Below are 220,152 nucleotides of genomic sequence, written 5' to 3'. Positions count from 1 at the left end.
CCAGGAGACAGTCTCTCAGAAAGCACTGAGAACTGTTCTGAAGAGGTGGGGGTGGGGGAGGTCAGGATACGTGATTCTGGTGATGAGTACCTGAAACCAAGCATTCATCTCAGGAGAAGGGTGCTGCCAGCCATGACGAACAGGCATCCTAGTTAATGGGTCTAGTGCTTCTCCAAGTTGGGAAGATCTGTATAAAAACTTCTCCTGAAAATATCTAACTATCATAGGCCAGTTCTGTCAGTTTTCCAGAGCACAGAGTACCTCATCCTGATCTTTACCCTGAATTCCTTTCAAAATGTGTTATAGGTCTGTGACTGTAGGGGCTTGATTCTAGGAGAATTGGATGGTAAGCAACATTCTCTATTGTACAGACCCTTCCCTTTTGGTCTTAATTTCAACCAAGATTTGGGAAGCATTTTGTCTTCCTATGCTTGGAATGCCCACCCCGAGGTCAGCCAAGGATTTCGTTGCTAGGCCATTTATTGTGCTATTACTGGACTAGGCCACCTTAACAGTAATCCAAAGCCTCTGGACCACCTGTCTTAACTAGTCTGTTATGGTCCTGAAAATGGTTCCTTCTGGTTGCTTCTTACCATTTCTAGAATTAAACCATTACAGTCACTGCTCTTATAGAACTATAAATCTGGTCAGTTGTTTCAAGTTGCCTAATCATCTTAATTTTTATCTGAGGCTCAGTCATACATTTGGAAATGCAAGAAATAATAATGTTATAATATAGCCAGTAACATTAATAGATCCTAAGTAAACATTTGGGATTCCCAGGTGGCTCACTGGTAAAAGAATCCGCCTGCTGTGGCAGGAGACATGGGTTTGATCCCTGGGTTGGGAAGATCCCCTGGAGAAGTTATGTAGCTGCTGCCAGGAGGAGACCATGGGGAAGATCTGGGTCACACTAAATGCAGATGCACCGTGCACACTCTGGGGAGGGAAGAGGAGGCCCAAACCTGCGGAGAAATAGTTTTATGTTTAATTTTTTCTTGTCTTTCCTTAAAATGTGAGTTTTTATTTCATCAGTGCGTTGTCCTCCTGCTCTTAGCGAACATCTTTATGACTCTTCAGCAGGGTATAAACCTTGGCCTCGGTCAACTCTCCCCTACCCCCTGCTGTTGCTGGTATGCCTGTGTGCAAAACCAGTTTTAGATTGTCAAATGAGCCTCATCTGGGGAATTTTCAGGGCAACACTTCCTTGTATCTTCCTTTCCTTGAGACCCTTTTGATGTCTTGGAGAGGGAACCCCTTCGAGTTGTCAACACTGGGAATGTGGCTCTGCTGTCTAACAAAAACACAACTGGGGACTTCCCTGGTGGTCCAGTGGTTAAGACTCTGCCTTGCAATGCTGGGCATGTGGGTTCAATCCCTGGAGCGGGGGGACTAAGATCCCACATGCCATGCGGCCTGCCAAACAAGACAAAACTCAACTGGCTCTGCCCCAACTTCTAGGGTAACTAGGGCTCCTCAGGGAAGATGGGGTGTTTCAATGGACCAGTTGGGGAGCCCCCAGTCTGGTTCTTTACTTAATGGGAGCTGAAAGGAAGGAGGTTTCGCTCAGGTCTTCCCTCTTTCCTGCAGTAAGCGCACTGACTAGGAGCCAGCTTTGCTGGTGGCCTGCATGTCTCACATCCCACGTTGGTGGCAGGGGGTGCCGACCTGTGAAGCTTTGTTATTCTTTCCTCCTGGGTTCCCTGAGGTGATGTGCAGCGCTGCCACAGACAAGGCGGCTTGCTTCTTCATCTTTTTCTTCTTCTGTTACATCTTGGTTATTGAAAACCTTCTAAAGGTCACCTCAACCATTCGGGAGGTGGGGGTGTTAGGCCTTGCTGTCATCTTCTGAAGTTTGTGGTGAGTTATTTGGAGCACTCAGGGCAAAGGGAAATAAATATAAGGGGTCTTCCTACAAGGAGAGTGAGGTCTTCTTCCTTGAGTTAGCAGCTGAGCAGGCCTAAGTCTGCATTTTTCCTGGAGTCCCTGCTCTGGTTAAAGGCCAGAAGCATTGCACACAGGGAATCTCACGCCAATTCTCTTCTCTCACAGAACAAGCCTAGTTGGAGCATGGTGCTATGACTTAACGAGCCATTCCCTGGCCATTTCTCCTGGTCACTTAGTTGGTGTTGTGGCCAGACAGCATTACAAAAGAAGAAAGGTGTTTTTTCATCACTGAGGTGGAGCCACAGTTTCCAGTGACTCAGAATGCACCCTGATGGACTGGCCAAGGGGACTGATGTCTGGTTGCCCATATCCTTGGGTCTCACTTGAGGATCTGCCTCTGACTACACAGAGGTCTAGACTAAGGTTTGGTGGAGACACAGATTCTGCTGTTTTTAGACCACTGAAAATTTCCTTCTCTGGAGAGTTGTTCTTCTGTAAGAAGTTCAGTAAGTTCTTCTGATTGGTCAAAGTGTATACTCAGGTCTACCAACCCTCTACAAATAATTCGTTACCAGGACCCTCTAACAGAAGTCAAAACCAGGGCTCCTTTGAGCTGTCAGAGCCAGGACCCTCTAACAGAAGTCAAAACCAGGGATCCTTTGGGCTGCCAGAGCCAGGACTCTCTAACAGAAGTCAAAACCAGGAAGAGACACACAGATTATTTCCCTGAAGCCTTTAGTGATCAGGTGTCCTGATCAGCTTCCAGGACTCAGGAAGACAGGGGTGAAGTTGGTATTTCCCATTTTGTCAAAAATACGAGTACTCTTTACACATGCACACAAATACAACACAGTTGCTCAGACAAAAGATCAGACCAGTACAGCCTAACTATTCCATTCCCCCTCCCAGATGGAGACCTGACGACCAGACGGTGATGCTCCCGAGAGAGAATGGCCCAGACAGGCTTGTATCCTGGAAGGGCAGGAACCTGGGGGGATAACCCCCAGTCCCCGCAAGCTGGAGCAACTAACCCCAAAATGGACCGAGGGCTGACGGTAAGTCAGAATACTCCTCAGAGTTCCCACAAGTGACATGACCCCTGGCAGCTCCAGGGGTCACGAGGGAGGGGCTGCCCCAGCCGAGGTCCACCTGCCGCAGGTACAGGCTCCTGGCTGGCTTGTCAAAAACCGTTGCCAAACCCTAGGTTGTGTGCCCAACACACAGCGAGACCAAACAAACCGAAACATCAGATTTTGGAGCAGAAAAGGGTTTGTTCCAGGATCAAGCAAGATCGGGCAGCTGGTGCTCAGAAGACCCGGACTCCCCAGTGGCTTTCAGGCCAGGGCTTTTAAAGATAGTGCTAGCGGAGAGGGTTGTAGGATGTGCGAGCAGCTTGCAGACCTTCTCCTTCTGACTGGTTGGTGGTGAAATAACAGGGTGATGTTTCCAGAATCTTACCTTCTGGTTCTAGCTGGTCTGGAGTCTACGTGCTTGTAGTCAGCATGTAGTTACTGTCCTTGACCAGATGGGAGGCCTTAGTTTCTTAGAACAGCTCAGAAAGGCTGCATCAAATTGTGTATTTCCCTTAAGGAGGAACGGAGTCCTGCAAGTTACTGATCTCAGCAGTAACTGCTTGAGTTTGCTCCATGGAAGTGAGTGAAGGCCTTTGAGACTAAAGGTTTTTCTTTTTCTAAAGGCTGATTGGAGGCTGGACCCTCAGGCAGAGGCTTTTAAGGCACACAAGTAGCCCTCTTTCTGGGGAAGACTGGGAGAGGCGCAGGAAGCCCTAGGATGTAGTTAAGAAGTGCTTCTTTGCTACTGTCCCATTGAAGCTGTGAACACAAGCCCTGCTGGCCACTAGAGCCAGGCCATAAGGGATGTGGCCTCTGGGTGGCAACGCTAGAAACGTCAAAAGTGCCTTTCTCTGAGACTCTAGAGACCTGGGCAGGACAGAGGGCCAGCATGAATGTGATACCCACCGGCCTCCCCAGCGCCTGCAGTGACCTCAGGATGTGTGCTTAAGCAGCAGCCCCTCTCCTGCCCCACCGCTGTGAAGATAAGCTCACAGGCCTCTTTCCTGGAAAGACGGGAGCTTGTCTGCTGCTTCTATACTGTTCCCTGGGTGGTGGCTGGTTCAGAACTGTTTCTCCATTTGTTACAGTCCTGTGGGACCTGGGAAAGTAAGCCTGGTTGGCTACCAGAGCCAGGGGATTGAAGGGGCATCCCTCTGGGAGGCAGCCACAAAATCTGGGGCCCCAGACCTGTGCCTTCCTAGGAAATTCTGGGAGAGGAGAGGCTGAGCACGAAGATGGTGCCTGCTGGTCTCGGCTGTCTTTGGGGAGTATTTCAGTGGCCTCTAGAAGTGTGTTAAATGCCTGCTCCTCAGGCTTTCGAGATACGCCACATGCCTCTTACCCAGAGAAGACTGGGCACCTTTCAGTCTGAGGCATCCGTGCTGGGCCCTGAGGTGCTAGCCTGGTGGGTCTGGGAGAGCCCCCGGAGACTTGTTTCTCAAATGCTATAGGCTCATGCGTCTTATGGACTAGGCCCACTGGCTTTCAAAGCTAGATGTTTTGGGGGCGGGGGTGGTGCATCTCTCAGGTACAGGTCTTAAAATCTGGGATGCCGATGTGGGGTTAAAATCCTCCCCTCCTCAGGGAGCATCTGGGACCTGTTGGTCCCCAGCCCTGACCGTGGGCTGCTGGGCTGGGAGTGGGGTTTGTGGTGAGAGCATGTCTCAGCCTCTCCTACCTGTTCTGATGTGATTTTGCTCACCAGCTTCTCAAGAGTTGCTTCGCAAGCTCTTGGGGTTCTTTCAGAGGGAACTGTTCAGTGTGGAGCTGGGGAGTCAGGGTGTCTGTGCATGGGGGTGGGCTCAGGATCGCCCTATGGCACCCTCTGGAATGGGAACCCCCTGCAGCTCTTCTGTCTTTGACTCAAGACATTAACAGGTCATCCAGACTGGCGAGGAGCAGATCTGAGGGGCTAGGAAGTCTGTGGCCATACCACCCTGAACGTGCCGATCCTGTCTGAGGGGCTGGGAAGAGCTTCCCCACTGCCCCTCCCTCCCCCTCACCTATATGTGGGCTTGCACTGTGCACTGCGGAGCGGAAGAGTCCATCTCAGGCTTGCAGGTAAAGCGAGGACGTCCGGCTGGGCTGGATCACACTGACACACGCTGCTCCTGAGTTCTTTTAGGAACAGAGACTGAGAAGCAGGTGCGCTCTTGGCTTGAGAATCCTTCAGACACCGCAGATGCAAAGCAGAAAAAAAGAGTAATTCTGTGTTCCTGGAGTGCAGTTGGGCAGATGGAACTCACCCACTGTTTTGTAGGGCCCTCCAGAGAAGCCGAGGCGTTTCCTTCACTGGACACCTGCTCGCTGATGGTCCTCAGTCCTTGGCAGACGGACGGCATGGAACACATCAGAGTTCATTTTCACCTGTCAGGGTTCTCGTCATCCATTCGTTGTCAATGACAATTTGACTTTTCTGGATCCCCTTGATCTAGATTGAATCCTTCAGTTACATTCTCTCAGAGGACCGTTTGCCCCTCTCTCACAGCACTGACCACGTTTGTAACAACTCACGTCGTGTTGCTGACAGCATTTGCTCCAGGAGTGCAGGGAACCACTGCACCTCAGCACTTAGTGTGGCCCCTGGTACACAGTGGGGCCAATACAGATATGCTGTTGGTGAGGGAGAACAAGGGGAGGGGCAGATGCTCTTTTAAAAAAAAAAAAAATGAGTGGTTTACCTTAGGATTTCTGTCTAAACTCCATTTAAAGGTTAAAACATAAAATTTCTCACAAAGACCACAATTCAGAAATGAAAGTTATCCTTTCCAGTGACATAAATTTATAGGGGGGCTAAAGAGAAACTATATGAGTTACCAAAAAAAGCCACTAATTTGAGATGTGGTCATAATATTTAAATTGTATTAAGAACAGGTCCTTAAATCTATTTTTATGAAATTTATTCCCAATTTGAAGTGGCAGTGTATACAAAGGTAACAGAGCTTGTGATAATTTACAGAAATATTTGCTACAGCATGCACATTATGACGTGTTTCAAACATATACATATTAAATTCATGCTGAATAAATAATCCCCCCCAATTTATTTTTTTATTTTTACATAAAAATATATTGCACTCTTAACAAGACCAGTTATTTTGCATATTTTCTCTTCAGATAAATGATGAAATTCAGCTTAAAAAAAAAAGACTGAGTAGCAATCTGTTCTAATAAGGAACTAATTTAAAGTTCTCAGTAGAAAAATGAATGCTAGACAATAGCTGCATTTTTTTTTAAACAAAGCAAATCACTTCAACGTGAATAGGAGTAATTTCATCTCTGCACCTAATTGGACCTCAGAATTAATAGCTGGTCTGTGCAAACCATGATCTGAATGTAGCCGTGGAGTGTTCTTACCTATGAATGCAACGGAAGGTTACCAGCACACGTGGCCACTTGCTTCCTCTCGTGTTTATCTTGACAGCAGAGACTTTGGAATTGTATATTATACAGTTTTTAAGCAGAATGTTTTAGAAAGTCTGGAAGTTACAAAAGTACTTCTGTAAACACTATATGAATTAAATTTCCATAACAAACACGCAAGTTATTCTTATCCAGGAATATATTTTTTTATCTCATGGTAACATTACTGAGCTTATTTTACAGTGTTTTCAAAGCCAATAAAGCAGCATCCCAAGTACTATCCTGATAGAAACAGACTATTGCAGGGTTCAGGAATTCTGTCTTTATCATGTGTAAGTTTGCTGTGGAGTACACAGATTTTTCTACTGTTCCTAGAATAGGTTAACAGAAACAGTGGGAACTGCTTTCTAAAAGAATAATTCTGCCTCCTATTTAAAACAAAGGAAGCTATCTCCTGTTCTTTGTAATTCTGTTTTGGGGAAGAAAACTCTCCAGCATTTTAGATTAAAAGCCTTATCTGGATTGCATTGCTAATACCTGTGCAAACTTCTTTTGTAGTGGAGGCTTTCTGTTGCAAACTGTTAAGCATTCAGTGCTCTGTAATGCTAGATATTAAAAAGAATTATCATTTTGTTTATTAAATCTTAGTGCCTCAACTAAGGATATTCATTATCTAGTGTTGCGGATTTTAAGTACAATTTTTCTGAAGAAACAGAATGTGTCTGAAAATCAAAGATACCTGTGTTGTTGTTTGTGGCCGTCAAACAAATTCTGGTTCTACTTTGAGCTAAGAAGGCAACAGGCAAAAACTGCCTAACACTGAGATTCAAATATTCAGATATTCCAAAAAATGTTTGGTGCAGAGGCACCTACTGAACTCCTTACTGCTCAAAGAAAGCAATAATCGAGTCCTGAATTCTCTCTCCTTATCCTTCCTTTTTGGGGGAAGGGGCAGGTGTGTGTGTTATCTTGGCAGAAAACTTTTAAAATATAATCTTTTAGAGCAAATTTTATGTAAACAATTAGCTAACCAATTTAAATTCTACTGGGATTTTTTGGGGGAATAGAAAATAATAGAAAACAGAAATAGATGATAAGTTTTTCTTTAGACTCCTCTATGGAAAAAAAAACTTCAAGGATATGATTTTAATTTACTGTGCCAGACTTCAACCTTGATACAACTCTCCAGATCATCACTAAATTAGAACAAAACTTTCCTTTCAGGACCTTGTGAGGCAGCAGAATTTTGTGGAGATGGATAGACTGTACCATTACTTGGATTTGTTTGGTCATCCCTGTCTTCAGGTTTGACCTCCTGAAACTGGCGAAGTCAGTAAATGTAGCCTGGAGTTAAAGTGCTGTGGAGAGTGCAGAGTTCCCCTCACTCATCCGGCTGCGTAGCTGCTGAGGAAGGAGTAGAACATTGGATGTTTCAAGCGCTGCTGGTCCTTCCGACACCAGGCGATCACAGTCCCATCGCTGTTCGCTGTGTACAAATGGTGGCCATCACAGGAAAATGTAAGGCTGTTAAAAAAAAAAAAGAGTCCCGTTTCTACGTTGTGTCTCTGAAAATTGTATCGGCATATTGGTGATCATGTGGAAATTGGTGTAAGAAGTTAAGAGCCTTTACTGGAGCAGAGAGACAGACAAAACGACCACCTACAAGTGGTTTTGACTGTAATAATATGGTGTAATGGTTCTGCAGCCAAGTTTGTGATGCTCATTCTAACCAGGTGATACAGACTAAAACCCAGATCAAAAGATTGGCACACTCTGATCCTTCTTTGCATGTTTTCCTTTCCTATTTAGGGTTATTACTTAACAAATACATGGGTATAGGAAACTTCAAAAAATATAACAGTACTACATTTTCTCTATATAGAAATAAATGAGGATTATTTTATGGAGGTATTTTATTTCCCTGAAAGAGGAAAAGATAAAAAATGTGTTATTAACATATAATTTCATTTCATTACACTTTACATTTAGTGGACTAAAAATAAATTTATTTTAATGCAGTAAAATTTGAATCACTTACTCCAATTGAGTTTTTAAAGTCATATTTGTTAATGGAGCAGAGGGTAAGAGGTTGTTTATCAGTCTTGTCTAGCACACTCCTGTAGCTATCAGTCACCATAATGGTATTTTCAATAATGAAAGGAAAAAATATATAATTTCTACAGTTCAAGAGGCCTTCCCAGGCATGATCCCAGCATGCCCTTCTGTGAGGCTCTGAACTCCTGATCCAGATTTTAAGCTCCATGAACACAAATGCTTTGCCTCCTTCTGCCATGGGGTCCCGGACATCCTGGTGTTCGATAAATGGCCAGTTGTTTATAAGGATCCTCCTTACGTTCCTCTTTACTTCTGTGTGCTTTACCATCTCCCCAACAGAAACAGTCACAGAGTACAGTATGAAGCGGGGAGGGGTGGGGGAGGTTTACCTTACAATAGGCTTATTTGATTTAGGAAACGTAATTTCCCGCACAGGCTTTAAGTCCCAAGTACTCCATAACCTGGAGGAAGAAAAAAGTCATCATCTAATTACACAAACTCAAGTTTCCTTTACTAAAAATTTAACCGACGTGTCTATTTGTTAAAAATCATCTGGTAAGGAAACACAATAAACGATTAATGTGGTTAATTCTGGGCAGTTTGCTCAGGTGGGTATGGGATTAAGAATACTTTGTGTATTTTCATATTGTTAATCTCAACAATTAAAAAATGAAGATCATGGCATTCAGTCCTATCACTTCATGGCAAATAGATGAGGAAACAATGGAACAGTGACAGACTTTATTTTCTTGGGCTCCAAAATCACTGCAAATGGTGACTGCAGCCATGAAATTGAAAGATCCTTGCTCCTTGGAAGAAAAGCTATGACAAACCTAGACAGCGTATTAAAAACCAAAGACGTTACTTTGCCAACAAAGGTCCATCTCGTCAAAGCTATGGTTTTTCCAGTAGTCACGTATGGATATCAGAGTTGGACCATAAAAAAAGCTGAGTGCTGAAGAACTGATGCTTTTGAACTGTGATATTAGAGAAGACTCTTGAGAGTCCCTTGGACTCCATGGAGATCAAACCAGTCAGTCGTAAAAGAAATCAGTCCTGAATAGTCACTGGAAGGACTGATGCTGAAGCTGAAGCTCCAATACTTGGGCCACCTGATGTGAAGAACTGACACTTTGGAAAAGACCCTGATGCTGGCAAAGACTGAAGGTGGGAGGAGAAGGGAATGACAGCACATGAGATAGTTGGATGGCATCACCTACACGATGGATATGAGTCTGAGTAAGCTCCAGGAGTTGGTGATGGACAGGGAAGCCTGGCGTGCTGCAGTCCATGGGGTTGCAAAGAGTCGGACACGACTGAGCAACTGAACTGAACTGCACCTTTTATAGTTAAACAATATAAAATTTCAAGAATGTACAAATTATTATTTAGAAATAAAACAGAAACACCAGAAGAACCTATATCCTAAGGTGATTTTAAATCTCTAAATATTAAATATTATTATGTTTAGATAGTAAAAAATATTTTTTGAAACTTCTATGTCCTTATGAGCAAAAGGACACAAAGAAATCAAACTCCTCTTACCTTACAATTCCATTTTCTAATCCCCCAGCAATCACATTGATAGATATTCCCTCAGGCTGGTTAGAGAAAGCCACGGAACAAATGATCTCTCTGCAGTGTACGTGTCCAACGAGGTCCCCATTCACTGTCCAGAGTCTGAGGTCACTGCCTCCACCAGCTAAAACACCACAAAACCCCACAGGTCACCAGGGTGTGGGTGTTGCAGAGCCCCCCACATTGGGCCCCAGAGGGGAATCCCTGAGGGCCTCGCTTGTCTGTCTGATGAAGTTCATAGGCAACTCGTGACTGAAGAGTGTATAAGTGAAACTACTACATAAGGCACACGGAGTTGGCCTATTTATCTAGAGATGATGACTAGTGAAAAAAATTAAAATAAAAAATTAACCTACAAGGTAGAGCAACAATGTAAATTAACCATGAATTTCTTTGTAGTCATAATATCTTAGCATACAAACTGCCAAATCTAATTCTGAAAGTACCTATAAAGCTAAACAACCTCCAAAAAGAGAAGAAAATATCCTGTGAAACTACAGTATCTTTAAGACGTGAGTTATGGGACTTCTGAAGAAGAAATAAGTTACAGTCAAAGTTGAATTAAAAACTAATTCTTAAAAAGAAAGCTAATTCTTCAGAATGTCCAAGAGTGAATCTTATAAATCAATGTCTTATTAAATGAATTTTTTCTTTTCAAAGACCAGGAGTAATCAACTTTTTGTAGTTTTCCAGGCGATGGAGGAGGCAGTAATTGCTAGCCATCCTCAATAAACTGGGGCTGGCGGTCTGGGGCCTTACGGTGATGTGTTCAACCTTTCTGGAGAAATGTTCTCATACTGATAAAGAGAAAGGTTAAGAGGCATGATAAAGTTGGGATGACATAGTATGTGTTATCACACTTTATTTTATCTCTCCATTAGAACTAACATAAAAGTAGAGAATTTATTTCTCTCCTTTATTAAGGCAGTGAAAAGATTTCATATTTTATAGCAAAGAAATAAGTATTAGAAATACTTCTTCACCTATAGAAATGCTAAAGACCATCAAATACCACAAACCAAAATGCCTAGTGTGTTGCAGTATTATTCACAACAGCCAAAAGGTGGGAACAACCCAGATGTTCATCAAGAGGTGAATGGATAAACAAAAGGTGGTATCTCTAAACAATGGAATTCATTTTTATTCAGCCATAAAAAGTGATGAAGTTCTGACAACAACATGGATAAATCTTGAAAATGTTATGTTCAGTCAAGTAACTGAGGGAGTAGGAGAACCACCTGCTACTCTGAATTTTAGAATATTATATTAACTTTATAGTACCACTGGCAATAGGAGAAGGCTATGAACTCTAGTTGAAATGCATGTATTTTTGATATAGTGGCAGAATGATTTTTAAAAGTACAGAAACCGTCTACTATAATATTTACATAGTTTAATAAATTTTATATCTTATCACTATAAAAACCACATCCCATAATAAGCCATGGGAAATCAGGATAAGGAAAGAATGAGTTTGCCAGTGTGTCTTTAGCCTCAATACAGAAAATTTTGAGATTATATATGTGTATACACACACATATACATATTATATATTATATACATACACATACATATATATTTATCTTAAATTTTGATTTTAAAGTTACTTGGATGGTTCTCACTAAAGAGTCAAGATTTTTTGATGGGTTAAATCTGGTTAACTTTCTTCCCTTCCTGGAGTATAAGAATAGGAGAATGAAATGTAGTTCAGGTCACTAAACATAAATTTGTCCTCTTCTAAAAAGTCATTACTTTTATCATGCTCTCGACCAAATGCTCTTTATGCCTCCTCCTGTATATGTACTGCGAGGCCTCAAACAAGTTGAGAAGGCCTTTCTGTTCAAAGTGGGAAGAAAGTTCTACCCATTACTCTACTACACTGTGCGTACTGCCTGCGGACACGTGAATACCCTGCTAGTGAGTTGGTAAAATAAGCAAAAGTAATTTGGTTTCTTGTTCCCATATGAATAGCTGATATAATATCACAGATATAAATCACTACTGGCAGCTGGAAAGTAATTAACTTTACAAAATTCAGCTCCCTCAGGATCAGTTCCAACTTCCAAATGTTGCCAAAACAAGAAAGTAGAGAACTCTAGATAAGTCATCACTATATTTCACCCCCCTAGACTCCCTCTTGATGTGTGTGACTCACTAAAAGCCTCTAATGTACAAATCAAGGAAGAACAGTTAGCAAAGTCATCAATCATCTGTGCACACTTTTATTACCAAAGTCAACTATTTAAGATCTTTCTCTTTAGTTATGCTGACTGGGGAATAAGAATGTGTACATGACATTCATTATAACTGGAGGCTAAAGCCTGGCAAATATTAATACTTCACATCTGAAATCTTGAAGCATGACTGGAGACATTACTTTTCTTGAATATAAGAATGATGAGTGTGGTATGGTAAAAAAAAAAAAAGAACTCTGAACTTTGACCCATGACCCTGGCATAGAGCTCCTAAACTCTTGTTAATTTACTGTCTTTTGTATGTTAGGGAGATGACTCCTGGGGAGGTCCTAGACAGCTTCAGGTAGGGGCTGGCCAGCAGAGAAACTGCCCTTACAGCACCTCCCACCTCTGCCGAGGGGAGAGGCGCTAGAGGCGGAGGTCAGTTCCTAATGGCCAATGACTGAATATACCAGGCCTACATAATGGAACTTCAAAAACACCCCTAAACAACAGCGGGGGAGACTGATGAGCACAGTCATGGGCCAGGAGGATGGTGCCTTCTGATTCCACAGGAACAGACCTCTGGACCTTTTCTTGTGGCTGTTCACTTTGTAATGAACTACAGTAGTAAGTACAGTGTTTTATTGAGTTTTGTGAGTTGTCAGAGAGAATCATCGAAACTGGTGGGGGCCTTGAGACTCCCAAGTTTGCCAACTTCAACTAGTTAGTGCCAGAATTGAATTGCACCGTTGGACACCCATTTGGTGTCACAGAACCGGAGAACAGTTTAGTGTCTGGAAAGACCACACATTTGGTGTCAGGAAAAAACAATATAAAAAAACGCAAGCAAAGGATAAAACACCACCCACTGCAGATGTGTCAAAGATACCTGTACTCAGTGGACAAAAAGAAACAGTTTTTTGAAGACTCCTTTCAATTAATGGAAATGCAAACAGAAAACTTATGAGCTTCCCAACTGTTCTTACCTACTGGATGTATCAAGTTTTGTAATACATATACATGAAAATAAAACTAAAAGCCAGACCTTTGATTAGATGATCTTTCTCACGCAAATTTGGGGCACATTGTACCTCCATTGTTATTCTGTAATACTGTCTTGCAGGAACTAGAAGACACACACAATACAAAGCTGATCCTCTGCTGATGCCCTGGAGGAGGGTATGGCAACCCACTCCAGTGTTCTCACCTGGAGAATCCCCATAGAGAAGCCTGGCTGCCTACAGTCCATGGGGTTGCAAAGAGTCGGACACGACTGAGCAACTAAGCACAGCACATGGCTAAATTGATGGACTCAGTCTTCGACTTTATTGTATTTTAATACACATATGACAGAGGATTAGATGGTTGGATGGCACCACCGACTTGATGCACATAACTTTGAGTAAGTTCCGGGAGTTGGTGATGGACAGGGAAGCCTTGCATGCTGCTGTCCATGGGGTCGAAAGAGTCAGACACGACTGAGCAACTGAACTGAACTGAATACACATACATGCTATTCCCTAAGTATTCAGGTCTGGCAGGGACCAGAGGAACGTAATGTGATGGTTTAACCTATGATGTAACCAGCTGGCTGAGCACACATTAGTACAACCACTCTGCTTTGGGTTTGGGGCCAACTCACCTGAGTCACACACCGTAGCAATGTCACCGGTAGTCTCACTGGCAGAGACGGCTGTGACTGGGCTTTTGTGTCCTGCTAGACTTTGTACATAGCATAATCTGAAAGACCAAAGACATGAATTTGCATATGAACATTAAATATAATTACATTCTTTTATTTATATAATTCTTTTGGTCAGTTTAGGTACCTACTATTTATAAGGGATTCCTGACTCTATTCCTAACTGATCACTTAATTCAGTAAGATTACAAAGGTAAAGTCTGTATTTCATGCTTAAAGTTATTATAATGTAAAGATTATTTTAGTGCATCTGTTTCTCACAGTAAGAACTGAAACATTAAAAACAGCTATTTTACAGCTGGAAATCTTCTGTACCTGTTTAAATCCCATATGATGCAGGTTCCGTCTCTGCTCACACTTATCATTATACTATACGGTTTGCAGACAAATAAACTGCTTATCTCTTCTGTGTGCCCATACAGATGTATCTGAGACTCCATTTCTATCTCTGAAGGCTAAAATTTAAAAAATAAGTATAAGATAAAAGCCATGACAAAAGGTATTCTAGTACTGTTATCTCAAAAACAAAAAAACCCAAGTGACTCAAACATTCGTCTCAAACAATTTTTTTTCAACCTAGTTCAACTTTTTCTAAAGAGTAGAACTAGTTAAACATTAAAAAAAGTTTTAATTGACTGTAATCTCATCAACTGATAAGCTTTTCCAGTCTGGCCAAATATACATGTACTTTAATAGTTATGATTATATCCATATAAATAGTTCTCTATTTCATATTTTATACATTCTCCCATAAGCATTTCTCATTTTTGATAGTGTATTCAAAATGATTTTTAAGTGTTATGATAGTCTATACAGTTAGTATACCATAATTTACTTGAACATCCTTTATTGACAGATATTTAAAATTGTTTCCAATGTTTTCAAAATGTTAAATGCCATAAATAAATAAATTTTATTATTTATTTCATAATTCTAAAATGTATGTACATAAGTTTTGTCCCTCCTCTGTATCACTCCTTTAGAATAAATCTCCAGAATCCTCATAGTGGATCTAATTTTACAGCACTGATAGTGTACTCGCAAAGGCTTTGCACTGACTCCTGATGCTACCGATGGCGATGTATTACTCATCAATAGTTGTGGGTTCATTTTCAAAATCAAAGCTTGCAAACTCGTGTTCCAAGGTCCACGTGGTTCACAGATGCCAGATGTCCACAGGGTATAACTTTTGTTTTATACTAGGTTTATATTGTCATAAAGTATTTCAACATTTCAAAGAAAATAGAGAAGTAGAAAGTATAAGTACAATGAAAATCTGAATACTGACCACTCAGTTAAACTAATCCTAACATTTTATAATATCAGCTTAATACAGAAAACATTAAATATTACCTAGTGTGTGTACTGTTTTACATCTTATTTCCTCTCCCTTCTCAGAAGTTATTATTATCCTGAATTTTGCATTTGTTTCCTGTGTATTTAGAATTTATGTTCTACTATATGCTACTATAACAATAAACAACATACTGGGTTTCATGTCAATAAACTTTATAAATATGGTATTTATTGTTCTTTAGGCATCCGATCTATTTTGCCTTTTTTGATCACCATTGTTTTTAAAACATACCTGTGTTGACTTTATTAGCTGCAGTTCATCTATTTTAAGTGCTCCATAGTCCAGTGTCTTATTCACATAAAAATACATATTTTTTACCTAAAGACTCAAATGACCAGGCAATACCAGTCTTCCTTGGAACCACTGGCCTAAGTTGTGTGGCAGTGGCTTCTGTCTAGCTAGGGCATGTGGCCTTCAACTGAACACAATCACAGCAACAAGATGGCTCTGAACAAGGCCATGAGTCCTGGGTCTGGGCCCCTTCTGGTTCGCCTCTGGGACCTCCCCACAGGGCCAGGAGTCTGTGGGGCCACAGGGATGTGCCAGCACCCTTGCAGACCATGCTTCAGGGTGCCTGGGACTGAAGAATTGACTGTTCAGAAAGGCTTGAGCCCTTTCCTTCTCTGCTTGCATTTGTGTCTCAGCAGTCATTCTAAATCTTTGAAAATTTCCCAAGTTTTAAATGGCAATCAAGGTTGCTTTTAATTGCATTTCTCTTATTATAACTATTAATAAGCTTAACTTTTTTTTTTTAAGCTTAACTTTTTTCACAAATTCATTTTTTATCTGTAAATTTGTGTGCTTGGTTTTGTATATTTGTTACTACATTAGGAAATTATTTGTAGGGATTCCTCTATTAGTGGAATAGAATGCAAGCACCTTCCTCATTTCTCCTGGATGACCTGGATCACCATGCCAGTCTAGGGACGCCTTATCCAAAGTTTAGTCTCAAGGATCCTGGACAGCCCAGGGAATTCCAATCTAGGCTGTATATTCAGGCAAGAGTTGGTCCCATCTGACTCATCCTCACTCTCAGGGACCAGCCTTTTGGACAAGAACCTCCTTGGGACCCTCTCCCCCGCCACCTCCCGATTTTGCTGTGTCCCTTGTTACTTTTTTCTACCATCACTTCATGGGAAATAGATGGGGAAACAGTGGAAACAGTGTCAGACCTTATTTTGTTGGGCTCCAAAATCACTGCAGATGGTGACTACAGCCATGAAATTAAAAGACGCTTACTCCTTGGAAGGAAAGTTATGACCAACCTAGATAGCATATTGAAAAGCAGAAACATTACTTTGCCAACAAAGGTTCGTCTAGTCAAGGCTATGGTTTTTCCAGTGGTCATGTATGGATGTGAGAATTGGACTGTGAAGAAGGCTGAGCGCTGAAGAATTGATGCCTTTGAACTGTGGTGTTGGAGAAGACTCTTGAGAGTCCCTTGGACTGCAAGGAGATCCAACCAGTCCATTCTGAAGGATATGAGCCCTGGGATTTCTTTGGAAGGAATGATGCTAAAGCTGAAACTCCAGTACTTTGGCCACCTCATGCGAAATGTTGACTCATTGGAAAAGACTCTGATGCTGGGAGGGATTGCGGGCAGGAGGAGAAGGGGACGACAGAGGATGAGATGGCTGGATGGCATCACTGACTTGATGGACGTGAGTCAGTGAACTCCGGGAGTTGGTGATGGACAGGAGGCCTGGCATGCTGCGGTTCATGGGGTCGCAAAGAGTCGGACACGACTGAGCGACTGAACTGAACTGATAAGGGGCTGTCTCAAGGTCAGTGTCAATATTCTAGGACTGACAGATAATCCAGGAATATCTAACTCAAGTCTAGAGCTCCCTCCTTGCTTGTTAAAATATATATACATATGTATGTGTGTTTTTTTTACTTCATGACTATGAATAATATTTATAGGGTAAACAGAAAATAGGTACCCTATAGTGGTTGTTGAAATTTTAGATTTTGCACTTTAAAATGATTCTAAGAGTCAGTGTTACTAGATGATTCCCTGAGGGATCAGAAAATAATTTCCATGGGTAGAACAGAAATCTTCTGCTTGTGTACTTCTTCATAAAATGTTCTTGAATGGTTTGATACTACCTTGGATAAATTGTATATTTATTCTCCCTGCCATCAATTTAGAGAATAGAAATACAGGTGTTCACTTATATAAAGATGACGTGGGCACATTAATTAGTGAAAAACGACTCAAGATCAGTTATTTTAGGATCAGTTATCACCTTTGAAGACCTTCTTCTCTAATATAAAAAGGGCTTATAGATAACAGTTCCCTATAACCAATCAACTTTCCTAGCTTCACTAGCTTAGGAAAGTATTTCATAAGATTCCCTTGAAAATATTTTCAAGCAACAATTATTTTAGTTATAGCATACATGGCACTTGGGAGCCTGTCTTTTGCTGTGTCAAGGGCAACACAAACAAGAACACAAATACTTTTAGAACCATGGCATTCAGTGGGTTTGGGCAGCAGAAACTAGTGAACATGAGGTGCTTCCTGCCAACCTCACAGGCACAGGGTCACATCTGCAACTTCAGGGACCCCAACATGATGAGATGGTGCCCAAGAAAAAGCGACAACACCCACAAAATCCCAGGTAACCTTCCCTTAGATCAACCAATGATAAAATCACACAGCTAAGATACACTTTTGGACATGGTTTAAATAGTAACTGTTTATCTCATGACTTGACTACCTATTAGGAGAAAAAGAAAACCCTTATATATAAGCTGAAAAATCAACTTTCAGCAAAGGGTAGAACTGAGGAAAGGTATGCAACATAAGACTTCACAAGCCTACAATAACTTCAAACTAACAGAAGCACACGTCTTGCTGTATTCAAATGATAACAGCTACACCTTTCATCTGCTGCTTCAGAGCTATGCTGTGTACAATTACTCCTATATTGACAACTTAATCCTTTTTTAAAAAAAAAAACCAATACTGCATACTGTGTTAGTGTACAATTAAAAATTTAAATTGTAGGGAGAATGGAAATAAGGAAAACTTAGAACAAGACTGTTCAAAGTTTTGGGAAAAGAGGAAATAAAAGATGAAAGATAGTTTTTGGATGACAAGGAACAAATGATCTGAGCACACAAGCAGAGGACTACTCTGCAGCAGAGATCAGAATGTATGTGTAGGAAAAAGGAAAAAGGTGTGCTCAGAAGCGGAAAGGCAACGTCAGCAGTAAATATCAGAGACGTTAGAAAACTGACATCTGATTTAGGCCTTGGGGAGTAAAAAGAAAATGAGACATTCCAAAAGTGAAGGCCCACCCCTCTGCTCAGGCCTGTGTATAAGACCCTCACCTCTCTCTACTCTCCTGCCACTCCTCCCACAGTTCTACCCTGAACTACAGACAAAGTATCTGCCACTCCCAAACTACCACGCCTTTAATTCCAAGCGGTTAGTGTACTCTGATGAAATACTCTTTCCTCTTTTCTCCACTTAGTAAAATGATCCTTTAAGATCCAGCTCAAGTGTAGTTTTTCAGGCTCCCTGACACCTGGTTGGCCCACTTCTGGCTCTCTCACCCTGTGTGTCAGTCTTAGAGCACACACCCCGCTGTTCTGCAATAATCTGTAGGAGCCCACCTCCTGCTACAGAGTCCTCAGGACAGCTGCCTGCATCACCACAGCACCTTTTAACTGGTACCCTTCCTTCCAGTCTCATGCCCCTGTAAGCGTTTTTCCTTGCAGGCTCTACAGTGATAGTCTTAAAATGCTGATTGGATCATATCACTTTTGCTTCAAGCATTTTAATGACTCCTTAGACTAAGAGACAGAAACAATATTATGGTCACATTTATACCCTAAGGAAGGTGGAAAAGAACCTTAACAAGGGTTTAAAACTGAATAAACTTGCTCAGAAAAGTAAGGAACCTAGTGTCACCCTATGCTAGGAAAACAGGTTTCACCCAGTAGAACATGTTTTATAAAATAATGGAGAAAACTGTAATTAAAAAAGGCACACAGAATGTTCTAGAACAGAATGGTTATCACTGAGTTATCACTCTAAATTTGCCACTACTCTTCAATGGCACCACAGACAGCTGATTCAATAAAGAAATGAGAGTAAATTAAGAGAAGTATGGCATAATGTCTTCCTTTGTAGACTGTTTCAATAATTTAACTCACAAATCTTAAAAGATTCAGTGAACGGCTGAAAAATTTCTTCCAGTAAGTGGGAGAATAGAGACTGGCTACTTGGATTTTTCTGTCATTTAATTCACTCAGAGTGTATTAGGCATTCTGCAGTTCTAAATTTTACAGAATCTTGTGGGATACTCTTTAAGCATTCAGGTCGATACTGAGAACAGCGGGAAGCATCAAAATGTCACGAAAAAGCAGAGCATAACTCAAAATACTTTCTGTCTCTGACCGTATACAGTTATTTAAAAAATTCTTCTATGATCCTAATAAAGCTAAAATAGAGTTAGATATTGACCTTTTACATGATTAGATCTGTGAAGAAGAGATTAAAGTACAAAAAATGTAAGTTGCTCTTACACTAAATAAGTTATACTTTATAAAGGGTTTCTTCCCCTCACTGACGTGAAAATCCCACAAATGTGCCCAGGACCTACCGTGCCGCTTGTGAACCTGTTTGAGTAAGCTGTGATGACACCACACTTGCTCCCAGTGAACAGCTGGCAGCTGTCAGGGACCCAAGCACAACTAGTCACCTAAGAGAAGGACAAGTCAAAGATGAACATGCTTAGAAAGCATGAGAAATGCTTCTACTTTTCTGACATTTATTTTAAAAATATATGCTCACAAAATTAAGATAAATATTTTACTTGAAATGATTAGAATGGTGCAAGACACAGTAATAGAGTATTATGTAACTTTGAGATGTCTAAAAGCTATAAAATGTGATATAAACTGTCATGTTTTGGTTCTCTTATTGCGTTGTCGAAGGAATGCTGTCATCTTTTGAGAAAGTATAAAAGACGACCAGGGACACCGTTTCTTTCAGTTGTCATTGAACACAGTTGGGAATTCAGAATTTTTCATTTTCCAGTGATAACAGAAAAGAGAAGAAAATTTACAGGAATATGTTTCACAGTTAAGAGATCAATCAGAAGATGAGGCAAAGAGAGAGCAGGACCCTAATATGTAATGATGATAATGAAATTGATCAGATAAGTGAAATAGCAGAGTGTGGGTCTTTGTATGATAATATCCTGGACAAGTTTTCTCAAACTAAAGAACTAATAAGTGAATGACATATTCCAAGAACAAAATAAAATATGGTATTCTTATCTAGGGAGTCATTTGATTGCAAGTACTTTATCACACCACGTTTGCTCAAAATCTGGATCATCCTGTTTTGCTGAAAGGACTTGAGGAGAGTGTTTTTTCACCTTTAATGATGTTTCTGTGCCCAACTTTACATGACGGAAATAATTTTGCAGTGTTGAAATTCTTACTAAAACTTCTAATAAGGTTGTTTTTCACTGCCCTTTATTCTTACTTTTGTTAGTTTACTAGTAAGCCAGATGACAAAAGGCAGTGACCTTTTTTTCAGGCATACTGAAGATTAAGCAAACAAGTCATTGCTCTCCTTTTTTTCACTGCCAAAAATTCCCTACAAGTAGCTGACTCCATTTCTTTGTTCTTTTTCTTTTAAACACTTTTATTTATTTCTGGCTGTGATGAGTCTTTGTTGCTGCACGAGATCTTCTCTAGCTGCGGACAGAGGGGGCTACTCTCAAGCTGCGGTGCACACTTCTCATTGTGGTGGCTTCTCTTGTTGCAGAGCACGGGTTCTAGAGGGGCAGCAGTTTCAGCTCCTGGGCTCTAGAGCACAGGTTTAGCAGTTGTGGTGCACGGGCTTAGTTGCTCCAAGGCATGGGGGATCTTTCCAGATCAGAGGTTGAACCCATGTCTCCTGGGAAGCCTTCCGTTGACTCCATTTCTAAGGTGCTCAGGGAATGGTGACAAATGTTAGGATGTGTGAGTAGACACCAGGTGTATGTAGGTAATGGAAGTCAGAAAGCAGTAAAAGAACTTCCCATGGAAAGACAGTCAAAGAGAGAAGGTTTAGCATACAATTTAGTCCTGGAAAGAGTTGTGTGTGTGTGTAGGTGTGTATGGTGTTTTATAGTTTACAATATACTTTCACAAACACTGGAGACATTTTTACAACAGTCTTATGAGAGAGTAGTGGGAGTATGACTACTCCAGTTTTAAGCAGGAGGAAAGAAACTCAAGTTGGGAAAGGTTAAGTTACTTGCAAAAGTCTACATAGTAAGTAACAGAGCTAGACACTAACACAGATCACAGGGATGGCAGGGCTTTAGTAAGGCCCAAGGCTCTTTCTACCATGCGGTGATGCCTGAATTCCCGGTCCATTTAAAAAAAAGCCAGGTACAGTAGATGATGCTCTGGTTATTGAAAATGACATAGTAACAAAAGGCAAATTAACACTGAGAAAAAAATCAATTGTGATTTTGTTCCAACACTGCTGTGAGCTAATGCTGAGTAGATTATGATACAGTCTCAACAAGAGATGGGAAGAGCAGGGGTCCCCCACTCCTGGGCCACAGACCAGTAGCAGTCCGTGGCCTGTTAGGAAGCGGGCCACACAGAAGCAGGTGAGTGGCTGGCAAGTGAGCGAAGCTTCATCTGTATTTACATCCACTCCCCATCACTCATATTACTGCCTGAGCTCCGCCTCCTGTCAGATCAGTGGCACTTGATTCTCATAGGAACACGAATGCTACTGTGAACTACATATGCAAGGGATCTAGGTTGTGGGCTCCTTAGGAGAATCATCCTGAAACCATCCCCCTATTCCCTGCTCTATGGGACAAGAGTCTTCTGTAAAGCCAACCCCTGGTGCCAAAAAGGCTGGGGACTGCTGGGGTAGAGAACAAACTTTGGGGACACAGTCAGTACAGCAGCAGTTAGGAAGGCTGTCAGCACTGTAAACAAGGCATATGTCTAGCGTCATCAGCTTCTCGACTAACTACAGGATATTAAAGCCTAGCTGTCATCAGTCTGACTCCCTTTTAAAGCATTATGTTCAATTATTATTATAAAGTACTTCATAAAAATGTTTACCTGATATTGCTGTGAACTTTGTATAAAGTTTATTGGAGGCTCGCTTTGTTTACTCTTCAACCTCAAAATGTTATCAGCATATCCCCAGCTCAGGATGGCTGACCACTGAATGTCAGTACTGTTCATGCTTCTCACACCTCAAGAAAGAGAAATAAAAGTATTAGTTGCCACTGATCAGTTATCATTGGACAGCCCACTGAAATGGCAGGTTAAAGACCATTCTGGCCTGTAAGGCCTGAAGTTCACATAGCAGAACATGGTCATTCCAGTGCAAAATCATCTTTATAGCCATAAATGGACCAATTTATGTTAGTTTCATTTCTTTAAGGCTAATAGAATTCTAAGGTTGGAACTATATTCTTTTTCTCCTGTGTTACTTTGGTAGGGATTTATTTGACTTAGAACTAAAATTTCTGTTAAGAAATTTTTATAAAAGACAATGATAATTAAGCTTCCTCTATTTATGTTCTGTGATGCTTTTTCTTCTAATAATAAATATGAACTAGATAATGTTTAAATAACTTTCTAGATACCCCATACTAAAAAATCAATATGGAGAACTACTAATGCTAGAAAGGGACCACTGTTGGAGCAGAAGCAATCCTGAGAAGAATAATTTAATCCTGCAACTGCAAGGATTTTGTATGGGGGAACTTCATATAATGAGGTTCTGTTCTTTTCTTGTTCTACTCTCAACATAATATTATGTCCTTTTGGGATAAAGATCTGGACATCCTGACATCCTTTTCCAGTGTTTCTCATAATCTATGCCTTGTTGGCACACTGACTAGGGCTAATGCAGCATAAAAACTGTAGGTAGCTGGTGCTGCCTGTACAACTAAGAAGCTTTGAGTTCCTTAAGGAGAGTGTGAGTACCTCGCTTAATATATAGCTGTATCTATAATATATAGAATGTGAGTACTCAGCATAATATATAGCATAAAACGTAGCACAATATAATATAAAGCAACAAAACAAATAAATATTTGTTGAATGAATCAAGAGCACATTGAAAATGTAGTTCACAGATTTCTTTTTGTTTTGTTGAGTATAATTCCAAATGTGGGCATCAGTTTTGCAATACAGAAATTAGGATAGCCTTGTTACATATATGCTCCTCTCTAGATAAGCCTCAGGACTTCCCAGATTTTACCACGAGGCCTGGCATGTGGTAAGAACTCAGTAACTGTCCCTGGTTTCTCATTCCAGCAACACAAGATGCACCATCTTTTTTTAAAAAGAAAAATCAACTTCTTCTTTACATATTAGAATAGTAGATCTTAAATAAGAGTTTGCAAGAAAATGACTTTTGGGGCATGTGCAGATTTAGACTCAAGCCCCAGAGATTCTAATTTGGTGTGTCTCCAATGGGACCAACTGAGTATACTTGGAAAAAAAGCACCTCAGACAATTTTGAGGCATTGTCAGTTCTCAAGTAATTGGCCTGTACTGAGCTAAAGACCATTAAACCATGGCAGTTTAGTTGCTATACTGTATTACACATGTGTAACTTGCTTGCTTGCTAAGTCACTTCAGTCGTGTCCGACTCTGTGTGACCCCATAGACAGCAGCTCACCAGGCTCCCCCGTCCCTGGGATTCTCCAGGCAAGAACACTGGAGTGGGTTGCCATTTCCTTCTCCAATGCATGAAAGTGAAAAGTGAAAGTGAAGTCCCTCAGTCGTGTCCGACCCTCAGCGACCCCATGGACTGCAGCCTTCCAGGCTCCTCCATCCATGGGATTTTCCAGGCAAGAGTACTGGAGTGGGGTGCCATTGCCTTCTCCGCATGTGTAACTAGAGGGCTGTTATTTAATATAACAGTGCTCGACACACATGACCTTCCATCTGCTAGCTGCACTCTTAGTCACTCAAGGCCTCTAGGAAATGCCCCTGTGGATGGTTCTACACTGGGTACAGCAGTGAATGCTCAGAGTCCCTGGCTCCAGAGTGCTTACAGTCTGATGGACGTTTATTTATTAAGCACTTAAGCATTTATTAAGCACACCAGAGTCAGGTGTTAACCATTCCTTATATTATTTCAATCAATCATTATAGTGAATTACCCTGTGAAGTAAGTCCTTTTATTACTCCCATTTCATAGATTAAAAGCCAGGACTCAAGAAGCATAAGTAATTTTCTCAAAATTACACAAAAATACACAGGTATTAGGCAGCAGAACTGGGGTGCAAATTCAGGCACCGTGCCACGCAAGCTCATGGCCATAACTTGTATGATACCACTTCCCTGGACACACCTAGATTCTGCCAAATTCCACTTACATTCTATGAGGAAATAAAGTGTAATTTGAAAGAACACAACTATTAAGGGCTTGTGACTGTAGTGGCACAAATAAGGTAGGTTAGCTATTATATTGGACATATTTAAGTCCCACCATGCTAAGTAATAATACCAGCCCCTTTCTCTCTGATCAACAGAGATAAACTTCAATCCATTTTAATTCATTTCTTAAAGGCAAATTATTCACACATTTCGATCCTCTAAGTGTTATTAGTAGTAAACTACTTGTGACGCATCTCATAGCTGACTGCAACATACTAGTGAGAATAAACTACCGATACTGCAACGATGATTAAACAGATTTACCTTACCCTCTTAGTTCACTAAACTTTGATAAAATGGTATGTGGCTTCTTTTATTACTGGTAACTATAAAGGCAATCATTCATCTCATGACAGAAGGGACAGTGAGTTTAAAAGAACTGTGGTCCAGCCAGCACGCTAAATTCCTTGAAGTGGCTGATGCTGGGGCATGGGTCCTGGGGCCCCTGCACTGTGGTGCTCCAGTGGTGGGAGGGGCTGTGAGGACCAGAGGAGCACAGCGCACAGAACTGACACCAAGAGGAGTCAGGCCCCCACTCTGGTTTCCAGGCAAATCTGCATACCCCTGACAGGCACAGATGGGTGCCCTCAGTCATTCATTTAGTGCTTAAAGCCCAGGCCTAGGAAGTAGGGAGAGTTCTTTCACATTAAATAAAATGATTAATTTGGAAGGGCTGAGGAATTGCTTGAATGGAAAATGTCACTAGTTTTCCAGTGTGTAGGTGACATTTAGAAATATCAAGAGGGCCTCTACTGACAGCACTTTCCCATGTGTTGCTTTTAGTGAGTCAGTGCAGAGAGGTGAGAAAAAGATTGCTTTCCAGACATATGTATTTTTAAAACCTATTTTCAAGGCTATCATGATTTTCTCATTTTGTTTTACTTTCATGACTGTCTCTTCTGAGGTACTAGAACTGTTGGTCAAATAAGTCATCTATTCTGGGATTCAAGAACCTCAAAGTGTATATTTCTATAAAATTGATAATGTTTTCATCTCGTGAGACATTTATTCTTGTCTCCTTTAATTCTTCCTCTCATTTCAAATGACACTGCCTTTAGTTCTCATTTTTTTCATGTAGTACGTTTTAATTCCTACTTTGCATTAAATGAACACAAATTTGAATCTGGATTTTCACCAAGGACTCAGAAAACTCAGAAATGAAACAAAATAGCAGCACAGATGAGAGGAAACATTCAAATCTCTTGAAACATAGACCTAGGATGATTTTCATGTTTTATTTTACCTTGTTCTTTGCTATATGTCATCAGAAGACAGAAATTTCGGGACAAACCACAGATTGCTCTAGTGGGCAGAGCCTGGAGAGAACCAAATCTTTCTCCGTGGGGCTGGCTGAAGCAGACCACAGGAACTGGAGCACTTGGGGAACCGACATACTCCCCCCATTTCAAGCCTTTTATCCATGACAAAGGACTCTAAAACCAAGAAAAGTAAAAAGTACATTTAAAAAATGGTGGTAAATATAGAATCACTCATAGAAATATGTGTTCTGGTGACTAGATACAGTGATAAACAAGACAGATGAGGAACACATACTTCCATAGGTGGTGCAAGTGCTATGGACAAAGTCTAAGAAAGGGGAGAGGACTGAGAAAGAGAGTTGCTAGTTAGATGAGGGGTTGGGAAAGAGTCTCTGAGGCAAGCAGACACCTGAGTGAAATGTGTGCTCTATCCGGGGACAGGGCATGCCAGGTGGAGGGAACAGCCAGTGTGAAAGTCCTGAGGTGGGAAGGAGGCAGTTTAGTATCTGTTCCTATTACAAACAGACATCCTGCTCAGGTCCTGCACACGCACCGACTTTAATTAGCTAATGAGCAATAAGTATAGTGGCAAATGAAATGGTATTTATTACTTTTCAGGGATGGACTGTTAAATTATTTTGACATGTTAAAATAATAGATTCTAGTTAAAAATAATGACCCTGGTAATGAAAATGACTAAAATGATTTGTAAGGCTTCAAAATCATGACTTACACTGACAAGTAAACATAAAACAAAAAATACAGCTTTCAACTATGGAAAACAACATGAGTGATCTGGGTTCAGCAAAACAATATTGTCTATCATGTTGATCTTTCTGCTTGCATTTAACATGCAAATTTGATATATATGAGCTATGAGCATAAAGAGTTTACATTTAGTGTTCTACATTCAGTGTATTTAAGTAACTTTATTATAAGAAACAGTTGTCAAAACAAGGTCTGTAAAAACCATTTCCTCTTAAAGTGGATCACAGATGACTGCAATCTGAGATCTCTGCTTTATCTTACAACCTCTTTCCCTTGTCTTTTCATTTTCTATGATTCCCTTCTGCAAACCTCTTTAACACTTTACAAGTCACAGGCTCCCACTTAAGTTGCTTTAATAATGAAGAATTTAGCTGAGGATTAGAATCCATTTTACTCTTAAGGCTTGCTTGCTTTATTTTTCTATTTCAGAATATAAATTAATACTTAATTCCTACTTTAAGAGGCAATACTTCTTATCATGACAATCTGGAGGGGCCAAGAAATCATGTAATATTTCCCCCTTAATTGTGAACTCAAACATTTACACTTCTGGTCACTACTTCTGGTGGAAGCTGACAACCCGGACCATGCTAGGCATGTTTGCACTGGTTCCTACCCTCCCATTTGCGATGCCTGTTATGTCACTGCCTGGTGAGGCTTTCCCCAGTAATAACCCTCAGGGAGGCCACAATCTGACCTGAGCTCCCAGAGCACTCTCTTCATATCACTAATGCAGCATCTTCTACACACAGGACTAGCAGTGCGGGCATCTGTATTCACTGCCTGGTGCACACCTTCAGGCTGGGACCATGGTACTCAATTCCCTGCCTCTAAAGTTTGGAGAAGGCCTGACCTCTCAGGAGTTGAGCCGTGTTTTCCTGAATTCTATTGAAATCCAAATGACATACCGGATAGGTAATTTCCTTGACCTGTTCTCTGGTTTCCCTGAAAGCAAACTGCACCAACAACCCCACGGCGGCAGGAAGCTCCCCTTCGATGTTGAGCTTGGAGCCAGGTCTGCTCGCATGGGCTGACTGGAACAGCTGACGAGGGGTCTGGCCGTAGGTTTTTATCATGGTTTCTAGTGCTCGTCTTTGAACTGGATCTTCAACTGCAGAGACATCCATTCCAAAATACGTCTGAAGAGAAAAAGAGAATGAGAGGAATGTAAAAAGCAAGACTTGGTGATAATACCAAAGGGGAAAACAACTTGTTTTATTCTCCAGGCAATGGACAATGGAAAGGATTTCCTTTCTCAAATTTCAAATGGAAAGGATTTTAAAATGTTTTTGAACAGAGTGATAATCATTAATAGTCTCAAAGAGATCAGAATAGGAATCATCAATGCTTCTGAATGGATGAAACAAAAATAATTTATCTTGACTGGTGTTAATTAGGTAATTTTATAAAATTAATTTCTAATTTAAGAGAATATCATGTAAGACTTCATTTATCTGCACAGCAAAAGGAAACCATCAATAAACTGAAGAGAGCCTACTGAATGAGAGAAATTGTTTACAAATCACGTACTGATAAAGGGTTAATATCCAAAACATATAAAGTGCAGGATGTGGAGAAAAGGAAGCCCTTGTGCACTGCTGGTGGGAATGTAAATTGATGCAGCCAGTATGGAAAACAGTATGGAGGTGCCTCAAAAAATTAAAAATTGAACTATCATATGATCAATATTTCCACTTCTGGGCATTTGAAAGTGAAAGTGAAAGTTGCTCTGTCATGTCTAACTCTTTGTGACACCACGGACTATATAGTCCATGGAATTCTCCAGGCCAGAATATTGGAGTGGGTAGCCTTTCCCTTCTCCAGGGGATCTTCCCAACCCAGGGATCAAACCCCGGTCTCCCGCACTGCAGGCAGATTCTTTACCAGCTGAGCCACAAAGGAAGCCCTCTGGGCATTTAAACAACATTAATTTGAAAAGATATATGTACCCCTATGTTCATTACAGCTTTATTTATAATAGCCAAGATATGGAAGCAACTTAAGCATGTATACATGGAATGGATAAAGAAGATGTGGTAAATATATACAACTAAATAGTATTCAGTCATAAAAAAGAATGAAATCTTGTTACAACATGGATGGAACTTAAAGGCATTATGCTAAGTGATATAAGTCAGACAGACAAAGGAAAATACCAAACAAATCAGTATGATTTCATTTATATGTGGAATCTAAACAAAAGACCAAGCTCATAGGACTGGTAGTTACCAAAGGTGGGGGTTGGGCAAATGAGTTAAAGGGGCCCACAAGGTACAAATTTCCAGTTATACAACAAATAAGTCATGGAGATGTAATGTGCAACATGATAACTACAATTAACAACACTGTATTGCATATTTGAAAAGTTACTAAGAGAGTAAATCTTAAAAGTCTTCATCACAAGAAAAAAAATTTTTGTAACTAAGTAGGGGGTGGATGTTAATTAGACTTATTGTGGTGATCATTTCACAAATAACTGAATCAGTATGTTGTATACTGGAAACTAATATAATGTATGTCAATTATACCTCAAATTGAAAAAAAAAGAAAAACAAAATGAGGTTTTTCTTTGGTCTTGTCTTTTAGTAAAAACTGATTTAAAAAATAAACAAATTTTTCAATTAAGTTGATCCAAAATAGCTTCTGCAGGCGATTAGTAAGTGGATCTATTTTTTCTGTGGCTGTCTGTCAGATATGGGTCAGAAAGCTGAGTCAACATCACTTCAGGTGGTCCACAAAATCAAAAGAGATAACAGAATTCAGGGATATGACAACATGGAGTCTGAAGAAAACTAGAGGATCCTGCCCCACTCCAACTTTCTCGATTCATAAGAATGAGAACTCGAAGTTCAAAGCACCTGTGTCTGCCTGAAATTGTGTGATATTCAAATGCCCTTTTGTTCTTTGTGTGAATATGCTCAAGGAAAGAGTCGGATTCCTCTCAAGACACAATGGCTGGTGTCACAGGATGATTTTGTGTTGCTAACTCATATAATATCCCCCGTATCTTGAAGATGTCTACAAATATCAATTATTGAGATATGTTTTCTTACACACAGAGACATTAGTAAGGAACCTAGATTTTTGTATGTCTATGTCTTTTCTCTTGTCTGGGTTGAAGAATCAAGAGTCTAAACACCAGTAACACTGAAACCCAAGCAAAGTCTTTGTGGTTTCCATCTTGTAAGTTCGAGAGTAACACAACCATGCTTTACTCATCCTTGGAGAGGATTCATTTAATTCCGATTCCCTCTCTGTGTGTTTGCTTTTGAGGTTTCCACATATACTGCTGAACCTGACAAGAACCTGGCAGTGAGAAGACTGTAATGTGATGTATATTCTTTCAGCGCCCCCAGCCAACTCGGTGAGGTTGTCAGTGGAGGAGGAAGGACAGCTTCACCTCCCAGGCAAGGGGCAGAAGACTGGCTGAGAAACAGTCAATATGTTCCATCTTTCACCAAATCACCGCAGAAAGGCCAGCACACAGTATTCCATGTGACTGGTGTCCTCCATGCTGTCACCTTTCTTAGGACATGAAGCTAAAGAGAAAGATGGGTTAGGGCAGTAATCAGCCTAGAAAAGGAGTAAAAATTCAGGATTTGCCATGCCACCGTCCTTTATCTTTCCCACCTAATGTTGGTACATGTATCTTTTAAAAAAGACTTCATGTGTAATACTACATTGTTGAAAAAGTCACTTGTCCAAAGCGATATAGGCAAAAATGAACTGAGATACAATGCTGCCAGGTAGCTTAAGACAGTATTATTTAGGTTCTAATGAACTGAAAGAGAATCTGAAAGAGTAGCAGTGAGAACTGCAACCTCTTAAATGTAAAGGGTGTTATTACACCTTTGTTCTTAGTGTTGGAGTCAGACGGAAAGTGAGGTGCATTTTTTAAAGCTGGGTACAGACCTGTCATGTTTGTGTATCCTGCTTGTATGATTTAACTTTCAGCATTTAATCAGGAAGCAAATTCCATTTTCATATCTACAAATAACATTTCTATAAATGCCAAAATAAAGTTTCAAAGGTTCTTTAGAAGTTAAATAATCTTCAACATCTACTCCCCTTGCCCACCACACTCCCACCACCACAAGGGCTCCAATACCTGTTATAAATGCTTATCTAAGCAGACTCATTCTTTATGGTTGTTTAATTTAATAGACTCAAAAATTCAAAAGGAGATTGGAATAACCCTATAGCCAGAGCTCTTAAAATTTACTTTAAAATAGTACTTCTTCACCTTCTATGGTATCAGTTTCTAGTGAACCCCATACACTAGTGAATGATGAATTAAGATCAAAAGGCATTTTTACATTCCTTTTTACAAAGTTAACACTTATACTTAATTGGATGGCAGACATTACCCTGTATACATTTTCTTATTTATGAGGTTGGTATTATTGTTCACATTTTCCAAATCTGCACAAAAGTATAGAGAGGTTAAGGTGACACTGCAGGTCACACAGCAAGCAGCAGAGTCACAGAATGAGGATGTGAACTCAATCCTGGATTCAGAGACTGTGAACTTAAATGCTACACTTCGTTTTGTCCCACGAATTGAGTTTTGTTAAATTTCTAAAACAGGGCATCCCTGGTGGGCCAGTGGTTAGGACTCCATGCCTCCAATGCAGGGGGCAAGGATGTGGCAAAAAAAATAAAATGTATTTAAAATTTCTAGAACAATGGTACCAACTCTATCCTTTGTAAAGCTCTAAAGTCCCAAAGAATTAATGAAAAAATCTAGTAAGATGAGAATTAAATGGTATATTTTAGCATGCATATACTTTTAATGTGAATTTTAAATGAGAATAATTGAAAATTTGTGCCAGTATTATAGGCACAGAGTATACTAAGGTTAATGTCCAAATTCTTAATTGCTTTTAACTTGTATTGGAGTAAAATTGCTTTACAAGGTTGTGTTAGTTTCTGCTGTACAACAAAATGAACTTAATTGCTTATATTTTTATTTAGCTGTGCTGGGTCTTAGTTGCAGCATATGGGATCTAGTTCCCTGTCCAGGGATCAAACCCAGGCCCACTGCATTGGGAGCGCAGAGTCTTAGCCCCTGGACGACCAGGGAAGCTCTTAACTGCTTTTAAAGTTACATTTTAGATCAAATATGAAGCTTAAAAATTATACCTCAGTCTTTAAAACCTTTAAAACTTACATATATACTTCTACAGAGGTATAGTTTACACACAATAAAACACTACAGATTTTTAAAGTACCATCTGATGGAACCATCATGAAAATCAAGGTACAGAGCATTTCTATCACCCAGAAAGTTCCCTGATGTCCTTTAGGCAGTCAATACCCTACTCCCTGGAGGCAACTATTGTTCTGATTTCTACCACTAGGAAGGAGATTAATCTTCCTTGTTCTAGAATTTCAGGTAAATGGAGTGGATTCATACAGGGTGGATCAGGTTTCTTTCAGTCAGCATAAAACATTTCCTCTTTATTGTTGAGTAGTATTCCATTTATTCAATACCTGGAATTGTTAGTCTTTTATTTAGAGTCATTCTCAATGATATAAAGTGGTAACTCACTGTGGCTCTAATGTGCATTTCCCTGATGACTAAAGACATGACTTAGCATATATAAAGATATATATGCTAAGTCATGTCTGCCTCTTTTGCGACCCCATGGACTGTAGCCCGCCAGGCTCCTCTGTCCATGGGATTTCCCAGGCAAGAATACTGGAAGGGGTTGCCATTTCCTTCTCCAGGGGATCTTCCTGACCCAGGGTTCAAACCTGCATCTTTTGCATTGGCAGGTGGATTCTTTATTGCTGAGCCACAGGAAAGCCCTGATGACTAAAGATGACAGCTTTTTTTCATTTGCTTACTGGACATTCATATATCTTCCCTCCCTGTGTGAATCTTATTCACCTTTGCATCCCCAGAGCCTGGGAAAATAAAACTTCCTGAAAAGGATAGTTGTTTTTTTTTTTAATGTAGACTAATAACATTGAAAAATATACATTAAAGTGTAACAATTCGACTTCTGGGAATTTAACTCAAAGAAGTAAAGCGGTACATAAAGAAATAATCGGAGGAATATTATTTTTAGTAGAAGAACACTAACGAAATATCCAAGAATACGGGACTAGTTAAATAAATTACCGGATATCCATACTTTGGAATAATAAGTAGCATTAATATTATTATATAAATGGGGGTCTCCCTGGTGCCTCAGTGCTAAAGAATCTGCCTGCCAATGCAGGAGACAAGGGTTTGATCCCTGACCAGGGAAGATCCCACATGCCGCAGAGCAACTAAGCCTGTGCACCACAACTACCGAAGCCTGCATACTCTGGAGCCCGAGCTCTGCAACCAGAGAAGCCACGGCAGCGAGAAGCCTGCACACAGAAACTGGAGAGTAGCCCCCGCTCTCCATGATTAGAGAAAAGCCTGCACAGTAGCGAAGACCCAGCACTGCCATAAATAAATAAATGAAATTATTTTTTAAAAGATAATATTACAGAAATAAAATCATTATATAAATGAAGTGATATGTGTAGGAAAAAGAAAGTGGTTTGATATTTATCTTTAGATGGTGATATCAAAGTTGATCTTAAAATTTCTTCCTTTTGTAGTCTGTATCTTAGATATTATTCTAACAAGGCACAAATATTGTTTGTACAATAAGGAAAGGGGATGCAATTTAAAAACAGAACATGTATATAGGATGATGTGCAGAAAAGAGTTACACAGCAGGCCTGAACTGCTCTCCTTGGGAAGGTGTGTCTGGAAGGCCTGTCCTTGGCCTTGTCTGGGAACACGCATTTCAGAAGAGTTTCTACCTTTTTCACCTGATAAAAGTGGTTCACTGCACCCAAGCTGGACAATGTGGCATATCTTGAACACCTGGTTTCCTTCCGAGGCCCAGAACTTCTGGACATGAGAGGGTGCCCACATTACCAGTCCTCAATAAAAACCCCGCACGGCAGCCCTAATTCTGTCAGTTTGTTGCTGGAGGAACTGAGTGAGTTCTCTGTGACTCACTGGGATAAGTCTCTTGGAAGCTGGTGCCTGGTGCCCTCCAGCTCTGCCCCATGTATCTTTTCCCTTTGCTGCTTTTGCTTTGTACCCTTCACTGTAAGTACAACTGTATGCTGAGTTCTTAAGTCCTCATCCAACCTGGGAGTGGTCTTAGGGAATCTCTGACAGACAGTATCTAAGTTATTCTTAAAGAGGTGAAACATAAACCTGAAAAAATCTTGGACAAGTTCCGTGTCTTTGTCAATTATTCTCTTGAACTTGAGTATTATAAAGAAACTGTCTAACTTTTAAATACTCAGGTTCTACCTTATATAAATGCAGAATTTTAAAAGAGTCACTTACAGCAGGATGAAAAACATTGATGGCTTGGACAGAGGCCTTCCCTTTTTGTTTATACCCGAATACCAAGTCAATCCACTGACAGATGTTCTGGGACACGTAGTCAGACTCTAGAGCCTGTCGATGGATGAGGATAAAAAGACGGGGATCGTTACGTGCCCAAGGAGGGAGGTTGACGTGATTAACCCGCTCACCGTTCTGACGCACACCAAAATCGAAACCTAAAAGAGAAGATTAATATCAGTGTTTATCTCCTCCAAATCATGCTTCCTTTGGCCCACTGAGCAGACTTGAAGAGTTCACAGAAATAGCTATTGTGTGTTATAACCAGGAAAAGGAGCATCCAGAAGTTAGTAACACTGCTGCTCACCTGCTGACTTAACGACTCATAGAGCTGCATGGATCAACACTATCTATCCTAACTGAATCTGAAATCTTTCAAATTTACTTGTCCACCTCTTCATATTATATTGAAAAGAAGCAGAAAATCACTGCCTGCTAACTCTAATATTTCACTTATCAAATCTTCAAATGCACCAAGTATGAAAACATCTCAATTGTAATCTTGATTAAAATAAAGTGAAGGCTTTTATATAAGCATTTCAGAATTATTGGTGTTAATACATAATAAATTTAAGGCTACTTGTGTGGTAAATATTAGCATTCTGCAATTTAAAAAACTCAACAAAGTATATACATTCCAAGAGTGAACTTAGTCTATTTATTTTATGGTAAATCTATAGGTCTGTTTTGATTTCATCTCCACTAAGCATTCCCATAGACACAAAATTATACTTAACATATTAAGAGGGGTGTTCTGTGATGTAAATAAGGTGTTATCTAATTGTCTCATTAGACTGCTAGTGTAAACAAAAATCTCAGAAGTGTTTCTTTAAAAAAATTATCCTGGAGGAGTAGGAGGGAGCCTAGAGAGGGAAGGGATATATGTATGTATACATAAAACTGATTCATGTTGTACAGCAGACACTAACACAACACTGTAAAGCAATTATATTCCAGTTTAGAAAACTAAATAAAAAATTAAAAAAAATTATCCTAAACGAAATGTTACCTTTGAACAGAAATTTTTTGCGCTATTTTTTATGGAAAGAAAATCTGATCATCATAGCAGAACACAAATTTAAAAGAGCCTCTTAAAAGCTGATTATGCTCCATATGAAAGTAAGTTGCTGTCTGACTGCTTTTTGATCTTTTTGTGAAAACAACTGGAAGGATCTTCACTAATTTTGGAAGTACCTGGAAATGATATGATATGATAGGAAATATAAACCAAGGGCTTATATAAAATTAACAAGGGGTGAGGGTGAGGGTCACCTCAAAAAGCCCAGCAGTCATCTGACAGCTGCAGGGTGACAGTGTCAAAATGGACTGGCTGAGCACCTCCAGACTCTGTGTGGCAGCTTCAAGGGAGGCAGCAGAGACTCACTGATTGAACTGATTGAACAGTAGTGATGAGGCATATAAGGGTTGAGCAGGAGAGGGTGAGCAGCAGGGGGCTCGATGAACTCAAATCATTTCTAACTTTCTGGGGCTCTGGACACATCAGAGGGGTAGACACTTCACTCAGAGCGGGTACCTGGAGGTACAATGAAAGGCCTACAGGAACGCTCATAGGAAATGGCAGGATGTATGCTATGGCAAGTTATCTTCTCCAAAAATGGCTATTACAACACTCGTTGCTGTGCATGCTTTTCTAGAATCTCACTACTCCCCTATTAAGTGGCAAAGTCTATGCTCCTTCCTTTTGAATGTGGGCAGGCCCTTGTGACTACCTCCCAAGCAGAATGCACTCGAAGGCCACTCTGTGGCCTCCAAGGCTAGGCTGGAAAAGGCCATGCAGCCTCTGCTCATCTCTCTTGGGCCACTCGTGTTAGGAGCCCGGAGTTGCCAACTAGGATGTCGGAGGCTGCATGCTGCAAGAAGTCCACAATAGTCCATGTGGAGAAACCACGAGGAAAACTACAGACACTAAAGAAGGAGCAGCCCGCCAGCCTCATGCTGCTCTGTTTCCCTGGATGTTCCTGCTGCAGCCAATCTGAATGTAACCGCACAAGAGACCCTGAGCCAAAACCACAAAAGCCACCTGGCTGAGCTGTTCCTGAATTTCTGACCTGCAGAAACTATCATGGGTGATACATTTAATGTTTTGAGTCACTAAGTACGGGCGTTATTTGTTATACAGCTATAGATAATGGGACAGAGAAGGCAATGGCACCCTACTCCAGTACTCTTGCCTGGAAAATCCCATGGATGGAGGAGCCTGGTGGGCTGCAGTCCATGGGGTCGCCAAGAGTCGGACATGACTGAGCAACTTCACTTTCACTTCTCACTTTCATGCACTGGAGAAGGAAATGGCAACCCACTCCAGTGTTCTTGCCTGGAGAATCCCAGGGACGGGGAGCCTGGTGGGCTGCCGTCGATGGGGTTGCAAAGAGTCGGACACGACTGAAGCGACTTAGCAGCAGCAGCAGCATATATAATGGGAACATACATATAAGAAACCATGGACAGGGAGACAAGCAGCAGACTAACTGAGGCAGGAACCACAAGGCAGGTACCCCAAATTGAAGGTGTTGATATTTCACTGAGGCATTCCTTACTTGGGCAACACTATGAAACATGCTCCAAGTAATTAGCAGCACAGATTTATTAGTGATTATCTAAATAACTTCAGAGAAGCTAGTTAATACAGTAAAAAATTCTGAAGTAATTGGCCAACACGTTAACTTCTCTAAAGATATAATTCTCAATTTCACATATTCCTAAAAGTCACATAAAAATATGAAATTAGGTAGTGAAAGAAAAGACACCTTGTAAAGGATTAACTGATCTTACATTAAAGAGCAGGTATGATTAGCTGAGACTGTTGGTCACTGGCATCACAGAAAATCTTATTTTATTTTCTAGTGTCACTTTTCATTATTCAATAACTCTAGTCAGAGTGTTTTACTTCTAACTTGGTCATTACTCATAAAATCATTGACATTTGGTTAATTTAGATTGTTCTTTAATAAATTCATGACTTTTAAAAGTAATCAGCATATTACAACTTTTATAATCAGAGAAAATAATAAAGCAATTTCTGTAACAAAATTAAAATACACATGTTTACAAATGCTTTCATAGTTAATATTTAAAATCCTCAAGCTCATTTGGAAATAAAATTATATACCTAGTAAGTAAAGGCATTTCTCTTATTTGGGGTCTCAAATTTTAGAACTTACAAAAGCTATTTTTATTTTTGGAAAATTATAAAGTAAGTACAAACTCTAAGAAATTTAAATTATAAATGATTTATTGCTGTACCTTCACGGTTAACTAAGAATTCTGGAAGATAGAAAAACTCTGGGATAAGTTCTTTCACATCAGTCATGGACTCAAAAGATGAGAGGCGCCAAGTTGTATTCGTAGAATGAAAAGTTCTATCTGGAATGTCAAAACTTTGATCTAAAAAGAAATACAAATAACACACTTAAGACACAAAGACTTGATTCCATTTGAAACTTGTTATAATTTACTTTCAATACTTCAAAAATATTAAAATGATTTTATTTGTTCATAATGTAAAAGAGGTTATTTGTGTTTGTGAAAATAAATATTACTCTACATAATTTGAGACTGTATTATTTTTAAACTGTATTATGCTTTCACGTATAACTAGATACATTTATATAACTTGTTTAATTAATATTAAATATCTATATGCCCAAGAAGAATGAAAGTTCCATAAAAGCAGACACCTGGGATATCAACTATACCAAGCACATTCTAGGAACTAGATAATTATTTATTTATTGAATGAATAAATATGGAAGGAAAATTAAAATTCAAGTAGGTAAAAATAGTTTTTACCCCATCAAGAAGCAGAATTATCCCTTTACCTCTAATCAGTAAAACTATTTTTCTTCTCTCTTTTCTTTTCTCTTTCTGGGGTGACAAGGGCACTGCTTTTTAAATGTTCTAACTCTTAGCTAAATAAGTAAAATTCCCTATGAATGAAAATAAACTAATAGTTATTCTTTTAAGCTTTCCTTGTGTAGACTATTAACAATCAAGGACTGACTTTCAATTCTGTCTTTTCTGTCAACAGTTAACAGACTTTCTAGCCTAGAATATGAAATGGTATCTAAACTCCAGCTCTTGAAAACATCAGCAGTGTGGATTCTTCTTAGGCACCATGTGTACCATCTAAAACTCCCCTAACCTGTCGGAATTTGAACATATTTTTTCACCTGGAGACAGAGACTAATTTCAGCATCAAGCAAGGCACAATTTTTTTTTAAATATGCTAAATCTTCCCCAAGCCTGACCTGCTTTGCCAAGCAATGTTTTCTATCACTTTTACTACTTTCTCCTCTATTCAGCTGAATCAGTTAGAATTGGCTGGGCACTAAATAAAATCTGGGATGAAATGAGGTTTGTAAATTTTTTTGTTTTGTTTTGTTTTCTCAGAAAGTAGGGAGGGCCACTTAAAAAAGTACTAACTCACTCAGGATAAAAAGTTATTAATCTAAATGGAATCTAGGAAAATTAAAGGCAATTCTGTGAGGCTATGGTGGAATCAATACGCAGAACTGTGGAACAGGAGAAACACACTGAGGCTTCTGTTTGAATTTTTAAATTCTCTGTAGTTTCTTGATTTTTTAAAAAAGTAATACTACAAATTCCTATAATCTAGAACACGTGTGAACTCAAGTGGCAGTTGTTAACTTAGCGCTTTTGCTTCCCAGGGGACATTTTTGGTTCTCATGGCTGGTGAGGGATGCCATGGGCATCTAGTAGGTCAAGGCCAGGGATGCCGCTAAATGTCCCAGAGTGCACAGGTCAGTCTCCATTACAGAGAACTATGTAGCTCCGAATGACTACAGTGCCAAAGTGAGAAACCCTGGATTAAAGGAGAAGTCTAGAAATAAATTAAAATGCCATTACAAATCATTTTAAATTAATCAGAAGAATAGAATGGGGACTGAGCTAGTCCCTGTTGTCTTTTTTAAAAATCATTCTTAAATACACAGTGAAGAAAACCTAGCATAATAGTTGATTGAGAGTTTTATATTAATAGATTCTTGGACGACATGAAAAGAAATGAAAGGCAATAACAGTTCTGTTATATACTGCCATTGTCCCAAACCACATCTGAAATAGTTTTTCATTTTTATTATTATTATTCTTTTGGCCGTACCACCTGACTTGCAGATCTTAGCCCCCTGACCAGGGATTGAATCTGTGCCCTCAGCAGTGAAAGTGTGGAGTCCTAACCACTAGGACTGCCAGGGAATTCCTGAAATATCCTTTTTTATTCTGACTGCTACTTTTTAATAACAGCATTCACAAATCAGAACACATCCAGAAATATGAGCAGAACAGTGACAGGTTTGGAAACCAGAGCAAACATCGCTTAAATAAGTACAAAACTGTCTTACTTATTTCTGCATTCCTTGCAGCAAGCCTTGTATATAGGAGGCTCTTAACTACGGATAATTAGCCTAGGGATAAGCAAGAGTGAGAGGAGGAGGAGGCAGGGTAGTAATATTCAAATATTTGAACAGCTGTCATATGCAACATTTGTTTTGTGTACTGACAAATAGAAGAGGGACAAATACAAGAAAGCCCCTTTCACAGACCAAGTGGTCTACAGAATACAAAATTTATTCCCCCAAGAGGTTGCATGCATATGAGTGTAAATACATAAAGAAGTTCAAGAAGAGTCGAGTAATTGAATGGATAATGATTCCACAAAGGATTCTGTTCCAGGAGGAACAACTACAGGGCTAGTACCACTGACTCACGAGAAACTGACAGGACTTCTCACTAGAAATCAGTGTTCTCATTAGAAACCTACTTGCACACAAAGCAATAAATTCACCGGTTTCAAAGCCATCTTCAGGTGTGTGGGCGGCCACTGAAGATGACTCCCTAGGTGGTTACTATGGTGGAGGTGGCAGTGCAGGTCTCCTAATAGCCACCTACTGATGACAACTTAAAATTCCCCTTTGGGGGCCAAAGATAACAGGTTATCTGAAATCATTCAGTTGAACATTTTAAAAAAGTGAATTCATAACTTTAAAAGGGAGGGTAAAGTTTTTCCTATGTGAATGATATCTTAACTTTTAAAAAGTGAATTGCATTTTTATAAATGTAGAAAAGTTCAATTTGAGGCTGAAATCTGAGACATTATCGAGATGATTTGGCTTACTGCAGGTTTCTCTTTAAAAAAAAATTAAATTTATTGGACTGCACCTGGGATCTTCGATCTTCATTGTGGTATTCAGAATCTTTTAGTTGAGGCATGTGGGATCTAGTTAGTTCCCTGACCAGGAATCGAACCCAGGCTTCCTGCATTAAGAGTGCAGAGTCTTAGCCACTAGACCACCAGGGAAGTCCCAGCAGGTATCTTAAAGAGACTTTTGTTCAGAAAGTAAGCAGAATTCTTTTTCCTATGGTTTGATTAGTTTTAATACATTCTCAGGATGTCAGCAAACTGGTTTTCCCCTGATGACCAATCTGACCTTTGAGGCAGTTAGAAAACCATCCTTACCTTGATAAGCTAAAAACATCTTTGTGAAAGGAGGCATTCTGACCAGGAAGTGAAGCACAGTGCCGCTGTTGGAGTAGTGGGAGCCGTAGTGGTAGGGCTGCACCGGGGGCATAGGGTCGTCTTCCCGGGCTCCTTTGCGGTACTCCTCCTCCAGGTACTGAAGGACACGGGGACCAAATTGGTGATAGTGAGCTCCACGTAGAGCTGGAGAAGCCTCACTCATCTTCTTTGCCATCCTTCTCTAGTGCCCCTTAGGTGCCATCCTCCATAGCTTGCCCTCAGCCTTCTGGAGTGTCTGGGGGCCTCCTCCTTGGTGTCCCAGTGAGGGCTGCCCACTCGAGAAGCATTTGGCTGTCTGCACGTTTACCCTCTTAGTCCCTCGTAGAAAACCCAGCTGTTCTCAGTGGGTTGGTTCTCAGCCCTCTGGTCCCCACTAATGGCTCATAATGTTTAAACTGATCAACAAATAAGAACTGCCACTTTCACCAGAGATGTCTGCATTTTAAGAGGGCTTCAAAACGTAATGCTGTGTTCTTTAGAGAAATGCTTCTCTCACAGAGGAAATGCAAGAGAAATGTAAAAACTGTATCGCATTATTGAAATTCTTTAATATAACATTTTATAGCTGTTTTGCAGTAGACTTACACAGAAATAAAAAAGAATTTGGTGATCCTTCAACTACTCTTATCTTCCCATCATAAAGTAAGAAGCTCAACCAAAGTTTTAATATCTGTCACTATTTTCATCTCCCATAGTTTCTGTCTCTAATAAAGTCAGGTGACAGTGAATTTTCTGGAGTCATTTCTTTTTGATTTCCATAAGCACTGCCCCATTTTTAGCTACAGAAGAATCAAGCATTGACAGCTTTAAGATTCCTGGAGGGATCTTTCTGAAATTTTGACATAAGATAACATGGTGAATATGAGAAAACTGCTTCAGCTGCTCCTATCTTCATACTGAGTGAAGAATACAACATATGCCTAATGAGTTTTTTTGAATTTCCAACAGGATTCCATTAACATTAATTTCACGGAAATAGATAATTAACTTCTATTTTAAACTTTAAAATCCAGTATTTTTTGTTAACAAACTTGTGTACAATTTGCTGAGATGAATAACAAGGGGTTATGGTAAATTACAAATATATTGATATTATTATATATAACACTAGGGAATATAAACAGCAGGTCCCTGGACATTTTTGTGATTTTTATAAGGAATATAATTATTTCATACATTTGAACGTAACAATGGATTATGAGCTTCCAATTTATACAACAATAAATGTATTTATTTTGGGGGGCAAAGTGTTTTCAGAGAATTAAGACAGAAAACAATATTTAAAATCACATAATGATTTCCAGTTGCCTGTCAGTTGCATACAGAAGTGGGAAACAGAAAAATCAATACTATACATTGAAAATTAGGTAAAATACAAGTCCAATAACCAAAAATCCAGTTTTAACTTATCAAAATACACAAGGAAAAATGGAAAATACCTTGTATGTGTCCACATAACGGTCTTCTTTTTCTTTATACTGCACAGCTATGGGCTTGGAAAGATTTCTATAAAGGAAGGGATGATGGAAAACATTGGAAGTGGGTTAATACTGTCAGAATTAAGTTGCCTCAGATGTGTACAAGTAAATAAGTGATCAACAAGATACTTGGCCCTTGTTTTAGTGCTTACACATGTTGCTTTGCCACTAACAGTCACCATTCACAATTATAATTTCATAAACTGTGAAGACAGGATGTTTCTAAACAGATGCGTATTGGAATTATGAATTTTTGACTTAAAAGTAACCAAGAAGAGCTTCTCCCTCCTCTCCCTGGTTCCTCTACTTCCTCAAATCGTAACTGATGCTGCCCATGGCAGATGATTCCCTGGAAGTTTCTGTCCCCATTTCCTGACCCTACACCCAGTTAGGCAATGAAGAGTGAAGGGCAGTTTGGCCAGGAGTATGATCATAAGAAGATGTTACGTAACTATTAGGTTAGTGAAAATTGAAAAAAACAACACATGCTCACAATGACTATGTTGAGATTTGGAGTGCAAGTATGAAATAAACATTTTATCTAATTCATGCATAGTGAGTGACGCTATGTGTATGGTGGAGAGAATGTGGGTAAGCATGTGTATGTCTGTGCTGGTGTTTACACTGTATCAGGGAGGCAGGAAAACTGGGTGAATCCCCACTTTTAAAAGCTACAGAGTCAAGCAGCATGTCTGTGTGGCCCATCAAAGAGCAAGAGAACAAGATCCAACAAAGATGGACATGCTCCTCTGGCTGAGGTGCCCTCTGGTCTGGCACTGGGATGGAGCCACCTGGAGTTTCAACATCTGGTGCCACAACTAGATCAACATGAAGATTTGCTCACATTTCAGTATGCCAAACCAGGTCTGCTTAGCCAGGGTGGATATATCTATTTTGGAGGAAAATTATTTCATAGGGATATTAAAATTAGCAATTAGAAAACACATTAATTTCATTTTTGAAACTTTCATAATCCTAAAAACTTTGTTAAAAAGTAAAAACAGTTTTATATCAATAGAATAGATAAAAAGTCACAACTCAATATATAAGAAATCATGATCCTGGCATGCAAGTTTTTCTAAAGAGTATAAATAGTTCTTTGTGAACACAAGTAATGTTGTTATGGATGGAAAATCAGAAGTTATTGATGAGGCAAATAGAATAAACCAAAAATCAACCACAATATATCACTACAACATATCTGGAAAGGTATGTTTTCCTCCTTATTTGTGTATGTATATCACTTTAAAATAAAAAGAACCCCCCATAACATATATTTCTACAGTATCATTTTTAACGACTACAATATAGAACAATTTACTCAAACCCAGTGTTGTACATTTAGGTTGATTCTAAATTTCAGTTACTTGCACTGTTACCAGCAATGAACTGGCTCCTGCACTCATGAAGCTCGCTTCCAGGCGTAACCCTTCTGGTCAAGTACATATCCTAAAGTATTTCCTAAGAAAATACTCTAAGAAGATATTTCCTAAGAAAAAAGTCCTAGAAGTTAAATTGCTGAAACAGAGTATGCAATTTCTGAAGAGTTCTTTGGTTATATACAGTCAAACTGTCTTTCCGAAAGACTGCATCTCTTTATATCAGTAGTGTATAAATTTAAATGTACATTAGCAGTGTATAAAAATGTCTAAAAGAGAAATAATGTGCCATCTGCTCTTTTTAAATTGACAAATATATTAAACTGAATATGATTTCTTGAAGTTATAATTAAAATATTCTAATATACTAAGTAGTATATTTGCAGTCAACTTTTTTTTAAACTAAGAGAATTTTAAACTAAGAGAAGTGTAATTGACATATAACACTATATTGGTTTCAGGTATCCAACATAATGATTCAATATCTCTATATTCAAAATTACAAAATGATCATCACAATAAGTCTAGTAAACATGTGCCACCATAAATACTTAAAATTTTTTGTGCTGTTAGAGAACTTTTAAGATTTACTCTCTTGGCATATTATTAACTATAGTCACCGCGCTCTACATCACATCCCCATAACTTGTTTATTTCATAACAAGAAGTTTGTACCATCTGACTCCCTTCACCCATCTTGCCACAACTCCTCCCAACCCCCACCCCCTAATGCTTCTGGAAACCTACAATCTGTCCTCTGTATCAGTGAGATTAGCTTTTTGTTTTGTGTGTTTTGTTTTCACTTTTAGAGTTCATATATAAGTGAGATCACACTTCAGTTCAGTTGCTCAGACATATCCAACTCTTTGTGACCCCATGGACCATAGCATGCCAGGCCTCCCTGTCCATCACCAACTCCTGGAGTTTATCCAAACTCATGTCCATTGAGTCGGTGATGCCATCCAACCATTCATCCTCTGTTGTCCCCTTCTCCTCCTGCCTTCAATCTTTCCCAGCATCAGGGTCTTTTCAAATGAGTCAGTTCTTTGCATCAGGTGGCTAAAGTATTGGAATTTCAGCTTCAACATCAGTCCTTCCAATGAACACTTCAGGGATGGACTGGTTGGATCTCCTTACAGTCCAAGGGACTCTCAAGAGTCTTCTCCAATACCACAGTTCAAAAGCATCAGTTCTTCAGCACTCAGCTTTCTTTAGAGTCCAACTCTACCATCCACACAGGACTACTGGAAAAACCATAGCCTTGACTAGACAGACCTTTGTTGGCAAAGTAATGTCTCTGCTTTTTAATATGCTGTCTAGGTTTGTCATAACTTTTCTTCCAAGGAGTAAGCGTCTTTTAATTTCATGGCTACAGTCACCATCTGCAGTGATTTTGGAGCCACCCAAAATAAAATCTCTCACTGTTTCCCCATCTATTTGCCAACGAAATGATGGGACCAGATGCCATGATCTTAGTTTTCTGAATGTTGAGCTTTAAGCCAACTTTTTCACTCTCCTCTTTCACTTTCACCAAGAAGCTCTTTAATTCTTTGCTTTCTGCCATAAGGATGGTGTCATCTGCATATCTGAGGTTATTGATATTTCTCCCAGCAATCTTGATTCCAGCATATGCTTCCTCCAGCCCAGTGTTTCTCATGATGTACTCTGCATAGAAGTTAAATAAGCAGAGTGACAATATACAGCCTTGATGTACTCCTTTCCCTATTTGGAACCAGTCTGAAGTTCCATGTCCAGTTCTAACTGTTGCTTCCTGACCTGCATACGGATTTCTCAAGAGGCAGGTCAGGTGGTCTGATATTCCCATCTCTTTCAGAATTTTCCACAGTTTATTGTGATCCACACAGTCAAAGGCTTTGGCATAGTCAATCAAGCAGAAATAGATGCTTTTCTAGAACTCTTATGCTTTTTGATAATCCAACGGATGTTGGCAATTTGATCTCTGGTTCCTCTGCCTTTTCTAAAACTAGCTTGAACATCTGGAAGTTCACGATTCATGTACTATTGAAGCCTGGCTTGGAGAATTTTGAGCATTACTTTACTAGCGTGTGAGATGAGTGCAGTTGTGCAGTAGTTTGAGCATTCTTTGGCATTGCCTTTCTTTGGGATTGGAATGAAAACTGACCTTTTCCAGTCCTGTGGCCACTGCTGAGTTTTCCAAATTTGCTGGCATATTGAGTGCAGTACTTTCACAGCATCATCTTTTAGGATTTGAAATAGCTCAATTGGAATTCCATCACCTCCACTAGCTTTGTTCGTAGTGATGCTTTCTAAGGCCCACTTGACTTCACATTCCAGGATGTCTGGCTCTAGCTGAGTAATTATACCATCGTGATTATCTGGGTCATGAAGATCTTTTTTGTATAGTTCTTCTGTGTATTCTTGCCACCTCTTCTTAATATCTTCTGCTTCTGGTAGGTCCATACCATTTCTGTCCTTTTTGAGTCCATCTTTGCATGCAATGTTCCCTTGGTATCTCTAATTTTCTTGAAGAGATCTCTCCATTCTGTTGTTTTCCTCTATTTCCTTGCAATGATCACTGAGGAAGGCTTTCATATCTCTCCTTGCTATTCTCTGGAACTCTGCATTCAAATGGGTATATCTTTCCTTTTCTCCTTACTTATCTGTATGGTATTTGTCTTTGTCTGACTTTTTCACTTAGCATAATGCCCTCAGGGGCCATTCATGTTGTCACAAGATTTCATTCTTGTTTTTGTTTTTGTTTTTTATTAACACTAAATAGTATTCTTGTGTGTGTGTGTCTGTGTTGCATTTTCTTTATCTGCTCATTCACAGATGAACACTTAGGTTGTCTCTGTATCTTGGCCACTATAAATAATGCTGCAGTGAACATGAGCTGCAGTGTTTTAATTTTCTCTGGATTAAATATCCAGAAGTAGAATGGCTGGAGCATAGGACAGTTTTATTTTTAATATTTGAGGAACCTCCATTATGTTTTCCACAGTGGTTGCACCAGTTTACATTCCCAGGAACAGTTGAGTGCAAAGGGTCTCTTCTCCACGTCCTTGCCAGGAGTTGCTATTTCTTGACTTTTTGATAATAGTCAGATAATGTTATTTAAAACTAAAGAAACAGAATAGACCCTCATCAACTATGGCTATTTGGTTACTCTAAAATGCAACCATTTCAGGAAAGGCAGGATAAAAGCTTAATTCTTTTCCTTAGCGGTCAAATCTCAAAAGTAGAGAACTGTTGCCCCATCCAACAGCAACCAATGAGTTTAGTTTTGCTTTGTTTTGGGGGCCTTTAAAGAGTATTATTATTAACTTAAGTATTTTCTTTTTACTTAAATGTGTTTCAATCAGTTATGGTCTTTATACTTTTTGATGCTCTGATTGTCCTATCTTTGGCAGTGAGAGCCACTTCAAGTTGGCTCCTAAGTCCTTTATTTTTCTATAATTATAGTAAAAACAACACACATCACTGAACTTAGCATCTAGCCACCCTCCAGTACCTAGCTCAGTAGTGTTAACTAATTCACACTGTTGTGCAATAGATCTTTAAAGCTTTCTCACTTTGTAAAACTGAAACTCTACACCTACTGAGCAACAACTCCGCAAGTCCCCATCCGCCCTCCTTCCCCACCCCCCAACAAACACCATTTAACTCTCCGAGTCTGACTACCCTAAACAACCGACGTAAGTGGAATCACATGGTGTTTGTTTTCTTGTGGCTGACTTATTCCATTTAGTACAATATCCCCAAAGTTCTTCCATGTGACAGGACTTCCCTTCTTCATAATGTTAAATAATGTTCCATATTACATATGTACCAAATTTTCCACAACTGTTTATCCACAGATAGGCACCTGGGCTGCCTCCACCTCTTGGCTATGTGAATAGAGCTGCAGTGAACATGGGTGTGCAAATATGGCTCCCACTCTTTTGACAAGACTATATTAATTTTCTTGCTCTCTGACACAACAAAATGTCCCAGGCTCATCTTATGTGCTTTCTTCTAATAAACATACAAGAAATGAGAAAATAGGAAATCACCATTCGGTAACCCCCAGTGAAATCACAGACTCAAGAAATAATCATCAATGAAACAAACAAGTTCAATGGGAGGCTGAACCCACAGATCAGCCTGAGCATCCTTAACAGTGGGATATCACATGCCTCCTGATAGTTCACACCACCACCTCTAGAGAGTTCTTGCTTAAAAAAAAGTTGAACCTGAGGCTAAGCAAGCCTTTAGAAGTAATTTCCAGTCCCTAGGAACAGTGGCTAGAGGAAAAAAGCTAAATGCTAATGTGGAACGGGGGACATTCTACAAGATAAATGACCTTTTTTCCTTAAATAAGCCAATGTTAGGAATAAGAAGAAAAATACATACATAAAAATAAGGGCTGTTCTAAGATTTATGTCTTTAGAGACAAAGCAACCAAAGGTGATACTGAACCTGATTCAAACAAATCAACTATAAAAAGACATCTTTTATATAATCAGGGGACATTTAAAAATAGGCTGGCTATTAGATGATACCATGAAATTAATTGTTTTTATTTTCTTTGATATGATAAAGGCACTGAAGTTATGTAACAAAATGTTTTACTTTTTTCTTAAGAGATGTATACTATAGAACATACGAGTGACATAAATGTGTGTGATTTGTCTTAAGGAAAAAAAGATGATGCAAGTTTGGCAAAAATTTTCATAATTATTGAGTTGGGGTGATAACCATATGGGGGTTTATTACACATTCATTCTGTTTTTTGCACGTTTGAAAATTTTCATGAGAAGAACTTTAATGACATAAATTCAGCACACTGACAAAGCCAATAGGTGATGATGTCTTCAGTTACCTGTAGACTGATGGGTCGCTGAGGTCAAGGGTCTCACTAACATAGTCTGCCAGTATGAACGGGAACACTGGATACTGCATGAGATCATTGAAAGATCGGCCAGCGTGTTTGTTTAGGTGAGTCAAATACTCAAAATTAGTAATTTGCCCAGTATACCACAAATGTGTCAGAGCGGTGATATTGCCATATTCCAGAAGATTAGGGAGGTTATTTGTTAGTATACTGTGGTATACATCATTGCGAACCTAGAACAGAAGGAGAAAAAAACAGCCCAGATTTTCAGTCTTGACACTTTCCTCCAAAGAATCCATGATATCATAGGCATGTTACTAATCTCAAGTCCTTCAAGAAAACACTTTTTGCCCAATAACACTGACTGGTGGGGAATTAAGGTTCAACTAAGTCTTCCTCTAAAGGTTGTGCTATATATATTTATTTATTGAAGTACAGTTGATTTACAATATTATATTAGCTTCAGGTGTACAACATAGTGATTCAATATTTTTATAAATTACACTCCATTTAAATGTTATGAAATACTGACTACAGTCCTTGTGCTGTACAGTATATCCTTATGGCTCATTTCCTACATAGCAGTTTGCACTCTGTACCCCCTCTGCCTGCTCTCCCCCACTCACACCACTAGTTTAGTCCCCTCCTATTTGAATCTGTCTCTGCTCTGTTGCACTCATTTACTTTTGGCTCTTAACCACTATGTTTTGCAGCTGGAGAAATCAGTAAGAGACTAAGAAGTCTGTTCAGAAAAATCACTTACATACAGACCCTAAGGGAAAAAAATCAATAAAAGAAAATGAAGAGTCTTCATCTACATACATGAAACACGCTGTAGTAGAAAGAGCAGGGTTTTCTGAATTAGACAGACCAGGTTTTTTTTCTTGCTTAAACCCTTTGTGCTGTAGTTCCCATTCTGTAATATGGGGACAGTAAGATTTATTTCCTGAGAATGAAATAAAATATCCTACATAAAAACAGGATACCTCATTTTCACTACTGATGGAAAACTAATATATGAACTCTTTTTTAAAAGAGATTCAGAAAAATGCTGTCACAGAAAAAGGGTGTTCTGATTTCTTCTAAAGCAATTAAATGATAATTGGTAATAAATGGAAAAAAATAGAGGAACCAGGCCTTTCTAAAAACAAATCTGAATTACCCCTCTTAAATGTGTATATGCTTCAGGCATAGGAAGATGAGCCAAAGATGTGGATAATTAGGGATGAGAATAAAAGTGAATAAGAAGAATGAGTTTAGTTATGGAACAGGCATAAGATCACAGGGTTTTTAAGAACCTAAACCTGGAGGACTGTTCACAACAATGTGAATATACTTAACACTACTACACTGTATGCATGAAAATGGTTAAGACGGCAACTTCTATGCTATTTTTTTAAAATCAGAATCAAAAATAAAAATGAATCAGTTCAAGGCAAAAATAAAAATCTACCTACAGCCTAAATCTGAAGGTTGCCAGATGCTGAAGCTAAGGTTGGTGGGAGAGAATTTATGACAGTTTGCATACTAAACTCTGCAAGGAAAAGGAAACATGTATTCATTCAACAAACATCGACTGAGCACCTATATACCAGTATGCTCAAGATGCTAGAGCTGTAGCACTTAACAAAACAGTCTTTACATTCTGTTGGGCAGACACTGTTGGAGTCTACGAAGTGCTCTAGAGAAAAGAGAGGAAAGTCAAGGAAACAAAGGGATTCCTGGTACTAGGAGTGAGAAAGGGGTTACTGTTATAAATACATAATCAGGGAAGTCTCTCTGATAAGAGGGCATTTGATCAGGGACCTGAAAAAAGTAAGGGTGTGGGTCATGTAGATTTCTAAGAGGAAAAGCATTCTAGGCAGCATTTTAGGGAGCTCTAAGTGCAGAGGTTTTCAGGCATCAGTGTGACTGCTATAGTCAAGGAAAAGGAAGTCTCCACAGATGGACTAGAGAGAGTGAAGGATAGAACAGTAGAAGATAAGGTCAGAAAGAATAAGGAAGTGCTAAGGTTATTCCTAGAGGAGCTATCCCACGTTGAAGGTCAGGAAGGGCGGCGGTGAGGAATTACCCCTCGTCCAAGGTAAGGAGCAGTGGCTGCGCTGTGCTGGAGCAGCCGTGAAGAGATACCCCACACCCAAGATAAGAGAAACCCAAGTAAGATGGTAGGTGTTGCAAGAGGGCATCAGAGGGCAAACACACTGAAACCATACTCACAGAAAACTAGTCAATCTAATCATACTAGGACCACAGCCTTGTCTAACTCAATGAAACTAAGCCATGCCCATGGGGCAACCCGAGATGGGCGGGTCATGGTGGAGAGATATGATAGAATGTGGTCCACTGGAGAAGGGAATGGCAAACCACTTCACTATTCTTGCCTTGAGAACCCCATGAACAGTATGAAAAGGCAAAATGATAGGATACTGAAAGAGAAACTCCCCAGGTCAGTAGGTGCCCAATATACTACTGGAGATCAGTGGAGAAATAACTCCAGAAAGAATGAAGGGATGGAGCCAAAGCAAAAACAATACCCAGCTGTGGATGTGACTGGTGATAGAAGCAAGGTCCGATGCTGTAAAGAACAATATTGCATAGGAACCTGGAATGTCAGGTCCATGAATGAAGGCAAATTGGAAGTGGTCAAACAAGAGACGGCAAGAGTGAATGTCGACATTCTAGGAATCAGCGAACTCAAATGGACTGGAATGGGTGAATTTAACTCAGATGACCATTATATCTATTACAGCGGGCAGGAATCCCTCAGAAGAAATGGAGTAGCCATCATGGTCAACAAAAGAGTCCAAAATGCAGTACCTGGATGCAATCTCAAAAACAACAGAATGATCTCTGTTCGTTTCCAAGGCAAACCATTCAATATCACAGTAATCCAAATCTATGCCCCAACCAGTAATGCTGAAGAAGCTGAAGTTCAACGGTTCTATGAAGACCTACAAGACCTTTTAGAACTAACACCCAAAAAAGATGTCCTTTTCATTATAGGGGACTGGAATGCAAAAGTAGGAAGTCAAGAAACACCTGGAGTAACAGGCAAATTTGGCCTTGGAATACGGAATGAAGCAGGGCAAAGACTAATAGAGTTTTGCCAAGAAAATGCACTGGTCGTAACAAACACCCTCTTCCAACAACACAAGAGAAGACTCTACACGTGGACATCACCAGATGGTCAACACTGAAATCAGATTGATTATATTCTTTGCAGCCAAAGATGGAGAAGCTCTATACAGTCAGCAAAAACAAGATGGGGAGCTGACTGTGGCTCAGACCTTGAACTCCTTATTGCCAAATTCAGACTTAAATTGAAGAAAGTAGGGAAAACCACTAGACCATTCAGTATGACCATTAGGTATGACCTAAATCAAGTCCCTTATGATTATACAGTGGAAGTGAGAAATAGATTTAAGGGACTAGATCTGATAGAGTGCCTGATGAACTATGGAATGAGGTTCATGACATTGTACAGGAGACAGGGATCAAGACCATCCCCATGGAAAAGAAATGCAAAAAAGCAAAATGGCTGTCTGGGGAGGCCTTACAAATAGCTGTGAAAAGAAGAGAAGCAAAAAGCAAAGGAGAAAAGGAAAGATATAAGCATCTGAATGCAGAGTTCCAAAGAATAGCAAGAAGAGATAAGAAAGCCTTCTTCAGCGATAATGCAAAGAAATAGAGGAAAACGACAGAATGGGAAAGACTAGAGATCTCTTCAAGAAAATTAGAGATACCAAAGGAATATTTCATGCAAAGATGGGCTTGATAAAGGACAGAAATGGTATGGACCTAACAGAAGCAGAAGATATTAAGAAGAGATGGCAAGAATACACAGAACTGTACAAAAAAGATCTTCACGACCCAGATAATCACGATGGTGTGATCACTCATCTAGAGCCAGACATCCTGGAATGTGACGTCAAGTGGGCCTTAGAAAGCATCACTACGGACAAAGCTAGTGGAGGTGATAGAATTCCAGTTGAACTATTCCAAATCCTGAAAGATGATGCTGTGAAAGTGCTGCACTCAATATGCCAGCAAATTTGGAAAACTCAGCAGTGGCCACAGGACTGGGAAAGGTCAGTTTTCATTCCAATCCCAAAGAAAGGCAATGCCAAAAAATGCTCAAACTATCGCACAATTGCACTCATCTCACACGCTAGTAAAGTAATGCTCAAAATTCTCCAAGCCAGGCTTCAGCAATATGTGAACCGTGAACTTCCTGATGTTCAAGCTGGGTTTAGAAAAGGCAAAGGAACCAGAGACCAAATTGCCAACATCCGCTGGATCATGGAAAAAGCAAGTTTCAGAAAAACATCGATTTCTGCTTTATTGATTATGCCAAAGCCTTTGACTGTGTGGATCACAATCAACTGTGGAACATTCTGAAAGAGATGGGAATACCAGACCACCTGATCTGCCTCTTGAGAAATTTGTATGCAGGTCAGGAAGCAACAGTTAGAACTGGACATGGAACAACAGACTGGTTCCAAATAGGGAAAGGAGTACATCAGCTGTATATTGTCACCCTGCTTATTTAACTTCTATGCAGAGTACATCATGAGAAACGCTGGACTGGAAGAAACACAAGCTGGAATCAAGATTGCCGGGAGAAATATCAATAACCTCAGATATGCAGATGACACCACCCTTATGACAGAAAGTGAAGAAGAACTAAAAAGCCTCTTGATGAAAGTGAAAGTGGAGAATGAAAAAGTTGGCTTAAAGCTCAACATTCAGAAAACAAAGATCATGGCATCTGGTCCCATCACTTCATGGGAAATAGATGGGGAAACAGTGGAAACAGTGTCAGACTTTCTTTTTTTGGGCTCCAAAATCACTGCAGATGGTGACTGCAGCCATGAAATTAAAAGCTGCTTACTCCTTGGAAGGAGAGTTATGACCAACCTAGATAGCATATTGAAAAGCAGAGACATTACTTTGCCAACAAAGGTTCGTCTAGTCAAAGCTATGGTTTTTCCTGTGGTCAGGTATGGATGTGAGAGTTGGACTGTGAAGAAGGCTGAGTGCTGAAGAATTGATGCTTTTGAACTGTGGTGTTGGAGAAGACTCTTGAGAGTCCCTTGGACTGCAAGGAGATCCAACCAGTCCATTCTGAAGGAGATCAGCCCTGGGATTTCTTTGAAAGGAATGATGCTGAAGCTGAAACTCCAGTACTTTGGCCACCTCATGCGAAGAGTTGACTCATTGGAAAAGACTCTGATGCTGGGAGGAATTGGGGGCAGGAGAAGAAGGGGACGACAGAGGATGAGATGGCTGGATGGCATCACTGACTCGATGTACGTGAGTCTGAGTGAACTCCAGGAGTTGGTGATGGACAGGGAGACCTCGTGTGCTGCGATTCATGGGCTAGCAAAGAGTCGGACATGACTAGCGACTGATCTGATCTGATCTGAAGGTTATTCAACACTGTAAGGTCCTGGCTTTAATGCAATGACAAAGAAAGTGGTCAGAGGGCTCTGAGGAGAGGAATCGCACGATCTGACCCATTTTAACTGCTGTGTTGAGAGCAGTCTGAAAGAAGAGGGAGTGTGGAAGCAGTGAGGCCAGTGAGGAGGCTAGTGCAATGATTTATGCAAGAGCTGACAGTGGCTTAGACCAGGATGGCAGCAGTGGAAACACTCAGATTCTGGGTATAGTTTGAGGGGCGAACCAACTGAATAAGAGCACATAATTAAGAGGAGTCAGAATAAGTGGGATGACAGAATAAGAGGAGTCAAGGATAACCCCAAGGTTTTTGAACTGGCCAAGCAGAAAGGTTGGAGTTGCCATTTATGGAGCTGGGGAAAACTGGAGATTTTAGGGGGAAAATTAGAAGTCAGTTTTGTCCATGTTAAATTTGAGATGCCAATTAGACTTTAATGCAGAAGTCCAGTGAGGAAGGTTTTCCCCACACTTTCTTTACAGAAAGAATAATCAGCTGTGTCAAATGCTGCTGCTAAGTCAAGTAAGATGAAGACTAAGAAACACAACTGTAGGGTTTAGCAACATCCAGGTCACTGGTGATGCTGACCAGAGGTTACAGGTAGGGTGGTGAGGAAAAAATCTGACTGGAGCATCTCAAAAGAGAATCTGAGGAGAGGAACTGGAAGCAGCAAGCATACACTATTTCTTCCAAGAGGTTTTCTATCAAGACAAGCAGACACACAGTAGCTGAAGCAATGTGGCAGTCAAGAAAGGGTTTGTCAAAAATGAAATCTACTATCAAGGTTAAACTACTTCAGGTTGGTTATACATTCATTTATTTACTTATTACAGATACAGTCACTCTGGGGAATAAAAATTTAATACAGTTTTGGAGGACAAAAATAGTCCTAACATAACCAAAGATTTACTTTAATCAGTACTAAGAAATAGGGTAATTTTCATTTGACTTCAGAAATAGTTAAAGTTTAAATAAGTTAAAACTTCATTTAGTCAGTATGAGTGTAATTAAACTGATTCCATGATCTTTTTGAAAAAGTATATCTATTAATATAGGCAAATTTACCTTGGTGTTATCAAATGCTAACAGGAGTGTTCTGCCATTTGTTAAAAATATTTCTACAGCATTATCCCTCAACTGCCACCAACGCTTGTGAACTTCTTTAATTTCTTCATATGTCCAGGAAAACGATGCTGGTTCCAATTCTCCTTGAAGGTTCTAAAGTCAAAGGAAATGACATGAAAGCATTTGCTCTACATGAAATAGAATCTCTTTAATTTTACATTTTAAAACACTATCAAAATACAATATAAAGCCTTCCTTCTGTGGCAAAGTAGCAGATAAGATTCTCTAAAAATCTTCCTGCTACTAAACACTTCAAAATGCTGGATAAAATCTAAAAACAACTGAGTTAATAAACTTCATTTAAACTTTGTTAATAGGCTGTATTTTCCAGATAAGTTTTATGTTTATAAACTGAGCAGATAGTATGGAGTTCCCACATATAGCTTTTCTGCACTCAGTTTCGCTACGGTGAACATCTCGTGCTCATGTAGTACATGTGTTACAACTGATGAGCCACTATGGAATAGATTATTCTTAACTAAAGCCCATAGTTTAATCTCGGTGTTGTGTAGGTCACATGGGTTTTGACAAATGTTTAATGACATGTGTCCACATTACAGTACCATACAGAACAGTCTCACTGCTGTGAGATTCCCTTCTGCTCCACCCAGCTGCCGCTGATCTTTTTGTTGCCTCTACTGTTTTCCTTTTTCTGGAAAGTCATACGGTTGGAATCATAAAGTATGTAGACTTTTCAGACTGATTTCTTTTAGTAAGCAAATATTCTTTTAAATGTATAGCTCAGCTTGCAAGAAAGTAAGGGAAAATGAAATCTCTAGGAGTCAAAAATAAAGAGAAATTTGAAAAACAGCAGTAAGGAGGAAGTGACACTTTGGTCTGCTCTATGTGTGTCTTACTGTGTCCCAACTAATTTTTAGAAATAGAGGCAGGAAATATATTACAAGGAAAGCAAAATGTTTTAATGCAAAGGTAATATTCTCATTCTTAAAACCAAATTCCTCCCTGTTTAGCTTCAACATGTAACATACTTTCAATTTAACAAACATTAATTAAGCATCTACAGGCAAGGTGCTTGCTAAGTGCTCTGCATGAAATAAATCTATACATGATAAAAAGGGGGCACAGGATATTTGCACATGTTTTGGAAAGGCAAGACAGCAAATGTCACACAGGAAATAAGCACAAATGCTACAAAAGTACACAGAAAGGAAGGATCCTTCAATTATTAAAAAGCAAGGGTCTTTTTAGAGCTTCCATTTAGGTGGAAAGGGTCATCTTTTGGACCCATCCAGAAAAAAAGCTGATTCATGTATCAACTATTAAACTCTTTTGTTCTAAAAAGATACATCTTTAAAAATTACATAACTATACTTTTGTTAGCTGGGATAAATACTGTAGTAATTGCTATGTAAATCACAAAATAATGCCTATTCAATTTTGGGGGATTACATGAAATACTTTAATGATTTTTTTAACATGATTTACTTTACAATAATATTTTATGTTTTCACTCCCTAATTTCTTTGAATCAAATATGTATTAACCAGTAAATCATACATAGTCTTATTTAAATGCATCCTTATGAATTCCTGGCTTTAGAACTTCTGAAACAAAGAGCCTTATTTCTCCTGTTACAGGACTCTCAAAGCAGTATTTTAATGGCATGTAAATGAATTCAAACAAATAAAATGTTTACTGTACCAAAATGTGAATTGAGTCCTTTTTGTTATTTTCAGATTAATGTACGTATTTCCAGAAGAATAAAAATTATGACTACTAAGCTAAGTGAACATTAGGATTACTTAAGTTACTAAATCAGACAATATTTTTCTTTCTTTTTGAAGGCAAATGTATGTGACAATAAACAGGGAGTAGCAAGAAGTTTGATGCTACAGAGGATAGTGGTGAGAAAGAACGGACATAAACTGAAATAATACGAATGCTTCAGAATCTGACCCATAATACTTGCTGCTATGAAACTCAGAACATGAGTCAGAGCGGATGGCATGGTCTTCTTATGGTCTTCTTTTTAAAATTATCTTAAAAACTGGAATTCAGACAAATTTATACTGAGTGTGACAAGAAATGAACTCTTAACAGTTCTACCTGCTTTCTGGCTGTATTAAACTTATACATGTGGGAATTTGTCTAGATTCATATAAACGCAAATTTAAACCACTACTCACAGAACACTCAACTGTATCAGAAGCGTTATCTTCCACAAAATACATTCCACATTTACCTGCAGAAAATAATTGGTTGTGAGTTTATAAATGTCTGTGCACTATTATCTTATATAGTTAAAAGCACCTCTGGAGTCAACTGGACCGAATTTGAATCACAGAACCCAGAAGGAGTTCTTAATACTCAGTAAGTATGGCTCAGAGGTTAAAGTGTCTGCCTGCAATGTGAGAGACCTGGGTTTGATCCCTGGGTCAGGAAGATCCCCTGGAGAAGGAAATGGCAACCCACTCCAGTATTCTTGCCTGGAGAATCCCATGGACGGAGGAGCCTGGTGGGCTACAGTCCACGGGGTCACAGAATTGGACATGACTGAGCAACTTCACTTTCACTTTCATTTTTGAATAGCATCCATGAGATCCTGGGCAAGCTGCCTAACCCCACTGTGCTTTAGTTTCCTTATAAAAAGAATGGGGTAGGGAGAAGACTCTATTTCATAGGGTTACTGTGGGAATTATATAGAATATATGTAAAATGTTTATTAACAGTGGTGCTTAGTGCTAAAAAGTGCTGGCTGTTTATTATTACCAGTATTTTTCTTAGGTTACTGGCATATTACTTTATTTTGTACACATTAACTGAATTCAAGTTATAAACTAAATTTTCTAGCAAAAGAGGAATCCTTAATTATTTTGCTGACTTAAACACTCAATAGGGCAGAAAAGTAACGTGTTAGTCGCTTAGTCATGTTCGACTCTTTGCAACCCCATGGGCTGTAGCATGCCAAGTTTCTCTGTCCATGGAATTCTCCAGGCAAGAATACTGGAGTGGGTAGCCATTCCCTCCTCCAGAGGATCTTCCTAATTCAGGGACCGAACCCGCGTCTTCTGTGCTACAGGCAGATTTTTTACTGTCTGACCTCTGATGGCTCCATCAGGGCTCAGACAGTCCCCCCAATTTTCCTGCTTGAGAGGCTGTTAGTAATGCACATCCCTACATCATGTATCCAAACGGTGGGAACTTCCTGGAGCTCTGCACTGGATGCTGGTCACCCTGAGCCCTGGCATGGACAGCTCAGAGAAGGGCACCATCTCCATCCTAGTGACTGTGGGGCTCAGCCCTGGCAAGCCTGAAACTCTGCAAGTTAGGGCTTTGAGGCTATAGAGCTGTAGCCTACTGCAGTGACTCTCTAATTTGAGGGTGTGTCAGAATCACTGCAGGGTGTATAAAAATGTAATGTCTGGACCCCATCCACAGAGTTTCAGATTCAGTGGCTCTGGGCAGGGGCCTGAGAATTCGTTTTTCTTAGATGTTCCCATGTGATCTGGATGCCCCTGATTTGAGAACAACTGGCCCACAGTATACAAATCAGTTCTTTAAGGAAATAGAGACTACGTGGTTTAATACTATTCCTTCATGTCTTGAGGAAAAAATTTCTCACTAAATGTAACTATCCACGGATAGTCTTGGCCTTTCTCTCAGAAGTACAATGAGGAATATAAATTAAGAATAATCTCGAGGTGGATATATTTCATGTGTATAGGGATATCCATTAAAACAGTAGGCATATAAACATACTAATGATTCTTTACTTTAGAATTAAAAACTGATACATAATAAAAAAAACAAATTTAAAAATGTATACTCATGAAGAAAGTTAACTTTATAAAAATTAAAATGCTGTTTATATGCTTTTCAGAAAATAAGACTGTTCATTTCTTCACATTCATGAGTCATATGCATTATAGACAATGTTAAGGCAAAATAACCTATACAATATTAGAGACAGTTTATCTCATTTAATGGCAGTCTGTCAAAACAATGTTTTAAATTATCTAAGAATAAAATAGGCGCAGTGAATATGTATAAAAATCTTCAAAATGTAACTTACCTAATAACAATTCACCAGCTGTCTCTCTAGATGGTGCAACGCTGATACACCTTCGATTGACTCTGTCAAAACATATTTAAAATTACTATGATTAAATGTTTTGAACAATTTCAGAGAATAAAAGCTTTATTTTATCTAGTAGAAGATTTCAGCAGAGCAGACAAGAATTTCAAAAGCATATAATGTCTTGTTAGAGTCCACATGAAAATATTTTCTCATTTCTGACATTATAATGGCAGAGAAAATAACGGCAACTTTTAGAAAAGGTGAATGATCCCTACACCCTACACAGAATACAAGACTCAGTTATTTAAAAGAAACTTCAATATTTTATATTTTGCAGTACATAAGCAAACATTGGTTCATGCCTCTGAACAAACACAGGAAAGAAATGGAGCGTTCTAGGAGCAAAGGGGGATTCAGAGTCAGAAAAGTTCTTCTATTCTTTAGTCCAGTCACTTAATCTTGACTCTCAAGTTTTTTATCTATAAAATGGGCCTGATAACAACCTCCACTACAACCACAGTGACAGTCCTATCAATAGTTACCATACTGACCCACAATCCTCAACAATGCTATGACATGTTAGGTGTGACTTATCTTCCTCACATAACAGACTAAGACTGAAGTCCAGTGAAAACTCTCTATCAAAACTCTGTTCTCTTTGGATTTCAGGCATTCAACTTTGTCCTCTCTTGAGCCATGTTCAGGTCTTTTCTTAAACCATTGCATTATCTAAAATAAGCATCATATAAGCACTGCAATAGACTATTAAAGTATTTAACACATTCAACAAGAGAAGATGTCTTATGGATTCAAATTTACCTTATAGACTCACTTGCAGCTTTGTCTTTTACAGTAGAAGAGAAAGAAGAATGAGTTTTGTCTTCAAATAGGTAAGAGAGTGGTGGCTTGACCACATCTGTTGAGGAAAAGAGATTACATCATCTTTGTGTAATGACCACAGTTATCTGCTATTTATATGTTGAGTCAAGAAGGCACTATTACCTTCTGATTTCTGTCGATCCCTAAGCAGATACTTATTTGGAATAGTTAAGTAACATCTCTGTAAACGTCTCCTCTCTCGATTTGGCCCTTCTGTTGGATCCAACTGCCATGAAGTTGGATAGTAGATGGGGTCATACCAGACTGCTCTACAAGTAGAAAGAAAGGTTCAAGTGGCAATTTGAAGTACTTATAACTTAAAAAAACTATGTAAATATTTAACACATAAGTCAAAACTGATCCACTCAATTGAAAAATCCAACTATTTATATAACTAGACAGGGATATGCATACACATGGCTTTCCAGGTGGCTCAGTGGTAAAGAATCTGCCTGCCAATGCAGGAGACTCAGACAACGCAAGTTCGATCCCTGGGTCAGGAAGATCCCCTGGAGGAGGAAATGGCAACCCACTCCAGTATTCTTGCCTGGAGAATCCCATGGACAGAGGAGCCTGGAAGGCTGCAGTCCATGGGGTTGCAAAGAGTTGGACACAACTGAGCAACCGAGCACAAACACACTGCATACACACAGTACAGAAGAGTAACAAAAAAAAAAGTATCCCTCTGCTCTGGAGTCCAGTCTCCTTGCCTCAAGGCAAGCTCTGCTACTAGTTTCTTATACCTATTACATTTTTAAAAAGATACAGCATGACTACTATATATGCTTTGTGATATATTAGACTTAGTATGGTCAACTAAAGAAAAAAAATCAATTTCCAAATAAATTTTTTTCATTTCCCATTTTGTCTATTATCTAATGTAACAATCAAAATTATTCATTTTTGTAGCAATTACATTTCTAAAAATGTTTTAAAATAATTAACATTTGAAATGAAAGGAAATAGTTTTTAGAAATAGATAAAAGAAGTAAATTACCCTTAATTCTACTACCCCAAACATACCAAAATACTGTTAGTGATTTTCATTTTTTAAAATTACAGTTATAACTCATATACACACATATTTTCTTATATACACATTCCTATATCCTGCCTTCTTTATTATTATTTTAAATGGCTAATATTATATTGAGTGAAAAGATCATACTGTATTTATTACTACTGTTATATACTTAGTTGTTTCTAATTCATTCACTAACATAAAAAATGCAGAGATGAAAATTTTTGTTTTTATTGATTTTGCATATTTTGAATATTTTTCTTAGGATAGAATCACTAAAATAGAATAACTGGAACTAGAAATAAATTGTTTATACGGTTCCTGATATATTATGTCAAAGTATACAATGCCACCAAACCTCTGATCAAGAGCTAAGATACATTCTTCCTACTGTGGAGATGAGTTCCTAAAAAAACTTTTTATTTTAACATAAAAGGTAAAATATAGTATCTAAAAATTTTTAAAAACTAAATTAGCCTCTAGCAATATTCAATTTTTCCCATCTGCTTATTAATTCTACTTGTCTTATGTGAAGAATATATTCATGTCTTTTGCTCAAACTTTTGGGATTTAAATTTTTATTTTCAAACTTCTATGATTTTAAAATAATAAAAATACTAACTTTGAAATACATGCTGAAAATAAATTTTGATGTTTTGTTGTGGCTATGCTTGTTAAATACACTGGAAAAAAATGAAAGTTCAAAGCCATTAATTTCTTCTTTATAGTTTCTTCAATTGTGTTTGATTTTAGGAAGTTATCTATCAGAGTTGATAAATACTCTATTTTATCCTGCTTTGTAAACTTTTTAAGTTTAATTCATTCATTCACCTGGAATTTGCTTTAGTATATAGCTCCTCAAAGTCATAATACTAATCAGTTATGTTAACCAAATTCAGAGAATACTATTTTAATTTCCCTCTTTTCACTATTTGTGATGCATCTTTTTAACTGTGTTACTGAAGTCTTAACTAGAAAAAGATGTATTTCCCAACTGTCTTGTTTCAGTGATTTCCCTATTCTTTTGCAAAGATATTTTAAAAAGAAAGCCAGTAAACAGATATTACTCTCTGGAAGAGCTAATGTCTCTCTCATTATTTTTTTCTCCCTCCTAAGAATTAAAAAATTCTCTTGGGTATATTCTTTAAGAGGAAATAAATTACAAATTATTAAACAGAAATATTTAAGCTAATGAGATAGTATTATGAATTTTATTCTAGAGTGAAAATAACATCAATATAAAACATTCGTGCAAGACCACTGAAAGCCCTCCCACATTGCCCACCTGTCATGCGTCAGTTGTTGAATAAGCTCCTGCCAGTGTCTGCTGGCACTCAGATCCACTTTGTACATTCCTCTGATATGCTGGATCACCTTTTTTCTCTCAATCCCTTGGGAAAGAGACACTGCCTGGGTGATATCTGCAGCTATTTTAGATATATCCTTTGATTTTGAATCCAAACGCTGAAAGAGACTAAACAGACAAGAAGCCTGTAAGTTAAGCGTATGTATAGGAACATTAAATGTATATCAAAACATGGTACATTAAAGCTAAAAGCATATGCAAAATATAATGGGGCTCCTAAAAGACATAACTTTTAGCACACGTGAAATCCTACCTTTGCTGATTATTATTAACTGTTTTCTGCCAGTTGGCTTTATTCACACCTTCTTCAGTTTCATATTTCCTTTGTTCCTAAAAGATTTAGATAATAATATACTATATAAAACTTATTATTTATCATTTAACACTGGCACAGAACCCAGCAAACTAAATTTAAAACCAAGTTAACAAAGGAAAAAAAAAATTGTCTCCTGGAGACCAGAATATTAAAATAATCACCTACTTAAATAATGTTCTAATTCCCCTTTGGTTCCACACACTTTGGGTCACAGAAATCAGGGTGGAATAGTTAACTAGGGCTGCCAAACCCAATGGGTTTGCATAGCTGCTTGCTTCCTTAGTTTGCTTTTTCACTAAAGAACTGAGAACTTGAGGCTGAGGATTCAACTTGCTTGTCATTATTAAAACCTTTTTCTTCCCTGAAAGCTAGTGGTAATGAATATGGATGACCAAAGAGAATAAAATGCTCCTTAAAATAAGATTATTTGTTTTCTCATATTAAAAAAGCAATATAAAGTATAAGAAAATTATCATTTGAAATTCACCATCAGTGGTACTCTATAATAAAAAAATCTCTCAATCATTCTTTAGTTACAGTCAATGGGATCTCCTAAGAAAACTGTTTCTTATGGTTTCACTGACTCACCTCTTTGATCACTCTAATAAGGTCTGATTTTGTTGATGCACTGGGAGGGATGCACTTATGACCACATAATTTTAAAGCATTCATAAGCAGTTCTGCTGTGTCTAGTTCTTCTTCAGTCAATTCATCTTTGTGATTATGTATCAACTCTGACAAATACAAAACTAATTTGGCTCCATGCTTTAAAAAAAAAGTAACAATTTTTTTAATTAAAAAATTTTTAAGTCATAAAGAATGTTTATTTCTTACATTTAAATTCTTTAACAGTAAATTAAATTTTATTGCTGCATTTATTTGGCTGAATCTGGTTTAAATAAATCAGCTAAAAAGACATTTTGGGGACAACTGAAGAAATTCTCACATGATTATGCACCGAGTATATGATGACATTAGAGTATATGCTAATTTTGTTAGGTATAATAATGTTGTTATGGTGACATAAAAAAGTCTTTTGAAAAAATGTCATGATTTATATAATTTACTTTAAAATACCTCAGGAAAAAAATTATGATAAATATGATAAAAATACTAACAATAGTTAGACCTATGAGATGGTCATATGGTATTCATTAAGTATTCACTAGTCTCTATTTTTCTTAGTATGTTTGAAAATTTTTATTGTTAAAGGTAAAAAAATGGAAAAAAGAGGAAAAAAAAGAAGAAAGGAATAGAAGTAATAAAGGAAAGAAGGAAAAAAGCAAGCACACAAGCTTTTGGGGAAAGAATTTTAGAGAGGGTTTGCTAAAGGAATACAGAAAATAAGCTTGGGATGAAGGAAAATAATTCTTAGTCCTTCTCATATGCTAAGTCACTTCAGTCGTGTCCAACTCTGTGCGACCCCATAGACGGCAGCCCACCAGGCTCCCCCGTCCCTGGGATTCTCCAGGCAAGAACACTGGAGTGGGTTGCCATTTCCTTCTCCAATGCATGAAAGCGAAAAGTGAAAGTGAAGTCGCTCAGTCGTGTCCGACTCTTAGCGACTCCATGGACTGAAGCCTACCAGGCTCCTCCGTCCATGGGATTTTCCAGGCAAGAGCACTGGAGTGGGGTGCCATTGCTGAACTGGAAGGGAAACTTTCCTTTAAACTTTAAGGTAAGAGTCTCTTTAATTTCTGCTTAGGAGAATAAACACCGGAGAAAATACCAGAACAAAAAAGTATCTTTGGATCCATTTTTAAGCATTCACTATTCCCTGGGGAGAACAAAAGGTGAAAAACTCTAAAACCAGTTAGGATGTCAGTATTCAGTATGTGAATATTTGGGAGAAGGGTTTGGTTTAGGTTAGTCTTTTATGAACAGGCCCTATAGACAAAATGAAAATGTTACTTAAGAAATGAAAACGGTCCTTCCTAGTGCAAAACTAAACCAAACTTTGATTCACGATTTCTTAAGTGGCTCTTTTTTTTTTTTTGAGCACACATGCATACTTTTATTATCTATGCTGGGATTCCAAAAGACATGGCTACCATTTTTGCTTTAGACAATCATTTGACTTTGGAAACGTGAAATTTCATTTTTAGATAAGCTTTGTTTATACCACTTTTATGGGCCTCCCTGGCAGCTCAGACGGTAAAGATCTGCCTACAGTGTGGGAGACTGGGGTTCAATCCCTGGGTTGGGAAGATCCCCTGGAGAACAGAATGGCAACCCACTCTAGTATTCTTGGCCGGGGAATTCAATGGACAGAGCAGCCTGGCGATCTACAGTCCATGGGGTCACAAAGATTTGGACATGACTGAGTGACTGATATGCACACACATGCCAGTTTTAGTGCTTTTTATTTACTGTGCAGATCAAAGCTTTCTTCCGTTAAGTGGCTCTTTCATGCCAGAGATATTACACCTGATTGTTAAGTGTACACTATATATTATTTAGACATTAACTTTGCCAACAAGTTAAACATGCGTAATTTTATTTTTTAACAATTTGCACTCATACAAATATCACTGTATTTGGCTTTATGATATTTTAAACTGTGAATAGTCAACAAATGGATTTGGAAACTATTACATTTTAGGTGATATTTAAATTCACATGCTGAATCACATCATGTCGTTTCCCAAAAGCATAAGATGAACATATGCAATGATGAAAATAGCAAAGCACATTTTAATGTAACATTTTAAATTAGTCAGGAGACAGCTGTTACCTGACCAAAAGAGAAAAATGAACAGATGCTCTGCAAGTAAAAGGCCTGAAGAGTTGGCAAATAAAGAGGAATGGTAAACGACTAGAATATTTTCATATGTCCATCTTAAAGGTAATAATCTTGATAGAACTCTAAAAATATTTCAGTTTAGTATTCGGTGACATTTTAAAATCATCTTGAAAAACTACCAGAAATGTTTTATTTTTTCATTCTGAATGTCCAAAGAAACATGATTTTCCTAGACACTGAAGCTGTTTCTAATAGCTCATTTTAACATCTTCTGATCAATCATTTATTGACTGTAGTTTCTGGGACTAGAAAAGTTGTTTTTGGAGACATGCACACATAGAAATCTTATTTCCTGCTCTCAGGAAACTGATTTAAGGAATTGAATTTAAACACAAATTCTTAGAAAATAACAAAATGTGTAAAAATAAAATTTTCAATGAAGTTTCAAGAAGAAAGAGTTCTGAGTTCCTACTAAAAGAAGGAAGGAAGGTTTTGAAGGTGGTACCATATGATGTGGGTGCATGGCTAAATGGACACACAGGCATATAGACAGACAAAGTGGAGGAAAGAGAGCGTTGCATGCTGTGGGGACAACATGAAAAAAGCAGCTTATCAGAAGGACCACAAGGGATGTGAAGATGTTATGAGAGAAAAGATGAGGAGCCACAGACTGGCTGGAGAATTAACCAGATTCAATAGAAGAGAAGCTTGGAGCTTTAAAAATCAGGCAGACTACAGATGGAACAGAGCTTGTAGGCAGTTATAAAAAAAGGCACAAGAAGAGCTCTCTATACTGCTGTGGAACCATTGCAGGATATATTGTTAGCTGAAGAAAGTAGAGTGAGAAGGATCTGTATGGTTCATTACCTTTTTTCATATAAAGAAGTGAGAGAGAGAATACATACACACGCCCACGTGTGTGTGTGTGTCACAAATTTGCTTATACCCCCAATACAAATAAAAACCAAATAAGGATGGTAAGCTACAGGAAAAGGGAAAGAATGAGGGAAGGCTATAGAGATAAAAACTAGAAACTCTTCAACTGTGCTGTATTTCACAATTTTGATTTTGAAACCAGGCTGACATTTTACAGATGGCTCAGATGGTAAAGAATCTGCCTGCAATGTGAGAGATATGGGTTTGATCCCCGGTTTGGGATGATGCCCTGGAGAAGGGAACGGCAACCTACTCTAGTATTCTTGCCTGGAAAACCCCATGGACAGAAGAGCCTGGCAGGCTACGGTCCATGGGGTTGCAGAGTTGGACATGACTGAGCATGTCCAAGAAATTTCCCTATGCTCTTTTCCATTCAATTCCCCTTCTCACTGTCCCCTTCCTCACAGAGACAATTACTGTCCTAAATTCCATGACTATATCTTAATTTTGCCTGTTCTTGGGCTTCATATGAATGGAATCATAAAATGCCTACTCTTTGGTGTTTGGCTGTCCCTTTCAATGACACCACAATTCTGAGCTTCATCCATATTAATGGGTGCATCAGTAGTCAGTTCACTTTTATTGCTATGTAACAGTCTATTGTATAAATATACCACAGTTTAGTTATACATTCTCCCACTGACAGATACTTGGGTTATTTCCAGTTTTTGGCTATTAGAAAAAAGGCTGTCACGGATATTCTCCTACTAGTCTTCTTATGGACATATGCTTTAATTTCTCTTAGGTAAATATCTAAAAATGGAATTTTAGCATCACAGGCTAAGAGTATATTTAATTTCATAAGAAACCGCTAAACAGAACAGTTATACCACTTAAATTCTCCATCTACTGCTTGCTAAGTGATAGAATTTATAGATTCCAAAATAGCTTGAGTATTTTGATTTTACCATTCCAGATGATCAACAAGTATTTTAACTTACTGTAAACATTTTTGAAATATGTTATATGTACTGCTATTTGAGCCATTCAGTATAGATGTTTCATGGATAATATAATGCTTTAAAAAGTCTTCAAACAGTTCTTAAAGAAAACACTTCAAGATTTAGTAACTAACTATGAAGGATCTTATAAGAACTCAGGTATAGAACTTCTTAAACACTGGAAAAAGGAAGGGGGATTAAACAGATTAAACAAATTGACTCTGGTAAATGGCATCTGAAGAAAGATCTCAGAAAATATTTGTTTGGTTAGAAAACTATATTCATGGTATTTGGCATGAAAATACAGTTTAAATTCAGCTCTTGATTTGTACAGTTTTATAATAGTTATTACTTATGAAGTATTGGGGTACTTACTTGCAGGGATGGGCTAAGACATTCTCGCAGTATTTCCTGATGATTTGGTTCACGAACTATTTCAAAAATTTGCTTTCTCTCTTGTGAAGGGTGGGCTGGAGACAACATATGCACGAGCAGTCTCCCAAGCTGCATTCGGAAGGTTTCCTTACAAGACCATAAGATTTTAGCCCACTGCTGTTTGGAACTACTGGTTTTACCTGAAGCCTTAAATCAAAACAGGAATGAATTAGGATCAAATTTCTTAAACAATAATATAATAACCCCAACACAGCCCTAAAAAATCATGGAACATGTTTTATTCTAGAATTTTCAAACAGTTGAAATTAGGAAGATATACACATCCACACAAACAGGGTTTTAAAAGAGATGGATGTGCGTAAGTGTTTATAGTGGCGCCGTTCAAAATAGCCCAAAGGTAGGAACAATCCAAATACCCACTGATGGATGAATGGGTGAATAAGTGCGATATATACTATCAGAACAGTGGTTAACAGGGATGGGGGGAGAGGTTAATGCGGAGTTACTGTTTAATGAACACAGAGTTTCAGTTTCTGATAACGGAAAAATCCCTAGGGATGGACAGTGGTAATGGTTGCGCAACAATGTGAATGGACTTAGTATCACTGATTTGTACATTTAAAAATTGTGAAAATAGCAAAATTTATGTTATGTATGGTGAGTGAGTGATGTTGCTTGGTCGTGTCCAATTCTTTGTGACCCCATGGACTGTAGGAGCCTACCATGCTCCTCGGTCCATGGGATTTTCCAGGCAAGAGTAGTGGAGTGGGTTGTCATTTCCTTCTCCAGAGGCTCTTTCCAATCCAGGGATCAAACCCGGGTCTCTCTCATTGTAGGCAGACGCTTACTGTCTGAGCCACCAGGGAAGTCTTATTTTACCACAATTTAAAAAGGGAGAGATAAAGAAGCTAAAGTCCTAAGACACTTGAAAAAAACTACCCAGGGTTTGGAAATTTTAAATGGCAAAAAAAGAAAAAAAAGAACCATCAAAGAACAACAGTAAATAAGCCTACCTGGATTTTAAAATATAAAAGAGAAGCATTCAGTAATAGAGGCTTGAATTAGTACTAAAATATTGAATATTGCTGTTGTTGTTTAGTTGCTAAGTTGTGTTCGACTCTTTTACGACCCCATGGACCAGGTGGCGCTAGTGGTAAAGAACCTGCCTGCCAATGCAGGAGATGTAGGGGACCCAGGTTTGATCCCTGACTTGGCAAAATCCCTTGGAGAAGGGCATGGAAACCCATTCCAGTAGTCCTGCCTGGAGAATCCCATGGACAGAGAAGCCTCGTGAGCTACAGTCCATAAGATTGCAGAGTCAGACATAACTGAAGCAACTTAGCATGCATATATAGACTGTAGCCCATCAGGTTTCTCTGTCCATGGGATTTTCCAGGCAAGAATATTAGAGTGGGTTGCCATTTTCTTCTCCAAAGAATCTTCGTGACCCAGGGATCGAACCCTCGCCTCCTGTACTGGAAAGCAAATTCTTTACCACTGAGACACCAGGGAAGACTAAAATATTGAGTAAAACTGTCAAAAATTAAGAATTGTATATAAATTGACCATCAATATCCCTTAACAAATAACCAAATAAGCTGTACTTTCGAAGGTGGTCCCACAAGGGTTAACCTAATCCTGATCAAATATCCTTTATCTGGTTTAAAAATTGGAATTAGTACATTTTAGAGTTTATTTTGAGTTTTGGAAATGGCTCTCCAGTTACTCCTAGTCCTAAGGGCTCTTTGTGAATGACTCAGTTCTAAGTGGAACCTGCAGACAAGAAAATCTAGTTATACTGGCAGAATCATGATTTATGAGTTCTGCTAGAATTAGATTAGCCTTTGCTATCTATGAGTGTACTGACCAATTTTTTCCCTATGTTCAACTATATATATGACCCACAAAAACCTAAGTGAGTTGATGATAAATGGAGCCTGATGCTTCTCAGTATTCTCTACATAATTTTGAAGATATTAGACCTGTTTAAGCCAACATCTGCACTTCATAATTATCCATAATAACTCTCGAGTAAGCAGCTATAAATAAAGTCCTTTAAAAACAGGTTATTAGTTAAAGCTCTCATAGTAATCATCAAATTCCTATTCTTTTCTGATACAGAAAAGATACAGAAACTTCTACTCCTGAGAGAGAAAGGGATGACAGAGGATGAGATGGATGGCATCACCAACTCAATGGACATGAGTCTGAGCAAGCTCCGGGAGTTGGTGATAGATAGGGAAGCCTGGCGTGATGCAGTCTATGGGGTCGCAGAGTTGTACAGGACTGAGCAACTGAACTGAACTGAATACAGACACATAAAACCTCTACTCCTTCTTTGTGAATGAACATTTCCCATGTAACTAATTTACTCACACTAGATACTTTGAATCCTTCTACCAGATACATGAACATTTCTTTCTGAAATGGATTGAAAACAGAAGGCTGTTCATGATGAATATTTTCTTCAGAAATTTCAGTCTGGGAAGCTGAGGTCCTGCTTTGAGTTGTACTTTCTGGAGTACTCAAAATGTCAATAATATCTGGATTAAATTCTTTGAATTAAAAGAAGAATAAAAAATTAGTCAAATCACTAATACTGAGCCATTACAAATGATAGTGACAAAAATAATCTATGTAATTACTAATTCAGTTATCACAATATAAACGCGTAATAGCTGCATTTGATGTAAAAAACACAATATACTAAAGAAAGTGAATTCACCTAAAACAATGCAGAAATTTAAGCATACGAGTCATGCAATCCTAAATTAAAGCTTTATTTTACTAATGAAGATGAATTAAACTACAAAATTATTAAAGTCATGAAGGTTCTTGTACAAATTGAAGACCATGTGATATTTACATTAGATAGACGTGCAGACCTGTTTAACCGGACATGCTCTCCCATTAAATGCTGTGCATGTGATAACAGTTCAATTTCACAGTTTACTCTAGAGGCTGGTTGTCCCAAATATAAATTAGAAAAGTTAAAAAAAAATGGGTGTCACTTGAAATTTTTTAGGATTTTGGCTTATTTGTATTGTTTTTGAGTATATTTCTTTGCATAGCTTTTTTAGTGTTTGTTATAGGCATTAACGTTCATACATAAACATCTAAATCATTAGCTCCTGTAGAAGTGCACCCTGAAACCACAAAGTTATAGCCCAACATTATATATCAGAATGGCTAAAACTGAAAACAGTGAAACTTCTAATGCTGGTGAAGACATGCAGAAAACTGGATCACTCATACATTGCTGGTAGGAATATAAAATTATACTGCCACTCTAGAAAAGTCTGGCAGTTCCTTAGCAAGAACAAAATACACAACTATCATACCACCTAGAAACTGCACTCTTGGATATTCATCCCAGAAAAGCAAAGACCTGAGTTCACACAAAAACTTTCACATACATGTTTATAGCAGCTAGCTCGATTTGTAATAGCCCCAAACTGGAAAGTACCAGATCGTCTTTCAACAGGTAAATGATTAAACTGTACATCCATGCTATGGAATATTACTTACCAAAAACAAAAGGGAACAGATTATTGATACATGTAACATCCAGGATGACTCTCCAGAGAATTACGCTGAGTGAAAAAAGTCAATCTTACACATACTGTATGGTTATATGCTGTATGATTCCATTTATTTAACATTCTTCAAATGATGAAAATACAGAAATGGAGAACAGATTGATAGTTGCCAGTGATTAAGGAAGGGGTGGGTGTGGGAGAAAAGTGGATGTGGCTCTAAAAGGCAACATATAGATCTTATAGTGATGGAAGTGTTCTTTTTCTTGAGTGTCGTGATGTTAATATCTGGGTGTGATACTGAACTATAGTTCTACGAGATCTATGGGGGGAAACTGGGTTAAGGGCACACAGGATCTCTCTGAAGTATTTCCTAACAATTGCGTGTGAATCTATGACTGTTTCAAAGGAAAGTTTAAAAAATATATTGGAGGTGCTATACTATTTTAAATTTCAATGGTCAGTATAGGCCAGCATTTAACATATTAAAAAGTAGAATTTTATTCAAGGATACTGGGTCCCAATAAATTATTTTACTAGTATGGATACTAAAAATTTTTTAATGCTGTTAAAAAAGCTGAAATTTAGCCAGTTCTCTTTACTGTCTGAGCCACCAGGGAAACCCCTCTCTTAAATTATTCTCATTTCAATATCTGAGCAAGAACACATTTATTCTCTAGTCCTACCTTGATAAACAATCCTGTTAACTGCAAAAACGGTGAGCCTCTGCAACCTCTGTGCAAGCTCTGTTTCAGTTGCCTGGACAGGGTTCTCTTGGCTCATTCTCCGTTGCATCATCACATGAAGTTCATCACTTGCTACTGAACGCATTTTCATCAGAAGAGAGTCAGTTTGAGCAAGGAGAAATTTTCGAGGACCTTTAAGTATATAAATTAAAATCAAGTGCTGGAGTTAACAAGGATCAAAGAAACCATTTCTGCTATAACTTTTTGATTATCAGACAATGAAGAGAACTTTATTTAATTCAAAGGTAATTTATACAAGGAAAGACAGTGATTAAGAGAAAGTGATGTTTTTCCCTCTTTGAAGAAGTGCAACAGTACCTCTGATTTCAAAGTCCTAAATAACAATGCTACAGCTTGTGACATAGCTTAGTAGGATGGATATCCTTTGGAAAAATTTTAGTCCTCTGAAAAACTCAATTAGAAGGGTGTATATATTCAAACATTTTCAAATACTGTTTCACTTCTTTGTATTCCAAAATAATCAATAGATTTTTAAAAAGCATATCATGTTTTAGCAAGAACATTACTATTTTTGGGTAATTAACATTGCTGAAATGGCACCCCACTCCAGTACTCTTGCCTGGAAAATCCCATGGATGGAGGAGCCTGGTAGGCTGCAGTCCATGCGGTCTCAAAGAGTCGGACATGACTGAGCCACTTCACTTTCACTTTTCACTTTCTTGCACTGGAGAAGGAAATGGCAACCCACTCCAGTGTTCTTGCCTGGAGAATCCCATGGACGGCAGAGCCTGGTGGGCTGCCCTTTATGGGGTCGCACAGAGTCAGACACGACTGAAGTAACTTAGCAGCAGCAGCAGCAACATTGCTAAATTTTATAAATTATTTTTGAGATGTGTATATAGTGACATAGTAGGAATCAGTCAAATACAGTGAAGAACTCAGAAAGGAGAGTGTAATTTCAGTAATTTATTATTAAAATAATTTGAAACATGCATCACATGTGATTCAATCCTACGAAAAGCATTTCCTGAGAAAGGTTTCCTCAGGCTGAAGAGGCAGGAGCGGCTTCCTGCACCATTACTGCACCTGCTCCAAGAGGCACCCCACAGGGAGTGGATCCAGGAGAAAAGGAGGTAACTGAGTCTTGATTTACTGGATTGAAGGAGAAGGGCATCGGAAGATGACCATAGGAACCAAAATGACGTCTTGGTAGGTGAGGAGTAATGGAATCCTTCATTGGAACTGAACCTTTTTTTAAATTATGAAAGCATATATCAAAGTCCACAAATAGCCTCTATAAACATTACTTACAATAGGACTTAATGACTCATCCTGCAAGATACTGAAACATTTTAATAGCATTTTAGATTGTCCAGTATTTTAGGTAATCAGTATTTTTATCAGTTAATACAGCTTGGTGTGTAGAGTCACCTTTGAGACAAAAATGGAGCAAATACAAAGAAAAATTCATATCTGGGATATATTCAAGGATAATATTATCAGATTACGTTCTTAGTTTAAGCAAGTCATCCTAATCTCTGATACCACAGACCTGGAAGGAGTGGGTGTGAAAGGACACAAAAAGATGGGTGTGGGGCCCCATCCAGCAGTGGCTAATTCTAGGCCGTGGTGGATCTGTGACACAAGGAAGCTGGACTGGATGACTGTCAAGGTCTTTTATCAAGTTAAAAATTTTTAGGATACTATAAGCCTCATATATGTGGCTGGAATGTGAAGTCAAGTGGGCCTTAGGAAGCATCACTATGAACAAAGCTAGTGGAGGTGATGGAATTCCAGTTGAGCTATTTCAAATCCTGAAAGATGATGCTGTGAAACTGTTGCACTCAATATGCCAGCAAACTTGGAGAACTCAGCAGTGGCCACAGGACTGGAAAAGGTCAGTTTTCATTCCAGTCCCTAAGAAAGGTAATGCCAAAGAATGCTCAACTACTACACAATTGCACTTATCTCACATGCTAGTAAAGTAATGCTTAAAATTCTCCAAGCCAGGCTTCAGCAATATGTGAACTGTGCCCTTCCAGATGTTCAAGCTGATATTAGAAAAGGCAGAGGAACCAGAGATCAAATTGCCAACATCTGCTGGATCATCGAAAAAGCAAGAGAGTTCCAGAAAAACATCAATTTCTGCTTGATTGACTATGCCAAAGCCTTTGACTGTGTGGATCACAATAAACTGTGGAAAATTCTGAAAGAGATAGGAATACCAGACCACCTGACCTGCTTCTTGAGAAACCATTATGCAGGTCAGGAAGCAACAGTTAGAACTGGACATGGAACAACAGACTGGTTCCAAATAGGAAAAGGAGTATGTCAAGGCTGTATATTGTCATCCTGCTTATTTAACTTCTATGCAGAGTACATCATGAGAAACGCTGGGCTGGAGGAAGCACATGCTGGAATCAAGATTGCCGGGAGAAATATCAATAACCTCAGATATGCAGATGACACCACCCTTATGGCAGAAAGTGAAGAAGAACTAAAGAGCCTCTTGATGAAAATGAAAGAGGAGAGTAAAAAAGTTGGCTTAAACCTCAACATTCAGAAAACTAAGATCATGGCATCTGGTCCCATCAATTCATGGCAAACAGATGGGGAAACAGTGGAAACAGTGTCAGACTTTATTTTTGGGGGCTCCAAAATCACTGCGGATGCAATCATGCAGCCATGAAATTAAAAGACGCTTGCTCCTTGAAGGAAAGTTATGACCAACCTAGACAGCACATTAAAAAGCAGAGACATTACTTTGCCAACAAAGGTCCATCTAGTCAAGGCTATGGTTTTTCCCAGTGGTCATGTATGGATGTGAGAGTTGGACTATAAAGAAAGCTGAGCATTGAAGAATTGATGCTTTTGAACTGTGGGGCTGGAGAAGACTCTTGAGAGTCCCTTGGACTGCAACGAGATCCAACCAGTCCATCCTAAAGGAGATCAGTCCTGGGTGTTTACTGGAGGGACGATGTTGAAGCTGAAACTCCAATACTTTGGCCACCTGATGCGAAAAGCTGACTCATTTGAAAAGACCCTGATGCTGGGAAAGATTGAGGGCAGGAGGAGAAGGGGACGACAGAGGATGAGATGGTTGGATGGCATCACCGACACAATGGACATGGATTTGTGTGGACTCCGGGAGTTGGTGAGGGACAGGGAGGCCTGGCGTGCTGTAGTTCATGGGGTCGCAAAGAGTCAGACACGACTGACTGACTGAACTGAACTGAACATTAGGATAAAATCAAAACTCCTTAACATGGCCCATATGACCTGGTCCATGCCATCCTGTAGCACCTCACCTGGTGGCACCATCTCATCAAGGACTATACTCCAGCTACATGGTTTTCTTTCAGTTCTCTGAACAAGCTTAGCTTTTTGCTACCTTGGCACCTGTACATCAGCTGTTCATTCTGCCTGTAATACTCACTGACTTCTCTAATTCCTTTCTCATCCCTTGTATTGAAACCTTACTTCCTCAGAGACTTCCCTAACCCTACATGTAAGTCAGGTTGCCCTGCTCTATATGGTCTCTATTTCTATCCTCTGTATTTCTCTACCATTTTATGGTAGAAAGGTAGAATCTGTGTCTTTCTTAATCCTTGCATCTTTAACATTTAACTCAGTGCTGGGCACATGGTAGGAGCTCAAGGGATAACTGAATGAGAACAGCACTGAGGAGAAAGCTAGAGAATAATCTCCTCTTGGAGGAAAATCTTCTCAAACACTATAGTTTAACTTCTGAAACAAAGCAATGTTTTAAAATGTGAGTGATGTAAGAATATAGGAGAGTCAAACTACCTTCTATTTATAATTAAGTAAAATATTATTTAAATACTCACCAGCAATGCTCTTTCGCTTTTGAAACATTGTATGATGGGGAGCAGAAGGCGACTGAAGTGAATCTGTAAGGTTTTCAGAGTCATGATTTGCAGTGGTCCTTATAAATTCCATAGCAGCCTGGAGAACTTTAAACTGTAGAGCAACAGCCATATCTAAAAACAGAAGATACTAGAATGTTTTCAAGCTATGTGATTGTAATCGAGTTGACTTTTATATTAATACTAATACAATATCAAAACCGTCAATAATGTTTTATTAGACATAAATTTTAAAATTTTGATCATGGGTTCTTGATGGTAGTAAACATTTTTGAACTGTCTTTAAAAGCAACTTTAAAGCAAATTTCCAAAGGATCACTATAAAAAATTCAATGGAAAAATACTAGCTCACAAATGTATTTCATTTCATGTAATTGTCTTAAAAGAATAGGCTTTTTAATACAGAAGGCAAAAGTTTAACCAGAAATTCTCACATTTTTCTGCTCCATATTCACTTTCATATTTGCCACCAAAGAAAATTAAAGGGTATTATTAGTCAACATAAGCCTTTTAGTTCGACTTGGCAAGAAAAATCAGCAGCTTCTTTTAATATGTTGCCAGCTACTAATTACATCAGGGCATCACTTGTAATTTTTGCCATTTAAAAAGGCTTCTTTTTAAAGCCAGTAAACAAAGTTAAGGGTGAACAATTAGTAAAACAGTTTTCTCTCCTCTAACCCACTCTCTCTATAGAAGCCAGAGAAAGAGATGAGGTTCTAATAACAGTTTTGGCTATTATACAACTGCTCCTCCCAATCCATAAAAATTAAATCTTACTTTGGGTCCTCTTGTTTTTGCTATTTTGAAGATATCCAAGCAGTACAATAAGATCTTCAATAACTCTAAAATACTGTGAGCCTGAGGAACTGCAAGCATGAATTGTAACTGCTATGAAAAGTTGCTGTATATCACAAGCAAGTAATCTGTATTCATTCAAAGGAATGCTAAAGAAAAAGAATAAATAATTTAAGGCAAAAAGAACTGGTTTAAATTCCTGTTCTGTTAGCATGCATTCATTCATTCATGCATTCATTTGATATTTATCCATGCTTACTCTATAGCAGGTCATATGAACTACAGGCTAGGGACAGATAAAAAGACAGACTTTGACTCCTGTCAAAATTCAGCTTGCAGAGGACCAGACAAGTGAACAGATAACTATAACCAGTAAACAGTGGTAAGTGTAACAACAGAGACTAACACAAGATACTGTGGGCATGCACCACTAGGTTCCCAGCCACCAGAGGTTCTATGGGTATGAAGAGGTATATTCCGAGGCTTCTCAAACATGGTGACTCTGAATAAATTAATTGACCTTTCTGAATCCCACTTACACAAAGTATGGTTATTTTAAGAGTTAAAAGAGACAAAGGTCTGAACATATATTAATCACTTGCATGTGTGCCCAGTTACTTCGGTCATGTCTGACTCTTTGCTACCCTATGAACTATAGCCCTCCAGGCTCCTCTGTCCATGGAATTCTCCAAGCAAGGATACTGGAGGGGGTTGCCATGCCCTCCTCCAGGGGATCTTCCTGACTCAGGATTGAACCTGTGTCTCCTACGTCTCCTGCACTGCAGGCAAATTCTTTACCAATGAGCCACTGGGAAGCCCACATTAATCACTTATAAGTACCTAATAAATATGAATTAGTTACTTCTGTCCCTCAATTTTTAACCTTGATCATCCACCTCAGTGTGTGATATTAAGCTTCTCCACTCCACGTTTTCAAAATCAAGCAAGAGTTAGAAATGGTAACTTTTGAGGCCAATCAATAGAGTAGCGTGTACAGACATTCTGTAAGCACAATTTATTTAAAACAACAGCAGTAACAAACAGCTCTTAGAAGGAGCCTGCTGGTACTCTTTCCAAGTTCTACCAATTTCATGTACTATACTGTAATCAAGACCAGACGTTTTGAGGAAATACAATACTTTGTATTTCTTATCTGCGCAAGACACAGACCCTAAATAAGACAGGTGCCCAGTGAAAACTGAACTAAGCTGACTACGAATTCTCTCTTGTACCGAGAGAGTCTCCCTGGCCTAGTGAGTCTCCCGGGCCTAGAGAATCACTGAGGATATGCTCTGCCTTCTCTGCAAAAGTATATTAATATTTAATGCTTTAACATGCAGTAAGATGGTGCTTCTGAAGATTTGTAACATGAATATTATGCTAATAAAAATGTTACACTGTATATCCTAAATGAGGACACCAAAGGCACAAAACCCAAATAAAAATATAACCTCCTGATATATTTTTCAAAATTGTTAATCAATCTGGTGGGCAACCATTTGCCAATGTACTTCTGACTGAGGGGACATATGTATACTTCTGGCTGATTCAGTTGATATATGACAGAAACCAACACAACATTGTAAAGCAATTATTTTCCAATTAAAAATAAATAAATAAATAAAAAAGAAATTCAGTATGGTAGTTAACAGTGGGAGAAAACAGTGGGTAGGAAAATTGGGAGAGTATGTTGACTGTAAAGCAGAGACTTTTGAAGTGAGAAGATTCAGCCTCAAGTTCTCTATTTACTAGCTATATGATCTGCAACAAGTTATTATATCTCTCAAATTCTCAAATTTCCTATTCCAGAGGGGGATAATACTTTCTATAAGACCATAGTGGAAGCTTAGTTAATATATCTGAGGACAGGTAAATTTGTTCAGGGGCTTCCCAGGTGGCTCACGTGGTAGGAATCTGACTGCCAATGCAGGAGTTGCAGGTTCGATCCCTGGGTCAGGAAGATTCCTCAGAGAAGGAAATGGCAACCCACTTCAGTATTCTTGCCTGGGAAATCCCATGGACAGAGGGGTCACAGAGTCGGACATGACTGAAGCGACTGAGCACACACACAAATTTGTTCCTTGTTTTCAGGTTCTAAATACCTAAATGTAGGTCATATAAATATCTTTAAAAAAAAAAAAAAAATTGAAAATGATGGAAAATATACCCTCTCAAATCTAATCAGATTTGAAGGAAAGAAATTCTTTGAAAATATTATGGAATATCAAATGCTTTAAAGTAACCTGCTACTAAAGTTTTTTCTTTTCCAAAGTTGTTAATCAGAGGTAGTTTTAAACAATGATTTAAACTTACATCTTTTCTAATCCATTCAGGGTTGCTACTGTATTACATAACACGTAGAGTAGACCATTATCCAACAACATATCTGCTACCTTAGAACAAGAATTTAATATTTGGAGAAGAAGTAAGAGAGCATTATGCAAGAGCACATTGTCATATAAGGAGGTCTCTATTAGTCCCAGTATAGGAATGACAGACCACTTCTGAAAAAGTCCCATGTTTTTCACATCTTCCAGATCAAATCTATAATAAATAATACACAAGAGCATGTTAGAAGCAACTAACCATGAAATAAGGAAAAAATGATTGCAAAATTGGCCATTTTGTTGATCTGATTTTGAGTTCCTGTATATTATTTGCCTCTGTGATGGAGGTTATGGTTTTTCCAGCGGTCATGTATGGATGTGAGAGTTGGACGATAAAGAAAACTGAGCACCAAAGAATTGATGCTTTTGAACTGTGGGGCTGGAGAAGACTCTTGAGAGTCCCTTGGACTGCAAGGAGATCCAACCAGTCCATCCTAAAGAAGATCAGTCCTGGGTGTTCATTGGTAGGATGTTGAAGCTGAAACTCCAATACTTTGGCCACCTGATGCGAAGAGCTGACTCATTTGAAAAGACCCTGATGCTGGGAGGGATTGGAGGCAGGAGGAGAAGGGGACGACAGAGGATGAGACGGTTGGATGGCATCACCGACACAATGGACATGGGTTTGGGTGAACTCCAGGAGTTGGTGAGGGACAGGGAGGCCTGGCATGCTGCAGTTCATGGGGTCGCAAAGAGTCGGACATGACTGAGTGACTGAACTGAACTGAACTGATGGAGGGAAGTTATTGATGTGTTTTACACCTCATTTTCCTTATCTGTCAAATGTGTGTGATGATACCTGGTCTACTTTCTTCTCAAGGCTGTTGTGAGAATCAAATGAGATGATGCAGAATTGCTCTGAAAAAGCCAAAAGCTTATGCAAATGAAAAGCAATATTGTCAATGCTACAATTAATAGGTCAATTCCTTGATGTCTGAACTGGCCTACTTGCAAACAAGTAGCAGACACTTAATAAAAAGACACACTTCTCTCTACTTTATCAAATATAGAAATAACAGCTTAACATTTCTGCCAAACTTTTGGCTTGGGAGAAAAATGTTCTTTAAGTTTTGCACTTATTCATTAATCCATGAGCATAACACCAGGTCAAAGCTCAGGAGTCGGTATGCTGGTTTACTCTTTTCTCAGATAACCAGCATCCCTGAGGGGAGTTCAGAGCTTGTCTATGGATCCCTCATGTAATCTGCTGCTGAGACTATGGGGGCCACCTTCTTCTCAGGTTAACACTGTATGCCAAATCTTAAATATCACTTTCTTTCATTTGATGCAGCATTTCTTTCTTTTCAGTGCCTAGCTAGTGAATGAAATGCAAAGCAAGAAGTTATAAAAAGAATATCACATGGAAAATAATAAATTGGTTCACCTGGAAAATGACTTCTAGCAGATTTTTTCTAAAAGTGATAGAATAATTTTAAGAGTCAGTTCAATAAATTTTACATTTAAGAAAAAAGATCCCCAATTCTGGTGAAGGGAAGAACCCACTTACTCTTCATCAAGGCCAATACGTCGGCCAAAGAACATTTCAATGAAGCATTCTAATAATTCCTGAGTTCCCCGATGAAGATACAACTGGTTGGCTAGTAAAGAAAACCCACGATTCTTCAGAAATTTATCTTTTTGTTCCTTGGATGCTCTATTAAAATATGCATCTAATAGCTAAGGAAAAAAATTAAGACAATTTAGATAATATATTAAAGTTTTATATAACATATACAAATCAGACAGTGTACTATACCTGTAGTTGTAAGTTGTTTAACTTCACGTGTATAGAACATACAAAGCTCGAAAAAAAGGGCCACCTCTTCAGCAAAACAAACAAACCTAAAACTTTCTGACTACTATAGAATGCTAATGATGCTCTGTCTTGGAGGTCTTAGGTAGCCTTAGTTGAATGTAAGTAGAACATTTGTGCCTAATTCTGAAAAAAGAAAGATTAGTCAACACTGTACAATGCTTTCTCTCAAAGAACAAAAATATATATCCTAAATCTCTATTTTTCTAAACTTCCTGACATTTTATTTATTCTAAGCATAGGCCTAAATTTTTACTTTCCCAGCATCTTAAATGTAACATTTATATAATCAAAGTAATTATTTTTCCTTCCAAACTCACTTCCTTCATGGTTCTGGTCTTAGAGCACAGAAGCACCATCCTCCTAGACTTTAAGGCTGATCTCACTTTGGGCTTTTCTCATCCTGATTGCCCACGTGTAATTAGCAAAATCTCTCTCCTCTATTCCAGGGAAGGTCTCTCAAATCTGTCAGTCCTTTGACTTCCCACTTCCCCAGATCAGGGACTCATCATCTCTCCCCTGGATCACAGTGCGAGCCTGCAAACACAGTGCTCCCACCTCTTTCCCCTGTGATCACTCCCTTACAGTGGTGATAAGACTATTCTTTCCTGAAACACACATCTCTTTACTGTCTTACTTAAAATCTTTCTAAGTTTACAGCATAATACAAAATTATGAATGCTTTTGCATGAATCCTGCCCTTGTTCCCCCATCAGAATTATTTGCTTTTCCTATGCTCCCATTCCTCTTTATTAAAACTACCACTGAAGCACCCATCACAGAAGCTCTTACATTTTACTTAGTTGTGTATATGTCTCTCTCCCACACTGGTCTATAAACTCTTGAATGCAGGGGCTTATTCCCTTTTATATCCCACAGAGCAACCAGCCCAGTGTTTTACACATGACATGGAAGCTAAGTAATTACTGGGTTGAACTGAGACTGCTTACACAATGTCCCACATCAAATTAAAACAGTGGGATTCTTTGAAGACCATTTCAAAGGGTTGTTTCCTAATGGGAACCATTCCTATCAAACCTTTATTCACTCAATAATGTACTTAGGACCTTTTATACATCCAACACAAGATGCCTACCCTCATGGAGCTTATATTTCAGTGTGGGAGAGTAATAAAAAGTACATAAATTAAAAAGGTAATTATAAAACATAACTACGATGCTATTATAAAACAAATGAGGAGCAGGGCTAGACAGAAGATGATTAGGGAAAGTCTCTCTGAGAAGGTGACATCTGAGTTTAAACCTGAAGTTAATTGTCTAACATTTGACAATAATATACTCAGGGGAGACCTCCAATGATCTATGTGTTCCTTGTAAGTAGTAGATTTAAAAAACACACTGATACAAAGTAATATATGGAGGAAGGCTTAAAATTGGATGATAATACATATAAAAATTGGGATAAGCAGTAACAAATTATATCAGCTCATGATGCTTAAGAATAAAATAAGATTTCAGGTCTATTTGAATACATATATTCAAACTTTAAAGTACACATATATTTATTCTTCCAAATTAAAGCAACATATTTAGTATTTGCCCTTACTTTAATAACTTCTTGTTGTACAGCAGGTGATGGGTGGTTGACGAGGACTAAAAGTGTATCTGCTTGAATGAGCCTGTCCATCACATCTTCCAGCATAACATCAGGCAGGATGAGAAGAACTCCACTTAAGAGTTCATACAATCCACAGCATATAGGTACCAAGCAGTCTTCGGTTACACTAAAACAGAGACCCACAAAGGGTCATAAACACAATATCAGGGGAAAAAAAGCAGTGCATCATGATTACCTTAAGATGAGTAGTAATAATTTTCACATGTGAAACATAAGTTCATAAGGTTTAAAAACGTTTCCTGATTTAACTGTGATTAACAAATCTGCCATCACTTTTTAATCACCAGTAGTTTTTAGATATATAGTCTACTAAACACTAGTCTGCTCTACCTCTGTGATTTCCAACTGCCACTTGTGCTGTTTAAACTATTTAAAAATTCAGTTGCTCAGCTGCACTGGCCACACTTCAAGTGAGCATGTGTCTTTTGCAGTGGACAGCACAGGTGAACATTGCCATCACTGTGGGAAGTTTCACTGATGGTGCTGATTTGGGGAACAATAATAAACCATATAATTTTCCTAAACTGAAGAGTTTTTCTCTAATAATTATATGGAATTAAATTAACCATTAGATAATCTTTTCTTCAAGAATTATTTATGGTTTAGCCTTTAGTTAAATATGGAATTATCACCTAGTATTAAAGTAAGGAGAAAGGCATCTTTGCTTGTTGTTAACATACACGTTGTACTATGTTACAGAATACAGAGTCACAGAATAAAGAGATTCTACAAGTACAGAAATTCTTCAAAGAACAGTTTAAAAAAAGGGAGGAAGTGGCTGTCATACAAAAACACATGTACCTGTGAGCACCGGCAGTTCGGCTGTGGTGGGGCTCATAACCAAGGGAAAGAGCAAAGTTTTCCCAGTCGTCGGCGTTCCTGTCAACAAGACTTGGCCACCGGCCGACAGCCGCAGAGCCGTTCTGTGAGGGGAAAGCTAGCCCCAGGCTGGCAATGGTGCTGTGGCTGCGCTGGAACGAGGCCAGTCCCTTTAGGTAAAGAGGTCGGCGTGGGCAGGACTCGTCCCCAGGACTGTCGTCGTCTGATCTGGGCTCTGCTCCGAAGTCTTTCTGATCTATGTTGACCGCCGGAAGTTCCAAGGCTCCTTTTGGGATATCACTGACAGAGGCTTGGGCCAAAAGGGCAGGTTCCGTTTCACAAACCATTTTTGCAGACTCACAGCTACTGATGAAGGCATCTTGTTTGCTTTTTTCCAGTGTCTCAGAACTCCTCAAAGGGCTCCATTTCTCTGGCTGGGAAGCAACGCCATCATCTACAAAACTCTGTAACTTGTCAATACTACAACCCAAACTTCCAGTCAGTTTTCGTGGCTTTATGTGAGGTGAAGAAGTAGGAAATGCTGGGAGGCTTCTAGAACGCAGCATACTGGCAGTTACCTGCTTTGGAACAGCACTGGAAGAATTGTTTCCTGGTAAGAGTAGACAGGAAAACAGCACTGAAAAGTCAGCTCAGTGGGATCACTTCTCCTTTGTACTGTCAGTCCCAACCACAGAAATAACCCATTTATCCAGTGATGTTCGTGAACACATACAGGATAATGACTGTAGTGACTAATGCTTAAAATTTGTGTTAAAACTATTTTTGTTTCAACTACTTTTAATTAAAAATTTTCCAAAATACCTATCTCTTGTTTCCTTAATAAAATATAATACTGACTGAATGATTCAAAGTTACTGGGATGAATGGTCCTAATGAAGTGAATTAAGTGAAAATCCATTTACCTCAGGCTAACAGTCCCTAGGATGCAGTTTGTTTTAGATTTTTTTTTTTTTTTTGATGTGGACCTTTTTTAAAAAATCTTTTTTGAATTTGTTAACAAAATGTTTCTATCTTATGTTTTTCATTTTTTTTTGGCCACAAGGCATGCAGGATCTTAGCTCCTTGACCAGGGATTGAACCTGTATCCCCTGCATTGAAAGGTGAAGTCCTAACCACTGGACCACCAGGGAAGTCCCGAGGATGCAGTTTAACACAGTGGAAAGAGTGTTGGCTTTTTGATGAGACAGTTCTGTTAGTTAGGTGGCCCTAGGTAAATAATTTAATTATATGAGTGTTCTTTTCTTCAAAGGTAAAATAAGCACATAATAAATACGTGCTGAATAAACAGCAGTGATAGCTGTACTTGGTGTTATTATTACCAGGCTAAATGTCCCTAGACTCTTCTCTCACTCCTCATTTCTGCAGTCACTTTTTGCTGCTATTATTAAGAAACAGTTTTTCTCTTCTTGCCACAGCTCTCCAGTTTTCTGCTCCTCATATTCTACACAGAAGGAGATGAGAAACATCACTCTCATCCTTAGTGTATGGGACATAAATGAACGCTCCTGAAGGTGTGGTCTGTGGGCCAGGAGCACGGGTATCAGCACCGCTGTGTGGCTGCTGGAAATGTACATTCTCACGCTCCATCCCAGACCTACTGAATCAGAATGTAGAAGGCAGGGGCCCAGGGATCTGTGTTTTAACAAGCTTTCCAGGTGATTTTTCAGCATCTAAAACTTGAAAAGTACTGATATACAGTAAATAAGGACTGAATGAACTGCTTAGAGCTCAGGCTCTGTGGCAACAGAATAGCTCCATAATTCAGAAGTTCTTCCTAGTTATTTCTGGATTTTGGCTGGAGGAATAAGGCTGCCAAAGGGGTCTGTTCAAGTGACCTGGAGAAAATGGGGGCATGATTGTACTAGAAAAAGTTTCAGAACGATGCTCAACGATTTTAAAAATGACATATCCTAAAAAATTCCAAATAAAACTAATTAAAACACAGCCTTAAAAATTATAATACAAGGCCATAAGATGTGCTAGGGAATAACTGAAACTCTTTGGGAGAGAAAGAAAATTGGAGCTTAATACCCAGATACTTTCACCTAGTATCCATGTCTCTATCTTACTGGCCTATTTAATAATCTGTATCAGAGCTGGAGGTGGGACCTAGTCTTTCATTGGCTAGTGAAATCTATGCTGAAAGAGGAAAACAGGCAGAGAAAACTTGGGGATGATGAAAAAGAAACCAGAAAGATAGGAAGTTTTCATAGAGAGTGGGAGACTGGAATTTCAGAGGTGGGAAGTGTTCTTTGATGATGTTCAAGATGGACACAAGCAGACTGGAAGGTAAAGTAGAGGGAAGGTCCCCAGGGTCAAGGATCTCAATGAGGCTGCAGTACGGATGACCACTCACACGGTAAGTGAAATGGTCCAGAATGAGTTCAGATGGAAAGGAGACAGCAGTTTTTGAAGACAAAGTTTTTGAAGAAAATGAGAAAATAAATCAGAAGCCTAATGAAAGACTGATAAAGGGGAACAAAGAATTTCAGAATAAAATAGCATGAGCCTCATCTATCTCCTAAGCTCTCCTGAGAATTACTTGCTCTACTGAGTGTGAGTTACTAATATTAGAAAGTAGTAAATGGAATCCTTAAATATATTCTGTAATTTTAAAGTTTGGCTTTCCATTTATTTAGTCTATCAGGCTGTGCAAACATGCATCTATATTCAGAACTAAATAGGAAAGGGCTACACTTTCATTATCACTTTGTTTGTTTACCTTCAGGTGGTGAAGCAGTAAAATCTGATGGGCTTATTATCATAAATCCAGGACTAGTAACAGACTTTCCTCCACTGCTAGAATGCCTCAAGTACATGATTGATTGTACTTTTTCCTGAAAGATCTTGCCATCTAGAATCAAAATAAATTTTGAGAAAATTTTTAAAACGGGTAAGACAAAAATACAATGTTAAAAGCAAGTCATTAAATACAAACATGTACAAAAATATTCAAAGTCAAAAAAATGGTGTACTTTATACTAATGCACATTTTGATATGTGAGGATACTCTACAATTTCTTACTTTAGACTCTTTTGTTAACTAACATTAGCTACATTAACTTCTATTTTCTTTGAATTCCAACTGTACTTATAGTTATTTCTATAGTGTAACAGCTAACTGTTCACTTTTTATATGCTAACATGATCTTTCGAAGGAGACTGTTCATTTCTTCATTACTTGAGGGAAGGTCTATGTCTTCTGTTTTTACACAGCCCCAGTATGACTCCAAAAATTAATACATCCAGCTTAATCTTCCTTTCTGAGCTTCATACTTCTAAATTCAACAGCTTGATTTCTTAAATGCAACACAAATGCAACAAATCTAAATGTGAGTCATCCTTCTGCCCTAAATTCACTCCTGTTTTGTTCTCTGGTTCCCATAGTAGAAGTACCTGTTTCCCATGCAGGATCTGGGAGCCACCCTTGATCACAACCTTTCCTTTACCCATGTCAAGTCAGTCTCCAGGTTATACTGACTTTGTTTCTTGAACTCTTCTCATCCCTAGCACAGTGCTATAATGCAGGCTTTTATCACCCCTCACCTGGATTATCATCACAGACTTCTCAATGATATCCAGGATGGACATCTGGCCACCCTCAAATCCTCATAGCTACCAGCATTCTCTCCATCAAATGGTAAGCTCTGCTTAAAACCTTCCAGGGGCTCTCTGTTGCCTCCTTACCACTCTGGATAAAGTCCAAGTTTCTCATCTAGAGCAATCTCCATGAGCTGTCTCCATGCCCCCTTACCAGCCTTCTTCCTTACATTAATGTCAGCAACACCAAGCCATTTGCTTTGCCTGGAAGGCCCTTCCCTTCAATTCCTAGTCAACTCAGAGCAGGTATCTCCTCCTTCAGGAAATAGCCCCTTGCAATGCACTGCTGTGCTTTCTACATGTTATACTTACCTGTTTATGCCTCTCTTCCCTTTACTAGACTGTAAGACCACATTTTACTCATCTTTGCAACTACTCTGTGCTACCAGAATCTTGACATTACTTTATTCACTAGATGTTTGCTGAACCTAATACAAAGTCATGCTGTATAATTTCACTTGGCTTTTTACTGCAGCTGTATCATTTTATTCACTATTACATGGCTTAAAATGGCTGTTTACAATGAGTTCCCCTCTCTAAATTTACTATTTAGCTTTCTCAATGTATTCTCTGGCTTGCTTTCTTACCACATTGCATTTTCTTAGTTTTTTAAAAAGTCTGATTATTCCATTTTTAAAAAAAATACTGAGATTACTCTTTCTTGTTCCATCCTTTAAATAGTATTAACAATAATTCTATCCTTAGCTTCCTTGTTTCTCCCAACACTTTTCTTCAGTGGTCTCATCTGTTCCCTAAGCTTCAACTCACTTCTATGCACGTTGTTCCTCTATGCTGAATTATATTGTAATAACTGAGGCGGCGGTGAGGAGATACCCCTCGTCCAAAGTAAGGAGCAGTGGCTGCACTTTGCTGGAGCAGCCGTGAAGAGATACCCCACACCCAAGGTAAGAGAAACCCAAGTAAGATGGTAGGTGCTGCAAGAGGGCATCAGAGGGCAGACACACTGAAACCATACTCACAGAAAACTAGTCAATCTAATCATACTAGGACCACAGCCTTGTCTAATTCAATGAAACTAAGCCATGCCCGTGGGGCAACCCAAGATGGGCGGGTCACGGTGGAGAGATCTGACAGACTGTGGTCCACTGGAGAAGGGAATGGCAAACCACTTCACTATTCTTGCCTTGAGAACCCCATGAACAGTATGAAAAGGCAAAATGATAGGATACTGAAAGAGGAACTCCCTAGGTCAGTAGGTGCCCAATATACTACTGGAGATCAGTGGAGAAATAACTCCAGAAAGAATGAAGGGAGGGAGCCAAAGCAAAAACAATACCCAGCTGTGGATGTGACTGGTGATAGAAGCAAGGTCCGATGCTGTAAAGAGCAATATTGCATAGGAACCTGGAATGTCACGTCCTTGAATCAAGGCAAATTGGAAGTGATCAAACAGGAGATGGCAAGAGTGAACGTTGACATTCTAGGAATCAGCAAACTAAAATGGACTGGAATGGGTGAATTTAACTCAGATGACCATTATATCTACTACTGTGGGCAGGAATCCCTCAGAAGAAATGGAGTAGCCATCATGGTCAACAAAAGAGTCTAAAATGCAGTACTTAGATGCAATGTCAAAAATGACAGAATGATCTCTGTTCGTTTCCAAGGCAAACCATTCAATATCACAGTAATCCAAGTCTATGCCCCAACCAGTAATGCTGAAGAAGCTGAAGTTCAACGGTTCTATGAAGACCTACAAGACCTTTTAGAACTAACACCCAAAAAAGATGTCCTTTTCATTATAGGGGACTAGAATGCAAAAGTAGGAAGTCAAGAAACACCTGGAGTAACAGGCAAATTTGGCCTTGGAATACGGAATGAAGCAGGGCAAAGACTATTAGAGTTTTGCCAAGAAAATGCACTGGTCATAGCAAACACCCTCTTCCAACAACACAAAAGAAGACTCTATACATGGACATCCCCAGATGGTCAACACCAAAATCAGATTGGTTATATTCTTTGCAGCCAAAGATGGAGAAGCTCTATACAGTCAACAAAAACAAGACCAGGACCTGACTGTGGCTCAGACCATGAACTCCTTATTACCAAATCCAGACTTAAATTGAAGAAAGTAGGGAAAACCACTAGACCATTCAGGTATGACCTAAATCAAATCCCTTATGATTATACAGTGGAAGTGAGAAATAGATTTAAGGGCCTAGATCTGATAGAGTGCCTGATGAACTATGGAATGAGCTTAGTGACACTGTACAAGAGACAGGGATCAAGATCATCCCCATGGAAAAGAACTGCAAAAAAGCAAAATGGCTGTCTGGGGAGGCCTTACAAATAGCTGTGAAAAGAAGAGAAGCAAAAAGCAAAGGAGAAAAGGAAAGATATAAGCATCTGAATGCAGAGTTCCAAAGAATAGCAAGAAGAGATAAGAAAGCCTTCGTCAGCAATCAATGCAAAGAAACAGAGGAAAACAACAGAATGGGAAAGACTAGAGATCTCTTCAAGAAAATTAGAGATACCAAGGGAACACTTCATGCAAAGATGGGCTCGATAAAGGACAGAAATGGTATGGACCTAACAGAAGCAGAAGATATTAAGAAGAGGTGGCAAGAATACACAGAAGAACTGTACAAAAAAGATCTTCACGACCCAGATAATCACGATGGTGTGATCACTCATCTAGAGCCAGATATACTGGAATGTGAAGTCAAGTGGGCCTTAGAAAGCATCACTACGAACAAAGCTAGTGGAGGTGATGGAATTCCGGTTAAGCTATTCCAAATCCTGAAAGATGATGCTGTGAAAGTGCTGCACTCAATACGACAGCAAATTTGGAAAACTCAGCAGTGGCCACAGGACTGGAAAAGGGCAGTTTTCATTCCAATCCCAAAGAAAGGCAATGCCAAAGAATGCTCAAGCTACCACACAATTGCATTCATCTCACACACTAGTAAAGTAATGCTCAAAATTCTCCAAGACAGGCTTCAGCAATACGTGAACCGTGAACTTCCTGATGTTCAAGCTGGTTTTAGACAAGGCAGAGGAACCAGAGATCAAATTGCCAACATCCAGTGGATCATCAAAAAAGCAAGAGAGTTCCAGAAAAACATCTATTTCTGATTTATTGACTATGCCAAAGCCTTTGACTGTGTGGATCACAATCAACTGTGGAAAATTCTGAAAGAGATGGGAATACCAGACCACCTGACCTGCCTCTTGAGAAATCTGTATGCAGGTCAGGAAGCAACAGTTAGAACTGGACATGGAACAACAGACTGGTTCCAAATAGGAAAAGGAGTACGTCAGGCTGTATATTGTCACCCTGCTTATTTAACTTATATGCAGAGTACATCATGAGAAACGTTGGACTGGAAGAAACACAAGCTGGAATCAAGATTGCCGGGAGAAATATCGATAACCTCAGATATGCAGATGACACCACCCTTATGGCAGGAAAGTGAAGAGGAACTAAAAAGCCTCTTGATGAAAGTGAAAGTGGAGAGTGAAAATGTTGGCTTAAAGCTCAACATTCAGAAAATGAAGATCATGGCATCCAGTCCCATCACTTGATGGGAAATAGATGGGGAAACAGTGGAAACAGTGTCAGACTTTCTTTTTTTGGGCTCCAAAATCACTGCAGATGGTGACTGCAGCCATGAAATTAAAAGACGCTTACTCCTTGGAAGGAGAGTTATGACCAACCTAGACAGCATATTGAAAAGCAGAGACATTACTTTGCAACAAAGGTTCGTCTAGTCAAAGCTATGGTTTTTCCTGTGGTCATGTTTGTATGTGAGAGTTGGACTGTGAAGAAGGCTGAGCACCGAAGAATTAATGCTTTTGAACTATAGTGTTGGAGAAGACTCTTGAGAGTCCCTTGGACTGCAAGGAGATGCAACCAGTCCATTCTGAAAGAAATCAGCCCTGGGATTTCTTTGGAGGGAATGATGCTGAAGCTGAAACTCCAGTACTTTGGCCATCTCATGTGAAGAGTTGACTCACTGGAAAAGAGTCTGATGCTGGGAGGGATTGGGGGCAGGAGGAGAAGGGGACCACAGAGGATGAGATGGCTGGATGGCATCACTGACTCGATGGATGTGAGTCTGAGTGAACTCTGGGAGTTGGTGATGGACAGGGAGGCCTGGAGTGCTGCGATTCATGGGGTCACAAAGAGTCAGACACGACTGATCGACTGAACTGAACTGAACTGGTATCATATTCTTTGGCTCAAAACAAACACAACAAAACAAAATTCTTCAATTACTCCTGAGTAGAACACAGGTTTAAGTTCTCTGATCTTATATTCAAGGACTCATTTAATATGATTTTGTGTGTGGTTGAATAAATGATGATCCCAAGCTATATTTATGATACTATTTCTCTGCTGCTGCTGCGATGCTTCAGTCGTGTCCGACTCTGTGCGACCCCAGAGACGGCAGCTCACCAGGCTCCCTCGTCCCTGGGATTCTCCAGGCAAGAACACTGGAGTGGGTTGCCATTTCCTTCTCCAATGTATGAAAGTGAAAAGTGAAAGTGAAGTCGCTCAGTTGTGTCCTACTCTTTGCGACCACATGGACTGTAGCCTACTAGGCTCCTCCATCCATAGGATTTTCCAGGCAAGAGTACTGGAGTGGGTTGCCATTGCCTTCTCCTTTACAAATCTCCTATATTAGGTAAAATTCATTATTCTTTATTTTCTCTATTTTTCCTTGCTTTAAGTCACTCTCTTCACCTGATAGTAATTCTCTAATGCCCATGGGAGATTATTAATCTATTAAATCTCTCTCCATATCTGTCTGATGAAACCCTAACTCTCCTGAAATCAGATCATTTCTTTTGTATCTATAAGGTACTTGCCAGATGTTATTTATTATAATTATTTCAGCACATACATTTACCCTCACCTCTTGGTTTTTAAGCTCTCTGAAGGTACAGACTATGTCTGGTTCACTGTATGGACCTCTGTCCTGTCCCATTTCCAGTGTGTAACTGAGCAGTTTCTAGCACAGAGGCCATTCAATGAATATGAAGCAAACATGGATCAAATGGGAAGAAAAAAACGAAAGTGGAAACAGCCAAGATCAAACAAAAATGATTATACCTACCTATGTGCAAAGAAAAATAGAAGTTTGTGGGGTTGTGACAAACATAAGTATTAGTAGGAGGATGAACTGCTAAAAGGAAATTGAAGATAATCGTCAATAATTCCAAATCCGGAGGAGATCCAAGGACTTCTGCTGTAATTTTCACAAAGGATCTACAAACCTCTTGGGGCATGGATGTAAGCTGCCCCTCTTTGTGTTCCTGGAAAAAAAAAAAAAAAAAACTCTCCTTAATTTAAAAAGAACTGTCAACTTAACTAACATTTCTCATTTAAGCAAGATAATTCTGTTTAAGATAGAACTGTGTTGGTTTCCTGCTCTAGACTAGATATTTACCATAAAACTGAGTTGCTATTTCTCTATTCAAGCAATCTTGCTATTAAAATTTATTAAAGCCAATGGCCCCATATAAATGTTAGCTACTACTAGTACTATTATCACTACTGCTTCTGCTACTACTAGTTTGGGTTTAAAAGAGAAAATTTCTGATAGACAAAACTGGTTACATGAACAGAGTATGTTCCAGTCTACAAAGTTATTACTCGCAACAGCTCAGAGAGGTTTTATCTTCATTTCTACAGTATGAAGGCCTGAAGTGATTGTATGACTAACTTAAACCACACAGAAAACATCTCAGTAGTGCAGCACAACTCAAACTCAGACCTTTGATCTCCTTCTACTGCATCATCTACTGCCTGGAATAATCAGACCTGGCAGAATGCTACATTATTGCCAAAAATAAAGACAGATATAAATAAATTACTTATATATTCCAACTCCACCTCCCCAGTGCATAGCAGCTGGCTTTTAGATCAAGGCTAGATCTTTCCTCTCTGTCCAAATACACAGTATATCTCTGCATCCACTCTTCTTCATATATTCTTTTGTATTGCTGAATCAGAAAACTTAAAATCTAGATATTAACTTTAACACAGGTTAGTTTGACTACCTCAGATATACGGAGAGAAGAGGAGTCTACAAAAGTCAGTCAAGATCTCACAATGGCCAAGTCAAGACAAGAACATAGATCTCCGAACTTGCAATTCAGTGTTATTTCTGCCTCAACCATCTTTTTTTTTTTTTTTTTCTAAATCGTACCCCTGTGACTTCCCAGTGCTCCTGGTCACCACTTCAATTACTCATTCCTGAGTTCAGCCCAGTCTAAGCTTCTTCAACTTTGCCCTCTCCACTGACTCCTTACAAATAGTCACTGGTATCCTACCTCATTAAAAAAAGAAACAAAAAACCCTTAAATTGACCTACTGTGAAGCTTTTGTTAACAGTCTGTTTCTCTTTTCTTTTGCTGTTGGACTTAATAATCATGTATTCTCACTACCTCCGATGATCCACCTACCACACATGCTTAAAGTTCCCAGAAATCTGGGTCTTGCCTTCTTCATTCTGATGAAATCTTGTAAGCTATTAAGAATTTCCAAGCTGATGGCATTCTCTCTGTCCACATTTTCCAGGAACTTCCTACCTTATTTGGCTCTAGAGACCACCCCTGTCTGGGCAGGTTCTCCTCTCTCTGCCTATTTTCTTTACCTCTTTCATAGAAAAAATTTCATTGGAAGTCCCACAGAATTTCAGTCCATGGTATTCAGTTATTAAACAAAAACCACTGCAGAAAATACCTCCAGAAGTAAAGTTACATAAGGAGTACCTGCAAAACCTGGCAAGTCAGTAGAAAGTGATGAACCACTCGAGCTTTCAATAACTGCTTAATATTAAACATCTGCTGCTGGTGGTCTGCTCTGATGAGGACTTCTAGGGCTGCCAGCAGAGTTTCCCAAACACCGTGCTGAGAAAACAAACATATGCACAGGGTTACTGAAAAACATGGCTCGTGCTTTTTAGAAGACATGCAATACATCAATTTAACATTGTGTAAACACTCACAATTTGTCAAAGATTAAATCTGTCTGAAAAAGCAAATCTAAAAATTTATTCCCAGATTATTTTTTTTTTTTGACAATAGGTCATTTCTAAAAATTTATGTTCAATGCAATGCTGCATTAGGGGCTTTAGGACACTAACCTTTCTGTGGCATTAAATGATGTACAGTATTTTCAAAAGATGAATTATCTTAGGGAACTTATTTACTATTTACTACAGAGAAACACATTATCCATATAAATTGTTTGCAAATAATTTATTTTCAAAGAGCATTATTAAAAACATATAGACTTCAATGCTAATTTGTGTACTCAGCATTTAATCAAATACTTTTAGGAAAAAAAATGTACTAAATTGAAAATATTTACTGACAGTGTAGAAATTCTGAATTTTTGGATTAATTTACTTTTAAGTCCAAATTCTAGAATCCTCCACACAGTTACTAAACATGCAGTTTAAATAATTAGCATCCTCTTAAGGTACTTTAAAATGCTTCTCCCATAGTATTCACAATAATAGTGAAAAAGAAATCTTACATAGACAACCACTACTGAAAGATAATCTTCACCTCATTTTATTACTTCAAATGATCTTTCAACAAAGCTATCAACAAAAAGCAAAATTAACGGGTTTTGGTTGTAGGTTTGCTGTTTTTCCTGCCATTATATGATGGAAATGAATAATGAAAAGGCCAAGGAATTGATAGACTTAATCATACTATTCTAACCAAGGCCTCTCTCTTAACAGGACAGGATCAAGAAGCCCTGAAAGAAAAAGGCATATGAAAATTTGAAGACAAAGCAGCTCAAATATGAAAACCTGATTCAGGACTGAAAAAGAATATTAAAACAGAATAGTGCCTAAGTAAACCAACAACCAGACAACCAATGAACAAAAACCAGAACAACTCAGCTAAAAAAGCAATTAAAAAAGAAAATTAAAAAAAAAAAAGAAAGAAAATTTTATCTCAAATCCATAGAAGTATCCATGTATACCAGTTTTGAATTTGACCAAAAAATACTTTGCTTATTAGTCAAAATTTTTTAATGCTCAAATTAGCATCCTCTTTTGAAATACTAACACAGCTGTCAATTTTTAGTTAAGATTCAGTCTTATAATCTACAATTAAGCTATTTCTTTATTACATGTTTATATTCATACCGCCTTCGATCCAATCTGTTTGCATTTACTATCCCTATGTTCGTTAGCTTTCTCTCCTTGCAACATCATGGGTATTTTTATACATACGTATATATGTTGTTATTGTTTAGTTGCTAAGTGGTGTCCAACTCTTTGTGACCCATAGACTGTAGCCCATCAGGCTCCTCTGTCCAGAGGATTTCACAGGCAAGAATACTGGAGTGGGTTGTCATTTCCTTCTCCAGGGCATCTTCCTGATGCAGGGGTTGGACCTGTGTCTCCTGCATTGGCAGGCAGATTTTTTACTGCTGAGCCAACAGAGAAGCTCACAAATGCATATATATTATATGTGAATGTACATGGAGATGTGCATTCTGAAATTCTGAAAGAGAATTTATTCAGAATGAGAAGTCACAATGAAATAGAAAGTTTTAAAAACTGAAAAATACCATAAAATCTAGAAAAAGCTAGCTGCTTGACACAGCTCCATAATACTTACGCCTGTATTTTGTAGGAGCATATTCTTGGACTGCTTCTTCATATAACAATAATTTGGTAATATAATTTTATACAGGGAGAATAGAAAAATAATCTGTCTCTCCTCTAGCATGTTTGGTCAAAATTTATTTTTGTTAATGATAGATTAGAAAAGTTTTCTTTAGCTTCATAACTTGTTATTGATAGTAAGTCTGGGGTGACTGTTGCCAAATTTGGAAGCAACCAAATATTTTAAAATTGTAAAGGTATACACGTTGAACTGGTCTTCAGTTGCATTTGATGATAATGGTGTTACACTCTAAATAACTCTAGACAATCTACAGTCTACACTAGAACTGAGGAGGCTCTACGAACCAAACCATAAAAACTATACTTTAGCTAGGGCAGAAGGAAAAAGCCCCACATTCACTTTCCTTGCTGGGTCCTTGTGAAGACCACACAATCCATCATCCTGTTGTTAAGATTGCCTAGATCTAAGATCAAAGCATGCTCCTTAGTTTATGCCTACCATGAAGCCAAGACTTCATAGCCTTGCTCCGCAAACGGATACAGCTCTGACTTCTGGACAACATGGCTCCCCTACTCAGAAGTGTGTCCGTTTCCCTCTCCTTGACTCAACTCTACACACTCTTAGCAGGATTCCCTTTCAGAGTTTATGGTAAATGCAAGTCTCTAATTGATTCAAGTGTTTTCCAGCATGAGTACTGCTCTAACTACTTTACTGCTGCTACTGCTGCTGCTAAGTCGCTTCAGTCATGTCCGACTCTTAGCGACCCCATGGACTGCAGCCTACCAGGCTCCTCCATCCATGGATTTTCCAGGCAAGAGTACTGGAATGGGGTGCCATTGCCTTCTCCAACTACTTTACTACCTGCAGCCAAAGTTCTGATCCTGACTCTCCAGATCAACATTATCTATGGCTGTCTAAAACCTTGCACAGAAATTAATCTCTAGATTTCCATTTACAATTAATGCTACACTGAAGCAGTAAATTTGTTTTGTTTTTGAGAAGACTGATTAGATGAATATTTAAAAGCATTTGTTTCTCTGTGCAGCAAAGAAAACAGTCAACAAAGTGAAAAGGCAATATACAAAATGGGAGAAAACGCTTATAAACCATATATGAGATAAGGGATTAGTATGTAGAATATATAAATGACTCCTACAACTCATTAACAGAAAATCAAATAACTCAATAAAAAAATAATCAAATGACCTGAATGGACATCTTTCCAAAGAACATATACAAAGGGTCAATAAGTATATGAAAAGATGCTCTTCATCAACCAATCATCAGGGAAATGCAAATCAAAACTACAAGTTATTATTACTACCTCATATTCTACAGAATAGACACTATCAAAAAATAACAATTGTTGGTAAGCAGGTAAAGAAATTTGGAGGAGGAAAAGGCAACCCACTCTAGTGTTCTTGCCTGGAGAATCCCAGGGACGGCGGGGCCTGGTGGGCTGCCGTCTATAGGGTCGCACAGAGTCAGACATGACTGAAGCAACTTAACAGCAGCAGCAGCAGCAGGTAAAGAAATTGGATCCTTTGCACATTGCTGGTAGGACTGTAAAATGGTGCCTCTCTTACAGAAAATAGTATGGTATAGTAATTCTGTTTTTTAAAAATTAGAATTACTATATGACTCAGCAATCCTACTTTTGCATATGTGTCTAAAATAACTGAAAACAGGATCTCAGAGAGATCTCTGCACATTTATGTTCACGGCAGCATAATTCACAATAGCCAAAATGTGGAAGCAACCTAAGTGTCCATGACAGATGAACAGATAAAGAAAATGTGGAAAACACATACAATGGAATAGTGTAAGAAAGAAAACAGTCTTGTCATATGTTATAACACGGATAATCCTTGAGGACACAATGCTAAGTCAAATAAGCCAATCACAAAAAGGCAAACTCTGAATGATTCCACTTGTATTAAATATCTAATACAATCAAACCAAAGAAACAGAATGTAGAATGGTGGCTGCCAGGGACTCGGGGGAAGGGAAATGGGGAGCTGTTGTCCACTGGGTAGTCAAACCAAATGAAAAAGTTCTAGAGATCTGCCATATGACAAAGTGTATATGGTTAGTACTGTACATGTAAAAATTGCTAAGAGGGTAAATTCATAACAAACGCTTTTTAGCCACATAAAGTACATGCCTCTGCTTTATTCCATATCTTCCAGTCTAGCAATAGTTCCTCTAACAGTTTAACATCCTGGATTATAGCATTAGACTCTACATCCAACTTAAGTTCTCCATTCTCATTGATATGAATGATATCTTCACCACAGCAACCTTCAAGAAGGGTCTACAGAAAAACAGCATTAATACAAGATGCATCAATAATCAATCCAAAAATTCAACAGAAATATTAAGCTTTCAATCTTAGCAGTCATAACATTAAATTCAAAAGAAAACTACTGAATAACTCAGCAATTCACAAGGTATCTTTACCTTGTTTTGTAAAACAATTGAAGTAATAAGAAAACCCCCAAATTTCAAATATTTATAAATGACTATTTAGTTTCAAATATGGAGTAAAATAAACTATACCCTATATTTAAAATTCAATGAATCTGTTGAATTTTAAACTTTTTCTAAGAAGTATTCATGCCACAAGTGTATGGATCTTGCTCACTTTAAGAGTTGGAGTCTGGGGGCATGGGAACAGGCATTGGTCTTTTGCCTTAATACTAGAACCCTCGGGAAGAAATACTTTCACAACGTTACCAAGTGCTTTTAATTGGAAAGGTATTTAAATATGTGATTACAGCTGAATCACAGTAAAAAGCTAATACGGCTTTAAGATAATAACTCTACAGCAGCACTGCCTCCTGAGAACTGCACAGCACTAGGTGTCTGGAGAACTGGGTTCGCCCCCATACCTGTGGGCTGAAGCAAGCAGCAGTCTATATGAGTCACTATCACCAGTCTACAGAAGGAGGGGCCAGCCCAGGAGGTATCATTGGCTTATCAAGATCTAAAAATCTTAATTTTTTCTTATATTCTTCTAAAATGTTTTAAAGGAAATGAAAATGTAATTATTTAAATGACGAAAAACCCAGAAGAGCCTTCGTTTGATTAAACACATACTATCAAGTTTCCTTAATTTTCTTCAGAAATAACTGAAACACGAAACTCTATTACCAGGAGACTTAATGAAGAGGTAAGTGTCACTGCATACGAAACCCTTAGAATAAGTTTTATGAGAATGTACCTTCAAAATGTGAAAGCCAACAATGCATTTTTGTTTGATCAACACCTGATGAATCATGGAAAGTCCATTACAGTTTTCTAACTCATGTATTCTCTGTTGGTTGTATTTAATTAATGAGAGTATAACTCTCAATGCTAACGCTTGAGTTTCTTCACAGCTACTGAGTTCCACAACCTAAAAAAAAAAAGTAGATAAATTTTTTCTAATTTTTTGAGATTAAAAATTTAACATGTGGGGTTATCTTCCATTATGTAATACCAACCTATCAGTTTTATTTGAAAGTTTATTTTTTATTGCTGACACTGTTTGTAATTACTTAAGAATTGTAAACAAATAAAACCAATAAGTTCCATGCTCTTATGTCTCAAATATGCTATAAATTAACTATAATAACATTGATATTTAGAAGTCAGTAGCATTTTATTGGTGATCTGAAGTGTCAGCAAAATGCCTCATATTTTTGATGCTTAGTCAACAAACAGGCTCTATGTTCTATGCTGTGGAAGATGAAATAGACTGCTCAGACTGTAAACAGGCAGACTACCTACCTCCAGTGGGGCCTGCTGATAGGTCAAAACATAAGACGTAAGAATAAAAACTAAGGATTGTGACTTGTACTTCAATTCCCCCAATGCTTTCTGGCAACTACTATATGTAGGAAACAAACATCCTATTATGATTTGAAAAGGCAAAGAAGAGTGAGACAATATGAATGCATGAGAGCACAAAAACTACTTCTGACTCCACCCTGCTCAGGATGTGAAGCCTATGTGAAGAAGATCACTGGGAGAGAGAGCAAAACCACAGGAAGCAGGGATAAACAGGTGTCTAAGGGTGGGATGCAGTCAGGAGAGAGATGAAGATTGGATTCACAGTACGTCTAGGAGGCTGCAGGCTGCCTATCTGGCTGCAACCTGGATGGAGGAGATTAAGCTCAAGAGGTAGGCTATACCTGTAAGGGTTTTAAGGAAACTGAATTTTACTTTTGTAGGGGAAGAATGATACTGAACAGAGTTTCTGTATGTAAAAACATAGTTTAAAATTCTTTTTGGCAAGATCCTATATGTATGTGAGATAAAAAATTAATCATTTTTCTTGGGATCATCACTGTGTAAGAGTAATCAAAATAAAATGATGCCCCAACCTCTAATGCTGAAGAAGCTGAAGTTCAAAGGTTCTATGAAGACCTACAAGACCTTCTAGAACAAACACTAAAACAAGACATCATTTTCATCATAGGGGACTGGAATGCAAAAGTAGGAAGTCAAGAGATACCCAGAGTAATGGGCAAGTTTGGTTTTGGAGTACAGCACAAAGGCAGCAGAAAGGCTAACAGAGTTTCAACAAGAGAATGCACCAGTCTTAGCAAAACACCCTCTTCGAACAACACAAGAGACGACTCTCAGTTCAGTTCAGTTCAGTCGCTCAGTCGTGTCTGACTCTTTGCGATCCCATGAATTGCAGCACGCCAGGCCTCCCTGACATGAACGTCACCACATGGTCAATACCAAAATTGGATTGATTATATTCTTTGCAGTCAAAGATGGAGAAGCTCTATACAGTGAGCAAAATCAAGACCGGGAGCTGACTGTGGCTCAGATCATGAACTCCCTATTGCAAAACTCAGACCTAAATGAAAAAAGTAGGGAAAACCAGTAGATTATTCAGGTATGACCTAAATCAAATCCCTTCTGATTATACAGTGGAAGTGCCAAATAGATTTAAGGGAGTAGATCTGATGATAGAGTGTCTGATGAACTATGGATGGAGGTTCGTAACATTGTACAGGGGGTGGTGAACAAAACCATCCCCAAGAAAAAGAAATGCAAAAAGGCAAAATGGTTGTCTGAGAAGGCCTTACAAATAGCTGAGAAAAGAAGAGAAGTGAAAGGCAAAAGAGAAAAGGAAAGACATATCCATCTGAATGTAGAGTTCCAAAGAATAGCAAGGAGAGATAAGAAAGCCTTCCTAAGTGATCAATGCAAAGAAATATAGAAAAGCAACAGAACGAGAAAGACTAGAGATCTATTCAAGAAAATTAGATACACCAAGGGAACATTTCATGCAAAGATGGGCTCAATAAAAGACAGAAATGGTATGGACCTAGCAGAAGCAGAAGATATTAAGAAAAGGTGTCAAAAAAACACAGAAGAACTATACAAAAAAGATCTTAATGACTCAGATAACCACGATGGTGTGATCACTCATCTAGAGCCAGACATCCTGGAGTGTGAAGTCAAGTGGGTCTTAGGAAGCATCACTATGAACAAAGCTAGTGGAGGTGATGGAATTCCAGCTGTGTTATTTCAAATTCTAAAAGATGATGCTGTGAAAGTGTTGCACTCAATATGCCAGCAAATTTGGAAAACTTAGCAGTGGCCACAGGACTGGAAAAAGTCAGTTTTCATTTTAATCCCAAAGAAAGGCAATGCCAAAGAACATTCAAACTACCACACAATTGCACTCATCTCAAACACTAGCAAAGTAATGTTCAAAATTCTCCAAGCTAAGCTTCAACAGTACGTGAACCAAGAATTTCCAGATGTTCAAGCTGGATTTAGAGAAGGCAGAGAAACTAGAGATCAAATGGCCAACATCCGCTGGATCACAGAAAAGGCAAGAAAATTCCAGAAAAATATCCACTTCTGTTTTATTGACTACACTAAAGCCTTTCTGAGGATCACAAAAAACTGAAAAATTCTTCAAGAGATGACCACTTTACCTGCTTCCTGAGAAATCTGTGTGCAGATCAAGGAGCAACAGTTAGAAACTGACATGGAACAATGTTCCATTTCTCAGGAAGCAGGTAAAGTGGTTCAAAACTGGCAAAGGCATATGTCAAGGCTGTAAATTGTCACTCTGCTTATTTAACTTTAATATTTATTTTATATGCAGAGTACATCATGTGAAATGCCAGGCTGGATGAAGCACACGCTGGAATCAAGATTGTCAGGAGAAATAGAAATAACCTCAGATATGCAGATGACACCACTTTTATGGCAGAGAGCAAAGAGGAACTAAAGAAGCCTCTTGATGAAAGTGAAAGCGGAGAATTAAAAAGTTGGCTTAAAACTCAACATTCAAAAGATGAAGATCATGGTATCCGGTTCCATCACTTCATGGCAAATAGATGGGGAAACAATGGAAACAGTGACAGACTTAATTTTCTTGGGCTCCAAAATCACTGCAGATGGTGACTGCAGCCATGAAATTAAGACGCTTGCTCCTTGGAAGAAAAGTTATGATCAACCTAGATAGCATATTAAAAAGCAGACATTACTTTGCCAATAAAGGTCCATCTATTCAAAGCTATGGTTTTTCCGGTCGTCATGTATGGATGTGAGTTCGACCATAAAGAAAGCTGAGCACCAAAGAATTGATGCTTTTGTACTGTGGTACTGGAGAAGACTCTTGAGAGTCCCTTGGACTGCAAGGAGATCCAACCAGTCAATCCTAAAGGAAATCAGTCCTGAATATTCACTGGAAGGACTGATGCTGAAGCTCCAATACTTTGGCCACCTGATGCAAAGAACTGACTCATTGGAAAAGACTCTGATGCTGGGATAGATTGAAGGCAGGAGGAGAAGGGGACGATAGAGGATGAGATGGCTGGATGGCATCACTGACTTGATGGACATGAATTTGAGCAAACTCTGGGAGTTGGTGATGGACAGGGAAGTTTGGTGTGCTGCAGTCCATGAGGTTGCAGAGTCAGACACAACTGAGCAACTGAACCGAACCGACTAAACTTGATGAAAAAGGAAAAACCAAGTATACACATTTTGAAATTATACAAAGCTATAAAAGTAGATCACAAAATGTTGATGAGAAGTTAAATGAAAAGTTTTTATTTTAAAACACTAGTTTACTATCTATTCAACTAGATACTACATGCAAAAAAGCTATTAAAAATGGAAAAAGAAAAAGAAAGAAAGCTTAGAGTATGGCAGGTCAAATGCTAACCAAGTATTTATTTTATAAGCACAGTAACAATAACAACTAACATTGATATGTCTCTTATTACAAAAGTAATCAAAGGTGCCCCCACTAAAGAAAAAAAAGAAAGGGAGACATATGACAATGGTGCAGAAGTTACACTTAAGCATAAAATTTGGAAGTGAAAAAGATCAGGGTTGCTTTAATTAAACAAGGATTTGGACCACAAGGAAGTAGAAATGATTCGTACTGAAGCGAGACCATTTGTACCCTCTATTTGGATTTCAGCAGTCCTTGAAACAGTCATGTACAACCACTGTCTACTCCACCTCAGGAAAGAGATTGTTCCAGTCCACAGATGGCTAAACACAACAGATAAATAAACTTAATTCTCTAAAACAGTATCCATGGTGTGAGTCAAACTTTTTGACTTTCTCCTTCTCTTTCAAAAAATTTCAATCCCAAATGAGTTATTTTTGTACTTATTTGTTGACCTTTATTTTTCTCCAAGCATATGGAAGTTTCAAGGGAAAAACAAGTTTCACAAATCTTGTTTTAAGAAATACATTTCTTCTCTATTTTTATTATAGCATTTTTTTTTCTCATTGGCAATATTAAATCTTATACACTTAATAGTTAATGGTTCTAATTACATTTCTAGATAACAGAAGACTCTGACATCTTCATAAATTATTTAATTAATTTATTTATTTGGCTGGACCACGTGGCATGCAGGATTCTTAGTTCCCTGACCAGGGATCGAACCTGTGCCCTTGGCATTGGGAGTGGAAAATCAACCACAAGAACACCAAGGAAGTCCCAAATCTTCATAAATTAAAAAGAAATTTTAACAAAAAAATTATTGTGGTAGAAACTTTGATGACATTCTAAACAATGTGTGCTTTTTTAATCTTGAAAGTTTAATATAGTTGATACATAGCTTTACTGTTAATCAAAAAAGAATCCTAAAAGTTATCAATAATAAAGAAGTAGTTTCTCTTTAAATAAATTTACAATCAGTGATTCTTACCCTAGCAAAGAGAAAGACAAATATACCAGTTCCACCAATCTCATGCAGAATGCCTTGAAGGGTTTTACATTCAGTGGGCTGGAGATTCTTTAGATGATGAGGTTCTAATAAGATATTGTGAACTTCTTTTGAGCTGAAGGGTCTTTGAGAGAGTTGGGTTTTCATTTGACCTTTAAGTCTAATAACTGGCTCATAGATGGTGTACTGAGCAGGACAGTAAGTTGTATATACAACTGAAAGACTTTCCTGAAACACAAATATTTTCCTTCAATAACTAAACAGTTTAAAAAGTACATTATCAACTAGCAAATGGATTATTTCAAAGTGAAAAGACAAGCAAAAAATCTTTTTCTTTGTTTTAAAAAAGACAGTCACTGCACAAAACAAAGATAGACATGAGAAGCAAGACAGCTCTCCACAAAGAAAAAGACCCATTTCATTTAGGAGTGGTCAATACATGTAAACCATATGAAGGCTGAGAAAAATTCCAGCTTTGATCTTTTGAGAATAAACATGAAATTACACCTATCACCAGTAACAAATCCCTACCGTACTCATGTTCTATGAACTGTTCTATGCATTTATAAATAGTAACCAATCGTTACAACCCTATGAGATGGGACTCTGGGTCAATGTATTCAAACGTATTTTGGTATTGAATTTGCTCATGGGCTGCCTACTCATTTTAAATATGACTCTATAAACTAGAGCATTCTTTCCACTAGAATAAAACTCCAAACTATCAGCATACCTAACAAAGTGAGTATTTATCCCAACCAAAGGGTAGTTTTGATTAGGTTCTAGCTCTCTGTCAAATATTCTATCAATTACTTTAAAAATTATGGTAAACTTTAAAAACAAAATGAACTCTGAGGTGCTCTCAATGGAGGCCGCTACAGAAGATCACGCTTGTGGAAAATGGTGTAGCAGCTGGGGGCTCTGGGCTTCCATCATTTTCACCACCGTGATGCAAGTATAGTTTCATCAGACATCATCTAGCACCTTTGCAGACCAACCAAACTGATGACACAGTCTACTGTACATGATTATGCTGGGTAAAACAAAATCATAAATCTACAGTAGTTTTCATTAAAAATCTGGTAAAATGCCAATTATCTGAAACAAGTCCCATCTGATACCAACACCTTGCTAGGAGGGCACCATGTCTGTCTGACCTCTTACTGATGTCTCATAACCCCAAAATAGCAAGCTAAAAAAGTCAGGCTTAAAAAAATATGCTTTCAAAAAAGATTTTTCACATAAAACCTGTATAATTTTTACTTGTGATAATTTCTGTTGAATTTTATGAATTATAACCTCCATTCTTTTCAGGCAAAATAAAAGGTTAAGAATACGTATTTTTTTGTGAAAAAGGGATTAACCAAAAACTAGAGAGCTAAAATTATCTGAACAAACATCCATTGTACGAGCTCCTTGGTCTTCCTAAAGCAGAGATACTCAGTATGTGGGCCCCAACCAAGAGCAGCAGCATCACCTGGGAAGTTGTCAAAAATGCAAATTCTTGGGCCACACTTCAGATCTACTGAAGCAATCTATGTTTTGGCAAGTCCTCTGGGTGATTCTGGTTGGATACTACCCGTGCGTTATAGAATATTTACAATCTCTGGCCCCCATTCAATAACAGTGGACAGCCAAAATGCCCTTAATCTCCATTTCTGAATATTCCTTACGGAGAAAAAGATTGTGGGTCTAATACCAGATCTTTAGTTAAATTCTATATCTATTTTACCACAGATACTTAATACCACTCAAGACTTACATGTTTTAGACTATGAAGGATCAGTTTCCTAGTTGCTATAATGAAAAGTATCTATCACAATACTCCTAAACTGTGTATTAGTATAACAATATATTAGAATAATATATAAAATGCAATCAAAAGTCTCATATAAGCAGAATCAGCAATAATTTGAAAGCAAAATTCTAGCTGCTGTTGTATTAAAGAATAAATATTCTAAAATCTGAATATGTATAATTAAAATTAATATAAATAAAAATTAGCACTTATTTATAAGTATGGAAAGGAAATATAATAAGCAATTTTTAAGGCTAACATGTATTATATGTTATATCATAAATGTTTTTCTCGAATGATTAACAACAGGTATAACCTAAACTAATACTTAGTATAGAAATATAGTTCCAAGGAAAAGCAGATGAAAATTTGAAACCTGAAAACAAATTTTGAGGAAGTCAAAGTATTTTAATTAAAAAGAAAAACATTTGTAAGTAAAGAAAATGTTGAGAAACAGAAAAACTCTAAAAATCAAATCACAGCTAATTCACATTCAATAAACATACATAACAGTTTCTAAAAAGTTAAAACCTATAAAATGAAAACTTACAATTAAAAGACCAATGTCCACATCTTTGCTGGTCATAAAAAGTTCTCTGATTTGTTCACATTGCAAAATTTCTTTATTAATGTACTTGGAGTAGTCATTCACAGGCTTGCCATATTTACATGGCATTATGGACGTATGGTTGGGTCCACAAGCATACAGATAAAATGCCTCTTGCGAGCCAATCTTAGCCCCTGAATAGCAAAAAAAAAAAAAAGTTCCTTATTTAAAATACTCCAGAATTTTTCATAAAAATAAGAAATCAGAGGGTTTTTGCTAGATTCTTTAGTTGTTCACTGTATCTTTCAAAATTAATAAAGCCTCAATTTTCAAATTGGTGTAATGAGCAAGTAATCTATAGCAACTCTGGATGTAAGATGAATTAATATATATATATGTATATATATAAAGTTATCTGTAAAACTCTTGGTAAAATAAAGTAATAATATTTATATTTGTTCTTTAAGCTAAAAATAGGGATTTTTTGGTTTTGTCCTTTTTTTTTTTTTTTTGCAAATGGAAATTTTATCTCAGTGAATTCCTTTTAAAAACAACATATGGATTGGTATCATTACTCCTTCATCCATCCATCTATTTATTCAATAAACACTGTCTAAATGCTATTATGTGGCAGGTTGAGTAATACATTTTTAAAAATCATGTATTTCTTCTTCACCTAAAATTTGGTATTTTTATATAATATACTAAAATTATAAGTAAGAGAGACAGCCAGTCTAACTTTACCTGCTATAATGCATTTTCTAGGATTATAAAGTGATTTAATATAAGCTTCTCTTTGGCAGTGGGGTGGGGGAGGATATGTGCCTTTGCATTAAATATATGTATCAATTATAAGAACCACTTAGATTATAAATATGTTAAAACAGTACATCTTGGAATCTAGGAAATACAGTACTTATTAAGTACAAGTAAAGGAACGGGGATAAATACTTTATCCAGGACAATTAACTTAGTTTAATACTTGTTAACTGAAGGAAAAACTTGAAAATGCTTTAAAGGGGAAAAACATACCATTGAAGAGGAGTAAATTTCCCAGGTCCCATTTTCCAGCCAATTGCAAAGATTCTTCTTGGGATGATAAACAATGGCCGATCATGCAAAATGTTTTATTGCTGTCAGATGACAAACTTGTTTTTCTTGGAAGCATAAAATCCAGAGTAACATCAGGCTTCCTACATTAAAAACAAAGTTAAATCAATTACTTCAGGGATTTTTATTTTTATTTATTTTTATTTTATTATTATTATTTACTTTACAATATTGTATTGGTGTTGCCATACATCAACATGCATCCGCCATGGGTGTACACGTGTTCCCAATCCTGAACCCCCTCCCACCTCCCTCCCCATACCATGCCTCTGGGTCATCCCAGTGCACCAGCCCCAAGTTTCTTGTATCCTGCATTGAACCTGGACTGGCGATTCATTTCTTATATGATATTATACATGTTTTAATGCCATTCTCCCAAATCATTCCCCCCTCCCTCTCCCACAGAGTCCAAAAGACTGTTCTATACATCTGTGTCTCTGTTGGTGTCTCACATGCAGGGTTGTCGTTACCATTTCTAAATTCCATATATATGCATTAGGATACTGTATTGGTGTTTTTCTTTCTGGCTTACTTCACTCTGTATAATAGGCTCCAGTTTCATCCACCTCATTAGAACTGATTCAAATGTATTTTTTTTAATGGCTGAGTAATACTCCATTGTGTATGTGTACCACAGCTTTCTTATCCATTCGTCTGCTGATGGACATCTAGGTTGCTTCCATGTCCTGGCTATTATAAACAGTGCTGCGATGAACATTGGGGTACACATGTCTCTTTTAATTCTGGTTTCCTCAGTGTGTATGCCCAGCAGTGGGATTGCTGGATCATAAGGCAGTTCTATTTCCAGTTTTTTAAGGAATCTCCACACTGTTCTCCATAGTGGCTGTACTAGTTTGCATTCCCACCAACAGCGTAATAGGGTTCCCTTTTCTCCACACCCTCTCCAGCGTTTATTGCTTGTAAACTTTTCGATCGCAGCCATTCTGACTGGTGTGAAATGAAGCAAATGAAGCAACTGACAAACAACTAATCTCAAAAATATACAAGCAACTCCTGCAGCTCAATTCCAGAAAAACAAACGACCCAATCAAAAAATGGGCCAAAGAACTAAATAGACATTTCTCCAAAGAAGACATACAGATGGCTAAGAAACACATGAAAAGATGCTCAACATCACTCATTATCAGAGAAATGCAAATCAAAACCACAATGAGGTACTTCAGGGATTTTTGAAGTGTGAATGTTTAATAACACGAAATTCTTGAACAAGTTTCTTGGTTCAGTATTGGATAATTGGTAATGGGCGAGAGAGAAGGACTGATCCTCTTGTCTCTTGGTCCAAGGTGCTGGTGGTCCACAACCCCCCAAAGAAGAGGAAGGGGCAGAGACGCCTGGTGATCCGCACCAGGCCAAGGGAAGTATGACTGGACATTTGTTGCAAGTTTCCTTTGCCACTTGACTTCTACAAATTCACCTTCCTGGTTTAAAATACAAATCTACCACCTCTCCCTGATTTTACCAGAAAGTCTCCCATCTCAGTACACAATTCCTAAAACCTCATGCCCTCTTCAAAAACTAATCAGGAAGAGTATCACTTCTTCAGGTTTTGTTCTGACAAGGCACTGAAACGCCAATGCTTTTTTTGCATTTTCTTTGTTTTCAGCACTAAATACTGCAGAGCTTTTGATTAATCTCTTGCTTTTCTTCATGGATAAAAGTTATAGGAACCCTCACAAAAGGCAAAGTAGGAAAAGGTAAACTAATGCTTTCTCCTAGAGACACACACGATGGGAGAACTTCATCTTCTTGTTTAAATTGCAGAGTGCCGAGCTCTTGCCTCATTCTAGAGTGTTTTAAACTCTCTTAAGATAATGAAGGTAGCTTGTAAAGACAAAGTTTGTGAATAAGACAAAGCACTTGCTGCTGCTGCTGCTGCTAAGTCGCTTCAGTCGTGTCCGACTCTGTGCGACCCCATAGATGGCAGCCCACCAGGCTCCCCCGTCCCTGGGATTCTCCAGGCAAGAACACTGGAGTGGGTTGCCATTTCCTTCTCCAATGCATGAAAGTGAAAAGAGAAAGTGAAATCGCTGTCATGTCCGACCCTCAGCGACCCCATGGACTGCAGCCCACCAGGCTCCTCTGCCCATGGGATTTTCCAGGCAAGAGTACTGGAGTGGGGTGCCATTGCCTTCTCCGAAGACAAAGCACTTAGAATAAGCTAATAATGAGAAATTCTATCTTGGTATATATTTATTTAAAAATTTTCCCTTAAGGCTTTCTATTCCATACTTAATATATACATTTAGCTATTTAAATAGGAATATTATTAACAAAGGAAAGATGTGATCTAACCTTTTTATTGAAGTTCAATTGACATACAACATTATAGTGAGACACCTATTCCTGTGCAGGCATCTCTCTCTTGAACCAACTAAATGGCTGTAACTGAAACAGTACTGCCACCTAGTGGCACTATGACTTAATTCAGTTCTTAAGGGTAAAGAAAACCTGTAAAATCAATACAAGATGAGTTCAACAAACACTAAAATAATTCACACTATCTACTATGTGCCATATATTCCTACCAGATTTGTGTTCTGTTCATCAAATAAAAATTAGCAGAAAATATTAACAATTTTTTTTCAGTGTCGTTACATCTTGAAATGTATTACTTGTAGAAATAACTTTATTAGTTCCGAGAGTGATAGAGTGCCAAATTTAAATCAAAGGAATAATATATTCCTTATATTCCTTGATCACTTGCTCAATGCTCTTTTACTAGATAAAATCATTAACTTATACCAAATGGTAAATTCAAAGTAATGTTCAAATAAGTGGGTGAGTAAAAATTGAGTGCTATGTTCATAACTTCAGAACTGGCCACAGAGAACATCTAGACACTCATTCTGAATATGTGTAATGATTAGTTTATGATTCCTATATCTGTCAGCCTGCCTGACTCACCAAAAGGCTGTAGGGTTAGTAAAGCATGTATGTGGATGGTCAGTCGTGTCCAACTTTTTGTGACCCCCATGGACTGTAGCCTGCCAGGCTCCTCTGTCCATGGGATTCTCCAAGCAAGAATACTGGTGTGGGTTGCCATTTCCTCCTCCAGGGGATCTTCCTCCTGCATCCCCTGCACTGGCAAGCAGATTCTTTACCACCAAGTCACCTGGGAAGCCCGTTAAAGAGAGCAGAGGGTTTTAAAGCAGGGCTCTATCCAGGCTCAGAGTCCAGGTTGAGTTTCAGCCACCCTCCTCACTGCAAGCAGCATTTTGGGTTTCCGCTGCCTCACATGGAAGGACAGAGGCATCTCTTACTTTGTTGTGCGGCTAGAAGGACTAAATGAGGTCATCTGTGCAAAGTGCTTACTACACTGCCTGGTAGGTGCTGAGAGTTCCAGAAATGAGAAGAGTGTCCATCAGACTCTCACAGTCCCATCCGCAATCCCAACCAATTCAAGGTTCTGGAAACATATACTGATGTGCCACAGCTGCCTTCAGGCTTAGGCAGTTGTGAAGACAGAACTTCTCAGAAAATATTTTCTTTGGATTACAGAAATTGAGATTCAATGACATATTTTCATGTACTTTTTAAAATGAATAAACTGTTTCCTTTGGCAGACACTGCGGACTGGCTACCCCAAAGCTGTTCACAAGCCTCTTCTCCCAGCCTTCCTGAGGCTGCAAGGCTGTAAGCAGTCGACTCCCGCAGCCTCCAGAGCAGAGCTGACAGGCACACAGGCTTCCCTTCTTTCTCACAGGCCCTTTCCTCTGCCTGGCTCGCTCTTCCTCCCTCTTGTTCATGCAAAACTCCATCTCCTTCCTTCAGGTCTCAGCTTAAATAATCTCTTTCTAGATAGGTCTTCCCTGATGCCCTTCTCTTAAGCAGGAAACCAGGTATTTTCTGTCTCGGGACCCATTTGTTGTCTTCACAGTACCTATCATGATTTATACACACGCGTTTAATTGTGTACCTTGCTGTCTGCTTCTTCACTGAACTATGAACCCCCAAAAGGCAGGGGACATGTCTGTCTTGTTTACCAAGCTCCCAGGCCTAATATTGCATGTGCTCAGCACATAGCAATTCCTCAATAAATATTTGATGAACAAATGAACGAAAAAATCAATTAATTTGTGCTGAGGGTATATGTTATCTCTATGATCTAATCTACTCTGAGAGACTTTAGAGAGAATTGGACGATAATGTATATAAAGCACCTTGCAAAAGGTCTAGCAGCCTCATCCTGGATTCAAAGCTGCTGTCACACAGCATCACCATGCCCGTTCATTTTTCTTTTTCATCATTCAACTTAGATATTCCTTCCAACCAGCTCGGTCCTTTCCTGTGTTATACTAGTTTCCAATTCTGTATTCCCTTTCATGCTATTTCATTCAATAAAATACTTTGCAACTCTTACAAATCCAAGATACCTTACAACTCTCTCTGAGTTAAACTTTACATTAAGATATTTCACAAGATATTTCTTATTAATTTGACTCACAGTTCTCCTGGTTTGTAAAAGTCAAATAGTACTATAACCAAACCTGGTATATTTCATGTGGTATATTTCTAGGTTTCTATCTTAATATACTGGTTTATATTTTTTTCTAGTCATTCTAATTTCTTTTGAAACTCTAGATTTAATTTTGGTATTAGCTTTATTAGCCACTTAAATAATGCCTTATGGATTTATCTTATATGGCCTTGCTGGACTAAATTCATAAATGTCTAAATGTTCAGATTTGTGCATGGTCCCCCAGATCCAAATATTAATCTTCAACAGTTTCTTCTAAGGCAAATTAATTTTGTATGTAAGTGATAAAAAAGAAAAATATCTCACTTGACAGATTCCTATTAAAATACAGTAAATTTCATCTACAGTCTTTTTGTAATTTGTATCAGAAGCTGTAACATAATAATTAAAATTATAACTGAGATTATTAAGTATTTACTAAAAGTGTTTCATACCTCTGTCCAGAGATCCATATGGAGATTTTCCCATGGATATTCTTTTTCCCTTGGGGCTGCTGTAAGTAGGTGAGTACTAAATGTTGCCATTTGCTTGGGAGGAAAATATTCTCCTGTGATTCAACCTGTGCTAGTAACACAACTTTTGTATCATCGTTTGAATCCATGCAGACACTGAACAAAAAGAGTAAAGGTATAGGCTGAAACATGAAATTTCTGGTATCAGTTTTTAACATGTATAGTTAAGTATAACTCTAGATATTTAAGTAAAATTTAAAAACCAGTTCTAGTATTAAACTAACTTGAAAAGTCAGGAGGTCTTTGTTTTATATCATAATCTGCTTGATTATTTTATTATACTATAACCTCAATTCATGAACTTAAAAACAGATTTGGCTCATTTGCTAGTATTAACAATTTGGGCAATAATCTTCAGGATTCAATTTGCAAAAAAAAAAATTTATTATTACTATCTATATACCCATTGCCCTTTTAGTGCAATGTTTGCTTCATACAGAAATTAATACATATACATAAATATCTAAATGCTAGTATGTATCATTGGTCTAACCTACTCTGAGGGATTACTAAGAGAATTAAGATATAATTTACATAAACTACCTAGTAACCTTTATAACATTTACAGAATGCAGATCCCTAAGTAAAATATTTTACTTAAATTTTAATAAACATTATTGTAGTTCAGTTGCTCAGCGGTGCCTGACTCTTTGCGACCCCATGGACTGCAGCTTGCCAGGCTTCCCTGTCCTTTACCATCTCCCAGAGTTTGCTCAAACTCATGTCCATTGAGTCGGTGATGCCATTCAACCATCTTGTCCTCTGTTATCCCCTTCTCCTTCTGCCTTCAATCTTCCCCAGCATCAGGGTATTTTCCAACGAGTTGGCTCTTTGCAGCACGTGGCTGAAGTACTGGAGCATCAGTTTCAGCATCAGTCCTTCCGATGAATATTCAGGACTGATTTCCTTTAGGACTAACTCGTTTGATCTCCCTGCAGTTAAAGGGACTCTCAAGAGTCTTCTCCAACACCACAGTTCAAAAGCATCAATTCTTCAGCGCTCAGCCACCTTCTTTATGATCCAACTTTTACATATTTATAAAAATAGTATCATACCATTCATATTCACTCAGTACAAATAAAAGACTTGTATCTATACTAGTTAACAAAGGAGCCAAGAAAAAAGGACAAGACAGCAATGAGAACCTAAGTCTATGAGATAATGGCTATTAAATATATAATCTCCATGAAAAACAGCTGCCTGTTAACAACATCATAAGATCACTGCAATCAGATAGAATACATCCATATATAAGACTTAAGTAAGTATTTGGTCTAAGATACACTGAGAATTAACATAGTGAACTTAGAGTTTAATTACAGATTTTATATATTATTACAAAGATTATATTGTTTGAATCTACCTTCTTTTTTTTAAATAAGAGTTTTCTATTTTGTCACAATTATCTTTATAGCAGATTTCACATTAATGTCTTTTACATAAATTATTTAAATACCTAAGCTATTCATGGGGGGCAGAGTTGAGGATAATTATTACCGAAAGATAAAAGTGCCGGTGTGGGGATCAGCCCACACTTGGATGATCAGTGCTTTGGATCCCAATGAGATCATATGAACACAACCTTCTTCTATGAGCCTTTCACCAGGATTCACATATGCTGCACCTTCCAGTCTGTTGTTCTCTATGAAAAAAAGATGTTAGGATGATTAGTCAAGCATCTGACAAAAACTGAGTGGAAAAGTAATGTAAATTGAATTTTGCCACCTAAGAATTGACAGGTCTAAACAATGTACATGTGATATTACCGATGAGGTGCTATCTAATGTACATGGAGAGTTTTCTGTATTAGGTCATTTTGCTCTGCTCTTTCGATGTACAATTTATAAAAGAAAACTGTATTAACTACCCAACACATTAAATTATCTGCTAAGATTTCTTAAAAGTTCAACTTCCTAGGCTAACCCATAAAAATACCTAAGTATGCTATGCTAATAACTTGGAAATATGTCTGTGGAAAAGTAGACTCAGAGCTCCAACTGTAGATACCAGGTGACACTTCCCACCCTTCAGTCTTGACAGTGTCATTAAGGTTTTCTTCTCTATCTATAGGTCAGTGGAAGCCAAACCTCTGGCTCAGTCATTTCATTCATTCCACAGACCATAAGAATTAGCCCATTTTCCTACCACCATAAACTGCTTTTTAATGAACAAGTCCTTTCTACCTAGCAGTTTCATAGTCACAAAAGAGTGATTCAATAGGCTGTAGAAAGAACTGGAATGAAATTTATTCTCACTCTGGAGGTTGGCTGATGGGGTTACACATTTTGTGACAGGAACTAGGAGAGAGGCACTGAGGTAAGATACAGCGTAAGAAGGAGAGCTTGAACTACAAGAGAGAAAGGAGATGAAATGGAGGTGGAATGACAGGAGACAGGGAACAGGTAAGAGAAGGATGGTAAAGCGGCTACAGGGTTCTACGCCTTCCTTTTCAAGTATCAGGAGCCACCCTAACCCAGTAATGGGACCACGACAGAGGCATAAAATGGGGTTGGTGATCCCAGAGCAGTTGTGTATGTGGTGGTCCACCTGCCTCCCTCCTCATACTCCCCCTCCCACCCCACACTAAGCAAAAGTACAGAAGAAAATAGTGTTTAAGGCTGTCCGACCACTCAGGCTTTGGTACGTCAGAACCTACCATCACTCAGGCATTCCATGAAGAACGTGTGGACAGTAAGTCAGAGTATCACTGTGTTCCTAGTGCTCAACTAAAACTGCCTTCTGAAAAGTCTTAGTACACAGATAATGCTGTTGTCATACCTGTTCCATCAAAACTACTGTCCAATAAAACCAGTGACTTGTTTCTTTTCCTTGTCTTCTTTCCTTTTTCTGTGGTACTTTCAGGTTCATGGATACACTCCACATTAAACCACAGGGAAATGCTGAAACCTTCTGACAGGTGTGGCTGTCCAAGCAAAGGCAAGTGGACCGGGGCTATGTGCCAAGAGGAAAGCAGCTGCTGGGGAAAACTCTCACTGTCGCCCTCTTTCTTACTCTGTGACACTCTCGCTCTTCTCAACAGCCCCATGGCCTTACTGTTGAGGATCCCGGGGCACTTTTGTGATGAAACACCATTGCTTAAATTTGGAGTATGCAGTAAAGGGAAGGTTAGATACTGTGAAGGACTCATAGTAATGTCACTTTCAACAATTTTCAGAATACCCAGAAGAAGAATTTCCTAAAGGAAGAGAAAACCAAACAAAACTTTACAGCCATGTTACAAGGTACATAATAATCTTGAAAATCAGGTTATAAACAAAAATACAAACATACACATACGTATATCAGCATTTATATTTAAATAACTTCCTACCTACTATATCATTAAAATTTTCATTTTTGTGCGTTACGATATTGGCTCAGACGGTAAAGTGTCTACCTACAATGCAGAAGACCCAGGTTCGATACCTGGGTTGGGAAGATCCTCTGGGGAAGGAAATGGCAACCCACTCCAGCGCTCTTGCCTGGAAAATCCCATGGACGGTGTAGCATGGTAGGCTATAGTCCATTGGGTCGCAAAAAGTCAGACACAACTGAGCAACTTCACTTTCACTTTTCAAAATATGAAAGAGATTTCAGTCTTAAAACATATAATCTCTTGTGGTTAATTTGTTTTAGATTTAGAAGATTTTAAAAAGGTTCAAACCTAAAAAGTTCTGAGCTGGTTTTAAGTATTAGAAATTAAGTACAATGATTGTATCGGGAATCATATCTACTGTCTACCAAAGAAAGGTGTTTATTTCCAAGTGCACTACAGTTACTTCTCTCAATTATTTTTAAATGAGGGATAGAACCAGAGACCTTGAAAATTCTTTAGGTTTCTGAATGGTATTTATGGCATGACTGACTTCATAAAATTGAGTGCTCAGTTACTATCCACCTTATTTTACATGCCTTTTCCCTAATCAAATAAAAAATTTTCATCTTTTTTAGATTTATTTATAATTACAAGTTTCTGGTTAAACTGAAACACAGAATGTACAAAAGAGATGAGAGGAAACAAGTATTTAATTAAAGGGAAAAGCAATGACTAAGGAGACTAGTAAAAAAAAACAGAAAAGATTAAGCCAGTACAATGTCCTACCCATTCATAAAATAACATCTAATGTCGATTACTATGATAAATGAACTCAGAAAAAATAGAACAGAAACATCCCATAAATACATAGTCAGTCCTCAATGTCTGCACTAGTGGTTTTTGACCTCATGTTCCACAGAGCTCCTTCAGAGTCTATAAGGCTCAAGTAGGGTGGTGAAACAGGCAGGGCTCAAGGAACATTCTCCAATCCTACTTCAAAGAAAGTAGCTCCAAGGCTTTCTGTTTTAATGCTTAAGCTTTGAGTCAAGATTTCATTATAAAAATGGGCTTCTCGGCAAAGAAGAGTCTAAAAATCACTAAGTTGCACCAACAGACAAGTGATAGAAGATAAATGAAGAGTGAATAATAATTTTCTAAAAAACATGATAACCTTCAAAATGGTTATCATTACTCATAATTATCTTTAGTAATTAAAATTATTCAGCATTTCTTAAGCACATAGACTTGGGGTGGAATCAGGTAAAGGGATTATGACCCCAATGATGTATCTAGCTTGCCAAAACAGAAGTGAAATAGTTAACATTGTATAATAATAAAATTGAGAATTTTGTATGGCAAAACCACTACAATATTGTAAAGTAATTAGCCTCCGATTAAAATAAATAAATTTTTTAAAAAACTCTGCAGGGAAAGACCCGATATTAACAGCAAAAAAAATTAAATTAAATTAAAAAAAAATTGAGAATTTCACACAATAACATGGAGTTGACTGTATAACAGTTACCACATCAAAAGAGGGAGCTTAGTGATTTCTAAAAAAAAAAAATTCTATTAGGCATCAGTGAAAAAATGTCAAATTATAGCATATTTACTGTACAAGGAGATTTCTCCAGAAATATTCTCAAAAGAAGGGTTAGCTCTTCTGAACATGTTCTTGAACTCATCAAAGATACCAAAAGATCCACCAGTACTCTCTGGCATGCTAAATTAAAGAAAGAGAGAGGGGAAAAATTAAAGCCAATATACAATAATTAAAGGAACTGAAAAAACAATTTCACTGAAAGAGATTAAATATCAATACTATTGTCACATCTTAAATGGATTATAATTAATCTAATAATCCAAATATTTGCTGAAGAAATAGCAATATCACTAAATGAAAACCAACTAACCAGCTGACAAAAAAACAGTAAAACCACTTTTCTGAAAGAGTGGTTAGCTCAAAGTAAAATAAGGTTATTTAAAGAAGCATAAATTAATACAGTATTTCTTAAATAAGCTGACGCTGTTAGGTACTGTAAAAGAGTCTGCTACCTTCTCATGTTGAAAATGTTTAATTTATAACTATAACTTTCTAAAGAGAAAATTAGATGCTATAAACAAAAGTAGAAATACTAAAAATTATGAAAACATTTAAATATCACTAAAGATTAGTTTGCTGGGCATACACACGGAGGAAACCAGAAGGGAAAGAGACACGTGTACCCCAATGTTCATCGCAGCACTGTTTATAATAGCCAGGACATGGAAGCAACGTAGATGTCCATCAGCAGATGAATGGATAAGAAAGCTGTGGTACATACACACAATGGAGTATTACTCAGCCATTAAAAAGAATTCATTTGAATCAGTTCTAATGAGGTGGATGAAACTGGAGCCTATTATACAGAGTGAAGTAAGCCAGAAGGAAAAACACCATTACAGTATACTAACACATATATATGCAATTTAGAAAGATGATAACAGTAACCCTGTGTACGAGACAGCAAAAGAGACACTGATGTATGGAACAGTCTTATGGACTCTGTGGGAGAGGGAGAGGGTGGGAAGATTTGGGAGAATGGCATTGAAACATGTAAAATATCATGTATGAAACGAGATGCCAGTCCAGGTTCAATGCACAATATTGGATGCTTGGGGCTAGTGCACTGGGACGACCCAGAGGGATGGTATGGGGAGGGAGGAGGGAGGAGGGTTCAGGATGGGGAGCACATTTATACCTGTGATGGATTCATTTTGATATTTGGCAAAACTAATACAATTATGTAAAGTTTAAAAATAAAATAAAATTAAAAAAAAAAGATTAGTTTGAACACTTTATTCTATCATGAGGCTTAGTATGAAATATAACTGGTAATGTACAAATTCATAGTACTTTTGAGAGTAAAATAATGAATAATATTTGTATATATTACATATGCTATATATATATTACATGTATAATACACAAATTCATAGAACATTTGAGAGTAAAATAATAAATAATATTTGTAGCATATATATTGCATATATATTAAAGTGATCAAAGTATATTTACATGCATTATCTCAGCTGATCCTAAACAAAAAGTCCTACAAAATAAATATTATCTCCCTTTTGGATATGACAAAATAATTCTGAATCAAAACCTAAGAACAGAAGTCCTGTTTCAGCAACATGTTTTATAGAAGCCATGAACTGACACAGAAAGAAAATTGCAAGGAGACTAAGAAATAGCATGGACTTTATCCTGTAAGTAACATGAATCACATATTAAAAAGCAGAGACATTATTTTCCAACAAAGATCCATCTAGTCAAGGCTATGGTTTTTCCAGTGGTCATGTATGGATGTGACAGTTGGACTATAAAGAAAGCTGAGAGCCAAAGAATTGATGCTTTTGAACTGTGGTGTTGGAGAAGACTCTTGAGAGTCCCTTGGACTGCAAGGAGATCCAACCAGTCCATCCTAAAGATCAGTCCTGGGTGTTCATTGGAAGGACTGATGTTGAAACTGAAACTCCAAATCTTTGGCCACCTAATGTGAAGAGCTGACTCACTGGAAAAGACCCTGATGCTGGGAAAGACTGAAGGCGAGAGGAGAAGGGGTTGCATCACCGACTCAATGGGGATGAGTTTGGGTAAATTCCAGGAGTTGGTGATGGACAGGGAGGCCTGGTGTACTGAGGTTCATGGGGTTGCAAAGAGTCAGACATGACTGAGCGACTGAACTGAACTGAACATGAATCAGTTACAGGTTTTAGAGTAAGAAAATAATATGACCAAAGTAAAGTGTATGTGTGTGGATTTTTTTTTTTTTTCAGTTCAAAACTAATTGGTTCCAGTTCAAAATGGGGGACTAGAGACACAGACACACACACCCCTCTATCACCACAAAGTCACTGGACTAAAAGTACAGAATAACAAAAAGGAAGAAACCCATAATAGGAAAAAAGCAGGGGAGGCAGTGGGCACTAGGAGCACATCAAGTGAGAGATTTAAAAATATTTCCTGCAGATGGAAGGATAGAGAGGTAAAAGAGAAAGCTGCAGCCTAGGACTCTCTGAATTACAAAGGGACTCAGAGGAATGGAGAGCCAATCTGTGCAAAATCTGGGGAGAAAGTAACAACAGGGCTGCAAGCACAGGGATTAATAAAAGGTTTGTTTGTGAACATGTACCTCTCTCCCTTATTCTGAGTATTCAGCACAGATAATTCATCATTTACCATTAGGCCCCAAACTTGTTAACTGTTCTCTAAAGAAACTGAATGGATTCTGCCAACAAAAGGCAGGATGTATGCATTAGGGCTACCAACTATAACTGTAAAGTCTGCAGACTGGCCGAGCTGCCTAACCAAGGGGAAAAGCAGCAGCAGAAGAGTTGCTATGCAGAGTATACAGAGAGTAACTAGAGCATGCAGAGAATAATTAACACTCAACAACAACAAAAGAAACACCCTGATTTTTAAAAAGCATAAATGATTTGAATAGACATTTCTCTGAAGAAGATATACAAATGGCTAACAAGCACATGAAAAGATGATCAACATCACTTATCATTATGGAAATGCAAATAAAAACTACAGTGAGATACACAATGAAAAAAAATCAGACAAATTCCAGTAGGAAGACATCATGATCAGTCCTCCTTAAAACTCTCAAGGTCATTAAACAGGGAAAGTCTAAGAAACTGTCACAGCCAAGAGGGAACCTAAAGAGGTATGACAACAAAATGCAATGTGAATCCTGGATAAGATCTTTAAACAGAAGAAGAACATTAAGTACATATGAAGGCAATTTGAATAAACTATGAACTCTAGTTAATAATCTAACAATATAGGTACATTAACTATAGCAAATATACTAATGTTAACCTAGGTACTTTCTATACTAGGCTCAAACTCTCTGTAAAACTTTCTTTTGGGGTGACAGAAAAATTTTTAAATGGACAATTCTGAATATACTAAAAGACAGTAAACTGTATACTTCAAATGGGTGAAATATATAGTATGTTGATTATATCTCAAGTACATGAATTATACCTCAATAAAGCTGTTATTAAAAGATAATGGAATAGAATTTCTCAGAGCTAAGATACAAATAAGTCTTCAGATTAAAAAGGTCCATTAAGTGCCAGCACAATATATAAAGATATAGCCATAATTAAGTAAATGGAGAAGAAGGGAAGGCTTTCCTCACAGTGTAATTCCAATTAAGAAATGAAGGAATCATGGAAATAGAAAATTCCTATTTGACAAATACCACCATATTAATTATTTCAGTCAAAAATCATCAATGGATACTAAAATGAGTAGGTTAAAGTAAGACAGAAAAAGGATATTTACATAGTCTCAAGCTATCTCCCCACAAGACACTAATTATAAAGAGAAAATAGTAACTTAACAATGGAAGCACCTTGCAAGATATTGTCTTAACCAAGTGATCAAAGGCAACATCATCACTGCTAAGATACAGATATCATGAACCCCTGGATATGATGCACTGAGGTATGCCTGCCCAAAATGCATAACTTGAATTTAACCATGAGAAAATATGTGACAAGCCCAAATTGACATTTTATGCATGTCAGCCTTAATCCTCCAATTAAACTTTAGGTTTCTAGGGCTAAAATCTAGGGTTCTATCTAGTATATATAATATGACCATATTATATATTCATTATGAATTTCTAAAATGTCTGTGAAAGTACAAAGAAGAGAGTAGGCACTCAAGTAATACCTGACAGAGCAGCAATCCTTTAGACTGGGTTACAGTCTCGTAAGAAACAATAGCTAGAACCAGACATCAAACAATGGACTGGTTCAAAATTGGAAAAGGAATATGTCAAAGCTGTATTTTGTCACCCTGCTTATTTAACTTAAATGCAGAGTATATCATGTGAAATGCCGGGCTGGATGAACCACAAGCTGGAATCAAGTTTGCCCAAAGAAACAGCAATAACCTCAGACATGCAAATGACATCACCCTTATGGCAGAAAGCAAAGAGGAAGTAAAGAACCTCTTGATGAAAGTGAAAGAGGAGAGTGAAAAAGTTGGCTTAAAACTCAACATTCAAAAAACGAACATCATGGCACCCAGTCCTATCACTTCATGGGAAATAGATGGGGAAGAATAGAAACAGTGAGAGACTTTATTTTCTTGGGCTTCAAAATCACTGCAGATGGTGACTGTGGCCATGAAATTAAAGGATACTTGCTCCTTGGAAGAAAAGCTATGACAAACCTAGAGAGCATATTAAAAAGCAGAGACAGTACTTTGCCAACAAAGGTCTGTCTAGTCAAAGCTATGGTTATTCCAGTAGTCATGTATGGATGTGAGAGTTTGACCATGAAGAAAGCTAAGTGCCGAAGAATTGATGCTTTTGAACTGTGGTGTTGGAGAAGACTCTTGAGAGTCCCTTGGACTGCAAGGGGATCAAACCAGTCAATCCTAAAGGAAATCAATCCTTAATAGTCATTGGAAGGACTGAAGCTGAAGCTCCAATACTTTGGCCATCTGATGTGCAGAGCTGACTCATTGGAAAAAGACCCTGATGCTGGGAAAGACTGAAGGCAGGAGGAGAAGGGGACAATAGAGGACAAGACGGTTGGATAGCATCACCGACTCGATGGACATGAGTTTGAGCAAGCTCCGGGAGTCGGTGATGGACAGGGAACCTGGCGTGCTGCAATCCATGGGGTCACAAAGAGTTGGATATGACTGAGCGACTGAACTGAACTGAACAGTCTCGCAATGCCACTTCTAAATACATGACCCTGAACAACTCATTTGATCACTTGGAATCTAGATTTTCCTCTCTAGAAATTCAAGATACTTATATTATGTCTACTGTATTGGTTTGAGAAACAGGAGAGATGATGCATATAAAGCTACTTCTGAAACCACACGGCACTATGCCAATGGAAGCTATTACTGTCAACTCTTCATTTCACATAACAAAATTATTTCAAAGCTATTGTTTAAAACCAAAGTTTCAACGCACCTTGAAAATCAGAATCAGTCTGTGTTAAAATACTCAAGAATCCTCCTAAAAGATTTTTCACAGTTCCCTGAAGATTAAAAAACAAAAAATTAAAAATTAAATTTCTTACCTCATGAAAGCATGAAGAAGTAATATCATAATAAATTACTTGATAGTATACTGTATATACGGTATATAGTATATACCGTGTATACTCCCGGAGTTCACTCAAACTCACGTCCATCGAGTCGGTGATGCCATCCAGCCATCTCATCCTCTGTCGTCCCCTTCTCCTCCTGCCCCCAGTCCCTCCCAGCATCAGGGTCAAAGATGGACTCGATGGACGTGAGTTTGAGTGAACTCTGGGAGTTGGTGATGGACAGGGAGGGCTGGCGTGCTGCAACTTATGGGGTCGCAAAGAGTCGGACATGACTGAACAACTGAATTGAACTGATACTGTATACATATCTAGATATTTTAAAATAAGTGGAGAGAATGCTATGTGTAGGGTTACACATAATTTTCATTTTGTTTTTCATACTGTTTTTTCTGATTTTTCAAAATAATGACCATATATCAAAATTAAATGCAATTTAAAAAATATTACTTGTTCTCAGAAATACACTAGGATTCTTATAGTTAGCCAATGACAACACAGATTTTTATCCTACTTTGGAAAACTATGGAAGCAGAAGATTTTTAGCCTATCACTTGTACTAAAAATATACCATAAAGTATTATAAAAGGTAAGTAATCATCTGAATTTTAGACAAGTTGGATTATATATAAATAAAGAGATGAGTAATTAGGGCATGTGTGTGATAAATACTGATCACATTTAATTAAATATATCTTTTACCTGTTGCATGAGTAGAAAAATATTCTTTTCTTTCTGTCTGATGATTTTCAAAAAACTCTCAAATACATGGGCAAGCACATCAAGTTTAGCTTTACCAGTAGAAAGCAAATTTAATTCCAACGTACAAATCTCAGGATAAATTATCTCCCCTTGAGAAAGGTTTTCAAGTAAGTCATTTGGACTGCTTGATGCAATGAAACTTTCTGCTTCAGGCTTTAAGTCTACCCCTAAAAGGAGAAAAAGAAAAGGTTATTTTTTATTCCCTTCCTAAGCACTGAAAAAAATTTCAAATCTCATTCATCACTTAGGAGATCTAGTGGCAAGAGTGCTATTTATAAGAAGATGCTCACAAAGTCTTTTCCCACTACTTGATTTTTGACTACAATAATTATCCTGAATCATCAAGTCATATGGATATTTTGATGATAAACAAGTAGCCTTAAAAGTAATTTTGATCTTCACTAGAAGCACAAGTACTATCAACAGTAATTTTTATAGACATGTGATGCATATTTAATACACTCCTATGAGACAACTGGAAAAAAGTACTATCCCAAACTTTCTGGTGCCAAAATACATAAATCATAGGGTAGTTCATTTGCTTATATCTCTGTGAAAACAGTAGGTTTGGCTATTGGTTGGATGAATTTTATACTTTGACCTTTTTCTCAGTGGGATATAGATACTGCCTCACCGAATATTACATTCTGGAAAATTTAACTGTTACGCTCTTTAAAGAAACTGCTGTACTCTTTTTAAAAGTTCATATAGGTAAGGAATTTATAAATTTCTACCTGGACCAAAATTCTTTAAGATCTAGTGAGCAAACTTACACAAAGGAGGGTATCTATCATTATTAAATCATGCCTATATTATGATAAAACTGACACTATTATAGCAATATTTTTCAAAAGCACCTGCTTAGGGGGGAAGGGGGAGTGGGAAGTGGAAGAAGGTGGACTAGGGATGTAACATACCACATGGTGACTATAGTTACTACTGCTGTACGATATACGGGAAAGGTGTTAAGAGAATAAATACTAAGAGTTCTTATCACAAGGAAAAAATGTTTATTTCTTTTCTTCGTATTGTATCTATATGAGATAGTAAATGTTAACTAAAACTACTGTGGTAATCCTCTCACAATATATGTAAATCAAACCACCTTAAATTTATACGGTGATGTATGTCAATTATTTCTCAATAAAGCTGGAAAAAAGTTGGTTTAACAAATCAAGTAAGTCACAAGAATATATATGTATGAGGCTTTCAATCTGTGGCTGTTCCTTTGTTCTTTTTACTCTCTTAATGGTAAAATAAAAAAAAAAAAAAAAAAACCACCTGCTATGGGTCCATCAAAGCCCTTTAAGTAGGACATCAGTGATTATTCCCATTCACTCAATTTGAAAGAGACAACAGCCATTGAAGAAAATAACTACTGCAAACTTAGTGAAGACTAACAGTATTGGCACAGTCATAAGACCAGCAAATAAAAAGATAAAGCCCTCCCAGAAATCTCCTGGCTCTATTCAATCCATATCTTCCATTCTACTCCATTCAAGTTTTCGGCCTGGAAACAAAGGATCACATGCAATGTTATTTCCATCTTAAGGACAAGCTGGGCTGTGGTGAACTAAGAAACCTATGCTGCAGCATTCTTGGATGCCACAAAGAGATGTCTGTATTCCTTGTATTACTTAAATCTTTGTAACAAACTGCTTTCAAAACTCTTCCTGTCAGTGTCCGCTGGATAGATCTTTTCTATCAAGGCCTCAATGTAAACACATCTTCAGTGAGGCTTTCTTTGACTACCCAGTCACTATCACATCACCCTGTTTTATTTCTTCATACTGCTTATTTCTGATATTTCTTGTCTTTTCCACTAGAATACATATAAAAGCAGAGTCTTCTTCCACCGTGTATTCTTAGACACTCCATCAATGTTTGTGATAACAAAAACATATTTCATTGATTTAAACTGCTTACAGGGGCTTTCCTTAGCTCAGTTGGTAAAGAATCCACCTGCAATGCAGGAGACCCCAGTTTGATTCCTGGATTGGGAATATCCACTGGAGAAGGGATAGGCTACTCACTCCAGTATTCTTGGGCTTCCCTTGTAGCTCAGCTGGTACAGAACCCACCTACAATGCAGGAGACCTGGGTTCGATCCCTGGGTTGAGAAGATTCCTCTGGAGAAAGCAAAGGCTACCCACTCCAGTATTCTGGCCTGGAGAACTCCATGGACTACAGTCCATGGGGTCACTAAGAGTCGGTCACAACTGAGCGACCTTCACTTTCACTTTCAAACTGCTTACAAGAACGCCAGAATTTGTTGTCAAGATCAAATAAAATAATGATGCAATACACTTTACAAATATAAGGCAATAAAAGTTCTAAAGTGATATTATTAAGAACCATTTGCTAGTTAATAATCTGACTTTCAAATGAAGTCACAAGTACTTCAGTGATATTTTACCATCATCCCAGGTTTCACTATCCTCAGGATTGCTTTCACTATCTGCTTCATAACCTTCTTCTTCAACCAGAAGTTTAAAACTGCAACACTGAGAATCCTCAGCTTCTTCTGAAAAATCACCAGGCTGGGATGACAGTTCTTCTTCAGACTGATGACTCTATAAGATCAGTATAATTAAATTAAGGCAAAAGTTGCAATGTTTGTTCATTTTTCTTAAATAAGATATTTATTACTCAAAAGTCATTTTGAAGACAGCTTCAGTATTTTAAGAAAAAAATCTTAGGAACTGATATTAACCATTATACACTATGAAATTCACACAGCATAATTCTCCAGAATTTCTTAGCCAACTTGATTAACACCTCAAAAAATAGGTGTCCTAACAAACTATAGGTCATTTCAGTTTTACTGAAAAGTAGGTCTAAGAAATTCCACTCTAGTTATATAAGAGGAGATGACCAAAAACCACAATGAGGTGGAATTATACTTCTTACAACTTTTTTTTTTTTACAGTCTTAAAAATATTATTTTTTTTAAATTTTATTTTGTTTTTAAACTTTACATAATTGTATTAGTTTTGCCAAATATCAAAATGAATCCGCCACAGGTATACATGTGTTCCCCATCCTGAACCCTCCTCCCTCCTCCCTCCCCATACCATCCCTCTGGGTCGTCCCAGTACACTAGCCCCAAGCATCCAGTATCGTGCATTGAACCTGGACTGGCAACTCGTTTCTTACATGATATTTTACATGTTTCGATGTCATTCTCCCAAATCTTCCCACCCTCTCCCTCTCCTTACAACTTAATGCAAATAAATACATATTATATTTACATATTTGCTCAAGAAAAGATTTTTCCAAAGGTTTTTATAAAGTATTTCATAAATTAGATAACTAAAGACATGAAAAATTTTCAAAGAAACTGATTTTAAGATTTCAGAATGCAATTGTCTACATACAAGCATCTCTGAAATCAGAGTTCCAGCATTAACTCCCTGTGCAGTATCATGTGGCATGAAATTTTCCTTTTCTTATAAAAATGCTAATAATACCTTCACTTTAAAAAAACACACTTAAAGAAGCTCAGAGTACTTTTATCATTGCAACATTTTAAAAAGAAGAATAATCTTTTTTTTTTAATAGGTAGGTAGATATTTTACCCTACATAGGTATTCTGACATTTTAGGTAGGTATTTTAACATTTTCCAGTTAACCAATTGATTCAGTAATATGATTATGACATTAGTAGTTATTTTAGTAAGTTTTTACCTTATATGACAAACAGTAATGTAAACTATTATGGCAGAAGATTATAAAATGCCAATATGTCTAGACCAAGGAATTGAAAAAGAAGTTACACAAAGATAAACAAAGGTAAAAGAAACATGAAAGGAGAGGTAAATTAACTATGTATGTATATATCCGTTTCACGGAAAAAATTAAAATAGTTCTTTTAGAAAATGAAGTTAACACGAACAACTAAAAAACTATGAGTTCTTTCTATGCAAGGACCAGTCATTTTTATGTTGAATGATTTAAAATTAAAGTGAGAAGAGAGTTCTATAAATATTAGCCATATCACTATAGAATCAAATAAGGCAAAGAGGATAGTTGAGTCATCACTATCCCTGCATTATTACTTAATAAACTATCAGTTATATATGAGACATTAAATAATACTTTCCATCTTACTGGAAGCAATTGTCAGTAAATTTCCAGATTAGATGAAGAAAAGCGTGTCTCACTGCTCTCCTATGTTTTATGAGATGTAAATACAATCCATCCCAGAGGATGGAGACAGAACCCATTGAACTCACCTGACCAAATCCTGGCCCACATGTTCTAACCACATCACAGTGTCCCACTCTGAACCCACACACTTCTGCCTCTGCCAGTCACACCCAAACAGTAACAAGACAACTGTATGTTATTCCTACCTTCTCAGTCATAGCATCATCGTGCTCAAAATCTGCTGAATGATTCCCCAGTGCAACTCGAAGCAGGGCATCAAATAAAGGCTTTGCTAATTCTGTTTCCGTCACCTTTGATTTGGAAAGATGATCCCTCATTTCAAGCAATATAGTTTCCACAGACAAGTTCTAAGGTAAAAGCAAAGAAACTAAGAATATCAACATGCTTTAAGAAAAAAAATAAACAGTGAGAAAACAAAGGATAAATTAATATTTATATTAAGTAAAAGCTAGTCCATTTACTTGCAGTTGATACGAAATTAAAATGACTGTATATATATCCAGTGCTTATACAAATATCCTCCTGTTACAATTAAGAATAATATTTTAATTTATCCAGTGCTTTACTCATCTTATTTGCTTTTGAATTTGAATGTATCATAAATTAATTGTATCAGGGAAAAAATGATTAGTTGAAACTCAAGGTTTCCATTAACCATTTCTAGATTTACTAACTCCTTTTCTTAGTGGTTCCTTAAGACTCTAAGAAGCACTTGTGTTCTAATTCTTTTCTCTTCCTCCCTTCTTTACTCCTTCCTATCTGTCCTGGAAGGGAACTCTCACTGCTTGTTCTGCTATTAGGGGATGAAGCCGTAAGGATGAATAGGAAATTGACTTCTCCCTTAACTCTGTCCAATGGGAGACACAGATACACACAGACAAGATATGATGGAGCAGGAAATGGCAACCCACTCCAGTATTGTTGCCTGGAAAATCCCATGGACAGAGGAGCCTGGTGGGCTCCAGTCCATGGGGTCACAAAGAGTTGGACGTGACTGAAGTGACTTAGCACGCAGGAAGAAAACAAGGGATCTGCCGTATTTGAAATTTCCTTAGAAGCAGGGCCTGAAACTAAGCATTCCTTTTTGGCTGAGATGTGCTCTCAGGGGAAATTTGTAAAGGCATGAGGAAGGCAGAATATGCTGGGGGAAGAATCCAGCCAAAGATGTGGTTTCAGAATACATGTGTCACCCCAGCCCAATTCCATGGGAAGCTCTGGAGCCTGAACTGCACCACAGAGACTGTCCCCACTCCCAGAGCCATACCCATCAGTCACTGGCTCTCAGCACCCCACACCTTGGGAGATGGGTGCAGATGTGAGTCCTTAGCAGCCAACATCTGCAGCAGATGGTGCACAGGTGGATCAGCTTGGCAAGGGATATGGGCAGGGCACCAAACAGAACCACACCAAGACTGTTGAATGTGGACTTTAAAATACAATAGCTGGAGAAGGAAATGGCAACCCACTCCAGTATCCTTGCCTGGAAAATCTCATGGACAGAGGAGCCTGGTGGGCTGCAGTCCATGGGGTCGCAAAGAGTCGGGCATGACTGAGCGACTAACACTTACTTGCTGCTGCTGCTAATTACTTGCCCATTATTATTGATCTGACATCTGACATTTAATGTGTATTTAATGCCTTTCAGGGTTGGTGAATTTTGTCACATGGGTTCTGTATTCCAAACTAAACCCTAAGTTTCTTGAGGGCAAGAACAGGGTCATGTACTCCTCTGTGTCCACCACAGTACCTGGTACTGTGCTAAGCATACAGGAGCACCTCAAAACTCAGAATCTTTGGAAAAACAAAATGACAATAGCATTACATTAGAACTTTAAAAAAATTTACATTACACAATGGTTAGATGAAAGATAAGTTCTTACCTGATTGGGTAACTCCAACTCCAACTTTTGCTGACTAGCTCTGGTGCCATGAAGACAAATGGCCAGAAGGGCTTCCAAAAGTCGTATGCCCTGAAGTAAGGTTTCACTTTCTCGACTCATAAAGACTTTTGTTTCCTCAGGAACAGCTTCCACAGCTGGAATTTGTTCCACATTTATGGAAGAAAGATGCTCTGACTCTAATTTATCTAAACTGTCAGCACTCTTTTTCAGACTACTCAGTTCTGCTGGTGTGGGGTCAATTTTTACAGTCAAAGATAATAAATCCTCCTTCACAGTGATCTCAGGTTGAGAAATTCTGTTTAAATCTTGATTTTCATTCATGTTTCTATCTCCTTCCTTTCTCCCTTGCTCCTCTTCAGGATTTCTGAATAGATCCTGTATTACCATAAATACTAATTTATGGCATACTTGGAAACCACCGAGCCTATAAAACTGTTTCCGGAAAATGGGACTTAACATGTAGATCCAACGACACATGGACCAAACGTCAGCTGCTTGGTGCATGTGTCTGGGAGAGGGCAGGACGAGGCTCTCGAGAGAGAAACATGGCAGCATGTGTTGCAAAGGCTCGCTTGCTGTACTGTCATAGCCGGAAGTATCTTCTGAATCATTGGCTGATTCTCTGTCAGATTCTGCCTCTTTACTTACACACAAGAACGCCACACAGAGGAAGAGGTTAATTGTGCTGATATGAATATCCTGCACCACAGACTTCCGTTTCTTTGGATAAGCATCTTTGAGCCGGGCATAAAATTTACTAAGACTCTGAGAATCTGAATAAGCTTGCTGGTTATACAAAGTACCAACATTTAAGGATGACAACTCCTTCTGTTCAAGGTCTATCCCGTCAATACCTGGAATTGAAGAATCTTTCTGTTGTTCCCCTAGGCTGATTATCAGAGTTTCAAATGCTTTTAGTGAGTGATTTCGGATACCATCTAAGTAATTTAATTCAATTATTTGGTTTACTCCATTACAACTTAAAAACAAATCTCTTATTACCCTGTGAGAGAAAAAAAGTACAAAAGATTTACATATAGGCACATCGTTCATACACTATTTAAACATGTCATTGCTGCATATACTAAACACTATCTATTACAACTTTATCAATTATCGGGCTGAAGTCCTTAACTAGATATAACCAGGATTTCAAGTTGCTTTCTAACAACTTTTACATCCTTCTTCAAACACTGCATATATAATTCCAGTAGCATTTGAAAAGAACAGATTACATGTCCCTCAAGTGAAACAAAGCAATTCAGGGAAGAATATTTTTCCCCAAATGGCAAATTTCTCTATATAAATTCTCCATGCCCCAATCACCTCCATATTTGTGATGGACACTCTGAAAGCAGGGAGGCCTTTGCATGTCCATTCATTTGGCTACTTGGTGGTTCACTCAGGACTTTTGTTTATTTTAAATCTGTATGTCATCAAGGGAAAGAAACTAAACTACAGATCTGAAGTTTTTCAGCTCTGTCTCAGGTAAAACTCATGAGTCTGGATCACTGGAATCTGAGAAATAATTTTAGTATAAACCAGCTCAGCAAAGATCCAGGCTGTCCACAAACACGCCACAGTTATAAAACTTTCAGATCAAAGACAGTTCTATTTAAACAATGTCAGAATGTCAGGATTTTTTTTTTAATGGTTGTGAAAATAATGATCACAGATATGTTATACTTTACTGTAAGTTTTTAAAATGGTATATGCATTAATTTCAAAGGCCAACTACCTATCAGAAGCAAGCTTCATTTACAAAATTATTTTTTAAGTATGAAAGTTGACAATCACAAAATCTGCAAAACTCACTGGTGGGATTCAAAGTATCTTAATTTTCTTCATTTTGCTTACCTATATTTTCTAGTTTTTCTACATACAGGTAATAAATGTAAATATGGTATTCAAAAAATAATAATTTCATCAATTTCACTGTTTTGATAATTATCATGCACATACACACTTTATGTACTATATATATATTTTACATAGCTCTAAATAAATGGGTGACATTTTTTATTTTTTGTATGCTACTTATAAAATATTATAAGCATTTTCTCATGTCCCAATAGATCCTAGCTAACATTATTTTTGGCTAATAATATTACATCCAGTAAATATAATTAATTTAACTTTGCCCCTGCTGTTGGGTATCTGCGTTTTATCCATTTTTTTCTCAGATATAGATTTAAAACTTTACTTTTTTTTCAGAGAAATTAAAATCAATGGCTCTGTCCTCTTCTCTATAAACACCCCAGTAAAACAAACAAACAAATAAATGTTAAAAAAAATCTGACATGGGATGGGAAATTTTTTTGTTGTTAAACTAAAATTAAATCCTAGGAAAAAATAAATAATAAAGATATTCAAACATCTTTGAACATGATTTTTCAACAATGAGAAAAAGTATCTACACACATATATAACAAACCTTGATTTAAGCAGGGTAGGCAGAGTTTTTAAATAAATCTGAAGTACTTCCTGGGGCAAACACTGGTTATGATGGCTACATACATGAGTCTGAGCTGAAGAAATGCTAAGCTGCTGACAATGATGTGCTAATTCAACTCCTCTTTGCAGCACAGGATTAAATATGCAGTTATACAGTTTCCACTGAACAACAACATTGCCTTTCTGGATCAAACTGCAAATGTGATTTGCAATCTGTACACTCTGTAATCTGTCCTCTTCGAAAACAAAATTCTGATAAGCCTCTAAGGCATCCCATTTCCACAACAAGTCTTCTGATCCACTGCTGGGCAGGATCCCTTGAAATCTGTAGGATGGACTAGATAAACCTGAGGAAGGTTCAGCATTGTAAGAGCTTCCCTGCAGGGTCTCCTCTAATTTGGCTAGTTGATCTGAGTCAACAGTACAGATGTTGCAAGCTGCTTTTTTAGTTTTCTGTGGTATCTCAGCTCCTCCTAACTGATCCAAAATGAGTTTGTTAAGAATATTCAGTATATGCTGCTGACAGCTTTTCAGTGCTGGCAATTTGAAAGCATGGAGGAGAGGAACAATCACAGATTTGGGATCCATACAACAGCATATGCCGATGTTCTGAACCCCTGAGAGGATCTGGACACACGTGCTGCTCAAGGAAGCCTGCTGCAGTAAGCGTAAACACTGGTGAGCACACACAGCGATGCAACAGCACCGCTCAGGGTAATACACGTCTCCATCTGCCGTCTCTTCAAATGGGTTTTTGGAAACCTGGTTTTTAAAAGCCGAGACCAACAGACCTGAGAGGTCTCTATGGTGATGCATGAAGTGGGAATATTCACAACGTCTGTGCCTTTTTCTTGTACACATTGAATGATGCAGCTGCTCTGACTTCACTTTTTTGACAGTGCTCATTATTTTCATGACATTATTGATGAGAGCTTTCAAATGTCCTGAGGCCTCGGGAGGAACCCCATCTCTTACAACCAGCCATTCCATTTGAAGAACTGCTGTTTCAAATAAATGAAATCCGTGATGCTGAATGAATTCTTGGACCAGGTCCATGGCTTGACTAAAGAAGAATGGATTTGAAGCTGCACTTTGAAGACAACAGATCAGGATCTGCAGAACTCCCTCCAGCAGCTCAGGTAAAAGAAGCACTCTATGACAATATTTGGAAAACACAAAATCATCCTGAACCTCTTGTAGTGTTTTCTTCTGTCTTGGGGCAAAAGGGTCAGGTTGCTTTTCTAGGAAAGTTCTAATTTTTAAAGCTGCTCTAAGCAATTCTGTTAAATTTTTTCTGAGATTTTCTGGCATCACCTCTGCCATACTAATATCTACTGACATCAGATGCAGTACTGTTCGGAAAAGCATCCGTTGAATCAAAGCCACTGGTTCTTCAGTCCAACCTGCAGAAACCATCCGACCCTCCAAATTGTCACTGAGATTACAGCAGTCCCCAAAACCCGCTAGGAATTCAGTCAGTGTGGGCACTACACTGGCTGCGAGAGCAGAATTATGATTCAAGGTAATGTCAAACTTACAAACTTTCTCTAATAAAGATAACAAAACATGACATAAATCAAATGGAGAATTGTTCATGTGACTGATGGTAGACAAGGCAGCTGGCTCACTTAAAATGTCAGTGTTTGACTCCTCTCTTGGAATAATTTCTCTGGAATTTTCCAAAGCCATGGTGTCAGGAGGAGTCTGCTCTTTGGTTGATAAGTGGTTAAGCTTAGCTGTAAGGTGGTCTTCTTTAGGACACTGTTTTACAAAATGCTGCAGCACATGGGACCTTCTGTATTTAGTCATTACTATACTTTTGTCATCTGAATTAACTTCTGAATCTGAGGTGGAGAGCTGTGTCTTTCTTGCATCTCTTACAGAATAACGATGGGTAGTTTTACGTTGCCGCCTGCTTTTTCGAAAAACATTTACTTTTGCAGAAACCTGACCAGCCGGGGCACTTCCTTCTAAATATAATTTTTCCTGAGTAGATCTTTGAGAACTTGAGTTCTTTTCTTTGGTCAGGATTATACCAGCTGAGAATGGTAGATTAAAATCTGACAAAATGAAGAAAAAAAATTTAGAATACCTTAATACGTTTTAAAACTCAATATGCATAGGTGATTATCCTCTTACTTCTCTACTTTAGGAGTTTGTCCTCAGTATATTTTTATTATGGGGCTTCTTCTAGCTTTTTAGTATGTCTCTACTCCCCTTCCTCCCCACATCATCACTTCATTTCCTTATCCTGCTCAAAATACAAAGTGGCCCTGAATCAAAGAATACAAATTGATTTTGAAAACAAGGAGAACAGAGTTAGGAAAGCAATGCTGGTATTTAGCATTACTATTCTTACCACTTTACAAATCTCCTCTAATAACACCATTAATTAAGACACAGAGGTATACTATATCCTCAAAACAGTATTTAGTTTATAGCTCTGATATAACTTAGGAACCTTAAGATCTCCCCAAATTATTTCAAAATCATACAATAGATACAAATGTTCTCCAAGACTGGGGTTAAGAGAGATACTGATTCACAATATTTACTGCATGTGCTACGCAAGGAACTTGGTACAGGGGCAGATATTGCTGTTTCACCCTCAGTGCCCAGAACCTAGGGCTGCTGTGTGGTCAACACTCAAGATCTATATCTTAGAGAAAAGAATAAATTTTCCATACTAATTAAAAAGATAATGACACTGGGCTTTTTCCTTTGCAATAATACAAAAGGTACACTTATAATTTAGAATGAATAAATAAAAATCTAAATAAAAGACTTGTGCTTTAAGAGAGGATTAAAAGGAGTCTGACAAATTCCACATATGCAAAAGATGCAGGCAATGAAGACAACTTCACCAAAAGAACACAAATTAGAGTTCTTAAGTGATTAACAATTTGTGAGTTCTATAAATTCAGAAGAAAATAAGAGCAGAGTCAGTGAATCAACAAAATAAGCAGGATAATATTATTACAAGACCTTAGATAAATCCCTTAAAAGAGAGCTCCATATCAGAAATATATTAAAAATGCATATATGGCATTAAAATACAATTTAAGAGATTTTTTTTTTCAACCTGAGAGATCCTTAAACATCTCACAATCTGCATATTCCAGAAGTGGTGAAGGGGGAAAACTGTTAATCCCTCTATTGAAACATTTAAACTAAGTTTCATGTACTTAATATGATATATATATTTTTTCTGAATCAGAAATTAAAAATATGTTGACCTTAAGTGTAATAACCCTGTCTAGTCCTAACACAAAACATTACTTCAAATTTATCCTTTAAAAGCAACATTAGAAAAACTAAACCACAAATGTCTTTGATAGGGTACTGGTAATGGAAAGCAGTCTTTAAAATAAGCAGAGAATCTTTGATTTCTTCAAACTTTTCACACTCCATTTTTAAATGTTAGGCTGTTCTGCTTCTTCATCTGTTTTCTAATCATTATTACGTTCAAGGAATTCTCCATCGTTTTTATATTAGAAGAAATAAAAATGTATTTGCCTAAAGAATTTTTCATATTAAATATCACACTAATATACACTGCTTTGATTTTGAGCTGCTATCAACCATCACAGTGAAGTAACCTTTCAATGCAAGTTTTTCCCCAGTAGAATTTTGATAACACAAGTGATATGACAAAGAAAAGAAACATACCTGTTGCCTTTTCTTCTTGAACAGGTATCTTCCATACCAATGGAAGGAGTGACAGAAGAAGGGTAAGGAGTTCTTCTCTGCATGTCAATGCCTGTATTAGAAATAAAAGAATCCTTCATGCTCTGAGGTCATGAAACACAGTAATTCCTAATACCTTATCTTTAAGTTGAAAAAAAAATCCCATTTCTTGAGGAGGAAGAATCAAATTAACCTATCTTAAATCCAATTAAAGCTGTGATACTTTGCAATTTATAAACCCTTCCAAGGCTAGAAGAAGGTAAGAGTATTTGACAGTATTTAGCACATTCTTGCTGCTTTTTCCGAAAGTAGCTGTTACTACCACCATGCACACTGTAAGAATTCCTCACCTACAAAAAGATAAATTTGCTAGGTGCAAATGAAAAGTTAAGCCCTATTAATTAGCAAACCAGTAACAAAAATTACTAGAAAAACAAAAAGGCTTCATGCAGTTAAATTTAAAACTCAGAAAACACAATTTTCAAAAAGAGAAATGGACATTATTAATACAATAGTATATGTAAAGAGAGACAGACTTATTAGTGAAGGTCATCCAATAAATATTTATTGACTGCACACTAGGTCCATAGCATTTACTGTCTTACCCTTTCTGGAGGATATGGTCCAAGCCCTGGAGAAGGTCCCCTCATTTGGTCCATAGAACACATACACACAAAACAGTTAAAGAACAGAAGGCACGCAGCATGTGTACATACCCGGGTGTGGCACAGGCATTCAGTTTAGGAGTTCAGAAAAAGGAGCAATCATTATCAGAGGTGTGGAAGTGCTACACCTGGGAAACTTGGGACATGGGTGGTTGAGGAATTAATGACAAATCAAGTGTAAATTGCTCATGTCAATCTGTGGGGAGGGGGTCAGAGTGGGTCAGGGTGACATAATCAGATTTGCCACTATATAGACAACAGAACTGGTGGGGAGGGGAAGGGACTAATCAGTGTTAGAGGCAGGGAAACAGTAATACAGACGAGATAATAATTATCTGAAGCCTCAGACAGTAACACTGAAAAGGAGGAGACATATTTGAGAAACCGTAAGGGAGAAATGAAATGTCTTGCAGCTGATTAACTATGGGGCATATGGGAGGGGAAAAAAAAAAGATCCAAAAGAACTTGAAAGTTTCTGATTTAGGCCACTAGGTAACAAGTGATAACACAGTCATCAAGACAGGACATTTAGCAGTGGTGTTAGGTTGGGGTAAAGATGATGGATTCACTTTTTAGATATTACTGAGTTTGAGATGTCTGTTGGATCTCCAAATGGACTCAGCTTTTTAGTAAACAGCTGAATATACATGACTGGAACTTAAGAAAAAGATGTAAAGTAAATAATTGGGGTGTCATCCGAGCAGAGGTCAAGGACACGGGTGAAATTTCCTAGGACAGTATGCAGGAGGAGAGGGGCAGACTTCCCAGAACAGAGTTCTGGAGAACACCACTGAAAGAACCGCAGGTGGTGGTGCTGAAGAGCGGCCTGCAAAGGAGACTGATACGTTAACTCTCTCCAAAGAGAAGCAGAACAAGAAATATCAAGGGAAGAGAGCAGTTCACAAAAGAAAGAAAAGTTAACCAGGTCAAGAGTTGTTGATCTTTAACTGTGTAAGGTGATAGGAGGAAAGCACTTAGCAAATACAGGGTCACTGGTGACCTTAACAAACACAGTTTTGATGGAGTGATGAGGGTGCAAATCAGATTACAAATAGGCTGAAGAGTCAAGGGGAATGAGAAAGTAGAGACAGGATTCCGATTATTACTTTCTAGCATCTTGGTTATGAAAAGGCTTAAAATTCTGCAAAAGCAAAATCTAAATCCCTTCTCAGGCCTGGAAGACCCTTCATGACATGATTCCTACTGACTTGTCCAGTTTTAACTCCTACCACCAAAGCCAACCCCTACCTACATGTATTATTAAGGTTTCCTGAACATCAATGGTCCTTCAAACATCTTCCTCACATGCACTGCTCTTACAATTCTCTCACCATCCTTCCATCTGCCAAGTACCAACTCATCCTTCAGGTCTTAGTTCCTCTGTGGGAAGACTTCTCTAATCGATTGCTCCTAGGTCAAGTAAGGTTTCATGCCCCTGATTTAGTATAGCAACCAATTTGCTGAATGGTTAATGTCTGAATGCCCATTTTCCTCTTTCATTCATTCAACAAATATTTCTTGAGCCTCTACTATGTGCCAGACATTCTGGATGTAGTGGTGAACAAGGAAGACAACACTCACATCCTTACAAAGCTGACACTAGCAGGTGAGACAGAAAACAGTGGTGACAGATAAGAAACTTTCAGACAGAATGCTGTGATATGGAGAAAATTAAATAAGATGGAAAGAGGAACATTTCAATAGGCTAGTCAGGATGGACCACTTGAGCAGATGCTTAACTGATGAGAAGGAAGAATCCATGCAAAGGCATGGAGGAAAAGAGCTCATAGGAAAGATACAAAGGGTGGGAATGGATTTGACTTTTTCATGAATGGCAGGCAGGACAGTGTGGCTGGAGCACAGCAAGGGGGAGGGCACTAAGAAAAGGCTGCAAGGCCAGCCAGATGGACAGTGCCAGATACAAGGCGGCCTTGGGGAGGGGGGTCACATGAAGGGGTTTGGATTTATCTCTAAAGATGATGGGAGATTTTCCCAAACATACTTTCTCTCAGAGCATGAATTCCAGGGCTCAGGCCCTAGTCCTTAGCAATCACCTCCCTTTTTCCCACTCAATGCCTACTACACAGCTGGATGTTCATAAACATTACCTGCCTGAATGATTTTGAATTCTGGATGCAAAGTAAAAATTGTATCAAAGGGCAATTCTATGCCATTTCTATGTGCTTCACTTCAGAGTCAGCAGATGTCTAGATAACAATTGTATGTAGAGCTTGTACTCGGTACCTATCTCAACATTTTTTAAGATGCCAGCAAAAGATACATTATCTTGCAAAAAACAGTAAACCAATTTTGGACAGGTACATTCCTGCCTAGTCCCTCTAAGTTGAATCTTTATCTTTAGTAGAGGAACTAATAACATTCTAACAGAGCTTGCCAAAACCTCAAGGGTGTGTGAAGAAGTGCTACAGACAGGCTGTCCTTGTAATTCAGCATGTGTTCCTCCACAGTACACTGGCAAATCACCACTGCTGTGTGAACTGGCATTCCTGCCCCTGGCTTCTGAGACACGTGGCCTGGAACTGCTCTGTTTCCTTCCCACTTAGCTCAAGGCTCAATATGCCAAATTAGGCAATATATGACCCAAACAGAGCCATTCCCTGGCTATTCCTAAACTATCTGATCTAGTGAAATCACAGTACTCCTCATCTAATACTTACAATTTTATGTTCTCCCCTCTGCTTGGAAAATGACTGTGTCACACATTTTTAAATTCCCCACTGCAATAACAAACAGTGAGATCACTCTCATCCAGGTGGTAAGAATCATGTTCATGCCACATATCTACCAGGTGCCAGGCACTGTCTCTTCCACAATTCTATTGTTTTGATTGTATTTTATATTAATTGCCTATCCTAACCATCCAAAAGTAGTGATGGCAGGATGGAAGAGAAAGGGCAATTCTATTGGGAGGAAAGGCTGAAATCCCAAATCAGAGGCGATGTTTAGGAAGCTGCAGGCATATGGGCACCAGATCAGTGGGGTTCAAGGATCTTAGGATGACATGTTAAGGGATTTGGACTGAAGTTATTTTAATTTATATTAATGGCATTACTTTTAATTTTGACATGCTGAATTTAATGTTCCAGACATAGCAGAAATATATGTGCTATTTAAGTCCTTCATTTCTTCTATCACAATTTTATAATTATTTCTTAAATGTGTATCTATATACACACATGTGAACATTTCTTCAGTACTACTGTAAACAGAATCTTTTTAAAATTTTCTAGTTGTATAGATTTCGCTAAAGGAAACAATATGTTTGTCTTATATTCTATAATTCTGTTGAACAATTTTCTGGATGATCTTTGGGATTTTTCTGTACACATCAGTTTAAAAATTAACTTTTATTTCTCCATCTTTCTCACATTTAGCTGTCACTATTTTCATATTCCACTTTATTATTGCATGTTTTTAAAACATGACATCAAACAGAATAGTAATAAAGTTATTCTTATGCTGGTTCTATTGCAGAGCTTATAAAAAATTATTTTGATTTCTTCAAACAGCTCATACAACTCAATAACAATGAAAAACATCCAACTGAAAAATGGAAGACCTAAACAGACATTTTTCCAAAGAAGATATACAGATGGCCAGCAGGCACATGAAAAGATGTTCATCATCATTAATTATCAGAGAACTGCAAATCAAAACTACAATGAGGTACCACCTCACACTGGTCAGAATGGCCATGATTTAAAAAGTCTACAAATAAATGCTAGCAAGAATGTAGAGAAAATGCTCCTACACTGTTGGTGGGAGTGTAAATTGGTGCAGCCACTATGGAAAACACTACAGAGGTTCCTCCAAAAACTAAAAATAGAGTTGCCATGTGATCCAGCAATCCCACCCCTGGGCATATATTCAGACAAAACTATAATTCAAAAAGATATGTGTGCTCCTATGTTCATATGAGCACTATTCACAATGGCCAAGACGTGGAAACAACCTAAATGTCTACTGACAGATGAATGGATAAAGAACACGTGGTACATACATACAACGGAATACTACTCTGCCAAAAAAAAAAAAAAGAAATAATGCCATTTGTAGCAACATGGATGGACCAAGAGATTATCATACTAAGTGAAGTAAGACAGATAAAGACAAACACCATATAATAGTCACTTCCATGGAGAATTCTAAAACAGGACACAGATGAACCTATCTCCAAAACAGAAACAGACTCACAGACATAGAGAACAGACTTGTGGTTGCCAAGGAGGTCGGGGGGATGAGGAAGGGACAGATTGGGAGTTTGGGGTTAGCAGATTAAAACTTATTATACATAGAATTGATAAACAACAAGGTTCTAGTGTATAGCACAGTGAACTATATTCAATATCCTGTGATAAACCAAAATGGGAAAGAATATGAAAAAGAATATTCAATGAATCACTTTGTTGTACAGCAGAAATTAATACAACATTGTAAATCAACTATGTGAAATTTGCTCAGTCCTGTCCGACTCTTTGCTACTCCATGTTGAAAGTAACAAAGACTTTTTGCTACTAGTAATACTGTACTAGTAGCCCACCAGGCTCCTCTGTCCATGGGATTCTCCAGGCAAGAATACTGGAGTGGGTTGCCATTCCCTTCTCCAGGGGATCTTCCTGACCCAGGGATTGAACCCAGGTCTCCTGCATTGCAGGCAGGCTCTTGACCATCTGAGCCACCAGGGAAGTCCTACTCATACCTTAATAAAAATGAATATAAATTTTTTTCTTTTATTTCTGCTCTTTTTAGATGAAACTCTATTCTTAATCTATTTTTAGAGTTTTTGTCAAGAATAGATGAATTCTGCTAAATGTTTTTGATGTCTCAGGATAATTACATGTACTGTTTTCCCTACTGATGTCAGATACTATGCTTTGAAAAAAAAATAGTTTTTCTTTATTTAGACCGGAAGTTGCAAACTTCTTTTGTAACAGGCCAGAATGTAAACATTTTAGGCTTTGTGAGTCATATATGGCCTTTGTCCCATATTTTTGTTTCTTTTAACAGTGTTTCAAAAATGCCAAAACTCTTATTAGCTTGTGTGTTGCCCACAAACAGATCAGTGGCAACAGGACTTCGCCTATAGGCTATAGCCTGCCCAACCAGCTCCCAATTCCCTTTCCTCCTCTCCTCCCATCAAAAATGGGTTATTAAGTGGCTATAATACTAAGAGTATTATGTCACAACCCCAGAAAGACTTAAGGTGGTACCTAGTAGGCCCAGAGATTGCACTCATCTCACATGCTAGTAAAGTAATGCTCAAAATTCTCCAAGCCAGACTTCAGCAATACATGAACACTGAACTTCCAGATGTTCAAGCTGGTCTTAGAAAAGGCAGAGGAACCAGAGATCAAATTGCCAACATCTGCTGGATCATCGAAAAAGAGAGTTCCAGAAAAACATCAATTTCTGCTTTATTGACTATGCCAAAGTCTTTGACTGTGTGGATCACAATAAACTGGAAAATTCTGAAAGAGATGGGAACACCAGACCACCTGACCTGCCTCTTGAGAAACCTGTATACAGGTCAGGAAGCAACAGTTAGAACTGGACACGGAACAACAGGCTGGTTCCAAATAGGAAAAGGAGTACATCAAGGCTGTATATTGTCACCCTGCTTACTTAACTTTTATGCAGAGTACATCATGAGTAACGCTGGGCTGGATAAAGCACAAGCTGGAATCAAGACTGCTGGGAGAAATATCAGTAACCTCAGATATGCAGATGATACCACCCTTATGGCAGAAAGTGAAGAAGAACTAAGGAGCCTCTTGATGAAAGTGAAAGAGGAGAGTGAAAAAGTTGGCTTAAAGCTCAACATTCAGAAGACGAAGATCATGGCATCTGGTCCCATCACGTCATGGCAAATAGATGGGGAAATAGTGGAAACAGTGGCTGACTTTATTTTTCTGGGCTCCAAAATCACTACAGATGGTGACTGCAGCCATGAAATTAAAAGACGCTTACTCCTTGGGAAGGGAAGTTATGAGCAACCTAGGCAGCATATTAAAAAGCAGAGACATTACTTTGCCAACAAAGGTCCGTCTAATCAAGGCTATGGTTTTTCCAGTAGTCATGTATGGATGTGAGAGTTGGACTATAAAGAAAGCTGAGTGCCAAAGAATTGATGTTTTTGAACTGTGGTGTTGGAGAAGACTCTTGAGAGTCCCTTGGACTGCAAGGAGACCCAACCAGTCCATCCTAAAGGAGTGGGTGTTCATTGGAAAGACTGATGTTGAGGCTGAAACTCCAATACTTTGGCCACCTGATGCAAAGAGCTGACTGATTTGAAAAGACCCTGATGCTGGGAAAGATTGAGGGCATGAAGAGAAGGGGACGACAGAGGATGAGATGGTTGGATGGCATCATCGACTCAAAAGACATGGGTTTGGGTGAACTCTGGGAGTTGGTGATGGACAGGGAGGCCTGGCGTGCTGCGGTTCATGAGGTCGCAAGGAGTCGGACACGACTAAGTGACTGAACTGAACTGAGTAGACCCTGTTAGCCAGACAAAAGTAGAGTATTACTAAAAATTTTAAGGGTGTTTTTCCACACAAGCGTTACATGCCCAAAGTAGAAATCCGTCTGAAAAACAGAAAAAGGTATGTTAGAACACCTGCCTAGCTGGATTTCACTGGATGAGTGACTGCGAGTGCCTCCTCTCACTCTCCCTTGTTGAATACAAGTATGTATTGTGGTTAACTTGTTCCTGTCTCATCACTGTGTACAGGGTGTATGGGGGTGGATAATTTGTCTTTTTAGTTCACGAGTCTCTCAGTCAAGAAAAGCTGCTACTAAAGTGCTGCACCGGGAAGCCTAGAGTGCATACAGAACTGATGCATATCGTGAGCTCGTGGACTTCGGATCGGACGCCACGAGGGAACATTACTCTGAGAGTCCTGGGAGGGAGTATGGGAGAGATGCTAATAATCATGGCCAGAGGGAAAACACTATGGTAGATAAAACATGGCCACAAGTGATTTCCTCCCATCAAGTGCTGGAGTCTGTGTTCTCATCTTTTAAATCTGTGCTGGCCAAGTGACTTGCTTTGACCAACAGAATGTGGCAGAAGTGAGATTATATGACTTTCTTCAGCCTCCCCCTGAGCCTCTTGGAGTGCTTCCATCCATGGAAAGAAGCGGAGACTAGCCTTCTGAAAGACGAGAGGCCACATGGATGAGAACTGAGGCAGCCGGCCAACAGTCCCATCCAGCAGCCCTCAGTCTTCTGCCAACCAACTGCACATTTAGATGTAATCCCTGCTGACACCATAAGGAGCAGAGGTGGTGATCCCAGCTGAGCCTGTCTGAACTGCCAACCTCACAGAATCATTAGCAAATAAATCATTTTTTAATGCAGCCAATTTTTTGAATTGTGGTTTGTTACATAGCAATCAACTGATACACTCACTGCTCCTGTCTACTAGCCTAGGTGTAAAGGAGGTAATGCAATGGTTTATCTACTGCTGTCCAGTGGCTACCATTTCCACTGTGATCACACTCCCACTCTTCCAAGAAGTAGGAATGTCAGCATCTGCTATGCTCCCTCATCCCTGTTAGACCAATCATACACAGATAAATTCTGGCATATGTGTAAACAGAATCTGTAGATCTAGATGTAGTAATTTAAAATCCATTCATTGTTATTACCTTTACTAAATTGAAAAGTTTGCATTATTCTCCAACTGAAACAATTCTTGCTAATAATATTGTCAGTGACTGACTTGTCAAATCTGAAGAATACTTTTCATTGTTTATTCTCTTACTTAAAAACCTCCCTAATATTTTCAGAATGAAATTAAGATTCCTTACTATGGTAGACTGACTTACTATGGTAGAGCCAACTCTTTAAAAAAGACCCTGATGCTGGAAAAGTCTGAAGGCAAAATGAGAAGGGGGCGGCAGAGGATGAGATGGTTAGACAGCATCACCCACTCAATGGACATGAGTTTGAGCAAACTCAGGGAGACAGGGAAGGACAGGGAAGCCTGGCGTGCTGCAGTCCATGGGGTCACAGAGAGTCACACATGACTGAGCAACTGAACAACAAAACTACAGTAGACAAGGCTTGCCATCAGTTTCCCCACTAGCCCAACCTCCACATGCAGCCTTTGCTTTAACCCTCCTAGGAGATTCTTCTCCAGAGCTCAGTGTGTTTGCATTTGCAGTTCCTTTGGTCTAATGCCTCCTCCCCCTTTACACTGCCAATTCCTGTTTACACATGTCAATCTGTCTAAGAAACATTTCCTGAGGACTCGCTCCTTTATATGCCCCAATAATTTTACAGTTTGTCATCCTTAAAAAACAAAATTTGTCCATCCCTTCAAAAGCGCTGAGTTCCTGGTAAAGACATCTCTATTCTTCTATCTCTGTATGTAGCACAGGTGCTAGAACATAGTAGATACTGTTGAATAAACCAGTGAATGAACTGTGTAGCCACAGTTTTAAAAGTCTGATATTTTCCAATTAAACTTACTTTATGTATTATGATGGTAGGCCAATTATATAGTACCACATATTAAAGAAACAATACTACAAAAATGTAAGAAGACGAAAGTATTCTCTTACATATAAAATAGCAAAGGTTAAAGAAACCCATTATATTTTTAAAACTATACTCTGTTCATAAATGTATAGCCTGTTCTTGATATTTTACTCAGCAAAATAATTAACAACGTTATAGAACATCCACAAAATGTGAATAGGTATGGAAACTATATAAACTGGAAATTTTAAAAGCAGAATGTTATATAACACATGGTTGTGTATTCTAGTTCAATTTTGATATATTTTTTTGGTAATAAATCATGTTATTTTTTACTCATTACATTAGAATTAAGTGATATATGTCCATGATTAGGGTACAGAAGAAATTAGAAACCATTACTATCAAATACAACATAGAAATAAATCACTTTTATGTTCGAAGAGATCTTTGAAGTCATCCAACTAGATGTATTTATGTTACTGATGTATATTACATTACTAATGAGGATACTGAGATCTGGAGCAATTGGGTCACCAAAGCCACCATCTAGATGATACTGATACCAACATTAAAATCAAGGGTAATTGTTGTTTTTTTAGGCTGGGCAGTTTTCAAGTTTCCAGTCTGTTATCTTTAACCATTAATAAGATTATATTTTTTCTATTTAAGTGTTTTTCCCCTAAGAATAAACAGATTAACATTTCTGTATATGATAAACTATGACCAAATTGGGTTTATTCCAGGAATGCAAAGTTAGTTCAACATTTAGAAACCATCAATGTAATCCACCTACATTAATAGAAAAAAATAATACGATAGTGTCAATAGGCACAGAAAAGGTATTTGACAAAACCTAACATTCATTCAGGATACAAACTCTCAACAAACTGGGAATAAAAGAGAATTTCCTTATTGTGATGAAAGGCATCTGGGAAAAATCTGGAGCTAACATAAGATTTAATGGGGAAATACTGACTGCCTTTCCCTCAGGCCAAACACAGGCAGGCTGTCCACTCTCATCACTTCCACCCACCACTGTACTAGAAGCCAAGGAAAAACACAAGAAAATGAAATAAAAGGCATAAAAATTTGAAAAGAAGTGAAATCATTTATAGATGACATGACTGTTTACACAGAAAATCCTAAGGAATGCACAGTAAAATTTCAAGATAGATAAGTAAATAAATTCAGTAAAATCACAGGGCACAAGGTCAACATACAAAAATCAACTGTATTTCTATGAGCAGCAAGCAGCAGAAAAATAAAAATTTTAAATGCCATTTATAATGTCATAAAAGGGATAAACTATTTAGAACAAATTTACCCCCAATTACATAAGACCTCAATACTAAAAACCACAAAATACTGTAGAGAAATTTGAGAGGACTCAAACAAAGAGATTTATATCATGTTCATGGATTGAGAAACTCAGGACTGTTAGCATGTAAGACGGCCATTTTCTTCAAATTGATTTCTGGATTCAACAACATCACAACTGAAATCCTAACAGGCACTTTGCAGAAATAATAAGCTGATTCTAAAATGTATATGGAAAGGCAAAGGATCTAGAATGTTCTTCAAACATTTTGAAAAAGAACAAATTAGAGAACTTACACCATTTAATTTCTGGAATTACTATAAAAGTTACAGTAATCAGGACAGTATAGTATTAGTGAAAGAAATTACAGAGTAGAAGAAGAGTTTAAAAATAAACTATAAATATATGGTCAATTGGTTTTTAACCAAGGTGGCAACGTTTTTCAGTAAGGGAAAGAACAGACTTTTAAGAAGAAATGTTGTAGAACAAATGAGTGGATGGGCAGAAATGAACCATAATTCCTACCTCAAATCATATTCAAATATTAATTCAAAATGGATCACAGACCTAAAAGACCTAAAAATAATAACAAAAAAGCCCCTAGGGGGAAAAACATTGGAGAATATCTGTGCAACTTTGGGTTTGTAAGACCAAGATTTCTTAGACAAGATATGAAAAGCACTATTCACAAAGGGAAAAAATTTGCTTTCCTAAAGACACTGTTGAGAAATGTAAAGGCGGGACCGTCCTGGTGGCCCAGTGGGTAAGATTCTATGCTTCCACTACAGGAAGCACAGGCTCCACCCCTGGTGGGGAACTAAGATCCTGCATGCCTCACAGCTCAGCAGGGAAAAAAGAAAGATATGAAAAGACAAGCCACAGAGAAAGTATTTGCAATTCAACAAAGATTTTTATCCAGAATACATAAAGAATTATAACAACTGGATTATAAACAAATAACCTGAGTTTTAAAATGAGCACAAAACTTGAACAGATATTCACAAAAGAAGATATACAAACGGACATTAAACACACTAAAAAGTGCTCAACATCATCAGTTGTCACAGAAATGCAAATTAAAATTGCAATGAGACACTGCTTTACATTCACTCAGAACGCCTAATACTAAAAAAATTGGCAATGTCAAATATTAGAGAGGATATAGAACAACTGGAATTCTCATACACCACTGGTAGGAATGAAAATTCTCATACACCACTGAATGAATGAACAAAGTGGTAACCACTTTGAAAAACAGTTTAGCAATTTCTTATACTGCTAAACACCTACCCTGTAGCTGAGCAATCATATGCCTGGATATTTATCCAGAAGAAATGAAAATATATTCACACAAAGACATTTATAAGAATATTCACAGCAGCTTTATTCACAATAGCCAAGTGTAAACAACCCAAATGGAGAAGAAAATGGCAACCCATTCCAGTATCCTTGCCTGGGAAATCCCATGGACAGAGGAGACTGGTGGGCTGTACAGTCCATGGGGATCACAAAAGAGTCAGACACAATTTAGCAACTAAAGAACAACAACAAAACAACCCAAATGGTTAAACAACAGGAGTATGGTTAAAAAATTATGGTATATCCATACAACAAAGCACTAACCAGAAACAAAAAGTAATGAACTACTGATTTAAGCAACATGGATGAATCATCTCCGAGACACAAGCGTACACACTGCATGATTACATTTATGGGAAGTACTAGAACAAGCAACACTATACTTAGATGTTAAAAGTCAGAATAGCGGTTATCTTGCAGTGGGGGAAGGGGAGTGGCTGAGTGAAAAGGAGTATGACAAACTTTTCTAGGGTGGTGGAAATTTCTAACCATTGGTTTGGGTGGTGGTTATAGAAGTTACATATTTGTCAAAACTTACCCAACAAAATACTGTGCATTTCCTATACGTAAATTACGTATTAATAAAAAGTCTGCTTAATTCCTTATATTAAATATCTGTTAATAAAGCAGAAGTATTGCAAGGATTTAAACTGCCTTTTCTCCAGAGTATCCAAGAAGTGTTTCAACATATGAGAAACAGATAAAAGCTAGTTTCTCCTGTACAGCTTTGAATCCAGTGCTTTGATTTCATCTTAAATGATTAAATCTTACATAGTTAAATTCCCCTTAAAGAGCCTAAAGATCATTCTCCATTTTCTGGTTTAAACAATTAAATCTTGGGAAGTCTTATTTTTTAAATGGCTATTCATTAATATTTTATTTTCACTCTTCTTCTACTGTCCCTACCACCATTGCTACAGATATTCCAAAAAGTGAGTAACTAGGGAGAAAGAAGACATTAAAAAAATATTGCCATAGGAAAAAATGTTGCAATTATGAGTTGAATGAGTTCAATCATTTAATGGGCTTCAGATGGTAAAGAATCCATCTGCAACGCAGGAGACCCGGTTTGATCCCTGGGTCAGGAAGTTGCCCTGGAGAAGGGAATGGCAACCCACTCCAGTATTCTTGTCTGGGAAATCTCATGGACAGAGGAGCATGGCAGGCTACAGTCCATGGGGTCACAAAGAGTCGAACAGGACTGAATGACTTTCACATTCACATTCAATCATTAAACAGTACAGTGAAAGATACTTCACAACTCAAAAGAGAAAGACAGAAAATAGATCAGTGTTTGCTGAGGGCCAAGGCGGATGGGAGGGACAGGGAAGTAATGGCTAAGGGCACCGGGTTTCTATTTGAGGGGGTGAAAATATTCTAAAACTGACTGTGGTGACAGTTGCATTTCTGTATGACTACACTGATCTTCTCTGGTGGCTCAGATGGTAAAGCGTCTGCCTACAATGCAGGAGACCTGGGTTCAATCCCTGGGCCGAGAAAATCCCCTGGAGAAGGGAATGGCAACTCACTACAGTATTCTTGCCTGGAAAATCCCATGGACGGAGGAACCTGGTTAGGCTACAGTCCATGGGGTCGCAAAGAGTTGGACACGACTGAGCGACTTCACTCAAAAACCACCAAGTCGCACATATGAAATAGATTAATTCTTTGATATGTAAGCTATATTCCAATAAAGCTGGCATTTAAAAAAGCTACTGAAAGTTTGGGATTATATTGGAATTTACAGAGCAATTTGGAGAATAAAATATATTTATTATATTGACTTTTTCCCAGTACATGAAAATTATGTAGTTCCACCCTTATTTGGGTATTCTTTAGTTTCTCTCAACAACATTTTATAGTATTTTATAGAGAAATCTATATATAATTTATCAGATTTATTCCTGGATAACTGGTATTTCTGATGCTATATAAGTAGTATCTTTAAAAAAAGAGAGAAAAAACACAGAATTGTTCTAATGTGGGGTAAGAAGATAAACAGAGCATGATATGTATACTAAATCATCAAAATTTTGAAATATAAAATCACTACATGTGGTCTAACAAATCATTTTTTATTTTAAAATTTATTTATAGAAGCCATACAAATATTTAAAAATTAAATTCCATTTAGTCATATTTGATCAATCACATTAAAAAAAGAATTAAATTACATAAACCTATATAATGTTATAAATCAATGCTACCTCAATAAAAATATTGGAGAAGAAAATGGCAACCCACTCCAGTGTTCTTGCCTGGAGAACCCCAGGGACGGGGGAGCCTGGTGGGAGGCCGTCTATGGGGTCACACAGAGTCGGACACGACTGAAGCAAATTAGCAGCAGCAGCAATAAAAATAAATTAAATTTAAAAATATATAAACTTGAAAATGTTCTGAAAAATTCCATGACAGGTAGATACCACAGTGAACAAATACTTCCTGATTTATATTGTTAGGTTTCTTAGCTTATAGTGAAAATAGCCGCTTTAATTTTAGTATCTATATTTACCCAATATATATATTTCTTAGCAAAATGCTTTCATGACAAGGAAATTTTATTTTACAACAGTTAAATTTACACTTAAAGTGTTTAAAGCTGTCTATCATACTGGTGCTATAGAGTGTTTATTATCCTTTAAATTTAAATTAATTGAAATATTATTACCTAACTATGTTAGTTAGTAGATGGTGAAAGCAGATGGTGGGCTTTTCTTTCATAAAATAAATATTTGTTTTCTAATCAAATGAAATAGATAAAAATTGCATTTAGGCTTCAAGTTAACCTTGTCTGAGTTAATGTTTCCAGATCTCAGTCTTTCATCTACAAAAGGAGGTTAGATGAAAACATCTCCATAGTCCCAACTAGCTTTAAAATTCTGTTAATTCTATAAAAAGGAAACAGCAAAATACCATATGGTCTTACCATTGTTTAAGCAAACACAGTAATGTACGAAAACCAGATGATTTAGTAATTATTAGTTTACACAAAGGATTCTGTATTTTCACCCCAGAATTGGCACATTCTCTAAATATAATTTACACTAAACTTTAAAAAAATATACCTGATACTTATTGAAAGTACAAATGCAGATTTTTCTGAATCATGATCTTATCTCTACTAACATAGTTATCTCACACTGATATTAAAATTAAAAAGCATAGTGTATATGAAAGCATTTTAGAAAAAAGGTTGTTTATAACTGTAAGATATTTTAGACATTTTGGAAAGTATTCAAATAAACAGTATGTTCATAAATGGAGTTACTTTTCCTTGTCTGAGTGATGTGAGAGACAGGACTTTATCTCAAAAAGACTATCAGAAATTATGCAACCTAGAAATTACTTATCTATAATTAAAATTTACTGATTAAAAAAAATGATTTGATATGAAAATGTTACCTGATCAATGATAGAATTTAGCTTCGTAAGTAACAGAAATCCTCGGCCATGGACAAGGTATTGTCCGAGGGTTGCCATGTGGGTTTCCTCCTCTTCTTCCTCCCTGGCCTCCACTCTCTGGACCACTGCATTGCAAAGCCGGTTGACATCAGTCAGAAACTCACGTGCCAATGAGTTACTGTCAGTGCTCATGACCGAGCTATAAAATAAATATTACATAAAAGATTAGAAAAATAAAAATGTTGTATAAAACTATTAATATGTGTTTTTGTTGCTATTTGTTTTTAATTGAAGACTGACTTTAAATTATTGGGCATTGGTACCTAACCTTATAATCTTTTCAGACACAGTTCTGATCTAGTCTGCTGCTAAGTTGCTTCAGTCGTGTCCGACTCTGTGCAACCCCATAGACGGCAGCCCACCAGGCTCCACCGTCCCTGGGATTCTCCAGGCAAGAACACTGGACTGGGTTGCCATTTCCTTCTCCAATGCATGGAAGTGAAAAGTGAAAGGGAAGTCGCTCAGTCGTGTCCGACTCTTAGCGACCCCATGGACTGCAGCCTACCAGGCTCCTCCATCCATGGGATTTTCCAGGCAAAAAGAGTACTGGAGTGGGGTGCCATTGCCTTCTCCTCTGATCTAGTCTGGTACTCCTTAAATATTCCTGCATGGCAGAAATCAGTCCTGGGTGTGCAATGACTGAGAAAGCACGGGTAAGTCACAGTGCTGGGAAAGAAAACACTAGTGGGTGGTGGCGGCTAAAGTAAATGCTGACTTCCTCTCTAAAATGGCCTCACTCTAGAATAAAAATAAACCCATTACTTATAAAATACTCTTGTTGTACATATTTTGAAAGATAAATGGATCTTTAAAAATATAAACTGTTTTTCACCTGACAGAACCCAAAGACGCTGACATCATTCTGTAGGTTTTGAGGCTGTGCACGTTTTTTAATCTTACCAGAGGAGACTGGTAGAAAGTAAATAACCAGGAAACACGGAAAATTCATCAGATGTAGTACTGACAATGCACATAACTCAACTGAAGGGCTGACACTGTGAACAGCTATGACCAAGTTCATTCAAGGGTACGCAAGAATACAACTCTTCCACAAATGCAGCCCACTGACTATATAAGACATCATCAGTTGCAAGGCACACTGAAACTTTAGAAATTTTAAAAAATGTGAAAAACAAAAAAACTGTGGTAATAATTAGGGCCTATCTTCTAGAAATTAAGATAATAGAAATTAACATGAATTTTTAGACAATTGATGAGGAAATAAGTTCAATCTCACTTCCTAAACACATAAGATGCCATGTCAGTAAAAACAATTATATGCAGAAACATTTTTCCATATTTAAAAATGTATATAAAATACATACACAGTTACATATATAGGGTATCATATATAAATGATCTATTACCTGATTGTTTCATTTAGATAGTTCAGAAATCTCTACATGAACTCTTTCTCTGTTTAACAGCTGTATGCTTACTGTTTTTAATACATTCCACTGCATGTGTATTTTACATATAGTACATGTGTTTCATTAGTAGATGTACTATAACAATGTAGTCAATTTGTCATTGTTGAATATTTAGGTTGTTTCCAGCTTCTTACTATCATAAACAAACTGCAATAAACACCTTATAATACCTGCACATTTATCTTATTATTTCCTTGAAGTAGAAATTACTGTTATATATTTCTGTTAGGTTTATTCCAGGTGTCGTATAGTTTTCATCATTATTCTGAATGGGATTTTATTTTCCATTATATATTCTACTGCTAAGTCGCTTCAGTTGTGTCCGACTCTATGCGACCCCATAGACGGCAGCCCACCACGCTCCCCCGTCCTTGGGATTCTCCAGGCAAGAACACTGGAGTGGTTTGCCATTTCCTTCTCCAATGCATGAAAGTGAAAAGTGAAAGTCAAGTCGCTCAATCATGTCCGACTGTTAGAGACCCCATGGACTGCAGCCCACCGGCTCCTCCATCCATGGGATTTTCCAGCAAGAGTACTGGAGTGGGGTGCCACTGCCTTCTCCATTATATATTCTAACTAGGATACAAAACTGGTATATAAGGGGCCTACAGGAAGTAGATTTATTTTGAGATATCCAAACCTTACTCCTATATCCAAACTTCCTACTGAACTCTCTTATTGATCTTCTTGGAATTTCCAGATCTAAAACCGTGTCAACTACAAATTACAAAAAATGTAAACTTTTCCATCCAATATGCACACACTTTTCACTCTTCTAGCTGCATTAGTTATTAACAGCACTAGCAGAACAACACTGGCAGGGGGGCACTTCTGCCTGGCACAGTAAGAAATACTTATTTCTTCCCACACACCTAATAAGAATGCTGAATTTAACTGAATGTTTTTCAGCCATTCTGAATGCCAACTGAAAAGATGATTGCATGGCATTTTTTACAGATTTTTTTTTGGAACATTTCAAATGCCTGGAAAAAAACAAAGATTCTATAACGTGAGATTATAGCAAATACTCAGACCTCAGATCTAGCAAGTATTAACATTAAACTATGTTCAGTTCAGTTCTCGTGCTGGGGGGATGGGTGTGTGCATGTGTATGTGTGTAGAGAAATCAAACCTTATAGTACAGGAAAGCTACACTCCACCCATACCTCTTCCACCTCCTTAGTTGTTGTTTTATCATTTCCATATATATTTTTATAATTTTGATACATCATAGTCATAACATATTTAGTATCATTTATTTTTAAAACGTATGCACCTTTTTATAACTTTGCTTTTCCCTCTCAACATTAAGTTCATTCCTTTAAACCATTGCGCAATGAGCCACAGTATGAATAAACCATAATTTACATGTCTAGAAAGTTTAGGTATTTTCACTTTGGGTTTAAATTAACATCATATAACTATTAGTTTCAAAGTCTTAGACTGAATCAAGTATTTTGGCTGTTAATATATGTTACATTAAATACTCACCAATCTTTCAACACTTCTGTAACATTTAGGGTCTTTATAATTTGAGTTCATGAACTGGACGAAACAAATATTCTTAGAACAAAGCTACACCTACCAAAAAAAAAAAAAAAAGGCAGGATAAAACAAAACAAAACAGGATAACCATTAATGGCAATAGCTAAACACAAATAATTTTAAAAATTAAAAATCTGACACAAAAACCAGAGGCTAGTCTTCATATTTGATGTATGAAACAGCCAACAATTTTTTTTAATCTCAAGAGCACACTAAAAAATGCCTGTAGCTTTAAGAATGGGATCTTGAGAGATGAAGTCTTGGAACATATTTGATAGGTACAAGACAACCTGATCACAGCTCCCTACACCTCCTCTCCCAACTCCTAACTTATAACCTCCAGTAAACCACTATAAAGGAGGAAGAATTTGGCATCATCTGTCTTAATAATAATGAAATCTAGAAGGCAGTAGAATATCATCTATATACTATGACAGTCAAGTTATTACTTTCCTGTAAAAGATATTTGAGGATACATGAGAACTCAGAAAATACTACAGCCAACAAATGAATAAACCACCACCAAGTTTCCTACCCTTTCTGAATTTTTAAAAATGAATTAATCGCCTACGTATAACACAGTGAAGGCTATTTCTAGAATATCAAAGGATAAATTCCTACTTCTGGGATAGCAAGAAGATGCTTCTCTGTAGTTTTCTCCTTTGCTATAACTTTTACCTTTTACACGCAGAGGCATGAAAAATATTTTCTTATTATAGTTATAAGGCAAACAGTAAGGTTTATTTTGAACCACAAGCTTTTAAAGTCAAAATGACCTTTAATTGCTTAAAATGCTCAAATCTAGAGCATTGTCTTGAATTCCGTTCAGCTTGACAGACGGTTCTTGTACTACACACTATTCTAGGCCCTTGAGAATAAAGTAGGCAGGAAATAGGACAGAACTGCCCTTAGACTACACAAGACTTTGTGTGAATTAGGGAAAAAACACTTTTCCTAGGATGGTGCAGCCCATGGCACACAGCTACCAAAGCACAGACTGGATCTCAGTCTTACTTGCCCACTCCACTGGCCAACCACCAGGGCATCAACTGCTCCATCAAACAAAAGAGTCCTGGAGTGGAGTCTCAAAACGCCTTCCATACCTGCTCCTACTGTATCATCCTTATATTTTTAACTCTAAAATTACAGACGAGGAAATCACCTATCGAACGATGAGCATAAGGAGGTAGTGTATAAATTGCTCTGACTATTGGCACCCTGTAGCCTGGATTACTACAAGATGGAGCCATTTATCTCAGATGCTAATACGATTCCAGCTAACTCAGGCTGGCTACTAGAAGTGAAAGTTGCCAGAAAACTGGATCCATCTGTTTCTCTTACTGAGAGACATTTCCAGGCCAAGCGGAGGGACTTTTTAATGCTCTTACAAAGCCCCTGACATGGTTTCTTTATCTCCATATTGTACACGGTCCAGCTTGGATATCCATCCAAAATCATAAGCCCACCCACCACAACAATGAGCTGTGTCCTCCTGCACTCTGCCTCCTGCACTCATTATTCACAGCTGTACTTTGACTTTAAAAAAAATCACTCAATATTATGCTAGGTGTCCATAAAGTATGGAAATACAGTTTTTTAATAAATTGAAAATGTGCCTTTTAGAACATTACATGTTTTTGCCCCTGTGTAGCTACTTATCTGATGACTATCTTACCTCTTAGGTAACAAGTTCCTTAAGGCCAGGGACCCTGTCTTGTTACTTTTTGTACTTTATAGCAAAAATGCCAAATTTCAAATTCATCATCATTACAATTTTCAACTTATAACTATTGTTATAATGTCATAATAAATAAAACTTGCTCCCAACAATATTATTAGAATTTTTATACTCTTAAAATTTTACCATAAATGAAATGAATCCTAGCAAAATGCCTATAATCATATAAATGACCTTTTCAGAAAAACAAGAGGTTTCATTTTCTCTAATTCAGCGACTAGCAAAGTGTAAAATATAAAATAACCAAAAAAAAAAGCAAACAAAAAACTGACAGTGTATCAGTTATAACTTCTGGTTTTATGTCATTAGAAATGACATAAGTGTCATCATCAGTATGCCATTTAATTAAACAAACATTTATTGAACAGTTACTATACACCAGCTATTATTTTTGACACAAAAAGAAAAATCCCTTTGCTCATGGATTCTAGTGGGGCAGAGACACAAAAATAAATGTAATGCCAGTGTAAAACAGAATAAGGATACAGAATGACAGGAAGGCTACTTTAGATAGGGTTGGCAGGGAATGTCTAAAGAGGACATTCTGAGCAAAACCCTGAATGAAGTAACAAAACAGTCCATGTAAGTACCTGGGGAAAAAGTATTACAGGGCATTGAGACTAGTGTATATTTGATGCACCAGATACTGAATACAAGAGAAAAAAAGAAGTTAGATATTACTACAGAAGTATGAAAAGTCACTCACTCTTACTTTTCAGGGACTGAAGTAAGATGTAGAAAGAAACAGGGGTGTTCCTCTGGAACGGTCTCTCCCGAACAGTGGAAGGCTCCTTCCTGCCCACCCTCCTTTCCTTGCCTAACCTCCAAAAATTTTTTTTAAAAAGAGAGACTACCAAGTTTTTTTTAAGGCTATGTGAGGAACAGCCCAGATCATTTATACATAAGACTGTTTGGGAGAGAAAGTATAATAAAGTTTACCCTTAGCTCCGTCAAGTCTGACAGGTCTCTTAAGAAGCAAGTAAAGGGTATCAGGTAGGCAGCTGGATATACCAAGCGGGTTCAGGTGGGAGGCTGGAACAGGTGAATCAGTTTGGGAGTTATCAGCATGCAGATGCATTTTAATGAGATAATATGGATGAAATAACCCAGAGGAATGCCATCTGAAAGAACTTTCTGAAATGATGGGACTGTGGCTAGTGGCTAGAGTACTCAACGCAGGGGCGGGGGGCGGGGACCCAGAGAATGAGTGCAAGTGGAGCAGAGAACAGGTTCTAGGACTGAGCCCTGGCGTTTACATCACTGAGTTAGGGAGATGAAGAGATTCCAGCATAGGAGGCAAGGAAGGAACAGCATGTGAGGCAGAAAAAATTCAGGAGCATGGTCCTTCCCAGAAACCAAGTGAGGAAAACCTGAAACAGGAAAGAGTGATCAACTGTGTCAAATACTGCTGAGAGGTTGAGTAAGATGGAAGTGGGGAACTGACCATTGGATTTAGCAACACGAAAGTTACTGACAACCCTGTCAAACAGTGTCTTAGTGGAGTGGCAAAGAATGGCGCAGAAATGGAGGCAAGGTGTTAGAAAACCCTTTAGAGGAGTTCTGTCAAAAAGGGTAGCAAGGAAATAGGTGGCAGCTTGAAGGGGACTCAGGATAGGGGAATCGTTTAGTTTTTTAAGAAAAAAAGATATTATGGCATGTTTGTAAGCTATCATAGCATATTCATGTAGCATGTTTCTCCAACAGAAAAAGGAAAACAGATGAAAAGCTACAATGAGGAGATAATACCAGCAACAATGAGGAGGCAAAATAAAGAGGCTCCAATGTGCAAGCAGAAGGAACAGTGCACTTGAGTCAATGGAGTAAGAAGCATGACAGAGTTCACAAGTACAGATGCAGGAAGACTCGTGTACCTGGCAGTAGGAAGACCAAGATTTGGAGGCTTCTATTTTCTCAGTGAAATAAACCACAGGGTAATCCAGCTGAGAGTGAGAAGTGGGAGGTGTTAAAGTGATGAGTGGAACAGTGTCAAAAGCAGCAGCCTCTAAGAGATTTCCCACACAGCTGCAGTAACTAAAATCAAGTTCCGCTGTTCAATAACTGTACCTATACTAGAGCCCAGCTCTCCATGTATCCCCCAAAACAGAATGATAGAACAGATGACGTCAAATACCTCATGGGATTCTATGTATATTACAGCTGCAGCATTCTCTTGATCTGCACATGTACATCCCTATCAAAAGCAGAAACTGGGTCATCTGCATGAATTAGTTTTAGAGACTCTCCTTAACCTTTCCTGTCCATCTATTCTTTCTGTAAACATTTGCAAATCTTTTAAAATGATCTTTAAGAAGCTTTTGTGGAGATAACTTCAAACTCATTAAGTCTATGCAATCTACATTCTTTTTTATAATTTTGGAAGTTTATTCCTCACAATCTTCTAAAAGTTTTCAAATTCACTGTAATAACTCAAAGATTACCAGTTGAGCAATGACATTAACAAATTTTCTCAGAATCTGAACCTGAGGTGTGAATTCATTTAGAACAACCAGAGGTTCTGGTACAATCTCCTTCTCAATCTTGGGCTTACATTTTCTCCTATTATTCTTCTTACTTCTACCCTTATTAATCTGTGTATAGATCATTCTTCATGTTAGAGAAGATGCAAAGAAAACAGAAATTGAGAAGTTGCATTTATTCTCTGTCTCTGATCATAGAGTTGGTTTGTTTAAAAGAAGAATCCATTATTTGCTTGTTATTTTCATGTTCTATATATAAAATGTAAAGGTCAGTTTTGACATTTTAAAAATCTTAGCTCATTATTCTCAGAGGGTTGTGTTCCTCTTTTATATATAAATAATTTTGTTTTTGTTATTTGTTTCTCTTTCCTTGTCCTGCACATGTTATTTCAAAATGTGAGTTCATTTGGCCACATTGCCTCTACTTTTTCTTCACAAATTATTTCCAACTGTTCAATAAAGCCTCTGTCTATGGACATCTTACAACCACTTTCCCTTCTACAAACTACATATGGCACCTTACCTATCTTTTCTTTGCTATTTAGGAACTCTGTATCTCCAATTCTCTATATTCCAGCTTTGCTTCAAGTCTTCTTTCTGTTTATTATTTATTCACTTACCTATCACTTACTAAACACCTGCTTTGTGCCAGGCACCAAGAGCACAAGTGGGAAAGCAGTCCCAGTCTCTGCCCACCCCCAGGAAGATCACATTATGTGGTAAAGGCAAACCAATACACAGGGCACTGTGTACTGGTAAGAAGTACTGAACCCAATCTGAGTGGTCAGGGAAGCCTCATGAACGAGATAATTTTGAAAAAAGTTGAACAGGTAAAGGGAGAAAAGGAGAGAAGAAAGGCATTCCAGACAGGAAGAGAGGCTCAAGTCAAGTCCCCAGAACAATTACAGTAAGTTTGGTATCAAAAAGCAAAATGGGAAGCAGGAAAACAAGGATGGAGAGAATAGTGATCAAAGATAAATAAAAGGATTTCCTGGGGTGCTGGCTGAAACCTGTGAATTTCTGATGTGATCAATTTTCTCAAACGTTTCAGATTCTCCAGGATTCAGCTGCTTGGATCTCATAATACAGAATACAGACTGTATCACTGATCTTGAAATGAGGGTTCTGGTGAGTGGAGGCAGCAGAAGCATAAGAGGAAGGAATCACGGGTACAGGTGAAAGAATAATTCGTATGGTCAAAAACGGGGTACAAGCTGGGTAGAGAAAAGAAAAAGGCCAGACACATGTTGCCACACAAAGAGGAAATTCAGGTACTCAATCTCTATGAGAGAGAACAGAGAATGTAGCAAGGAAGATATGGGAATTTATAGATTTCTGAATCAAACAGTTCCAGATGATGACAACATCCAGAGTGTGACTCTGCATGTCAGTGTTGGAGGGGAAGTGAAAGGTCACTATAGTTGAGTAATCATGAAGTTAGTTTTCTGGACATTAGCTCTTCCCATTATGTTCACTAACAAAGCCCTCACAGAGGGTCAAAATTAGGCTCAGAGTATCAGCTCCCCGAGTATTTCCTTTACCTTCTGGAAATGCAATGGTCAATAAAATGAGCTTTGCTTTTACTGAGTGAGACCTCCCACAGACATTTTAGGAAGGCTGACTTTGATATTTTAGCTCTGATCTGGTTCTGGTTCTGGCTCTGCCACAACCTATTATCCAAAAGATCACAGAATTATGCTATCATTCTCAGTACAATGTATTTTTCAAACATTCACCTTCGTGAAATATGGTAGGGCTACTACACCTGCCCCTACACCAAGTCATGACTACATATTCTTAACTTTTAGGCATTTTTAAAATATATTATCGATTCTATGCTTTAAGCAGTGCTACTGATGATACTACATTTACCACAGAAGACAAAATCTCAACAATATGGCAAAAAGTTCTCCAGTGGTCACTAAGTTTCTTCCTCAAGAACTATTAAATAATGAGTGGTCTTGGTGATAAGGAGGACAGAGTCTACTGTGCTACAATTCACTTTTTCACTAATTCATTAATTCAACCAATATTTATTACTTAATAAATATTTCAATAAATGTGTACTAGTCTGTTTTTGCTAGTTTCTGAATCTGTTCTGAACAATCAAATTATTAGTATTATAACAATGGTGAAAACAAAGGCGGGAGATTTGGAATCAAACAATTACTGTCCAGTCACACAGAGCTCTATGTGTGAAGTTTGGCCTCCTCCCCATAAAATGTCCACGGAGTTGCTATGTGGATCTTCAGAGATTATATGACATTGGTAAGCATTTTCGGAGAAGGCAATGGCACTCCACTCCAGTACTCTTGCCTGGAAAATCCCATGGATAGAGGAGCCTGGTAGGCTGCAATCCATGGGGTCGCTAAGAGTCGGGCACGACTGAGCGACTTCACTTTCACTTTTCACTTTCATGCATTGGAGAAGGAAATGGCAACCCACTCCAGTGTTCTTGCCTGGAGAATCCCAGGGACAGAGGAGCCTGGTGGTGGGCTGCCGTCTATGGGGTTGCACAGAGTCAGACACGACTGAAGCGACTTAGCAGCAGCAGCAGCAGCAGCAAGCATTTTTGGTAAATGTTTTATGCAGTTCAATTTTAAATGCTTCTGTTAGGTCCATACCATTTCTGTCCTTTATCGAGCCCATCTTTGCATGAAATGTTGCCTTGATATCTCTAATTTTCTTCAAGAGATCTCTGGTCTTTCCCATTCTGTTGTTTTCCTCTATTTCTTTGCATTGATCGCTGAGGAAGGCTTTCTTATCTCTTCTTGCTATTCTTTGGAACTCTGCATTCAGATGCTTATATCTTTCCTTTTCTCCTTTGCTTTTTGCTTCCCTTCTTTTCACAGCTATTTGTAAGGCCTCCTTAGACAGCCATTTTGCTTTCTTGCATTTCTTTTTCTTGGGGGTGGTCTTGATCCTTGTCTCCTGTACAATGTCATGAACCTCCGTCCATAGTTTATCAGGCACTCTGTCTATCAGATCTAGTCCCTTAAATCTATTTGGCACTTCCACTGTATAATCATAAGGGATTTGATTTAGGTCATACCTGAATGGTCTAGTGGTTTCCCCCACTTCCTTCAATTTAAGTCTGAATTTGGCAATAAGGAGTTCATGATCTGAGCCACAGTCAGCTCCAGTCTTGTTTTTGCTGACTGTATAGAGCTTCTCCATCTTTGATTGCAAAGAATATAATCAATCTGATTTTGGTGTTGACCATCTGGTGATCTCCATCTGTAGAGTCTTATGTTGCTGGAAGAGGGTGTTTGCTATGACCAGTGCATTCTCTTGGCAAAAGGACAGAAATGGTATGGACCAAACAGAAACAGAAGATATTAAGAAGAGGTGGCACGAATACACAGAACTATACAAAAAAGATCTTCATGAACCCAGATAACCATGATGGTCTGATCACTCACCCAGAGCCAGACATCCTGGAACAAACAAAGCTAGTAGAGGTGATGGAATTCCAGTTGAGCTATTTCAAATCCTAAAAGATGATGCTGTAAAAGTGCTGCACTCAATATGCCAGCAAATTTGGAAAACTCAGCAGTGGCCACAAGACTGGAAAAGGTCAGTTTTCATTCCAATCCCAAAGAAAGGCAATGCCAAAGAATGCTCAAACTACCACACAATGGCACTCATCTCACACGCTAGTAAAGTAATGCTCAAAATTCTCCAAGACAGGCTTCAGCAATACGTGAATCATGAACTTCCAGATGTTCAAGCTGTTTTTAGAAAAGGCAGAGGAGCCAGAGATCAAACTGCCAATATCTGCTGGATCATTGAAAAAGCAAGAGAGTTCCAGAAAAACATCTATTTCTGCTTTATTGACTATGCCAAAGCCTTTGACTGTGTGGATCAAAATAAACTGTGGAAAATTCTGAAAGAGATGAGAATACCAGACCACCCGACCTGCCTCTTGAGAAACCTATACACAGGTCAGGAAGCAACAGTTAGAACTGGACATGGAACAACACACTGGTTCCAAATAGGAAAAGGAGAACGTCAAGGCTGTATACTGTCACCCTGCTTATTTAACTTATATGCAGAGTACATCATGAGAAACTCTGGGCTGGAGGAAGCACAAGCTGGAATCAAGACTGCTGGGAGAAATATCAATAACCTCAGATATGCAGATGACACCACCCTTATGGCAGAAAATGAAGAGGAACTAAACAGCCTCTTGATGAAAGTGAAAGTGGAGAGTGAAAAAGTGGGCTTAAAGGTCAATATTCAGAAAACGAAGACCATGGCATCTGGTCCCATAACTTCAGGGCAAACAGATGGGGAAACAGTGGAAACAGTGACAGACTTTATTTTTTTGGGATCCAAAATCACTGCAGATGGTGACTGCAGCCATGAAATTAAAAGACGCTTACTCCTTGGAAGGAAAGTTATGACCAGCCTAGATAGCATATTGAAAAGCAGAGACATTACTTTGCCAACAAAGGTCCATCTAGTCAAGGCTATGGTTTTTACAGTAGTCATGTATAGATGTAAGAGTTGAACTCTAAAGAAATCTGAGCACCAAAAAATTGATGCTTTTGAACTGTGATGTTGGAGAAGACTCTGAGAGTCCCTTGGACTGCAAGGAGATCCAATCAGTCCATCCTAAAGGAAATCAGTTCTGAATATTCATTGGAAGGACGAATGTTGAAGCTGAAACTCTAATATTTTGGCCACATGATGCAAAGAGCTGACTCATTGGAAAAGACCCTGATGCTGGGAAAGATTGAGGGCGGGAGGAGAAGGGGCAACAGTGGATGAGATGGCAGCACCGACTCAATGGACATGAGTTTGGGTAAACTCGGGGAGTTGGTGATAGGCAGGCAGGCCTGGCGTGCTGCAGTTCATGGGGTCGGAAAGAGTGGACTGGACTGAGTGACTGAACTGATTTTAAATGCTTGACACCAGCTTAACATGTTCCAACAGAGAGTGCCATCTAGAGGAAGAAAAGATCACTACACTCTTTCCTCAGACCAGTTTGCAGAAAAATTAAGGGTATGCATATGGCTTCCGCAATATGTGAACCATGAACTTCCTGATGTTCAAGCTGGTTTTAGAAAAGGCAGAGGAACCAGAGATCAAATTTCCAACATCCACTGGATCACGGAAAAAGCAAGAGAGTTCCAGAAAAACATCAATTTCTGCTTTATTGACTATGCCAAAGCCTTTGACTGTGTGGATCAAAATAAACTGTGGAAAATTCTGAAAGAGACGGGAATACCAGACCACCTGATCTGCCTCTTGAGAAATTCATATTCACGTCAGGAAGCAAGGGTTAGAAATAGACATGGAACAACAGACTAGTTCCAAATAGGAAAAGGAGTACGTAAAGGCTGTATATTGCCACCCTGCTTATTTAACTTATATGCAGAGTACATCATGAGAAACGCTGGGCTGGAGGAAGCACAAGCTGGAACCAAGATTGCCGGGAGAAATATCAATAACCTCAGATATGCAGATGACACTACCCTTATGGCAGAAAGTGAAGAGGAACTAAAAAGCCTCTTGATGAAAGTGAAAGTGGAGAGTGAAAAAGTGGGCTTAAAGCTCAACATTCAGAAAACGAAGATCATGGCATCTGGTCCCATCACTTCATGGGAAATAGATGGGGAAACAGTGGAAACAGTGTCAGACTTTATTTTTCTGGGCTCCAAAATCACTGCAGATGGTGACTGCAGCCATGAAATTAAAAGACACTTACTCCTTGGAAGGAAAGTTATGACCAACCTAGATAGCATATTCAAAAGCAGAGACATTACTTTGCCAACAAAAGTTTGTCTAGTCAAGGCTATGGTTTTTCCTGTGGTCATGTATGGATGTGAGAGTTGGACTGTGAAGAAAGCTGAGCACCAAAGAATTGATGCTTTTGAACTGTGGTGTTGGAGAAGACTCTTGAGAGTCCCTTGGACTGCAAGGAGATCCAACCAGTCCATTCTGAAGGAGATCAGCCCTGGGATTTCTTTGGAAGGAATGATTCTAAAGCTGAAACTCCAGTACTTTGGCCACCTCATGTGAAGAGTTGACTCATTGGAAAAGACTCTGATGCTGGGAGGGATTGGGGGCAAGAGGAGAAGGGGACGACAGAGGATGAGATGGCTGGATGGCATCACTGACTCGATGGACGTGAGTCTCAGTGAACTCCGGGAGCTGGTGACGGACAGGGAGGCCTGGTGTGCTGCAATTCATGGGGTCGAAAAGAGTCGGACAAGATTGAGCGACTGATCTGATCTGATCTGATCTGATGATGGAGTTTCCAAGGAAACACTGAAAATAAAAGCAGAAAGTATCTGCATTTTTTGCCTTTTCCTTGTCTTGTGACTTCTACAGTAAACAAGAAGAAAAAGAAAACTAACAAGAAAAAATGTTATAATAATGAACTTTATTCTTATGGCCTGATTAAAAAGCATACTTTTCCTCATCTAACAGCATCATCTAAAGGACTCAATTCTTAATTTTTCATTGAACACCAAAATTTCTGGTAAATTGTCTTTTAAAATAATATTGGATTGGCCAAAAAGTTCATTTGCCTTTTTTTGCATGATGTTATGGGAAAATGCAAATGAACTTTTTGACCAACCCAGTATTAGGTACATACTTACTAAATCTGCTACTTACAGTAGTATTAGAGAAATTATAATCACAAAGAATATTTTTCAGAAATGTATTAGGTACCAAAAAATAGAAGACTACTAAAAATCATAGGATTATTGTGAGACTTACACAAAAATTACACAAAATAATTAGTACTCCGTGAATTCTTACTCAATCAGAATCTGTTGCAATTTGAAGCAGCTTTCATGAAAATAAGGGTTGTTCACATGAACTCTTAACTATGCTAAATCCCATTTCTTCACAGAGTTTAGTATATATTGATTATAAACTGATTTATGACTTTGCCAAAGATCTCACAGATTCTTTGCAACATATCACTAAAGATCAAAAAAACTTGAGGAAAAAATGATAACACTATTTTTATCATTTCGTGCAGTTACAAATGGCAGAAACTTTCCACTTCATACTCTCCAACCCCACATTCTATAGGTGACAATAATGAAAGCCAGCATTTCAAGGTCCTATGACAACTGTCTTGGGAGTTATATTATATTTTTAGAGCTAATTAACTGGAACTAAAATAACGACATTTAGAAGACACAGCTTTTTTTCTGTCAGGTCAATTAAAAATCAATGGGTAAGGAAGTTTCCTTAACACTGTCTCTAAACGTTGCCCAGAATGTTGCCCAGAATCTTTACTCAAAGTTCACTAGTCTGCAATCTGTACACCTGCAAACAAGATTCAAAAATCTCCCCCTACACAATTTTGTAACCATAGCACAGAGCCAAACATACAAGAGATTTGGATGGGGGAAGGGAGAAGATACTAGGAAATGATCTTGTTCAGATAATACAATTCTCTTTAAAGAATCAGCTAGATAAGACATATCGGTTGAGTTAAATTATACAACATCTAAGAAGCAAATATCTGCTAACCTAGGCTTTACCTTGTAAATGTTTGGTCATACTAGATATATTAAATAATAGCTATCAGAATGATTCCCAACTACAGACTTAAGACAGAAAGTTTACGATGATATTATTTACATACCAAATTTTTTTCTTCTTACAAATAGCTTACTTGCTTTTATTCTAATTGAAGTATAGTTGATTTATAATAATATTACATTAGTTTCAGGTGTACAACATAGTGATTTAATATTTTTATAAATTATCTTCCATTTAAAGTTACTACAAACTAATGGCTATATTTTCCCATGTTGTACAATATACTCTTGTTGCTTATCCATTTATTACCTATATTTATTAATATAAGCATCTCTACAACCTATGTTATAGTGGAAATAAATATTCTCTTGAGAAAATTGAAGTAAAATTTGATAGTCATTGAATATGAAAAAGTAAAACATATTTCATGGGCTTATTTTTACAAAATCCTTGGAATTTAAAATGAGAATTAAAGGGTGTGACACTTCAACAAAGTTCTAAATTAAATAGCTGAATCGGAGATCCATAAAAACTACCTTACTGCTGCTGCTGCTAAGTTGCTTCAGTGGTGTCCAACTCTGTGCGACCCCATAGATGGCAGCCCACCAGGCTCCCCTGTCCCTTGGATTCTCTAGGCAAGAACACTGGAGTGGGTTGCCATGTCCTTCTCCAATGCAGGAAAGTGAAAAGTGAAAGTGAAGTCCCTCAGTCGTGCCCGACTCTTAGCGACCCCATGGACTGCAGCCTACCAGGCTCCTCCGTCCATGGATTTTCCAGGCAAGAGTACTGGAGTGGGGTGCCATTGCCTTCTCTGAAAAACTACCTTAGTGATAATATAAACCTTTTTTGCAAGATAAATCACAATCCCATAATTACTGATAATTCACCATACTTGAGGATGATGTTCAACTTCCATTTAATGATTAACTTCAAAAGAAATTATGACAGTTGTTTCAGATTATAGCTGTTGTTTAGAGCTCAGGTGCTTCTTGACAAATATTGAACTTGATTTTCCGAATTCTGCATGAAAGAATATCTGGTTCACAGTCAGGATGTCACACATTCTTATGAAGTTTAGACTGGTCTCCAGCTCCTTGAATACTAATGTGGTATTCATGGGAAGAAAAAAAATGTCATTAAAGCTTTGAACTCTGGACCCTAAGGATTCTGAGTAACTACCCCAGTCCCCCTGGGGAACTGAACTGACAGTTCCAATTCAGATGGCTAACAACACATTTGTCATGCCCCCAACCCAGTTCCCTGTCAAGCAAGGGGAGAAGGTGTTCCCACACATCCAAGTCATTTGGGGTGGCCCTGATGATCAAAGAAAGGGCTCCAAAAGTAGGGTAGCACATGTGAGGCAAACCCTAAGGCCAGTTAAGCTTGATGATGTTAACACCAGAACTTCCCCAAACCTTCTTCCCAGGGTTCTCTCACAATGCCACTTTCAGGGACACTGTAGTTTAAACAACCTAGAGAAGAGCCTTATAGATATAAATACCTCATATAACATTGTCTGCAAAGGTAAATCGTTTACAGTCTGGATAACTATCTTAACAGAGCCCACTCTAATACTCTTGCCTGGAAAAAATCCCATGGATAGAGGAGCCTGGTGGGCTGCAGTCCATGGGGTCGCTGAGAGTCGGACACGACTGAGCGACTTCACTTTCACTCTTCACTTTCATGCACTGGAGAAGGAAATGGCAACCCACTCCAGTGTTCTTGCCTGGAGAATCACAGGGATGGTAGAGCCTGGTGGGCTGCCATCTATGGGGTCGCACAGAGTCGGACACAACTGAAGTGACTTAGCAGCAGCAGCAGCAGTATCTCCCTCAAAATTTTACATTAATAGATAAGAACCCTAAGACAGATGGAGGTTAAGAGATTTCCCAAAAGTCACAGGGCTTTACATCTTCAGATTCCTATCCAATGTTCTTCCTAATACGGCATTAAATTTTTGAGAAATGTCGCATAGCCAAACCAAAAAAGAATCTGCCTGCAATGCAGGAGACCTAGGTTTAATCCCTGGATCAGGAAGATCCCCTGGAGAAGGGAAAGGCTACCCACTCCAGTATTCTTGCCTGGAGAATTTCATGGACTGAAGAGCCTGGCAGGCTATAGCCCATAGGGTCACAAAGAATCGGACATGACTTAGTGATTAACACTTTCACAGCCAAACTATATCTTTTAGAATATTACCTGTCAGCACATTCTAGTGATTGGGTCTGGCACTAAGTGTAACTATAATTAGGCAGTAATCATGCCTATCTGTCCTCCAGGCAATATATCCTGCCATCCTAAACTTCTCAAGGTCTTCTACAGGTTCATGTTATCATTTTCCATGTTTCCTCATGTCTCATTCACATCAAGAAGTGAACTGAAAAAAAGAAAATTCTGCTCCTCCTGGAAAGAAGTATTTATATTTTAACAACAAGTAACACCTTCCGCTCTAATGGGGATTGCAACATAAGAGGGATAAAAGTTGACTGGCTCTGACCTAGTGTTCCATATTAAATATATCAGATCAGCTCAGTCGCTCAGTCGTGTCCGACTCTTTCGACCCCATGAATCGCAGCACGCCAGGCCTCCCTGTCCATCACAAACTCCCGGAGTTCACTGAGACTCACGTCCATCGAGTCAGTGATGCCATCCAGCCATCTCATCCTCTGTCGTTTCCTTCTCCTCCTGCCCCCAATCCCTCCCAGCATCACAGTCTTTTCCAATGAGTCAACTCTTTGCATGAGGTGGCCAAAGTACTGGAGTTTCAGCTTTAGCATCATTCCTTCCAAAGAAATCCCAGGGCTGATCTCCTTCAGAATGGACTGGTTGGATCTCCTTGCAGTCCAAGGGACTCTCAAGAGTCTTCTCCAACACCACAGTTCAAAAGCATCAATTCTTCGGCGCTCAGCCTTCTTCATAGTCCAACTCTCACATCCATATATGACCACAGGAAAAACCATAGCCTTGACTAGACGAACCTTTGTTGGCAAAGTAATGTCTCTTCTTTTGAATATGCTATCTGGGTTGGTCATAGCTTTCCTTCCAAGGAGTAAGCGTCTTTTAATTTCATGGCTGCAGTCGCCACCTGCAGTAATTTTGGAGCCCAGAAAAATAAAGTCTGACACTGTTTCCACTGTTTCCCCATCTATTTCCCATGAAGTGGTGGACCAGATGCCATGATCTTCGTTTTCTGAATGTTGAGCTTTAAGCCCACTTTTTCACTCTCCACTTGCACTTTCATCAAGAGGCTTTTGAGTTCCTCTTCACTTTCTGCCATATATAGAACTATATAATAACCCTTAACTAGTAAATGTGGAGGAAAATTTGATTGGCTCAGAAAGGAGAGGTCATCCTGGCTCCTTGTACAAAAACGTGGCCAGGAAATAAGGAACCCAAGCACAGTGTAGCAAGGCAGAATTTTAAAGGAAATTCCAAGAAAGTCACACCCAAGTGTATCACACTAAAGCCCTTCAAAAAGCAGTTCGTTTTCTCTAAAACAAATTGGACAAGCAGATAACTCAAAAGATTATCTGTATTTGATCCTGGGCACCATAAAAGAATGGAAATTTTGAGACATTGTGGCTGCACCAAAAGGAACGATGAAGGCCCGTCAACTAAATCATCTCTCTGGGCTGTACATTCCTACTGGGAATAATTTTGCTAGAAGTTTTACACTGAATAGCTCATCCATCTCCGTAACAGATCTCTAGATTTTTACAGAATGATAATGATGGTGATACACCTAATACCTACCATGTTTAATTACTACACACTGGGCACTTCCATAAGCACTCTATTGGAGTGGTTGGTTTAATCCTCATAACAGTCTTGTAACTACAAATATACCCTTATTTGTCACATGTTGGAAATTGAAGCACAGTGAGGTTAGGTAACTGTTCAAGGTCACAGAGCTACAAGTATCAGACGCAGGATTCAGAACCAGGCAGTCTCTCTGTATTCTATCAAATTTCTCTTCTTCAAAACAAACACTGACTCCTCCCTCCAACAAATCAGCTCTTCCTTCCTCATTCCTGTTTCAGTTAATGGCCTCTACCCAGCCACTCAAGAGAAAAAGAAAGAATAGCACTTCATCTGGGTAGTCAATTCTTCCTCTTGACAGCTGGCTGGTTCACCTCTGCATCTCCTACTTGCTAATTCTGTGACCTTAGACTTGATTTCCTCTAAGTCTCAGTTTCTTATCTATAAAACTGAGTTCCTAAGAGCACCTCGAGTTGTTGTGAATGTTAAAACTAAATGAGATAGCACTCTGCCTGGCAGACTGTCAAAAGATCAATAATTGTTAGCTGTTATGATCATCACCTTGAATCTGGTCCTTGCCCTCTCATCTTATGACGAAGCATTCTCCGGTCCTCATCTCTCTCACTTGCAATACCAACAACCTCTTAATTGGTCGCTTTTCCTGGTGCATTTCCATTCAGTTCAAATTCTACAACTGCTAAAAATGTCAGCCACATTCCTTAAAATAATAAATGGTACTTCAATTCCTAGGGAATAAGATCCTAATTCCTTATTATCATGCTATGGAATTCCCTCCGCTAACTTTTGTTTTTAATCTCTCAACACATCTCAAAACACAATGTACCATGCCATAATTCCTCCTAAAGGTTCTCAACATTATTTCACTTTTTTTTTTTTTTAAATCATGTTGCTGCTTCTACGAAATTCCCACTAACTACCAATTACTTTTCTAAATGCCTGCATCTTAGGACTCACTACATTGTATTATGGGATTACACTGTTTCTTTCAAAGCTAGATTATATTTTATCAAGGGAAATTAAGTCTTATTTGTTTAAAAATAAGTCAAATAGTAAGAGGTCAATAAATAGAAACCAATTCATTTAATACTAACTTTGACAGTAAACATTTTGTTACTCAAATTCCTTTATGAAATATTCCCACACCTAAAGCACTGAGAAATAAACAGGCACATTTACAGGAGCCTTTCTCCATACCACGGAAGAACTTAATGTATTAAGGAAAGTGCTACAGAAACACCTAAAAACCTTTACTAATATTTAGATTAGAAACAAAAAACTTCAGCAATAAAAGCGTAGATGTTTATTCTTCCTATGTTAAAGAGTATGATTCGGAGTTTACAGTTTCAAAGTTCTTTAAAATCAACAGTAGACATGGTGGTTTTCCATACCTCCTAAAGAAACACACACACAAAAAATCCTGGAGCCTTATGCTAAATGTGAAACAAAAACAGTAAAAAATAATTTATAGAGTAACATCATAATGATGAACAGTTTTTAACATATATATTGTATAAGGTAAAGGGCCTGCAAAATAAGTTTCAAAAATACTGAACACAGGTATTGACAAGCTTGAAAGACTTCTTGCAAATGTAGATTGTTCTAGTTTCCTCATTCCTCTGTAATTCTTACAGACACAATGAAAATTAGCTTCCCTTCTAAAGAAAAAAATTCAGCTGAGGCAATTATAGACAAATGTGTTTACTATTACAGAAGAGTTCACAGCAAGAAAAACAACAGTAAGACCAAACTGAGATCTGGTTGCTTCATCTGCTGTTCTCTAACCATTCATGAGGATGGACAGATAGTAGGAGAGAAGGGCACAGGGACTGGGAGTGATCAAGAACAGAAGTAAAACAGAAATACATATTAAACAGTTTCTGAGATAATGCATTTCAGATTCAACCTACACTTTATATTGTTTTTCAACCACACTGGTATCATTACAATCTAGTTTCTATCACTGTGATCTGCATGTAGACATGTGCAAAGAAAAAGGGTTAAAGTTACACATGAACTACATACTAGAAACCAAACACCATTGTTTTCCATGTTGTATAAGGCATCTTTTAGCTATGGGATTACATTTTTTAAGTGTATTAAAATATTCAAGAATTTGGTGGTATAAGAGAAAGAATACTAGACTAAAAGTCAAAACACTTTCAGTTTTCTGTTTTGCGTCAAATTCTTTGGGATCTCAGGCAAAGTGCTTTTCTGATCCCCATTCTTCTTATACATATTCAAACAAAGACACAAGTAGATGATCTCTAAGTATTTTTTAGGCTATGGACTTTCGTTAACAGTAATACTGTAATGCTTGTGAACTGTGGTGTTGGAGAAGACTCTTGAGAGTCCCTTGGACTGCAAGGAGATCCAACCAGTCCATTCTGAAGGAGATCGGTCCTGGGTGTTCTTTGGAAGGACTGATGCTAAAGCTGAAACTCCAATACTTTGGCTACCTCATGCGAAGAGCTAATTTATTGGAAAAGACTCTGATGCTTGGAGGGATTGGGGGCAGGAGGAGAAGGGGATGACAGAGGATGGGATGGCTAGATGGCATCACTGACTCAATGGACACGAGTTTGGGTGAACTCCGGGAGTTGGTGACGGACAGGGAGGCCTGGCGTGCTGCAATTCATGGGGTCGCAAAGAACTGGACACGACTGAGCAACTGAACTGAACTGAATAGTCATATAGTAACTGTAAGCATCAAGATTAAGATTAAAATTACACATTCTAAATGTTTCTTTAAACTGCGCATCATTAGGTTTTGTCAAAACCAGAGATTCTATTTAAAAAAAAATAAGATGTAGAGAAAATAAATACATTTCAGTAATATGGAATGTATGACTTTAGAAACAGACTCCAAAATTTTTAAATAAAGCTAACAGAGAAAAGCAGGAACAGTTATCAGCATTACTGTCTTTGGAATCATCGTTAATAGGAAATCCAGAAAATGGCAAAGGATTTTAATCTTTAATAGACTAAAAGAAAAGTCATAGTGTATTAAAGGTTCAGATAAGTAAATATCAAAAAGTAGTGTAAGAGTGAGCTGACAAATATAAACAGCTGCCCTACAAGTCACACCAGCAAAATTTCCTCTTACCATTGGCCAGGATACACTGATTTTTGCACTTCAATGAACGAATATTCAGAAGACATAACAATGAATGCATTTTATGAACTGACTAATGTTCTCCTTGCCTTTCAAATAAAGTACATAGTTATAATAATTGAGGAACCCATTCTCACCATTGTTTTAATTTTACACTCATCTAAACTTTGTATAATAATTATGTTGTTGAAAAAATATTTATGCAATTAGGGCTTCCCTGGTAGCTCAGACAGTAAAACGTCTGCCTACAATGTGGGAGACCCAGGTTCGATCCCTGGGTCGGGAAGTTCCCCTGGAGAAGGAAATGGCAACCCACTCCAGTACTCTTGCCTGGAAAATCCCATGGATGGAGGAGCCTGGTAGGCTACAGTCCATGGGGTCCCAAAGAGTCAGACACAACTGAGTGACTTCACTTCACTTCACTTCATGATTATTACTCTTCAACCTAAGGAACCAAGACAAGTGAACTACAAAACTAGTAAGAATTCCACTGCAGCAAATTACATTTTGATCAGAACAAATTTAAAGAGGGAAGAAAAAAATTAACATACTATTATTGCTCTTTACATGTTCATAACAGAAAACATGTATATAGATATGAATTCACTTTTGTTAAATAGAAATTACCAAAACCAGTGAATTCAGCCAAGAATCAAATGTAACCACAATAGAAAACAAATATACTTAACCAGAAAATATTTCCAATGTACAAACACAGTTAACTTTTAAAAAAGCTAGTAAGTGAGAATTATAAGAACAAATCCATAGAAAATAGCAAATCCATTCTAATAACAACCTTGGAGATGGAACATGGTTCTATTATTCCACAAAAACACAGGATTAAAAGTAGAGGGGGAAAAAACAGAAACCTAGAGTTAATCCACAACCTAGATGTCACTTTCCAATATTTCATCCAAATTAGGAATTCCCTCCTTTCTATAAACACTCTCCACCCATTTCAATTTCTGACAAATTATGGTTATTATGAAGTTTGTCTTCCTTGATCTAAAATATTTCTTTCTCTCACTTTCACTCTTCTGATTACTACAAAATTACTGACTAGACATTATTAGGAGGCACTGCTAGCACTTCCATTTTCTTCTCAGTTTTTAACCCTTCATCTCCATTGGCTTTTTCTCTATGTTTAAAAAGAAAGAAAGAAAAAAAGCCTGTTGACACCTTCCTCTTTCAAGATTACTCAAGGGTAATCTGCACTGGAAGTAGTCTTTTCACCTCCCCCCCCACCCGCCCCCTGCCACACACACATACTCTGTGCACAGCAGCTTGGATTTTGCACATACCACTCTACTGAAACTATTCAAGTCAAGACCAACAATAAACTTCTAACTGCCAGACTCAATCCAACGGATATCCTTGTCTCGTTTGACCTCTCTGAGGAACATGAGGCATCAGTCAGTGAGTCAGTTCAGTCACTCAGTCGTGTCCGACTCTTTGCAACCTCATGGACTGCAGCACGCCAGGCCTCCCTGTCCATCACCAACTCCCGGAGCTTGCTCAAACTCATGTCCATTGAGTTGGTAATGCCATCCAACCATTTCATCCTCTGTCATCCCCCTTTCCTCCTGCCTTCAGTCTTTCCCAACATCAGGGTCTTTTCAATAAGGCATATGAGATTATTAATCACTCATTCTTAAATTTCTCTTGTCTCTTGACATGTGTGTGTTCATGCTAAGTTGCTTTAGTCATGTCTGATTCTTTGTGACCCCATGGACTAGAGCGGGCCAGGCTTCAGTCTGTAGCCTGTACAGCCTACAGTCTGTCTGTGGGATTCTCCAGGTAAGAATACTAGAATGGGTTGTCATGTCCTGCTCCATCTCATGACATGGAAGATGCCAAATCTCTTTTGGTTTTCCTCCTGCCCCTCTGACCTCTCCTTCTGTCTCCTTGTCTGGATGCTTCTTCACCAGCTCCTTCACATTGGTGAGCCTCTGCATTCTCCCCTCTGCCTCACTTCCCTTTGTGTTCTTTGACAATCTTATCCATCCAAGGTTTCAGGTGTCATCTATATAATAATGGCTTCCAAAATTTCCTCTAGAGATTAATTCATAACTTCCTTCAAATTTCCAGACCCTTATAGAACAAGACATACCCAGAACATTTCAGGGCAGTGTTGTGGGGTTAGAATAATCTTAGGTTAGTAAGCTCCATTCACGTGCCTATAATTCAAGGCTCAATTCATTTCCCAACATCTACAACCCCTTTCCAGGGTGGTATGTCATCAGGTTACCAATGACTGATATGACTAAATAGCTTGATTTGTCCAGGACAGTCCTACTTTATGCTTGTTGTCCCACAGTAATTATTAATGTCTTTTCATTTTCAAAATAACATCAGTTTAGTCAATATATAATCAGCCTACCTGCCACCATCCTTTCTGATTTTTAATGCACAACTAGATGAGTTCTCCTGGCTCAACTCTGAATTCTTTACTCCCTACCATTAGAATCCCTAGTTCTGTTGCTAAGAAACTTTCCTATATCCTCTACTTCCACACAAGAGGATCACTTCATCTCCTTCTCTTAATAAATCACTATGGACACCCAGATCCCAGGCCAGGAAGACAAGTCAGTACTATTCTGGTTTCCAAAGGTGATTTGGACATTATTATCCCACTCCATCCCCTTTTAAGGTTATAACTATAGTTATAGTTGTCACTGACTGACCTTTGAGTCATTCATTTATTGAGAACTTTGTCATACAATTTCTGTCTTCCTCTCCACACAAGATCTGTTATTCCAGGGCTTCACTACCCATGAGAAAATTTAATGCCAACACACTAGGATTTAGAGTACTTTGACTTCCTTTTCTTCAATGACCCCTACTTGGCAGAAGGCCAGCATGATTTAGGAGTTGGGCATAAATAAGGGTTCTGGGGCTAGAAAGACTCAGGTACCTCCAAGCTGTGTGCCTTGGGGAAAATTACTTAATCTCACTGAGCCCCAGTTTCTTCATTTGTAAAATGGAGCTCCTAATATGTGCTTCACAGGATGGTTGTGAAAAATAAGTTCGATTTAGTATTAAATAATAATAATGCTCATAGGTTTATTATGAGAAGCTCATAATTAATCCATAAGAAGCATTCAGTATAGTGACTAACACAAAGCACAAAATAAACAGTTGCTTGTATTAGTATTAGTATTGTAATTAGTGCTATTAATCTTTACCCACCATCATTGGTCATACTTTGGCTCTTATTTACCAGAACCTTAAATTTAGGACTCTCACATCACATTTTTCCATCTCTCATACTCCTTTACTTCCACTAATCCTACAGCTTACTCATGGGATTCTTCATCCTCTTCATTCTCCACATTTGTCAGCCCTGTCATGGCTTCACTTTCTTCCTTAATCAAGCAGGATACTTAAAAGTTCAGCCCTTCAGTTAACAACCTCATCACCACCGGTAATCTCTTGACTTCACACCACCCTCTACCCAAGTTCTCCATCATACCTTCCCTTCCAATCCCCATCCAGGTTCAGCCTATTTGCCTTCTGCTCTGTTACAGGAACTGCTGGAGAAAACTGCTTCAGCATGGACAGCCTCTTTCTATGTTTGTGATTGCAGGGGCGTTAAACACTATCAGCGATTAGGTCACTTGTCCTTGGTCAAGGCCACTTTCCAATCACAGTGGTAACTTGTCCTTTCCCCACAAAAATACCCCAATCCATGCTCTTCCTTCTCAATCTCAGCAGATAACCTTGCTCCACAGAAACAAACGAAACTATCCTGGCTACTCATTTGTCTCTGTGTCTACTCCTTATATCCTTTTCCTTTTTCAAAAGGAATATGCATCACTACTTTTCTTCAGGATAACCCTTTCACCTGTGCACCTGTACTCTTGTTCCCAATCCTTCCACTGCCTCTGAGATTATGTCTATTATCTTCCTTCTCTTGTGACTTCAATTTTCCCTCCTTTTTAATAGCCCCTTTCCTTCAGTCCACTAAAGTATCCTTTTTCTTCCATGTTTGAAGAAAAACAAACCTTCCCTAATCACATCTCCCTGCTCAAATCTCCACCCACTGTCCTCCCTGCTTTACCAAAAGTATTTGAAAGAATATATTTACTGAATGAATGAAAACTTTTTTTACTTGGTTCAGACTTCTCTCCTGAGCTCCAGACCTACATATGTTAAAATTTTAAATTATATGTGACTCATTCCAGATTCAGTTTCAAGAAACAAAACAGCTACTTCACCAAACCGATGTTAACTGATCTCCCTATCTACTCCTCTCTGTCTTTTTAGAATATCGATTACTAGCATCACCATTGGCACCCCACTCCAGTGCTCTTGCCTGGAAAATCCCATGGATGGAGGAGCCTGGTAGGCTGCAGTCCATGGGGTCGCTAAGAGTCAGACACGACTGAGGGACTTCACTTTCACTTTTCACTTTCATGCATTGGAGAAGGAAATGGCAACCCACACCAGTGTTCTTGCCTGGAGAATCCCAGGGACGGCGGAGCCTGGTGGGTTTACGGGGTTGCACAGAGTCGGACACGGAGCCTGCCGTTTATGGGGTTGCACAGAGTCGGACACGACTGGAGCAACTTAGCAGCAGCAGCAGCAGCATCACCAGCAGCAGCACCACCATTCACCTAATCCAGAATCCTTAACGCCCTCTTTGATTCCTCCCTCTTTTTCCCCTACCTCGTATCTAAACAAGTCCTTGCTAAAATCTCCCATGAAAGTGAAAGTGTTACTCAGTCATGTCCGACTCTTTGTAACTCCACAGAGTGTACACCCACCAGGCTCCTCTGTCCATGGAATTCTTCAGGCAAGGATACTGGAGAGGGTTGCCATTCCCTTCTCCAGGGAATTTTACCAACCCAGGGATCAAAGCTGTGTTTCCTGCACTGCAGGCAGTTTCTTTACCATCTGAGCCACCAGGGAAGCCCCAAATCTCCCATATGTGTCCCTTTTGTGTCTCCCCAGAATCCCTACTGTTGAGCCCCTCCTCCCCTGATAGTACTTAACAGGGATGGTGTGAAGGTTAAATGAGATGCTAAATGGGAATGCATTCTGTAGTGAGGTACTCATAAAGATTATTTAATATTATTATATCCTTGGCAAAATGAGCATGAGGTTAGCATAATATGATGTATTCTTTAAAAACCTATTCTGCATCTTAGTAATCAGTACTTTATTTCTAATCACAAATCACAAAGCATCTGTTTGGCAATCTGGTCTACAATTTTTATAGAAATCAGTCAGTGCCAAGATGTTTAACGTATAGTTTCCAGGCTTCACCTCCTCACACATTTTTTGATTTAAAATGTGCAACTCTTCGGGTTTCTGGCAAAAATCTATTCTCTTTACTTTTTATAGACGAGTGGCAGTAGTTGTAGAGAATATGTGTGGTACTTACTCTACCTTATTATTCATCTATTTCTTCCACTTATCTAAAGTGGCTAAAAGTTCTCTAATTTCCTGATCTGTCTTGAGTTTCAACTTCAAAGAATCACATTTGAATGGAATAATGACCAGCCTTTTGGAAAACTATTTGATTTCTTTCTTGGCTAATTAAGATGATTACACCTTTTAAACATTATCCTTTCATATTATTAGATAAGATTTTTCTTTGTTTTTTTTTTTTTGTCTTCCCAGAAGTTAGACTTGGATAGCATTCAAAACTTCCCAATGTCTCAATTACTGTAAAACAAAGCCAGGAGAATTAAGAGGCACAGGATAAACACTGGTGAGAAGCAATAGCAAAGAGAATACAGACTCCTTATCAACTCTAAGATCAGTTTATAGCTATTTATGTATGGATGTGAGAGTTGGACTATAAAGAAAGCTGAGTGCTGAAGAATTGATGCTTTTGAACTGTGGTGTTGAAGGCTCTTGAGAGTCCCTTGGACCGCAAGGAGATCCAACCAGTCCATCCTAAAGGAGATCAGTCCTGTGTGTTCATTGGAAGGAACTGATGTTGAAGCTTAAACTCTAATCCTTTGGCCACCTGATAGAAAGAGCTGACTCACTGGAAAAGACCCTAATGCTGGGAAAGCTTGAAGGCAGGGGGAGAAGGGGACGGCAGAGATTGAGATGGTTGGATGGCTTCACCAACTCAATGGAGACGAGTTTGGGTAAACTCCAGGAGTTAGTGATGGACAGGGAGGCCTGGCGTGCTACAGTCCACGGGCTCAAATGAGTCAGACACAACTGAGCGACTGAACTAAACTGATTTTTAGATACTTATGTAACATACTTATCTAACATGTTTTTATATACTTTCATGTGTTTTGGTTTAAAATCCTTTTTAAAATATTAGTGTACTACTGGGGTTCTGAAACTGTTAAGGGGTAGACCTTAAATATTAAGACCATAATATATTTTTCATACAAGTTGTACAGATCAAATTCTATTGCTCCAAATACTGCATAATTTGATGAAGAAAATCTCCACTGAATATGTGATGGCCCATTTATGTCAAGCCATCTTTAATGAAACAGAAGAATTAGGATAATCTCTGTATATTACTAACTACTAGTAAAGTATTAAAAATACAGGTCATTTCCATTGTAATTCACAAATGGCCAAGTGAAGCCACATTTGATAACAAGATTCCTGAAGCTTGAAAAAATTCTTGAACTTAAGCCAGGTATCCAAACACAATTCAGAAAAAGGTTAATCAGATGAAGGTGTTCAAGTTAGATACAACAACAAATTAAAAATGTATTCTGAAATTCTGGATTATATGGCTTTCTCTACAACTGAAACAGATGCTCTAAGTGCATGCAAGTAAAAACAAAGCTACATTTGATGAAAAAGATGATTAGGTTGGTCTAAAAGTCTAGAAAGAAAATGAGTATGAAAAAAAGTTGGCAGTTCATGGTTGAAAATATTAAGTCCCTATTATAGTCAAGATAACATAGAAGTGTCTTCAATACAAAGTCACTGGGTCTACTACTACTAATCTCCACTTGGAGTCTAATTTCATTATTTTCTAACCAACTTCTAACCTTCTCTCAACCAAGTTGCTCCTCTCATGAATCTCACCTCAATATATGTCTACTCCATCTATCTACTTGCTCAGGACAGAAATTCTGGTGTCCTTTAAGTCACCTGTTGACCTTACCCTCAATTTATTGAGAAATCAACCACTCTACCAATTCCACTATGGTCCAAAGTACAACCTCTCTGGCCTGGATTATGGGAAAGGTCCTGGAATTGACATCACAGCTTCTGCCCAACACCTCACCCCACCCCAGATAAAATCTATTCTCCATCCAGCCACCACAGTGATCCTTTTAAAAGGCAAGTCTGATTATATGTCTTCTCTATTCAAAAGGATGAGCCCCCTTCCTCCTCAGAGTGGAAGCCCAAGTCCTTCAAAGGCCTACAAGCCCTTGCACAATCTGATTCCCCATTCCCACTTACCTCTCTCCTGCATTTCCACTGCTTTTCCTTTGCTCACTCCACCACAGCCAAATCAGCCTCTGCTGCCCTCAAATGCACCCAGGACACTCCTGCCTCTAAGCATTCTGCAAGTGCCTTTCTTTCTGCTTGAACACTCTTCCCTCAGAGAGGTGCAGGGATTGCCCTTTCACTTCCCTGTGGTCTTGGGCTCAAATGTCATCTTCTCTAGGAAGTCTTCCTTGGCTATCTCTAGTTAAAGCTGCAAGTCTCTTAGACAACAGATCTGTGGTTGTCAAAGGGGAGGGGACAGAGTGGGAGGTTGGGGTTAGCAGATGTAAGCTAGTATATGGAACAGATAATCAACGAGGTACTAATGTACAGCACAGAGAACCATATTCAGTATCCTATGGAAAAGGTATTTTAAAAAAAGAATGTATGTGCGTGTGTGTGTATAAAACTGAATCACTTTGCTGTACAGCAGAAATTAGCACAACATTGTAAATCAACTATACTTTGATAAAACAAAATAAAACTGCAAGTCTCTCCCTCATCCATGCTTTTTCTCTATAGTACTTAACACCATCAGACAAAGAACATATTTTATTATCTGCGATCCCCTACTAATGCAAACTTCCTGCTGGAGAGGATATTTATCTGTTTATAAAACTGGTACACAGTAGGTACTCAAAAATATTTACTATATTCACATATAATCTTATAGCTTACAAATTCACTTTAATGTAAATTAAACTATATAGTAACTCATTTCCTCCCGATGCTCCCTCACTTCTCCAAATTTTCCAACCTTTGTAGTAACAACGTGGATGACAACAAAGAGCTGTCAGAAAAAAAAAAAATGTTGCTGGCTACTTGCAAAGCTCTTTAAAACAGATCCCCCATATTAATTAACTACATTTATAAGATGAAAGCACAAAGTCAACATCTTTATTAGCATAAGGTTCCTAGGTGTGGAAGTTTAAAGTAACAGAGCAGAATAGCCAAGGATCATCAGGAAGAAAAGACCAATTCAGTTTGTGCAATCTGCTAAACAAACCCCAAGGAAAGTGCAAGCTGAATTCAATATTCAAGGAAACATTCTGGTCTGAATTCAACACCAAAGTATTAAACACGAGATTCAACTCTCTTAAAATGTTGTATCTGCTTAAAACAACCTCATCAACTACCAAGTGCTATCGCTGGGTGTGTATGGTTGTTTTGTTTTGTTTAACCCAGTAAGACCCAGAGCTAGGAAGCGTTTTTTAAAGCCTCTAAACCTTACCCCCTCTGCCACCAAGCAACCAACTGGCCTCCACACTGTGGTGCTGGGGTCTCCCTGGGTTATTTCCCATACAGAAAATTATACAGTTATAATCCCACCAGAGGCCAACCCGCACCTCAGACAAGACGCCAATGATGCCCGGGACAGACGGCAGATGTCTCAGAGGATCCTCTAAAGAGTCTCTCGCCCGGGCATAGGGCTTTACAGGCAGGGGAAAAAAGGCAGAGGGCTGAGGCGCAGAGGAGATGACAGGTGGGCGAACACCCGCGGGGCAAGATCTTACAGCGCGACCCGCAGGGTGGTGGCGCCGAAACTGTCAACTCCAGCCGTCAACCTGCCGGTGTGGGCCCGGCCCGGGTGCAAGTTGTGCCGGGGCAAAGGATAACAAATGCAATCAAGACCGCAGCAAGTCGCCGCCAGCCTGCCTGACCTCCGCCCTCTAAGCGCCGGGAAATAAAGTTAGTGGCCGCTGGCCGCCGCAAAGGTCCAGAGAAGCCGGGCAGAGCTCGCGCCCGCCGCTCAGGTGCTGTCAAAGGCTCCCCGGGCGCGGCGGGGAGACGTCCCGGAGCCCCAGAGCCGGAAAGAAGCCTCGGGCCGGCGCGTCGAGGCCGAGTCCCCCGCGCCCTCAGCCCTGCCACCGCGACCCCGAGCCGGGGCTGACTGCCACCCCCAACCGCCTTCCCTCCAGGCCACCGATAGGATCCGGGACCCCCAACAGCGGTCGGCATGCCCAGGCCCGGCGGCCACCTTTACCTGCTCTCTGGCCGCCAATGACGCGCGTTCCTCCTCACCGGGAGAACCCCGAGTCGACGCCGCTGACGCCGCCGCCACTGCCACCACAAATTCCCTACCCCCCGCCCCCTCAGGTAACCCAGGAAACCGGGTACACCACCCCCTCCCTCCCCCCCGTCCGGCCCCAGACTCGCTCCTGCGCTTGCGCACTTGCCCGCCTCACGCGTCCCGAGCCCCGCCCCTCGCCGGTAAGGCAGCGCCAGCGTCGCAGTCGTAACGCGTGGAGGCCGGAGCCAATGAGGAAGAGAGGAAGGCGGGCCGAGCTCTCGGGGTGGGGCCGGGGCCGGGGCCCGGGCTTTCTCCTCGCGGCCGGGTGGCTGGTCCCGCGTCCTCGCTCTTTCACGGCTTTGCGAGGCGGGTTGCGTCACACCCTAGGTAGAGCCTGCTCCGTTTGAAAAGCACCAAGTCCATGCGTAGCGTCCTCTCCCTCCGTTCAACATAGATAATCATACTGTGCCCCTTCTCTGGGTCCGGAGGATGGGAGAAGAAATATGGGAAGGGGTTGGGAGAGGGAGAAAGGGTTACCCACGAGGAACTCTGCCCTTCCTCCGGGGCCTGGAAAAAAGAAACATTTTGCAAAGGTTACTGTAGGCTTATTACAAAAACGTAAAGAGGTTTACGAAGCTACTTTAGAATTAAGTGCAAAGGTGTATGTTTAACCCTCTTCACACACAGGCAGTGTGCACTGTCAAAGTTGTGTGTCTTACAATAGCAGTGCCTCCAGAGGGTGGGAACCATAGGTTAAATATAAGGCTATTTTAGCTTCATCACTGACTGTCAGGTCCAGCATATGGCTGACAGGCTACTGATGCCGTAGTTTGGCATCACCACCTAGTCACTGCGGCTGGCCTTGCGGTGGAATGTCTAAGATACTGGAAAAGAACCTGAGCTTTGAGGCTTCAAAGTCTAGGGTTCAAGTCCTACCTAATACAAGGTACAGCTGACCCTTGAACAAGAGGGAAGCTATTAGGGGCACTGGCCCGCTACTAGTTAAAAATCCTGCCTGTAGCTTTATAATCATTACTCCATCTATGGATTCAACCAACTTCAGATGGTGTAGTACTGTATTACAGATTTAGTGAACAACTTTTGCATGTAAGTGGACTGGTGCCCTTTCAAACCCGTTGTTCAGAGGTCAACTGTATAAGCAATGGTTTACTAATTGAAATGAGCTGGTTTAGAATCAACAACTTTACATGGGAATCTAGAAATAATTCAGGATATTATATCCCAAGGCTGTGTACCATCTGATCCAGTGACTTCCATCTGATCCAGTGACTAACCAAGTAAATAGGTGCCCAGTGATGTGGTTTGAAGGGGCTCTTGGGGAAATCCCAGACTGTACAATCTTCCCACTGACTTCTACAGTTCAACCATTGACAGTTCACCCACCTCCTCCCACAGTCTTTTAAAACTGGACTACTCCAGGGATGGGCAATGCATGAAATCTCCAGCAAGTTAATGAAAGAGATGCTATTTACTTAACAAATATATTGTGACACCTACTTGTGTTGGTACTGTGTGCTAAGTGCCTAAGATACCTTGGGGAATTTCCCTGAATTCAGAGGAAGAGGAAGCCAAATGACCTACTTCACAGTTTTACCTATAACCAAACCTACTCTTATTTATACACCAACTTTCACACACTAATCTCAAAACACCCTTTTTTTTCTTTAATGGCCAAAAGAGATCAGAAGTGTTAAGTAACAAGCTAGTTTCTGTTTCTCAAATGGGAAATAATAGACAGTCATGATTTTGTTAAAGGCAAAGAGAACAAAACAGACTTTATATGACAATGGTACACAATTGGCCCTCAAAGTATTATTTTCTTATAAAAGGCACAAAGTAATGTCTTTTGTGACTATTCTTTTCTCTTTATCTGAGTTTTAAAGTATTTTAACCATGGTATTAACTCTGTATAAGAGTATCTTAGAACATAGATGTTAAATATACATATTAGATAAAACTTATTTAAAATATTTCAGATGAACACACAAAATAATGTGTAATCAAGCACACGCAATAGAAGGAAGAATAAAGACAAGTGACAGATATCTAGAAGGAAGCCCTACTTATGCATTTATCACATGCTGGAAAACTTCATAAGTGGGCAGTTCTCCAGGTAATTTGACTCTAAAATTAGTTTCTAAAGGGAGATTCTAAAATCAAGGTTTTAAAAGATGCAGTTAATGTATATGTGCATAATTTCACAGCCAAGTCACCAAAATATGTTAAAATAATCGTTTTGTGGCTACATGCATATGTAAATCGGACCATGTCACATTTCTGCACAAAACCCTGTAGTGGCTCCCCATTTCACTCAAGTAAAACCAAAGTCCTTACAATGGCTTGCAGAATTCTGCACCAACTGGATCCCCATATCTCTCTTCCTACTCTGCCATCTTGAAGGCACACTGGCCTCTTTACTGTTTACCAACCACTCTAGATACATTCCTGTCCTAAGGCCTTGGCAGTGGCTGTCCCCTCTGCTTGAAATGCTTTTTCTCCAGAGAGCCACATAGATAACTCCCTTACCTCCTTCCTTTCTTTGCTCACATTTCATCATCTCAATGAAATTTACCTCAACACTGCCATTAAGCCTCAACAAGAGGGGACTCTGCCCATACTTAAGTCTCCCTCATATCACAAATACCATTGATTCCCATTCCCTGTACCAAATTCATAGGTTGGAGCCTTAATGCATATGTGACTCAGTGTGGAGACAGAACCTTAAAGGAGGTAATTAAGGTTAAATTAGGTCATAAGGGTGGAGCCCTCATCCAGTGGAACTAGTATCCTTATGAGAAGGGGAAGAGTCACCAGAATTTTCCACACAGGCATACAGGAAAGGCTATGTGAGAACATAGTGGAACTATGGCCATCTGCAAACCAGAAAGAGAGGTCTCATGAAAACGAACTCTGCTCAAACTTTGATCTGGAATTTCTATCCACAAGAATGATGAGAAAATAAATTTCTGTTGTTTAAGACACCTAGGTTGCAGTATTTTGTTATGGCAACCCTAGAACTTATGAAATGTTATCATAAGAAATCCATGTTTGCTATCCATTTCTATTCAAAAGTCAAGAGCCCAGGGAATCAGCACAGATTAAAAATTCACAAGAACCCTCATGGTAGCTCATTCAGAAGACCAGAAAAACAAAGAGTTCAAGGTATCAGCAAGTTCACAGAACAGAATATTACTTGACCAATTCAAAAGTTGGACCAGTCAGGTTCAACGTGAGGAACAGGTAAAGATTTATATGTGTTTCACTGCCTACTCAAAAGAACCCTGTGCTACCTAAGAAGATTCTTAATTCTTAATGTAAATTATATATATTAATATATATAATATATATTATATATATTAATTATATAATAATCTCATACATGCCATTAGTTTCAACCATCAAAAAATATCCCTAAGTCTACCTATCACCACAAACGGAATTCACTAGTGGGACTGTAATTAACACTGAGGCATTATTTCAGGCCATCATTCAATTACTGAGTCTTTTGGATGTACTTGTGATGTCTGAGGCTTTGAGATGCAGAGATAGATGAAAGACATTCTACTATGGAGAACAATATGGAAGTTCCTTAAAAACAAAAAAATAGAGTTACGATATTATCCAACAATCCCATTCCTGGACATACATCTGGTGAAAACTATAATTTGAAAAGATACATGCATGCCAATATTCATAGCATGATATGGAAGCAATATAAATGTCTATTGATAGATGAATGGATAAGGAAGATACGTGTATATATAGATGTGTGTGTGTACACACACACACACACACAATGGAATATTACTCAGCCATAAAAAGAATGAAGTGCTATTAAATTTTTATCCTAAGGATCCCCAGGGATCCCGGGGGCACTGTGGAGGGACATCCAACCCCATCCCTGGGATCAGAAAAGCTGACTCTAGACTTGAGACTTAAAAACCTCAGTCGACTTCAGGCAGGCCAATTTTCTCTAACTGATTTTACTGCTCCCGTGTGCATGCTAAGTCGCTTCAGTCATGTCTGACTCTGAGCAACCCTATATGGACTGTAGCCTCCAACTGCCCATGGGATTCTGCAGGCAAGAATATTGGAAAGGGTTGCCATTTCCTTCTCCAGGGGATCTTCCCAACCCAGGGATCGAATCTGAGTCTCTTAAATCTCCTGCATTGGTAAGTGAGTTCTTTACCACTAGCGCCACCTGAGAAGCCCTAGTCCAGGATAAAATTTTTAAAATGAGACCAATATAGTGAGTTTTTCCACAAAGTCAAGTTTATTCAATTCAAAAGATTGTCCTCTATTCTGAAACTATGCCCTTCCTACTTTTTGGAATTCAAATAACCTTTCTTTATGATACGGCAATTAGAGCCTAACATATGTTTAATGGCCTTTCTTGACCTTAATCGGCAATAAAAAGTTGGGAAGCTGATGGGTCCCTGAAAGAGTTTATTGTTTTGTCATTAGTATGGTTATTACTTTTGCTTTTTCGTAGCAGTCTCTAAAATCCATATGTCCAGAAACCGAAACAGGCCTGCAGGATGTTCTAAGCTCATGCTCCCCCATGGACAAGCAGCATCAGCATGTGAGAAGTCCAGAGCCTAGGGCCATGCCCACAACTCACTGAGTCATACCTGGCATTTCAACAAGATCCTCAGATGACTTCTATGCACACTAAAGTTTAAGAAGTACTTGTCCTGGAGGAGAAAGAACATATGTAAAATCTGGTGAGAGGGCAGACACAGAGAACAGACTTGTGGTTGCCAAGATGGGGTGAGGTAGAGATGAATTGGGAGTTTGGCGTTAGTAGATGCAAACTATTATAAATAGAATGGATGAACAACAAGGTCCTACCATATAGCACAGGGAACTATATACAATATTCTGTGATAAATCATAATGGAAAAGAATATGAAAAAGAATGCATATCTATGTATAACTGAATCACTTTGCTATACAGTAGAAATTAACACAACACTGTAAATCAACTATACTTCAATTAAAAAAAAACTGGTGAGAGAGATAACAGCGCTTGAAGATCCTTTTTAAAATAGAAAGAGTAAAGGCCACATTTCAGGAATGTTGACGGTGATGCTAGGAAGGCGGGTGGGTGAAGATGACTAATATATCCCTCTGCTCCAACTGTATGCAGGTCAAGAAGCAACAGTTGGAACCAGACATGGAACAATGGACTGGTTCAAAATTGGGAAAGGAGTATGTCAAGCCTGTATATTGTCACTCTGTTTATTTAACTTATATGCAGAGTACATCACGTGAAATGCTGGGCTGGATGAAGCACAAGCTGGAATCAAGATTGCTGGGAGAAATATCAATAACCTCAGATATGCAGATGACACTACCCTTATGGCAGAAAGTGAAGAGGAACTAAAGAGCTTCTTGATGAAAGTAAAAGAGGAGAGTGAAAAAACTGGTTTAAAACTCAACATTCAAAAAACTAAGATCATGGCATCTGGCCCCATCACTTCATGGCAAATAGATGGGGAAAGAATGGAAACAGTGAGAGACTTTATTTTCTTGGGCTTCAAAATCACTGCAGATGGTGACTGTAGCCATGAAATTAAAAGACACATGCTCCCTGAAAGAAAAGCTATGACCAATTTAGACACCATATTAAAAAGCAGAGACATTACTTTGCTGACAAAGATCCATCTAGTCAAAGCTATGGTTTTACCAGTAGTCATGTATGGATGTGAGAGTTGGACCATAAAGATAGCTGAGCACCAAATAATTGATGCTTTTGAACTGTGGTGTTGGAGAAGACTCTTGAGAGTCTCTTGGACTGCAAGGAGATCCAACCAGTCCATCCTAGAGGAAATTAGTCCTGAATATTCATTGGAAGGACTGATGCTGAAGCTCCAATACTTTGGCCACCTGATGTGAAGAGCTGACTCTTTAGAAAAAGACCCTGCTGCCAGGAAAGATTGAAGGCGGGAGGAGAAGGGGACGACATAGGATGAGATGGTTGGATGGTGTCACCGACTCAATGGACATGAGTTTGAGCAAACTCCGGGAGTTGGTGATGGACAGGGAAGCCTGGCGTGCTGTAGTCCACGGGGTTGCAAAGAGTCGGACACAACTGAGCGACTGAACTGACTGACTGCTTCAACTGTAGCCAGGTAGATAATTGCTCCCTATTTCAACCTGGTTGTTTCTAGCTAAGCCATGTTCCATGTTGCTTAAAATGTCTAGTCACTTGTTGAAGAACCTCAAAGCATAGGTTAAACTCTGTAGAGTAAAGTGAAGTAGCTCAGTCGTGTCCGACTCTTTGTGACCCCATGGACTGTAGCCTACCAGGCTCCTCTGTCCATTGGATTTCCCAGGCAATAATCTTGGAGTGGATTGCCATGTCCTTCTCCAGGGGATCTTCCCAACCCAGGGATAGAACCCGGGTCTACTGCATTGTAGACAGACGCTTTACCATCTGAGCCACCAGGGCAGACGTTAAACTCTGTAGGACAAATAAATGTCTTATCTTGGGCCTATTGTGTAGCAATTAGCAAAGTGCTGATAAAGCACATCATAATTATAATAATAGGTTGTGCTGATTCTCCAGAGGAGCTGGTGGAGAGTCTGTTTTAATAAGGACCAGACATGGGACTTCTCTGGTGGTTCAGTAGCTAAGACTGCATGCTCCCAATGCAGGGGACCTGGGTTCAATCCCTGGTCAGGGAACTAGATTCCATATGCCACAACTGAGAGTTCACATGCCACAAAGATCCCTTGCACTGCAATTAAGACCCAAGAGAGCCAAATTAAATAATAAGTAAATATAAAAAAATAAGAACCAGCACCAAAGGATAAAGGTTTACCCTAAGCCAGGGTGTGGCTACATCACACAGATGGAAGGAGCCTACCCCACCCAACTGCTTCAATGTCTCAATTAGTCTTTGTCCTGTATCAGCAGAAGACTGTAGTGAATGTACAAAAGGCACACTCTTGCCTGTTTATATTTATAAGTTAAGATATAAAGTATGCATTTTCTCTTTTATCTGCTAAGAGGGAAAGAATGTCCCAAGTACATGTGATGGATAAGCCAGAACACAATTGAATACAGTGGTCCTTCCTTTTGTCTGTTAACTCCTGGTGAGTCATGCATGTATGTGCACTCAGTTATGTCTGACTCTTTTCGACCCCATGGACTGTAACTCCCAGGCTTCTCTGTTCATGGAATTTTCCAGGCAAAAATATGGAGTGGGTTGCCATCTCCTTCTCTAGGAGATCTTCCTGACCCAGCGATCAAACCCACGTCTCCTGCAGTGGCAGGTGGATTCCTTGCCACTGTACCACCTGGGAATCACTGTAACTCCCAGTGTGTGTTATAATCACTCAGTCGTGTCTGATTCTTTGCAACCCCATGAACTGTAGGCTACCAGGCTCCTCTGTCCATGGGATTCTCCAGGCAAGAATACTGCAGTGGGTTGCCATGCCCTCCTCCAGGGGATCTTCCAGATTCAGGGATTGAACCCAGGTCTCCTGCATTGCAGGCAGATTCTTTACCATTTGAGCCCCCAAGGAAGCCTGTAACTCCCAGTATGTATTGTTTTTTTTGTAATTTTTTGTCTTCTCAAATACACTTTGAGTTTAATAAGTTGTGAGGACTGCATTTTAACTTTCTGTATTCCCAAATGCCTGAAACAGTAGCTGCTCAGTATGTTTTTATTTTAAATAAACAAGGCAGAGGATGATACAGAAGAATATAGCACCTGAAAGAATTCTCTATGGCCTGTGGTCACATTGTAAATTGACTATACTTCAATAAAAAACAAAAAAAAAAAACAAAAAAAAGACTGGTGATTATGGTGGTTTGAAAATCCTTTTAAAAATAGGTCAATAGTTGTTAGAGTTGTGTCTTTTATACTTTGGGAAATTTTATTCAAATCCTAATTTTTGTGTCTGGAATACCAGACTGTTTCATACCTGTGTACATTCTGATGTGGCATCCTGTTAGTAAAGTGTTATTTTTATGAATGGATAAATAAGATGGGATACTACTCAACTGAGAATGAAATAATGCCATTTAACAATGTGGATGAACCTAGAGATTATTATACTAAGTAAAGTAGCACACAAGTAAAGTAAGTCAGACAAAGACAAATACCATATAATATCACTTATATGTGGAATCTAAAATAGGACACAAATGAGCTTATCTATGGGAGAGACTCACAGACATAGAGAACAGACTTGTGGTTGCCAAGGGGAAAGGCAGGGAGTGATGAATTGGGAGTTTGGGGTGAGCAGATGCAAAATATTATACATAGAATGAACAAATAACAGGGTCCTACTGTATACCACAGGGAATTACATTCAATATCCTGTAATAAACCATAATGGGAAGGAATATCAAGAAGAATATATATGTATAATTGACTCACTTTGCTGTACAGCAGAAATCAACACATTATAAATCAACCATACTTCAATAGAATAAATTTTTTTTAAATGCTATGTTTTTGCAATGAGAAATCAAACTTGTAAAAAAAATGCATAATCATTTTCCCAGTTTACAATGCAAACTAGTCTGAGAGGCAGAGACTTGTTGTATATTTGGGATCAGAACTGAATATTAATGTAGTGTGACCCCACCTTCAGCCTAAGCCATATTTACCTGTCGAATTTAGGTGGGCCCTAGTGGGGCCCTCCATGAACAGACTTACATGAGATATGGAAGAGTATTCTGGGGAAGCTCTCATTCTAAGTTTCTCTGGAACACAAGCTCATCAAAAATAAAACTTGGGCTGCACAGGACTTCCCTGGTGGTCCCGTGGCTAAGACTCCACACTCCCAAGGCCGGGGGCCCAGTTTCCATCCCTGTTCTGGGAGCTAGATCCTGCATGCTGCAATGAAGATTGAAGATCCTGTGTGCCACAACTAACTCCTGGTGCAGCCAAATAATTAAATAAATAAAAATAAGTATTAAAAAAAAATCCAAAGGAACAACTTGGGCTGCAGAAGGGAAGAGATGAATGTATGTACAGCATGGGATCTGATATCCAAATTTGCTCTTCACCAGCATCTGAGACATTTCTAAGTCCTGGGATTTCAAAGATATTTCAAAGGCATCTGAGATTAAAAACAAACAAACAAACTGAAAGGTCTGCTTTCACTAAAATGTCTGGAGAATCTCTGGTGCCAGGCAGCACTGCCTTTAAACAAGTGGTCACAGCAGAGAAAAGAGAACAGCTCTACTGTGCCATGTGGAAGGGCCTGCAGCGCACCAGCCAGAGTGGAGGGAGGGCACTCACTTCTTTAGATTTGCCTGGAGCCTTGACTTCAAAGCAAAAACCCTCCTCTCTGCCCAGCTTGTGCTGACATTAGAGCAACGTAGGACATGAAGGACTCCACGGGATTCGCTTTGTAAACAGATGACTTATGGCCAACTTTTGCCTTTTTCATGCAACTACTCCATGAGTAAAGTGCTGAGACAGTTGTATTATTTAATAGTATGGATGCAGCCCAGGCATGCTATCCTATTGAAAATAAAATATAGACTCTGTTTGGGGCTTCCCTGGGTGGCTCAGATGGTAAAGAATCTGCCTGCAATGCAGGACACCCAGGTTTGATGCCTGGGTCAGGAAGATCCCCTGGAGAAAGGAATGGCAACCCACTCCAGTATTGTTGCCTAGAGAATCCCATGGACAGAGGAGGCTGGCCGGCTATAGTCCATGGGGTCCCAAAAAGTCAGACACGACCGAGCAACTGACACAACAACAATAGACACTGTTTGGAAATATAACAATATCCAAGCATAAAAAGTAATCCAAAACACACAATAATATTGGGGAAAATTCAGACATTTTGTTCGAAATAAATCACTGAAATATAAAATTAAGAAGGGTGGGGAGTTCCCTGGCAGTCCAGTGGCTAGGATTTAGCACATCACTGCTGGTGGCCCACGTTCAATCCCTGGTTGGGGAACTAACATCCCACAAGTCAAGCCAGGTAGCCAATTTGAAAAAAAAAAAAAAAAAGGAGAAGACAGGGTGTTTCTAGATTCTAGAAATCTGAGGAATACAGGTAAGACATTTTAAAGCACTTTTGGGAACTGTGAAGAACCTTAAAGAAACAAGATAGTTAAAAACATCTGGGTCTATTTAATAACATTATCTTCTGGATTTTCAATCCATATTTTTTAAAAATCATCATGTTGCCTCATATGGGTCACTGTGGTAGAGCAGTTTAGTTAGCAAATCCCCAAGGCAACATGCCAGGAGCAGGTGAACTCAACCTTCAGCTGGATGAAGACTCCGGGCCAGGAGATAGTCTTTCCAAAATGCAGTGCCTCCCTGGGCAAGGGGGAAGCTGCTTTGTGGCAAGTGACTGTGGCCCTCTTGGTGGTCTTTGTGGCCAGGGTACAAGCTACTATTTGACTCAGATTCTTCTGAATTCTATCTGATTTCTGAAAGATACCCCACTATTTTATACCTCTCTCCCTTCCCCTCCCAACATGCCTAAGAATCAGATAACAGCCACCTGAAAGAAAAAGAACAATGCCAGAGTTTCTTCTCCAGTTGTTAAAAGCATCAACCGAGATTTTGTCTAAAATGTACCCTCCCTGAAGGTAGGGATTTTGTTTCCGTCTACTGTATCCTTGGTGCCTAAAAGAGAGGCACTCATAAAGATGTACAGATGCTCAATAAAGGTTACTATGCGGAGAAGGCAATGGTGCCCCACTCCAGTACTCTTGCCTGGAAAATCCCATGGACGGAGGAGCCTGGTGGGCTGCAGTCCATGAGGTCGCTAAGAGTCAGACACGACTGAGCGACTTCACTTTCACTTTTCACTTTCATGCATTGGAGGAGGAAATGGCAACCCACTCCAGAATCCTTGCCTGGAGAATCCCAGGGACAGGGGAGCCTGGTGGGCTGCCATCTATGGGGTCGCACAGAGTTGGACACAACTGAAGCGACTTAGCAGCAGCAGCAGCAGCAAAGGTTACTATGATTATTGTTGCTGAAATTATTATTATTGTTGTTGTAGATAATATTATTATATTATCTGTCACCAGGCTTCCCTGGTGGCTCAGACGGTAAAGAATCTGCCTGCAATACAGGAGACCTGGGTTCCATCCCTGGGTTGGGAAGATCCCCTGGAGGCAGGCATGGCAACCCACTCCAGTATTCTTGACTGGAGGATTCCCATGGACAGAGGAGCCTGGCGGACTACAGTCCATGGGGTCACAAAGAGTTGGACACAACTGAGCAACTAAGCATAGCACAGCACAGCACACTGTTGAAATTATTGTTGTTGGTGTAAATAATAATATTATTATAGATAATATTATTGACAGTTTTCTTCATTCTAATATTTGGAATGACTCTATGTGATAAATGTCAAATACATTTCTTAACCAGTGTATTCATGACCATCATTTTGCTGTTCCTCATATTTTATCTGTTTGCAGTTGTAACTTTCAAATCATGTATTTTACAAGATAAATCACTTTTGCTGTCACATTTGCTGTCCTTTGAAATCACAATTGCTGTCACATTGCCTCTGTTTACCAGATAAGCTATATCACTAGAACACTTACTTTGGATGTCTGAAGATCTTTCTGAACATAATGTGAGCCAATAATTCTAAAGCTTAAATATGCTGTTTTGGTATTATTCAAGTATATATAATCCAATACTAGATTCAACTGAATAATCACAAAGAAGCATCAACCAAGAATTTGAGGTCACCTAATCAAAGGACTAGAACAGCAAGGAGATCCTTGGACAGCAAGGAGATCCAACCAGTCCATCCTAAAGGAAATCAGTCCTGAATATTCATTGGAAGGAGTGATGCTGAAACTGAAACTCCAATACTTCAGCCACCTGATGTGAAGAACTGACTCATTGGAAAAGACCTGATGCTGGGAAAGATTGAAGGTGGGAGAAGGGGATGACAGAGGATGAGATGGTTGGATGGCATATGGCATCACTGACTCAGTGGGCGTGAGTCTGAGTAAACTCTAGGAGTTGATGATGGACAAGGAGGCCTGGCATGCTGCAATCCATGGGGTCACAAAGAGTCGGACACGACTGAGCAACTGAACTGAACTGAGTCAAAGGAATAGCTGGCCAGGAAATGTACTATAAAGCACAGTCACAGGACCACTTGCCCCTCAGGATAACCCATCCTGCCTCGTTTCCTGCCCTGTAGCACTCTTCTGGGACTCAGCTGCTGACTGATAATTAGGTATAATTTAGAGCAGGAGGGTTTCCTGACGGGATGTAGACAACACTGCATTTCCTGGCAGCTATGCCCCTGCTAGTTGTTGGAAACCTGGCTTCTGACCCTTTGCTTGCTCTCTACCACACCCAACTCAGGCAGCTTAGGAAGCCAGCTGCTCATATACCGAAGGCAGTGCTCAGGTAAACATCCTACCCACAGTGGCTGATTCTTAATGAAGAGACATGGTTTTAGAATGTTCAACTCTGAGGTGAATGCACAAGCAGGTCTGTGGGAGTTTCCTGAGTTTGCATAAATTCAAGTCTGACCTATTATAGATGTCCTTGAAAATAAGATAAATCCCTGGCCACAGGAGACTGGTTCACAAGAAGGAGTACAAGATGGTGAATGGGTGAGTGCCAACACTATGTACTCCAAGTGCCACCTGTGTTTCTGGGCTTCCTAGCCAGACGCCTGAGGACTAGGCTGAAAGACACCATTTAAAGGGAAAGAAAACAGGGAAAGACATTTTCCTCCAAAGGGACAGTCTCTTGTTTCAATACCATACATTATACTCATCTTTCCCCCTCTCATTAGAAATGTCACTTTATTCCATACTAAAGTTCTTTGTCTTTTCCAGGCTGTCTCTGAATGCTCTAGAATAGAGAAATATAGATCTATATAAACCAGTAGCCCTGAAAAAGATCTCAGTCTTTAGAAGAACTGCTGTCTCATTGTTTTCCTTCTATTTCATTGCTATTACATATATAACACTGTGCCTTCTGTCTTGTATATATAAGTGATTGATTATGTCACTTGAATTCTATAATTGTTCCAAACATGCATTCTGTTTACTGGCCACTTCTTTAGTTTCAGGGAGAGAAGAAGGAGAAATGGAAGAGGAAGAATATATCCCATTCAATCAATTTACTATTCTACATGAAAAAAATAGATCAGCAGTCTTGCCTTATCCTGCCTTCTCTTCTGGAGAATCAACAGCACAGACATTCTGAAAACACAGAAGACAAGAATGTAAGATCTACAAGTAACTTTATTGGTCAGTTCTCCTAAGGCAAGAAAGCTATGCTAATTTATTACTCAGTAAAACTTTTATGATTTGGCACCAGCATCTTAACAGTGACTCCCAACATATCTTTGCTACTCCTAAATGTACCATAGACATAAGCGTGTGAAGTAGGTTTGGGTATTTTTTTCTACCTACACGTTTTATAAAAACTCACATTGATACTGCCTGCATGGAACGTACACATACTGTACAGGACTTATCGTCTATTTTTATCTGGAGAATTTTTAATAATCTTGGCTCTGATAATAATCAGGGCCTTCTTTCTTTGTGCCTACTTCTTATTTATGGAAAACTGTCTCCTTGACTGCCCAGTGTTACAATTCCTCAAGCAGCTTTCCTATCACTTTTCAATGCTCCTGGAATTCCACTGCTTATTCAAAGATTTTTCTTATCCAAGTGGGAATAATCAAGTACGGCTGTACTTTCAATCCCACTCCTGGGCAAATATCAGGAGAAAATCATAATTAGAAAAGATAATGCGGCCCAGTGTTCACTGCAGTACTATTCACAATAGCCAGGACATGGAAGCAACTTAAACGCCCACTGAGAGAGGAATGGATCAAGAAGATGTGGTACATACAGACAACGGACATATAGACAGTCATAAAAAAGAATGAAATAATGCCATTTGTAGCAACTTGGACGGACGTAGAGACTGTCATACTAAATGAAGTAAGTCCAACAGAGAAAGATGTATCATACGATATCACTTGTGTGTGGAATCTGAAAAGATAATACAAATGAGCTTATTTACAAAATAAAAACAGACTCACAGACTTAGAAAACAAATTTATGGCTACCAAAGGGGCAAGGTGGGGGGCAGGGACAAATCAGAAGTTTGGGACTAACATATAAACACTGCTGCTGCTGCTAAATCACTTCAGTCGTGTCCGACTCTGTGCGACCCCATAGACGGAAGCCCACCAGGCTCCCCCGTCCCTGGGATTCTCCAGGCAAGAACACTGGAGTGGGTTGCCATTTCCTTCTCCAATGCATGAAAGTGAAAAGTGAAAGGGAAGTCGCTCAGTCGTGTCCGACTCAGTGACCCCATGGACTACAGCCTACCACGCTCCTCCATCCATGGGATTTTCCAGGCAAGAGTACTGGAGTGGGGTGCCGTTGCCTTCTCCGAACATATACACACTACTATATATAAAATAGACAGTTAAGAAGGACCTACTGTATAGCATAGGGAACTCTAATCTGTATTTTGTAATAACTTATATGGGAAAAGAATCTGAAAAATAATGGATATATGGGTATATATAATTGATTCACTTTGCTGTACAGCAGAAACTAACATCACAAATCAATTATATCCCAATACAAAATGAAAATTAAGTTAAAAACATAAGTTCCATTCAAACCTCAAAAAAATATGGTTGCACTTTATCCTTTAAAGAATTCCATTTAGCTTCCTTTGACGAAGGACATGAATCTGATACACTACTCTTCAGGTCAACTAAATAGGCTCCAGTGTTGCAAAGGGTGCCAGTCACTATGATAATTCAGATGATCCTTACTTTGAAGTTACCAGAATGCTTTCACTTAGATTGCTCTTTTCTCATGAATGTATTGGGGTATTTGTTATTTTACTGATGGTAAAATTAAAGCCTAGAAAATTAAGTTACTTGCTGTTAGTAACAGGCAGGGTGGGGCTGGAATTCAGATTCCTTGATTCCAACTGTCTAAGCAGGTCATGACAGAGTAATAACTACAAAATTTACTAACTGGATTTCTTGAAAGGATTGTCTTAGAAGCATTTTGCCAGAGTCTAATTTTAGAGTTCAAGTGTTAACCGCATTGTCATGTTTCAACTGGTTTGCAGCTTCTCTATGTGGAAAACCTACTTTTACTACAGGGAAAAGTCACATATTCTTTCCAGGGTTTTTGTTGTGCTTTAATTATTAAACATGGCTCCAAGGGAATTCATATATAGCTACATTATTACATTGAAGATGCACACTTATCATGCACAGTTACCTTTGAGGGAAAAGAGTGGGAGCTAGAATGACCATATGATCCAGCAGTTCCACGTCTAGGTATTTTCCCCAAAGAACTTGACTTGAAGGAGGACTTGAACAGACACTGTACTTGTAACTCTGATGTTCATAGCAGCATCATTCACAATAAACAAAGGGTAGAAGCAATTCCAGTATCTATAGGTGGATGAATGGATAAACAAAATGTGGCCTCTGCATCCAATGAAATTTAATTCAGCTTTAAAAGGGAAGGAAGTTCTGATACTTGCTACAACATGGATGAACCTTGAGGATATTATGTTAAATTAAACATATCAGCCATAAAGGGAAATGTATTACATGATTCCACATATATGAGGCACTTTGAATAATTAAATTCATAGAGATGTAAAGTAGAATGACAGTTCCCAGGGACTAGGAGAAGGGTGTATTTAATGGGGAAAGAGTATCACTTGGGGATGATGAAAAAGTTCCAGCAATAGATGGTGATAAAGTTTGTACAACAATGTGAATGTACTTAATGCCACGGAACTGTACACTTAAAATGGTTAAAATGACGAATTTTATGTTTTATATATTTCAACAGACACACACACAGGAAACAGAACAATTACTTCTGATCTGGAGGAAGGAGTATAGGAAGGCTTCTCAGAGGAGGTGCCTTCGTGTTCAAAGATGAGAAGAGGTTTCTTAGGCAGGAGAGAAGGAAAAGCTCTTCTAGAGAGCTTAACTCTAGATTCCTGAATAACTTCAGGAAATAGGAAGGCAATTACAAGGTTATATTCAAGGACTAACAAATTATTCAGGTGACTGCAGACTTGAGGGTAAGTTAGAGGAGAGGAAGTTGCAATGGCAAGGTGGGCGCAGGGATCTTGAAGCCTCCTGCATGCCATGAAATGAGTTTGGGCTTTATTCTGCCAACAATGGGAAGACTGGAGTCCTTTAAGCTTGGTTTGTGTGTGTGTGAGTCAGTCAGTTGTGTCCGACTCTTTGTGACCCCATGAACTGTAGCCCACCAGGCTCCTCTGTCCATGGAGTTCTCCAGGCAAGAATACTGGAATGGGTTGCCCTTCCCTTCTCCAGGGGATCTTCTTGACCAGGGATTTCCTGCATTGCAGACAGATTCTTTACCCTCTGAGCTACCAGGGAAGCCAACCAAACTTGCAGTTTAGAAGGATGATGCTTAGCAGTTGTGTGAGGAATGGGTTGGAGGGGGAAGACTAGAGGCAGGGGGATTGGTGGGGAGACTGGCCAAAGCTCAAGAGGAAGAGAATGAAGGCCACACTGAGGGGATGTGGGAATGGAGGGGGCTGTTTAGCAAGACATGGGAACCAGCAAGAGGTGTGGAGTGGGAAGGCCCTTGGGGTGGACCACAGCCCAGGCCACTTGGCTTCTGTTGTCTTTTCATCCGTATCCACCTCTTTATCTTCATCCACATCTCCAGCCAGGCTGACCGACACACAAGCTCTCCTGGTCTCCTGGCTCAGAACAATCACCCAATACCCCTCCCAAACTTGACCTTACTTGGGCTTATTCTTCCTTCCCGATACTTAAAACCCTGCCCTCTATAGTGTCCTCAGCCCCTTCTCCATCCAGCAGACATTCTGGCTCTTCCTAGCTTTTCCTCTAATCTCATTCACAGGCTTTCCCTTCCCCTCTAACTCCAGTCTTAGACTTTCTTATTTATCTCTTTGTAATTCCCCACTCCAATCCTTAGTTCTGTGCTGTCTCCCTCCTCCTCCTAGACCAGTCTTTACCTGCAAGATACAGGGACTGGAGCTATCCTTAGCATAGATCAAGAATACAATAGAGGCTCAAAGGTTAGAGATCTGGTAGTGGATGTGTGTGAGAGAGAGTGCATGTTGGATATGCTGGGTTTGATGCACCTTGTCTAATAGCATCCCCCAGGAGCCCTTCTACATCCACTTGCTACGTGAGTCCTTGGACCTATGCCATGCCCAAGACAGACAACCTCAGTTTTCTGGCATCCAAGAATCAGAGCTGGAATCTCCCCAATGAGGGTCATTGGCTCACCCCCTCTCCAGGAGTGTCTTCATTCTCCTTTCTTTCTGCGCAGTATCTCCAAGCAAGCAGGGTGTAGCAATCAGCCCCCGAGAGCCCTGGGGCTACCAGGAATTCAGCTGCTAATCATCTTCCTCAATGGGTCTAAAGCTCTTAGCCTGTACCCAGCCTGCCCACCAAAGCTTCACACATGCTTGACTGGCACTGGGAGGTCTCAGAAACACTTTAACCTACCTGTACAGTGATTACCTTTCTCAGGTGAGCAAGGAGTTCTTGCCTTAGTCGTCACTTTGAGGCATCTTCACTATAGGCTATTCAGCAACCACCTACTCTGCGTCGCTGCAGTGAAACTGGTCTCTTCCATGCTGTTATGCAAGCCGGGTCTCTTACTTGCAGTTAACTTCTGGCTTCTGTTCAGCTGCCTTAGGATAGGATCATTCTCCTAGCATTATAAGAACAGGCACAGTTGAGTCAAGCAGCCAGAAACCCCATTAAATGGCAAAGGCAAATCCTGCTGCACTCTGATGTCATCGGAGGAAGATACGGGAGCAGATGGTAAAGAAATAGCTTCATGCAGCACAAGAAGCTTCCAATACCACTTCCCCATGGGAGAATGACTGCTTGGTCAAAAGAGGCAATGTACCCAACACTCTGGCATTACAGCTGCTCTTTTCAAAACCAAATCATCATTGGAAATGACTTCTTGTGAGCTCTCTGCTGCGTTTTCATTCGGGGATGAGGCCGGACAACGTCTGTGTTGCTGGGAAGGCAAGTGGCCCTCTCTTCCCCTGGTTCTTTGGCAGATGGCCATGCTTGGATCACATGGGGAATTTGGCAAATCGAGTCCGATTCCTTTGCAGTGCAGCTGCAGCAAAGATTTCCAGTTACTGATTTTCTGGTGGCTCCTATGAGTCAGAGCGCCCTGATTCTCCTGCAGAGGGGCAGAGCCAGAGTTTATCCCTGTGAAGATCATCATTACTCTTTTTCCTGAGAACTCTGCAGTCCTTAGAGGGCCTAGAACCACACTAAATGCTAGAATGGGAGTCCTAAGCCTTGTCACTGCCACTCATCACCTGGTTACAAACTTTCACCAAGCTGGCAGTGTATTTTTTTTTTTTTGCCCTTCTTTTGTGCTGACAGCTGCCTCTCTCTTTTCTTTCCCCAGTGTTTATTCTTCTTAAAAATTTTGATTTAAAAATGCGCGTGTTCCATCGCTCAGTCGTGTGCAACTCTTTGTGACCCCTTGGACTGTAGCCCGCCAGGCTCCTCTGTCCATGGGGTTTTCCAGGCAAGAATACTGGAGTGGGTTGCCATTTCCTCCCCCAGGGAAACTTCCTGACCCAGAGATTGAATCCACATCTCTAGTGTCTCCTGCATTGGCAGGCAGATTCTTTTACTACTGCGCCGTGTTTTAAATACCACACCTACTGTGAATTTCTGAACTAATATTTTCATTAAAAAATTCATGTGCATATATATGTATATATAAAAATGATAAATTGTTACCCTTTTTTGAACTTTTAAGCCAGGTCCTAGGTTAGTATTTCGCAAACATTATTGTACTTAATCCTCATAACAATTCTGCCAGGTAAGTATTCTTGTTTCCATTTTATAGATAAGAAATTTGCTACTTGTCCAATGTCACACTGCTTTTATTCTTTTTACTCTCACATAGTTGCTTTATTCTTGTCAATTATGTGTTTTAATATTTATTTAAAAATTTTTTATTGATGTATAGTTGACTTACAATAATGTGTTCATTGGAAGTGTATGGCTAAGTGATTCCATTTATATGAATATTCTTTTTCAAATCCTTTTCCGTTATGGTTTATTATAAGATATTGCATATAGTTTCCTGTGCTATACAGTAGAACTTTGTTTTTAGCTGTTTCATAGATGGCAACCCACTCCAGTGTTCTTGCCTGGAGAATCCCAGAGACAGGGGAGCCTGGTGGGCTGCCGTCCATGGGGTCACACAGAGTCGTACACGACTGAAGTGACTTAGCAGCAGCAGCAGCAGATAGCAGTTTGTACCTGCTAATCCCAAACTACTAATTTATCCCTCCCCTCACCCTTTCCCCTTTCCTCTTTGAGTTATGGTAAGTTCGTTTGTCATGCTGCTTTTAAATGGCAGTGCGAGCCAACTTAACTTCCAGTTCTGTGTTCTTAACTATTTACTAGGCTACTGTGTGTATGACACGTGTATGTATATATAGACTGTATAGACGATGTGCAAGAAATACTTGTTAAATTTCTAGTATGTATTATATATGCTTGATCTGAACTTTCAGTATTACTACTGTACCCAGAAACTGATGCTAATTATGTTGTATTCTGGACACAGGTTACAACTAAACAAATTCATATTGTAACATCATGGTGGTGCCTAGAACAATGGCTATTAAAGTGGATGCTTATAATATATTATCACATTACTTATGGTTCTCAACTTCCACACCCAGCTGAACACTAAAGTACCTGGCATAGTTCCTAAACAAAGAGTTGTAAATGTATTCAAATATATTCTGCGCCATGTACATATTAGACCCTTGATGAATATCTGCAATAAATAGTGATCGCAGTCCCTGCTTGTGATGACTGTCATTGTTTGGGCCATGTCTGGGACTCCCTGAGCCACACTCAGTGAAATGAGCTGCTGCTGCTGCTAAGTCGCTTCAGTCGTGTCCGACTCTGTGCGACCCCATAGACGGAAGCCCACCAGGCACCCCCGTCCCTGGGATTCTCCAGGCAAGAACACTGGAGTGGGTTGCCATTTCCTTCTCCAATGCATGAAAGTGAAAAGTGAAAGTGAAGTTGCTCAGTCATGTCCAACTCTTCGTGACCCCATGGACTGCAGCCCACCAGGCTCCTCCGTCCATGGGATTTTCCAGGCAAGAGTACTGGAGTGGGGTGCCATCGCCTTCTCCGAGCAAAATGAGCAGGTGGACCGTATTTACCACCCTTGTGTTAGCTCTAGTTCAACTCAGTGGCATACACCCAACAGAGATGTAAGGGTCAAAGAGATTGAGAGAAAGTTCCTTATCCTTAAAACGTGAATATTGTTTGAATGCTATTGATAATACAGTCACCATCAATGTATACCACTAAGGAAAAAAAATTCCTTCTTTACTTTTAAAGGTTTGCTAGCTGTGTTTCCTGTTGTAATACACACCAAAAAAACCCCTGAAGTACTTTGAATACCTGTGAAGATTTACCTCTCCAAGAGTTCCTTGCATTTATCATTAGGCTTCCTGACTCATGATACTTATATACTTTAATACTTGACTTTAATACTTCTGCTGGGACTTCCCTTCCTGGTGGTCCAGTGGTTAAGAATCCCTCTTGCAATGCAGACGACTCTGGATCAATCCCTGGTCAGGGAGCTAAGACCCCACATGCCTCATTAAAACCAAGCTTGGGAGTTGCAGCTACTGAGCCCAGACCTTGGAAGTCCATGTGCCTCAATGAAAGATACCACATGAAGCAACAAAGATCCCACAAGATCCAATGCAGCCAAATAAAAAAATATTAGAAAAAAATACTACTGCTGTATAACTACCTACCACAGTTTGATATACTGAATTAATGTTTTCTTCCCAAAAGCTTTCTGGAGGAAAAACTATCTTGGCCCAATTAGGAATTAGATCCTTGTTAATAAACAGGATGCAAATGGTTCATTTGGAAGACAGAGCTCCTGCCTTTACAGGTTTCAATAATTTAGTTAAATACTCTTCTGAGGCACAGGGTGATACTGAATGGCTTGAAAGTTGATGCAGATTCCAAAATGCCTACTCACATTTTCAGTAGCAGTAATCCTTTCCTGGAGGTCTTAGAGATCCTGATTTTATGACATAAACAGGTCATTTGCTAAGTCACTTCAGTCGTGTCTGACTCTGTGCGACCCCATAGACAGCAGCCCACCAGGCTCCCCTGTCCCTGGGATTCTCCAGGCAAGAACACTGGAGTGGGTTGCCATTTCCTTCTCCAGTGCATAAAAGTGAAAAGTGAAAGTGAAGTTGCTCAGTTGTATCCGACTCTTAGCGACCCCATGGACTGCAGCCTACCAGGCTCCTCCGTCCATGGGATTCTCCAGGCAAGAACACTGGAGTGGGTTGCCATTTACTTCTCCAATGCATGAAAATGAAAAGTGAAGGTGAAATTGCTCAGTCGTGTCTGACTCTGTGAGACCCCATGGACTGCAGCCTACCAGGCTCCTCTGTCCATGGGATTTTCCAGGCAAGAACACTGGAGTGGGTTGCCATTTACTGCATGAAAGTGAATGAAGTTGCTCAGTCATGTCCAACTCTTCGTGACCCCATGGACTGCAGCCCACCAGGCTCCTCCGTCCATGGGATTTTCCAGGCAAGAGTACTGGAGTGGGGTGCCATTGCCTTCTCCAAACAGGTCATTTAGGGCAACACAAACAGTAAACTAGATTTTCCCTGTTTCCAACTTGAAGAATCTGTATAGTTCAATTACTATAGTGCCCTAAATGAGACCCAGGTAATTTGAAAGAGTTAACTTCATAAAGGTGTGTTAATATTTTCATTTATTCAGAATTTATATCTTGTCTGGTTTTGAAAGGGCACAAGATAATCCCACCCCCCCCAAAAAAAAAACCCATAATAAAAATGGAGTAATTTAAGGTTGAAAATACAACAGGGACTCTGTCAATGGGTGAATACAACCAGTTACCTGAGGTGAGCTGCTTATTATAGTTGGGCTCTGAATTTGGTCTAGATTCCTAATGTTGCTGCTGCTGCTGCTAAGTTGCTTCAGTCTTGTCCGACTCTGTGTGACCCCACAGATGGCAGCCTGCCAGGCTCCTCCATCCCGGGGATTCTCCAGGCAAGAATACTGGAGTGAGTTGTCATTTCCTTCTCCAATGCATGCCTGCATGTTAAGTCGCTTCAGTCATGTCTGACTCTGTGTGACCCCATAGACGGCAGCCCACCAGGCTCCTCCATCCCTAGGATTCTCCAGGCAAGAATACTGGAGTGGGTTGCTATTTCCTTCTCCAGATTCCTAATAACCAGTGCATAAAAGAAAATAAGATGGATACCATAAGTCACCATGCTAAGTCGCTTCAGTCGTGTCTGACTCTGTGCAACCCCATAGACGGCAGCCCACTAGGCTCCTCTGTCCCTGGGATTCTCCAGGCAAGAACACTGGAGTGGGTTGCCATTTCCTTCTCCAATGCATGAAAGTGAAAAGTGAAAGTGAAGTTGCTCAGTCGTGTCCGACTCTTAGCGACCCCATGGACTGGAGCCTACCAGGCTCCTCCATCCATGGGATTTTCCAGGCAAGAGTACTGGAGTGGGTGCCACTGCCTTCTCCTATGGTCACTATAGGCCAGACCAAAAAATTAAAGGAAAAAGTTTTAATCTTATATCTGATTAAAGATAAATGGCACTAAATCAGCATTAAATTCAGTTCAGTTCAGTCGCTCAGTCGTGTCCAACTCTTTGCGACCCCATGAATCACAGCACGCCAGGCCTCCCTGTCCATCACCAACTCCTGGAGTTCACCCAGACTCATGTCCATCGAGTCAGTGATGCCATCCAGCCATCTCATCCTCTGTTGTCCCCTTCTCCTCCTGCCCCCAATCCCTCCCAGCATCACAGTCTTTTCCAATGAGTCAGCTCTTCACATGAGGTGGCCAAAGTACTGGAGTTTCAGCTTTAGCATCATTCCTTCCAAAGAAATCCCAGGGCTGATCTCCTTCAGAATGGACTGGTTGGATCTCCTTGCAGTCCAAGGGACTCTCAAGAGTCTTCTCTAACACCACAGTTCAAAAGCATCAATTCTTTGGTGCTCAGCCTTCTTCATAGTCCAAGTCTCACATCCATACATGACCACTGGAAAAACCATAGCCCTGAAGCATTAAATGAATTAACATTAAATTCAAGGGCGGGACCTAAACCATTTATGCCTAAAGAGTTATTATACTCTTGAAAACATATCAGTAGAAAAAGAAAATGGTCCTTAAATATTTCTCCTATTTATACATTGTCTACTATTATTATTAGAGATGAGAGAATGGCATACTAAAAATGTCAGGACTTCCCTGGAGGTCCATTGGTTAAGACCACTCTTCCACTGCGGTGGATGTGGGTTCAATCCCTGGTCAGGGAACTAAGATCCTTCATTTCTGCAGTGCAATCAAGAAAAAGTCAGAGTTAGAGGGGAGTAGTGGAGTGAGGAGAAAAGCTCAAGTTACTGTCATCTACAAGCCTTCAGTACCTGTCCATGCGGTTTGGAAGTGTTGAGAGAGCAGTTGGGTAGGAAAGATACAAGGATTACCACCCTGCTGGGTGGCTTGTAGAGCACTATCTTACAGAGAGGACTGAAAAACTCAGTTAGCCTCCTTTCTAAGGAACTCTGCTTCTTGATAATTGGAACTACCAGCCCTCCTCCTCCCCACCTTTCCAGCCCCTAGAATCCTTTCTTGAATATATGAAAAGGGGGACTCATTTGGCACCTCCTCAAAAAGTTAAACATGGAATTACATAGGATCCAGCAATTTTACTTCCAGGTATATACCCTGAAGAACTGAAAACAGAGACTCAAACAGATATTTACACTCCCATGTTCACAGCAGCATTATTACCAATAGCCAAAAGGTGGAAGTAAGCCAAGTGTCCATTGACGGATAAATGGATAAACAAGAAGTGGTCTAGCCATTGTTGTTGCTCTTGTTCAGTCACTAAGTCGTGTCTGGCTCTTTGTGACCCCACAAACTAGAGCACACCAGGCTCTCTTCTCTATTTCCCTGAGTTTGCCGAAACTCACGTCCATTGAACTGGTGATGCTATCCAACTATCTCATACTCTGCCACCCCCTTCTCCTTTTGCCTTCAATCTTTCCCAGCATCAGAGTCTTTTCCAATGAGTTGGCTCTTCACACCAGGTGGCCAAAGTATTGGCACTTCAGCTTCAGCATCAGTCCTTCAAATGAAAATTCAGGGTTCATTTCCTTTAGGACTGGCTGGTTTGATCTCCTTGCAGTCCTAGAGACTCTCTAGAGTCTTCTCCAGCACCATGATTCAAAAGCATGAGCTCTTCAGTGCTCAGCCTTTTTTATGGTCCAACTCTCACATCCATACACGACTACTAGAAAAACCATAGTTTTGACTATATGGACCTTTGTCAGCAAAGTAATGTCTCTGCTTTTCAATATGCTGTCTAGGTTGGTCATAGCTTTTCTTCCAAGCAGCAAGTGTCTTTTAATTTCATGGCTGCAGTCACCATCTGCAGTGATTTTGAAGAAATAAAGAAGTCTCTCCCTATTTCCATTTTTTCCCATCTATTTGCCATGAAGTGATGGGACCAGATGCCATGATATTAGTTTTTTTAATGTTGAGTTTTAAGCCAACTTTTTCACTCTTCTCTTTCACTTTCATCAAGAGGCTCTTTAGTTCTTCAATTTCTGCCATGGTGGTGTCATCTGTGTATCTGAGGTTATTGCTATTTCTCCCCACAATCTTGATTCCAGCACTAGAGAGATACATCTGTATATCTGGGATTGTTGATATTTCTCCCAGCAATCTTGATTCTAGTTTGTGGTTCATCTAGCCCAGCATTTCACATGATGTAGTCTGCATAAAAGTTAAATAAGCAGGGTGACAATACATAGCCTTGTCATACTCCTTTCCCAGTTTTGAATCAGTCATTCCACTTCTGGTTCTAACTGTTGCTTCTTGACCCACATATAGATTTCCCAGGAGACAAGTAAGACCTTCATACAGTCAGTAAAAATAAGACCAGGAGCTGAATGTGGCTCAGATCACGAACTCCTTATTGGAAAATTCAGACTTAATTGAAGAAAGCAGGGAAAACCACTAGACCATTCAGGTATGACCTAAATCAAATCCCTTAGGATTATATAGTGGAGGTGACAAACAGAAACAAGGGATAAGATCTAATAGACAGAGTGCCTGAAGAAATGTGGAGGCAGTGATCAAAACCATCCTTAAGAAAAAGAAATGCAAAAGGCAAAATGGTTGTCTGAGGAGGCCTTACAAATAGCAGAGAAGAGAAGCTAAAGGCATGAGAGAAAAGGAAAAATATACCCACCTGAAGTCAAGTGGGCTTTAGAAAGCATCACTACGAACAAAGCTAGTGGAGGTGATGGAATTCCAGTTGAGCTATTTCAAATCCTGAAAGATGATGCTGTGAAAGTGCTGCTCAATATGCCAGCAAGTTTGGAAAACTCAGCAGTGGCCACAGCACTGGAAAAGGTCAGTTTTCATTCCAGTCCCTAAGATAGGCAATGCCAAAGAATGCTCAAACTACTGCACAATTGCACTCATCTCACACGCTAGTAAAGTAATGCTCAAGATTCTCCAAGACAGGCTTCAGCAGTACGTGAATCGTGAACTTCCAGATGTTCAAGCTGGTTTTAGAAAAGGCAGAGGAACCAGAGATCAAATTGCCAACATCCGCTGGATCATGGAAAAAGCAAGAGAGTTCCAGAAAAACATCTATTTCTGCTTTATTGACTATGCCAAAGCCTTTGACTGTGTGGATCACAATAAACTGTGGGAAATTCTGAAAGAAATAGGAATACCAGACCACCTGACCTGCCTCTTGAGAAATCTGTATGCAGGTCAGGAAGTAACAGTTAGAACTGGACATGGAACAACAGACTGGTTCCAAATAGGGGAAGGAGTACATCAAGGCTATATATTGTCACCCTGCTTATTTCACTTATATGCAGAGTACATCATGAGAAACATGGGCTGGAAGAAGCACAAGCTGGAATCAAGACTGCCGGGATTAATATCAATAACCTCAGATATGCAGATGACACCACCCTTATGGCAGAAAGCGAACAGGAACTAAAAAGCCTCTTGATGTGAAAGAGGCTTGAAGTGAAAGAGGAGAGTGAAAAAGTTGGCTTAAAGCTCAACATTCAGAAAACTAATATCATGGCATCTGGTGCCATCACTTCATGGCACATAGATGGGGAAACAGTGGAAACAGTGTCAGACTTTATTTTCTTGGGCTCCAAAATCACTGCAGATGGTGACTGCAGCCATGAAATTAAAAGACGTTTAACCCTTGGAAGGAAAGTTATGACCAACCTAGATAGCATATTCAAAAGCAGAGACATTACTTTGCCAACGAGAGTTGGACTGTGAAGAAAGCTGAGCACCGAAGAATTGATGCTTTTGAACTGTGGTGTTGGAGAAGACTCTTGAGAGTCCCTTGGACTGCAAGGAGATCCAACCAGTCCATTCTAAAGGAGAACAGTCCTGGGTGTTCATTGGAAGGACTGATGCTGAAGCTGAAACTCCAATACTTTGGCCACCTCATGCAAAGAGTTGACTGACTGGAAAAGACCCTGATGCTGGGAAGGATTGGGGGCAGGAGGAGAAGGGGACAACAGAGGATGAGATGGCTGGATGGCATCACCGACTTGATGGACATGAGTTTGAGTAAATTCCGGGAGTTGGTGATGGACAGGGAGGCCTGGAGTGCTGCAATTCATGGGGATGCAAAGAGTCAGACACAACTGAGCAACTGAACTGAACTGAACTGAATGCATAATTCCAAAGAATAGCAAGGAGAAATAAGAAAACCTTCCTAAGTGAACAATGCATAGAAATAGAGGGAAAAAATAGAATGGGAAAGACTAGAGATCGCTTCAAGAAAGTTAGAAATACTAAGGGAACATCTCATGCAAAGATGGGTTCAATAAAGGACGGAAGTGGTATGGACCTAACAGAAGCAGAAGATATTAAAAAAGAGTGGCAAGAATACATAGAAGAACTATACAGAAAGGATCTCCATGACCTAGATAACCACGATGGTGTGATCACTCACTTAGAGCCAGATATCCTGGAGTGTGAAGTCAAGTGGGTCTTAGGAAGCATCACTATGATCAAAGCTAGTGGAGGTGATGGAATTCCAGCTGAGCTATTTCAAGCCCTTGTAAACACACTACTATATATAAAATAGATAACTAATGATAACTTGCTGTGTAGCACAAGGGACTCTACTCAATACTCTGTAATGGCCTACATGAGAAAAGAATCTTTAAAAAAAAAACAAAACAGAAAAGTGGATATGTATGTGTGTATAATTGATTCTCTTTGTTGTACATCTGAAACTAACGCAACAGTGTAAATCAACTACTCCAGTAAAGTTTTTAACTATGAAAAATAAAAATAAAGATTCCCCCTTCATGTCTGTTTATAAAAAAGTAACTATGAAGATAGAGATTCATAGAGGCTCTCACAGAGAAGGCATAGACAGCCTGCCAAGTAGGATGGGTCCAGGCTGACCAGGAGAGTTAAGAAAGGGGACGTGCCTGGCCAAGGTCTCTGGGAAAATAAATAGGCTTATCAGTTATCCTTTGACCTGCAAATACTGTCCTTTTGTCAGGAAAACAGACCATCCCATTTTCAGATTCCAGAAAGTTAACCCGGAAGGAGGTAGGTGTGTTTCCTAAATTCTCCCACATGCAAGCATCTGGTGCTAGATTCAGAGGTAGAGAGATAGCGGACATGAATTTCTTATTTGTGCTTTTTCTATAATTAACACAAAAAAGGAGATTATGCACAGAAGGGGAGGAGGGAATGGGGAAGAAGGAATAGGGGATTTCAGAGTCATTCAGTTATCTCACTTCAGCTTTTAAGGGATGACATTAACCTGTAAGACAAGGTTACTTATGATAGTGCTGAAGTGAATATTTGAAGTGATAAGTCTTTGTTTTCTCTATTAATTAATCTAATTTCTTTTGAAGGTTTTACAAAGTGTCCTAGATTGTAAAATTCATTTTATAGACACCTAGAATCATAGGTTTTTTTCTAACTTAAAAAATATTTGTATATATTCATTGGACATGCAGCATGTGGGATCTTAGTTCTCCAACCAGGGATTGAATCCATGCACGCTTCCACTGGGAGCTTAGCGTCTCAACCACTGGGCCACCAGGGAAGTCTTATCAGTTCAGTTCAGTTCAGTTCAGTTGCTCAGTCGCGTCCAACTCTTTGCGACCCCATGAATCACAGCACGCCAGGCCTCCCTGTCCATCACCAACTCCCAGAGTATACCCATACTGGTGTCCATTGAGTCAGTGATGCCATCCAACCATCTCATCCTCTGTCGTCCCCTTCTCCTCCTGCCTTCAATCTTTCCCAGCATCGGGGTCTTTTCCAGTCAGCTCTTCGCATCAGGTGGCCAAAGTATTGGAGTTTCAGCTTCAACATTAGTCCTTCCAATGAATATTCAGGACTGATTCAGGAAATCCCATAGAATCACAGAATTTTAAAGAAGGATCTTTATGGATTTTATAGTGAAATATGATTGTATGTTACATAAAGTTAGGTCTTGGCAGTTCTACTTTCTTGAAAATAATCCATGTTTACAGGTTTATTAACAATCAGGCACAACGTCATTTATGCTTCCAAGTAGAAATGGATTTTCTCACTTTATGGACTGATGTGTGTAGTCCAAAGACCCTTGAGCCAGAAGACCTGAGTTCTACCCCAGTCCTGCGGTCACCAGATTTTTGACTGTCCATGAGAAGTGAACTGCCTGTATGTGATTGCTAAGAGGCTATAATCAATGTTGTTCAAAAAGCAGAATGGACATTGGCAAACATAAAATCCACATGATAAGTATACATAGATTATACTATGATTATACTATAATGTTAAGCGAGAAAAGTTGCTCTCACAGATTATTAGCAAAAGAAATTCTCTCCGGAAATAATGTACATTGAAATTGGTTGAATATTGATGGAACCTTCACCTTCTGAATTAGAAGGGCCTGTGTATTCTCTTCTGAATGGTTTTCAGAAAAGGAGTTTAAACAGCTCTCCCAGGTAATTGTCTCAACGTCTAAAGAGCCTAATAGTGAGCAAAGCTCTTCCTTTCTCTTATTCCACTGCTACCTTTGCTCTTAATCCCAGGAAGTGGAGCAGAAAGGGCACAGATTTAGATACAAGCCTGTGCTGGCTTTTCCACCTCCTGGCTTTGTGTATGATCCAGAGGAAGATAAATTATCCTCTGTGCCCAGGTCCCTTATCTATTAAGTGAGGAAACCAATAATGCTTAGAGCCAGTATCCATAGAAAACACTTTATAAGGTGACAAAAATGCTGATGATTATCCTTCTAAGGTGTCATATTTAGAAAAAGATAAGGTATTAAGCTGATTTTAAGCGATTAATTAACGTATTGCAATTCAGTACAACCTCACAGAAGAATTGCATGAGACATAATGTGAAGTGGAGGAAGATGGACTCAACACAGTAGTTTCTAAGTGGTTCAACAGAGGGGGCTTCTGGGATCTGGGAACGTTCCCTTTATCTGTTAGTAACACAGGTGTGATCAATTTGTGATCACTCACTCATTTTGAGATTAGGATGTGTGCACTTTTCTGTACATATGCCCTATTTCGGGCTTCCCTGGTGGCTCAGATGGTAAAGAATCAGCCTGCAATGAGGGAGACCTTGGTTCTATCCTTGGGTAGGGAAGATCCCCTAGAGGAGGGCATGGCAACCCACTCCAGAATTCTTGCCTGGAGAATCCCCATGGACAGAGGAACCTGGTGGGCTACAGTCCATGGGGCCACAATGAGTTGGACATGACCGAGCAACTAAGCCCAGCATACACACATGCCCTATTTCAATAAAAAACTTAAAAATTTTGATCTACAAAAATTAGATATTGCGCATAAAAAACAACAGCAACAACATTAAAAATCTCCAGATTTCTCCATGTTTTGGAGACAGTGAAGAGGTTCCAAACAAGCATCCCCAAAACGTATCACTTTGGCACATGGATTATTCTGAGCTGAAGGCAATCAAGACGCAGCAGACTCAAGGAAACTTTTACCCGCCCCCCACTTTTTTTTTTTTAATGTGGACCACTTTTAAAGTCTTTATTGAACTTGTTAGAATATTTCTTCTGTTTTTTTTGTTTTGGTTTTTTGACTGTGAGGCATGTGGGTGGGATCTTAGTCCCCTAATCAGGGTCTGAACCCGTACCCCCTGTACTGGAAGGCCCGTTAAGAGAGCTAGTACTAGACGTAACTTACATCGGAAAAACCTGCTGTGTACTAAGGCAAATATGTAATTACCAGACATCTGCTCTTAATACTTTCCTGTGAATGACCCGCCTCCCCTTTGAAGCCTCAGGCCCCTGTCCAGCTGTTCCTTAGCTCAGGGTGGCCTATGAGCATCAGCCGCCCCACCTGCCCTTGAGTCTTATTGTCTTTGTAGGACTCCAGTATGTACATAGCTAAATTTGTTTTTCTCCTGTTAATCCGCCTTACCTCATTTTTTGTTGTTGTTAGACCAGCCACAGAGCCTAAACGGAGAGAAGGAAAATTTTTTCTGTCCTGACTGTAGGCACTCTTAATATTTGGATATTGATCCTTCCAAAAAGTTTTCTCTATATATAAACATATATTTTGTGAAAATGAAATCACACTCTACCTCTTTTGGCAACCCAATTTCATCACCAGTTAAGATTAATATATTATAGAGTCCATGCAGTAACATTGCATGTTATTAACTGCACAGTACTGAAGTCTATTTTATCAATGCCCTATTTTGTTATTACAAATACTGATAAGTAAGACTTGCTCAAACATCTTGGCTCAGTATTGGGTTTATCTTTTTGAGATTATAAAAATGGAATTGGGGGCTCTAAGGCACACATCTCTAAGGCATGGGGTTCTCTTCTATAAAGACTGCACCAATTTACTTTCCCATCTACAGTGGTTGAAAATTCCCCTTTCCCCTGTTGCCTTGCCAAAAATTGATATTATCACCCTTTTAATCTTTGCCAACCTGGAAGTTTTGCATGACTGAGCACAAGGGTCACAGAAGAGGCAACAGGGGTGTTAAGTTCCATCTCTGAGCGAGAACAGGCTTGGGTCTGCCTCCCCGCTCCGAATCTCAGCTTCCTCAGCTATAAAATGAGATAAAAGAGAATGTTTCCTAAAGAGAAGAGTTCAATAGCTTAACACAAGTCATGACCACCCCTGACTCCAAAACTCCCTCCCATTCCTGTCTGTCCCTAGCATCGTAGATGGTTCTCTATGAATGTAAATCACACTCCATCACTCCTTTCCTTAAAACTCTTCCTTGATCATTGTACGTAGAACAAAATCTAAACTCCTGGCTCCGTCTGACCCCACCTGCTCTGCTTTTGCCTGCCTCCCTGGCAGATGTTGGATGTTGGCAGGACTTGCTTTTCCTTGCTCAGCTTTTCGAGGCTGCACTGGCCTCTTTCATTCCTTGCTCGGGCCCCAGGTCAGTTTTCTGGACTGCTCCTTCTCCTGCTCCTTCCTGTCCTTGTCAGCTTTTGTTGTCTAGTCGCTAAGTCGTGTCCAACTCTTTTGTGACCACATGGACTGTAGCCCACCAGGCTCCTCCATCCATCGGATTTCCCAGGCAAGAATACTGGAGTGGGGTGCCATTTCCTTCTCCAGGGGCTCTTTCCAACCTCAGGATCAAGCCTGTGTCTCCTGCATTGACAGGTGGATTCTTTACCATTGAGCCACCAGGGAAACACTTGTCTACTTCAGTTTAAAAACCACATTGTTGGGACTCCCCTGGCAGTCCAGTGGATAAGAATCCATGCTGCAGGGGCCATGGGTTCTGTCCCTGCTCAGGGAACTAAGACCCTGCCTGGCATGTGGTGTGGCCCAAAAATTAAAAAATAAATAAATAAATAAAAGTAAAAGGAACTTCCTTAAAAAAACAAAACAAACCACATCCTTAGATAGACCCTCCCTGCCATATCTGCTGTTTTCTCTCACAGTATCCTGTCTAGTCCCTTTACAGTTTTAATTACCATATGTAACTATATATTTCTTTGCTTATTTTGGTATTTCCTGTCTTCCCACTGCCTGGTAAGTTCAATGATGACAGAGACAAGGCCTCTTTGGTTCACTGCTGTAACCTCTGTGCCTGCCTCCTTAATAGATGCTCAATAAACACTAGCTCACTGAGTGAAGAGTTGTTTCACTTTCCCTTTGGTTTGGTGGCTTATAAACCAATAGCACTGTGATATGCGAAGTTAGTCACTCTGTCCTCTCCGACTCTTTGCAACCCAATGGACTGTGAAGCCCGCCAGGCTCCTCTGTCCATGGAATTCTCCAGGCAAGAATACTAGAGTGGGTAACCATTCCCTTCTCCAGGGGATCTTCCTGACCCAGGGATCAGACCTGGGTCTCACGCATTGTGGGTGGATTCTTTACAATCTGAGCCACCAGGGAATAAGTGATACGCAAGGTAGCTAATCTGTGACCTGTCTATCCGGGCAGCTCTCTTTTGGATCTGACCCTCACCCAGGTCATTTCTGACCCTTCCCTGGCCTCCATCTCTGGGTTCCTGTTTTCTATTTCACCTTCTGCAGGTCTGAAAAGAAATATCTGCTATTTTTGTATTGCTTGTTCAGTGTTTGAAGTGCCTCCCGTCAACATAGGGAATCATCAGTTCAGTTCAGTTGCTCAGTCGTGTCTGACTCTTTGCGACCCCATGGACTGCAGCACGCCAGGCCTCCCTATCAGGAACTCCTGGAGTTTACTCAAACTCATGTCCATTGAGTCAGTGATGCCATTCAACCATCTCTTCCTCTGTTGTCCTCTTCTCCTCCAGCCTTCAATCTTTCCCAGCATCAGGGTCTTTTCCAACGAGTCAGTTCTTCACATCAGGTGTCCAAAGTATTGGAGTTTTAGTTTCAACATCAGCCCTTCCAATGAACACTCAGGACTGATCTCTTTTAGAATGGACTGGTTGGATCTCCTTGGAGTCCAAGGGACTCTCAAGAGTCTTCTCCAACACCACAGTTCAAAAGCATCAATTCTTCAGCACTCAGCTTTCTTTATAGTCCAACTCTCACATCCATACATGACTACTGGAAAAACCATAGCTTTGACTAGATGGACCTTTGTTGGCAAAGTAATGTCTCTGCTTTTGAATAAGCTAAGTTGATCATAACTTTCCTTCCAAGGAGTAAGTGTCTTTTAATTTCATGGCTGCAGTCATCATCTGCAGTGATTTTGGAGCCCAAGAAAACAAAGTCTGACACTGTTTCCACTGTTTCCCCATCTATTTCCCATGAAGTGATGGGACCAGATGCCATTATCTTAGTTTTCTGAATGTTGAGCTCTGAATGTTGAGTTTAAGCCAACTTTTTCACTCTCCTCTTTCCAGCTTGTGCTTCCTCCAGCCCAGAATTTCTCATGATGTACCCTGCATATAAGTTAAATAAGCAGGGTGACAATATACAGCCTTGACGTACTCCTTTTCATATTTGGAACCAGTCTGTTGTTCCATGTCCAGTTCTAACTGTTGCTTCCTGACCTGCATACAGATTTCTCAAGAGGCAGATCAGGTGATCTGGTATTCCCATCTCTTTCAGAATTTTCCACAGTTTATTGTGATCCACACAGTCAAAGGCTTTGGCATAGTCAATAAAGCAGAAATAGATGTTTTTCTGGAACTCTCTTGCTTTTTCGATGATCCAGCAAATGTTGGCAATTTGATCTCTGGTTCCTCTGCCTTTTCTAAAACCAGCTGAAACATCTGGAAGTTCATGGTTCACATATTGCTGAAGTCTGGCTTGGAGAATTTTGAGCATTACTTTACTAGCGTGTGAAGTGAACGCAATTGTGCAGTAGTTTGAGCATTCTTTGGGTTACCTTTCTTAGGGACTGGAATGAAAACTGAGCTTTTCCAGTCCTGTGGCCACTGCTGAATTTTCCAAATTTGGTGGCATATTGAGTGCAGCACTTTCACAGCATCATCTTTTAGGATTTGAAATAGCTCAACTGGAATTCCATCATCTCCACTAGTTTTATTCATAGTGATGCTTCCTAAGGCCCACTTGACTTCACATTCCAGGATACCTGGCTCTAGGTGAGTGATCACACCATCGTGATTATCTGGGTCATGAGATCTTTTTTTTATAGCTCTTCTGTGTATTCTTGTCACCTCCACTTAATATCTTCTGTTTCTGTTAGGTCCATACCATTTCTGTCCTCTATCGAGCCCATCTTTACATGAAATGTTTCCTGTTTTTTCTAATTTTCTTGAAGAGATCTCTAGTCTTTCCCATTCTATTGTTTTCCTCTACTTCTTTGCAATGATCGTTGAGGAAGGCTTTCTTATCTCTCCTTGCTATTCTTTGGAACTCTGCATTCAAATGGGTATATCTTTCCTTTTCTCCTTTGCTTTTCACTTCTCTTCTTTTCACATCTATTTTTAAGGCCTCCTCAGATAGCCATCTTGCTTTTTTGCATTTCTTTTTCTTGGGGATGGTCTTGATAACTGTCTCCTGTACAATAGGGAACAATAGGGAACCATATATTATACCAATCTAGTTTCTTCAAATGACACTCCATTTCTTGATGTACTGAAATGTTAGCCACTCAGTTGTGTCTGACTCTGTGACCACATGTACTGTAGCCTGCTAGGCTCCTCTGTCCATGGAATTCTCTAGGCAAGAATACTGGAGTGGATTGCCCTTCCCTTCTGCAGGGGATCTTCCTGACCCAGGGATCAAACCCAGGTCTCCTGTATTGCAGGTAGGTTCTTTACTATCTGAGCCACCAAGGAAGTCCTGGGGTACTGAGGGGATTGATAAATGTTAATTCATTCAGTATTTACTTACTAAGTGCCTACAGAGTGCCAGGCACTCTATTAAGCACTCAGGGTACAAAGATGCATACGATACAGCATTTCCTAACTTCAAGGAGCTCCTAGTCTAGGGAGGGAAGCACCTAATTACAATATTCTGTAGCAGGTGTGATGATTTGCTGCATAAAAGACAAAGTCCCTTAGGGGAAGGAGATCTAACCCACTTTGAGCGAGAGGAAGATCCGGCCAGTCTTCCTGGAGGATATGTCATTGGATCTGAGTTAGATAAAGGGGACGGAGGCATCACAAGTACAGGCAATCACAGGAGCCCAGCCATGGACCTGAAAAGCACCATTCTGTGCATATACAGCACCAGTGTTGCTAGAAAACAAAGTGCAGTCAGAGAAATAAGTCATAGTGATGGGCCAGGGCCTGATCAGGAGGCTCTGGAGTCATGGTTAGAAGCCTGGACATTTAAGTAGGAAAAGGTCCCTAAACATTTTAATGAGGGGTAGGTGATGGGGCAAGGCGATGGTTTGAGAGGATGCGTTTGGCGCCAGGGAGACCAGGTGAATTGGATGAAGTTGTGGCCTGGGGCAGAGGTCACAGAGAGAGAGAGTTAGGGACAGTTTGAAGCATCTTTAATAAGTAAAACTCGTAGGACTTGGTTACTGATGAGGTGTGGGGCAGGTTGGCTGAAGGTTGCCGAGAGAGATGAGAGTCCAGAGCTTGGGTGAGGCAGAGATGATGGGATTGCATCAGCCAAGGGCACACTGGGGAAGCAGGTTTGGTGAGCTGGAGTGAGGTGACCCCTTGGGTTTGGGATGTGTTGAAGCTGAGGTGCTTGTAGGAACCTGGGAGAAACATGCCCAGAGCTGAGGGTTGGAAATCAAAGTTTAGGTGTCATTAATCCCCTGAGAGCATGTGAAATACAACGAGTAGAGACCCAAGTATGGTACCCAGGGAAACCCCAAAATTTGTCCTCAGGTGGAGTGAGAGAAAAGTAGATGTAATCTGCATCCCCTCTAGTCATCTGTTCTGCCACACTTGTTAATCTTGTTCCCATTGCCTTCAGATTTCCCCTTGAGTAGGCTTGGGTAGCCAATCCCTTAATAGCTAGAATAGCTGTCATTTATTGAGCACTTACTAAGTGCTACATATATTCTAAGTGCTTCGCCTGCCTTGATTTCTTTACTCTGTACAAAAGCCCACCCTATGAGGTGCTTTCCATGTTGGGAGAACTGAGTGCACAAGTGAGCAACCTGCCCCAGGCCAGACTATTGATAAGTAGGGGGAACAACTGTATGTGGGGACAATTCCCTTTCTAGGAACAGAGTTGTTCTCCATCACAAACCAGAAGCAAAGCTCTTTCTTTCATTTTCTCTGTCTTTCTCTTAGACAGCTGCAGTGTTGCTTATGAACATTTCTGAGCCCTAAAGAATGACCAAAGGGAGAAGGAACTTTTTAACGAGGTCTAGATTCCAATTGGAGAAGGCAATGGCACCCCACTCCAGTACTCTTGCCTGGAAAATCCCATGGATGGAAGACCCTGGTGGGCTCCAGTCCATGGGGTTGCTAAGAGTCAGGCACGACTGAACAACTTCACTTTCACTTTTCACTTTCATGCATTGGAGAAGGAAATGGCAACCCACTCCAGTATTCTTGCCTGGAGAATCCCAGGGACAGAGGAGCCTAGTGGGCTGCTGTCTATGGGGTCGCACAGAGTCAGACACGACTGAAGCGACTTAGCAGCAGTAGCAGTAGATTCCAATTAGCCTTATTGTGAATTAATTTTGGTTTTTCTCTCAAGTACCAGGGTTCAATACAATGCTGCTGAGTATGGCAGGGCACCATCATCCTGATGAGCACACAATTCCTGTAAATATCCTTTGTTTTCGAATGCACATATTAGCGAGGCGAGACACAATTCCTTTGAATAACAACGGAGGTCTCACATGTGTCACAGCTACTCCATGGTTGAATGGGCCTTCCCCATACTCCCTTCATGATTTCAATGTTGAACAGTATATTATAAAACACTCTGTGTATAAAAAACATAATTACACAGCTTTATCATGTTGTGTCATTATATAGTTTGGGGGGAATAGTCCAAGGCTCACTTTATCAGCTAGTCATTTTATAGAGAATGTTTTCTGTAATTTTTTGGTAATGTTATATTTTCTGACGTTATAATCCAAAGCTGGATAATGATGACCTGTTATAAAGCATTCAGACAAAAAATATATAAAGCTAGGAACATGAATCTTTTATTGGTGTGTCAGTGAAGGTCTGGAAATATTCTAGAACTCTTTAATATGATTGCTGGCATGAGAGTGTAAATAAGAGTTATTATCATTAAGAACTTGTTTTAACTTAGAAGTAAGACTTTATTTATTTTTAAAATATTTATTTCTTTATTTGTGCTGGGTCTTATTTGTGGCACATAGGATCTTTGATCCTTATTGCAGTACACAAGATCTTTAGTTGCACGTGCAACCTCTTAGCTGTGTGGGATCCAGTTTCCTGATTAGGGATCAAACCCAGGTCCCCTGAATTGGGAGTGTGGAGGACTCCCCTGAATTGGGAGCCACTGGACCCACAGGGAAGTTCAAGAAAACAATCTTATTTACAACTGCATCAAAAAAGAATAAAGGACTAAACTAAATCAAAGAGGTGAAAGACTTGTATACTGAAAACTATAAGACACTGATGAATTGATGAAGACACAAATAAATGGAAGGATATTCCATGCTCATGGATTGGAAGAATTAATCTTATTAATTCCATACTACTCAAGTAATCTACAGTTTCAATGCAATCCTTATCAAAAGTCCAATGACATTTTTCCCAGAAATAGAACAAACAATCCTAAAATTTGTATGGAACCACAAAAGATCCTGAATAGCTAACACAATCTTGAGAAAGAAGAACAAAGCTGGAGACATCACATTTCCTGACTTCAAACAATATTACAAAGCTATAGTAAGCAAAACAGTGTGATGTGGGCATAAAATTGGACACTTAGGTCAGTGAAAGAGAATAGAGAGACCAGAAAGAAAACCATGAAAAATGGCCAATGAATCTACTACAAGGGAGCTGGAGAATATATAATGAGGAAAAGACAATCTCTTCAATAAATGTTGATGGGAAAACTGGACAGCCAGATACAGAATATTAAAACTTAAGCATACCAAAAAATCAATCAAAATGAATTAAAAACCCAAACATAAGCCCTGTAGAAGTCCAGGAAGAAAACATAGGTGGTAAGCTCCTTGACGTTGAAGATTCTTTGGTTTTCACACAAGAAGAAAAGGCAGCAAAAGCAAAAACAAACAAGGGGGACTACATTAAACACTACATTAAACTTCTACACAGCAAAGGAAACCATTAACAAAATGGAAAGGCAACTCACTGAATGGCAGAAAATACTTGCAAGTCAGATATTTGA

At 39.0% G+C, this 220,152-nt stretch overlaps 1 protein-coding gene and 1 non-coding gene across 4 annotated transcripts; both read right to left on the bottom strand.

The window, feature by feature from the left end:
- Positions 1–5,808: 5,808 nt before the first annotated feature.
- Positions 5,809–181,884, bottom strand: LYST (lysosomal trafficking regulator). 3 transcript variants are annotated; one of them, XM_070364844.1, is made up of 53 exons: positions 181,790–181,884; positions 153,708–153,797; positions 150,727–150,925; positions 135,457–135,547; positions 131,768–133,847; positions 129,313–130,336; positions 127,618–127,779; positions 125,679–125,835; positions 123,203–123,429; positions 122,365–122,431; positions 116,977–117,086; positions 114,826–115,243; positions 113,545–113,689; positions 111,970–112,143; positions 106,960–107,120; positions 105,931–106,121; positions 103,565–103,810; positions 98,599–98,772; positions 97,540–97,689; positions 93,495–93,632; positions 91,835–92,033; positions 85,876–86,007; positions 83,115–83,742; positions 82,242–82,419; positions 80,370–80,539; positions 78,789–79,019; positions 76,458–76,624; positions 75,642–75,794; positions 71,773–71,964; positions 69,927–70,105; positions 67,530–67,736; positions 63,123–63,299; positions 62,472–62,548; positions 62,138–62,326; positions 59,955–60,100; positions 59,772–59,868; positions 58,947–59,008; positions 57,061–57,116; positions 54,854–55,006; positions 48,322–48,566; positions 42,061–42,127; positions 40,562–40,718; positions 37,330–37,470; positions 34,006–34,223; positions 27,566–27,796; positions 25,874–26,063; positions 22,291–22,427; positions 19,809–19,907; positions 14,151–14,290; positions 13,776–13,873; positions 9,924–10,080; positions 8,768–8,839; positions 5,809–7,847 (listed from the first exon to the last, which is right to left on the bottom strand). In XM_070364844.1, the coding sequence occupies exons 3-53, from the start codon at positions 150,916–150,918 to the stop codon at positions 7,709–7,711; spliced, it is 11,391 nt and encodes a 3,796-aa protein (XP_070220945.1). In that variant the 5' UTR covers positions 150,919–150,925; positions 153,708–153,797; positions 181,790–181,884; the 3' UTR covers positions 5,809–7,708. The 3 variants fall into 3 exon arrangements, with proteins under 3 accessions (XP_070220945.1, XP_070220946.1, XP_005905708.2); XM_070364845.1 differs by having other exon boundaries at positions 57,073–57,116; XM_005905646.3 differs by lacking the exon at positions 153,708–153,797 and having other exon boundaries at positions 181,790–181,848.
- On the bottom strand, positions 40,330–40,402 carry TRNAK-CUU (transfer RNA lysine (anticodon CUU)). Its single transcript has one exon. It is a non-coding gene; the product is annotated as a tRNA-Lys (tRNA).
- Positions 181,885–220,152: the final 38,268 nt, after the last annotated feature.

The sequence above is a fragment of the Bos mutus genome, chromosome 28 (genome assembly GCF_027580195.1).
Source record: "Bos mutus isolate GX-2022 chromosome 28, NWIPB_WYAK_1.1, whole genome shotgun sequence".
NCBI lineage: Eukaryota > Metazoa > Chordata > Mammalia > Artiodactyla > Bovidae > Bos > Bos mutus.
This window is presented reverse-complemented; position numbering and strand designations above follow the sequence as displayed.

What these genes read in the sequence shown, in the direction of transcription:
- LYST (XM_070364844.1), bottom strand. Translation starts at nt 150,918, where the DNA reads ATGAGCACTGACAGTAACTCATTGGCACGTGAGTTTCTGACTGATGTC. An exon ending in ATTCTTAGTTAACCGTGAAG is followed by an intron (nt 34,224 to 37,329) that starts GTACAGCAATAA and finishes CTTCTCTTTTAG; the next exon opens with GTTTCGATTTTGGTGTGCGT. An exon ending in ATCATATGGGATTTAAACAG is followed by an intron (nt 13,874 to 14,150) that starts GTACAGAAGATT and finishes TTGGTCTTTCAG; the next exon opens with ATTATGCTATGTACAAAGTC.